This window comes from Sciurus carolinensis, chromosome 14 (assembly GCF_902686445.1).
Source record: "Sciurus carolinensis chromosome 14, mSciCar1.2, whole genome shotgun sequence".
Taxonomy (NCBI): domain Eukaryota; kingdom Metazoa; phylum Chordata; class Mammalia; order Rodentia; family Sciuridae; genus Sciurus; species Sciurus carolinensis.
In genome coordinates this window covers 34,756,482-34,972,548 of record NC_062226.1, presented here as the reverse complement: position 1 = coordinate 34,972,548, position 216,067 = coordinate 34,756,482, and the positions used below count along the sequence as shown (strand labels likewise).

Sequence of the window (216,067 nt, the reverse complement as noted above, 5' to 3'; positions counted from 1 at the left end):
CCCTACTCTCCCTGGCACTGGTGCAATGCTCAGGTGGGTCTGAGCTGCCCGAAAATGGACCTTTATCATGGAGGAGTAGCTCCCAAGCTCTGATTCTAAGATACTCTGGGGGAGCTTGTGAAAAAAAGAGGTTCCCAAGGCCCACCCAAAACCTCCGAAATCAAAATCTCCAAGCAGAAGAGCTGAGGGCTTTGTAGCTTGACAAGAACCACGTGTGAACCTTACGATGAGGCAAGCTGGGAACGACTGAACCAGACAGCCTGCGGACGTCAGAAGGCTTGCTCCAGCACCTTCGGCGATGTCACTGGAGAGGAGCCCTCCCTCTCTCAGCCTCGATACCTCTGTCTGTACAGTGAGGGTCCTTCCTGGGGTCCCCATTCTGAGACCCTGGGGGAGCCCCCCAGGATGCAGAGCCAGCATGATGAGAGCTGCTGATTTGGGTGTGGCAGGGGCAGTGGAGTTCAGGGGCTCGAATGTTCTCCTCTATTGCTCTTGGGGAAGAAGGGACCGCGTCATTCCCCATAGATCCCATTCACTTCTGGGGTGTGACCTTCTTCGGGGCTCCCACTGCTAAATCCAACCTCTGCTTTTCCTGTGTCACTTGACTGAGTCTCAGTTCTTACCGTGGCAGCAGGCCCTCATCACGGGAGACCATATGAAGCCTGCACACAGCCAGCCCGTCATTCGAGGGATGTCACTGTTACATCATCTAACAAGTATTTACCAAGTGCCTACTATGTGCTAGGAGCTCTCCTGGATCCCTGCCCATGTGGAGTTGACATTCTAGTTACATTCTAGTAGGTGGAGACAGACAATAAATAATGAATAGAAGTATGTTTAATATTTGAACAATAGAGATGTTGCAGAGATTTAGCATTTAAATAAGACAATAAATAGGTTGAATGTTGAAATAAATATCAAGTGTGGGGATTATTTAAATAATAATAAGACAGATGCTTTTTACTTAGGTCAAACAAGACAGATGCTTTTTACTTAGGTCATTGCCATAGTGTGTTAGAATTAACGTAAGTGCAAAGATGGGGTGTTAGAGAGAGAGCCAGAGCAGGGCACTTCCCTCCCTGGAGGCCCTTACTTCAGAGCATTCTTCATTTGTAAAACATGGTCCACTCTCACCTCCTACAGGAGGCCTTCGGGGCACCCAGACCTTGGCCTCTGCCATGACCCCTGGTCCCCCTGCTAGCTGATGTTATCTGAAGGGTGATGATGCTAAGGTGTGCTAAGGGCATTCATCCGAACTGCAGGCAATCTTTGCAATAACAACCCTGGGAGGTCGCTTCTGTTGGAGGAAACAGAAGCTCTCTGCAGCTATGGGCACCGCTGGAAAGGGATAGAGTTAGAACGTGAGCTTGAACCTGGGCTGCTGCAGCACCCTTCCCCCCATGAGAGCTGTTCCTCTTCCCACCTACCTCCTGCACTCCATGAGGGAGGACCAGGCTCCTTCCGAGTGTCTCTGGGTCCTCCTAGGCCCAGACTACATCCCAGCACCTCGCCTTCATGAGGCAGAGGGAGCTTCTGCTAGCGGAAGGCAAGGGGTTGTCCAGGGGCATGCTGGGAGTTGGCAGCTAAGGTGAGGTGGCCAGCCGCTGGAACCCTCCTGGTTTTAGCACTGAGATCTTGCATCCTGGAAAGCTCCTCAACTGGGTACTTTGTCACCCTACAGGCAAAGCCCAGGTCTCCTGTCCTACCCCATACCTCCCTGCCTGAACAAAAGCTCTTTGGTGAAAGGAAACTTATTATCTCTCATTTTTGGCAAAGTCCACATTGTTAAAAGTTTCTAAATGCAACTGTATGACTTTTCTTTGGGGGCACTCCTAGACACAGTCTCTGGTGGACAGAAAGATCCAAAGATATACCTAGCCTTTGACCCAGAAATGCCACTTCTATGAATGTCTCCTTGAAGGAAAAAAATCTGAAATATGGATAAAGATTTCTGAACAAAACTTTTTTACAAAAACTCAATGTAAGTTAACTAAATTAAGATACAATATCATGCACCTATGAAAAATATCTTGTGGGAGATTTTATAACATAAAGGGAAAATGAGATGACACTATGTGAAGTACAAAAAAAAAAAGGTACAAAACTACATAAGCACAGGCCCAATTTCATTTGAAATAAAATATACATGCATAGAATTAAGACTGAGGAGATACTTCAGGATGCTAACTGGTCTCTGGAGTTTAGGGTAATTATCTTCTTTATATTTTCCTAGAGTACAAATTTTCCTGAAATTAACAATTTCAGCAACTACATATTCATTTTATAATCGCAAGTTCAGTAGCTTTTTAAAAATGGCACGAAATCATTTGGCCTGACATTCCTCCTCTGCTGGCATGAATTGGGGTGGGGGGCTATGTTGTAGGACACAATGGGAAGAGCACTGGACTGGGGGTCAGAGAGCGAGCGCCTCTCAGCCATTCCCTTGGTCTAGGAGGCCCTGTAACTTGGAGGCTATTTTCCTCTCCCTGGGTCTGGCTGCAATGCCGAGGAGAGCCACACGAGGGTGCTGGAGTCATTCTAATGGGTGATGTCCGGTCGGACTGTGGCTCCTCTGGAAGTTGTCTCCCAAAGGCAGAGATTACACCAGCCACTGCACACCCACTCCGGAGGGAGCCAGCAAGAAAAACTTGGTTCATAACCTCTAAGAAGAGCCCCACCTCAGTCTTCCCAGAACTGCGCTGGCCACACTCCAGCACCCTGAAGTGTGTGGAGCTAGACTTGCTGTATGGCCTCCAGTGAGCCTCTGTCCCTCTCTGGGCCTGCTGGGTTCACCCTGCTTGCAGATTCTGTTGAAGAAGGCGTTTCCTGTGCCTGGCCTCCTGCTTCTTGCTTACCAGCCTTACAGTCTGTTTCATGCCCAGTGTTCAGACTGAACTTAAACAGATAAACTCCCCTGGATGAAGTAGTTTAGAGGTAACCTTTTCTCCAATCTTTCAGGAAATTCCTGGTGGCAGAAACTGGCATTAGCCTTGCTTTTGGGTCCTGGCTGAGCCCAGGGACATTTTCAGACACCCTGCGCGTGCGCGCCCGTGTGTGTGTGTGTGTGTGTGTGTGTGTGTGTGTGTGTGTGTACCTGAGGAACGGCGGTGTTATTTCTGTGTCACTGGGATGTGGGAAGGGAGGAGCCCAAAGCTCGAGGAGCCCAGTGGCATCACCTGGGGTCCAGCCATACTTGGGAGTCGAGCGGGGAGGAGAGGGTTGGAGGACCGCCCCAGTGCAAGCTCTCTGACCGGTGGGGTGTGTCCACCCCATGCTGATCCACGTGAGGGAGGAAGGGCCCCCCCTGCCTCAGGCAGACCAAGTCTGCATGATGATGTCATCAGGAGCTTGGTGTCAGGGCAGAGAATGGGAGACTGTGTGCCCGGAGTTGTGCCCGCACTCCTCTCCTTAAGGATTTGCCTCCTCTAGCAAAGAAGGCCAGCATCTCCCAGTCTTCAGGAGACCACGAGTGATTTCCAGGCTGGAAGAGGTGATCAGCCCTCCCCTCGCCCTGTCTTGGTCATTTGCCTCCAAAGGAAGAAGCCCTGGGGGACTCGGGAGCCCTGCCATCTCCTCTCAAGGCAGGGTGTGCCCCTTCGGGTCTTTCAACTCTCCCTGGAGGATCCCAGTGCCTGCTCCTAGGGTGGAGCACCTCCAAGGCTGAGCTGGTCCTGGTGGCTGTGGGTTCCATCTCCCCACACCTGGGCTCTCATACTGTGGGCCACCTCTACAACATGGAGAATTTCACGTTCCTTCTTCCACACCGGAAACTTCCTGAGGCCAGGGGCTGGGTCGACTCACTTCTGTATCTACCAGACCCAAGGACCTGGAGGCACTCCATGAAACGTCTGCTGAACAAATTAATTCGTTTCCATTTAACAAGCTCATTAGGGATCTGTCTCCCTATCATTAGGAAGCGGGAAGGTTCCTTCTTTCCTGGAACAATCTACCTTCAGGGGACAATGGCAGCAGCTCAGTCTTTGCACGCAGACGAGTTTCCTGGGGCACAGGGTTGTGTTTTAAAGAAATGAGGCATGCGCGCACAGGAGGTGCACTTAAACAAGACATTTGTATATTAAAAACTTCACATTAAATATACATCATTATACAGCGTATCACATGGAATTGGAACTTTACAGGACACATTTTCAGCCGTAAATGGCTAGGAGGCAGTGTTACAAATAGCCCCAAGGAGAGTGACGGAGTGGCCAAGGGCCACCTGTGCCCAGAGGGTGCCTTCAACATTTGGTCTTTGTTGGTCACCGATTTGGAAGTGTGAAGAGGCAGACAGGGTGGTTTGCTGGACAGTCATCTGATTCAGCCAGGGAAGGCCCTTTGGGAGGAGCGTCCACAGATCAACCCCAAAAGCCAGTTTGTTTTCTGCACATACTGGTCCCATGGCCTGTGAGAGCACAGTACAGGTCTGGCCACCTGTCCCTGCCAGACTTCCGAGGGTCTCTTGAGAGTCACTGGGCTTGGTGTTCACAGTCTTGGTCCTGTAACTGCAGTGGAAGCAGAGCCACCGCGGGGACTTCACCTGTTGACATGAGGATCTTAGGGGAAGGTTCACCAGGATGGCTCCTGCTACCGGCCCAGAGTCGCCTGCAGGGAGAAGCCCAGCCTGCCTGAAGACTCAGCCTTTCACACTTCCAGTGCAAGGCTGCTCCGGGAGTCTCTCCAGGGGACCCCAACTGAAGGGCTTCAGGCTGAAGGCAGGTGGGCCTCTCCCCGACAAAGCCGCCTTTCTTTCTGTGGATGCTGTGTCCTTCTGCTAGGCTGCCAAAAGGGCCCTTGACTCTTCAGTGCTCAAGGACAGAGCTGCTGAAGTGCCCAGGGCATTGTGATCAACAATGAAGTCAGCAAAGGAGGCAAAGAAAGAAAACAACAGCCCAGTGGCTCTCAGCAAGGAGGCCCGTTGGTGGCTGGAGGCCGTGTTCTGAGATAAGATGCTAAGGGGGAGATATTGTGTGGCACGGAGTTTTTCTTTTTACTCAGAGAAATCCAGTTCATTTTTTTTTCCCTCCTTTCCATTAATTGGCAGCAGATGAAAAAAAAAAAAAAAAAAAAAGCCAAAACAAAAACCAAACCAACGCCAGTAACCTGAATGTGAGTGTTTCTGAAAGGGAAAAGCTGTTTCAATTGTTAGATGTCCAAGAAAACATGAATACACGCTGACAGAGGAAATGGCCACAATTAGAGGAAGAAGAGGGAGAGGTTCATAAAATTAAGGAAAAAAATTCCTTTTAGCAGCTCCTATCCTGTGTGCTGGCTCCTCTGATGGCCCTGGTCCCTAAGGGAGCAAGAGATTGGGCCTCTGGGGAAACTTCTGGAAGATGAAGGCAGTGGGGTTGGGAGGGAGGGTCCTAGAAATTCTTTAAAGGCGCAAAGGCAAGATGAGAGGGAGAGCCCAGCTTCCCCTCGCCCACAGCCAGAGCCTTTCTGAGGAGGTCTCTGGCAGATGGGCTCCGGGAGGGCTGTGCCGCTCTCAGGAAGTGCCTGAGAGCCCAAATCTGATCTTGCCACGGAAAGCCTTCGCCTCCTGTTGGCCCAAGGGGTTGCCTCCCCACATCCTCAGCCCCTACCGGGTGTTCTGGGGAGCCAGACTCCTGTGGCACCTGTTTGGACAAGGGCCTGTTCTTGGCTCGTTTTCCTCATTCACCCCCAGCAGAGGCCCTGGTCACTCTTGCTCCCTGGGTGCCCGGAAAGACATTTTAGAAAACGCAAAACAGGCCAGGGTCAGGGTTGGCTTCACTGGAGATTAACCCAGGCTGCAGCCAACTGGACTGACACACAGGGACCTGGAGGATGACTCCAGAGGCAGGCTGGGCGTTAGGGAAGGGAGGCCAAGGAAATGGCTTTGGCCACAAACTGCTGAAATCCATGGCAGTCGCCCAAATGTGGCCTTCAGTCTTGTTCTGCCCCAGCCTGGCAAGTGGCCTTGCCCCAGCCTGGCAAGTCCTTCTCCTTTGGGCTTCTGTCTCCACATCCAAGCAGCAGCCTGAGCCATCTCTAAAGCCCTGGGCCTGAGCCATCTCTGAAGGACTAAAGTCTAGACCTGCTGGTGACATCTAAACTCAACCCCTGTGTGCTGGGGGTGACGGTCACAGTGGGCCACCACACTTCCATCCATTCAGATCTGAAGGGCTCAGAGAGCACCTGTGCTTGGAACAGGCTGAAGAACCCTGGCTGCATCTCTTATACCTTATTCAGCAGGTGACAGCCACACCTGTTCCGCTGCTGAGAGGTGGGAAAGGCAGACACGATGTGGTGTGTGCGTGTGTGTGTGTGTGTGTGTAGGTGGTTTTATTTGTGTGGATGCAGTGTGGATGACCAGCATCCATGTCCCTCCCCACGCCCAGAGCAGGGTGACAGTGAGGTCATGCAGAACCAACGATAGAGCAGTGGCCCTGGAGTCTGCTCTGCTGCTTAAAAAATGGTGTGACCTTGGATTGTCCCTGTCTAAGCTTCCCTTATCCCCACAGGATGACACTGACTAGACAATGGGCAGAGCCCTTTTAGATTGCTAGATGCAAGCCACCTAAGGGTTAAGCCAGATTTGGTTGTCACTGGCTGGAGGGGGCCTGGTTGCTGAAACCCAAACGCAGGGCCCAGCTACACCTTCCTGCAGGTGACTGACCTCTGGCCGAGTTGCCTCTCCCGTGAGCCTCTGACTGCCCAGTCAGATGCCTGCCTGCAGTCTCTGTCCTTGTCCTGCCCAGGGCCTGTCACACCAACTAGCAAGCCCAGGAGACACACCTTGCTCAGGGCATGAAACCAGCAAGCAAGCACTGCCTCTGTGGAGCCCCACTGTGGTATATAAAAAAAAGGGATAAGAATATATATTAAATGACTATTTTATTTACACACCCTATTCATAAATAATTGCATCCTCTTTGACTGCACAATGACTCCTTAGAGATCTAATGATTACACCGTGACTAAAAGTAGACGGGGCTTACTGTGTGTGTATGTGACCATGTTCTCTCATGTGTGTGCTAGGTGCACACTCAAGAGGTACACACAGCCAGAGGGAGTGGCCCCCAGGCCCCTTGGCCTCTGGAAGCCAACACTCAGCTCCCAGCACCGGTGGGAAAACTTTGCCCACACACAGGTGTGAGTTCATGACAGCTGGAGAACAAAGAGATGCAGCCCCGAGCTCCCGCCGCACGCCCCGCCCCGCCCCCAGAGCTGCTCTGCCTTTGTTCATCCTGGAAGGCATCTCTTTGGATTGCAAATATTTTAATTCACAGAACTCAAGGAGCGGGTGGGGGCGGGGACTGGGGTGGTGTGGTGGCCACCCCTCTGCCTTCATCCAGGCCTTCTCCAGCCCCTTCCCCGGCTAAGTGGCAACAACATTCTAAGACATGCAGTGGTGTGCTAGTACCATACACACGACAAAGTGGACAGGCTGGCACGTGGCCGGGCGTGCCGGGCTGGTCCCGGCAGGTGCCCTGCTGGCTCCTCCGAGTCTTGGGCTCTGTCACAGAGCAGGGAGGGGCTGGTCTGCTCACAGGGTCCTCACGGCCACCGGGTAGAGGAGGGACAAGTGCTCAGCCCCTTTGATGGGTAGCTTTCTGGTGGTGTAGTAGTGGATGACTTCTGGGACACTGTCGAATGGTGGACTGTTCTGACCCAGAATGTATTTCTCTTTGGTTTTGGCCAGTTTCATGTGCATAAAGCCCTGGTTGCTCCTGTGAACAAAACACAGAGGTTAGCAGGATCTGCTGGTTGCTGGGGCTGAGGAAGGGTGTTGTGGGCTGAGGAGAAAGGGAGCATTTGCTTATTCCCCAAGAACTATGCATCTGGGATTAAATATCTGCTAAGATACAAGGACTCCCCTGCTGCCTGGGACTGGCTGCAATGCTGCTGTACCCAAGAGCACCCCCCAGTTCCAGTGTCTCACCAGGAACCAGCAGCAACCACTGAGGTCGGAGAGTCTTTCTACTCTGAGAGCTCCTGGGGGCTTCTTGGGGGAGGGGGCCAGAAATGAGCCCCTCTGGCTATTATTGATGTAATACCTGCTTAAGCCTTGCCTGGCAGGTGCAAAGTGCTCATGTCTCAAATGTCATGACAAATAGGCAGGACAGGGGCCTATACCTGGTTGTGACATGAAGAAAAGGGATGGCAGGTAAGCGGTCTTCCCTTTTAGTAGTGAGGAACGGTCACTGGGAAAGGGCCACCCAGCCAGGGACTACATTTCCCAGCATCCCTTGGGTCTAGTTAACCATGTGACCAGCTATAGCCAATGGAATATGGGCAGAATGTGCACTCTCTCCCAGCATGCCCTGGGCAAGCACTCCCCAGTCTCCTCCAATGCCCAGCCTGCTTCTGCAGTGCTCCAGGCAGTCTTCCAGGTTCCCTAAGGCAGAACTCCTTCCTTAATGTGACTCCTACCTCCGTAAGCACTTGCCTTCCCAAACTTCCCCAATTTCCCTGAGAACATCATAGTGGAGCAGGGCTAGGTCTCTGTGCCCACCACCAGACCTTGAAGTATCTGCTGATGGAAGAGCAGTGGTGGGTTCTTCCAAGTTGAGAGCTGCGCTTGTGTGCCCCCAGGCCCATGCAGCCTGCCCCCCCTTAGCGTGCTGGGTGGATGCAGCTCACAGATGGCCAAGGTCACAGTCCCACCACTGGCACTGCCTGGCACCAGCAAACCTCTCCCATCTCACATCCTGGGCTCCAGTCACTCTGACTCACTCAGGCCTCTATCAGACTGCCTTTGCACAGGCCATCCTTTCCCTGCCCATTTGGCCAACCCTGGCCTTTTATGACAGCATGATGGCTCTGCTGTCATACTTGCAGAAGCTTGAGTTTCTGAAGCCAGGCCCGGTTTACCAAGTATTTATCCCTTAGTTGGAAAGCTGGGGCTCCCCAACTTCCTGCAACCACCTCCACTGGTTAGCTTGTGAATGGCCCAACGAGCCTGGCTTCCAGGGGCCCACAGCCATACCGGCAAGGCTGAGAGCCCCATATGGACGAAGACTTCAACACGCCTCCTCTACTCAGGACTGGGCCCCCAAGTGCCCACTCATAATACCATTTTCAAACTGGCAGAACAAATGCTTAATGAAGTGTGGGCACTGAGCAATATGTCTGCTCATAATAATGCATTTAGAGATGTCACCCTCGGCTTAAAGGAAATCGTTCGGAGAGCAATTACGTTTTCAAGAGAGAATAATTCCTGCAAAGAACTGAAATTTAAATCAAGATTTTTTTTAAAGCTGGCAATGTTCTAATTACAGAGCCTGTGGCAAGTTCTGCTTCTCCGTGAAGGGTCACTTCACCAGAGAATCGCCTTGATGTGTCTGAGGAGCAGGAGGCGCACTTGCTTAGGCCCCTAGAAAGGCAACAGCGAGCGCGTTAAATGGAAAATGCAGAGAGAGCGCCTCTACCCGGCACCCCGGAGAGACTGCAAATCCGTGCCAGCCTGGAAAGGACTGGGAGCGCTTTGATGGTGTGCTGCAACACGGAGCTAAGGACCGGAAGGCTGCGGAGCTCTCTGCCTGGAGGCGGGACTCTGGGCTGCAAGGTGGGGGTGACTTCAGCATGTCATTCTCCTAGGCAGGCTCTGAGTGGGGTCATGTTCTGGGGAGTCTAGCCACACGGCTTTGGGACCCTCCGAGATCTATGGCCAGGGAAGTAGAGCAGAGGACTTGTAAGACGGGATCACGGCAGCTGGCGGAGTCACGTCTGCACAGCTCTGCCCATGTGCTGAATTTTTAGTCCATTTCACTTCCTAAATGAGTGACCGTGACATTTTCTACTGGTTCATCTTACACTATCCAGTGGGCAGCAATGGTAGTGGCGGTTCTGACGGTGCCACAGGTGGGAGCTGATGTTCCTCGTTTCCAGGCCATCAACTTGGAATAAGCCACGGGGTAGTAGAAATTACACACTGTCATCTCTGTCTCCACTGCTGACAGGTAGCGAGCCCAGACGCCTCCCTGAGTCCTTCTCACCTAGGGACCTGCTGTTTGTTCCTCTGACATGACACATGGCTATTCCACCCACATAAGCACCCACTAGCTTGTCACCATGAGCCAGGCTGGCCATGAAGCTCAGACACCAAGGCAGACCTGGACCAGAGTTCAGGCCCTAAGAACCCCCAGTCCCTGGCCTGACCATCCCAGGCAGAATGAAAGGTCCCCATACCGACCCTCTTGGGCTCAAACACTGTACCTGTGCTCCTCTGGCCCCCAGACTGCTTTGTGCCTTGCTGGGCTCTGTCCCTGCTCCATGACTGGCTCTGAGGCCCACCTTCCAGTGCTAGTTTCCTGGATTCCTGGGTAAAGCTCATCTGGTGCCTAGCCCAGAGGCAGACGGAGAGTCTCTCTCTGTCTGCTGCTGTGGCCTCAGTCCTGCTCACTGGGACAAGGGATCACTGCCTCGGGGCCAGTGGTTCCCACATACTTCTTAACCTGGCCTTGTGCCCCTGAGTACTAAGGCACAGACAGAGAAGGTCACTGGCCCATGGTTATACAGCAATCATAGCAGATACTTTTTGTTTTTTTTGGTGGTGCTGGGGATTGAACCCAGGGCCTGTACATGTACATGCTAGGCAAGCACTCAACCAACTGAGCTATAAGCCTAGCCCAGGGGACACTCTTAACCTTAGCACCTCCAGAGCAAGAAGAATGCCCTGCCTAACCCTGATGCTCCATGCAAGGCCAGGCAGGGTATCAGGCAAGAGGCGTCAGACCCTGAGCCAGTGTCTCCCTAACACTGAACTTCAGCGTCCACAATGCCCATTCCACCAGGCTAAGGGCAGGTCAGAGGCAGTGGAGGGGCTGGGAATGAAAGAGAGGGACATGCAGCATGTACACAAGGGGATGTCTCAAGGAATGGAATTGAGTGTCCTGAATGGTGAAGACCCCAGCCATGAACTTCCCCAGGGGTTCTGGGGTTCCAGGAAGATCTGCTATGGTGACACGTAGCCCACACACACTCAAGAGTTGTGTTCCCATAATATATCCTTACTAGTCACAAGGTCTCCATGAGTGAGAGTCACCTAACAAGAGCTGAAGGTTGAAAACTGGCTGTCAATGATGGCTTATTGTTTTTTTTTGATACCGGGGATTGAACTCAGGGGCACTCAACCACTGAGCCACATCCTCAGCCCTTTTTTGTATTTTATTTAGAGACAGGGTCTCACTGAGTTACTGAGGCTGGCTTTGAACTCTCGATCCTCCTGCCTTGGCCTCCCCCAGCCTCTGAGATTACAGGCATGTGCCACTGCACCTAGCACCTCAGTGATAGTTTTAATATAACTTCCAACTCGACCAAAGAGGATGCCAACCTAAGATTAAAATTTCTGTGGAGAGAAAAGGGATGCCTCAGATATGGGGGTATGCACAGTCATGGAGGCTTTGAACAGAACATTTTTGGAGGTAGAAGTAGCCTGGGGGACATCTCTTTCACTCCCTTGGTACCTTGGAGGAAACAGGTCACAGAGGAATACCACCCTGGCCCAAAGCACACAGCAAGAGGGACAGCAGGTACAGCCAGAACCCAGGTCCTGGTCTCCAGGTCCAGAAGGGATGGGCTCTGGGATGCTTCTCTTTAAGGCAGTGGCTCCAGAGAAGCTGTGGAGGCACGGGGCACCACGGTTGTTCTGGGACGGCACTGTCCCCCGGGAGCTGACAGGCTCCTGCCTTGCTCTCGCTGCCTGCGCCAGTCCCATCTCTTTGATAGGACATCTTGCAAGAACAGTCACAATTAGGGGTGTCTCTGGTGGGTGACCTGTCTAATGAGTCTTGTAAGGTCATGGAGGAGGGGGTACTGGGGCTGGCATGTGCTCCGATGGCTCATCATCATCACAAAAAGCATCTCCTTGTCACCAGGATTAGCAGACAGGGCCTGGTGTGCGGGCTAATCACAGGCCCCGCCCTGCCTCCTAATCACGAGCTTTAGTAAAACACCACTCAGCCCACAGCTGCCGGCCTCCGAGCGGGGTGCGAGGCCTCACCTCTTGCTTTTAGACCTAATTGCTTGATGCATATTTCATGAAGAATCCTGGGTAATAGTTATGTTAAATCGCTTCTTTTCATGATGAAATGACTTAAAAACACTTGCATATAATATTTATGTGGGGGGGAAAAGGGAGGAAATTGCCCTTTGGGAGTATCATGTAGGGCCTGGTTATAGGAATCTGTACACAAGGGATTTCTCATTCACCTTGGTCTGAAAAGCAGGAAGCTGCTTTTTTGGACCCAGATACCCCATAATATTGTCCCTCAGCTCAAAACCATTCATGGCTCCCCACTGCCAATACAGACTTAAGGACACCCTATACTTCTTGAGCCCTCGCTGGGCACCAAGCACTGAGCTGCGCTGTTGTCACACATGGTTCCATTTAAGCAGCACAGCACCGCTGCTAAGTCAGTCTGACTACTACTGTTCACAGATGGGGAAACTGAGGCTCAGGAAGTTCATGTGCCTGGTTGCATGGGATAGGGTGGGGCCAGGATTTGAACCTAAGTCTGTTGGAATCTGAAGCCTGTGCCTCATCTTCCTCTGCTCCGCTACCCAACCAGGTGGACCCAGGTGGACCCAGGTGTCCTGGGTGGGCCCCTGGACTCTTTCTGCTGAGAAGTGGCTTCCCTGCAGCTCTGTGAAATCTCATGGTCAGGAACCCTGGCTTCGCACTGTGATGTTTCCCAGAAGCCTCCCGGTGGGCACAAATGCCAGGTCCATAGCCAGGGCACTCCCCTGGCCAGGCTGTGCTCTCTTCATCTGTCAGTCATCTGGTCAAGGCCTCGCAGAGCAGGGAGATGAGGCTCCAGGCGTCCTGCCCTCCCTCCTGTAAGCACTGGAGGCTGCTCCGTCCTGAACCTGTGGGGCCCACCAGGGCTGAAGCTGCCTACGCCAAGGCCAGAGACCAGACACAGTGGCTACTTTTTCTGGCCAGTAGTGGTTCCAAGATGAGCCGGCAAGGAGGACAGAATGAGCTCAGTGAGAGGCAGAGTGATGGGGAGTCAGAGGGGCAACCCTAGGAGACGGGTACAAACACATGCCTCTGAAACCATGAGCAGTTTTGTTCAAGGAGGGCCACTAGGAAGAGGAGGTCAGATCCCTCTTTTCTTGGAATTCAAAAATAAGTCACTCCTCGAGACCCTGAGCTGGCCCTCGGTGCCTAAATAAATGGAACACGAATGTAGGACCAGTTCCCTTCCTAAGCCAAGGTCCTCCTGAAGGGATGAGGGTGTGAGCCCCAGCCTGGCCCTCCACTTTGGGGCTCTGAGTAGCTGCATTTTAAACATTTGAATCTTACATGTTATAGGTTGCTGGGGCCAGATCTCAGAGGAGAGAGACAATGACCCTGAGCATTTAGAATGCACTCAACAGTTGGTTTCAAGGTGGTTCTCAGGGGAGGTGCCGCAGGTCCCTTGCCTGCCCTCCATGAGCACAGTGAGGGGGGCCCATGCACAGGGCCCTGGGAGCACAAGCTCTGGGCTCAGGATGGGGCAGAGCATGCCACTGGCCCAAAGGGCCCTCTCACCCCCCAGGCATGCACTCGCAGTCCCTGCAGAGATGGACAGGGATGTTTGTGCAGAATCAATGGGGAGTTATGGCTGCCCTAATGCTACTTGCTGTGAGCATTGGGTAAAAGAGCAGGCTGCAGGATAGCCACAGCAAGGTCCCTCCATGGTCACCTAGCAGACTGCAAAGCAGGTAGCTCCTGCCCCAACCCTGCCCCTTGGTTGGCCATGTTGCCTCTGAAAGCAGCCAGCTTCACGGCTCTGCGCCTCTCTTCTATCCTACCTCCTCTCTGATCCCCCAGGAGGTGGGACCTTGTGCTGGAAGATGTCTCTAGAGGAGCCCTCCCCACACCTGGGAGCAGCATGCTGCCACTGCAGTGGAGCAGCATTTGCTGCCAGATGAGCCCAGGACCAGTGTCCCGGTCATCTCCACTGTGTGGCTGTGGTGCTGGGGGCTTAAGTTCCTTCTCACAGCAACCCCAAGAGATGGTGTCCTTGGTGGGGAAACAGTTTGAGGCACTTGCCTGGGGCTACACAGTCAGAGGGGAGTCGTGAGACTGAAGCCCACCGACTTCCGTACAGAGCCTGTGGCCACCTGCTGTCTTCCTATACTCCATTTTCTCCTAACATACTGCAGATAAAGAGGAGTTGGTGATTTGGGCTCCTCTGAAAGACAATTAGAGGGCCTTTAGCAAAGAGGGGACCCTGAGGTCCTAGGGGAAGCACAGAATCCCAAACACATGGAAAAGCATGGACCTGGGCTACCTCTTGACCCCTCTCCAATTCCTGAGAGCCCTGACTTTGCGGCAGCATTTGAAAGCAAACATCACAACAGTTCACCTCCGTGGTCCTGGGACTCACTCAGAGCCCAGCAGATGGTATTGCCTAGAGCCTGATCTGCCTCTGGCATTGCCAAGAAGGCCCTGAATATCCCTGGGTCCACAGCTGGACCAACCTGGGGTTTCACAAAGAACCTGGGCGGGCTGGCATTTAAGAGAAGACCTCCACCGTATGGATGAGAAGACCAAGGGCCAGAGGGAGAAGCAACTGCCTCTGGACAAGGGCACAAGGGCTTCTGAGACAGGGAGCAGGACGGGAGTCCTTCTTGCTGTGTGACTGGGCTCTCCAAGTGCACAGGAGTGGGCCCCGGAGGCCACTTCCGCTTGAGATGTCCTAGGAGTCAAAGGAGGTGGTGGGGAGGAAGGGCTCATGAGACCTTGTGGCTGACACCTCCATCTCGCCACTCCCTCCAAACGGCTTCCACATGGACCAGCCTAAGACGCGGACGCCAAGTTGTTGTGAGCAATGTCTAAACGTAAACACGACTGAGCCAAACAACTTGATTTACAATCAAATAATTAGATTTTCAATAAGCACGCCAGCGGTGATTAGCCTTCCCTGGGCCGCCAGGGTGTTTCTCAAGCTCTGAGTTGGCGGTCCAGGGTGAAGGTCTTTAGTAAATCATGACAAAAGCCATCTCCAGGCAGAAGAGCAGGTGGGTACTTCTTCAGGCTAATGAGAAGAAGCACACGAAGCAGCAGGTCGGTCAAAATGAACCCATTATGGGCAATTTTCTTAGGAGAAAATTAACAGTGTCAGACAAGAGTGTTTTTTTTTAAACCAACACTAGGTATTGAACCCAGGGGTGCTGTACCACTGGGCTACAGTCCTTTTAAATTTTATTTTTGGACAGGGTTTCCCTAAGTTGCCTAGGCTGGCCATGAACTTGCAATCCTCCTGCCACAGCCTCCCAAGTAACTCAGTTAACGGGACAGGTTTGTAATGATGAGGGCTCACAGCAGAGGAAGCAACCTTCTTGTCGCCGGAGGCGAATCAGTGGGAGGGTGGCCCAGTGGGGTCAGGCTGGATGACTTCTGCCCTGCTCTGGTCGATGCCCCGACTGGCCCTCGCACTTGGTCAAATGCCCAAGGAGACTGCAGGTAGGGCTGCCAGTGGCACCTGAATGAGGTTGTTAAGCACGGAACTGCAGACAGGGCCTGGGTTCAGTCTCTGCCCCAACTTACGTCACGGGCTAGGTGAGTCCTCCCTCCCTGGGTCTCAGTGTCCCCATCTGGAAAAGTGGAGGGGTCCCTCCAGTGCTAAAGTTCTCAAGCCAGTGGAGGAAATCCAGGGTGGAAAGGGGTCAGCCCAGCACCAGACAAGAGGAAAAATCGTCATGTCCAGCACTGGTCACACAGGATCTCAGGCTTGGGGACAGCAACACAAAAGTGAGCTTCCTAAGGCCTGTGTCAATGGGATGGCCAGATTCCATTCCGGCCAAGAGTGGTCCTTGCCTACTGAGGACAGGCTCTTCCCAGCCCACACTCTTCTCAACAGAGGCCGTTATGGAGCCCGTTCCACCCCAGGGGAACTGCAACATCTGGAGATGTGGGTTCTGTTAGCATCGAGTAAGAGGTCAGGGATGCTCCTAAACACACCCCAACACACAGGAAGAACAACCAAGACCACAGTAAGAGCGCTGACGTTAAAGTCACACCACTGCTAGCGGCGGCACCTTGGCTTCCTCATCTGAGACGGGAGCGGCACCCGTCCAGCCTCAGCGGCACACCTCCCTGGGAGCGCGAGTGCTTCGCAAAGGTGAGGCCATTCCCCGCTTCATTCAAGGATTTCAGACGCAACCTGCCCAACAGCTTGTCTCCAAGGACTCCAGGCTGTTTCCAGGGGGCAAGCCCCAGTCCCACCTCCACTTACCAGGTGGGGGGGAATATGCCACATCTGAAGCTAGTCCCAGAGCAGGGACATGCAGATGTTGGGCAAAGGGGAGCTGGAGGCCTGGGATCCAGCCAGCAGGGCAAGTGAGTGAGATGGGGTGCCCCGGGCAGGGATGGTAGTGGACACAACCCAGGGCTCAGGGCCACCAGCCCTGGCCTGAGGCCTGCCCTGGCCCTTCTGACCTGCACCCTGTCTGAGCTTCTTTCTCCATCTGTGTGATGGAGCTGTTGCTCCTTCCTGTCCTGAGCTCTGAACTGGACAGTGGGTGAGCAAGTGTTGCCAGGTATGGAGGTGCTCCCAGAATACGCAGGATGTCCCAGGAGCCTGGTCGGCTGGTTAGATAGTCTCACCCTTAGGCAGCACGACAGGGAACCCGAGGCTGGGAATGCCCTCCCTAAGTTTTGAAATGAAGAGTGCAGCGCTTTCTGAAAGCACTGATACAGTGTGGGACAAGGGCCCGGGGTCTTGACGGGGGCTTGGTTTCTGCCTCCAGGGCACAAGCCATAGCATAAGCTGCTGCCCGTCTGGTTTGTCTGGCTGGTTCCAGGCTGTCCTAGCCAAGCACCAGTGTCTCCCTGGCTGTCTGTCCTGTCGATCGTGGCCATGTTGGCAGCCCAAAGCCATGGACGGCCAGGCGGCCCCTTGGCCGCAGCCACCTGGCTGGAGTGGGAGGCCCGGGGTCGGCGCTGGCTCTGTCACTGGGTAACACCAGTAGAGTGTTTCCCGCCCTGAGATCCATTTTCCCAAACATCAAGCGGGATTTCACGACACTCCCTAAAGCGCACTGTTGCACAAAAGCATCACATGAAAAGAACAGGAACAGGAGGATGCTCTGGCTTTATTAAGTGCCTACTGTGTGCACTGCTTTGTATTTAACACTGAGGGAAACAAGATACCCACCACAAGTTCTGAGACCATTTGGTTCCTGTCCTCATCTTATAATTGACAACAGGCCCCACTCTGCAGTGTGCCGGCCCCCGGGCATCGGCTGCAGGACAGCCTGTGGCCCTACCATGGATTTTCATCCCTGGTGCTCATCCCACGGGCATGTCTCTGTCAGGCATGGTGCTGGGCCTCAGTAATCTTCTCAGCCCAATCACTGCCCTGGCAGGGACTGCTAAGTAACCCAAGGATTCAATAGCACAGCAACCAAGGGCATTTATTACCCACAAAGCACCTATATAAAGTTTTACTTAAATGAGAAAGAGGAAGAGGAGGGTAAGGAGGAGGAGGAGGAGCTGGTGGCCACAGTGGTGGTGGTGGTGGGGATCATCCTGCAGCAAATGCAGGGGTCTTTTATTAAAACTGCAAATTAAGCGGGGTGCAGTGGCACACCTGTAATTCCAGTGGCTCAGGAGGCTGAGGCAGGAGGATCACAAATTCAAAGTCAGCCTCAGAAAATTAGGGAGACCCTAAGCAACTTAGTGAGAACCCATCTCAAAATAAAAATAAAAAGGGCTGGGGGATGTGGCACAGTGGTTAAGCACCCCCAAGTTGAATCCCTGGTACCAAAAACAAAAACAAACAAAATCCCTGCAAGTTAAAATAGATCTACCTGCTCAGTGACCCCTGCATCTAACCTGAGGATGGTTTTCTCCTCCCTGGAATTTCAAAGCCATCCAGACATTCTGGCCTTTTGCAAATCAGATGAATGACAATGGTTCCCACTAGAACCACTGTCCTTGGGGATTTGGGTCTCAGTTTCTTCATCTATGAAATGGGTAAGTTTGCAGTGTTCTTTAAGGCACACTGAAAATTCCCACCCTCCTGGCCAGGCGTCAATTTCCCCATCTACACAATGAGGAGACAGGACTCAAGGACCATCAAGGCCCCACCCACCTCACTCTTCAAAGCCAGACACACAAGAGATGCTCAGATGCCCAGGGCCCCAGGGCTGGAGAAGAGTGCAGGTTTCTCTCTGGCTGTGTCCCAGAAGGCCCACAGAGCCCAGAGACTCGGCAACTGCAGTTCCCCGGCTGCTCTGGAGTCAGAATCTGCTGGGCGGTTCTGAAGCACATTCGGGTTTGAGAGCCACCATTCTGGCTGCATCTGAGGAGGGAGACTCATTTCCCCAAGAGCTGGTTCCTGCAGGCCATGCTCACTCCTGTCCCGGGAAGGCCCCTCGGGGGTGAGGAGACGGGAAACACGCAGGGGCTGCTCCTCTCCAGCTGTCCTCCCTGGTCTTTTCCCGTCCTGGTCAGTCACACTACTCACTTTCTAGGTGGCCCAAGTGTCTCTGCTGGGTCTGTTCAGCATGGCCTCGCTGTCTGGACACAACTCCACCATTAATGTGGGGTGGCTGTTGACCTCCTGAGTCCACCTCTCTCTTCTCCACCTCTTAATCCCAAAGGATAGGATCCGACTAACGTCCAAGAGTCCTCAGGGGCAGACAACTCGTACCTTCTGACCAAAACCTCAAGGAGCACGGGTCCAAGATCATTAAGAAGCAAAGAGTCCACTGGTTTTGCCCACACTCAGAAGATTTAGAAACACGATTTTGAAAGGTCACTGTCACCCCTCGGTAGTCTGGGCTCAGGAGGGCAAATCCTCTCATGTTGGACATTCATTCTGGCAGCTTCCTGACAACCTCTTTCCACAGGGTGGAGAATTTTCTCAAAATTAAATCTCCAGCTCTCTGCTTCCTAATGAAATTGATTTCTGCCTTGATACACAACAAAGCTTTCATTTTATTATTTGGCTGGGGTCTGACCACATTAATTACAGGTTTTTTTCAGCATGGCTGCAAGTAATTGAGTTCCAAAGTTACTTACTATCGGAACAGATTGCTTTTTTAAAAGCACGACTCCCACAAAAGTGTAAGAGTCAACCCTCCATTCCCCCTGGACTACGGTTTTGCTTAAGACTGGGACAATTCTGGACAGAGGAAAAGGACTTTCCTAGCCTGAAAATTGAACTCGGAAGTGGTCGCGATGGTTGGTGGAGATCCAGTCAGAAGTCTCGGTGCCCAGGTCACAGGCGTCGGTGCCTTGGTGATTTTAGCCCTGCTTGTGTCAGAGCTCATCCGTTACCCTGAGTTTTTAACGCTGTCACTGTACCATTCTGCCTGCCTCAGAGGACACTCCGCACCAGCCTGTTGAGATTGGCTTCTAACACCAGGTACCAGGAACTGCAAAAAGTCTGCCGGGCATCCTGCAAATACATTTCTTCCGGCGAGGCCGTGTCCAGCACATGGCTTGCTCTTTGACAAGCCAGGAGGTTATAAGAAACTGTGGAAAGGACAGAGGGCTGGGAATGCAGGGTGCTGGTGTGGCCACAGGTGAGCCCTTCCCCTCTCTGAGTCCTTGTCCTTGAGGGTAAAGTGGGGGTGCTCTGGGGAGCTGGCGATCTCTGACCAGGACTTCGATCTCATTTATACTTCATGATCCTCCTCAGAGGCAGGGACTATTCCTACCCCCATCATACAGAGGCCAAAAAGCTAGCTTGAGGCAGAATTGAGATTTGAACCAGGGATTCAGCTCCAGATAGTCCACTCTTTTAGCCTGGCATGGTGAAGTCTCTCTCTTCTAATCACCCCTAACTTAAGTACCCCCAAAGAACAGGCACCAAGAACAGTAACAAAGAAGAGCTCAAGAGAGAGTCAAGACCATAACCGGGACTCCTGATGTCATAGCCAGTGAGTTTCCTACTCAGCCTCAATTAATCAACAAGAAAAAAAACAAAAACAAAACTATTATAAAAAAGATTCAGTATGGAAAATCTAGAAAATTCAAATAAGCAAAAAGAAGACAAACATCGGCACCCACTTCAGCACTCACAGATAGCTGTTAATCACATCTTGGCACAGCACCTTCCCGCCCGCCCCACCCCATGCATATGTATGTGAGGCACCGTCACAGGCTGGCTGGACTCTGTGACCTGACTTCATGACAATCATGGCTTACTTTGAAAACTGTGACTATTTTTCTCTGGACTATAATCTCCAAATAGTTCCTGAGTGCCTACTATGTGCCAGGCTCTCTGATGGTGGGGAGATAAAGACTACTAAAGAAACTCTCAGTCACAAGAGATTCCTAAGCAGATGTCAGATCATTTCAGACTATAACCCTGAGGGTCAAGGTCAGCAGCCTCAGCCATCAGAGGGCAGAAAGCTGAGTCCTGAGTTTATGCAGACTGGTTTTAACCTGGAAACTAAAATGGGGTGACATTTTTAAAAAGTCACCCTTACAAAGGTAGGACCATGGGAGAGGGGACACCACAGAAGTTTCTCCTCTAATCCCAAATCTAAAAGTACCCGACCCTTGCTGTTGCTTAGCCAATAAACAATTATGCTGGTTTTCTTTTCTTTCTTTTTTTTGGTTTTAGGGATTGAACCCAGGGGCACTTATCTCCACTGAGCCACATCCCCAGCCCTATTTTGTATTTTACTTAGAGACAGGGTCTGAGCTGCTTAGTGCCTCGCTGTTGCCGAGGCTGGCCTTGAACTCATGATCCTCCTGCCTCAGCCTCCTGAGCCCCTGGGATTACAGGTATGTGCCACCGTGCCCAGCTACCGGGGTCTTCTTGTTCAGTATTACTTATCTTCTGAGGTCCTATTCAAATGCCACCATCCCCAAAAAGCCCTCCAAGATGCCCCAGGTCAGACTTACTTTCTTCCTCTGTTCCTCCAGCTCTGTGCTCATCTGCCTCCTTGTCTAAGCTGGGAGCTCAGAGGCTGGTGTCTTTGTCCCCTGCCCAGCTAAAGGCCCAGTACATAGTAGGAGCTCTGCAGTGAGAGCCTGCACCAGCTCCTTTGTAAGCCCGGCTCTGCAAGTCTGCGCTAAGTGTGTTAGGCTGGTCCCCAGGCCTGAGGGCCATCAGCAGCATGTGGATATTCAAAAGCAAAATAGCAGGGGGAAAAAAAGGAAGTTCTATTTAAAGCATTTCTAATAAGCGGGCTTTGCCAAACCCAATTGTTTCTGATATTCCTCTTGGGTGAAGTAATCTTAAAAAGAAAAGAAAAGAAGAGGAAAGAAAAGAAAAGCGAAGCAAAGCAAAAGCATTATTAAAAGTGGCAAAACCCACCCTCAGCGGGGGCTGGAAGGCAGCTGGTGACCGTCACTGGGGGAGCTACCTGGAAAGGAGCAGGTTGGGGGCACCAAGAGCTGGGAGTGGAGCGGCATCCGCTCCAGCAGAGGGCCAGGCACGTGTGAGTGCCTCCCACCCCCCAGAGCAAAACACCATTTTTATAGCTTTAGCATTTGAACTATGGGAGCAAAGACAAGGGCTGTAAAATCTGACATCTGATTTTATAAATCTGCCTCAAATACCAAGAGCATTTATGGAGAAAGCGGGAGAAAGACAGTGTTTCTGCAGCTCAGCAGGACAGTAACCCTGGGGTGGGAGCTGGGGCATGTGGGTTCTGCCAAGCCACTCACCTCAGGACCTCAGGAAGGTCCCTTCCCCCTTATCAGGACTTAATTCCCCCTTTCTGAAAGCCAGGGTCTTGACACAGCTGACCCAAGCCCCTTCTGGCGCTCACTGCCAGGAGGTCTGGGGAATCATCAAACCCTGCTAGGCACTGGGATTTCACTGTAAGAAGCCGGTCACTTCAAAACCCACTAAACACCTCTAGGTGGGGGTCGACCACGTTTCTCTGGGGCTTTTGAGTTATTTACCCAGATCTAAGCAAAACAAAACCCTATGTCGCCAACACTTTCCTGGGGTCAGCACAAAGACTCTGCAACCCTCCCCACCCCCAATAGCCATGCCCAGCACAGCCTCTTGGAGTTTACAAGAGCTTTTACAAGAGCTTTCGATTCCATTGTGTCCCTGGCCCAGGGCTGAGAGGCTCAGAGATGGGAAGCCACTGGCTGACCCCCCTGCCTGGATTCAGGCTCTGATCTTCCGGCTCCCAGAAGCATCCTTATTCTCCATGCTGCCCCCCATTCACTGAGGGCAGACACGTGGTCTGTGGCTGCCCTGGCGGCCTGTCCCTGTAGCATCCTATAGACCCTCCCCCGAGCCTGCGACCAAACCATCCCCAGATGGCTCCTACAAAAATTGTGTTAAATAAGTCCTATTAACAAGATGTTAGAAATGTGATTGGAAAGAAATGTTTTTCTCATTTGGGGAGACCACCCAGTGCCTCCAAAAGGAACTGTCCTGGGGCAGGAGAGGTTTCCTGGCGACGGATGGGCAGTTGGAATGCCTCCCCTGGCGGCCTGGCCGCACAGGCAGATTGACGCGGGCTGATATGAGATAATTAAAAACTGCCTGGAAATGTAATCAGGGCGGCTCAGATGCCAGAGAGGACCGGGGAGCTCTTGGGGGAACAAAGGGCGATGCTGCCTGCCTGGCAGGGAGGGGAGCTGGAGCAGGCAGGGGAGGGCTGCTCCATCTCCCCTGGTGCTGCCAGGCTGGGCAGGTGCTCTGAGCATGGCCTGGCGGAGGGAGGCAGGTGAGGGCAGCACCTCTTGCTCTGGGACTTGGACAGTGGCGGGAAGCAGCAGCGGGGCTGGGAGAGAGTGTTTTCCCAGCTCTTTCGACCAACCATTCCTAGTCCACCAGCGGCCCAGCTGCTCAGAGTTCTGACACGGTCCTTGACTCCTCGCTCTCTGCCCTCAGCAGCCTTCTGAGCAGCCAGCCCGTGGCTCTGGATCTAGCACCATCCGTGGCCAGGAGGAGTTTCTGAAAACCTCCGTCTCGCCAACTACAGAGGCCACCACTGGCCCTTCTGAGCCTCAGCCTCTCTCTGCTACCACATGCCTTCAGGCCAGCCCCTGGGTGGAAACTGAACTTCCAAGCTCAGTTGGAACAAATGGCCCAGAGAGGCCAGAGAAGAGCAGTGGTCTAGGAGTCAGGCGCCGCTGCTTGGTCCCTCTCTGGCTCCATCGTCTTGGATATGCTCCTCGGCCTCCCTGAGCCTTGGTTTTCTTCATTGTAAAGTGGGAGCAATGAGGAGTTGTGCCTTCTCCACCAGCTGCTTGAGGAACTGACTCAGAGAAGACACCAGAATCCCCCAGCCAGGTCAAGTATCCTGACACCACTGGTTCAGAGACAGATGGAATGAGCCCTCCTGTTTTCAGATTCCCATAGGCTGGGCCAGGGGCTTTAGGTCTCTGTCATCACCTGAGAAAAGGTACCAGAAAAATGCCTGGCACCAGGTCTTGCTCAGAACACCTGGCATAGGTCCTGGGGCTATGCTGTCCACACTGCTGGCTTGGGCCCTGCTGGAGAGGAAGGGGGTTGTTTCTGATGAGATCCCATGGGGCAAAAAGAGGGCATCAGGATGCATTAGAATCCTGAGCCTTCACCACCCTCAACGTGCATGTTTCAGGATATGTGAGAGAGAAGGCAATAGTTCTCCCCTTTTCACTACAGACCAGTGTCACCAGTGACAAAGTCAGATCTCCTAAGTACTAGGCCCCTGCCAGGGCCCTGATGTGCATGGTCTCACTGACAAACTTCAGTAACCCAGGGAGGTGGCTGGCAGGGGGGCGCTTATCCCACCAGTTTGCAGGAGATTGAATCAAGAATGGGTGGAACTCAGACTGCCTAAGCCCCTCCCAGAGGAAGGTGCAATCAAAGGCCCATGAAGATCTGGACCCCAGCTAGTCAGCAGTGAGGGAAGGCCTGATCTTGGCATCCTGAGAATTGGCCTAGGCCTTTTCCCACATTGTCCACTGCATGGCTCCCAAATCGCCACAGCACTGAACTTAGGGTCCCTGAGAGGAACTGCCGGAACAGCGAGGGACCCAGCCGGAGACCTAATTTACCACTGGCAGGGCGTATTTTCTTAGTCATTCTGAATAAAGGGAACTGTCATAGGATGTGTCCTTTCATCCTGTGAGGCATCTGCACATTCCAAAGTTCACTGTTCTTGTTTAGTCCCCTGCAAAGAGTCTGAGGAGTCTATTTGGCCTAAAGCAGCAGCTCCTAATTGTGGCATTTCCTTTAAAACACGGAGAAAACACGAAGTACGCTAACTGAACAGAAAGTTCGTTTTTCCTCCATCGGCCCTGAAGGTATGGAGAGCAAACAGTCCCCCACTGGCCTGCCTCTTAGATGCTCTAGAAAATCAGGCCTGGGAGTGAGCTGGAAGGCAGCAAGCTTCTTCCTCACTCTGAGCCTTGGTTTCTCCACTTGTACCAGATCATCTAAAAGGTCTCTTTCTGTCCCCTAATTTCCAAGGTTTCTGCTAGGTACTCCGGGAACTGCGGCCATGAGTTGTTGCAAACAAGCTTCCCCATCGGGTGACCAGGAGACCATAATGAAGTAGTGAAAATGAGTATTTGATTGACAGTGTCTGCAGACTCAGTGGGAGAGCTGGAGGGGCGGCAGGGGGGAGAGACAGGGAAGAATGCCTACTGAGGTGCATCTGCAGCTGCTGCTGATCAGAGATCAGAGAGAACTTACCCAAGCCCACACAGCCAGGAAGAGGGCAGCCTGGATTTGACCCTAACTCTGCAAGATTCAAAGTCTCCATTATGGGAATGGAGGATTTTCTCTAGTTGCAGCCACATAAATGCTAAGAACCCACCACTGTAAAGAAAAATGGATGTGGGTATAGAGAGACTTCCAAATTGAACCCAAACAATCCACAAGGCTCTGAGCCAACTGTGACCTGTTGCCCCTCCAACCTGCAGCTCTCCAAAGTCTACGATGAAGACAGTGGAGTTCTACTGATTGAGCACTTGCTACTACAGTAGGGCGCATGCTAAGCACTTCACGTATATTGTCCCTTCATTGACACACCCGTGAAACTCATTTTCAGACAAGGAAACCAAGGCTCAAACACATAAGCCCTTTTACCCAAGACCACCCTGCTAGGACGTGGAAGAGCTGGGTTTCAAGAGCCCAAGTCAGATGGGTCCAGAACCAGGGTCTTCACTGCTGTGCAGAGTGGTGTCCACCCAGGGGAGGAGGAGAGGGGCTGGTGAGGGGGCGGGGGGGGGGCACAGACACTGGAAGCTGCACTGCAGAGGAGGCACCAGCTCCCCTGCTGGGCTGCTGCCTCAGCCGGGTTGGCCCCTTGCTACCCCCGACGGCCTCAGTCCTCATTCTCCAAGGACCAAGTCACAACCCTCTTCCCTGCCACAGGCAGGCCTAGCCACTCCCATGCAGAACCCTACACCATCCCTCACCTCCCTGGGATGGCACTGCTGTGGCTGTCTGCCTTCAGCCATGGCCAGCTACTGCCTCGCACAACCTGGCAGCTCCAGGATACATGGAGTCAAAGGAGCAGAGGATCATGGGCACGTGGCCAGGAACCCAGGGAGCTGAGGTCTATGGGGCAGCGTGGGAATCCAAAGGAGCAGTACCTGTGCCCCAAGCTGTGCACACCTGCCTTTCTTGAAGGCTTGTCCTTAACAGGACTCATTTGCCCTCAGGGGCCCAGCTGGGGACAAGGGCATTCTGGGACTGTGTGGGGGGGGGGGGGACTCCACAACTGCTGGAGAGGCCCTGCTGTGGCTTGGAGAGACCAAGCTTGTGGCTCACCTGGGAGCGGGCAGACCCCATGGAGTTAAGTGTTTGGAGCCTCAGATGCTGACCCGATGGAAGGATGCTCAGCTGGCAGGGGGAGGTGAAGGCTCGCTCCCTGCTGACGGGCGCCAGCCACAGGGTCTCCCCCGCCCCTCCTGCCCTGCAAACCTTTATTATTTCTTGCTCCTGGCTGTCAGCAGCAACAAACTAAGATTAATCACTCGCCTGCCTGCCTAGACCCAGACATGCCTACTGTTTGAAAACTCTCTCTTTTACGATATAAATCAATGAGGGGAGAAAAGAAAGAAAAACACCCTTAACTGAAATGCGTCCCTCAGCTCTTCCAGGCCCCATGGCACCTAAGCACGCTCCAGTGGAGCATCTGCTGGGTGGTGAATGGGCGCTCGGAAGCCAACACAGTCCTGCTGCTCAGGAAGACGCAACGGCATCAAGCAACCTGAAGGTTTGTTCTCCACCAACTGTCCTGCCCTCCTCCCCTCCTTGAGGATGGGGTGGGGCCCTACCAACACTCGGGACACAGGGGAAAACGCTCTGTGGCCCGACTGTGAAGCCCTTCCACTGGAAGCATATGCCCAAAGCCCCAGAGCCTCATTTTTTTCTTATTGTTGGTGGTACAGGGGGTCAAACCCAGGTCTCACAGTGCCTCAGGTAGGCAAGCCCTCCACCACTGCGTTAAATCCTCAACCCCCAGAACCTCATAAAGACATGCCAGCCCTAGCCATCTATCAGAGCAGAGCTGGCCTGGACTCACCCAGGGCTCTGTCCACACTGCTGCTTTCCATGGCAATTTCTGAAGGTTCTGAAAAAGCTGGGAGTCACTGAGCCTGCCATACACCAAGCACCCACTTTGTACCACACGGGGGCTTCTCTGCCCGGCCTCCTTCTCATCTGTGTGCCCCAGGTTTAGGTCAAGCCTAGCATCACATGGCTGGTGTGACCAAGGGCGCTGGGATTTGAACTTGGGTATCTCTGACTTCAGAGCCTGCGGTTTCCCTCCAGGTTTCACCCATCTGGAAAAGGGTGACCCTGGATTTCACATGCAGCTAGTCTCCTGGTCTCTTAGAACAGGCCCCATGCCAGCACTCAGGCTATGTGGGTGCAGGTGGCACATGTGTAGGCACAAGGAGGAAGAAGCTGTCCCCTCCCATAATGATCATGGTACCCATGATAGTTCTCAGAGGGCATCATGGCGCCCGGCTCAAAACCTTCAGGGGCTCCTCACTGCCCTGCAGGATAAAGTCCCTGTTCCTCTGCCACTGACGGGGCTGTGCCTCCCCTGGGCTCAGGCCCACGTGCTGCTTGTGGTTCTTATACAGCCCTGCGCTTCCTGCCTCTGCCCGTTTCCCTCAGCGCCACTCACCATTGAAAGCCTGGTCATCCTTCAAATACTGCCCTCTACCCCTCTGGGCAGGGCCCAGCGTCCTTTCCACCTGGGCATCTCTAAACGCTTTTCTACGTGAGTTACTGTGTCAGGGCCTTCCCTGCTTTTCAAACTGTGAGCCCTGTGGGGCTGGAGCTCTGGTCAGTGACTCGCTGGACAGGGCAGAGTCCAGAGGGATAGGAAAGCTCCTGAATGCTCAAGCTAGAGTGTGGGGCTCTGTGGAAACAGGCCTGGCCCAAGGCCTCTGAGGCCACATCTGCAAGAATGTGGCGAAATGCCTCTGGGGACTTGAAAGCCAAAGGACCTTTCTGTGAGGGTTCCACAGGGCTATTTCCCCCCACTGGGTGGGACTCTCCCTGTTTCAACAAACCTGCAGCTGGATCTGTGCCAAAGGAGCAGTGGCCTCCCTGGCTGCCAAGACCCCAGAAGTGCCATTCTGTGCGCCCCCACCCAGCAGGACTCACACCCTCCACCCGCTGCACTCTGCAGTCTTTGAAGTCCCCTTTCCCTCATCTTGTTCAGATTCTTTGCAAAAACTCATAAAACCAGAGCTTGTGAAGGGCCGCTCACAGTCCACAGTGCCCGAAGAACCCTTTCAATGAGATTTCTCACAACTTTTGGTCCCTTTTTCCTACTGTCTGCCTTGCTAGAAACAGGAAACTGTTAAGAGTTTGGTATTTTCTTGCCAATTTCCAAGGGCTCAGCCCTCCGCTTCCTGCGGTGGAGTGAGTGCGCCAGGGGCCGGCAGTGGGGGCGGGTCAGCTCGCTGCCCATCAAGTCAGGGTGGAGGCGGGGCAGAGGGGCGGTTCCGCAGGCTGGGTGGGATAGGGAGGTGACTGGGGCCATTCAGCAGCACCTCTGACGCCAGCTTCACAGGTGGGGGTATCTGCCACAGAGGGTCAGATAAGTGGCCAGCATGGTCTGATCCAAAGATGTAGCTGGTCCCCACAGGGCAAGAGTCACCATCTCTGCTGTCAGTGTGGGCAAGTGCCACTGGATAGCTGAGACCACTGCGAATCCCCTTCGAGTCTGTTTTCTCATCTACACAGCAAAGGGACTGAACTAGACAGGCCTCTAAGGTCACTTCTAGGTCTGACACCTGAAGACCTTCTGATAGAGTGGAAGGAGCACTAGGGACGGGGTGGAAAGTCTGGAGGCCTCAGGCTCCAGCCTCAGCCCCGTGGGAGGCCTTGGCAAGTCATCAGCCTCCTCTACCCTTAGAAGAGACATGGGGAATCGGTCGGCCACCTTGTGGGGCCAGGCTAGAGCAAATGCGCAGGCCTTCCAGCCGTGCCAACTGCTGACAGCAGGGAGGGCCGGGTGCAGGCGGGTTTGTGTGCGAGGGGGCTGGAGAGCAGGACTGAGTGGAACCTGCACGCCAGCTGAGAACGGCGACCAACTGCTCTGGGAGGCAGAGAAGTCCTGCTGAGGTTCTGCACCTCCCCAGATGCATGGCCATGCCAGGGAACACCTAGCTGCTTTTTAGGCTCAAGTGCAGCCTCCTCCCTGTGGCTTCTCCCAACCTTCTGTGGCAAGGACCACCCACCAGGGTGCCAACTCTGGGCTCCCAAGGCCCAGACTGAACTGGTCAGGCCTGACACCCTGGGGCCACCGCCTGGCTATTCTCAGCTTGGCCCTCCCTGGTGCCTGGTACAGAGGGCTCTGAAAAATATCTTCTGGGGGAAGGACAGACGGGCAGAGGGCCCTGTCCTCTGCAGCTAGACTCCCCCAAATGCTTTCTCCAACCTGGAACGTCCTCACAGTCCACCGGAGGCTCACATGAAAATGGCCAGAGGCGGAGAACCAGCATAGCTGGAATTCCGATGTCAGCGTGCACGCCCTCGCTTCTGATAGCACAGGGCAGGGGAGCCAGCCCGCGCCCCGCCCGGCAGGCTGCCAGCAAGTGAGAAATAGATAGCAGGGCCCCTCACGAGGCTGGCAAAGGGGTGCTCACCCAAGCAGCCAGGACATGGGGTACCAGGTATGCTTCCCTTGTGGTCACGGTGATTCACACAAAGGCGCTGCTCCTGGTTAGCAGTCCGACCAGTCACGGGGCACGGGGGCTGCGCCAAGGAGCAAGGCCACCTGCCCAGAGCAGGCTGTACAGCCCAGCCACAGGAGAGCCCACCTCCCCAATCTGGGCTTCTTCCAGGGAAAGTTGACCAGGTGAGACCACCTCTCTGGCCTTTGCAGGGGTGGGGGGCATCTAATGGCTCTAGACAACCCTCCTCTGGCCTCCTTGGGCAGATCCAGCCATGCAAACTCCAGTTTGAGAATTGGATCCCACAGGATGGGTGCAGCAAGACGGACCTGGGCCCTGTGGCGAGCGTTCTTGCCCAGGGTTCTGGTGGTCCCTGCACCATCTCCCTTCACCCTTCTCCCTGGCCTGGGAGGTACAGCTGATCCAGCCAGGGCACTCCAAGGACAAAGAGGGGTCTGAGTCCATGGACCGGGATGCGAGAGGAGTCAGGTAACACCTCAGTGTCAATATCTGTAGTGAGCATCAAGTCTGACTCTTCACTGGGCAAATGTGGATGCTGAGACCCAGAGCGGGGGAGGAACTTGCCCAAGGTCACACAGGGAGCAGAGAGTGGCAGGACAGGATGCCTGTCCAGAATTTTGGACAATGGGTGCCTTAAAACCGGGTTGATGGCAGGAAGTAGGGGCAGAGTGGGAACAGCGCAAGGTAACAATGATGTGGAACTGGCGGGGCCGGAAGCCGGCTGTCATTGTCCTAGTGTGTGTGTACAGAGGACGGCAGGCTCAGGGAGATGGCATGAAAGCCACAGGCTGGGGAGTGGGGAAGCCAGGCATGAGGCTGGTCCCCTGCTGCCTCCACTGCAGGACAGGCCTCCGGACTATACGCCTGCACTGTGGGGACAAGGACCCAGGTGCTGTCCCTCCCCTGAGAGGGCCCTACTATCTAAGGAATGGCATATGCCAGGGACAAAAGGAGACTATGCTCTGGGTCCTCTGAAACCTGTTTGTGAGGTGAGGTCTGGCCTGTCGGCGTGACGAGGGGACTGCACAGGGACTGAGAAACAGACTCCGCAGGCTGGACGTGGAGGTGCTGCTTCCGCCACAGTGACGTCGGCATCTACGCCAGGGCGTGCCTGGCACTCAGAGGCTCTACCTTGCAGGCAGGGCTGTGCTGCTGTCACCATCGGACATGACGCTGGAGCAGCTGCAGAGGCTCTGGTCTTTCTGGAGGAGCAGCCAGGCTTGGTGTGGGGCGCTCTCTCCCTCCTCTGCGTGTTCCACAGAGGTCCTGCTGGGCTGTCCCCGGAGAACGGGGAGAAGAGCAACAACCCAGCCTGATCAGTGCCCCAGAGAGCTGCACGTTGCCCAGGTCTGTGGGGAAGGTTGCTGCAATACAAGTAATGCCACCTGCTTCCCTTGCTGGAGAAAGAACCCAGGGGACTCAACCACCAAACTACATCCCCAGCCCTTTTAATTTTTTTATATTGACACAGGGTACATTGGGGAGGCTGGCCTCCAACTTGCGATCCTCCTGTTTCAGCCTCCCCAGTCGCTGGTATTATAGGTGTGCACCACCGTGCCCAGCTTCCCTTGCCTCTTGCAATCCAGAAGAATGTCATTCACCTGAGTTGCAAGATTATCTCCAGGCAGTGAGGGAGGGGTGGCAGGGCTGACTAGAGCAGCGGGGTGTCCCGGAGGACTGGTTCCATCAGCCTGCATGCCCAGCCGTGTGCATGCTCCCTGCCGCTGCCCTTTTCTCAATCCAATTATGGCTTCTCTGGCTTTGGCGGCCTCCAGCCCAGCCTGCCAGTCCAGCTGTGGTTTAGCACATTGAATCTTCCTCCCTCCACTGCGGTAACTGACCGGATTCTCTGGGCCCTCAGGTCTGATGGCAGGCAATGAGGCGTGCAGGTGCCAGCAGCTTGGAACACAGCAGTGCTCCTCCGTGTCTCCTGAGTCCTCCCGGCTGGCTGGAAATGGTTTCCACGCCCTCCCTGGCCAGGTGGCGGTCCAGTTTCTAGCTGTATTCCCCACTGACAAGGCTGAGGCAGCTTTGGCTAGCTCTGATTTTTGATCAGCTCTGTTAGAAAAACTGTTCTCTCCCAGGGCTGAACTGTGCCCGTAACTGCCCCATGGGGGACCCTGCAGCTGCCCCTGCTGCCCTGCTGGTCCCTGCTGGTCCCTGCCTGTCTGCACACCCTCCCTTCTCCCAGAGCCTCTGCCTGCTGCCCTCCTAATGCTCTGTAGTTTGTCACTGTCCTTCGCAGGTCAGCTGGGGGGCTGGTCTTCACAGCCAGGCCAGCCTCACCTTCCCCGGCCACACTGAGACCTCTGTCTATGCTGCTGTACTTTGCTGACAGCAGCCCCCTGGTGGGCCTGCTCTCCGCATGGCCTCTAGGAAGGATGAGTGGGGTGGAGAGGGAGCACGTGAGGGCTTCTCTACACCTGGGCGTCTGTGCTGCCCGAAGGGCCTGGGCTCAAACCCCAAGCACATAACGAACTCTCTGAGTCTTGGGCAAATCCCTCTTTTTGGAGGGGGTGGGGGGCCTTTTCCTATCTATGAAGTAGGTTTTAGAAGTTCTTTTGGGGGCTGAGGTTGTAGCTCTGTGGTTGAGTGCTCTGGCATGTATGAAGTACTGGGTTTGATCCTCAGCACCACATGAAAAAAATAAAGCTATTATGTCCATCTACAACAACAACAAGAACAAGAACAAAGAAAGAACTTTTGGGTCCTACCTAGCGATGTCATTTAACCAAAACCCTTCTTTTCACTCCTGCAGCTGTGCATCCCAACAGCCAAGAGCAATCCACACGGATTGGAAAAACCTGACAGGGTGGTGCAAGCCTATAATCCCAGGTATGCAGGGGGCTGAGGCAGGAGGATTGCAGGTTCAAGGTCAGCCTGGGTAACTTAGTAAGATCCTGTCTCAAAACAAAAAGGGTTGAGGGAGGTGGCAAAGAACAGAAGTTCACTGGATTAGACAAAGGGGACCGAAGGAAGGGAGGGGATGGGAACGGGAAAGACAGTGGAATGAATGGACATAACTTTCCTGTGCTCATCACGCCAGCGAAACTCCATATCACGTACCACCACAAGAATGGGATCCTCAGTCATACCCCAAGAATACACAATATGTCAAAAGACACTCTACTGCCATGTGTATCTAAACAGAACAAACAAAAAATAAAATTGAAAGGGCTGGGGTAGAGTGTCCCCGGGCCCACCCCAGCACCACACACCTACGCGCGTTCACTCCCAAAGACCTGACAGTTCGCAGCGGCATCAACGCCAGGATTCTCCCCGGCTCTTTCCGGTGTTCCTTCCAACCTTCATGAGACACATAAAAATCAGACCTGCCCAAATGACAACCTGAAGCCTTAAGGAAAGGGTTCTCACGGCAGCGACAAGATGCTGTGCAGAGTGAAGCATCTACTCCTGGGGTCTGGGACCGCCACTGGGGCTAAACCACATTCCCTCTGTGAGTCTCCATTTCCTCATCTGTAGAGTGGGGACAATATGTTCCTCATCAAAGGACTGAAGTGAGGGCCAAGGCAGGGGCGTGGTATGCTAAGATCTTGGTGGGGCCCTGGCTTGCAGCACAGGTGGAAGCAATTCCTTGATAGTAAAAACATAAATCCTAGGAAGACCCCTCCTCCCTGAGAAGGTGGCGATTCAACCACAGAAACTCCTCTGCGTCCCAGGAGAGCACGATCAAATTGAAGAACCAAGGCTTGAATTAATACTTGTGGGCAAAGTTCCCGGGGGGCTACGGGGTCTCCTGCAGACAGAGCGGCCACGCCGTACTCACTTCAGGGAGAGGGAGAAGTCGTGCTTGCTGGTCTGGCTGTTCCGGACAAGGTAGCTGCACTCCTTGCAGAGTCGCAGAAGGTTCTCGGCATCTCCTCTGCTGATGGCTCCGTGATACCATCTGGGGAGAGGACAGAGCATGTTCAGGACCCAGCGTGGACAGGGATCCCAGGCCCTGACCTCCCGGGGAGGCTCGGTGTCCTGGGCGGCCAGCTGTGACAAGGCAGGCATGCGTTGGCTCCCTCATTTTATAGCCATTTACTGAGGGTCTGACACATGCCAGATTCTGGGGGGAGAAAAGTGAACCAAACCCAGAATCTCCTCCCTTGCTAAGCTCAGGCTGCAGGTCAGGGAGTTGGACGGCAGACATTCCGCGGTCACACAGGATGCCCCAAGATGACAGTGCTGTGGAGATGAGGGAGGCTGGGTCACACGGCTGGGGGCCGGCGGGGGGACTGCTATTTGAGGCAAGGTGGCCAGGAAAGGCTTAAGGAGAAAACGGCATTTTAGTGCAGAGAGACCTACAGGAGACAAAGGAAGACCGGAAGGACAGAGGCTGGAGAGGAGCTTTCCTGGCAGAGGGAAAGGTGGCCAAAACAAGGGCGGGAAGCAGGAGTCTGCATGTGTGTTCTGGAAGGGTTAGGGGCAGTGTGGCTGGCAGCAGCAGGGGGTCTTGCTTGGTGGAGGGTGGACGCCTGGCTGGGCGTCCACCCTCCACCAAGTAGGGTCACGCCAGCCCCCTTTGGGTTACGAGGATGGAATGGGATGTCCCATGGGAAGGACTTGTGCACAGACTGGTGTGGGGTGAGTTCCAGCCAATGGTGACTGTGAGCACACCCCGCTCCTACCACCCACAGGTCGCATTTTCAGCCTATGTGGGGGTGCTGCCTCCTGGCAAGCGCTGCCGTCCCCGACATCTGCCTAGACAGCACCGTCCACTGCTGGCCACGGCGCACCTCCTGCCACGGACAAGGCAGCGCCACGATGTTATGACCTCAAAACATAAACACCCAGCTTTTACAAACAGGGACCGGGGAGTAGACGTCCGTCCAAGTCAGGTATGGGGGCTCACGCCTGTAATCCCAGTGCCTTGGGAGGCTGAGGCAGGAGGATCGCAAGTTCAAAGCCAGCCTCAGCAACTCAGCAAGGCCCTAAGCAACTCAGTGCGACCCTGTCTCTAAATAAAATCTTTTTTAAAAAGGGCCGGGGATGTGGCTCAGTGGTTAAGGCCCCTGGGTTCAATTCCCAGTATCAAAAAAAAAAAAATTTTTTTTTAATTAAAAAAGAATTAAAGGGCTGGGGAGATAGCTCATTTGGTAGAGTGCTTGCTTTGCAAGCATAAGGCCCTGGGTTCGATCCCCAGCACCACAAAAAAAAAAAAAAAAAAAAAAAAATTAAAATCCCTGTCCAGTGGGAGCAGGACTGAGCTCCTGCTCACCAGAGACGGCTATGGATCTGGACGTCTGCAGGGGAGACCCCACCAGGGCAGGGGTGGGGAGCACAGACTGCCATTCTCCAGGCTGCCTCTCTCCAGCTGTGCAGAGGAACCGAGGCTGGGGTCCCATGGCTGCCACCATGAGAACCCCTCCAGAGCGTAATGGCCCAATGAGGCTGGACAGGATAGTGCGCTGCAATGGGGAGCAACAGGGCTGGCCTGGGACACGGTGACGGATTTGGTGAGACGGTCCTCTGTGACTGCCTGGGCAACACACCCCCAGGGAGCGGACAAAACGTTTTATTAGGAAAACAACTTCCAGCCATTTGAAGCTGAGCCGTCCTCAGGGAAAGGTCTGGAAGTGGCCTCTGGGGAAGTGGCTGCCGGAGGCCTGTCCTCCTGGAGCTCAGGAGCAAGCCTGCTGGCTGGAAGGGAGACTGGCTGGGGTGCGGCGGCTCTGGACCATTACTGAGGGTATGCCTGGTGGTAAACAGGATAAGCTGCCAGTTCCTTCCAGGGTGGAGGATCAAAGGAGCACAGGGCAAAGGGCACTGGGTCAGGAGACAGTCGGCCACCGCCCATCAGCAGGAGGCTGTGGACCATAGACCAGTAGAAGCTGGGTTGGATGGTCCTGTGGGAGTGGCAAGCGGGGCAGGAGGCCCCTTAGGGACATGCTGGACTCTGTGGGGTAGGCCTGTCGGGTCAGGACCACAGCCTTAAGGAGGTTCCATCACTGCCAATCATCCCATCCAATACCTATCAGCTCATCCAATGTTTACTCGCCACTCACACGTCCTCAATCTCATGGGGCTGATGCAGAAGGGGTGACAACAGAGATACAGGAAACCATTCCAGATAGTACAAGTGCTACGTAGGAATACCAGGGTTCAGATACGGCAGTGTCGGGTGGGCGGGGAGGTGCCTAATTTGGAAAGAATGGTCAGGAAAGGCCCCAGAGGAGATGATATCGGCCCCAGAAGGCCGATGAACCTGTACCGCAAGGAGTCAATCTTGTGAAGAGCCAAAGAAAACACCTTCTCTGCAAAGGAAGTAGTAAGTGCAAAGGTCCTGAGGTAGGAATGTGCTTGGGGTGTCCATAGAACAGAAAGGTGGCAAGAATGTTCCAAGCACCATTGAGTGAAGGTACAGGATGAAAATAGAATGGGAAGCAGGGCCCAGTTACCTGAGAGTTTGTGGGCAGAGAGAAGAAGTGTGTTGATTTATCCTAAGCATACTGAAAAGAAGTAGGTGATATAAAGTGGTGTTACTTGCTCTGGATGATCTTAGAAAAGATCCACCAGGCTGCCATGAGGAGGGGCCAGAGGGGACGCAGGCATCATCAAGTCAGGAGGCGACTGCAGTGCTTCAGATGGGAGGTGACTACAGGGTTGGAGGAACAGATGGATTCTGGCAGTATTTCAGAGGAAGAACTTGACGAAATTGGTAATGGGACAGATGCTGTAAGGCAAGAAGAAGAATCAGGACGACTCCAGGTTTGTGGCTTGAACGGTAACTAGGCAGATGAGATGTGGAAGCAGCTTTCAGACAGGGAGCCCCTTCTGCACACATCTGAAAGGCCACGAAGGTGGCTGGAGACAGGAGCTGGGAGTTCTGGGAGAGGTGTAGGTGGGGACGGCACACCTGTGAACCATCGCCTGCATCCTGACAGCTGAGAGAGACTCCCCGGGAGGGAATGCAGCAGGAGGCAGCCCAGGAGAGTCCAGCCTTCAGCTCAAGAAAAGGTGAGGAGCCACCAAGCAGGGAGACAGGAGAAAACCCGGGAGAGGCAGGAGTCCGGGAGGAGGGAGCCGTTGGCTTGTTGACTTCCAGGAAGGGCCGGGGAGGTGGTATGGGGCCTTGGGCAGGAAAGGGGAGCTTGGTGGGCGAGACAGGAGGGGAGGCCACAGACTGGGGAGAAGTACCAACAGTTCTTTCTTTGGGGACTTTGTTCCTTCAGTCAACTGTCATTCACTGAGCACCTGTTATATGCCAGGCACTGTTCTGGGCCAGGGGGAAGCAGCAGTGACCTGAACAAATCCCTGCAAGGTCCACACAGAAATGGCTAGAGAGGAAGTGGGTCAAGGTGATTTTACTTACTTTGACCAAGTTCCGAACTAGAACATGTTTACATGCTGGTGTGGCCACGAGGCAGCGTGGGGAGGTGGCGGGCTAAGGTGCAGGAGGGGTCTGGACCTGAGGAGCCTCGTCAGCCTGCAGGACGGGTGGGGTGTGCGTGACCCTCCTCCTGCTCGTCCCTACCGAGGGGTTTATCTAAGCGCGCCTCTCGGGTGATGACCCGGGGCTTCTGGACAATCTGCGGGAGAGGGAATGACGGGGGAAGGAGGGACGGCCAGGACTCTGGGCTTATGGGGAGGCCTTGTCGGGTGGGAATGGGAAAGGAAGGAGCCTGAGCTTGGGAATGGGAAGAAGGCTGTCTGGGCGTAAAGAGGGTGGGCTGACCCTGCAGGCCTGGCTGCTGCCTGTTGGGACGCACACAGCATAGCTTCCAGGCATCTCTGGATCATACTTTGTTTGTTGATTAAGCACATGGTTTGATCAGAAATAAGCCAATCGTGGTGTGCAATTGCTGCAAGGCTTTGAGAACAGACCCACAGCTGGAGGCTGGAGCCTCCCCTGAACTGCACTAGACAGGAACGGCCACCACAAATGAGGCTGCAGCCTCCTGGGACAGCAGCACATGCTGGAAAAGGCAGCCCGTGACATCATTCGGGAAACCCTGCATCCTGCTCACCAAGCGAGAGCTTCCTGAGAGGTACGCGCCCCTGGTCGGGCAAGACCAGAATCCCCTGGGCCAAGGCTGAGAGAGCACACGGAACACACAGGAAAGTCTCAAGCTGCCGGTGTCAGCTCATCTCCTGGCCTTTGAGCCAAGCTCTGCTCTGCTCTGGGCCCCGACTCTCCCATCAATGCAGTGGATTATAACCCCTTTCATTTGCTCGTCAAGGGGATGATATACCGGAAGGTGCCAGTGCAAGGTCCCATGCCTATTTCATCAAGTTCCTGGAGGGACTTGCTGGAGTTCAGGTATGTGGCACGGTGAGAGAAACCGAAAAAGCAGTCTGGGCACATGGCAGACAGCAGGCCAGGGAGATGGGGCTTTATCCTGGAGGTAATGGGGAGCCACTGGCAGTTTCAGAGCAGCACAGGGTTCTGCACATGATGAGGGCCTGGCAGAGCAAGGTGATGATAATCATGGTCCAGAGGAGAGGCAATATATACCCAAGGGACTTTAAATGAGCATACTATAATGATGAAGTCACATCAATGTTTACAGCAGCTCAATTCACAATAGCTAAGCTATGGAACCAACCTAGGTGCCCTTCAACAGATGAAGGGATAAAGAGGGAGAATTACTCAGCCACAAAGAAGAACGAAATTATGGCATTTGCCAGTAAATGGATGGAACTGGAGAATATCATGTTAAGTGAAATAAGCCAGTCCCCAAAGAACCAAAGGCCAAATGTTCTCTCTGATACGTGGAGGCTAACACACAATGGGGGTGCGGGGGACAGCGAAGGATAGAAGTTCATTGGATTAGACAAAGGGGAATGAAGGGAAGGGAAGGGGGATGGGAATGGGGAAGACGGTAGAACGCATCAGACATAGCTTTCCTATGCTCACATATGATACACGACCAGTGTAACTCCACATCATGGGCATCCACAACAAAGGGAGGTCACACTCCATGTATGTATAACACGTCAAAATACATTCTAGGGGCTGGGGTGTGGCTCAGTGGTAGAGCGCTTGCCTAACACATGTGAGGCACTGGGTTTGATCCTCAGCATCACATAAAAATAAATAAAGGTATTGTGTTCATCTACAACTTAAAAAAATTAATGAAAAATACATTCTACTATCATGTATAAAGAAAAAGAACAAACAAAAATTTTAAAAAATTAAAAATAAAATAGGAGAGGCAGTAGACGGCCTGGGTCAGCTCAGTGCCGGGTGTGGTGAGGAGGACGAGACCCAGAGGCAGCATGGAGGAATGTGGCCATCGACTGGAGATCTCTGCAGACGAGAACCGAGAAAACCCAAGAGAGTAGAGGGCTTACCCAGTAAATATCAAGCAGATGTAGACCAAGGGCATCGCCTGGTCTCACTGACACTGAGGGGACAGGTATGGCTTACGCTCAGCTTTCCAAGCGCTCATCGGCATGGTGAAATTAGAAACTAGGCTGACGGAGACATGAGAGGCGCACCCTGCAGATGACTGCAGTGCCTCTATTAGCCACAGCAGGTGATGGTGGCAATATGGTGTGGGGTGACAGGCCTGGGGCTAGTAGTCGCTCACGTTCTAATCCCAGGGCTGCCACAGACGGGCTGCAGCCTGGACCTCCGTGAACCACAACCCGCCGCTCTGGACAGGAGCCGGGAGAAAGGGCCTGGTCTCTCGTGTGCTCTCAGGCTGTCACGAGGACACCACCCAGAGCAGCAAGGGAGGGACCAGAGAGGAGGGCACAGGGGTGAGGCCGGGCTCCGCCCTGCAGAACCTACATTTGCTTCTCCAGTGGGACGGCAGGGTCCACTCTTTCTCCCAGGATCCCGCAGAACTCGGGGCTCCCGTGCTTGATGGGCTTGAAGCCCCCTCCAGGAGCACGAAGCTGGCGCCGCCGGTCCCGCGAAGGTGACGGGGATGACTGCCGCTTCTCGTTGCCGTTGAACTGGGCTGTGAGAGGGAGAGAGAAACAGTTACCCCGGCTCGGCCCCCGGCTCTGGTTGGCACTTTGCAATCTGCAGGAGGAGGAATTTTAGACCATGAAAAACAGCCCCCCAAATTTTGGCTTCTGCTACGGTTTGAGTGTGTCCTCCCTCTCCAAATTCGTGTGTTGGAACCGTAATTCCTCAAATACAGCAGGGCTGGGAGGTGGGGCCCAGTGGGAGGGGCTTGAGTCATGGGGGTGGAGCCTCACAAGGGGAATAATGCGGCTCCCAGGAAGGGGCGCATCAATTCGAGCAGGTTGCTGTAAAGCCGGGTCCCCCCTCATGTTCCCCTCAAGTTCCCTTCTGCAGGTGCCTTCTTTTGGCCTTCTGCTTTTTGCCATCAGTTGAGGTGACTTGTGGTCCTCTCCAGCACCACACCCTAGGACGTCCTGGCCTCCAGAGCCATGAACTAAGTAACAGTTTTCCTTCATAAATGACCCAGTCCAAAGTATTTTGTTACAACAGAAAATGGGCCTCCCAAGACAGGACATGCAGGAGCTATCAAAGTTGGATTAAGAGTCTGAGGGGCTGGCTGAGTCTCCAGAGTCCACCGAGCTCAGCCTTATCCCTACAGGAATTCCCTTGGCTGCCCCCTCTCAGGGGAAAAGCTGTTTCTCATAGTATGTGAAAAATCTCCCTCCTCCCTCCCGCCTTCCCTGTTCCCAGCCCACCTAGGGCCACACTGGTCACACCTGCTCCCTTTCCTCAGGACAAACCTGCAGACCTCTTTACTTGGGGGTCAGGTTGTATCTTGAGTTTACGCCTCCTCATTCAGACTCCCCTGCATGGCCAGTGCAGAGATGCACAGGGGACAGGGGACAGACCCCAACCCCCACCAGCCCCACGTGCTTCCCTCCTGCCCTGGACCTGGGGAGTGCTGTGCACCCCCACAGGCTATTGGAGGGCAGGATTCTGCAAAGACCCCACAAAGAACAGATGAAATGAGCTGAAACGAGTTGCCAGAAGGGCTCCCAGACGCCAGCTGCTCTACCTTGCAAGTTCTCTCTCTGGGCCTCCCTTTCCTTCTCTGAAAAACAGGGCTAATGACAGCACCCACTCCATGGGTGGTAGGTCAGGTGAGGCACGGAGAGGACCCAGCAGAGCGCCTGGCAGGCAGCCTGTGCTCCATCAATGTTAAAAGAAACGCTTTTATCATTATCACATCTGCTCCCTGCAGACACGACACTGGGGGCTTCACATTCGTTACCAAACCAACCTCTCCTAAGCTGTGTGCCTGGCTAAGTTACTTACCCTCTCTGAGTGCCCATTTTGAACTTCGCTGGGCTATGGTGAAGAGAGATGAGAGAAGGCATGGAGGGCTTAGTCCAGGGTATGGAGCAGACCAGGACTGGGCCTGCAGAATAGGGCTCCTGAGGCTGGAAACTCCCCTCTAACCAGCGACGGAGGTGGCAAGCCATGTCTAACCACCCCCACACAGGGCAATCAACCCTCCTGCTCACAGGAAGCAGTGGGGCGACCCCAGCCCCAACTACCGCAGCATGTTGTCTACTGGGACCGAGGAATGTGAAAGAACTTGTTCCACATCTCAGCCACAGAGCAGTCCGGGGCCCTGCAGCATCTCTGTCCCTTTAAGACACCTCTTTCTAATTAACCAGTACAGAAAACTGGGAAGGGAGGTTCCAACCAATGGAAGGTTCCAGACACAATGGACCCAGCCATTCTTGTGACCGGGCAGGGCACGTGCCTACCTGCCCACCCAGCAGCAGGGTCGGGCAGCAATGGATCTGGGAAGTGAGTCTGAGCCCCGCACAGTGCCTCCACCCATTCAATCTGAAACACCCATTCGCAGGTGCCAGGCACAGTTCAGGGCTGGGGAAATGGCAAAGAGCAAAACGAAAACCACTGCCTGCCAGCTCAGGGTCCTGGTGAGGAAGGACAGGTAACAAATATCTATATGTCAACAGGGGGTGACAACTGTCACAGAGACAAACGCAGCATTGCAGGGAAGGCTTCTTGGAAGGGATGTCTAAGTAAATACCTGAAGAGGAGGAGGGACATTGTGGGAAAGACAATCCCAGCACAGGCAAGAGCAAGTTCCAGGGCCCGGAGGTGGCTGAGCCTCGAGAGTCTGAGCAGCAAAACAGTCCAGGGTGCCTGGTGGGCCTGGTGGTCTGGGGAGGGACTCTGGCTTTGTTCTGAGGCAGAGAGTGCCATTTTGGTGTTCTGAAGAAGGTCCTCACCTGACTCTTGTTAACAGGATTGCTGTGCCAAAAAAGAGATGAGAGGCAGGGGGTGTGGGGCGGCCTGTACTTTTTTACTCAATTTTGCTATGAACCTATAAGTACTCTAAATAAAGTTTACTGATTTTAAAAAGTTTACTAATTGAGAGAGAGAGAGAGACAGAGAGATGGGTAGAGGGGGAGCACAGGACTTTTGCTACAGGACTTTTGCTGTACTCAAAGCAAAGCATGGGGGGCTCATGCCTTGTAATCCCAGTGGCTTGGGAGGCTGAGGCAGGAGGATCAGAAGTTCGAAGCAGCCTCAGCAACTTGGCAAGGCCCTAAGCAACTCAGTAAAACCCTGTCTCTAAATAAAATATTTCTTAAAAAAGGCAGGGGATGTGGCTCAGTGGTTAAATGCCCCAGGATTTAAAAAAAGAAGTATGGAAGAGAAGAGGGCCAGGGATGGCCACAGGCTTTGAGGACTGGGAGGACCAGCCTGGTTGTGCCCAGGGTGAGGTCACTGCAGGGGCCTCTTCTACTGGTAGTGGTGGGCTAAAGTCAGGGCTGGGGCCTTGGGACTCAAGTCATGCATGCCTGTCACTCCCTGGCCTCCAAGAAGCCTGATCTCCCCTGGAATCCCAACGAACCACACCAGCCCCCACAACAAGTGGTCAGATGGGGTACATGTTCTTGGGTGGAGGGAGGAAAAGGTGAAGCAGGCTCTGACCTGAGTGCCTGCCCTGCAGAGCCCTTAGTGGGTGACTGTGAGTGGGTGGGCACTAGATCTGATGGACAGGTGAGGGCCAGGTCCAGAGAAGGTCCTTCTTTGTTGTTGTCTTTTTTTCTTTTTTGGTACCAGGGATTGAACCCAGGGGCACTTAACCACTGAGCCACAACCCCAGTCCTTTTTAATATTTTATTTGGAGACAGGATCTCATTGAGTTGCATAGGGCCTTGCTGAGTGGCTAAGGCTGGCTTTGAACTCGTGATCCTCCTGCCTTAACCTCCAGAGCCACTGGACCACCACACTGGGCTCTAAAGAGCTTGAACCTCTTCCAGGAAGTCCTCCCTGACCAAATCCTCTCCCAAGACTCATCTCGACCTCCGCCCATGGCACCCTAATCTCCAGTTTCCAGTTCCCTGTAAGTCCCTGTAGGTAGGTGCTGTACTGCCTGTGCCCCACCCTCCGCCATGCCTACTGCAGTACCTGCAAGGTAAGCAGTGAGCAGGGAAGGCTGTGTGAAGACACTTAATGAGCTGCTGTTTTGCTTTATTGAGAAAAAAATATCGGGTTTCTTACCAGATAAATTGGATAAAACCGAAGAACATCCTAGTCAACACTGTAATTCCCCATTGACTTAATTTATGCATCCGTTGGCAAGCTTAATAATATAGCCATATATTTTAGAGAGAACAGGTGGTGATGAATGACAGGCTTAATTAGGCAAATCATTTCACCTAAAATACAAATATACAAACTCCAAGTGCAGTGATTCGGCAGGCGAAGAAAAAAAAAATTAAGAACAAAAGCTCTAAACACAACTGCTTTCATCCCTTCTAATTAAGTTTCTCTTTAATCTGCAATTTAAAATGGCAATTCTTTTAATTTAGTGATTTTTCTGCAAAAGATAAAGATGCAATCCCTCAAAAGAATACCTGCATTTAGAGGGAAAAAAATACGCTACCCCTGAGTTGTTAGAATGACAGAACCTAATGAATTCTGCCTTTAGGCAATTAAAATGGAAACTAGAATCCTACAGGAGGGAGGTCAGACTCAGAGCTGGGTAGGACGAGGTGTGGGGAGAGGCCCTCTGACTTTGGTTCTCATGACGGGGACCAGATACCTGGTAGTAATGGAGAGGTGGCCTGGTTAATGTCTTCCAGGGCCCAGCCAGGCAGGTGTCTTACCCCAAATGTCTTCCAAAAGGTCCCGGCCAGGTGACAGAGCTCATCTTTTAAGACCCAGCTCAAGTGCCCCCACCTTCTGGAAGGTTTTCCTGGTCCTTCCTCTGGAGGGCTAAAAGCTGGTAGTTCCCTTTGGACATGGATTATAGATCTTGTGCCAATGAGTCCTGAAGTTTGGCCATTGCCAGTGACAGAAGACATTGTCTGAGACCCTGAGCATTAACCTTTCTATTAACCCTGCCATGGGGGTAATGGGTGAGGGACCGGCGTGCAGAGGAGGGGCGAGGAACTACTTCTACAGGATCTCAAAGCCCAGCGGCAGGGTGAGGTTGAGCCTGGGACTAGAGGTCCGCAGGGTGGACGAGCGTCTTCTTTCCCTATAATAGCACCAAGGGCTGGTACAGCATGAGCTAGGCTCCCCTCCCGGGTCTCCAGGGCTGGCACTGCCAGCCTCTTGCTCCATCTACATGATGTCTAGAGACCTCCGCGTTCAGGCGCAAGTGCCCCCCTCCATAAAGCTTCCCCTGGAACTGCTTCGGTAGCTCCAGGGGCACCCACACCACTCTTGCCAGTCTGCCTGGGCCTTGTGTGTAGTGGAGCCTGGTGCTGATTTTCTCTGTGCCCTCTCTAGTTCTTTGCCCCTAAACTGCAGGGTCCAGCATGCTGGGGGTGCCTGGGAAATGCTTGCTAAGATAGAATTAATGTGTTTCTTTAGGGTCCATCTCTTTCTCATTCACTATTCAGAGCAGACCAGAGACAGCGACTTTCTAAAAGCCAACAAATCTCTAAAGCACAGGGCTTAGAAATCTGGACTTACAAACCTTCATTGGCTTCCCAGTGTCCTGGGACAAAGGCAAAAATCCCACTATGGAGGTCAAGGTGCTCGGTGACTCAGCTTCATCCTGACCTTCCACATGCATTTTTCCCTACAAAACCCCTCTGGGTTCCATTCCGTCCTGAGGCTCTTAGTCACCAAGGATGGGTGGCCCCCAAATCCATCATCTGCCTTTTGGCCTTTCCTCTGCCTATGTCTGACCTTTGGAATTTTTCTATAGGTAGAATTCCTTTCTGCTCCTCTGAGCCCTTAAGTCCCTACACCACTGTCCTAGCCATGGCTCTTAGAACTGGATGGGACACTTGGCAGAGATGGGACTTTGTGCCTCAGTCTCTCACGGACATTCAGCTGATGGCAATAAATGGTCCTTGGCCTGAAACAAGGCCAGGTGTAGGGACCACAGCAGCATCACAGAAAGGGTGTGGCCTTAGGAATTGGGAAGTTCTGGATCTCAATCCTCCTCTGTTATTCTTTACTGCATGAGTTTGGGCACATTTCTCTCTGAGGCTTGGCTGCCTTGTCTGCAAAAAAGAGCTGACAACATCCACACCGTGAGGGACTGTGGGTGGTTAGCATCTGATGATGTCCCATGGTCCAGGCAGGTCCCTTGTAAGTGGCAGACCCTGACCCACAGTCACATGCCTGCTCACAATGGTTCTTTTCATGTACTCTTTAGGAGAAAGTGCTGTGTATCAGAAACCATCTTCCATTCCCTTGACATTGCTGGGATTCCTGACCAAGTTGGAAGCTTGTTCACTGCTGAGCCTCCAATGCCCAGAACAGTGCCTGATGGATAGCAGGTGTTTGACAGCTACTGAATAAATCTCCACCTGTCTCAGCAGGACCGTGACATCTCCATTCATCAGTCAAGAAAGGAAACTCGGGAGCTAGACACCCTCCTCAAATTATTTTAAAATCGTTTTGAAAAATGTTTGAATCCTTACTTGGTGCTTCCTGTGCATGGACAGGTACCACTGGAGGAGCCGAAGAGCACATTTTCCTCTAATCTTCCTGGTGAACCTCTGAGGTTGGTGTTATTGCTACAAGTCATGTTTTTACAACTGAGGCCTGGTGCAGTCACTAAGGAGCCCAGGCTATTGGGGCAGCCTGTCATGCAGGCAGCGGGCCCAGCCAGGAGCCCTCCCATCACCTGTGGTTGCCCCGGTGAGGCCAGCTGCTCTCCAGATTCAGACTGTCCAGCTGCTTCCTTCTGGCTGACCGGCAGCCAGTGACCCTCCAAGTTCTCCAGCGTAAGACAGAGCCTCCTTTAAGTGAGGCTTAGGAGGATTAAGAACAAGACTGGGTGCACAAAGGGAGCCCCACACTGTCAAAGAGGCGCCTCCGGCCTTTCCATGGATGAGCCCGAAGTGGGTAGGGGCCATGTTTATAAACTACGTGGGGCTGACAGGAGGGGCCTGGAGACCGTTCAGGGCCTGCTGTTTGTTCAAGGACGTCTTGTTATTCTGAACAAACACGGGTAAAGAAGCCGAGTCAAGGCGCCCGAGGCACCCCTTCCACACAGTCCCTGGAGCAGATTCCTGCACACTGCCAGCAGCCAGGGGGCACTGCAGGAGGGACATGTGGAGGGGAGACTGCACAGGCCTGGGAGGTGGGGTGGACTACTTGACCCCCGGAGTCTATGAAAATGTCACAGATGTTCGTGAGAATACGCAAACACTTGTAGATCTGAAACTGCCCGTGACGACAGTCCTCTGCTATTGCGACTTTTCAAAAACATGTGCTGCATCATCTGACCCTCGCCAGCCCACTGGGACATGGGTGAGAATTCCCTCAGGAGAAACTGAGGCCCCCGCAGATGCCTTCTCCCCTCCCGTTCAAAGTGGGCCTGGCTCACCCCTCCCCGCAGGCTGAGAGACGTCAGGTGGCTGGACGCAGGCTTGGTCTGTGCGTCTAGGGTGGCCAAGGAGAGGCTTCTGTGCTCACCCTGCAGACACGCGAGGCCCCAGGGGATGGCACTGCCACCCAAGCCAGGGCTGGGGGAGGCAGGCGAGGCAGAATGGACGTGACTTTGTCCTCCGATTTGTGACCCGTCCCCAAAGAAAAACATGGACACTGGCGGTGGGTGCCTGGCTACAGGAGACTGAAGGATAATGTTGGATGAAAATGATGAAATAACCCAAGCCCAAGGGCCTCTACAGCAGCCAGAGCCAGCCTCCTCGCCCCCATAACTCATTTCACAGATGAGAAACGGAGGGCTGGAAAAGGGACTGACAACAGCCAGACCTGAACTCGGACTTGAACTGGGTCTCCTGAATCCCGAGGTCTTAGCAAGTTCAGCACATACCTGCTTACAGAGCTGTACATTCTCAAAACCCTCAGCAGTTAAGTGACGACAGGAACACCATCAGCCAACACCTATGGAGCCCTCGCTGTGCCCCAGGTCTCAGAACACCATGCCGGCTCCACTTCACAGATGAGGAAGCAGGGCCACCTGAGGCAGGGGGCGGCAGAAAGCCTGAAATCCAGACTCCTGGCCCAGCACCTAAGCTCCTTTCCGAGTTCTGTGCTGGGCTCACCTGTCAGACACACCTGGGACCTGCTCATGTCTGAGGCAGCGTGGCTGTGACACGCTCACCCGCAGACACCCACAGAAATGTACTGAGAATTCCAGAGCCTGGGAGAGTGACTTTTTTCTCCATCCACAAGCCTGAGGAGCTACCCAGAGCAGTCTGACTGCCAGGGCACCTGGGGCCGCGTCCAGGTGTGTGCCATGGAGTGAGGGAAGGCAAAGAGGCAGGAAGGGCCACATGGCGAGGGCCACACGTGGCTCCCAGAGTTGCCTGCTACCTACTAGACACGCAGGCAGGCCGCCCATGGGCAGGGAGGTTTCAGCTTTATACTGAGAGTTCAGACGAGAAGCAGCAACTGAGGTTCAACAACCATGCAGAAGGGCCCTCCCACAGGTCTCCCAGCCACATCTGGAGAGCAAAGACAGGTACCGGGCAGGTAAGAGTGATAGGAAAAGATGGTGGGAAGTGGGGGTGTAGCTCAGTGGTACAGCACTTGCCTAGCATGCACAAGGCCTTGGGTTTGATCCTCAGCACGGGGGTGTGGGGGAGCATCTGTGGAGTCCAGCACTGGAAAAGAACTTGGGGTTGATTTTCCTGGGATCTCAATTATTCAATAATTTAGCAAATATCTCAGTGCTCATCATGTGCCAGGTTCAGAGCTGAATGGGGACCCAGGTGGGAACAGGGCAGGCAGGGCCTTTGATCTTATGGAGCTTAAGAGGCTCTATTCACAAGAAGATCTCTGGCCCACCAAAGAGAAGGGCAAAGAGAGTCGACCCAATCTTTGGAATTTTTCTGCACAGGAGGAAAAGGCACTGGAAGGAACGTTTCTATCAATATAATTAGCAGATGAACCAAAGCTGTTGAATACTTGATGTTTTCTTTTCTAAGTTACTAAATGAATTTATTCATCTGTCAAATAGAAAAGGCAACTGGAAAAACCTGTCCCTCAGTAACACATTAGCCAAAGGAAGTGAGTGATCCCAGTTCTCTCATTGAAACCCCCCTTTCTGGGCAGACCTGCTGTTCACACGTGTTAAACATTAATTATGACTGTTACTCATTACACAGCAAAAAGCTCCGGGTACAAACACAATTATTAATTTCCTCGCAGGCCCAAGGCATTCTGGGAAGTTGTGCAGAAGACAGGAAGTGTCCTGGGAACTGAGGGAGCCAGCTGTGAGGAGAAGGCATGTGGCTTGTGCGACAGGTAGCGTGGCCAGGTCTGATTCCCCATGGAACCCTCTGCAGAGGCCGGGCCTGTTTATTCTGAGCACCAGAGGATGAGTCACAGGGCTTGGTGGGAACATCAAGTCTGGAACAGTGCCCATACACAACATCGGCCTTACCACCTTCAGAGCATTCATGCTTGTGGGGTCAGGGATAAGCCAGGTGGTCAAATGTGGAGCAAGCAGGTGCTTCTGCCTCAGCAACAACCCACACTCATATCTACACAGCTGTGGAGAGGGCAGGTGCTCTGTGGTCAGACTGACCCAAGTTCACTGCTGTGTGCTGTGGGTAAGCCACTCACCCTCTCTGAGCCTCAGCATTGTCCTGTGTGTGATGACAGTGAAATAAACACCAACATGGCAAGACTTCCTAGGGTTAACCTATGTCAGGTTTGTGTTTGGTGTTCAGTAAGTGTGAGCTTCCTGTTCACCCTTCTCTTCCCCCTTACCTTAATGGGATTATTTTAAATCAGCCAACTGAGCTGGTTCAGAGATGACTCACAACCGTTTGGGCAACAGACATACCTGGGATCTTACTTTCCCCTTCTCTGCCCTTTCGGCCTCACTTGATGAGGCTGGGAGGGGTCAAACTCAAGAGGGAGGCTGGTGTGCACCAAAGCAGCAGTACCCCATACGCTCACGGTGACAGGTGTGCATCTGCAACACAGAGGAAGGGTCCCCTCCTGATCTCTGGAAGGGAGGGCAGGGAAGGCATTGGGCCTGTCAGAGGTGGTTTCCTGGAGGAGGTGACACTGATACCACCTGAGGCAAGAGGTGGCATCTCCACCCTGCCCCACGCCTAATACATACTATGTGCTCAGTGAGCTCTAGATTCTCAAAGTGGGGTCCCCCAGATCAGTGGCATGAGCATCACCTGGGAACTTGTGAGAAATGCAAATTCTTATGCCTCACCCCTGACCTACCAACGTGGGGGTTCTGGGGGTGGGACAGAGGGCAACCTGTTTAACGCTTCCTGAGGTGATTGTGATGCATGTTTGAAGACCCCTGCGCTAGGCAAACCAACCAGCCCATAAGAGTGCCACACCTGGACTGGGGTCGGAACCAAGGGGAAGAATGGCAGTAGGGACCCTGTCACACTTGGGGACCACTGGCACAATTCTTGGGAGGGACTGAACAAAGACTGGACAACCAGTGACCAATGGTTAGAGCTGATGCTGGACCGGATTCAGGATTCCCTGCAGAAGTGTTTTCATCCAGGCTGTCCCTGCTTCCCGAGGCCGAGCGTAAGTGGGAATGAGCTTCGCAGATGAGACCTCTGGGGTGCAAAGCGTCTCTTTACATGGTACTGTTTCTACATCAAGCTGAATTTTATTTGATAGAGCAAGCCTTCCCTGAACACCAGAAACAACTCTTACATGTGCCCTTCTTTAGGGATTACAATGTCTTTTCATCCAGATCTTTCCCCTGAGATCCCCAGAGAGCCAGTGTGACACAGTGATGACGACCCCTCGTCTACAGACGGGAAGGCTCAGGCGTACTGCACGGCCTGAGACCCTGAAGCTGGTGAGTGGCGGAGCTGGCGTGTGAGCTTGGGACTGCCTGCCTCCGCCCCTCTTGGCCTTGACGTGCGAGACACGCTGTCCTCAACTTTCTAGAGCAGAGAAACCTGCCAAGGAGCCCATGAGGAGGACAGATAAGCACCCATCACAACCACGCTGAGCAAAGTACTTTTGTTTGAGTCATGTGTCTGGCCTCCCATTTCTGCCGGGAGGCAGATCTGTCACTGGCTGAACCCAGCACGCTCTCTGAGAAAGTAACTTCAAGGGAGTCGAATCTTCAGATAGTGATTCACAAATGAAAATAACTTTGTTTCTCAAAAGGTCTCTGGGTGCTCTTCACATGCTCTCCTGCTGTCTAGCTCCAGGATCAAGCGCTCTGATTACTTACTTCTCAGACTCGTCTGCAAATCACAACAGATGCAGCTGTTACCTGGACTCGCTGGGTTAGCAGGAAACTGAAGGCTCCTCCGTGGATGGCCTGACTGGCACTGCCAAGCAGTCTCTGGCAGCTCCCTTCCCCTCGGCCTCCGTATCCCCAGAAGGACAAGGGGAGTGGGCCTCTGTGATGCAGATCCCTCCCTGTGCTAAGAAGGGGCAGCGGGGGGGCCAATTTGTGGGACGGATGGTCCCACCAGAGGTGTGGGAGAAGCTGGTGCAAGGGAGAGGAGAGACGGGGACACTCCCTGTGGTTGTGGGAGGGTATGGGCACCAGGTATTTTAAGCCACATCTATGATGGCTTCAGGGAGATGTCACCTGGGTGAGAGCAGGGCTCTGGATTTAGGCAGACTGAATCCCTGGCTCTGCCACTGACCAGCTGTGGGCCCCCGGGGCAAGTGCTTCTCTTTGGGCCTTAGTTTTGGATCTGAGTTCCTGTGTGTGAAAGGAGACAGGCCCCCAGAGGGTGGTCGTGAGGGCTAGATGAGATGACGCCCACAGAAGGCACTCCGCGGATCCCAGCAATTATGCCTGTAACTTTGACGCGACACCACCGTTTAAGTCACGACCCCTTTCATTGGTGACTGCCAGTTTCACTTCTCAGCAAGGGAGTGGCGGCCCCAGGACAGGTTCAATCCCTGCCTCGCACTGGCCCTTCAGAGATGTGAAGTTGCCAAATCTGTGCCGGCCCAGGTCTGCCTCTCCGTAGTCGTGGCCGTCCCAGCGTGGCCGCCTTCTGGTGGGCTCCCTTGTTCATCTCGCAAGGTGTGCCACAAAGCACAGGGCCAGTCGGACCCGCCACACCAACGTTCAAGCCCCCAAACAGGGCCACATCACCACAGGCTCCTGTCCCTTTCCCTGTGCTGGGTAAGGCGCTTCCTGTGGGCTCAGAGCTGCATCTGGGGGACAGGGGGATAGGGCAGGAGGCCATTTGTAGACCTTCCCACCAGTCTCATAATTTGTCTCTCCAAGGCTCTGGCCAGAGTTGGGGGTGTTCACAGCAGGTCAAGAGCAGAGTCCAGGTGGCTGGGGAGGGCAGGTGTCTCAGCAGGTGGGAGGGGCTGAGCCCATTCCCGGCGCCCCTCGGGGAAACTAACCATGTGTCTGACCCCGCATGACAGAGTGACCAGGGGCTGGTCAAGGCCACCATCAGCGATCTGAGGGAGAGCAGATGAGGGGTGCACAGGAGAGCTGGTGGTGCTTCTCACCTACCAACGCCCAAATCCCTTGTGAAATGGGATTCTGAGAAGGGAAGACTTTCACTCCCATGAAGACGGGACCACACACACTCTGAGAGCTGCGCTCACACACAGAGGGCAATGACCTTCCCGAGACTGCAGCCCCCAGCTGGCCTCCACACATGCTGGTCTGGAGACCCGCCAGCAGGGCTGCCTCTGTGGAGCACGTCAAGCATCCCTTCAAGAAGGGCAGCATCCCGAAAAGCAGAAAGCACCTCTGCCTCACAGAAAGGACGGAGGATTCAGATCCCCCTGCCTCACTCTCACCTAATGGACCCAGGTGCACCCATCCCTGTAGCTGCTTGCAGGCTAATGTCCCACAGTTTCTGCTGTGAGTTCCCCGGTGATGGGAGGCTCTGGGTACACATGCAGGTTACTTGCAGGGGTCCTAAATTCCTGTCTCCCCCTGGGTGGGCCCAGCTCTACCCTTCAGGGGCCTGCATGCTCTGCATCCTCAGGGAATTTGAAAAAATACCTGGTCCCTGTCCAGGTTTCCTTATTCAGGTAGACACACAGCATCGGAACGCGGGGAATGAAAAGAGAAGGCAATGACTTTGCCCAGCAATCTTCATCCGACACAGCCACTCCCTCGCAAGGGACCCTGCACCCCAGGCTACCAGGACCCATCACAGAGAGCTCCTGACAGCAGAGAAAAACTGGGATAAGGACAGGACCCAGCCAAGTGCTACCTTCCTCCCTCACCACACCAGTGGCTGAAGCATGAGTGCAGACACTTGTGTGTGCCTGCAGGGACACACCCCCCACACACACACATGCATGCGTGCTCACATGCACACACACGTCGCACTGACTCAGGTGGGAACTCTGCCCTTCATTCCTGAGCAGCTCTGCTCTGGGTGGACAGATGGGGCCATGGTGACACTTCAGCAATCCAACCACACTTTACTGCATCATCAGTACCTGGGAGGTGGCTCCTCTACCTCTCACCCCACTTTCACTTGGGGATCAGGAAACAGTGACTAAAGGCTAGTGCACATAGCATCCCCCAACCCTTGAGTGGCCAACAGCCTCCTCCTATACCCCAGGAATCAGAGCTGAGCCAATGTTGCTTGGGACAAGCACAACAGGCAACTGCTCTGGAGAGGAACACAGGGGGAAAGACTTGATGAGACAGATGGGCATGTGATTCTGCATCTGTCTTCTATTAGCAGCCTGATAATGACACCTGAAGCAGTGACTCAGTGACGTAAAACCAAGGCTGGGACGGATGCTTGATGGATTCTGAGAGAGTTCTGTCTGAAGCCTTCTGATCCTCTGTGAACAACTAAAAGTACAGAAGTTCTAACGCACCTCTGGATGTGAGCAGGCAGGTTCTGGCCCCAGAGCTGATGACCTACATGGGTGGTACCCCAGATGCCACACTTTGACTCTATCTCCAGGTGATGCCAATGTTCCTGGGATCACGTTCTTGACCAGCAATAACATGCCAGATTCGACTACAGTCTCAAAGGTAGCACTCGAGTGACCTGCAGATGGTCCATCCAGGACAGGCCCAGACCCACACCTGCCTGTGGTGCTGTCTCAGGCCAGGGGGCCACGGTGTCCAGGAGAGTTGCCACCTCAGCCCTTTCAGTCCCTTAATCAAAATGGTGTTTGCAAAGATCAAACTCATGGATGACCCGAACTCCTCCCACCCCTGAGGAGCACAGGCCCTTATCAGCCACATCAGGGGACAGTTCTTAGACTCCAATGAGTCAAGGGGAGAAGGGGCTATAAAAGGCACAGGAGAGACGTGGGGTATAAAGGCTTGTCAGCCACAGGACTACTTTTGTCTCTGGCTCTTGGCCAGGTGCTGGGGATACAGAAAGGACATGGGAGAGGCAGGCGAGACAACACCACAGAGGTAACCCTGTGATGGTGTGAGAAATGCTGCACAGTGACAGGCTCGGGAGACTCTGCAGGCCCCAGCTAGGCTGCAAGGACAACATGGGGTCTGCGGCTAGGTGCCGACAGGGCTGGCAGAGACAGTGCTATTGGAGCTCAGAGGAGGGTCTTCCAGACAGGATAAGACTAGGAGGGGCATTTCAGGCAGAAAAGTGGGATGTGCACAGGACATGCTATGTTCTGGGAACTGTGGGTAGCATGGGCTGGGACGGCTGGAACCTCCACTGAGGGGCTTGGAACAGGCCCTGGGCTCACTTCAGGGGGACAGAAAGGAAGTAGGATCTAGCTGTGTACAAAAAAGGAGATTTAAAGCAAAGTGAATTTTAAACCAAACTCTCCCTTTATGACCTTCAATGTGGTAAGAATTAAATGAGTCACTTGGTGTCTCTCTACATGCAGAACTCCTAGATGCAAACAAATGTCTTGGCATCTGGCTTTCACTTCTTAATATTAGACACAAGCATTTTCCTAGGCGGTTTACATCAGTTATTAGTGGTCACACAATATTCCATCACACAGATGCACAAAAATCCATTTAGCCAATCCCTGATGTTGGATGTGACAGTTGTTCCCAATTTTTCATGATTATAAACAATGCCTTTACTGAATTTTAGATCAACTTTGGCATAGATTCTCAGGAATCAGAATCAAAGGGTGTGAGCACTGGGTTTATGACTTGTGACCTGTGGCCAGACCACTTTCCACAAGGAGTGTGGGAGAGGAGCTCTGGACGGACACCCAGACTCTGGAAAACCAACCTTGGAGGTGGCACCTGAGTTGCTCAAGGGGCTCTTGGCCAGGGTAGAAGGGCAGGATGTGACTGCCCATGCTCTGAGCAGGCTCATGCCACAGCTGGGATGGAGATGCAACAGCCCCGTAAGCCACGTAGCCTGTGTCAGCCATGAGGGACTGAATGGGAGAACTGGGCTCCATCAGCCTTGGTGGAAGCTGTCTTGCAGATTGGGCTTCAGTGAGCTGGGTACTACCGACAGTACCAAGACGGGATCAGGCTGCGGGAGCATCGGGATTGCCTCTAAAGATGGAGAGACTGGGGGCTGGGGAGATAGCTCAGTTGGTAGAGGGCTTGCCTTGTAAGCACAAGGCCCTGGGTTCGATCCCCAGCACCAAAAAAAAAAAAAAAAAAAAAAAAAGATGGAGAGACTGGACCTAGGTCCTGGGCACCCAACCCTGAATTTCTCCATGGGACCCACATCATCTTTGAAGGACACTTGGTACTAGGAAAAAAGACAGCCCAACTGGATTGTCAAACAAAGTGCCCACATTTGTCCGTGGCAGGCTGGGACCCTGCACATCCCTTCACTTTCGGGGCTCAGCAGCTACTTCCTGAGCAGGGCCCGCTGCCTACCTGCCAGGGCTGGGATGGTGACCCGGTTCCATTCCCACGGCTGGTCGTACTCGTCGGCGGGCCTGTCGTCATCCTGGGGCAGCTTGCTCTCACGCAGTCGGGGGCTGACCGTGCTCTCTGAGTCCGAGTCCACGCTTTGGCCTTCGGGTTCATAAGGGGTGTCATATAACTGGATGCCTTTGTGCTGGGACCGGACACTTTCCTGCCTCTGGAATTCTGCAGACAGAAAGGAAGGAAGCAGAGATGTCATGGGTGGACAGCGGGGAATTTGGGATCCCTGCCAGGGAACACCCCTGGGTTCAGAGCTGCTGGCCAGGGAGGTGAAGACGGCACAGGAACAGCCCTTTGTTTCCTGTAGCCTATAAGAACGGCAGGCAGCGTCTCTGCTCTCCATGGGAGGGGCAGGGGCTCTTGGGTGGACCTTAGGATAGCCTGGACGTTGTGTTGCAGGTGTATTCTGACACTGCCCAGCCCTCTTACTCGACAGCCAAGTGGGGACCCTCCCAGCTGGAGCAGTCCACTGTCCTCATTGGACTTTCAGGTCACCTTGTCCAATGGGGAGATTGGGCTAAATGATCCTCAAGTTCCCACCTAGCTCACAGATTCAGGTAAAAGAACCCACAAGCAGATGACTTCCCTGAGATGACCAGGGTCACAGAGCTGGGATGGAGATGCAGCAGCCCTGTAACCACCATCTGCCTGTGAGACCCTTCCTTGCAGTTCTAGTCCCCTTCCACCCACCCAGCTGAACATGCCTAGGATCCAGAGATGCCTGGTTTCACTTCTGAATGAGGAAGACGACCTTGTGCTCTTCTGGAGAGGGTGTAAAGACCTGGTCCAGGGAGGGCTGAGGGCTGACTGCCTAGCTAGTTGAGAGCCCAGACAGGGGACATGCATTTCAGCTGCTATCCATCTCAGGAGAGGTAGCAGCAGCTGGAAAGATGAATGCTGGGATACTAACACCAGGTGCTTGCTGGTCAAACAGAGAAGGAGACCTGCTTCTTGATCTTGAACACCCACTACGTGCAGGGCCCGTGCTGGGGAACAGTTCAATTGCTGAGGTTGCTCCTGGAAAACCCACCATTTCCAGAGGACAACATGCACCTAAATCACTATGACACTTGGGGGCAAAGGGAGCTCAGCACAGGACCTGAGAGGGGCCAGGCAGGAGAAAGGAGAGATGGCATTTGAACCGACGGCTCTGACAGGTGGAAACAGGAGGGGGAGGGCCTTCCCCGAGGCAGGAGCAGGGCAGCCAAGGCAACGCGGTGGAGAGCATGCCCACTGCCTACTTTAGTTTCTTAACTGGTGAGATACAAGTGACAAGTGACCCTTTCAGCCATCATTAAGTATGCAGCTCAGTAGCAGTAAGGACGTCCACACTGTCCTACAGCTGTTGCCAACATCCGTCTCTAGAACTTTCTCATTTTCCCAAGCTGAAACTCTGTACCCATTAAATAAACACTAATGCCCCATCTCCGCTCTCCCCAGCCCCTGGCAACCCCCAGGTCTCCATGGCTCTGACCACTCCAGGAACAGCCCTCAAGTGAAATCTTCGGCACTTGTCCTAAGACAAGCTGACTGCTCGCACCATCTCTTTGAGGTCCCTCTGTGTTGCAGCACGTGTCTTTTTAAGGCTGAGTAATATTCCATTGCACAGATATTCACTGCCTGCTCTGCTGCAGCCCGAGGTACAAGGTGGGGAGGCAGGGTGAGGGTCTGAGAATGAGCTCTGCAAAGGACTCTGAAGCGGTCCCCAGAGCTCCAATGGCATAAAGACACAGCAGAAGCTCCCAGGGGTTATGACCTCGAAGAGAAACCGATGAAACAGGGATGATGACAGCCAGCTGCTTTCGGGTTGGGCTTTATGGTCCAAGGCTACCTCAAAGGGACAATAACGCCCTCCCCCCCAACACATATGCCCTGATGAAACAGGAGCCAGTGACGTCGTGTGGTGTTTGCGTTAATGAACTTTACCCTGGTATTTCTCAAACTTCATTTAGTCACATACCAACTGCATGACTCTTGCTGCTTTTGAGGACCATCCGGGTTAATATTTACCACTTTTATTTGTTTATGTTGTTAAGTAAATAAATTCACTTAAGAAGAAAACTTTGTATCACAGAAGCCACTATCCTTTGTTAAAAATAGCTGCTAAGCATACAAAGAATGAAAGAGAATAGAACTAGCTACCAGGTCCTGCTGCCGGCTGGCTGTGAGGGGCCTGGGGCTTGCTTTCTCTCTGCTGAAAAGGGGGATTTGCAAGAGTGTCAGAGAGCTGGAAGATGCAAGCAGTAAATACTTACTTTGGAAAATAATCATTTCCTCTCTCTAAGAAAGTAGAGAACAGGCAAAATCTATGTGGTTTTCTCTTAAAATCATGTCTCCTCTGAGAAGATGCCCCACATTTTGCAAAACATTTTTTGTGTGTGTGCTGAGAATTGAACCCAGGGGTGGTTAAACACTGAACCCACATCTTCATCGCTTTTTAGTTTTTGAAACAAGGTCTCACTAAATTATCTAGGGCCTCACTAAGTTGCTGAGGTTGGACTCAAACCTGTGATCCTCCTGCCTCAGCCTCCTGAGTTGCTGATTATAGGCATGCATCACTGTGCCTGGCTAGAATGTGGTTTTTATTGTGCCCAACAAATAAACAGGGATCATTTATTAGTTTTGGGCATGATGTCTCCCTTTTCTTTTCTTTTCTTTTCTTTTTTTTTAAGAGGGAGAAAAAGGAAAAGGGAAGAACTATAAAGGGGTAGGGTTTTGTCACTTTAAAGTGAGGACCAACTGTAAAGTACTATAGACAACTTTGTAAATCACACATCCACCAAACTACTTGACCTTCTGCTTTACTACTCTGCAGCTTTCTCCCCCTGTTCTGAGGGGTGAAGTCTAGCCTCCTGCTGGAGGATTCGAGGCTGAGGACCTATAGGCTGGGAATACTAGGGGAGTAGCTGAGAAGGGGCTGAACTTCCTCTTCACTCTCCACAAGCAGGACCGGCAAACATTGGGAACACTACCATTTACAGAGCAATTCTCATGTGCATTGCCATTTAATCCACAGGCACCATATAGCAATTCACAGGTGCACTTCTGCTAGCGCCCTTGATGGCTCTGGTTCCCTCTCAGAGCCTGGCTCTGGGTCCAGGCACCCTGTGCATGTAAACGGAAAAGAGAATGAGAACTGTCGGGCAGACACCACTCTTTACCCCCAAATTCCAGTTAATTTACAAAAGCCCCTGACGTCAGGGATAAAGTACCTGGAGGAAAATGCCAAGCGCATACAGTTCGGCATTACATAACATTCAGAAGAGGCGGATGTTCTACATAAATACCAACCTAAAAGGAAAGCAGGGCTGCGAACGGATCAGCTATTAAACCAGAGGGACTTGTGCTCCACCTCTCACGCAGGATTTATGGTTCTGGAAGCATCTGTGCCTCACCAAAGCTGGGTTTGTAATGGCATGCAGTTAAGGCAGGGGATGTTATAATGGCAATCATTAAAACAAGCCTCCTCCTGTATTACATGGTGAATTCGAATTTTCATTAAGGACCCAACAATAGGGAACAGTTAAGTAAATTATGGCACGTTAACTGGATGGAATATTAAGTAGTCATTAAATGATAAATTGGAAGATAATGTAGCTACACGGGAGGACGTGCATGAAATTATGCTAAACTAAAAAGTAAAATACAAAATTGTTTATGTGTGAGGGCAAAAGTATATAACGTGAGCTTTCTAAACAAGTCCTAGGCAATTCGAACAATGCCCCAAAGGGAATTCTGTTCCTTGCATAGGAATTGCTGAAAACCAGCATGGCACATTTTGCTCGTAACATCCAAACTCCAGTGACAGCAATGTCGTTAAGTACAGACACACACGAATAAAGAGCTGAAAACCCGATACAGGAAGGTGAACAGCTACTGCGTAGGGGGAAGGGATTCTTGCATAATTATTTTTGAAAGTTGTAAATAATGAATAAAGATGCTACAAAGGAAAAAAAAATGTAATTAAGACAGAAAGTAAATGTGATGCTAAGCACACTGAGTCTCTACCTGGGAAAAGGCTCTTATAGGGAGCAGCTTCTCTTCTGGAGAGGCTGGCCAAGAGCCCTGGGAAGCAAGAGCCCCCTCGTTATCCAGGCCAGCTCACCAGACATGGCTGTCCCCTGCCTACTGACCAGGCCTGTCTACCTTGTTAGCCAGGCCCCTCTAGGATGTCCCAAGACCGATGTAACAGAGGAGTTAGTGACCATGCATCTTAAGTCACGAGTTGTCTGGACATCGCCATCTACACATTCATGGAAAATGACCTTGACTCTTGGATGGCGGGCAGTGATTTCATGCCTCCTGGGCGGCAAGCAGAAATATTACATTGACAGAGTGGGGATTTCTGTTGACCTCTGGAGTAGAAAGGTTTTCAAGTGGAACGAAACATGGAGAAAAAATGGAAAAGAAGGCACTTTCTTTAGAATCAGAAAATGTTAGAACTGGAGGGAGCCTAAGAACTGGCCTGGGCACTGTCACCAGGTGGGCTGGTGGCTGTGGAGAAGGCAAGGGCTGGGGAAGAAAGCAGGTGGAGGGGGCACCCAGGGCCAGCTCGGTGTGGACGAGGAGCCTCCTACATGGATGGGATGGGACTGAGAGACGCCCCAGTCTACAAGCCGCAAGCTACACTTACCTGCACATACCCTCTGTTCCACACCTGCACAGCTTCTCCACAGTCAGCTCCCCCCACCAGACTGGTACGCCAGTTTGTTACAATGAACACGTCAACAGCACCCAAGTCTCTAGTTTACATCAGGATGTACTCTTGATGCTGCACATTCTATGGGCAAATATGAATGACATGCGTTGTCACATGAAGCATTTCCAAGGTGCTCTGCCCAATCGTTTCTTTCCTCCCTAACCTATGGCTACTACTGAACTCCATGGTTTAGCCCTTTCCAGAATGTCACGTTGTTGGAATCACAGTATGCAGCCTTCTCAGGCTGGTTTCTCTAAGTGATACGCCTTTTAGATTCCTCTGTGTTTTTCTCATGGTTCAATAGCTCATTTCTTTTTAACTTATTAATAATATTCCATTGTCTGGATATACCCATTCAACTAATCAAGAATATCTTGGCTGTTTCCAAGTTTTGGCAATTACAAATAAAGTTACCATTAAGATGCATGTGCGGATTTTAGTGTGGATATAAAATTTTCAACTTCTTTGATTAAGTACTGGGTAGGTCAATTACTAGATCATATCAGAATATGCTTATGTGCAAGTCTCTGGGTTCAGTGCCCAGCACAATTAAAAAAATACGTTTAATTTTGTAAAAAATTGCCAAACTGTTTTCTAAAGTACTATTCTGTACTCCTGCCTGAATGAAAGTTTCTCACTTTTTGCTTTGGCTGATAGGAAACTTAGAGTTGATTTTGATGTAGAACCTCTGTAGTTAGGTCATGGGTAGAATCACTCACCCCTTCTTTATGCAGATTTTGATTTCTATTCTCTTGGCCTTGTTATAGACATGCATTTCTCTTTTATTATGGACAGCCTCTAACCTATATTTTCAAAGTAAATGGGCACACATCTAAATAAAAAAATACCCAATGCAGTTCATGGTAAATGTCTTTTATCAGCAAGAAGACTAGAAGAACATAAATCTTTTTATTTTTAAACCTTTTTAACCAATCCTTTGGGAACAGAAAAAGGAGGCATGGCTTCACTATCCGGGAAGCCGAGGTCAGGGAAGTGCGTGCCCATCTCCCCTGCCCCTGGCCTTCTCCAGCAGCGCACCCATCCACCATGCTCACGCTCAACTACCTCTCTGCTAAATGGCCAGTATTAGGAAGGAGGGAGGCTGAGACCCTTTAGTAAGAGAGGGCAGACACACCTAGGCTCCTCGATGAGAGCAGACTGGAATCCACAAACCAAGAATGGGAGGCAGCTCACGGCTGGAGGAACCTGGGAAGGCCTTAGAGACTTTAGACATGAGGTCATGGTACTGTGGCATGGCAGAGAAAATGGGCACAGGCTGGAGGAAGGCAAGGCTGAGGCCTGGGGGACCAGAAGCACGAGGTAAACATGGGTTGATATTCAGGGGCTGGGGGCTTCTAGATGCCCAGTGGGAGACGAAGCTGTGGCAGGGAAGCAAGTTTCTGTGAGGCCTCGGATGCTGAGAGACAAGCACCCCCAGAGTACAAAGAGACCTACCTGCCCTAGGGCCCCTGGGCAGGGTGGAGCAGGTGTGGAGAGGACGGGCACAGCTGTGGAGGAGCCGCGCTGGAAATGACAGACGCTAGACTCCGGGTCCCTCACCTCTAATTTTCCCAGTCAGGCTCGTCTGGGAATCTACAGCAGCTCCAAATCATAGGGTGGCAGAGCTCAGTGGGGATGCGTGGCCCCTGGAGGCCTCTATTTTCAGGGCCTGCCGTCACTTCCAGCCCAAGAAACCTCTACTCTGCCAGGGGTGGGCATGCCCGGCCATGCCATCAGCATCCCCGCCCATCTGACTTCTACGTAGCTGCATAGCCATGGTGGACCTGTGTCCAAGAGGACGAGGTTGTGAGTGGATGAGACTCAGAGTCCTGGCCAGGGCAGGAAGGGCTGCATTACCGGGATAATGCACCCGCCATGGACCAGGGCTGCCCACACTGACCACCGAGAGGAAGGCAAAGCCCTCGTCCAGGAGCTATAGGTCAACCACACAGGGTTGGGGGCTGAAAACACTCATCCCACCACACTGCTTGGCCTGGATCTTGGCTCCAGCCCCTGCCTGTCGCAGAGCAAGTTGCCTCAGTTTCCTCATCTCTGGAGGGGGGACAAATATAACCACCTTGGAAAGACACTATGAGGATTACATACATACACACATGTCAAATGTTAGGAATGGAGCTCGGGGCAGAGAAAGCGCTCTCTGAATGCCATTATTATTTCAAATACCACTATTAGGAACTTCCTTGGAGCCTCATCTCCCAGGCCCCGCCCCCGCGACTGTTGTTTGCTCCCAGAGCTTCAGAGGCCTGTTTGTGGCCAACCCGAGTTGTCTCGACACCAATCTCTAAGCCTATTTCCATTTCTGGGTCCACAACTTCTGAATTCAGTTGCTGTGGGACAATCTGCCCCATGTGGGAGTCAAGATCTGACCAGAGCCTGTGAGTGATGTGAAACCTCCAGGGGACGTCTTGGGTGTATACAACCGCTACGTTTCTAGATGGGGAAACTGAGGCCTAGGGAAGGAAGAAGGTGGCTGGGTAGAGGCCCAAGATCCCTGACTACTGGACCAGGACTCTTTCTGCCTCCTTTGACACTTAATGACATCTCTTTCATCAGCTTGTCTTGTTTTAACCTCCAGGAGGCAGGGCGTCTATTTCAGGCAGACCTCTGAGCTGTTAAAAAGCACACCCGGCACCTCAGGCCGAGTGATGAGCTCCACAGGAGTGGCAGGCGGTTGTTCCTAATTAGACACAGGCTGAAACCCAGCCGAGTGCTGGGGTACCACATCAAAGGGGAGTCAGAGGCTTTTCCCCATCTGCACTGTTCAAACATCTGTTAGAGAAAGACCCTCCCCCTAACTGGGGCGCTTCAGCAGGCGGCTGACTTCAGGTGTCCCTTGGAGGTTGCAGGTGGGCAGCCCAGTTCAGCAGGAATCCTTTGGCGTGGACGCTGCGGGTTATCAAGGGCAGGACAGCTCAGAGGCCAGGCTTGGAGACAACCCAACCCTCACACATGCAGAAGGCCTGGCTCCTCCTCTAGCGAGTCTGTTTTCTGGTGCTGTCTAGAAGCCAGGAGACTGACTAATTGGACTTCTTTTGCCATCTCCTCTCCAGGTGTGCACACAAACACCCAAGCAGCAGAGGGAGCGCTCTGCGGAAGCTGGGGTGTGGAACAAGAACAGCGGGCCCCAGGCAGCAGCCCTGGGCCTGTCGCTACTGGCAAACTGTGCTGCTTGCTCTTATGTGCTCAGCCTGAGGGCCAGGGACAGGTCCAGGTCTGGAGTGGGAGGCTTGGTTTGCTCCCATCCCTTGGTCATCTGTACAGGGACAGTCTTCTCAGGAGCCCCTCTGGCCTCAAGTACCAGAGGGCAGACAAAGCCCTTGCACCTGATGACAAATGTGCTTTCATCACCATTTAAAAGGCCACCTGGGTCTTGGCCCTGAGCTCCCAGGCTCTCTGTGCCATTACCTCTGCTCCTTCACCCCAGCCGTCACTCTGCATCTTCCAGTGACTGCCTTTGCATGCAGAGGACTCTGGGCGGCTGCAGGTCCAGCGCTGGCGCCATCCCCCACGGAGACACACTGAGGTGGGGTCCAGGAGCCCAGGGAAGTGTGTGCACGGGTCCCCTTTAAAGGAGTCGCTTTCTTAAGAGATGGCATTTTGATTCCAGGTTGACAGCAAGACCCAACTTCACCGGCATTGGGAAGCCTGCTTGCTTTTCTTTCTTACTCAATGGCCCCAGGTCAGATGCTGAGTACCCGCACAGTGTTAGGTGAGGCTGGGGCCCTCGGGGAACTCTTGTTGTGGCAGGAGAACCAGGGCGCCACCATCCAGAGGCACAGAGTTAATAATGGTTACTAATGGTTAATAATGCTACGAGTAGCATCACTGTCCTGGGTACTAGGAGTAAAGTATCGCTCATTCTCAAGACACAGAGGGGCAGGAATAATATAGATTGAGCATCCCTGAAAAATCAAAAAGTGAAACTTTTTGAGCACCCGTAGGATGCCACAAATGGGAAATTCCACACGTGACATCATGTGACTGACCTCAGTCAAAATGCAGGCACACTAAAAACACTGTGGACGATTACCTTCAGGCTAAGGGTGTGAGGTGGGTATGAAGCACAAACGATTTTCACATTTAGACGTGGGTCCCAGCCCCAGGATAGCTCGTTATGTAAATGCAAATACCCAAGTCCAAAAAAACTCCAAATCCCAAAACACTTCCGTCCCAAGCATTTTGAATTCCCAACTGTATTGCATTTTACAATGCAGAAAGAGGCGCAGACACGTGGGGGCTCAACTGGGGATCATCCAGTTCTGACTGCTGTACCTACATTCAAAGTGGTACCCACGCGGGCACCTGTGTAGAGGCAGAAAGTAATCCAGTCCCCAGGATTTGTTAAGACTTCAGGGAGGAGGCAGCATTTCAGAGTATTAGGACCTTGTGCAAGGACAGCCCTCAAAGATCCGGGAAACAGAGGGACTGCCTAGTGTCACAGACAGAGAATGACATACTCAGGAGGACATATTCAAGAAGAGCAGCTGAAAATGAGGTCATCAGGACAAAGGGCAACTGAGGCAGGACAAGCACAAGCAAAGTTGTGGAGAGAGGAGAGTTGGGGGATTTTCAGAGAGAACTAGACAGTCTGTGCTGCCTGAGGCCTGCTACTCATGAGGCCGATGGAAAGGGGTGTGTCGACCAAAATAGCTGGGGACAGGCTAGGGAGGGTGTGGAGGCCACAACAGGGGTACTACTCTACAGGCAGGAAACTGGAAAAGGAGGGCCGGAGCCTTAATCAGGTCTTTCATGCAAATCCGTACAGTGGTGAGCAGGATACACTGGGGTGTGGTACTCAGTTGCATATAATCCCAAGGTTGGACCCTCAGAAAAATTAGGGCTCTACCTTTTCAAGGCGTGAAGAAAGGACACTCAGGTTTCCAGAGAGAAAAACATGCTCCTGGGAGCAGCCCCCAGATGTGGAGATGCAGGCCTTCCCACTGGGATAAGGGCCAGGGTCAGGCTGGCCAGGGCTGGCACCAGGATCCTCAGGCCAATCTGTTTGCACCATGAGGAGGTGCCAACAGAGGACTCCTCATGGTGCAAACAGAGGTCAGGGAGGGGCTTCCAGACTTGTGTCCAGCCTGGGTCTTCTGATGGTTGACCAACTGGACCTGTGCAGAGGGCCAGCACCCCACTGATACAATCTTCCAGTCTGCTGGGCAAAGTGAGGGCTCAGCTTCCAGAGGGGCCTGGGAGCCACTCTACTGTGATGAAGCTACAGGGGATGGGCTTTCATGCCTGACCAGGATGGCTACACCCTCACACTATGGGGGCGTCACTCCTAATGAAGCAGCTTCTCAGGGAACCTCAGAGCAAACCTTGGAGGATCCACACATGCAGGACCCTGCATCTGCCTGATAGAAGCCTGCAGCGTACACAAGGTGGCTGGGGCAGGTGGGAAGACTTGGGCCTTGATTACACAGCAATACCCACTCCAAAAAGTACTGAAAGTCAGAGTCTGTGCTAAGCAAGCGCAATCTCATTTAATTCTCCCGACAATTCTGTGAGGTACCTCATGGACCACAAAGTGAGCTGTGGACAAGGACTGCCCGGTCCCAGAGACCATGCTCTTGGCTGTGTGGCCCTCTACACCACCTTCCCTGCCCAAGTCTATGCTCCCTCCTCTCTACCAGGTACAAAAAAGACACACACTTGGTGCTCAGGTCAGCAAGGGAAGCAAGTCCTGGAGTGTCCTGGTCCACTGCGCTGAGTGACACCAGGCAAGCCATTTCCTGCTTCTGGTTGACAGTCTGCTTATCAAACAGGGTAACTGGGGCCACCTTGGGGGTCCCCCAGGCATCATTACAATCAGTCTGTAAGGAAAGCAAAGGGCAGTATCCTGAGGCAGAGAGCTGTCCATCAGGGAGGTGTTCAGCACATTCTAGATGCTGCACAGAGGTGGCCAAGACATGTTGCTGGTCCCGGTCTGGATGGCACTAAGCCAGTGATTAAACTGGTAGCAGGTGCAGGGGCCACCTCCCAGGGCAGAGCCAGGCATAATTCTTCCCCCCTCCTGTACGTGAGGCCCTGATCACCTGTACTAAAGCACCACTTGCCGCCAGGTTTCTCAGCTACACAGGTCAAGCCAGCCTGTATGCTTAGGACTGGCCATGGGGTCACTGTCTCACACTGAGGGGGGTGAGGCTGGCATCAAGCCCCATGCCCAGAGCAGCTGCCCCAGCGGAAGCGACATGCTGAGATTTGGCAAGCTCTCTGCCCCGCTTCCTCACCCTGGAACTCCTTCAAGGGAGCAACTAATCCCCCCAGGGACCCAGAGACAACTCAGCCTTCTGGACAGCAGCACTGAGGCTGCTGGCCCAGGACCAGCCTGGCTCTCCGCTCACCGGCTGTGTGACCTTGGCCAGCTGCCTGCTCCACTGGGGCTCAGATCTCAGGCAGGTGAGGCGAGAGGGGTTGAACCAGATGACCTCAGGGGCCTTTCTGACTCTGAATCCCTCAGTCTGTTTCCTTGAAGAGCAGATGTTCACAGAGGGCTTCCTGTTCTAAGTGCTGCAGCAGAATTGGAAGAAGGAAGGGGACACACTGGAGAGCACCTACCCTAGCAGCGTGGGGGTCACTGACCTCAGCATTCCAACCGCCCTCAGCAAACTGCCCCAAGATACGGACACAATATGTGATGGGAACACGGCCTAGGGAGAAGCTCCCGTTCGCTCCAAGCCGCACTCTCCCACCCGGGATAGTTAATTTGTGACAACTTGGCTGGCCTACGGCATGCCCAGATATTTGATTGAACGTTATTCTGGATGTTCTGTGAGAGCATTTTGGGGTAACATCAACACTGAAATTGGTAGAGTGAGATCGCCGTGCCCCACCGTGGGGTAGGCCTTATCTAATCTGCTGAAGGCCCTGCATAGAACAAAAAATGCCAGCCCTTCCCCGACTAAAAGAGAGAACTCTTCTGTCTGTCTGCCTTTGAACTGGGACGTTGGCCTTCTTCCTGCCTTTGGACTTGAACTATATCACTGACTCTCTTGGTTCCTTGCATCCAAATTTGGTTTTGAACTACATATACCACTGGTTTTGCAGCTTGCCAACTCACCTGCAGATCTTGGGATTTGTCAGCCTCTGTAATCATGAGAGCCAACTCCTTAAAATAAATCTGTCTGTCTGTCTGTCTGTCCCTCCCTCTCACACACACACCCGCTGGTTCTGCTTCTCTAGAGACCACCCACTAATACATACCTCCGTGAAGTCCTTCACTGCTTACCTAGCATGTGGGCCTTGGATGGGTTGCTTGTCTGTTCCCTTCTTAAGAAACCCAGTTCCTGACAAGAGCAGATCAACACAGAAAGCTGGGTCTATAAGGAGACCCTTTTATCATGATCAGGGGAGACACTCCACTTAATCCCAAAGGGCTAGGTCTGCAATCATGCAGAAGTTCCTTGAGAAGGACATGCAATTCCACCAATAAGACTTAACAGAAGCAAAACCACCATGAGCCCAAGGATCTCAGTGAGGACCCCCATCTGGTCCAGGAGGGACCACCTGCCAGGGCCCAAATCTAACAGAAAAAGACTAACGGCAGCACTCTCTCATCCCGAACAGTACTCCACAGTCCACACAACCTTTTGCATTATTTGGTCCTTATAACCACTGGCTGCAGAAGGATCCTGGTAGGTAGAGATGGCATCCTCACTTAATAAGGGAAACAAGAAAATCAGAACGAAGGGGACGTGCCAAAGTCACGGGGTGAGAACGCACCATTCCTGAGTAAGGAGTTCTACAATTCTTACTCTGCTGGCTCTGCCAACTCTGCTGTCGTCGCCTGTATCTCATGGTGTCACTGCACTGCACAAAAAACACTCTGAGTGTTTCTTTCTTTCTTGTTTTACAGAAGAGTGGGACCGGGGAAGGCGTGTGGGGTCTGCTACATGTGAGAGCCGGAACCTGAGAGCTGCCACCGTTCACAGTCCTCTTGGGGGGCTCTTTCCTGCTGACAGCTGTTACAGCCACCACCACCCACCCAGCGCACCCAAGAATGACGTGGAAGGAAGGAAGCACCTGGATGGAGTGCGAGCTTGTACCGGAGCAACGAGTAAATAAAAACAGACACACAAGGACAGTCCCTCCCTAGGGCCCTAAAAAGGTGTCCTTCAGGTATTCGATACTGTACCAAAGGTGTCATCAACTTCTACAACATGAGAATGAGCAGAGACAGCCTCTTCCAACTGGTGGCCTCCAAGAGACCCAGCCTGAAACCCTGCTGCCCCAGAGAGCCAAGTCCCATTTTTTGTTCGGTTAGGGACACAGGATACTGAGCCCCCACAGCATGCTAGAGGCAGTACAGGGACTCAAAGATGAATCCAGCACTGTCACAGGCATCTGTCTCTTCCCCACCCAGGGGGCCTTGAGACTCCTGTCACTTTCTAGCAGTGTGCACACTCAGCTCCACCCCCACCCCCACTTCTAAGGGTGGAGTTCAAGTCTAATCCATCCTGACACACCCCCTGTGATTCCTAGCGCAGAACCTGGCTCCACAGATGCTCTGCAAATACTGGCTGAAGGAACAACAAAAACAAACAGCCTCTTGCAAATTCTGAATTTAGCACAGAAAAAAATATTGTAAAAATATTTGTCTCCTTTAGGAAGGGAACCATACCCATAGACGACTGGAGGGAATATAAACTGGAAATGGCCTTTTCAGAGGTAAAATTGGTAGATCTGACAAAAATTAAATACCGTATGGCCTGGAGTTCTGCTTCTAAAAATACCCAGACCCACATGCAGAAATAAATGCTCATGGATGTTCTCTGTGAATAGGAGAAAGCCTGAGCACACCGTGCTAGTCACACGACAGGGCCACGCAAAAGAGCTAATGCTCTCAGACGAGACCTGTGAGGAGGTAGCATTTGGACAGAAGAGAATGTGTTTGTAGATATGTACAGATGTCTATTTTTATAAGCAAGTGGGAAAAGGGTTAAGAGTACACAAAATCCCTGGTCTCTGGAGGGATTTCACTTTTATTCCCTATACGTCTGTATGTTACATTTTCTTACCCAGAGCACCTTTGCTTTTTTCTTTAAATTAGCATCTATTTTTAATGTAATGATGGAACAGATTTTTTAGAGGAAGTTGCAAACGTGGCCCATGAAGACCAGCCTCTTTATGATGGTTCCTAACAGCACTTGTGAAGTGCCTCTCCTGAGGCAGCGCTGAGTTTTACATTACTGTCTATGTTGTTCCCTTAGTCAGGAGTTTTATGTTACCCCAGGAGAGATGAGAAAACTGAGGCCAAGACAGGAAGAGCAGACGACGAAGGTGGCACGCTGGTGCTAGGACGGACCAAATCCTATGTCCACTTTTGTTAGAGCCTAAGCTCACACTGTGGCCATGGAGTCACCCCTACCTACTTCATGTTCTGGCAGGACAGGCTTTGGATCGACAGCTTCTATTTCGGTGATTATTTATAAACACTTTTCATATCATGTGATGTGCATACATTCAAAGTTTAGGAAATAAAGTCTGAAGCAAATTGTGTGGTTTTTTTTGCCTTGGGTACTAGAGATTGAACTCAGGAGCACTCTACCACTGAGCCATATCCTCAGCCCTATTTTGTATTTTATTTAGAGACAGGATCTCACTGAGTTGCTTAGTGCCTCACTTTTGCTGAGATTGGCTTTGAACATGCGATCCTCCTGCCTCAGCCTCCTAAGCCCCTGGGATTACAGGTGTACCCCACAGTACCCGGCTGTGTTTTGGTTTTTAACTTCAAGGTGTACATTTTAACTATAAAATGCCCCCAGTCATCCACAGAAGCACTGGATTTTCTCCTCCTGGTACTAGGGACTGAATTCAGGGGCGCTTTACTACTGGGCTACATCCCCAGTCCCGTCCCCCTGCCTTTTTTTTTTTTAAGTTTTGGACAGGGTTGTGCCAAGGCTGGCCTCAAACTTGTGATCCTCTTCCCAAGTAGCTGGGAGTGCAGGTGTGTATCATAGGCCCTGGATGCTTAGACACACAAAGGACGGCAGTTACTTTCTTGGCACTGCAACAGGGAAAGCTCTCCCCACGCACAGCTCCCTGGACAGGTCTAATCACTTTTTGGCACCCCTGTTTTACTGCAAAGGGCTCAGCCCTCCCTGTGGTTTGAGACACTTTCTTCAAAGTCACAAATCAAGGTAACACCCATTGCTCAAGTTTGATCAGCAAGCCCTGAACCAAAAAAATATCCTAAGGTGGATGATATCAAACAGGTTGCCCCGTCGGTGGCAGGTGTGCTTGGGATGGAGGTTGGGCCTGTGATGCTGGCCAAAGGAGGCTGCCTCCTGACAGGTGGCTCCCTATCCAGGGCTCAGAGGTTTACAGCAGCGTGACACGTTCTAATCCAGACTGATCAGAGGCCAGATTCCCACCCAAGAAGTAACGCTTCAGGAGATGGACCTAGACCCCCAAACGCACGCAGCGGGGTGATGGAGGAGCAGCTCCGTACACACTGTTTTGCTGTCACTCACTTGTCCGACTGGGCACCTGTGCTGACTTCTGAGGAAGCCTTGGGTTTGTCCCCCAACTCTGCACTTGATTCCATGTTTGGGGGAGAGCATGTCACATCCCTCAGGCCTGTTTCACCAAATTTTAGGCTGGATTCTCACTGATGCCCCGACACCACACACAGGGTTAACACCAGCACGGGAGGTTCATCAGTCGGGAGTCTTACATTAAGTGTCATCTATGAGGTGCCCGTAGTCAGCATCAAATGCCACAGGCACCAGAGACAGAATAGGGTCTAGGAACAGGGCGTGTGAGCGTGCTTTTGCGCTCTCTCTTTCTCTCTCCCCCCCTCTCCCCCCAAGCCCTCTGGCAGCCAACTGCCCAAGCCCTTTGGACCCCACCTCCCATGGGTTTCCTCTGCATGTAATGTCAGAAGCATTTCTTATCAGGTGTGTACACGTGAGTGTCTCAGCCAGGCGTCGGCAGCAGAGGAGGTGAGTGACAGGTGAAGGGACTTTAATAAAATGACAAGCCTTTTACAAGGAGATCTTGGAGATTTGCTGGAGATGCTGCTTCTTCCTTTTTTTCTGGAGTGAGATGAGTCTTAGCACTTGCGTTCTGGATTAAGTCTGTGAGCCAGTGGAGGAGGACTGGGAGAGATGGGGAGACAGGGAAGGAGGCCTATGTGAGTGTGTAAGCGTGTGCATTAAATTAGAAGTAAAAGGAAGTCACAGGAAGAAAAACCAAGCCAACCTAAAAACAAGGCGGCTCTAACGTCACTGCCAGACAGAAAGTGTAAGGCCAGCTGGAGGCAGGGAGGCCAGAGTGGGAGGAAAAAGAAAACACGAAGTTCCCACCTAAAAATAACTGGGAGCATGAATGTGGACTCGCCATTGAGGGAGAAGGAATTTCTGACGCGAGCCTGAGATTGCAGTCATGCCTGCTAAGAAGGGGTTGCCCACATTCTGGAATTAAGGTTGTCTTCCAACAGGGAAGATGGTGACACAGGACTGAGATCAACCCCAAGAGCATTCCAGATACACACAGAAACTCTGGAAGACCAAGGCTTGTCTGAAGCTGAGACCCAGGGATGGCAGTGGGTGGAACACAGTCTGGGGGTCAGGAGCCTGACCCCAGTTCCTGCTGGCAGACCCTAGACAGCACCCCTCTCCCTGGCATCTGTGTGCAAAGGGACCAAACTTTAGGTGCCAACTGACCTTAGTTGCTCATTTATTTATTAAATGACCCTTTTACATACTGTTTTTCTTCATGTTTATATTTATACGCGATTGCAGCAACACTAACATGAGCAAGTGAGGGCATCCACAGGACCTGTATTGGACTTTCGGGGATCTTGGCAAGTCCTTCAACCTCTCTGGGTATCCAGCAGCAACACAGCCCGATGACGTCAGCAGCCTCCGTGAATAACAAATAGGAGCATCAGGTTCCTAGGTATTATCATCTTCTGCCCCACCTCTCACTCAACCTTGCTCATGTTAGAATAAATGCAGACACAATTCAAATTATTAATAACTCCGCCTCGGTTCCAGGTATGGAATATGCTGGCAAATCAACATGCCCATAAGCACATTTTGAAACCTGAGTGGGCACTTAGGTTTGGACCTTGGTTCTGCCATTTGCCAGTCAGTGCCTCTGGTGAAGGATCTGCTCAGAGGAGCCTCTGCAGTGGGGACAATATTAATATTGACTTCATGGGGCTGTTATAAAACAAAACCAGACAAAGGGTATAAAAAAGGCTTGTAAAGCATAAAACCCCGTGCAGATGTTACGTATTAGAGAGGAACAGACATACATGTGCGCGGATGCACAACGGTACTGCTGGCTGACATCTGGTATAAATGACGCGTGGTCAATAGTTTAAGTCCACGGGGAGAGGACATCTCATTTCGTTTTTCTTCTGTAGCACCAGTCACGTCCAGGGCCTTTCAACAGAATCAACTTCTACCTCACTTCTATTTTCGATATTTACCCCCTAAAGGAAAGACCCTGCGTTCCGTGACAAGGTTCTGAGAAGACGCGATCTGACTCTCGGGTTCAGAAGCATGACCGTCTCAAGGCACCGGCCAGAGCCGATGAAGGGAGCACCCTCTCATACCTGGAGACCCTCTACTATCTGGAGCCGAAGCTCTTCCTGCGAGTTTCATTAAGTGTCTCATCCGCTGGCGTCTGGCACGTCTCCATGAGCTGGGAACCCACAACTGATGTGGAGTGACAGCTGAGCCGGCGCTGCCAGACAGGCTTCCTCGCTCAGGACTGGGGGAGGCCAGGCCGGGAAGAGCCGGAGGGGAGGGCGGCAGCTGTCAGGTTACAGCTGCTGCGCAGACACGCACTTCAGATTTCACTCATGTCCCCTGACTAAGGAGGCACCAGCCACAGGCCACATGACCAGGAGACTCCTGCTCATCTTCCTTCTCCTGAAGAGACAAAGGAATGAGAAGCCTCACCACCTCGCCCTCCCCAGGAATCTTTAAACTCTCTCAAAGTGCAAGTCCTCCTCTGGTGCGGACCTCCATGGCCTCCAGACCTGAGATTTTGGGGATGTCCCCCAGCGCCTGATTAGAAAGAGGCTCTGCTTTTCTAAGTTTTACTACCAACTCTGGTTCATGGTTGACCAGTCTGCAAGAAGACAGTGGTCCCAGTATGCTCCCAAACTGGGGGAAGGAGAGGATTTCAGAGGGCCTGCTGAGGAGTCTCCTGTCACCCCAAAGGCCATTAAAATCCTGTTTACCTTCCACTGGGGAAAGGGGGCTCCTGCCTAATTTGCTTTGGTCACTTACAACGTCGAGTACGTGAACAGAATACTCTGGGGAGCCAGGTAGCAGAGAGAACAGGAGAGCTTCAGATGAGGTCAGAGCTCTCTGGAGGACACACAAACCATGTCCCGCGGGGATCCTCGTCACTTGCCCAAGGGAGCTGGCTAACAGCCTCCACCCCATCCACTCTATAGAGAAGGTTTACTGTCGCGCTAGGATCCTGGAGCGCACTCCCTTCCATCTTCCAAAAGGAATGGCTCCAGATCAGTCACTCTAGGAACCAAATCATCATCTCGAGCTGATGTCCTTCAGTGTCCAGTTGGCTCACTTCCAAGGTCCAACAATTCCACGAGATGGGTCAATTCACTGTTTCCCAGGGGTCTAATTTGCAACCAATTCCTCTCACAGGCTCACCAGGAAGCTCCTGCTATTTAAAATCGAATGCACAGGGGTGATTTGTGGAGATCTGTCTACCTGGTGGACAACCTGAAATGGCCATTTTGAAGTGTCCAAGCTGCAGAGACTGCTGCCATTCTGTGCCCACAGTCAGCTGTGCTCTGCAGGCTGGTGATGCAGGGGAGCTTCCTGGAGCAGCTGTGGCCACCTGTCCACAGGACTCTGAGCTGTCAACTTGCAGGAGGATCTGAACCCTACCTCTTCCCTCATACCTAAGTCGCGCTTTCTAGGTTCACTTCTGGCTTACGACTGTCAAGTTGGGGCTCAGGAGGGAAAATCAGCACTGGGGAGGGTGGCTCTGCAGAGGGTCCTCAACCCAGGTCCCAGGCCTCTGAGAACGCACAGTTCTGTACTCATGCACACCGCCCAGTGTAGATCTGGGGGCAGTAGTTAAATAGAGCAGCTGTTCTTTTAAAATAACTGGTAGGTCAGTGAACACTTGGATGAGAGTCTACAACCCTTATCTCTAGGACACTGGCTGGCTCCCCAGCCTGAGTGCTGGACAGATTCAGAATGACAAACAGGGTGTCCACTGATGTGCCTGCCCTGGGCCAAGGTCAGCACCGTTTCCTACCCACTAGCACGACTTTCCCTTCCAGCTGCTCTTTCCAACACCCAGAGGCTCAGTTCTCTCCAAATGCTGTCCCTGAACACCCTGAACAGGAATTCTGCCCCTCTGGTGTCCTGTGATGGGGCTGATTCTGTGTCCCATTCATATGTCAATCACCGGGCTTAAAGGCATCCCGGGGCTGGCTTTAAGGGTCATGCCACTCATAAGAGCTCTTATCCTGGAGTTTCCCAACTTGACCCAGGTTTTTGAGAGGACAGGCTCTCAAAAATGATGACTCTGTCATGGGGCCCAGTGCCCTCCTGGTATCAGCAGGATTCCAGTGAACTCAATAATTTGATTCAGGGAAAAGATGCTCATGGATGAGAAATGGTGGGGGGTTAAGGTTCAATAACTCGGACGATCCTCAGGATAAACCCCAAACCCCTGAGGGCATCAGAAAGTCCCTGCCCATGAACTGGCCATTGGACACCTTGTTGGCCACATGTCCCTAAAGGGCCTCTGTAAGACTGTAAAGCCATAGGCATGCTGGCCACTCTCTCCATCTCTGACCATGACATAGACGGTCCTTCCAGCTCAAAGCCCAGACATCACTTCAGCACCTATGAAGCCACTGGTAGGTCCCCAGGCCACAAGGCTGGTCCTATCCTCCTCTGTCCAGGGAGCTCCTCCCTCCTGGCCTGCTTACCTTCCAAGGGTTCAGTCAGGTTTCAACTCTTTGGAAGCCTTTCTTGGCTCCTCTTCCCTCAGAACCTCAGAGATCACCACATCACTGTAGGGGTCCCCATCCCATGAAGTGAAGCCCCCCAAGACCTTTCAGTGGCGACCTGGGTCCAGTCTGCCTCCCCCTTCAGCCTGGGTCTCTTTTTTGCCTCTCTTCTGGTTCCTGGCATGGGGGTGCAAAAGAACTGTTGAGTGGATAATACCATTCCCAACTGTTATCTGCCACCCCACCCCCAAAATATCTTTGTGGCTGCCCAGCTGAGCTGTCCAGCTCCGTTCTCTTCAGGCCCTAACTAGGTCTGCTGTTGGCCAGCCCACTACAGGCCTATGCCTCACATGGCAGGAGGGAGACGGACTCAGACAGCCTGCTCCCTCACCCAAGGCCAGGCAGCCAGCCTGTCCGACAGCCAGTGTCCAGCAGCTTCTCCCTGTGGACAAGTACAAAAAGGGGAAAAAAGACAACAGAGTTGTGGAGCCTGAGGTTCCCAGAGGAGGCCCTGCTGAGGGACAGAGGGCCAACTGAGCAAGCAGGAGGCCGTGTGACCACTTGTGGCCTTCTGCTGAGGCAGAGTCGTTTCCCTGGTACAGTGACACCCCTCACCTGCCTTCTTGTGAAGGGGGGCATTCCTGTCCCTCTGAGCTCTCTGAATCATGACTCCTAGGCACCCACGCCTGGTGGTGGGCGGCTCAAGGAGGCAGGAAGGAACATTGGGGTCCCAATAATCCTAAGTCAGTCCTAAGTATTATCCTGCTGCCCTGGGCTTCCTGACCACAAATGGCTCCATAAACTGTAAACTTCCCAGAATTGAAGATGCCCCGGAGATTCACAACACGCACCCCCCAACTCCCAAGAGCCAGACACCTGGTACCAGCATTGTCTGTCCCCACAACAGGACAGCGCATACTCGGATCGGCCCCAAGTCCTGTTTTGGAATGCTCATTTTCGAGGAATAAACAGGAGATCACAAGCCACAACTGGGCTAGCAGCTGCAGCCATTAAACTGTCTGCAAAGGTGAGGTTTGGGGGCAGAGGAAAGGCCCACCGTCACCCCGTTTCACCAAGTGCCAGGCCCGGTGCTGGGCTCTGAGGAACCTGCCTGGTCACTGAGGCCCTGCCCAGGCCCAGGAGGGACTCTGCAAGGTGAAAAGCGGGGGTAGGGAGGTGCGGCCTGAGGAAGGCCTGGAAGTCTGCAGGTGGATCCGTGGGGTGAAGGCAAGGTCTCCGAGCACAAGCAACAGGAAACTCACCAGGGGACAGTGGGAAGGAGGGATTGGGAAGGCTTGAGACCCGGGTGGTGGGGGACCCTTCTGCTCACTCGGTTCTCCAGCCCCTCCCTCTGGCTCCCTCCTCCCAGGGGCTACCAGGAGCTAGGAAGGCTGCTCCTCTTTCCTCTGGTGCTGCATCTGCAAAATGACAGCTCTTTAAGGCACGGTTAAAAGTTGATTTTAAGGCAGGTGAGGTGAAATCAGGCCTGTTTGGAGGCAGGCTTTGGTGGGAAGGCAGCCCCAAGGAGGCCAGTGGGGCTTCTGCTGCGGACAGGTTTCCACGGCGCCGAGTGGAAGCTGCTGACACCCAGTCACAGGCCCTGTGGAAGTCTGGTGTGGCTGGGGACAGATGAACAAAGGCACCCTGGAGACGGCAGTCAAACCCGCCAGCCAGCGCGGGAGGCTTTTTATGTCCTGGGAGATGGTGTCCCTGAGCCTGGCAGATCTGCGTGCGTCTGGGGCATCTTGCTGCTGCCGCTGTCGCTGGCTAGCATGAATGTCATTTCGGGGTCAGGTTGAAGCCTTGACCTGAAGCTGGGGAAACTGAGGCTAGCGGAGGGGGAACACCTTGTCCCCATGAAAACACAAGTCAGAGGAGATGGGACGAGTGCCTGAGTCTGCTTGTGACTTTTCCTCACAGCTCCCACCCACAGCCCTGCTCTGTTCCGACCTTCGCCAGGTCATCGTCAGAACCGCGGCTGTGTGGATGTCAACGAGAAGGGCCATGTGGCTGGGCCCGCACCTGTGGGTGCTTTCCACCGCTCTTCAGCCCCAGCACCTGATCTCAGGACTGGCATGGCAATGTCAAGGGGACAACAGAACAGATGCCCACCCCCTGCAGTGGACAAAGATAGACAAAGAAGAGAGGGAGGGACGAAGCCAGGGAGAACAAAGCTGCTGGCAGACCGGGGCAGAGCTGCAGGGGTGTCAGGAGGTCCTGCTTTGGGGTCTGGCCACAGCAGGGCCTCTCTGACCACAGGACTCTGTCCCAGAACCACGGACCCAAGTATGACAACACAGATCCTGGCTTTGACCAGGGCCTCCACAGGACGGGCCCAGGAATCTGCATTCGACACTCCCCACCCCGCCTGGCTCCCCCACGTGACTAGTACGAGCCAACACCGGAGGGGCCTGCACTCGTGGGGCTTCAAGGCAGCTGGTCCTGCCCTCTGACTCAGGCTGTGGGTAGAGAATCTGGGTGGCCCTCCAGGGAGCCTGCACAGCCCTGTACCACCTGCAGACTCCCCCACTGGGCCGTTCCCAGGCCAGCCAGACTGCTTCTGTCTGCTAACCTTTATGGATCACCTGGAGACCCTGGTGAGGCTTGGCCTCCAGAATCTTGTGGGGATGCCCCTCATCATAGTCCTATAAAGTGTGTGGCACCTGATGCCCTGAAGTTTGGGGCTAGAGGCTTTACTTGCCGCATGGAGTCCCAGTGAGTGAGAGGTTGAACAAATTCACAAAATAAACCAGTAAAATCACTCTTGAGTGCAGAAGCCCTGCAGTCAGAGGGGCTAGTTTCCTGTGTGACGTCAGGAAAGTGCCCTAACCTCTCTGAACCTTCCTCTCCCCACCTATGTAGTGGGGCTGGCGTCACATGCGTTGTCGGCCTCCCTGGAGACGGGTGAAAATCAAAGGAGAATGGATGTGCTCAGCATGGAAACACGAGAGTGGTTGTTATGTGGCTTTTTGCTCTTTTTTGTCTCAGCATAAGGAAAAAGTCCTGTTCTTTTCTTCCGGTTTCTTAGATCAAGTCAGCTCCCAGAGGTAAATGGGTTCTTCCTCAGGAGCAGGCAAGAAAGCCCGGCAGGGTTCCTGCAGGTCTTGCCTCTCCCCTAGAAAAGAAGGCAGGGGTCCTTGGTAGGAAACTCTGAATGGCCCTTTCATGACTTTGAAACCTTGAGTGCGTGTGTGTTTATGTCAGGGTCATCAGAGAGCCAGGGCCACCTCGTCGGGAGAGGAGGATCGCTCGCCCGTCAGGTAATTAAAGACGCTAATTGCAGCTCCGCATCTGGCGTCAGAGCCAGGGCTCTCTTCAGACCCGACTGCCTCTCCTCGCCCCGTGCAAGACGGTGCCCTGTAGGCAGGGGAGGGTCCGCAGTCTTCAAGCCCCCTAGACTCTCTGCCCTGGCTGCCTCATCCAGGTGGGCTGGGTCCTCTGCAGTCCTGCCTGGCTACAGGGGGAGCCCAGGTGCCCGGAGTCCAGGGCCATGGGCAGCCGGAGCGTGGGGAGCAGGCGGCTGGCTCCACAGAGCTCGGGGGGGCTGCCTGGCCCGGCATGCGACTCGGCACGCACTGCGGCACTTAGGTGGCGCACACTGGCAGAGGACTCACAGGTAGGAGGTGGGAGCCGGGAAGAGGGAAGAGGGAGAGACCATCCCTGTTCCCCTGCTTCCCCTCCCCACCTGTGGGCGCTGGGGCACAGCATGGTGACTGCCCCACCGAGGAACGGCCCCAGAGCTCGGGCTCTTCTCAGTGGAAGAAAGGGCAGGGGGACATGGACTGACATGGACAGCACAGAGACCCCAGTCCAAGGCCCTGCTCAGGGACCCTGGCGGGTCGCCTAGATCCTCTGGTTCAGTTTCTCTCTGAGAAATGAAAACAGCAAGGGCTGCCTCCAGGGTTGTTCCCAGGACGAAATGAGATAATGTCTAAGAAAGAGCTTTGTAGTCAGTAAACGGGGAAATAATACACTCGCGACGGCAAGGCACCCGCCCCCCAACACACACACAACTGGAGGCCAAGGTCCTGGAAGAAATTAGAGGAATCCAGCTAATCGGATGACATTAACGAGGAGTTTCCACAAACCCACAGATTTCCTGCATTAAGGAAGTTTTCCTCATAGACCCTTAAACCCGAGAGAGGCAAAGCCATCACTCGCTGCTGCCTGGGAGACCTGGGTGGGGGGCTCCTGCAGGGGGACAGAGGGGGGGGCCTGCTCCATCCCCCAACAATGCCCAGGCGGGGGTACAAGGCTAAGGCTGCCAGCCCAACAGGGAGGCATGCACTGTGGAGAGAAGTCACCTGGCCATGTAAGAAATGAACTCCCAGAAGCAGGAGGCTGAGCTGAGCAACTGTGTCATCAAACAAGCAGAGGATGGCGGAACCCCTGGCGAGGAAAGCACTTCAGGCCCCACGCAGCACCGCTGTGACGCCCCTGTAAGGCCCAGCGCTGTCCTGTTTCTTCTTAGAGGCGAGTCCACCCCAGTCTCACCCCAGGAGATCACAAGCTTCTGTGAATGTCCAGAGCACGGGGCCAGGGCCCGGGTCCACAGGCCGCTCCCCATCAGCACTGGGGGGCTCAGGACACAACGCATCTCGATCCAGATGAAATCAGTTTCATATTTAGCGGATAAACGGGTTAAGTATATTAACAACAAGCGGATCTCTCCTAAGTTCTGTGTGCAAATTATGAAAACAATGAAAGATCCCCTACTTTCCCTGAGACTGATCTTAAGGACAAGGCTCATTCTGTGCGGCAGGGTGACTGGGCTGGGTTGGGGGTAAGGCCTGAACAGCGGCCACATGGGTGCTCTGCCCAGAACACACGGGTCTCCTCAGGCTGGATCCTGGGCCACAGCCTCCAGGAATCCTTCACACTCTGCTCTCAGAGCCCAGGGCTGTGCCAGCCCCTCTGTCCCCAGCATCCTTCCCACCTCAGTCACCAGGGGAGAAGTCTGTTCCAGGGGACCAGCACCCACCCAACCAAGTAGAACAGATCACACCTTCCTCGCAGGCCCCATCCAAACGAGGGCAGAGGTCCAGGCCCACCCCTGACACACCTCCAGGGCGTGGAGTCACCCCTCGGGCCAGCCCTCCTGTGGGCAGGGCCAGGTGCAGTACCTCCAACAGCAGGGGCTCCACGGGTGTCCCACAAGGTCCCCGCCGCAGCTTCCCTGTGAGGGGGGCGCAGGAGCCTGGGCAGAGTTGCTTCTCTTCCACCTTTGGGGAAGGGCTACTAGGGACTGAACGCAGGGGTTTTCCACCACCATCCTTTTAATTTTTAATTTTGGAACAGGGTGTGGCTGAGTTGCCCAGGCTGGCCTAGAACTTGAGAGCCTCCTGCCTCGGCTGGGATGACAGGCCTGTGCCTCTGCGCCCCACTCCCTCCTCTACCTCACCTGGCTCTGCCGTGGGCCCACCTGACCGCCTCGTTCTGCAGACTCCCTGGAGGGCCCACGGGTGTCTCAGTACGCAGTCTTCCCTTAGCAAAGACCCTCGTAGCAGAAGAACAGGAAACAGCACAGAAACAACGAGGAAACCCCAGGAGAGGCGGGGTGGGTGCTGTCACTCACAGGCCGCTTTTCAGTTCTGCTGGGCAGTGAGCTGTGGCTGCCTGGCCCCCTGGCTGCTGGTCCCCTCGGGCTCCACCACCCTCAGGCTCATATGCTTTCCTCAGCCTGGGGTCCAGTGCAGTCCCACTGACCTGCTTCTGCTCAGCCTTTGAACTATACCTCCCCAAGTCCTCCCTGGGGGCGCCAAGCAGTCTCTCCAGCCCCTGCTCCTGATTTTTTCCTGCTCCTGGTCTAAGGAGGCCAAGAAGGGAGGCCATGGAGGCTGGAGGCCGTGAGAGCCTAGGTGGACCGGCCACCTGAGCAGAACACCCTGTGCCAGTGAGCCCATCCGCCTTGAAGAAATGTGGAGCCTGGGGAAAGCTGCAGGTCAGGGCTCTGCAAAAGTAAAGTGAGTACAGTGAAAGAAACAAGTGGAGGTGGCAAACTGCTCCTGACCCCCACTGGCCAGGGCTCAAATGGACCAGGCTTGGAGAGGTCAGGCCAGAGATTGTCCTGGATTTGGTAGGAGACACTAAGGCTGAAGAGAGACATGATGAAAGTTTTCTTGTGAGGAAGACGAGGCTACGGCACTGGCCAGGGGACAGGGGTAGGACGGACCTGAGGAAAGTTTGTATAGGGTGGCTTCATGGGGGGCCCCACAGCTGGAGGCACAGGAACATGTGTCTCCACAGAGACTAGAGACCTAGCAGGCGTGAGACCAGCATCAGGGACAGGGACACGTGTGGAGGCGTAAGCTGGCAGGGAGACCGTGAGATCCATTTCCAGAACCTGGGAGAGAGCCTTTCACCTTTGGGCAGGATCTACTGGTCCCTTGAATGATGTGCCATCAAAACCAGCAGGTTCTGACCTGGAGGCATTCACCACCCGGACGTTTCCACCCGTAACTCAAACCCGGGAGCCAACAGTCTAAGGACGAGGGTTTGGAGTCTGCCTGCCCTGTGACCTGCCTGCCAGGGGCTGCCCGTCCAGCAGGTGAGACACAAGGTAGTGGTCACCGTGTGCTTTATCAGCATGAACGGAATGAAGAGGAACCGGCAGCGAGAGCAGAGAGGACCCACGGCGAAGCCTGGGCCCTGGGGAGGACCCCCTCCCCAGGTGTATCGCTTGCTAGGTGGCGGGTCTGGCTGTAAGCTGCGCGTGGGAGGCAGAGGACGGGGAGCGGCTTGTGCATTTCTGCTCACCCTGCCTGGCTCAGAAAAGGACCCGAGGCAGAGCGCCACAGCGGAACACCGGCCGGCCAGAGCTGGACCGCAGGCCTCGGGGGGAGGAGGGCAAGCCCCAGCTCTGCCTACGAGCAAAGACCTGCCACCCCAAAAGCCAACTGTTACTCGGCATCCCTCCCTGGCACCGGCAGGCAGAGACCCCTCCGGGAGAACGGGGCACAGAAACGGGCAGAGCTCCTATGCGCCACCATGACTCCACTTTTACATCTGCAAAACGGAAATCATCGCAGTCGCTTCCTTCCAGAGCCTTAGGGAGGAGACTCCTGGCATAACCTGTAAAAGGCACCTCTGTCAACTCGACAGGCTTCCAGAAAGCCAACCTGAGCCCTATTTAGAGGAGGGCACTCGTTAATTATTCAAATAACGGGGTGTGGAGCAGTCTCTGAGCCTCCTTTGCCAGGCTTCGGCAGAGCGGGTGCTATGGCTGGGCTGGCGGCCTCCTTGGTCACCCTGTCACCGGCTCCTCTCCTCAATCCAAGAGTGCAATCCCCTCAGGTGACCCCAGGTCCCTGGGGCACGTTGGGATGGCCCTAACTGGACTCCAACACCTTCTCCAACGCATTCCAATCTCTCCAGCCCCAAAGGTGTCAGTGTGAACTCACTGGCCCCCCCAAGGCCCCCCTCCCCTCTCAGGGACAGTTTCCAACAGAGAGCTGCCATTCCCACCTCCCACTCACTTGCTGAGTGCAGCCCCAGCTCCTCCCTCCCCCTATGCCCTGCACTCTGATGGCTGGGGAGCTCTCCCCATCCCACCCACCCCGACTGGACCTCGGCACCCCCAAAGCCCTGCCCCCCTTAACCCTCTGGCCCAGATGACCGGCACAGCCACAGAACCAAGGAACCAGTGCCCCTGCCTCTCCCTGCTCCGATCCATCCTACACACCCAGGCTCCTAAACAACTTCCGATCTGTCACACCCTGCGGGCTCCTCCCCACTGCCTCCCGCCCTTCCCGATAGCTGGGAGCTGCCCGGTGGGTGTGGGATGGCAGGAGCTTTGCTGCAGTCCTGAGGCCCTGAGGCATGTGCTGCTGCTCCTGCAGCTTCAGAGTCTTCACTGTCTTTGGGCTTCTGAGCTGCAGCACGGGCTGGGGCAGGGAGCGAGCCCCTCTGTCCCGCGTTACTGTCCCTCTACCTTGGGCACAACGCCCATTTCTCTCACAGCTGCCAGAAAGAGGGGCCAAGGGCTGCATTCCTGAGGGCCTGGGCCCTATACTGCCTGCCCAGTGCGCAGCAGGGTTCCAATCTGCACCGTGAGCCCTCACACCTATGAGGCAGGGTGCCAGCAGCTCAGGGGACAATTCGTGACAAGACTTGGGGTCTGTGTTCCTCCACTGAAGCTGAGAACAGAGAGGAACACAGCTGCCCATCACTGGGCCAAAGCCAGCCCCCCGTCCCCAGAAGATGGCTCTGAGGTCAGTCTAACTGTGAAGGTGGCCATGCCCTGGGACAAGTGTCACTCTGCTGTCAGAAAACCTGACTTCCAGGCCTCCGGAAGCCATAGGGTCTGAGAAATGAATTAGTGGGGATCACGACCGGGTGACACTGGCCCTGCTTGCTTGGTCCTGCACCAACCGTGAGCTCCATGAGAACAGGACTCTGTTCACTGAGAAACTGAGAAGCACAAATCAGTGCCAGCACACGGCAGGCAGCAGGTGAGCACCCCTGGGCTGGGCGAGGGAGCCCCACTGTTCCTCAACAGCAGGTGCGTCATCGGTGACAAACACGAAATCTATTTACACTTGATTATCTCCTTCCTGTTCAGTAGGTAGGTCATTCTGGTAAATCACAGATCAGCCAGGAATTGCTGCACTGTCCTCGGCCAAGCCTTCTGCCTGGCAGGCTAGAGAACGTGAGGACAGGTTTCAAAACATTCCAAAGCCAAGCCCAGGAGTCCCAGGTTAGAAGTCGGGAGACTTGCTCTGTAGCTTGCTGCTGTGTGGCCTTGGCTAGCACATGCCCCTCTCTGGGCCTCAAGCAGAGAGAGGACACTGGACTACTCCTCAAGGACAGCTCCATCCTGTCATCCTCAGTCAGAGGAGAGCTGTGACCACCAGGACAGGCTGAAGCCTGAGGCGATGTGGGGGTGGGCAGGCCAGGGAGGAACGTGGAGCAGGTGGAGGGTGAGAGGCGGCAGGGACAGAGGACACGAAAGGGCTGCGCCATGAGGATACCTTGGGCGCCAAGCTGTGTGGGGCAGGCCAGGTGAGGAGAGGGGAGCAGAGGTGCAGAGTCCAGCACTGCAGGCCCGGCCTGGGGGCCCTGACCTTCCAGCCACCAGGAGACCTGGCCTGGAATAGGGCAGAGATGAAGTGAACACAGGAAATGGACAACTCGGCCTCAATCCATGGACCCCCTTCTCCGAGAAGCACTTGCAGGTCTTCAGAGGACCCCAGCCCAGAATTAGAGAACAGGAGTGGTAGGCAGGGCCTGCAGAGCTGGCTGTCAAAAAGGAGGGTGCCTGTCAGCATGCAGGCTCCTGGGAGGGCCCAGGGCCAGCTCTTCCTCACCACCCGCCATCAGGAGCGGGTGGGGTGGGGCCAGAGTCACAGGACTGATGGGAGCAAATTGTCAGAAGCCGTCGCCGAACTGTTAGAAGTCCTGTGTGATTACAGAAGCAGGTAACCTAAGGGTTTATAGAGTCATCTCAGATCCATTACCTCTTTGGTTCCTCACCACACCCAGCGTGAAAGTCAGAATATGATTTTACAGATGAAGGAATTGATGCCCAGAGAGGGACAGTCGGCTGCCTAGGCTCACACAGCAGGCCAGGGGCAGAGCCAAGGCTAGAATCCACGTTTCCTCCTTCCTTTCTCCTAAAAGAGAGGCCATCATCAGAGCACCCATGATTCTCTTAAAAAGAGCACTGCCCTAGAAGGTGTCACATCAGAGGACAAGAAGACACAAAAGGGTTTCTGGTCCTCAGAGTTGGGAGCCAGCTTCACCAGAGAGTGCCTACCAGCATGCCGAGTTCAAATGGGCAGAAAGAAGGCAGGTCGTAAGTAAAAATGATGGCCAGGTCAGGGCAGCAGGTCTCTGTGCAGATGACTTTCTTTTAATTTCCTCTCATTATGCTATAAAGTTGGTTTAATAATGAAAACATGCTAAGGACTTTTCAACGTGTAATTGCTTACATATTAAAAATTATGTGAAAATGCTTTCAATTAATGCTGAAGTGATTCATCTTGTGAGATGACACTTTGAACAATTTTATAAAGGATGCCGAGGGAAAGATTAGTCACACCTACACCTAAGAAGGGGCCTCTGCAACTGTGGACTGCCCCGCGACTTCCTCAGACCCTGGGGGATGGAAGTCCACGCGCCGCGGCTGGGAGTGAGGTCTGGAGGGTGCTGTGCGCTTCCCCTCCCGCGAGACCCGGCCTTCCGCTCTGTCAAGGGGACACCAGTGCTGCACAGGCTGCTGTGAGCATGAAGTGAGCTAATCCTCGCAGAAGCGCCCGGCACACAGGGAAGCGTGAGAGAGACGTGGTGGAAGGTGAGGCCCAGGCGCCCATGGCATCTCGGCTCTGGGGCTGAGCACCCTGCTTGGAGCAAGACATAGTTCCTGCAGGTGACACAAAGTGGAGTCTGTGGAGAGGGTAAGTGGAGGAGACACGGGGTCAAAGGAGCCCCTGGGAAACAGGCACACCTTCCCATGCCCTGCATCTCAGCCACAGCCCCCGGGTGGGCCCAGTTCTCTGTTCACAAAAGCTCCCCGCTACCTGCTGCACACAGCCGAGGCACACAGGGGACAGAACCTTATCAGTTAATTAGAGCCCCAGTTGGCAGTGGTGGGCAGGCCTGGAGAGAAGATGCTGCCTGGTGGTTAAAACAGGAAGTCAGCCCACAGCTAACTAGCTGGGTTGTCTTGGCCTCCTTGCTATAAACAAGTACCAGAGAACTTGGCAGCTGCCTCCATTGTGTTTGGTATTGTCACCAACCCATCATGCAGATTTGGGGAAAAGCAGAGGCACCCAACGCACCCAACCTAAAATCACACAACCATTAGTGGCCCAAGGTGGCCAGATGTCCTACTGACTGCACAATGTAAGGCTACTGCTAGGTAGGGAAACTGAGTCCGGTGGGTCATCTGAGTGGCAAATGGCCATCCCACATCTGCTTGATTCCAGGCTGGCTTCCTTCCTGGGCTTGCCATCCAGGCAGAGAGAAGGAAAGGAGACGCTGCTCTGTCACTAGGAGCCACACGCATACATACACATGAAACTACCCGCCCCCGGGCCACCCCACTCCACTGCCAACCCCAGCACCAACCTCTCCTCCACCTTCTCCCCTGAACCAACTGTGGGTCCACTCAGCAGGCCGCTCCCCTTCTAGAAGGGGCATTCACAGGCTGAGGCTCGGCCTGCCCCCCCTCACCACAGTGACGATACACACCAAGGGCTCTGGATCACAGGGAGCTGCGACAAGATCATCACGGCCAGAAAACATTCCTTCCAGTCACTGATATTCTTTAAAGTAAAAGAAATGCTGGTAAACTGGGACCCAGCCTCCAAGCCAACAGAGAGCAGTGTCCTGGGGCACATCTGGGACAGGAGGGCCGACAGGCAGCGAGGCCAACCAACTGCCCTGCCTCCGACCTGTCCAGGATGTACCCCCTGAAGAACACCCGAATCCCTCGGGACTCTAGTACCGAGCTGTGCAGAGACCCCACCTGGGGATCCACTGCTGGCAGGAACCTGGCTCCACTGCAGCACCACCTGGTCTCCATCTACCCTCTTCTCCTAAGGTACTCAGCCCTCTATCTACCTGGGGGACCTAGGGAAGGGTTTAACCCCGGTTCCCCTCACCTATAAACCTGGACATGGCCTCTAAAGGGACACTGTGAGATTCAGTGAGCATGTACACCCAAGTGCCCAGAATGAAGCCTGGTACCTGGCAGGGGCCCCAGCCTGGCTCCCTCCTGCCATTTCTGTGTACCTGAGATACCCCAGTATCCAAAACAAATGCCACCTTCCTTCAGGACCCCACCCCAATCTTCCCTGCAAAGCTTGGGCTGCAGCTGACATTCTGCCACCAACTTGCTGTGCGTCCTTGGACAAGTCTCTCCCTGTCTGATCTCAGTTTCCTCATCTGTAAAGTGAGGCTGTTGGATGATTGGATGACACTGTGCATGGGCCACAGGGTCCCCGTTGCTCTTGTCACCACACTCCTTTAAACAGGTCTGACAGAGCCGCAGGGCCAGGAAGCGGCCTTGGGCTCGCTGCAGGGCCTGGGCTTGCATCTGTGGTGGGGCCTCCACCAGCTGACCCGTTTCTCTGAAGCCTGGGCCTTTGGTGGAACCTTGGCCCCACACATTCAGCTCTCTGCCCCTGCTGCCTGCAGGGCTGCTCTGCTGGGGGACAGGAAGATGGCAGTGAGCCCCAGAGCCTGGCCTAAGTCCAGCTGGACAACCCCTCTCTGCCTTGCCCTTCCAGAAGTGGCTAAGCAGTCTGGAGCCACACAATGGCCTTCTGTGAATGAGAACACGAAGCAGAGTCCTGGAGGCAGAGGCTGGACTCACACCCGGATCCTCCCACCATCATGTGCTCTGCAGCCCTAGGAGCGAATGTCCAGCATGAGCCCGGCACACGCTAAGTGCTCACTAAATGTCACTTCCTTCCCTTTCTTCTCCAAATTCAAGTGGAATCAGGTGGCAGTGCTCACGGACATGAGCCTCAAAGACACAAATAATAAGGCATTCACATCTGAATCCCCAGGCATCCAGGGCACCAATTCAACAGGCCCCCAAATCCCAGGGAGCTCCAAACCTGCTCCCAGCCGCTGTCCTGCTCTTGTTTCTGCCACGTGTAGGACCTGGGGGCTCCAACACAGCTGCTTTTCTGGATGGTCCTCCTGAGCCAGGAGGAACCATGTGGGGGCTTCTCCTCTTCTCAGCGTGCACCTTCCGTCCACGCTTCCCACCACCCCAAGAGGGCGGATAGCTGTTCGCTCCTTATAGACACTCCAAGCATCCTGGTGAAGCGGCCTGGAGGATGCTGTCCTCCTAGACACATCTTCTGGGTCCCACACAATTTTTTGGCAAGGTTTTGTCATCAAGGCCCCATAGGCAAAAGCCACAAAGGGGAAAGTCTCCATGGTTCCTATAAAGGTGGCACGAAGACTAGGAGCATTGTGCGGCTGCCAGCCCCAGGACGAAGATATCTCGGTACATGGCCAAAGAGAATTCTGTCCCTGCAAATGATTGGGTCTGGCCCCTTCCAGGCAATGAAAACAAGGTGACTCATCCTGCTTCCCCTTTTGGCCCTGGCTGCTGGGAAGCTCCAAGAAAAGTCTTATGTCTCTAAGAATCTTTCCTCAGTCATAAATTTCGGATACATTTTCCCCACTTACTTCTCAGTCCCTACCTTTCTTTAACTGCACATGATACATTTCTATCTGTGCCCCATCAGTTTTTCCTGGTGAAACATAAGCCAGTACCTTGAAGGCACAAGCCGACCCCTGAGCCTTCCCCACCTCCCTGACAAGTCCCTGTGTCCCAGGGCTTAAATGTAGTTTGTCCCCACTAAAACACACGTTAAGTTCATTAACTGCTCAAGGGGTCGGTGCTGGGAGGCGGGCCTTGGTAGAAGGGACCACAGTTGGGAGGCGGGGCTTAGCAGGAGGTGCTAGGGTCAAGGGGGTGGAGGCCTTCTGAATAAACCAAAGCCTTTTCTTAGGTATAAGTTCTTGCTCCATGGGACTGGATTAGCTACCAGGAGAGCAAGCTGTTATAAAGCAAGGTCGCCCATTGTGTTTTGTCTCTTTCTCACATGCCTGTTTGTCCTTTTGCTTTTTTCTGTCATGTTTTGATATAGCACGAGGTTTTGGCCAGATATGGCCAACGAATTTTTAATATCCCTGCTTCTGGAATCCAGACGATAATAAATCTCTTTTCTTCATAAATTTCCCAGCCTCATGTATTCTCTTATAGTCACAGAAAAAGACACTGTGCCAGTCACTCTGCTTACCTGTCATGATCCTCTGGGCCTCATAGGGCTCCATGTAGCCAGCGCTCTCCCCCTTTCCTGCTTTGCTCTTGAGATCATTCTTGGCATCAAAGGGATCAGAGTAGTCATCAGCTATGGTCACCTGCAGAGAAGAGGGAAGGGTGTGAGGTCACTGTTGACTTTTTTGTTTCACTTCTGTTACGACCAGGCTTTGCTTCAACAGATAAGCAAGGAGGGGAAGGGGAGGTGGGAGCCAGCATCAACGCCCAGCCTCGTGAGCTCCAAGTCCTTCGGAGAACAAGTGGGACCCACACTGGCAGTGCTCGGGCACAGGGAAAGCCCCAGGGGCCTGTCCACAGCCTGGTCAGTTCCAGGCACAGTGATGTGAGACCAGAAGAGCACTTGGCAGAGGTGTCAACAGGCGTCAAGTGCCTGGGGAACATGAGTTACTCAGTTTAATGAAATGGAAATGATGGTAAAGATGGAAACAGAATCACAGAAGGCCTAGAAACACTGACATGCCCCTGGTGCTGGGGGAGGCACAGACGAGCTGGTCTAGAGATAATTGCATTCAGAGCTCCGTTTTTCCCAGGTCTGGAACACACCACGCCTTGGGTCATCAGACAACAATTTGGTGAGATCAACCCACTATAAAGATGACCGTGGCCCCAAAGAGGGCATATGAAAACAGAAGCAACTTCTGGCAGGGGGGAGAGGCAGGTGCTGGCCCCTGGAGGTTACAGACATAAAGACCCTTCTCCAACACCTGGAGCGCTGGAGATCCTGGACTCCACCGGATCCCCACTCCTGGCTCCTGGATTCTCACTCCTCAGCTCTGGCCCAGCCCCGCCTCTCCCCAGAGAAAAGTTTCACTGCTGACAGAGGAAGAATGAATCACCTGGGCAGGTCTGAGGGGGGGGCGGAGACTCCCAGGAGAATGTGCATACCTGGATTCTAACACTTCAGAGATCAAGTTCCACAACCCCCCACGCCCCAGAAGGGTGGTAATTCTAGGGTGGAAGCACCAGGGCTGCTCCCCTCCCACTTTTGACTTTCTAACCCTGATGAGGGGTAAGAACCAGAACCCCCTACCACACACCCTAGCTTCACCAGCTCTCACAGGGATTTCCTCCAGGCTGTACATGGGCAAGGCCTCAGTTTCCCAGCAGGGCCACCTGGCTGCCTGTCTTAGGAGGGGGTAGGTTAGCATTTCCCACCCCCCTTGGGGTTACATGATTTGTTATTTAAATTGTGAGCTTAATTAGAAACCACAGGAGCCACCGTCTTTCCAAGCTCCTGGAATGTAAGGCATTTGAGGGGCCTGTAAACTCAAGGGGAAGGAAAATCCCCCATTGTCTGCCTGGTGAATGGCAGCTTGTGCCAGCAGCCCTGGCAGGGGGCACGAGTGACCGCCAGCTGCCCTGAGTGTGATGGGTGGGGTGGGGGAAGATGGCAGGCTGCAGCTTCTGTTCCCAGCATGTGGCGGTGGTCTCTGCTCCCCAAACAGGAACAAGCCTCACCAGCGAGGCTTGGGGCGCCCAGCACTGGAGCATCGATGGAAATGGGCGGGGCAGAGGGCTAGGCCCTGGGTCCCAGCAGGCGCTTCCAGATGCTGACGTCGTAATAGCAGCCTTTCTGGAGCCTCAATGAGCTCAAGTGACACCAGGCCAGGGAAAGAGGGGGGTTGGGAAGAGCTCGGCCTTGCGGATGTCTTTCATTTGATATTTCTACTCTACCATTTGCAGAACACATTAGGGAGAAAATTATACACGTGAAGCACAGTCAAACAGGACAGTTCAGATGCCCATCAGGGGCAGGGTTTTAAGTTCAAGGGACCAGATGTCCAAATGGAGAAAATAATGTCGCTGCCGTGGATGACATCTAATCTCATTTCTCTCACCCCAGACGTCCTCACTGTCTCTTTTCAACGTGACTATCCTCCGTCTAGTCTGCAATGGGGAAGGGAAGATGTATTTCCCCCAAACAAAATCATGTGGGGGGATTCACTGGGGAACATGGGGGGAGGAGTTGCGGTCTCCATAGTAATGTGGAAATCAGTAGGCAGCCCCTTCTCGGAAGTGCTGGAAATGCTCTGTGATTTGCAAACAGGAGGCTTGTAGGATGTAAACCAAACCTTTGTTCACCCTGGGATGGGAACTCTGGGGGGGGCCGTGAGTCAGCAGCCGCTATCTATATTTTCTAATTAAAATGAGATCTGAGCTCAGGCTGTCACCCGGCCCCTAGCTGCCTGCCCTGCTTACTTCCGTTTCAGTAAGAATTTACAAATCCTAAACCCAGGAAAAGCCCCTGGTCTCTGCTGACATATGGATCCAGTTATACCTGCTGACAGTTGAAAATCCCCCGTTTAAAAAAAAAAAAAAAAAGTTTAGAATTCTGTTAGTTTAAGAAGCAAATCGGAAGGTTCCTAAAATGTATATTTAATCAATCTGCTTTTCAACTTCAAAGTGAGGCTGGCAGAGGGAGGGGAATCAAGGTTTGAGCAACCTGAAACTTGGCAAACACTACACTGAACTGTCCAACCTTAAGCAAAATCATGTCCTAGTTGGGAGTAAAAATTTAACCAGATGCTGGGAGAGCTGAGCAGGCAGTCAGCTAGAGCAACACATGCAGGGCCATGGACCACAGGACCAAGTGGTGTGACCACTGTCCAGGAAGCTTGGATTCACTGTAAGTCAGAGAGCCAGGCAGGAGTTTCCCCAAAGGCTACTGCTCTTCTGTGTGTAGGAATGGGAATGAATTAATTTCCCCAGATGTGGGCCTGGATTCCTGCTGGGGTTGCTTTTACTTTGCTTTAAAATGCCTCAGTTAGCGGACAAGTCCCATAAATCTTGGTTGAACAATTTCAACCAAAGAGAGCCAGCCGGGACTTCTCTGCACAGAAACTTGTCTTGGATTTTGGTCTCTGTTCCCTTCTGTGGCTGCATGCAGTTACATGGGACAGGAGCAGACCTGAAGTGGTAACCCAGGCCACCCTCCCGCCTGCAATTGAGGAGCTGAGCAGCAGCAGCAGCAGCAGCAGAACAGGGACCAGGGACATACCTCTTCCTGGGCTCTCTCAGCCTCCCAGGATGGGTGCTAAACCTCAGGCAAGCACCTTAGCCTGCTTTCAAAGAAAACTGCAGAGCCCAGGTCAGCCCAGAGCCCCTAAAAGGACTCTGCAGACTCATAAGCAGTAAAGTTTTGTGTTTGCAGTCTCCCAGAAGCCTGCTCCAGCCTTCCCTTGTTTTACAAAAGGCCTCTGCAGTCCAGGGGCTCAGGGCACTGCCACGGCCACCCAGCAAGCCAGCAGCAGGGCCTCAGGGCTAGCTCACACACCTCCTCACTCCCACTGGGGGAGCAGAGTCCACCACACCCATCACCTCTCAGAAAGGCTCTCTGGGCTCCTTGCAGGCTGGGAGTTGGCTCTGTGTGCCTCCTGTCTGTTCTGCACATGCTGCTGGGTGAAACGCCGTCCCTTCCAGCAGTCTGAACCCTGGTGTTTTTATCTTAGGGATTAGGATTAGCTCTGTGATAGGAAATGTGTCTTCCTGTTCACCCCCAAAGGGAAGTGCTAGAGGAAGGTGGGTGTGGCCACTTGGCAACACTTCCACAGAGGAGTTCAAGTTGCTTTATGAGAGAGTCGCCACCTGTATGGAGAACTGGGGCCTCTCCACATGCTCCACCGACATGTACGTGGGTAGAGTCCCTCTAGGATGATTTTTAGCAGAACCCACTGAAATCCCAAATGCACGCAGTTTGACCTAGTGCTTTCACTTCTCAATTTGTAGTCCCAAATGTACACAAGGGGATATGGACAAAGATGCTCACTGAAGCAAGTGAAAATGAGAAACTAGCAATCGCTACACCCATCGCCATACCCATCAGTGGGGGAACTGCTAAAGCAACTGTGCTAGTTCCATACTATGGAATATTATGTAGCAAATTTTAAAAAGGCATTTGCTCAAAATGAGCCAACATAGTTCTTCATGATGTTGCTTTGAATGGAAAGGCAGCAACTGTGGGATGATAAATACATGATACCTGTTTATGAAAAGAGAAACAGAAACTTCTACTACTAATTTGAAAGAAAGATCTGGAGAGAGGCATGCCCCAAACAACCCCTTCCTTTAGTAGGAAGAGGGACTGGGATGGGGGTCAAAGACTTGTCTGTACTCTACTGCCAAGACAATGGCGAACAAGAGCCCATTCACTTGTTAGATGCAAAACTAAACTTGTTGTAAAGCACTCCTCTTCCACAAGCTATTTTTGGTACAGCAGACAGACTGTTTCCCAAACCTGTCTGAAGACAGGAATGGTCTGGAATGCTTGTTAAGAAAACAGACTCCTTGCCCCCATAATCTGTGTATTTAACAAGCAACCCAGGTGATTCTTATCAGGAAAGTTTGGGAACAATAAGCCAGTGCCAGCCACTGCCGCCCCACCCCCCAGCCTGAAGGCAGGTCTCCAGACATTATTCGGGAATTTCACTTTTCCCAACTATTTCTCAGCCCTGTTCATTAAAGTCAAGCAAGAAGTTCACGTTAACTGCGGCTCCCAGCTTTCTTCCCTGGGGGTCAGCCAGAGTGAGAGCTGACCCAGCATGCCTTCGTCCTTCTCCAAAATCTACCTGACGGCCGACGGAAGGGCGTCTCTGTGCAATCAGGAGGGCTGGCTCCAGAATGAGAGACACACCTGCACAGGGGGAGAGGGCTCTGCAGGTGAGGCCCTGGCCTGGCTTCCTGGGTCCCAGTCCTGAGGACCTGGAGGCTTGCTGTTCAAAAGCACAAATGTATTCAGGTACGTCCACCTGGCTCTCAGCAAACCCTTCCAGGAAGACCACCCAGCTCCCAGAGGTCTGTGGCATTGTCAAGGGGACTCACTACAAAAATGCACAGGGGGGTCCCTGCTGAAACAGCTCGAACCTACTAATAAGGAGGGGCCGGTGAGAGCATCTGCCACCTTCCAGGAGTGAACCCCACAGTCCTCACCACCCCTAGGCATCTCCCATGAACCACCCAGTCACCTTGTGATGTCCTGCAGTTTGAAGAAATCGGCAGCTTTGCTGTCCCAGCTCAGTTCCTGGCTTGTGTGTGTGTGTGTGTGTGTGTGTGTGTGTGTGTGTTGGGGGGGTGGGTTGTCTCTGCTCTGCTCTCTACTCCCTAGGAAGTAGAGGGGTGACACCCTATGAGGCCCCAGATTCTTGACAGGCCCATGACTTCTTTCTGCTCTACTCTTAAGCAAATTGCATGAGACACACGGAGGGCATCTTCAGTGATCTCAGTCAGACCATTTTCTCACTGATTCACCACGAAGTCTGTGCATTACTTTCCTTAACAGTTTTGAGGTCATGGGTCTCTTCGGGAATCTGACAACTGATGGAACTGTGGTTCCTCCACCACATTTATACACACCCAGGATGCACTAGGCTCATTATAGGCAGGTCATAAACTCAGGTTAATTTAAAACCAAGCCCCCTTGCATTACAGACACTTTTACTAAGTGAAGACAAGACACACCCTTTGCCTTAGTGTGGCAGCAGGTGCTGACTCCATTGTCATTCAACATACTCTATTCACCTGGCCAAGAAAATGGAGTGGTGTGATACAGGCCTGCCATTCAGCTGTGAGGTGCAGGACACAGGGAGGGGTGGGCCCCAGGCTCTTTGTCTTGAGAGGCCCATAAGCCTCTCACTCACTCTAAGGGTCCTTGAAGGTGAGTGAGTAACATGTGAGGCATAACGTGACAGCTGCAGCCAGACAGCTCTATGCTCTGTCCCTACTGGAGGGCTGTACAGGCCCTGAGTCCTTCCTGGTCTTCCTTTGGGACCTGCTGTGACACAGGACCCAGCAGGCCTGATGTCCACAGGATGGAGGCTCCGTTGCCATGCCAACAAAAAGATGGCATTAAAGGAACAGGGATCCGGAGGTTGGAGAGGACTTCCAATAGCCAGGAGGCTGCTCAGGGAAGAGGCAGTGGACAGATGTTCTGTGCAGACCCAGAAGCGAAACAGAGGCAAGCTTGGTGACTCAGGAAGGACATATGACAGCCAATAAAGGGACATGCTGCCTGGGAAAGGGAGCTCCCGTCACTCCAGACGTCTGAGCAGAGGCTCTGGTGCTTCCGCATGGGTGGAAGGTCAGCTAATGGGATGCCACTTGACGATGCTCCCAATGCCACTCTGTGGAACTGACTGGACTTGGACACGCAGGTCTGAGCTGCCGGAGGCTCTGAGTTGTCCAGCTTCGAGGACTGACTAGTAGACGGCTATCTGCAGAAACTCCCACCGTGGCTGAGAAGGGCAGGGCTGGGGAGAGGAAAGGGTGACTCGGCACATAGGACATGGCCGAGCAGGGACAGTCTAGACAAGCAGCTCTGGAACCAGCTCTGCTATACCTGCTCTGGGCTACTGCTTTCTCTCTCTGGGTTGAGGAGGAATGGTTTGCCTCTTAGTTTCATGTGAATGTTGTAAGTACCAAATAAAATGATGGGGGGGGGGGGGTGTCTGCAGCTTATGAAAGGCTGTGTGCTTATTATAGGGCACATGCTGTCTCCTGGGCATTCAGAAGACAACTAGGACCCACCCAGTGCTGTGAGGTATACCAGCACCTTAAGAACCATAAGAAGCTGGAAGGCTACTGGGAAAGATGAGACAAAGATATGAGGAAAAGCCTCACCAAGGCCCAGTGACTCCACAGAGGAAATGGCTGCAATTAAGCATGACATCAGCTGTCACAGTCCTCAGCTTCCTAAAAAGCATGTTTGTGAACCATCTTCTCTCTCCATTTTTATGCTTTGAGAAGGATGCACCTCCTAGTTGGGGCACCTGGCCCACTGGCAATGAACCTCCTGGGACCCTCGAGGCCAACTCTGTGCACTGGGAGACAGCACTGCACTCCCCACCTGTGCCCAGTACCTGAGGCTTGGAGGGGCCCACAGAACCCGGCCAGGACACACCACACGGACACGCAAGCAAATACCCCTGCTCCTTCTCCCTGTGTTATGGGCTTTGACCAGCACAGATCAACTCCCTTTATGGGCGCGCCAATAAATCATTTCTGACATGGTAAGGAAATTAATTTGGGGAAGATTAATTAGCTACGTTCACACACTCGGCTGCACCTCCTGGAAATCAGAGGCAGGAGGGCACTCTTCCACCCTGACTTAGGATGGGCTCCCTGCCCCCTCCTAGCCTGACTGGCCCTGCTGTCACTCCAAGTCCTAAGCTCCCCTTTCCCTGCAGGAGGATCTCCTCCAATTCCTCTGCCACATGCCCCCAAGGCGGGGAGCTGCCACTCTCCACTACTACAGTGGTCTTCCTTACGCTGAGCTCCGCCTCCAGCCTCCACCACCCATTTCTTTGCCCTTCCTTCAGCGTTCATTGTAAATGGTCCTTTAAAGACCTGCCACGTACCTGCTCCACCTCAAGAGGCCACAAGGGGAGCTTCCAGTGGTCACCAATGCTCTTTTCAGTCTTGCCCCTCCCACGGCTACAGCCGCCTGCCTAGACACCTGCAGGCTCCAGCTTGTCAGGAAAAATACCTTCCAAATCACAGCCTCTGCCAGTTCCTCTCAGGGGCCCAACTTGCCTGGTCCTTCTCTCAAACACACGGTCACACCCACCCACTCTCTTTCTGTTTAGGTCCCTAGAGCAGAGCCAGGCCCTCCCTATTTACCCCAGAAGGTCACTGTCAAGTGGTAGGGACAGGCTTGTTGGCATCTCTCCACCAGTGGGTGGTTCTATTTTGAACTTAGAAAGAGCTCAATCCTAGAATTTCTTAACTGCTTTCAGCCTGGGCCTATGAACAGAGAATTCACCGCATCTGTCCCGAGTCTGAATTCACCCAGCTCTTCACCGTCACTACTGAGAGGACCCCTGAAAGTGGTCTAGATCTCTTATGTCTCAAACTCTCGTGCATATAATTTGTTCAAAGTAAACCTTTCATGGAACCCCAACATGTGCCACTGAAGACATCCACACTCTGGAAATCATGAATTCACTGGGGATAGGAGACCCCAAGGACGGATGAAACTTACCAAGACCAATGCCAGAAACAGGTAATCAAATCCACATTTCTTTACCCCCAGGTCCATACTGCTTCTTCAGTATCTGGATAGCTTTCTGATTTTCCCCTTAAAGTCATCCCTAAAAATTTCTGGGCATATCCACCCCAACTGCCCCACCAGGAGACTCCCCCAACCCCTCTTGCAAAGACCACCACCCAATGCTACAGATAGGCTGTGGCTGCCAGACAGACTGGGTACACCAGCTGTGCCTCCCTTGTTCTCCTTTGCACCCCATCATCTTATACCCACTCTCCTTCTCTCCAACTTCCTGCTCAAGGGGCACAAGTGCACCTCCAGGGGTGTGGGGCTACTGCCTTGAAAACACTCGGTCCAGCTCTGGTGGAGAAGAGCAAGAACAAGTCTCCCTTCTCCTGAGAGCAAGGCTGCGAGGGCAGGGGACACAGCAGTCAGGAGCAGGGATGTGGGTGCCCCGTGGTTTGCCCTCTCTGTGCCTTGGCCTCCTCAACCATAAAATGGCAATGGGTTGAGGACTAATGTATCTTGCCAAGGTCATCCAGACACCAGTAACAGGGCCCCCACCTGGACAATGAGAGCTACCAGAGGCTTCCTAGTAGATGAGGGAGGGACATAAGCAGAACCCCCATCAGCAGAATGACAAAACTGACTCCCACCAAAAACCAGAGCACCAGAGACCCTAAGTCATTTGTTGATCTATGTATTTATAGCCTGCCTGCTTCCAAAATGGTTTGGACAACCTAATTTGAGGCATTTTTCCATTCCTGATAGGCAGGGCTAGACTGTTCCCTTCCCAAGAAAAGAGGAGGAATGCCCGTGAGGCTTTCTCACGGTAAGAGAAGGCCCGCACGGTAAGAATAACTCCCAGTGTGCTCACCAGAAAGGTATGCACAGCGCAACGGCAGAACAGCAGCGCCCAGGAGCCAAGGCCCTTCCCGTGTGGGGGACCTCAGACACCAGGCATCTGGGCCCCGTCCAGGACCCAGGAGTAAGTGGACTCATTGTGGAGCCTGGTCCTCCCACCAGGGCTTTCTGGGCTGGAGCTGCGATGGAAGGGAAGGCTGTGGGGCCTGGTGCAGCCCACAGGCAGTAAGCAGAACAGTGCTAAGTGAAGGGTCATTTCTCTCCGAATGGGGCCCATTAGGATGATTCATGCACATCTTCCACTCGGAGCCGCCAGGCGGGCCAGGGCATCGTTAGGCACAGGCAGCTCCAAACAGCTGCCCTCCCCAACAGTCACTTTCTTTTTATTGAGGACATTGCAGCATCAGCCACAACTACCACCACCATATTTGATGGTTCCCAATTACACTCAGCTTAATGTGAATGCTCAATAAATGTTGATTTACGTTTTAAAGAAATGCTGTCTTCTCATATTCTCTAGAAGCCAGGGCTGGAAGAGTTTTATTTTGTTTGTTTTGTTTTTAATTCTGAGACAGGGTCTCCCTAAATTGCCCAGACTGGCCTCGAACTTGCAATCCTCCTGCCTCGGCTCCTGGAGTCGCTGGGATTATGGGTGTGCACCACCACATCAGGCTTGATGAACCTTCTCATGCGCAGTCATAGGCTAAGAAACTGACCCTGCGCCCCAGACACTGTTTCTCATATAACCTGGCACTTTCTACAGAAAGTTACCATAGATAGAGCTCTGTAATGTCCCCTCCATCTGCGATGGTGCCCCTCACCGGTCAGTCCTACTCACTGTGTGCCTGCTTATGCCAAGCTCTGGGCTGGGGATACCAAGGAGAGTCTGCAGTGGGGGACTGGAAGAGGGCATTGGTCAGGTCACCTCCCCAGGGAGAACTGGCATGGTTAAGGGCAGGAGTCATTCAGTCGCACGTGCCAGGCAGAGGGAGTAAGTGCACTGGGAAGGCCCCTCCACCTTGCCCTGGCTCACAGCTGTGTGAAAGCCTGCTGCTCTCAGTCCAACCCTGGAGGGCAGGTTCCGGACATGCTCCCCTTTTACCGCTGCACAGCACATTGTGAGCAGCAGGGTCAGCAAGGTGTGCTGAGCAGAAGCCAAAGGCAGGGTGGGGGACTCCAGGCTGGTACTGGATTCTGGGCCCTGAGCGTCAGTGCTTCCCCAGCTGTGGGGCTCTGGACATGGCTCCCACTCCTCTCAGCCTGAGTGCCCCACCTGCACGGGAAAGCATCCTCCTCCTGGCACGCTCCACAGGCACACGCACCAGGGCGCTGGGGAGCACATGAAGGATGCCGTTCTCATGCCCTACAGGCTGCCGTAGTCTTAATTCCCCAGACGCAGACCCTAAAGTGGGGACTCTAGTGCAAGTGGTTTATCTGAGAGGAGACACTTAGGAGAAGATGGACATGGGCCTAGGGAAGGAAGACAGGAAAGCTGGGCTGCTAAGCCACCAACCAAGGTGGGTGCCTGGAGCTTTATTTCATGGGAAATCATGCCCAGGCCACTCCTCAGAATTACCTTCCTGAGGTCAAGGGAGCTGGAGGCCAGATACCCATGCCTGGGAGTCACTGATGGAGGCCAGTCATTTGTGTGTAGGCACAGTGGCCAGCAGGCCCCATTCCCAGGCCCTGGAAAAAGTCCTCAGGCACAGAGGTGCAGATGCCAGCCAGCTGGAAAACGCCAGACTGGTGAGGCAGGAGGCACGCAGTGAGGCCTGACAGCATCTGCTGCCCGGACCGGGAAGAGCTCCTGGAGACAGAATGAGGGGAGTAAGAGGGCCCTTCTGGCAGGTTCACCCCAGCGGAAGCAGCCAAGGACAGGCAGAGAGCCCCAGGCCGCCACTCGCTCAGCCCCTGCCCCAGTTATATCCCAATGCTCCTGGATTTGTTTCCTCATTGTCAGATGGGCAAAAAACCCTCCATTCCTCATCTGTCTCTGGGATTTTGAGCAGATCGTGGCTTCGCAAATGTGATGGAGTCTGCACAGAATCAGGCGTCAGGTGTCCGTAGAAGTCACCCTCCCAAGTGAAGGTAGCCTTCCCCCAAAAGCCCATGAGTCATTTTCTCCTGGGCCAAGGTCACAGGGATCGAGCAGGCATGTGCTGGAAAGAGCACCTGGTTGAGGAAAAACTGGGACCCTAATGGGCCTCTCAGTCCCTGCTGAGGCCTACACAGTCTGCCCTGCAGCTCAGGGCAGGCCCAGAGCTGCTGCACCAAAGGGTGGGCATGTGTGTCCACCCGAGTACCTGCAAAAGCCTCAGTGGCACAGGTCCTGTCAGGGTGAGCCCATGGGTGGACCCATCAAAGTCCCTCAGGGCTGGCTAGTGGTATATCCAAAGACCTGCCTCCCATTTGGCCACGCCACAGCCAGAGATGCTGGAGACCCGAGCTTGCTCTCAACCCCACATACGGAGGCAAGCTGCCTTCAGTGATACCTTTCCTGGTGTCACCTAAAAATGAATCCCTTCCTTTGTGCAAACAAATGCAGCTCCGGCTACAACCAGACGTACAGAAGGAGGAAAACTGACCAAGGCCTGTGGTGCCTCGGACCAGTTAACACCAGTTCCGATGGGTGAGTTCCTGGGGATATACACTACGCAGCCCACAACAGGCAAGGGGTCTGTGTATCGATTACAACGAAATCCTTGGCATTTCAGCAACTGACAAAATCAGGATTCAAAACAGTACTTACGAAAGGAGTCCTGTCTTCTAAAATACACCACCACAGGAAAAAAGGTCTGTATATGTACACAGATAAAAGACTGGAAGAAAATGCAGTAAAATACAGCACTTGCTCTTCCCTTTGGTCTCCTGTTTCTCCACAAGGCATCCCCCCCGCCCGACACCCGCCTTGCTGCTCCCCTGGGGTCAGAACCTCCAGGTCTGCGGGGTGGACTGGTGGACACAGATCCTGAGCTTTCCAGGTCCCGGAACCTCCTCGACTCCAGCAGCCTCCCTCCAAGGCCCTGCACCTCTTGCTGCATTTGACCAGATATCCATTTTGTAAACATGTGAGTGATTCTAGATTGTGGCAGCCTTTGCCTTGAAAAGCCATGGGCCCAAAGCTTCTAGCGCTTAGGTGCGTTTAGGACAGCTGGCGCTGTCCATTCCCACCACCCTGGTCTAGCATAAAGGGGCACGTGCAAAATGCTGGATGCGACGATGAGCAACGCAGTCAATGGAGGGCCTACAGAGTCATTTCTCTCCGGGGGGAGAGCCAGACATCTATGCCCAAAAGGGGCATCAGGTGCATTTTCATGATTTCCTGCCCACCTCCTGGCTCAACTTGACCTCTCTAGGCCCCAGTCTTCTCATAATAATACTAAAGCCAACCTCGTGAGTTGATGGGAAAATTAAATGATGTAATATTTGTCAAAAGCTTAGCATGTGCCAGGCATGGTGGCACACATCTGTAATCTCAGTCGCTCAGGAGGCTGAGGCAGGAGTTCAAAGCCAGCCTCAGTAAAAGCGAGGTGCTAAGCTACTCAGTGAGACCCTGTCTCTAAATAAAATACAAGATAGGGCTGGGGGTGTGGCTCAGTGGTCAAGTATCCCTGAGTTCAAACCCTGGTAACAACAACAACAACAAAAAGCTTAGCACAAAATTAGTGAAGATGTGCGCACCTGCATAGCATGCGTGTGCACGTCCGTGAGGCAGGCACCTGCATCCTCCGGGGCTTCTGCACATCACGCACAGAGATTTGTTTTCTCTGCATGTGCTGTGAGGTCAGATGCATGAGTCCCACTACAGCTCTGGGCGAAAGGAAAAGGGCTGCAGGACACAAAACTCCCACAAGGCCCTGCAGCAAGGGCACAGGCCACTGCTATGCCCAAGGGGCCCTGTCATCGGCCTGGGTCAGCTTCTTTCACACCAACTGCTGCTCCTGGTTGCAGGCATCTGCTGGTCAACCCCACCACACAGGCCTGACCTAGGACAGGAGACCCCAGACCCACTGGTCTTGGAGAATGTGTGGGACTTCTCCCCAGAGACACAGAGCCACTCACCATAGCAGACAAGACAGCAAAACAAGGCCAGATGAACACCACCTGCACCGCACCCCCCACCTTCCTCCAGGGCTGTGAGAGGCCTCAGCTCTATAGTTCCCTCACTGGCTTCTCTCTCTACCCCGCGAGGGCTGTGGAGAGCAGAGGAGATGCTCTAAGCCAGGGATCTAAGTCTCAAAGGCTTGGCCAGGGCACTTCATTTCTCGGGTTAAGTAATAAAGACTATTTATTTATTTATGCACACACGCAAGCCTGGGTTGCTGGCCTGTATGCGAGGCAGGCACTCTAGCACTGAGCCACATCCCCCACCCTAGGCTCTTCCTTTAAATGCCAGTACATCAGGAACTTTGACATTTATGGTCCCCAGGGTCAGCTTCATGATCATGTGGCCTGTGCAGTTGCAAAGGGCCCTGTACTTTGTTTAATACCCTTATGTCACCATATAGATAGATAGATAGAGATATATAAATTTTTTTTTGTAGTACTGAAAATCAAACCCAAAGACCTGAGAACACTGAGCACATATTCTACTACTGAACTACAATCCCAGTTCTTGGTGATTTTTGAATAAGGGACCCCGCATTATTGTTTTGCAGGAGGTGGGTACCACAAATGATGTCACTGAGCCTTTCTGCCACCCTGCCCCCACATACAGTAGCTTCCAGGGGAGCTTGAGGCCCAAACTTCATAAACTTCTCCTCTCTCCAGCTGGGCCCCATTAGCTGAGTCACATGATGTCAGTGCCTCAGCTTCCCCAACTGTGCGGTGGATTCCATGGACCACTATAATCACAAAAAAGTAAGGAGAATGAGACTGACACTAAAAAACCCCAACTACCACCTGTCCTTGTTCCCCTAGGACAAAGAAAAGAGCAATAACAATCAACGGTAAAAGGCAATTGAGAGGACAGGACAGTCCTTCAGAATGAATAAATTTAGCACATTAAAAAACTCACCAACTTTTCATTTTCTAATTTCACTGGAGAGCACTCTGCTTTGGGGGGAACCAAATGGGCCTTTCGGTCTTTTCAACATTATTTATAAAATCCAGTCCTCACATGTCAGTAGGCTGGTGAACACCCACGTTACTGCCTCAGGGCACTGGCTTGTCCTGCCCCTCCCCCTCCGGTGGCACTTTCTAAAGCACCACTGGGGCTGTCTTGAGGAAAGAGTGCTTGACAGGAGCTTCATGAATCAGGCTCAGAATGGCCCCTATTTGTTAATGCACACCGTAAAATCCCCTTCCAAATGGAAGGTCATAAATCACCAGCCACCGGAAGCATTCCATCCTAAAAGGGAGGCAAAGGTATCTTGAACTGAATCCCAGACTTATCAATTTCAAAAGAGCAAACTTTGATCCACGGCTGCTGAGTAAATCGAGTGCTGCTGAGTAAATCGAGTGCCGGGGGAGGGTTGGCCCCTTGCTGATAAGGCAGCTGTCACAGACGTCCCTAGCCTACCACCCATTCCCCTCTGCACACAACTCTGCTGACCTGGAGGCCAGGCGTGACTCAGCGTGGTTGAGCCCCGGGACGAGGAGCCTCTAGTCCAGGACCTGAGAACCTCAGATGGCAGCCCTCCCCTGGTGTACGTGTTCTGAAGGGTTAGAACAGGTGAGAGGCGTGAGCACGAGCCCACAGGAGAGGCAGGGCCGAGGGAGAGCCTGCCTGGGGGTCTCAGCGGTGTGCTTTGACACACGTCACCTTCTGTGGCCTTCCTAACCACCTTGTTTTCAGATGAGAGAGTCAAAGCCCAGAGACACCAGGTAACCTCCCCAAGGCTCCAAAGCACGAGGCAGTGCAGGTTCCAACCCAAGGTGCGTCCCTTGGCCCTTCCATGCCACCCACGGTCTTTGCGCAGGCTAAAACCCAGCTCCTTCCCAGCAGCAGGAAGAAATCTCCGAAAGGAGGTCTGACAGGAAGAAGAGGAAGCTCTGCCAGTTTGGCTGAGATGTGCCAACCCTGGGCCAGGGCCTCCCTGACACTCCTTCAGTCAGCAGGCGCAGGAAGTCGCTCTTCCTCTTCCTCAGCCGCCCTGTGACTCCACACACCTGCAACCTGCCCGGTCACACCCAGGAAGCAGGGCTTCTGCCTGCCACAGGCGCTCCCTGGCTGCTGCTCCCAGCTCTCGCCTCCCTCTCCCCACCACAACCTGCAAGGGGGCATAGTCCTTGTCCTTAAATGAGAAGGAATGAACCCGTATTGTTTCGAAGTGCTTCACAGCACTCCACAAATGGGCCCTGGGACACACTCGCCTTCTTCCCAAACCTTTGCTGGACACAGGAGGGAGGCAGAGCCAGAAAATAACCGTGGCCCCACACGAGCCCCTGCCTCCTTGAAGAGTGGGGATCCTTACACAGCACCCAGGGAACACTCTAGCTCTTGTTGTTTTCAAAGACAACCATGAAGATCCAATTTTTGTGGCAAGAAAAGGGAATATAAGTTGGTTCATTTTTCATCTGGTTAGGTTAAACCCAGCTGGCTTCAGAAAACTAAGGCCACACCTATAGTGAGGACTGAGGAGGGGGCGAGGTGGCAGCCCAGGGTCCAGTGGCCAGCCTGAAATCCCTACTGGCCTCCAGGCTCCGTGTGGTGATGACCAAAAAGGGACTAATGATTGGCAGCAGAGCTCTCCTAAGGGAAGAGTGAGTCCCCACCTCCTACAGGTACCCCGCCATGCCCATTTATTTTGTCGGGATGACACAGGTGACTTGGGCCACTGCATATCTCAGAAGAATGTGCTCAACCAACACCCCAGTTGACCAGCCCTTTCAGAAGGGTTCAGAGAGGGTCCACTTGAGTCCTCTGAGGACAAGCGCCTTCTCCCCACATCGTTGTCATGTCGTCCTATCGGAGGGCAACAACCGGAGCTGCAGTGGCCCTAATCTCCCACCTCATGGACTGGCTCAGGCGGGTCTGCTTATTGAGTAAGGCAGGAAGGGCCCTTGAAGCCGGCCACAGCCTCTTCCACCCAGGAAGAACCTGCTGTGAAACCCTGACACCCTCCCCAGCCCCGCCTCCCGGATTTAAGATGGGGAGAGGTGGCTTGGGTTTTAAAGAGAAAATTGGATTCCCATTCATGAACAACCCACACGGAGGACACTTAACAGGTAAAGCAGGTTCTGCCATTGATGAATGAGTTTGGGTAATAATGGGGCTCACCCTTCACTATTAAAATATTAACCTCGTTCCTGGCCCAGAGATGTCATAAACCCAGGGCCCAGGAAGCTCTTTCCCGACCACATTTCCCGTCTGCCAGGGGAGGGGAGCTGAGCCTGCACCTTCCCACTGGGGAGCAAGCCAGGAAGGCCCAGGTTCTTCTGGAGAGTCCTCTGATGCCCCATAAGGTGTTGAGCAGTGGCCAGAAGGTCACACGTGTGCAAGAGCCAGGGCCTTGGCTGCCCGGGCCTTTCTAAAGCCATACTAATCTCATGTGGTCTACACAGTTTCTCCAAAGCCAGCCTGACCACAGGCTGTGCTCGTGCCTCGAAGACTTCCACCACCCAGGAGGTGCCCATCTCCCTCGACTGCACAACCTGGAGGACACTGGAGAACCACATTCAGCTCTGGCCCTGGTCCATAATTAAGAGCTGTCACCAAGACAATAAAGAGCTAGGACTCCATGTCTTATGGGCATCACCAAAGGGACCAAGGAGTATGTTCCGGAGACGACTCAGGTGTGTGTGGGGAGACTAGGGTTACAGAATGGGTGGTTAATCCCTACAACAGGACGCAGACATATTCTGCAGGGTCAGAGAGGCCAGAATGAGCACCAGCCAGCAGAGGTTATAGAAAAATTTCAACGAAATTTCAGGAAGAATGCTTGACCTGACCGTGATGTTCAACACAGAACAGGGTATTTGGGGAGAGAGGGAGCTCCCTATCCCAGGGAACCTCCAAGAAGAAACTAGTTGAGCACTTGGCACAGAGCAGAACCTAGACTGAGATCTCTCAGCATTGGAAACACCATTTTCTTCCTGAGCTCTATATGGTACCCCAAAGCATGGGACGTGGGCAGGGAGCCAGTGTTGAAGGTGTTCTTTCACTTTCTCAAGAAGACTCCAGGCCTTCCCACAAGGCCCTTCCCACCAGAAGGAGGGGAGATGAAGTAGGTGGGCAAGAGCTCAGTTTCCTAAGGGTGCCATGGGGAGGGTCCCAGCCCAGGCCAAGATAGGGCCTCTTCCCCAACAGCACTAGAAAGGCTGGGTGCTGCGGGAGAGGCATAAGATACTCCAACCTTCTCTGGCCTAGAATTCAGTGATGCCCCTGGTGGACCTGTCCTGAGGACAGAAGGACAAACAGGTCAGTGTCTGCCCTCAAGGAAAGGACAGTCTAGGGAGAGGTCGGCCAAACTCTCTATGTAGATAAAGTTTTCTAGGTGTCATTCAGTCTCCCTACAGCTACTCAACTGCCAATCTAAAGTGAAAGCAAACCATACACAAGCCATTATTTACAAAATCAGCAGCTAGATTCGGCCCGAGGAATGGCAGTTTATACCTGATCTAATCCCATGGCACATCGGAGTTATCCCGGAGCTTCTACAATACACCGATGTCTGGGTTCCACTCACAGAAGTTCTGATTTTAAGTGCTCCAGGGTAAGGTCTGGGATCAGTATACTCTAAAATCTCCTCAGAAGTTTGGGTGCAATGTGTCCAAGATGAAGAATTACGGGTCTCTAACAGAAACTGGCACGTGTAAACACCTCACCATAATCCATGATTTCACAAACCAAGGGGAAGTGACTCGCTCAAGGTCATACAGTGAGTCAAGAGGCAAAGAATCTGGAACTGCAGAATCACAGCCCAGGATCTCTTCCCTGCATATGGCAGACACAGATGGGCAGATCTATCACAGGGTTGAGGATGCAAGGGCCTTTTTGCTCATGTCTCTACCCAGGAAGGTGAAGACCCCAGAGAAACACCAGTCACATTTGTCCCAACCCCTCTAATGCAGGAAACACCTCCCTCTCCCAGACCAAACCTCAGTGACCTAGAACTAACACAGGAACAAAAGCCCCAAACATCCCTCTTTCCTTAGAGAAGCAGCATTTAACCAAAGTTTTAAACAGTTTATTAGCATCTGGGAGGAACAAAAGAAGGCCATAAAAACTCCATTTCTTCAACCCTAACAAGCATAGCCACAGGAAACTCTTCACCAATGACACCATTAGAGACCTGCCAAAACGTGCCGCCTGCCCGGAGCTCTGCCCACACAGAACTTGGGCACAAGGAACCCCCAGAGCCCGCGGGAATGTCGCAAGAGCTTGGCCAAGGCTGAGCAGCTGCTGCAGGTGATGATCTCAACGTCTGCAGAGCAAGGAGCTTCAGCAGACAGCACAAACCCTGGCATCTCCAGCCCGGTGGGAGCTCTGCGGGGGTCAGAGGAACTCAGAGCCCCAGATCTCCCTTCCTTCCCCTGAGCTCCTGGGACAGCCAGGAGCTTCAGAGAGCTATGACGGGGCCAGCACAATCCTATAAATCTGAGGGCAGCTGCCAGGGACCGTGATCTGTCCTTTCAATACTTACAACCCCATGGATTAGATTCTAACACTATCCCCACAGTACAGATGAAACATCTGAGGCACGGGGCTGTTGGATAACTTGCTCAAGGCAGGAAGTTGCAGAGCCAGAATTCAAACTCAGGGGCTCTGTCCCAGTCCTGACTCTTCACATTATGCTTAACAGACTTCAAACCTGACTATATGGCAAAACTCTTCCCTACACGGATAGCAGATCAGACCCAGAAAAGTAAGGGGCTGGTGTGGGCCACATACGAGGGCTGGAGGAAAACCTGCTGTATACCATCCCTGCTAGGCCTTCCTGGAGCAAGATCCTGCCGTCTCCTCATGGCACCTAATGATAGGCTCAGACAAGATGCTGAGGGCCAGCTGAACCAGAGGCAGCCGGCTCGGAGGGCTGTCTGCCAGTCTGTATGACATGCCAATTGCTGGGGGACCCATGTCACTTAGAAACATTCTGTCCCACCTCCATCTGGATCCCTGTATGCCTATTTCCAAAGTCATCTCCCCACCTCAGCCACTCATACCCCTTGGGATGCTCCCTTTTCTAATCCCCGCATGCTCAAATTCTACCTTGTCTCTGCAGCAGATACTGAAGAACAAGAGCTCTGGAGTTATGACTGAGTTCAAATCCGGGCTGAGTTCAAACCTTCACCTCGAGAAGCCTGCTCAATCTCTCTGGGTCCGTTTCTTTCCCTATAAAGTGGGCCTAGGAATAGCATTCACGTTCAGTGCTGGACAACAGCAGGGCTTGATGGAAGGTCATCATCCTCACAGACTGAGTCCCCTTGGACTGTCCTGAGACAGCCCCAGCTAGATGTGAGCTCCTCAGTTCTGTCTGTACCTCCACCCTGCCACCCACCCTAGGGCAGTTCCCATGCTGGGCTCCAGGACACAGAGCAGAATGAGATGTGACTGTGGGCTAGTCAAGGGGACAAACCAGGATCACAGATAGCTGGGATATGAGGTGTGCTAGAAGGGGTAAGGGATGACATTTCACATTCTGTCACTTTAACAAGGTACTTTTTCACTCTGGTTCTTTTCCCACTTACAAGTGGCTTCACCAACTTCCAGGTTGTGTAAAAGTCAAGTCACGTGTGACGGCACACACCTGAAATCCCAGCTCCTCTGAGACTGAGGCAGGAGGGTCGCAAGTTCAAGGTCAGCCTGGACAACACAGCAAGAGCCTATCTCAAAATAAAAAATAAAAAGGGCTGGGGATAGAGCTCAGAAGTAGAGCACTTGCCTAGATTGCATGAGGCCCTGGATTCAATCCCAGGCTCTCAAAAAACCAACACAATAAAAAAATAGAATCAAACTGTATTCAGAGAACTCCAAACAGCTCCCAGAATCTTTTCCTGCCCCTCCTTTACAGCTGGGGTCCAGCTGTCCGGCTCTATGTATGAGTGCTCCAACCCCAGAGCGGGCACACAGGCACCAGGCCTGAAGAGTACCACAAGACAGGCCTTGTTCTACTACAAAAACAATAGACCTGGGAGCTGCAAGGAGCAGCCCTCTTTCTATGTGCACTGTACTCCACAGTTTATAAGACATTTCCATACCTGAGCATCACTGCTCGTCCTAAACACCCATCAAGTCATCTTACCATGTTTATTAAGACCCCCTAATGCAGGCACTCCAGGGCAGGTCTCCTCATCTTTCTGGTCCCTGCATCTAAGACAGAACCTGGTACATAATAAATGAAAACCTGAATCTTGTGTGGAAATGGGCTGAGAGAGGTTGAGAAATGTGCCCAAGGTCACACAGTGAAGGAAAGCAGCAGGTGTGCCTGACTTCCATCCTCTTGCCCCAGCCTAGTGCCCCTCCCCTCAGACACAGGGATGCTGCCCACTCTGCTCCCCACCAGTCGCTAGCCAGCTCGGTTGCCCAAGTCCCTGTGAGCTGCTGAAGCATCTAGGAGGCCAGAGAGGAGAGAAAGCTGTGCAAGAGTCATAGTGGGCACCAGCACCCACCAGGAAGGTGGCGACTAGGAGGTTACAAGGAAGAGCGGAAAAGGGCAGCTGAAACCTGGGGAGGATGTATCTGCTAAACACAGAACAAAGGCAGGCACAGGATGGGCTGGATCGGAGGCCGGGGATGTGTGGAGATGGACGTTTTCTGAGACAGACTGCCAGCCGTGAAGAAGAGCATGCTCCTGGACCCCAGAGCTTATCAGGCCGGGCTGGCAGGAGGGCAGAGCGGCCCAGGACGACAGTGCAGGAAAGGGCTTGCCCCAGGCGTCTTCTTCCCTGGAAAACTGTGGTGAGGATGTTGTTAAAATGATGAAAAGCATTCTTGAGATAAGGTCCTCTGTCAAATGCTGCCTTCGAGCTTTCGATATCATCCCCACACCAGCCTGGAATCTTAAAAAAAAAAAAAAAAAAGGAAGGAAACTGACACAAAATGAGCTCTTTTACAAAACAGCGCCTTCTGAACTCTAAAGCCCAAGAGAAAGCTGACTGGAAGGCTCCACTCCACTATGGGAATTACTCCGTCATTAGCCTATTCATGCTAGGGCAGATTTCAAGGTTGCAAGATGGAAAGAAAGAGGGCTGTGGTCCCGGGGTCAAAAACCAGCATCCTATATGGGAATGAATGGATTCCATGATTCCTGGATTTTACTACCCTCCGCCCCTCCCTACCAGCCCATTCCCCACTGTCTACTGAGCAGAGGTCACCAAGCAGCCACAAAGTCCTGCTGTAATCCTGCTTCCTGTTGATGCCAGTCCAGCTTTCAAACAACCTCTCACTTGACCACACAGCTTGCGCTTTAGAATGTAACAAACGTACTACCTGGTAGCAGCTCAGATTTAAGAAATACCTTTTCCAAGAGGCTCAGCCCCAACCCAAGTCCTAGTCACCCCTGGCCTGAGCCTGCCATCCACCTCCCAGGACAGGGGTGAAATATAGCACACAATTCAGCAGAGAGGTCCCTCCAAGGTAATGCAGAGCTGAAGGGTGTGGGAGAGAAGGAAGAATTCCAGTGAGCGGCCTCTGGACAGATCACTCAGCCACAGGTTTTAGACAGGATCAATGACTGGGGCTCTGAGGTCATGTTCTTCAGCTGCACCCAACAGGAGTGCCTGATTTTCTCAGTGTGCAGGAGATAAACCCTGTTTCCTGCCTCAGAAACTCACACAGCTCCCCAGATACCCTGGCTGCGGCACGCGTGGTCTGTAGGAAGCTCACCATCTGCAGGACGACTCCTTCAGGACGTCCAGGTTGAGAGAAGCAGGGAGGTGCGAGACTAGATAGGGCAAGGTCAGCTGTGGGCCCAAAGGCGCTGCCAGCTGGACCGTGACTAAACTGGGCAAGTCTCAGCTGGGTAGAGAAGCATCAGTGGCCCACTGAGGGCGAGCACGTATGCGAAGCCACCCCACAAAGGTTGGCCATTATCACTAAAGTCAGGTGCCTCGGCTAAGGGGTGAAGTGCAAGAGATGCAGAGGGGGTGCAGACCACGGGTTCCCCCATGCCACTGATGGAGGTGAAGGGTCACCCCATCCAGGCCACTGTGCTGCACAGCAGTGAAAGCAGGTGGGCAGAGCGTGAGTGTGGTCCAAAGTGCTTCCCAGAGGAGGTAGTTCAGTAGCAGGGATGAAAACACTAAGGTAAATGGGGGTGGGGGCCTGGAGGTGAGCGAGGGAGCAGAAAGAGAAGAGTCCATGACGTCAGAGAGCTTGTGGGAGGGTGCAGAAATGGAGCTGGGGTGGCCCCTGCATGCCAGGCTCTGGGGCTTTATAGGGAAAGTGTCAAAGTGCTGGAGCAGAAGCCCAGCGTATGTCAGGAAGAAGACAGAGGTGACAGGGTGGGTAGGGGACACTGCCTCAGAGGTGCAAAGTACAAAGCTCACTGCAGACGACCTGGCCCCTGGGGGCACTGAAACAGAGGTCTCTGGGTGTCTTGTCCTCATCTGAGTCTACATTTCAAGATTAAAAAGGCCGCAGCTTCATTTCTTCCAGGCAGGGAAAAAGGGTCTAAAAGGATATGTGTGTGTGTGATATATATATATATATATATATATATATATATATATTTTTTTTTTTTTTTTTTTTTTTTTTTTTTTTTTTTTCCTTTCTCTTTCTGCGATGCTGGGGATGAAACCCAAGGCTAGCTGAGTGCTCTACCACAGAGCTATATCCCCAACTCTTTTTCTTTTTCTACACAAACTGAAATGAGCTCTCCTGCCTAATACAAAGTCTTTTTTCCCAATGGATAACTTTGTTTTACCTCTGCCCCGTAAGGGTCTGCTCCAGTTACTTTACCCAGAACCAGGAGCATGCACTGCTGAGAACCAGTCAGGAAGAGTATGGCAGGGAGGGGCCCGGGCATCAGAAACCCTGTGACTACCACCTCACCTCCAACGTAACATGGGTCAGGTGGTCAGACGCGAGGCCCAGAGCCAAGACCCACAGTCAGGGTAGAAGAGAAAGCTTGGGTCAGAGAATTACTGAGGGCAGGACTCAGATGAAGGTGCCTCCCCTGGGCAGGAGGAAGAGGGGCAGGTGAAGGCGCAGAGGTGTCACGAGTCAGTGAATTCAAGGAAGGATGGTCGTGGTGGAGCAGGAAAGGGAGACGAAGGCCACCTTGTTGGGAAGGACAGGGTTTGAATGCCAAGTTAGAGCAACTCAATGTTATTCTGAAAGTCATGGGGAAGGCATTGGAACCTCTGAGAAGTCAGCTGACTGGTGCAGAGATGTGTGTCTATGGGAGGGATGTGGTGGCCAGGGCTGGAGGTGGCTCAGAGGTAGAGTGCTTGCCTAGTGTGCACAAGGCCTTGGGGTCCAACCCCTGCACTGCAAAGAAAGAGGGGGTGGGGAGGGAGGAAAGGAGGGAGGGATCATGGCTGGGGTGGAGCAGGTATCAAACAACAAAGCACAAGCAGAGGAGGAATTCCTTGGAGTGAGAGTTTTCAAATGCCAAAATACAGTGGGTCAGTGTCGACTTTCAAACCCTTGTTTTAAATAGTGGAAACAACCTCATTCTTTACCTATTTCCTTTCCTGTTCTTCAATTTTCTCCTGAGTTTCTGACTATTAATCTCACTGGCTGGAGCTGCAGTCTGTTCTAATTATAAAGCAGCTTGAAGCACTGGGGCAGACGGGGGGACGTGCTGACTCCACAGAGGCACCAGGCAGACCTCAGCACAGGCTCGGGACTGGGCTGTCTGGGATCAGATCCCACGTCTGGACTGAGCTGGGTCACCAAGCAAGTTATTTAAATTCTGTGTGCCTCAGTCTCCTCATTAGGGATAACAAAAGTACACACCCACAGGGTTGTCACAAGAGTGAAGAAGAGCTTAGCATGGTGCCCAGCACACAGTAGGAGCCTAATATGTACTAAGGCACTGGTGTTGAAATGGAGCTTGGGGGTGTCATTTCAGCTGTCATTTAATTACAAACCTCACCTCCAAACTGTATACATGCCCTCTAATTACTGGGGGGCAGCATGTGTTTAACACATTAGGCCAGGAGTGGGGAGGCTCCAACCTCGCTTGGGGGTTTCCCTGACTTTGGGGTGTCTGCAATCAATTCACTTCTCCATTCCTAAAATGGGAAAAGACATCCCCACTCTCTGAGCAGCTAAGACAATAGCGAGGTAAGGGCCCGGGACCAACTGTAAAGTGCCCATGAGGACCAGATTCAACTAAGACTATAAGAAGGGATCTGCCTCCCCGGGAAGGGCATTTCCATCCTGCCCATCTGCTGGCTTTCCTCGGAAATCACTTGTGACAGGCTCTTGGAAGGCCAGGTTCAGAAACCATCAGTGGCAGCCAGAACAGCAGGGGCCCAATTCCAATCTAGCCAAGCACAGGCCTTCCTGGGGCAACCTGACCCAGGCTAGAAACCAAAGTTCTGTTAACTCCTGCCATACTGGCCAAATGCCCACCCCTGGGTTTTCCCAGAGTCCCTGTGGTGACAAAGGCCCAAGAAAGGTCCACTCAGGCTCATTACCACATGGCTAAGTCTGTGGCCAGCATCTGGGAGCCTCTCAAGGGCCACCCTCTGCCAGACTGTCCACAGCCCCACCTGTTCCCACACCTTCCTCACCAGACCCAATCTGTCCTTGCCAACTTCCACAATGTTGGTCAAGCTGTGTCCTCTATCTGGAATGCCTTTTATTCTTCCCTGAGTTACCTTCTCCAGTCAATCTCATCTCCTCCAAGAAGCCTGTTCAGAATTCCTCCCAGAATCAATCCATCTGATGTTCCTCAAACGCTCCATGCTACCAGTATCCACTACTGCCCCCAGCTTCCTCTGCCCGCTCCCTGGTCCCCCAGGGCACACATTCCACTATGGCCAGAACACAGGGATCACCCAGTAAACACAAAAGGTACTGAACTGCTAACTCCCTTGGTCAAGGCAGCTGCTCTGCACGCTCAGATCCTGGGGACTAACATCTTCCCAATCTGGAAACAGTAATATGTGTCCTCCCAGAAGAGCAATCTCTGGGGGCCAGCTGTCTTCAGCCAGAAGCCCAAGGTTACCGAGCCTAGCACTGGAGTAGGGGCAATGGGGAGGGGGTAAGAAATCCAAGGTCAGTGGCACCACCTCCCCCTGCCTCCCAGGAACACAGCAACTGTGTCAGCAAGTCCTGGGAAAAGCCAGCAGGCCACCTTTAATTCTCCCAGAACGCACTGGCAGCAGGGCAAGCCCAGAAGGGCAGGCCTCACGTCAGGGCCACGGCCCTTGCACTGCAGCCAGCAAGCTGAGGCGGTGACCTAGAGAGGCAGGCAAGCCCTGGCTCTGCCTGGCAGCCCACTCCAACCTGCCACTGCACATAAATTACAGGGAGGAGGCTGGTGGCCAACTGGCTTCAAGGCTGGCCCTGCCTCTCTCCTGCACAAGGAAGCGCTTTATGCAGCCCAACACCTCATTATCTGGCATCTCGGTCACACCGGAAAGAGCAAATAATGGGGTAAGCGTGACACATGTTGCGCAGACGTCCCTCCCTGCTCAAACCTGTCTTCGAGTCCCCAGCTGCCGATGGGGTGAAGGCTCAATTAACTCCTTAGTGTGGTATTTGCAGTCCTTCAATTTGGCTACAATGAGTCTTTCCAGAAAAATCTCCTCCTGGTCTCACTATTTAACTCATTCATAAAATATTTATTAAGCACCTACTATGTGGTGGGCATGATGCGAAGGAGCTGGAGGGTCCATAAGCCCTGCCCACCCTGACTCTGTGCAAATCACACCCAAGTTCCCTATATGCAAACCTCTGCATACAGGAAGTGCTCAATACTTGGGAGCTGTTACCCTCACTCCCACCTTCCCCTGAGGAGGGAAAAAGCTGCCCTTCTGGACACCCACCTGACATGCTCACCCAGAAGTCTCCCGACCACACTGGAAAGACAGGTGGCCCAAGCCACTCAGCCTGTCGAGCCACACATGCCTACTGTGGGGCGTGTCTTGTCTGCTCCAGAAGGCACTGGGGTTTTGGGTGTTTTCCCCTGCTGGAGTTACTGGAAGTTTGGGGACTCTCAGGGTTTCAGAGCATGATGGGCCGGCCCTCAACCACCTCTCTGAGGTCAATCACTGACAAGCAATCCTAGCTGCACTCTGGGGACAACTTGTGTGAGATGTGGGACTGCAGCTCTCCAGAAGCCCAGCAGGAACAACAGACATGGGAGCCACACATAATGTGACTGATCCTACCACAGAAGCATGGACCTGTCCCTGCATATGAAGGAGGGAAGGCAGGGATCCAGAAGGGAATGACAGCTGAGCTGGACTTGGCAGGGCAAGGGGGATAATGGTATGCCACAGGGGCATATAGGTAAGACTTGCAGCCTACTGGAAGGCAGACGTTTCTAGCTGGCTGGCCCAGAAGCAATGGAGCAACAACAGGAAGCCTTTCCAGAAGGCAAGGGTCAGCTGGAATGTCAAGCGATGAGCCTGGGCATGATAGAAACCACGGGGAGTATGAAGTACCGACACTTCCTGAGCCACTTTTGGAGGACTGAGGATGAAGGACAGACCAAAGAATCAAGGCTCAAGTGGATATCAGACATGGGGCTTTTCTTCTGGAAGCATTTTAAAAAGCCTAACAATGAGCTATCTGACAATATGTCAATTTCTTACTTCTTTATAATGAACCAGACTGTACAATAAGAGATGCTTCACAGGACCGTACAGTCACTAGGAAAAAATGGTGCGTTTTAAGACATACATCATTTGACAGGAGAATGTGGGCGACTTCAGTAGAACGAAGATGCGATCAAAGATCTGCGTGTCAGGCCAGAGGAGCTTGAGAGAAACTAAGGGGGTGGGAGGTGCGGTTCTCGCCGTGATCTGGAGATCGGAACGGGTCTCGATAAAACCCAGAGAGAACAAGTCACGATGGGCTGTGATTAGGAAGAACAGTGCCCTATGTTTTCAACCAGTGGTGGGCCAAGTTTTATTTTTATAAACGAAGTGTTACTGGAACTGACCACACCCATTCACTTACAGATGGTCAGTGGCCCTTCTGCACTAGAAGAGCAATGAATTATTGTAACAGAAAGCACGTTACCATAAGGCCTGGCATCGGGTATGATTCTGTACAAAAACGCCTGCTGACCCCTGTGTTAGATAAGCAAGATATCAACACATGCAGATAAGAACATGGGGCCCTCCTCAGGATAACACACTCATGTCCAAGACCCTGCTGGGCCCCTGAGCAGGGTCCCCCAAGAAGATCCCACCCTTTCTCCAAACAGCTCGGGTGGGGTAAATCTTGTATCCTTTGCAGTTGCACAGGGCAACTGCCCAAGGCTTTCTCCAGACCATTTCAGGTGAAAAACCCGGTGTGAGCCCACCAGGGGCAGAACACGTGCCTTCTACACTGAAGGAAATGAAATCTCAGTGAGAAATGTGGTTTCATTATAAAGTTGCACAACTTTATTTCTTGTGTCTCATTAATTGGGGACAACAGTCATCTGATGTTTGGACCTCGTCCTGATAGTTAAAAACCCACAGTCGCTTGTGGCTTGCGACTGCCTCCTACGAGACCAACCGCATTCCACAGGAACCCGAGTCCAGGGAGGTCCAAAGTCTTTGGAAAAGACAGGGCTGCAAGCAAGAAGAACACTTGGCCAGTTTACAAACGCAGACACTGCAGCCCAGAGGGGGTGGGACTCAATGAAGTCCCCTGGTCCACCTGCTGTGGAAACCAGAGTCAACGCACCCAGAGCTCCATTGTCATAGGCTCTGTGCCAGCTGTGAGGGCAAATCAAAAGCAAGGAGCCCAGTCCCTGGGATCCAGATAACACAGAATAAAAATAGGGAAAGTTGGTACAGCCTCAGCCTCGGAGTCTGCTTCCTGGTAAGGCTGCCTCCCTCACAGAGTTCCCGTGAGGACCACAGTGAGTGATGCATCAAAGGCACCCAGCACATGGTGGATGCTCCATAGACAGCAGCTAAACATCTCAGGCTTGAGGCTGAGATATTTTCTGGTTGCAAGAGCCTGACCTCCTTGCCCACAAGTCCACACACCCCACATGGTATAGGAAACTTGGGGAGGCTGTGCAGCTTCACTGGGCACCTGTCCAGTGCAAGGTCAGTTCTGCCTGCCTCCTACTAGAAGTTCAGAGGGGAAAACTGTGATCTGCCTCTGGAGCAGCGACATCCCCTAAAGACTTCAGCAGGACCACCATGGCCCACGAAAGGCAGACAGGAACTGAGGGACACAAGCCAATCAAAGAGCAGGTTGCCCTTGTTTTTATAGCAGGCGAGAGAGATTTCCTCCACGGGGGCCAGGGAAAACCCCCGCAGCTTCCCGGGTCAGGAATGCTCTGGACACTCCCTCTGCTGTGGCCTCTCTTCTTTCATGGAACAGGCCAGTGCGCCACAGGGAGTTAAGCAAGAGAGGCAGGAGCTGCAGCTTCCTGAGCCTGACTGTGCAGTTCCCACACAGGTCCCTGTCCCAGCTAAGGCTGTGGCCCCGGACACAGACAGATAATGTCCCGATCAAGCACCAAGGGTCAGTGCTGGCACCGACCAGCAAGCCTGGTGAGCTTATATAACAAAGGGCTTGTCACCACTTCCTGTGATCCTCATCACCAGCATTCCAACACAATGAGACTCTCTCAGCCCTGGCTTTGAAGTTCAACGACTCATTCAGATGGCCCAGCAAAAACTTCAGCTGGGAGACAGTGAGCTTGCCCTTCCTGCCCTTCTACAGTGAGTTTGAGATATCGCCACTTTAAAAAATTTCTCGTTTATGATTAAATCAATAACCTGTGTTTGTTTTTGACAACTGCAAAACGGGCTAACCTTCTAGTAATAGCCACTTGTGCACACATGCAGGTAGGAATGGGCAGGAGGGAACGAACGTTCATTGTTTTTGACATTCTGTTCTTGAGAAGTATCACTTTGTGGCCTTCTCCCTCTTGACGCCATGCAGTGGGCAGCGGCTCTGCTCCTGCTGGCTGCGTTTCTGCTTACTACAGGCATGTGCCACACATCAGGCATTTCTTGTGGTGGGATGTTTAGGTAATTTCCAGTGTTATTATTATGATGATTATTTTCCCAAATGCTATAGGTGACTTGTAACTAAATCACTGTGGCTCTCCTCACTCTATCTTTAAAATAAATTCCTAGGAGGGAACTGTTGAACTCTGGAGCAGCAACTTAACTGCAGCTTCTTGTCTTTCTGTTCACAGTGTCCCCTCATGGTTTTGGGTCACTCCTTCTGACTTGAAGTCAAGTTGATAACATTTTTAAGGTAACTTTGACTGATGAGGTCTTTTTGCAGCTGCCTTCGTAGCCGACTTCAGGACAGGGATAAAATGTCCTCATTTTAAAGATGGGAAACAGGTTCAGAGAGGTCAAGGGACTTGCCCAAGGTCACAGACCCTCACCTTGAGCCCAGACTAACCCAGAGCAGAGTTCCTTCACTGCCATGCAGCTTCCACACAGGCCACTAGGTCAGCAGCTAAGCAGGTACTGAGGGGGCATTTTAAAATCAAGTCCATGACAATCTGTGACACTCACAGCATGCTGCAATCCTCAAGTCCCATCCTGGGATTCTGGGTCCACCTGTCAATGCCAATCAATGTTTTGAAGGTCCAACCCCAGAGCAATGCTGGGGAAAAAATGTCAGAAGTCCTTCAACAAAAGGGCTTAAGTGGTCTTTCGATGAGGAGTAGGAAACATTCTGCTCCAATGGCTACAGGAATAGACTTAATAACAACCTCACTTGTTTCTGATTTTTAGACTGTGAATACAAGGTTACCTTCAATTTCATATTCAAACAAGCCTTTGAAATTCAAATGCACAGATCTTCTAAGGAAGCCAGGCCTCTTGCTACCAGAAGAACCCTGATTCCTTGTTGAATTTTTTAAAGAAAAGTCTGGGGAGACTCAAGAATGTACAAACTCCTGGCTTTGTTTTAGTCCCCTTACACATCTCAAGTCCCTTCCCATTACTATTAAGGTGGCCATCAAAAATATCCAAGTATAAGGTAACTTTCTTTCTTTCTTTTTTTGATACTGGGGATTGAACCCAGGGCTGCTTTACCATTGAGCTATATATAGCTCCAGTCATTTTTATTTTTTTAATTTTAAGACAGGGTCTTGCAAAGTTGCTAAAGCTGGCTTCAAACTTGTGATCCTTCTCCCATCTCAGCCTCCTGGGCTGCTGGAGTTACAGGCCTGCGCCACTGCACCTGGCTTTAAAGTAACTTTCTAAATGACAAAGTACACAACTGAAATTTATTTTCAAAGTATAAATGTCTGAGTACAAATGAACTATAAGCCACTGAGCTTTAAGGAATGGAATACTCTGAAGTGTTCACTAGTTTGTAGAGAAATAGAAAAAACTGTAAGAAACCATCAAAGCAGAGACAGCATCGAAAGCAAAGGGTTACAATATTTTCTGGAATAACCATTCCCTAAAGGGTCAGGAGGTATCTTTAAAAAAAAAAAAAAAAAAAGGCATTTCTAATTGAGATAGAAAGAAAACTGGACAGTATCAAAAGAGGAGGAGGAGGAAGAGAAGGGGGAAAGAAGGGGAGCCCTCCCCGAACCCACTGCTGAACTCTGACCTCTATACGGCCTCATCCGCAGCCCTCCATGAGCTATCGTATCAGCAATTTCTGCCTCCATAGAGGCTTCATGTCTGATGAGCTCTAAGGACTCCAAACAAAGGGCTTGGCTGGTGAAGGTGTCCCTGCTTTCCCACCGCCAGGCTGCCCCCACCTTGGTCTGCAGAGATGCCGACTCAGCCTTGGTGGGTGAGGGCAAGGTAGGCAAGACCCCAGGGGCACGCCAGGGACTTGGTGTCGCTCTGGGACAACCCTCAGGCCTGAGTTCTGGCAGGATAATCCAGGCTGTCACAATGTTCTCAGCTGTCCTGTGGGTGACTAGGAAGTGATGACACCAACTCCTACCATCCTGTCACTTCACAGTCACACCACAGATGGCTTTCACACAGATCCAGGGCCCCACGGAAGCCCAGCGAGGAGGAGCCGACTGACAGCCCTGTTATTCCTAGATCCTTACGACGCCTTCCTTCTGGTCTCGTACAGCAAGCTCTGCTTGCCCAGTGGCCCTGGGGACAGAGCAGTGAGGGTGGAAGGAACTGGTCAGGGGGCCGTTTCGGGAGCTCAGCAAACATCTTCATGGAGGCTAAGGTTTCTTTCCCTCTGGGGACCTGAAGGACCCTGAGCACTTACTGTTTCTCAAAGAGCTTGTCCTTCAGAAGGACAGCTTCCAAAGGTCACATGCCGGTGGGCTCCGGGGCCCGGTGTTCCCTGTTCCTCCTGCATTTCTTTCTTTGGAAGACGGCACTGCCACCAGCAGTGTCTCTGCCATTGCTTCCTTCGAGTGGCGCTGGCACCTCAGAACACCTCTAGCTTTGTGGTGCGGCCATTGGACCGGGGGGCATGGCCTCCCATCCAAGTTCGCTTCACCTTCAGAGCACACACAGCTGCTCCCTGAGTCCCACACGACAGGTTGCCCTGTCCTGTTCCACACGTCCATGTCTTTAGAGACGAGCAGTCAGATTCCCACAGGGTCGCTTCCATCCCGCTCCCCACCAGTGGGACCTGGAAGAGCTGATTTGTCACCACCCTGACCCAGACTCTGGGAACCCAGAGCATGCTCCCTTAGGTTCTGATAGAATGGGGACAAATGCTCTGGGGGACAGAGTAACTCACCAACTCCCACAGAGGGCAAGTTGGCTATTGACAACAGCAGTTCAGAAAAACCCTCTCTTAACAAGTGCTCAGTTAATTTCCTGAACTAACCAGAGGTGTCCGAGAGCTGCCTGAGATGCCGGGTGCATTATTTCATGGCTTAAGGATGCCAACTGGGGTCAAGACCCTTGCTGCCCATGCCTACAGTATCTGATGTCCTCCTAACAGGTCACCACCCCTACCGCCCGCCCTCTTAAGCTACAGAAACATAAGTTTTCCTAAAGCACAGATTTGACCCGGTCACATCTCGTTCTACCACCTTTCATCATCCATAGAGGAAAGACCAAACTTTGTGGCCTGACCCCAGAAGCCTCATCTCCCATTCCAACATCTCCCTCAGTCACTAGAGATCACTCCTGGTCCCTCCCAGACTGTTCTCCTGATATTCACCAACATTTAAATATGCAAACCCTCCCTCCCTATCCATGAAGGTCCAGGTCCTCGGCCACTGCCTCCATGAAGTCCTCCCCCAAGTTTCTCTGACAGCACGTGGAGAGTGCTGGGTCCAAACCAGACACTTCGGCGGGGTTAGAGAGGTATGGCTTCCAAATGGCTCTGGCCTCATGATTCTGGACCACCACGTGACACACAGCTGTCCTCTGTTACTGTCCTCTACATCTGTATAGCACAGAGGTCAAGGGCAGACACAGGAGCCAGGCTGAAGGCAAGGGGTTGACCCCCAGCACCAGCTCTTTCTGTTACCATCTGTGTCGCCTGCTTGGCTCAACCTCCTCATCTGTAAAATAGGACTCTTAACAGAACCTGTTTCCTCGGGAGTGTTGTGGGGATGTGAGAGTTAACATGCGAAGCTCTTAGAAGCGGTGGTGATTCCAGGGAGAGCTTTTCCTGCTACTCTCTGGCTGTGGGGAACCATGTGTCAACTGACCCATCAGATAAGGACAGGGTCATTTTTGAGGACCACAGGCTTGAAAGGGCAGCCCCATTGGCTTTACTTGTGGTTATAGGCCCACAGTTGGAAACTGGACTGAGGCCCAGGACAAATGTGGATAAAATAATATTAAAACATTCATAAAGCTCTTTCCACATGCCAGGCACTGTGCTCCACCACTTAAACCTATGATTTTATTTACTTTTCCCAGTGACCAGTGTACTTCCCCCCAAACCTCATCTCCCAAATACTTTGCCTTCTATAAAGTGGGCACCCGCCTAGAAGACCCACCATGAGGATCAAACACAGCAAGTGAAACATGGCCCAAGGCAGAGCGAGTGGTCAGGAAACACTGTCCATCGTCATCCCCACTTGGCAAATGGAGAACTCAGTCAGTTGTCCCAAGTTACGAGGCTTCCAAGCAGCAGGGCCAGCAGTGTGAGCTCGGGACTTTGGACCCTAGAGGCAGTGCTCATGTCATGCCACAGCAAGCACCATTATGGTCCTATGGCCCATGGACCAACAGCTCTGGGCACCTGGCGAGACCCGGCAAAGACAGAGAATGCCCAGGCCCTGCCACCATGCCACTCTCAGCCAGGCGACCTCTGTCCCACTTGCTGCCTATGGAGGGCTGAAGTCCAAGATGGTGGGTCCCACCTGCTCCCCTGGAATCTAGGCCTGCCTGCGCCCCTTTTCTCTCTGCTGAGATTCCCCCAATCCTCCTGTGAACGTGGCTCTGCTCCTGACCCAATCACCAGTCTCACCGTTAACCTCAGTGCATCCCCTGGGAACATGCTGTTGGTGGAGCCTTCAGGCCACAGGAGGCTCCTGAACAGGTGCTCCATCAGGGGTCTCTACTGAGATTCTGAGGAGTCACTGCCCAAGGCAGTTGGTGCCCTGGCTGGGAACTTGGCCCAGTGGGGCAGTGTTACAGCCTGTAGCTTCCTCTGCTGTGGAAGACACCAAACATGCCTGAGGTGGGAGAAGCAAGGCCAACTTGTTCTACTGGGCCTCAAAGATTCAAACCAAAACAGTAGGAGACTCTCCAGAGACAAGGGGGGCAGCCAACAGAACTCCCATAAACATGGGGCACTCTGTTGAGTGTGCTAAACTGGAGTGGCACCAGAAGAAGCTTTCAACTCCAGCTGAGCAAAAGGGGCTGGCCTGGGAGGTGAGTGACAAATGCCCTCCTCAAGCAAGGATGGAAAAGCGTCAGACTGGGAGATTCCCCGGGCTCTCCTGGGGCCCCACAGGCCTAGGACAGCAGATTTCATTCAGCCTTGGTGGCAGGTTTCCATCATTTGGGGAGCTTCCAAAAATACCGGCATCCAGCCTCCACCCTCAGAAATCATACTTCAATTAGCCTGGGGTGGGAGCCTAGCAAACTGATATTTTTGAAAATTACTCTCCAGGTGCTGCGAGGGCTGGCCCAGGGTTCAATGACACGGTGTGACTCCTAGTGTACTGAACTGGGTAAACACCCCCAGCCTCTCAGAACTGCAGAAAGGTTCATCAGTGTTCAAAACTCTGCACTTTCTCTCGATTTATTCCCCACCAACACTCTTTGATTTAATCTGTTCCTCCAGTCTGAACTTGTTAATACCCCACAGCAGACCCTACAGGAAGCATTGAAAAGCGAACAGGCCCAGTGGTTGGGGAGGTGTCTCTCGGTGAAAGAAGACGCAGGACACCTGGGGTGAGTGGGGACAGCAAAGGTTGGTGGGGGCGGGGAGGAAGAACTTTTAATTAGTACCTCTCGAATTGGACTTTGGTAGGTGTTAAAAAATAAACTGACTAACACCAAGTGTGACGGTGCACACCTGTAATCCCAGTGGCTTGGGAGGCTGAGGCAGGAGGATCTCAAGTTCAAAGCCAGCCCCAGCAATTTAGCGAGGCCTGAAGCAACTCAGTGAAATCCTGTCACATAATAAAATATAAAAAGAGTGCCCCTGGGTTCAATTCCCACTACCAAAAAAATTAAATGACCAAATTCAGGGAGTTCCCACAGGCGGCACCTACAAGTTCAAATACATCCCTTCTCTACTCTGAAAGTCATTTACTTGCCTCTCCACGCTGGCATCGACCTCTTCCCATCTTGCCTTAGAGATGCACATGGGCCTTTCCAACACTCTTGAGTTCGACCACTGGGCGTCATTGTGGCTGATTATTCCTCAGGACTCAGCCCACTGCTGGAGCCTGGTTGGCATCTAAAAAATGTGTTATGTGGACAACTGAATGCTACACCTCTTCCTCCACAAAGCCACTGTGCAAACGCTGAAACGGATGGTCTCAGTTAAAGCCAAGTGAGTGACCACCCCAAATACACCAAGGCAGCCTGGCCCCACGGCCCTAGAGGGGAAGCCAACTCTGCCAGAGGGAGGTGAGGCTTTTTCTGGACACACCCACCCACTGCATCAGGTTTTGGCATCCAAAGATGAAGTGCTAATACCTGGTTATTTCCCTCAGGTGTCAGGAGCCATGTAATAAAGTGCATGAGTATCTGCGGAGGAAAGCTATCATTTTATAAAGACAAGGCTTCGTCATCATTATCATAATCACCAATGAGACCTAAACACAGTCAGGGCGAGACAGAGTCAAAATATTTAAGTCTAAAGAGGCACTTAAAGAAATACAGGCAGATCTAGAGTAAGCAAAGAGAAGCCGTCCAGAAAAATACACTATGCCCTACCTCATACCCGGAGATCTGACTACCAACAGTTTAAAACTTCAGTGTAGCCAGGTGTGGTGAGGCATGCCTGTAATCCCAGAGACTCAGGAGGTTAAGGCAGAAGGATCACAAATTCGAGGCCAGCCTCAACAACTTAGTGAGACTCTCAGCAGTTGAGCAAGACTCTGTTGCCTCAAAATAAAACAGGATGGGGGATATAGCTCAGTGGAAGACAACCTGGGTTCAAATCCCAGTACCAAGATAAATAAGTAAATAAAACTAACTAAAAAACAACAACAACAACCAAACCAAACAAAAAACCTCTTCAATGCAAAAGGAAAGAAACCATCAAAGTATTAAAAGAATATGCTGGAATAAATATTGGGGAGTGAAGAATTTTCTAAGCAGCACCTGCAAGAAATCATGAAGAACACTAAGATTGATTTAACAATAGAAAATCATGCACTGCAAGCATCAGCTACCACCAGACACAGAACCAAAAGGCAAATTGCAAACTTTAAAAAACATTCTGCAACCCAAAGGGCAGGCAAGGGGCTGCCGTCTTTAATCCACGAAGAGGTGTTCGACCCAATATAAAAAACAAACAAATAAACAAAAAACTGCCGTACAAAGTGTAGAAGATACAAGCAAACAATTTTACTAAAGTAACACAAATGGTCAATGCGCATATGCACTGTAATCCAAGAAATTGCAAATTAAACCAAATTGCATTAGAATCCCCAGTGTTGTGAGAGAAGAGTGGAATAGGCATCAATTTGTAAAGCCTTTCCAGAACACATATCTGAAAACACATATCAAAATCTTTAACATCTTACCCAACAATTCTCCTCCTCAGGTTCAATCCCAGGGAAATAATCCCAGACCCGTGTAAAGAATTAGGTTACAAAGATGTTCATTACAGTGCCACTCAATTAGCGAATATGAGGGAGAGCCAAAATATTCAGCCATTAAATTGCTGCTGTTAGATGTTTATAAGATAACGTAGACTTCATTCCATGGCTTCGAGAAAAATACACCGTATTACTTAATTTTTGTCAAGGGAAAGATGGATACATACTCAGGGGGAAAAAAGCAAGCTGGAAAAACACTTAGAGATGCTACCAGTGATGTCTTTGAATTACGCAATTAGGGTTGGTTTCTATTTTAGTTTTGCTCATCTGTATTTTCTGCAGCAGATTCAGCTTACTCTTGTTGTAAAGGAGGGGAGGAGGTCACCCTTGAGACTGCAATTCACCTCAGTACCTGAGCCTGTCCCTTCCTGAGAAGGGCTGAGCGCAGCCAAGGCAGCCCACACGGAAGGGGCAGGTAGGGGCTGCACCATTCCCACAACGCCACGTGGTCCCAAGATCACATGCTGCAGCTTTGGAATGCACCAGAGGGATCACAGGGCCGTCTGGCTTTCTGGGAGTGCAAGACCAACAAGTCCAACAAAAACGGTGACGTTTCGCTGTCAACGTTCTGGTCATTTTCATTTTTAGAATTCCACCTGGCTGGGGAAACCCGGAGAGGCCCATTCCCCCCGGCTGTTTGTCTCCTCCCTGTAGCTGGTGTCCCATGAACCCCAGATAAGGGAGAACTTTCCCAGCAATCTGAAGGGGTTGCCCTGAGATGCTCTGCATGGTGTAACTGGCAGCTCCCGACCTGTCCCTGAGATGTAACCCCGGCACTCACCCTTAACCTGGGAGTGTCCAGCTCAGCCACAAAACAGAGCGTGCGGCCTCCTGAATTTGGAATATTGGAGTAACCTCAGAGAGGTGGCGCCCAGCCTCTTGTCACCTTCCTCTGCCCCTGCAGTTACACCCCAGCACGCACCAGGGCCTGGCAACACCTGAGTGCACACAGTGGCACCCCCTTCCAATCTCGGTCGCTATGGATGGGATCCCTCCTGTCCAGGTTCTGCCCCTCCCCTCCTCATGTGGCCTCCTCTTCCTGGTGGTTTCCTGTTTCTTCATGTATTTGCTGGGTCCTCAGGGACCTCACAGCCCTGGAGGGCAGAGAGCATCCCTCTCTGCCAACTCCTTCAGCTGAGTTGTGACTTCTGCTCTTGAGCCCTCCCCATCCCAACCAAAGTCACTCATCTTCCTGGCTGTTCATCTCCCTCCCACTCTCTCACAGCTCATCTGTCAGGAGACCCTATGGCCCCACCTTTAGGACAGCCCAAATCTGGCCTCTCATCCCCAACTGAGAGTCCCCAGTTCCAGAGGTCTCCCTGCTTGTCCCCTCCACTGTTCCTCACTAGACAGCCAGAGCGAGCTTTCTAAAACCTGAGTCAGGTCATGTGGCTCTGCTTGGAACCTTCCAGCTCCAACACACAGTTCAGGTGAAAGACCTCTTTCTTGCCTATAGGGCCCCACTTCTCACCCTCACCTGCCCTGCTCAGGCTCAGGGACACGATGCTCCTGGGACAACCCCTCCATGCTCTCACCTCTGCCACCTTGGGCTTCTGCCTGGCTCTTCCCTCTATCTTGGAGAGCCATGGGGCTCACGCCAGCCCAGGCTCAGCAAAGCCCTCTCTGAGCACCATAAGAAACAGCTGGTCACCCACACTTGGGCCATTTAACCTCTATCCTGTCTCCAGAGTCACAGTCCCTGATAAGCTGAGCCTGCAAACTAAGGGGAGCCGGACTTCTCATGGGTTTGTTCACTGTTGTGGCCCCAGCACCTTGAAAGAACACCCAGCACACAGCAGGCTCTCAGCAACACCTACCGGAGGAATAAATCAATCAGTGAGAGTGGACTTGGCACAGGCTCTGGTGGCTCAGTTGAAGACTCTGTGTCCAGCCTAAAAGATACGACCCAGAGGGCCCACCTCCCTGACCTGTCAAGCCATGTCTCCCCCACTTTAGTCTTGGGAAGCCCCTTTCTGGCCACTGCTATTAAGTGCTGCTTGGAAAACACTGGGCTGAGTCATTCCCCAGGGCCCTGACTAATTCTCTCTCCATCCCTAGACCCACCTCCAGGATCCTTCCTTTATGGCATAATGGGAAACCCAGAGAACTCCCCTTGGAGAAAATGGAAAGGAACTGAATGATTGGAAGGAAAATTTAGTCCTTCCTGGCTCAGCAGTTGAGAAAGCTCAAACTCTCAGGAAGTTAGTGCCTCTGAAAGTGAAACATTAATAGAAATATTACTGGAAAATACCAAACAGGAAGAGAAGGAAAATTCCATTGTGGAAGCAAGGGTCTCTGTCATTGCACCTTAATAGTCTGAGCAAAGCATTTCAGGATCAAAACAGAAAGAAACGGAACTCAATCAGGCTGTCACCCTTCCTGTGGACTGGAGCTCTAGATGAACCACCTACCCAACACCCAGCACAAGGGGCACTGGACTCAACACCACATTGACAGCCTGGCTGCTGGCTCTGCCAGAACCTGCCCCTTCACGAAGACTCCATCTGTACAGGAGGATTCCAGTACCTGGAAGTAGTTCTGAGAAGCAAATGAATTACAGCTGCAAAAGCACCCTTTGTGGAATACTTACGTAAACGTAGGAATCAGTCACTCTTACAATGCCAACAGAGGGGATGTTTACAAAGATTAAGTCAAGTCACAAATAATGGAGAGAAAATTCTGGCAGAAGATTGTGTAGTTTGAGGTGATGTGGCACAGTGGTTAAAAACGGACTCCAGACCCAGTTTCTAATCTCATCTCTACCACTTATTGGCTGGATAACGTCAGACCAATTACTAAACCTCTCTGTGCCTCAGTTTTCTCTTATGTAAAAGTGAGAATAATAGTAGCACCTACCTCAAAGGAGTGTGGCGAGGAGTAAGAGTTACATATAAAGCACACAGAACATCAGCTGGCTCAAAAAACGTGCAATGGAAATATATAACCAATATTATTGTGGAAAGTTCCCTTAATTCAAGTGACAATTCTTTCTTTACATGAATGCCTCCTCCTCAGAGAAGTCTTTCCAGATTTCCTCAGTTTTGAAACAAACTTCATCCTCACCCTTCTTCTTCTCTGACTTCACGGAATCAAGTCCCTGCCCAGAACGGCATCTGGGCCAGAATGGCTCTCAGTTCACCCAAGTGACTTTGCCTATACATAAATTCTGCCACATAGATCTGTGTTCCAATCCTGGCTCCTGAGTCCCCAACCAGAGGATAAGCTCCTTGTGGGATGCCCAGTTCCTCTGTGTACCTGCCCAGCTCCTAACAGTGGCCTGAGATAGCAATTCCTCAGTCAGCACAGGCCAAACAGAAGTCACCAGGTCAGAGGGCACTGCAGCCTCCTGGAGTCAAATTTCAATCTCTGCCCTGCAGGAAACACAACCCCAACACTTTCCCCAGGCCCAGAAGGCCAGTGGGGTGTGCCACCATCAGTCAGCTAGTCAGCAGCCCAGCTCTTGGCTGCAAAGTCGCAAGCCCTAGTTTATTTTATAGGTCCAAACATGACCTACCCCTTTCCCCACAGGCCACCACCCCTCCTTGGCTCTCCCAGCACATGCTAAACTCAGGAGGGGAGGGCTCTGCTGAATGACTCGAGGAAAACACACCTGTTTCAGATTTGCCTTTTAAAGCCAATTTAATGGTTCAGAAAAGCTTTGGGGGCAGGGAGAGGATGGGGTCAAGTCTTGGGGGTTATATCCCAGGGTAATCAGTCATGTTCTGTGATTGTCAGATTAGAGAGGATGGTCACCTGATCTCCTTCAAGGAAACTGAAGTTCCTTGTGGATAAGAGCCAAGGTACCACCAGTTCTTTTCTTAAAACAGAGCTCATGCAGCCTGGCCAATCCTTGGAGGGAGGGAACACTCGGTGTTAGAATGAGAAGACATGACAGTTACAAGACACATGTTTTGTGCAGCTGTCCTTTGGGATGTGCCAACTCTGTGTGCAGAATTTTGCTATAAAATAATTCCAGTGCTGCATTAACATCTCCTTTATAGAACTCCAAGGCAGATGGGGAGAGAGAGAAGCCAGTGCTGGGGCTCTCCTAGGGGTGCTGAAGCAGGCAATCAGGCTGAGGGATGCAGAGAAGGAAAGGTAAGTAGAGGAGAAGGGGACACACAACACACCTTAGTAAACAGCACAGCCTCTACTACCATCACCACCATGGAAAGCAGTGGAACTAATCAGTGAGAAGCATACAGGTGTACCACGGACTGCACAGACGAGAGTCTGTTCTGTCACTTGGAGCTGCGTGACATTAGGTATGTCATTAACTTCTCTAAACCTTGGTTTCTTTATCCATAAGAAGGGATATTACCTGCAGTAGATGAATACCACCATTAATGACTTGCATGTATCCCTGCCCTTTGCCCTGGGACTCTTCAGTTCCTCTCTCCTGGAATCCTGCACTTGAACGGTGATTTGCTTCGGTCAATAGCACACAATAGAAAGAACAGTACGCCAGTCTGGAACCTCAAGAAACCTGAAGGGTGCAGTGGCGCATGCCTGTAATCCTAGTACTTAGAAGGCTGAGGCAGGAGCTCAAGGCCAGCCTGGGCAACTAAGCAAGATGCTGTCTCAAAAAAATAAAATAAAAAGGGCCAGGAATGTAGTCAGTGGCAAAGCGCCCCTGGCTTCAATTCCCAGTACCAGAAAAAGAAAGGATAAAGGAAGGAAGGAAGGAAAGAAAAGAAAAAGAAAAAGAAATAACTCCAATGAAAGAAAGAACAAAATATCCATATGGGCTTCTGCCCTTTCCTGGAACTCTGCCACCACATGAACACTTGCTGAAGGATGAGGGACCACATGGAACAGAGCTGAATTGCCGCAGCCCAAGGCCATCCTAATCAGCCCGCCAAACGTGTAAGAAAGCCAAGCCAGGACCCCCTGGCCTGAGCAAGCCCAGCTGAGCCCAGGAAAGCTACTCAGATGTGCAGTTCGTGGACCACAAATATAAACTTATTGTTTAAAGGTTGGGTTGAAAACTGCAGCCCTTGGGCCAGCTGCCTGTTTTTGTAAATAAAGTTTTACTGGAACACAGCTTCCCACTAGTTAATGTATTGTCTGTGACTGCTTCCAAATTACAAAGGTAGAGCTGACCAGTAGTTATGGAGTCAGAGACCTGAAAACATTTACTATCGACCCTGGCCCTTTAAGAGGTCTGGTGCCCTCTGGTTTAAAACCTGAGTTTGGGGTGACCTGTCATGCAGCAACAGCTGGCACAGTACTGAGACCCACTACCTAGCCTGACTGTGAGGACTGAAATGATCAACTAAGTGGTTAGAATGTCTGGAGAATATATTTCCCTTTTGGAGAAATCAATCAATCAATGGATTTGATATGCCCCACTTCTCTCACACTACTCTCAAGGGTGAGGACATCAAAGGGGAAAGTATCCCCAAGCCAAACCACAGCTATCAAGTTTGGTCCTAACTCTTCCTTTATCCAGTATGGGGGATTGAAACCAGGGTGCTTAACCAGTGAACCATGTTCCCAGACCTATTTATTTTGACACAGGGTCTCTAAGTTGCTGAGACTGGCCTTCACCTTGTGATCCTCCTGCCTCAGCCTCCTGAGTCACTGCAAGTACAGGCAGGCACCACCACTGCCCACCACTGCCAGCTCTCTTAACTTTCTCCAATAGAGACTTTTTCTTTCTTTCTTAATTGTTGATGCTGCAGTGCTGGAGAGCAAACCCAGGACCTTGCGTGTGAGGCAAGAGTTCTACCACTGGGCTAGATCCCCAGCCTGCCAACAAGGACATTTAAAACACTGGAGAATATGAGCATGTGGCTGTTTAGCAAATGAGAACGACTGACAACTGATATTGGACCCTGGCTTCCATCAAACTTGACATCAACGATTTTATGTGAAAAAAACCAAATGGTCACAACTCCCCAACAAGGTGCAAGGGACATGTTCTTCCCTGTGGGCTCCAAATTCCTCTGCACCTTCCTTATTGCCACCACTGTCTCCCAAGCCTTCAGCCCTCTTTCACACTTCCCTGCCTGGGGATCCCCATGCCTGAGACAGTTCAGATGTCCCCTTCTCCTGACAGTCTCCTTCACTGAATAGCATTCAGGTCCTCCGAGCCCTTGAACACCATTCTCTCCTGATTCTTCCTGGGTTGTGACAGAATCTCACTGAATAGACAAGCTTATAGGCTGTTTCTTGATATCTATGGGGTACAGGTTCCCAGGTCCTCTTCAGACATCAAAAACCAAGAATGCTCAAGTGCCCTATATGACACAGCATAGGATTTGTATATAACATATGTACATCCTCTGGTATATTTTAAGTTGTTTCTGCATTACTTATAATACCTGATACAATGTAAATGCTATGAATATAGTAGTTATACTATATTGTTTTGTGAATGACAAAGAAAAAAATTCTATATTTTTTTTTCAAATAATTTTGGTCTGCAGTTGGTTTCATCTGTAGAGGCAGAACCTCGGGATGCAGAGCTGACTATATTCAACTACAAACTGCGAAGCTCCAGCCTTTGGAAAGTTGGCTACCACATATTTCCCTCTGAGTTCCCCTTGTCTAGCAGGCAGCTCAGGAACTTCACTAGATGTTTAAAAAAAAAAAAAAAAACAGTTAGACATGATACTATTTACTCCGTAACTATGGAAAACGTGTTATTTAACTCAACTTTGTGGATGCTGACAAAATCTCAAGCGTTGGTACACATTAGCATGTATTTAAAACCCAGGAAAAGTGATATCATGATGCATCTTGACTTTCTCAGTTGTGGTGGAAACATTTATTTAATTATAATAAAAGAAACAAGACTTCGGCAGAAAACGTAACTGGATGAGCCCTGTTTGGCTGCACCAAAGGAGTCCCATCAAGTAAGTGGTATTTTTTGTCATCTTTTTTTTTTTCCTTCAATAAAGCACAACTTGAAGGAATGCTATTTCTATTGCAGTTCTGTATTCTTTTCCCAGGAGCTAAGGCCCTCGGCATCTCTCATCTGAACGACAGCACAATTGCACCAATTCTGGCTCCATTTCCTCCAGATTTTGGCAACTGTTTAGAGGCTGGGATGTTCCTCAGTCATGGCTCTGAGCACATCCCTTCTCTGGCTCACCAGTCTGCAGGGACTACCCTGTGGGGTCCAAGCTTCAGACCTCACCTCTCTCACATTGTCATCCCAAGCAAGGCCCACAACATGAAAGCTCTGGTTTCCAAGAATATATCATATTTTAGGGTTTGATATATGTCCATGCACATGTATGTACCCCCCATGTGCAAACACCTACATGCACACAGGTACACACTTAGCCTGATATGGGTACTCTGCAGCCTGTCACCCCTTCCCCTGCAGTGCAATACCACTTGTCTCTGAATTCAGTTTAAAGTTACCTCTGAAATGAAGACCCCTCAAAATACTCAAAGACAAAAACACAGGGAAATGAGTGCTGGAAAGACACCTCGACTTCCTCCAGAGGCTCAGGCCAGAGATTTCTGTCGTGTATTCTGCATTGCTCATGCTCTCTTTTCTTGGCTTACACTTGTACCAAGATTATCTCTGAGCACAAAGCAAGTGCTGGCTAAAACCTGGGTTACTTATATGAGGAGGAACTAGCACAGTAAACAGTCTCTCTTCCAAGTGACTCTAAAGGGAAAGGCCCCAGACTGAATGCTGGTGGAGATGTGACAAGGTGGATGTGCCCCAGGACTCACCTGGGAGAGCAGGTGGATGCTTAAGATGGTGGCACAGGAACTGAAGGAAGCAGGAATGGGGGCCCCAAAAGGTAAACTGTAGTGGGGTGCAGCACTAGAAGAATCTGCAAATCAACAGGGTCACTCCACACCTTAGTAACTCTTAACTCAGGCCTGATGCTAAAACCAATAAATCCTGGCACACAGGGGGCACTCACCAGGCCTGATGGGCTCATCCAATACTCTAAGAACTCATCAAAGAAAGCTGGGCTGACAGGAGGTTAAGTGGGTTTTCCTGGATCCATGGGTAGGGGGGCAGAAGGAAGGCTCTGGGGTATTCAGGACAGTGTGCCTGACCTTCCAAAGCTGTCTGGCTGGAAGTAATGTGAAAAACAGACTGTCTCCTGACTGTCTAATGTGGTGGGGGTGGTGGCCACACACAGAGACAGGGCATCTGGACGCTCTGCATCTCAAAGTGGCCGAGGTCAGAAGACCCAGACAGAGAGGTAAGGAGAGAAGCCATGGCTGCATCAGTGCTTCTCAAAGTGTGGTCCCAGGATCGGCAGCCAAAGATCAGTAGGGAACTTGTCAGAATGCAAATTCTAAAGTAAGAGAGCAAGCCTTGCCCTAGCCTTGCAGACCCTCCCTTGTAGCCTCCTCCCTACCCAGCTGCCTCCTTTCCTCCTCAGTAGAAAAACACCTGGTAACTGCAATCCCCATCTCCTGAGAGGGCCAACTTCTTAAAAGATCAAAGAATTCCAAGTCACAATCCAGTAAATGAAAAGGAGCCCAGAAAATTGGTTTCAAAAAGTCATATCTGAGCTGATCATGTCACCCCAGTAGCCAAATCCATCCACTGGCTCTCACTGACCTTGATTTACAAGGACCCCCACCCCTGGCACTGCCCTTGGCCCCTGCTGCCTCTCTAGCGTCTTGCCCAATCACAAGGGACTTTATGTGCAGGTCTCTAAAAGTACCAACTCATCCATGATCCCTATTCCTCTTACTCACTGAAGGTCCTACCTCTGAAGTGCCCTTGCTGACCCCTGTAACACTAGGTCTCATCACAGCATTCAGCCTGGCATGACAGCCCCCGTCACAGCATTCGTTGTGGACATCAGCTCTACAAGGGACCCCACTCCAGCACCTGGCAGGGAGGACACAGAGAAGACTCACAAGAAATATCTGGTGATAGAATGAGGTCAGGTCTCAAACACACTTGACATTCTAGCTACAAAACACATTATTCCTAAGTATTTGAAACAGTCTTAAATGTAATTGGGAAAGAATGTTTACTTAAGTTTTAAAAGCCACAAAAGAAGGACTTTAGTGAGAGGCAGAGCCACTAGCAGAGGGAAAGGAAGGAGATCTGCTCTGCTGGCTGGTGACTGTGGGTAAGAAGGGGATGGAAGGAGTCCAGCAGTCAGCTGCAAGCTCTGGAAGTGCTTTCTCATGCCTTCTGTACCCCGAAACTCCAGGGTCTTTCAGTCTGTGTATCAAGGCAAGTTTGGGCCATACATAAGACTGCAAGGAACCTCTTCAGTGTTTTCCTGTTAGATCAACCAGTGGCTCCCAGAGACATCTCCCTCCTCACCAAGGCAGTGCCCGGGTGGCCACCTGGCTCCCAGCTCATTGTCTTTTAGATGTGGTATCCTGGGTGCTTGAGAAGCCCAGAGTTTAAGCTTCTGAGGTGTATTCCCAAACTGCTCCAGGGAAAGGTGGGGTACTCTGATTGCCCATGCCACCAGCCCTGGGCAGAACAAGCAGGGGAGAGAATATTCCAGGACACTGCAGAAAGGAGAGCAGGCAGAAAAATTAAGAGGGCATCCCCTTACTCCTCCCTCAGAGAAAACAAAAAGATCTCTTTCTAAGCACCAGCTGGCAGGTAGCAGCCTGTCTCCCTCCTGTCCAGACATCCAGTCTAAGAGGAACTCAGACTTTTTATCAACCCAAACTGAGCAAAAGTTTACCTTTGGGAGAAGAATGGTGGGGGGAGAACAAGAGAGCAGGGGCCTGACAGTCAAGCAACCCTGCCCGAAGGAGTGGACTCTGCCACTGGGCCTCAGATTCCATCGAAACACTGCCTTCCACCAGAAGTAGACAGAACAAGTACTATTTTAGGGGGAAGGAGGCCTCAGGAGTGTGAAGGGGAAGGAGGGGGCTGAGTCTGAATGTAATTAACTCGCCTCCTTCAAGGGGGGCGTGGATTAAGATGGCCTGATGTATTAGGAATGGGGTTACCACAAAGACCCCCTCCTCCCTGGGATCTAACTGTGGGGATGGGGTCAGGAAGGAAGGTGAGGTAGGAGGGGTGGGTCTCCTTTCAGGCGGCCTGACAGGCGGATCCCCTCGAATCCGCTGGGAGAGGAATTGAGATTGTGGAGCACTCTTGGAGGCAGCGCACATTTCGAGCGGAAAGGCACGCCTGGGGGGTTCCCAGTGTGGCTCCAATACAAAAGGACGCCCTGCTTTGGAAACAAGGCATGGAGGGTGGGGCGCTTAGAAGAATTTACATATACATGTTCAGGTCCGGATCTGCCCCTAAGAATACTGCCTACTATAGAGCGAATCCCGTTTCTGGACTTGTTTCCATCCACAAATCGTGAGTGTGTTGGAGGAGGAAGCCTGGGGGAGAGAAGCGTAACTGAGGATCCGTGATAGCCCTGGCTCTCGGACTTTTCCTCGGGAGCCGGAAGGGCTGGCTGGGTGTCTCTTCCTTGGCCAAGGCTGGGCGGGGCTCCCTCGCTAGAGCTGTGGGAGACACGGTGTCAGACAAACCACCTGGGAGAATGCGGGAGGGAGTGGGCAGAATCTAGTGGCAGCGCCGGAGATCTAGGCCGAAGTTTATGTAGGGTCTAGGTACCGGCGCCGTGCCTCGGTTTCCCCGTGCGCACAGCGTCTCCGAGAACCTCGGGAGAGGCCGAGGAGCACCTTACCTTGTCCTTCTTGCCGGCCCCACTCTCTTCTGCAGCCGAGGCAGCGCACTTGTTGAGCAGCTTCTTGCCTCCGCAAGCCGTCGGGCTCCAGGTGCGGCCGCCGGAGCAGGCGCCCCCCGGGGAATCCACTGCACCACCCGCGGCGGCGCTCTCTACTTTGATGAGGCGGTGCTTAGGAGAGATGTAGCGCACCTCGGCCGGTGTGGCCGGCCGCCGCTCGCTGCTGCTGCGGTAGAGGTGTGGGGAGCCAGAGGACGAAGACGAGGACGCGGCGGCGCCCGCGCCGGAGGACGCACAGCAGCAACCCGCGGCTCCTGACGCCGACGAGGCGGAGAAGGCGCGCTGACTCCCGCCGGGCTCCCCGCCGCCGCCGCCGCAGTAGTCCAGACGGCACATGGCGCGCAGTTTGCGGAGCGACGAGCCAGGCCCGTTGTAGGGGTCCTCGAAGTCGCGCTCCTTCTGCGCGCGATAGGCGCGGATGAGGTCACTCGTACTGCCGCTGTCGTCGGGCAATGAGCCCGACGAGGCCGAGAAGCAGGACGCGGTGGCCGGACCGCAGGACGCCGAAGTGGCTGAGGCTGCCTGCGGCACGGTCTGGGGGGGCTGAGAGGGCCGCTCGCCCCGGCGCCGCTGCTCGCGGTAATCGGGTCTCGGTGGCTGCGGGGGGCTCTTGGTCTTGCTGTTCCCCAAGCTGAAGTACTTGTTTAGCCACTTGGCCATGGCGAGAGGCCACCTAGGGCCGCGGCGCGGGAGCCCGGTCCGCCGCCGCGGCCATTCGGGGGACAACGCTGCCGCCCAGGTCCCTCGGCGCCCCGGCCCCGGCGGGGGGCGTCCGGGGCGCCCACTCCAGACGCCAAGTTCAAGTTCTCGCCGCCGCCGCCTCCTGCAGGCTGCTCTCGGACTTCAGCAGCTGCAGCACCGCCCTCCGCCTCCGCCGCTCGTCTCCCGGGCTTCGGATCTCGCGCCTCTCGCAGGCGCTTCTCATAAGGTCCCAGCCCGCGACCGCGGCGAGCAGAGGCCCGGGCGACCCGCAACGCAGACGCTTTGACTGTGCGCACCGCCGCGGAGCTCGCTCCTGCCCCGTCGGAGCCACAAGCCTCCGCCTCGGCAGGGATCTGTAGCTGCTGCGAGAACTTGGCGTCCTCCGCCCCCGCTTCTGCCTTCCGGAGACCGCTGCGGCGACTCGGGCCCTGCCACCAGCGAGAGAGCGGGCGGGGAGCGAGCGAGCGAAGGAGGGAGGCAGCCGGCGCCCGCCCGAGCCCGCGCGCCCGTGCCCGTCCCAGCGGCGCCTGCCGCTGCCGCTGCCGCTGCCGCCGCCTCCCGAGCCGCCGCGTGTGTGACACTCGGCAGCCAGAGCCCGCCCCGCGCCTCGGCCCCGCCCCCGACCCGCTCGCCCCGCCCCCCGCCCCCGCAGACCCAGCCCCGCCCAGTCCCGCGAGCAGGGCCGCCAGACCGCTGCCCAAGCCCCGCCTTCCCTGCGCCGGGTCCTCAGCGGGTGCACGTCTCCCCTTCAACACGCGCCACCTCCTGCGGCCGCCTCGGCGCCAACCCCCGGGTCGCGCCCTGGGGCGCCCAGGTCCTGCTCTGCGGCGGGCTCTGCCTGGTTAGCAGCCCGCTGCCGCCTCGGGCGAGAGGTTGCCAGACTGACCCTGCAGCGCGCAGAGACCAAACCCATCTGCAGTCCCTGGGGACCAGGGCTGTGCACTCCAAGGATGCCCACTGTCGGAGTGGGAGGCGGTAGTGGAGATTAACACTAGACCTTTCTAGTTTATAGCGTGGCCTGTACAGAGGAAATGCGGTGCCGAATACCCTTAGGGACAGAGTGCCTGTCCTCCTCCTTAAAGGGACAGAGACTCCGGTTCAGTCACCGTGCGCCGGGTCTTTGGAGGAATCTTTATGCTAATGAGAGTGTTACCAATCCAGATGACGGATGCGGACGGGATAGGCGGCGGGGACCCGACCGGGCACCAATCGGAGAGCAAGGCTAAGGGAGGGTGGGAATATTTGCTTACCTTTTCACCTCTGAGGAAGTTGGGGCTTTAACCCTGTTCACTGCCAACCGGGTGGAATGAGTTGCAGGAGCTGCAGGGACTTTATTTTATAGATGGAGAAACTGAGGCGCCATGAAAAGGCACACAGATGAGGGGCTCGGATGCCAGTTCTCCAAGCCGATGACACCATAATGGTGCAACTTCAGACCATTCTTTGGTTATAAACTAAAAGTGAGGGGAAACCGAGGCTGAAAGGTGCACAGCTTGTTCAGGGAAACTTTTCCTGTGGAAAACTGGAGATGGATTTTGGTCCCTGTTGAGACCAAAATCTTGCCTGAAATCAAGGTAGCTGCCTCTAGGGCTTGGTGCTACTTGGTATGTGGCTCTTCAAGCCCCAGAATATAGTTTGATCTTAAGACGTGGGTACCTGAGAATGAAAATTCGCTAAGCAAGTTGATTTACTAAAACAATGCCCCAAATCCATACTCTCCATCTGCTCTCTGTACATCATAGATGGACCTTGGGGCAATATGTTTTTCCTGTAACCTGTTGTAGGAACAGTGGGACCTGTCATGACAGGCAGCAAGACCAGTGGCTTCATAGAGCTGAAGCCGGACTCTCAGTCTGAGACTTCTTGGATCTGGAAGGCCAGAGTGGTTACCTCTGCTTCTCTCTGTAACCTATTCAGACTGTGGCCTGAGACCACAGGGGTGAGGCAGAACTCCCACTTGGGTCTCACTCTGAAGATTGTACTCTGTGTACTCAGCCCTACGGAGTCATACCATGAGACTGATTGCAAATGTTCCTTCAGTGTACAAGCTACTTACTTCTCTCTCTCTCATCCTCTGTGGCCAGTAGAATTTTCCAAATCCACTATGTGACCCCTGCACAGTCACAGAAAGCATCATAAACTTCTTACCCGAAATCTATTTACTTAGCATTTCGAGAAAAAAATCTCAAAAACTGTTGTGAGTGTTGGGGAGGCATTCTGGGGGAGATAGGGAGAGGACCCAAAAGTTGCAGGATAAGATGCTTATTTGGGGTATCCCTAAATATCTCAAATTACCCTTTAAATCACTGCTCTGCCACATAAGCACTTAATTATCCTGCATAGATAATTCTATCCCCTATAGAAAACCTGAAAAGCAAGGACATCCTCATCTTAAGCCCCACCTGTCATCCAGCCTGAATACTCTCCAGTTCCCTCCCTTCCCCTGTCCGCTTCCAGGCTCTGGAAGGAGGAGCATCTAGCAGCTAGATCCTGGCAGTGGGCCAGGGTTCCTGGGACAAGAAGATCCTCTCCAGGAACTGGAAGCTTGTTCCGTGCATGTGGGCTGCACATGGAAGGGTTATCTCTGCCTTTTCCAGAAATTTAGGAAGAGAAGATACATTTCGCAGCTTATTTTTTTCCATTTCACTTTCAGCAGGCCATAGGGTCAGACCCACTTTCTCATGTGATGCCTCAGCTGGGCTATAATTTGTAAGCCAGAATTATTGTAATGCTATGGTTTTATGCCAACAACTTCCAGAGTACTTGTGTATCTGCTCACCCCCTTAACACTCTGTATATAATTAACCCCCCTCAATATCCCTGCAATCTGGTGTTGTTCCCAGGTTACATATGGGGTGACTGGCCTAAGGTGGTATTTACTTCAAGCAGGCAAGAACCCTATGGGTGTTTTCCTTTGGGAACTTGTAGAGACACACCTTCCAAGACTGAGTCAGAAATAATCATCCTGAAAGGAAACAGAAACGATTCCTAAAGAAGATGTTGAAGAGGCAATGTGTTCAATGGCTTAGAGAACCAGAGACTTGCCAGAGAAGGATCAGAAAAGTAGAGGGTTAGAACCAGAGACAGTCCTTTCAGAGATCCAGCTGCCCCATTTTTTAGAAGAAAAAGTGGGAGCAGTGAAGGAGAGCGATCGAGTCAGAAGCGCAGTTGGGACTGGTACCTCATTTTTTTAAAAAAAAAATTTGTAGTTGTAGATGGATAGAATACTTTTATTGTATTTGTTTATTTTTATGTGGTGCTGAGGATCAAACCCAGTGTCTCACACATGCTAGGCATAGGTTAAAGAGTGATTACTGGTGAGAGACAGAGCTACTGTCTGCTCTCTGTCTCCTGGGTCCTGGCACACAGACAGGGGACTGATGTTAACATTCAACAGACTTAACTGAATGGTGTTTTCTAAAAGAGGTAGATGAGTCTGTTAAGTTGGTAGCACCATTTTGGGGGCCTCTATAAATGACATTGTCTTTCCTCCAGGTACTGGAAGAGGTTCAGAAAAAGCAGCTGCCATGTCATTGCCTTTGGGGAGTTCTTGGTCTAAAGTGAGAAGTTGAGATAGCAATGATGCAGGCAAGGCAAGAGAAGCACAAGGCAGAACAAGGGACAAAGAGCTATAAAACATGGGAAAGGAACTTGCAGTCCCTAGCCAAGGCCTGTTCCCCCTCTTCTTTGTCTTATTTGTCTGAGTGTAGCACACCCCATTTTGCCAACTGCATACTTATTTTTCTTGTTTACTTTTTGGTCTCATCCTATAATGGGAGAGGGATCTTGGCTCTTTTGTTTACTGCCTATGTCTAGTGCCCAGAACGGTGCCTGACACGTGGTAGGTAGGCAGGCAGGCATGTGAAAACTGTTGAATGGAACAAATGAATGTGAGTGGTTGAGATCATTCATGGGGGGCTACAGCTTGCCAATTCTGGCCACTTCAGCCAGGTGCTCCTGCTTATTACCGTCAGCCTGGAGTTGGGACCATGTCAGAGGAGCTGCATTTCGCCAGGAAAGAGGTAGATACTTAAGGCGTATGATATGATTTGTTGTTGTTGTTGTTGTTGTTGTTTGCGGTGCTGGGGAATTGAACCCAGGGCCTTGTGCGTGCAAGGCAGGCACTCTACTGACTGAGTTAGATCCCCAACCCCAGGATATGATGTTTTGATCTACATATACATAGTGAAATGATTACTATAGACAAGTCAAGCAAACTAACACATCCACTTTTTAGAGCAATTTTCTAGTCTTCAATGTTATTTATTATAGTCCTCATACTGCACATTGGATCTCTTAGACTTATTCATCCTTGGCAGCTGCACTCTTTAACTGTCTCCTCATTCCAACCCCTCACTGCCTTTCTGCTTTGTTTCTATGTATTTGACTTTTTAAAAAGATTCCACATATAAGGGAGATCATGCAGTGTGGATCCTTTCTATGTCTATTGTATTTCGCTTAGCATAATGTTCTCTGGTTCCTCTCCGTTGTGGCAAATGGCAGGATCTCCTTTTTTGAGACTGAATAATATCTCATTGTGTGTGTATCACAGTTTATTATCTATCAACAAACTTGGGTTGTCTCCATATCTTGGCTATTGTGAAAAATGCTGCAGAGAACACAGGAGTGCAGATGTCTTTACAAAGTGGTGATTTTATTTCCTTTGTGTATATTCCAGCAGAGGGATGGCTGGGTCATATGGTAGTTCTATTTTTAATTTTTTTGAGGAATCTCCATATTGTTTTCCATAATGGTTATACTGATTTACATTCCCATCAGCAATGTACAAAGGTTTCCTTTTCTTCATGCTCTCCTAACACTTATCTCTTATCATTTAAAAAATATTTTTAGTTGTAGATGGACAACTTAGATGGACCTTAATTTTACTTATTTATTTTTATGTGGTGCTGAGGATCGAACCCAGTGCCTCACATGTGCCAGGCAAGCACTCTACCACTGAGCCACAACCCCAGCCCTCTTATCATATTTTAATAGCTACCCTAACAAAAATGAGGTAATATCTCATTGTGATGTTATTTTGCATTTCCTTGCTGATTAGTGATTTGAAACACCTTTTCCTATATATGTTGGTTCTTTTTCTGTCTTCTTTAGTGAATAATCTATTTAGGTCCTCTGTCTCCTTTCTAACTTAGGTTAGTTTTTTTTGTTGTAACTGAGTTGTGTTAGTTTTCTTAATAGTTTGAATATTAACCCTTTATCAGCTATATGGTTTGAAAATATTTTCTCCTAGTCTCTAGCATGCCTTTTCGTTTTGCTGTTTGTTTCCTTCACTGTGCAGAAGCTTTTTAGTTTGATATAGTCCCACTTGTTTATTTTTGCTTTTATGGTCTGAGCTTTAGGTATGATATAAAAAAAAAAATCATCACCAAGTCCAATAGCAAAGAGGTTTTCTTCTAAGAACTTTATAGTTTCAGGCCTTAGGGTGAGGTCTTTAATCCATTCTTAGAGCCTCAGTACTTTTTATTTTTTATTTTGAGGCAGGGTCTCACTGAGTTACTTAGGGCCTCACTAAGTTGCTGAAGCTGGCTTTGAACTCACAATCCTCCTGTCTCAGCCTCCCTAGCTGCTGGCATTACAGGTGTGTGCCACCACGCTCTGTTCCTTTCCTTCTTTGAAATGGATATCCTGTTTTCCCAGCATCATTTATCCAAGAAACTATCCTCTCCCCATTGTGTGTTCTTGTTGCAAATTTCTTGACCATGGTTGCTTGAGTTTATTCCTGGGCTCTCCATTCTGTTCTATGTATCTGTTTTTCTGCCAGTACCATACTGTTTTGACTTGCTGTATTTTTAAAGCAGATGTGTTCTTTAGTTCTGTTCCCAGACCTTGTCTCTCAAATTGAGAAAGCAGATTGTGATTCATTCCTGTTTCCCCAGCACCCGGAGAGGGCTCCATGGAGATTGTGGCTTCCAGGTAGTCCCTTCCACATAAGCCTCAATCCTGCCAACATGCAAGCTTGTCCCCCACAATGGTGTCGCTGACCCCGCCACTATTCTCTCCACATCAGGTACAACTAATCTTAGGAATCTCATTAGGGTCCGGAGATAATCTTCTATATCTAGATTAAAGGCTGTGTTTTGACCATTACAGCACATTGAGCATTGAGCCGACAGTTTAATTGAGCTGTTTATGCCGCTGCCTTGATCTCTTCCCAGAGAATTTACAACTAATTCCAAGTGTCTCTGTGCATTAAGTGGGCCTCTCCCAACATGCTCTGCCTGTTGTTTGCCTGTGCCAAATCTCACTTGTCCTCCTGTTACCCAATTATGGGCTCTCACTCACAGCTGTCTCTGCCCAATACTGCTTCCAGTCCACTCCTCCCTGAGGTGGCCATTAACGATATGGCCCCGAGATGGCCATATCCCAGGACAGCAATAGAAAAGGGGTGGAGGTGAGGACTGGGATGGAGCAGAGAGGACCTAAATCATACTGACTCCTTTGAAGTCACCTCCAGGCAACTGACAGTAACTCTTAGCAAGAGGAGGGTAGCTGCCAAGAGCGCAGTTAAGTGTAATGCAAGAATAGAGTTCCGACTGGGGTCACAACTCCTGAGTCCTTATCCTGATTCTCATTCTGACTTCCTAGGTGATCTCTGGGCCTCTCTTTCCCTGTCTATAAAACTAGAGCTCACAGATCTTTATTTTCCATTCAGTGTTCTGCAAGTGTCTCAGGAAAGGGTCACTAGATTTAGAAGATAAAACAAAAACTAAAATCCCCGTGTAATAATTGGGACAGACTTATAGTTAACTATTATTTGATGTTTATCTGATATTCAAATTTAACTGGGTGTTCTTTAGCTTATCTGGTGACCCTACTCGAGGGCGGTGGAGATATACCTCACCCTTAGTCCAGACTAGGATGATAAAATGGAGGGTAGAGGTCTGCAGTCCTGGCCAAGTGTGGTGATCACTTACAGAGCTTATAAAACACCCAGTAACAGTCTATATCCCAGACCATTGGATCAGAATTTCTACCATTTAATTCAGGTGTTTTTATTTATTTATTTTTTTCTTCTCTGTTTTAAACTCCCTGAGTAAGTCCAATGTGCAGCCAAATTTGAAAAATGGTGGGTTAAAACTGTGATTCTCAAAGTGAGCTAGATCAGAGTATCACCTTTCCTGGGAACCAGTTAGAAATGCAAATTCCCCCTCGGACTCTCAGACCCTCACAATCAGACCTGGGAGGTTGTGGGCCTCCAGGTGATTCTCAAGTGTGCTAAAGTCCGAGAGCCAGTGGCCCAAATATCTTGAAGGTTCCTTATATGACAATGGGGCTCTTACTTAGGGGCCTGATCCACAGGTTGGTGCTGAGAAAGCAAATTTGTTGGTTTGCTTTGCAGTGAGGCATCTTAATGGTCAAACTGCCTGCCATCTGGCAATTGCAGCATAAATTATGAAGTTGCAAATTCAGAGTGCAAGTGGCTTTTTCATTCCCACACAGAGCAGCCTTAAAGGTCCCCATTGGCACCCCAGACTTATTGGCAATAGGTCAAATCAGACCAGGAAGGGTCAGAAGTAGGCCAGATGGGTCTGGGGGCCAGGCAACCTGAAGATCCAGCAGAAGTAGCTGTGGAGCCGATGGGCCGGGGGACGTGAATGTGTTGGGGAAAGGAACCAGGTAGGCCAGAGGGCATAGTAGGTCAGCCAAGAGGGCCAGCAGCAGAGTGCCTGGGCCCCTGGGATGTCTCCAGGCTGGCAGGGCAGGGACGGGCATTGCTTCTGTTCTGCTTGAGAGCAGGTCAACGCTGAGGCAGACAGGAGGCAGGGGCAGCGCAGGGGAGAGAAAGGCTATGCTTGTCCAGTTTTGCCTTCAGAAGCAAGTGGAGATCAAGAACACAGCAGCTTTTTTTCTGCAGCTGAGGAGGACATGACTATACTGACTCCACCAGCACCATCAGGTTTTTTTCTATGGGGTCTAACGGACTTGGCTTGATTAGTTTGGGACACCAGGCGCCCAGGATGTGTGAGCCTGCTGCCCTTGAGAGCTGTCTAGAGGGCAGGCATGCAGGGACTGTGCATTATTCATTTCTGTCCACCCCTGGGATTCAGTCAGTACCGGCCGCATGCTAGGCCCTGAGTGACGGTGTGTGGAATTGAATCCAATACAGAGCCACCAAATCACAGCTCCTCAATATAAGCTCTCACCTCAGGCCTTAATAAACCACACCACTGAGACGTCGCAGCCGTTCCACATGCAGAAGGGCACTTTCATCTTTGTGGATCACTCACAGCCTCTGTCCTTGCTGCTTCCCCCTCTCTTCCTCCCACATCCTCCTGCTGAGCATCCTTTCTGAGCAGAGTGATCCAGATGTTAGACTCGCCCAGGGTTCAGGCTTCACATACTGTCTTCTGTCAGGAACAAGAGAAAAAGAAGAGAAAGGCATCAGACATTGAAACCATCAAGATTAAACTCACCCAGGTTTACTTGTGAGTGACTTCAGTGCTAGGGTATCAGGAAAGCACCCTAAATCGAAAGAATTGAGTCTGATTCTCCTCATTTCCAAACTTAACTCAAGAGTTTTTGTAAAGGTGAAATATTAAGTCCTGCCACTGGGAAAGTGATCTGTTTCTTCAATGTTAAACCACACACACACACACACACACACACACACACATACACACACAAAGGTTTTTCTGATGCAATTGCTATGGCTACATAATACTTAAAGACCATTTATTTTATTTTTAAAAATTTGTTCTATTTAGTAATACATGACAGCAGAATGCATTTTGATTCATTGTACACAAATGGAAAACAACTTTGCATTTCTCTGGTTGTACACAATGTAGAGTTAAAGACAGTTTTTAAAAGTCACTTTCCATGCAGAATCTGCATAACATGCACTACCATCTTTTTCTTGAATTAAAATCATTATCATTATATCATTTGAGGCATTGCTAACTGGATGCAAAAGAGAGTTAAAGAGTTAAAGTCGCAAATGGATGGCTGTTGTCCTCAGTGTACTGGTGAAGGCCTTGTCTTCACTTCCCTAGGTCTAAGTGCTAGATATGGAACCTCCAAAAATAACTCAGCCCCTCGGGGTAGATGCTGACATGAACAGGGGCTGATTTGAAGTAGAGACTTCTCAAGATTAGAAGAGATTTTTCTGGGCCCTGAAGAAAAAGGAATCTAGGCACCTTGAACCTCCTAAACCAAATATCCACTAAGGAGTTCTTGGTAGACCCACAGGAAAACCATGTGATCTCTGTCAGCTTCCTTCACCCAGGTGGTATCTGATGGTGTCTATCCCCACAGAGCCCTGTGGTTCTGGGGAGCCCAGCTAGAGAGGCAGAGGCAGATCCCCACCAGAACCTAAGTGATCATTAGAATTTATGGTGCTCTGGGAGTTTACAAGATGCTAGAACCATTGTGTATTGCACGTGTGGAGAAGAGAACTGTTAGTTTTTGTAACTTTCCAGCACTGCAGGTGGAAAGGTTCCTTCTGCCCAGACCTCAGAGCCCACTCTGATCACTGTAGTCCTAAGGCACAGACAGCGGTGGATCTGGGGACTCTGGACTCTGGGGCCTACTCACTCCTGAGATGGAGGCAGAGTTTCACTCACACGCTTTAAGACTGGAGCTAGCAAAGGCCAGAGAGAAGCACCGCTTGCTTCCTAAGTCTCCGGCTTTCATCTTTATGTACAGCTTCATTGCTATTTCCATTTGCTCTGATCTGTGGACATTTTTGTCCATAGCCTTCTTTATGTTATTATCAGGCACTAACCACAGAAATTTGCTTCTCTAATGGGCCAGTTTCACTAAAAAGCGGCACATGTACCTCAGCCACAGTGTTAGATCAGAGGTAAACTTGAGTATGCCTCAGAATTACCTAGAATGTGCACTCCCAAGACCACCCTGGGGAAACTCACTCGGTAGAACTGAGTTGGGTTCAGGAATCTATATTTACACATGAACCATAGCCAATTTCACTGCAGAAAGGCCTAGGACCCAATTTGAGAAATTGGGTGGCATGAGCCAGCAAGGTCATGGGTGACATTATCTGGGCTAGAGGATTTTTGAATTTTGACTGCTTGATGTCCTTGGGGTCTGGTGTTCAGAGGGTCAGCCAGCCCGCACCACAGGTAGGGAGTCAGGCTACAGTAAGTATCTCCACAGGGGTGCCCTGTCACCTAGATTTATAGCCCCAGGGTCTGTGGCTGTTCCCATTTATCCTGGGCTAATCTTCCTCAGCACCCAGTTTAATGGATTCTACAGATGAAATGAGGATTAGCTAGGAGGAAGGGAGGAGAGCAGGTGTGTACACTAAGAACCCTGTGCTGGGCTTCACACAGGTAGCTCTGAGCTCAGCCCCACAGAAACACTGTGGCAGCCATTTTCCACTGAGGAAATGAGGTTCAGGGACCACACAGCTGGAAGTGGTAGATCCTTTTTTGTAAACTCAGGTATGTCAACTTAAAGGTCTTCTTCTTTTCTTCTCTTTTATATTTTTGGGGGTGGGGGAAGATAGGTGCATTGAAAATGTTTTCTTTCAACTTTATTTTGAAAAACTACAGAAAAATTGTAGAACAGTACAATGAACCCCACTGACCCTTTGTTATCATTTTGCTATATCCGCCCTCTTTCTCTCTCCCTTTCTTGTATCCCACTTACCTTATCTTGTCTACCTATCTAATTTTGCAAACCCATTTGAGAATTATTTGGAAATATTATATTGATTTACTTCTAAAAAGAGCCATGACATTCTTCCACAAAAACCACAATAAAAAGATCACACTTGGGAGACTTAACATTAATGCATTGCTATTTAACTAACATCTGATTTATTTTTCCAATCTTTTATAAAATTTATATACATTAGATACAATTTTTTTTACAAAATGTATACTGTGTGTGTATATATATAATTTTTTAAAAATTCAGGAGCCAACTCAGAATCACTTACTACATTTACCTGTCTTGTTTCTCTCTTTTATTTATCTATTTTTGAGGTGAGCTCTCACTATGTTGCCCACCTGGGCTCAAATGATCCTCTTGCCTCAACCACCAAAGTAGCTGGGACTACAGGCCAGCGCCATGATGCCCAGCTCAACACTGACCAATTTTAAGAGACCAGGCTGCTTGTTCTACAGAATACCCTTCAATTTGGATTCGTCTGATAGTTTCTTCATGAATGTGTTCTTTGGACCTCGTAGGAGAGGGGCCAAGTCTTTGCTGTTCTGATTATCTGCCACTGTCTCTCACCAGCTTAGGATCAAGTGTGGCCCTTTATATTGTTCAGAGAACCAATGATTGAAAGAAAAGGAACAAAGGTCAGTGGGATGGATATAAACTGTGAAAAAACAAACAGAAGCAAGTTGGAGTCTGGCTCTGGTCTCTGACTGATTGCCCTTGAGCATTTCAATTAAGGCTGCTAAACTCTGTTTTTCTCCTTTGTAAATGTAGATGATGTTGGTCTTGCAGGATTATAGCTAATGTAGAGAACGTAGCAGACTGGTTGATGTGTAATTAATTGTAGCTTTGTAAGTCATGCTATTGTTGAGTCACATAACAATACACAAAAATGACCTATTCTTCTAACAGCTCTCAGGTGCATCTTTTCTGTGCTTCATGTTCCTCCCATTCTAGGGCAGGTCTCTTGCCGCCAATCCCTTTCCATTGCCCACATCCATATCTGTACCATACATACATACAACCCATTGCTCCAGAGTGTGGCCCTTGTCACCATATTCTCCTGGCTTCCTTTCCCCCCCACCTGCACCCCACGTCTGACAGCCCTGGCATTCCAGGTCTCCCACCTCCCTTCCCATGGGAAGCATGGTTGTTCTTGATTTGACCACTGGAGCTTTCTTCCCTCCTGCTCCCCTTAGAGTGACAGACCCCTCCCTTTTGTCCACTACAGGAAGTGTCTGCATAAATCAGTTAGTGTGTGGTCACAGTCGCAAACAGAAGCTATTCAGGTATTTCAAATGGAAAAGAATTTAATGAAGGCAAGGAAGTGCTTGCGAAGTCTGGACAAAGGTCAAAGGAAAGTCTAGGCATGAAAAGGTCAAGGAAGGCCACCAACTTTGTCAGTAGCTTTCATGGATAGGAATTTGAAGGAACTCAGGAAACCACTAGGTATGACCCTCAGTTGCCCCCAGTCCTGAGGCCTGAAGTTTTCAAGAAAGCCCCTAAAGGCCATTGCAAAATGTCCTATCTCCCTAGGCCCACAGGTTGCCTCTGCCAGCGGAGCAAAAATCTGGCTTCTGCCTTCTAGATCTTGCCAAGTGCTTTGCATTAATGTTTTTTTAATCCAGAACTTCGTAGACAGGGATTCTGGGATAGGTACTTCCCAGGTTTCTGGTGCCTAAAATCCAGGGGAGAGCATAGGTGGGGTGCTGGGCCAGTGAAAGCTTCCCTTGGGGCCCTTCTGATGGAACTAGTGGGGAAGACTTGCTCTTAGAGTCACAACTGGAAGGACATGAAACTGGTCTCGTTTTATCTTCTGATACTTAGAGCTATAATGGAAGAAAATGAGACCTCAAAGGTGTTAAAAAAAAAAAAAAAAGAGGGAAAAGCAGAGTTGGAGATAGAGCAGAGAGAGAGAGAGGGAGGACGGGGGAGAGAAAACATGAGCACTGATATGTACCAGCTCTGGACTTTGTCGTAACTTTTGCTAGTGTTATTCATTCCTTCGCGGTTATTTCAATCCATAAATTTCTTTCTCCCCTAAGCTAATTTAAGTTGGATTTCTGTCACTTGCAACCAAAATGGTACTAATGAATAGCAAAAGGAAAGCTGTATAAACATTAGAGTCAAAGTGTGGTACATACTATTGCAAAGAGGACTGACAAAGTGATTTGACACCTGGAGGAGAAGATAATCAGAAAGGCATTCAGCTCCATTTTTCCTTCAATCTTAGAAATGTTACTTAGGCAATAATTTTTATCTTAGTTATTTCTTCTCAGGGCCTGTGTTTCCTTCTATGGTGCTATTCTTCCTTTCCTTCCACTTTCAAAATACTTCCTGTCTTCCAAAGACCGGTTCAAATCTGCTCCCTTTGGGGGCCTCACCAACTACCTCACTCCATTTCTGAATTCTTAAAGTTCTTGGCACAGAATGTGGAACCTCAATTTATTTTTAAATTTTTTGGCGGGGTGTTTTGACTTTCTCTACTGGTTGTGAGCTCCTCATCATGGATGACATCTTACATCTGCTCTGCATCTCCATCTCCTAGTTTATCACCCTTGACTGCTGCTCAATTAACACTTGGGAGTTGATGGATCAATTTCTAAATGGGGAGGCTGACATTACCATGGGCAATTAATTGGAGGAGTAGGAGAGGGATGATGTCCAGTGCCACCATCCAGGAATAAGGAAACCTTTCCAGAAAGAACAATTAAACTGGCTCTCAATGCACTTGGCACACACGGATGGACCCTGTCCCAGTCAGTGCACCTCTCTTATGGCCACAAGGGGGCGGCAGAGAGCATGGTCCTCGTGCCAAACTGTTGCTCTGGTGGCAGCAGGATCAGCTAGCCAGATCCTGGCTGGAAAGGAGATCTTGATCTAGGTGGTTTGTGCAGGGTAAGGTAGGTCTCCAGTTAGGAGGCTTGGGAACAGGGTTTCTGGACCAAGGATGGGAAAGCCAAAGCATGGACAGGTGGATGGTGAAGGTCAACAGGAATCTAAGAATCTGAGCTGGACCTCTAAAATCAAAGCAGTGAGTGAACTTCAAGAGATTCAGATGGTCTGCTAAGGACAAGGGGATGCCTCAGTGCATTGGCAAAGGAAGCAGGAAGTCCAGGCATGTATAATGACTAGGGTAAAGTCCGGGGGACAGAGGTTTTGGAATCCCATCCCTAAACTTATCTGCCCTGTCATGGCCCCTGAGGAGTACTTGTGCTGTAACCTAGGCAATGATCGTTCTCTCTGAGACTCAGGTGTCTCAACTTAGCAAAGAGGATTGATGTCTGGAGACTCAGAGACCAGCCCACTTTTGCATTGCCTCCATGATCATCAGGGAAACTTCTAGCTTAAATGGTCTCTGGGGTGATGTGAATAAATCATTTCAGTTGGCTGCAAAGACATTTCTTCATTACCCCTGTCTCTGTACACCTGCTCTCTTTAAAACTTTTGATAGAACTGGGCTCATGGGATCAGGATCATTCAAAGACAAGCAGACTTGTATTTTTATTTATTTCAGCACCAGGTATGAATCCATGGGTGCTTGACCACTGAGCCACATCCCCAGTCCTTTTTAATTTATTTTATTTTTTAAATTTTTTTGCAGTGCTGGGGATCGAACCCAGGGCCTTGTGCTTGCAAGGCAAGCACTCTACCAACTGAGCTATCTCCCCAGCCCCTAATTTTAATTTTTTTTTTTTTTTTTTTGAGACAGGGTCTTGCTAAGTTGCTGAGGTTGGCTTTGAACTTATGATCCTCCTGCTTCCACCTCCTGAGCCACTGGGATTACAGGTGTATGCCACCACATCCAGGTGTTTTTATTTTTTATTTTGAGACAGGGCCTTACCAAGTTGCTGAGGCTATCCTTGAGCTTGTGAACCTCCTACATCAGCCTCCCTCCTGAATAACTGGGATTGCAAGCGTACACCACTGCACCCAGCCTAACTTTTAGATATACCCTGATATGTAGCACATGTCAAAATGTCTCACATCCCACTGTAAATATAATTAATTTTGCTTTAACCCAGGTTTGAGAGCATTTTTATAATTTTGCTTTCAAGATTTTTGCCGATTTAATTTCCGGTGGCTATGTTTTCTTATCTTGTGCTGGTTAGGAAGTGCTTGACATGGAAGAAGTCACTAATTGCTTATGGCTACTAAATTTCACAATTTATAGAGTTGACACAATGCTGGATTTTATGGACATCTAGTGACACTGGATTTTGGAATTGCCAATTTGTGTCATGGAGTTGACAAGAATGATTTTGGTGTATACAGTGTTTTTGAGGCTCTTGGTGTCAGTGGCACCCAATAAATGAAGTCCTGCTGGAGGCAACTAGGTGGGGGGGTCACTTCTTCCAGTTATTATATTTGTCCTGTGTTTTCTGGCCTGAGAGCCTGAGCCAGCTAGGAATGTATCAGCAAGAAAAGGATCTCCCCTCCCCCACCCCTTAAATCTCTGAAACTTCATTTTAACACCTGTCTGTCAGCTGGGCCCTCATGCAAGCAACCATCAAGGCAGCAGAATCTCCTTGCTCTGGGATTTTCCCCAAGACTCTCTCTCCCCAGCAATCGCGGGCATTCCACGTTCAAGCCAGACACCAGCACCATTGTCAGGATTTCCACAGAATTAGAGATCCCACAAAGGGCAGCTCCTCACCCGGGAATTTGTTTTCTCTTGCTGATAATTCCTTTCCATAAACATTTTTGAGAGAGATGAATAGGTGTACCTTTCTGGAACAGTGGGCAGATGCTGGGGCGTGAAATGACTTCACACGGCATGTTTTATGGATGAGAGGAGGACCCGGGGGCCCACCTTTTATTTCCTCAGCCACTGACTTGGTTGCAGATTGCCAGGTTCCTCTGCTGTAGGTGAAGCTTTGCTCACTATGGCTCCTCTGAAGCTTTGAAGGCTCAGGCTGGGTGGAAGCCAGAGACGCCTGAAGAGTGGGCACAGGGCCTGGGGGTGTAGCTTAATGGTGGAGCGTTTGCCTAGCAAGTGTGAGGCCCTGGGCTCCATCCTCAGCAACACACACACACACACACACACACACACACACACACACAGAGTCAATACAAAACGCCTCCAGCCTGTGACAAGCTCTGGGTCCACCCTGAAGTCCTGGGTCCCCCTCACAGCCAGCTCTCCAGTCTTCAGATTCTTCACTATGCTGGTGTTTCCCCACCCATCTGTTATAGCTATGAAGGGAACACATTCCTTCCCATCATGATGCAACTTCAAAAAAAAAAAAGAAACGAAAACAAAGAAACCAATATAAAAGTGGAAGACATGGTAACCTTCAACAACATGACCAAATGTGGGGTTTTTCCATTTATCTCTGTCTGGGGAGGGTGATTGTTAATAGTGGAACCAAATGATCTGCTGACAGTTTACAGGGCCCTGACGAAGCCTGGAGTCCAGAATGTTGAATGATATGTGAAGGTGGCAAACCAGAATTGGTGGTGGAGGGAGGGACCCAGAACTCAGACCCCCTCAGCAGCAGGAAAGGGCTACTCTCTTCTTGTGTCTGCTTTGGAAATCTGTCCTTAGGTCTCTGTCCATCTATACTTCTGCCTACTGACTAGAACCCTCTTCCTCATCTCCTGACCCCTCAGCCTCTCTTTCCCGAGCAGACCCCATTCCTCCTTTGTGAGGGGCACAGCCTGCAGGGCTCTACTCTGCCTTTACCAGAGGGCTTTCAGCCAGGAGTCAGAGTCTCCTAACTCCTTCCTTCAGGAAGTCCCCTGGGCTCTTGTCTCTAGGGCCTTCTCTGTTCTTGGACTCTGTTCCTCCACATCTGGAGGACCTCTGCCTGGTATACACACTATGGTGTATCATGGTGTGATCCATAGAGGGCAACCATGGGCTGCCTGTCAATCAGAGCCCTCCCAAAGTTGTAGAGAAGTAACGACCCCTTACTCTTCAAGTCTGTAGAAACAGTAGACAACAGTGGCTCACCCCTTCAATGTTTTTATTTATTTGTTCACTTTCTGCAATGCTGAAGGTTAAATACAGGGCCTCACAAGCCCTAAGCAATCTGTCTACCAATGAGCAACACCCACAGCCTTTCCTTTTTTAAAACTTGTGGCAAAAACCACATAACACAAATGGATAGTTTTAACCATCCTTAAGTGTTCAGTTCAGGAGTATGAAGTATATTCACATTGTTGCAAAAATAGAGCTCCAGAAGTGTTTCCCCTCTCTAAACAGAAATCCTATACCCATTAAATGGTGACTCTCCCTTTCCTCCTCTCTCCAGTCCCTGGTGATCACCACCCTACTTTCTGTTTCTATGACTTCGACTACTTAGGAAATCTCATACGAGTGGAGTCATGCTGTATTCCCCCTTTTGTGACAGCCTCATTTCTCTTAGCATAATGTCCTCCAGGTTCATTCATGTTATAGCAGGTATCAGAATTTCATTCCTTCTTAAGGCTGAATGACAGACCCTCCATTGTATGTCTATACCACGTTGTATTTTCTGTTAAGGGACATTTGTGTTTCCATCTCTTGGCTATTGTGAATAATGCTGCCATGACCATGGGTGTGCAAATATTTCTTGAGACCCTGCCTTCAATTCTCTGGGAAATCTATCCAGTAGAGAGATTGCTGGATCATGTGGCAACTTTCATTAATTTTCTGAGGACTCATCATACTGTTCCCCACAGTGGCTCTCCCATTTTGTATCCTCTCCAACATGACACCAAGGCCTAAATTTCTCCATATCTTCACCAACACTTATTACTTTCTGTGTTTTGTTTGCTTTGTTTTTGAGGTTGCCTGGAGCCTGTCTTTCATCAGGTGACTGGGTTCTAGAATGGCTTAGAGCAATCTCTTTTTATTAGAATTGAGCAATGGAAGCAGAGCATCATTCTATGGACCCAGATCCTGATACCCTAGAGTCACATAGTGCAACCCTAATTTTGCCAATGACTTTGTGACTGGGGGCAGGTTGTGCAACTTCTGAGTTCCCATCAGTACACTGGGGCAAGCCCTTGGTGACATAGCCTCCTCCCTTCTCAGCTCTGATGTTTCTGCCAGGAAAAGATGGGGAGTAGGAGATGGGAAATAACTTGTTAGATATGGGTCTTGATCTTAACAGCCATCACCCTGCGTACATTTCCCCCTTTTTCATTATGAAAATAACTCGTGCTTACTTATTTTTTTTTAAATAAAAAACTTAGCAAAGCATTAGAAACAAGGAAATATTTATCCATCATTCCATTACCTGGAGACAATAGCTGGTAACATTGTGGTCTGTTTCTTGTAGTCTTTCTTTGCTACTGAGGCAAACTTCTTTCACATTTGCCAGCCCTCTTTCTCTAAGTAAGAGCTACTTATTTTCACGGCAATCAGTTGTAAAGTTAACTGAGTTCTCAATTTCTTAAATATATCTTTCTTTGTGCTAGTTCACATCTTCGAAATGTCACTTTGAGTGAAAAGCAATTAATTACAATGGAAACGCTGCTTGGGGACTTCTTATGAAATTATGTTAATATGCAGAGACAGAGAGAGGGGAGAAAGGAAGGAAGGGGAAAGTGTGCTGATGGGCAAAACAACTGAAGCCCATTGAAATGGATAATTTCCTTTCAGTTTCAGAGTTGCAGGTCTATATATTTATGAAAAGACTAAAAAGCTATTTTTGTGGTTCCAATTTGTCAAAATCAGTAAAACCCAACCAGAAAGCAAAGTAGATAGACCAGAACAAAGGAAAATAAAAAAAGGCTCTGGTAAATGTCCTCCCCCAACACACCTTTAAAAGATCATTGCTCTCTCAGTTCCGGGGGAAAAAATTAAAATGATAATCTGAAGATTTAAAAAGGCATCGTGTGGAAGAACATCAAATGTAAAAGCAGCTCTTGGGAATGTCCAGCCTTGAGAAAAGATGCTTGGGGACCTTTGGAGCTCGTTCCTAAAAGGGTTGGATTTTGGGACTACAGGAGTCCTAGAAGTTCTCATCTTTAAGGCCTGGCCAGGACCCTGAGGTTGGCCTGCCCTGGTTCCTGAGCCGGGGATAAAGCATGAAAGGTGTTTGGTACGGCGCACGCCACAGAAGAAGTGCTCAATGATCCTTTGATGAGTGGCTATTATCTGGGATGAGGGAGGGAGTGGGCTTCAGGTCTTCTCTGGCAGGGTAGTAGGGAGTGGGGGAAGAGTCACATTTGGAAAGGGGTGAATGGGCTGGCAGTGGAATCTATTTTCTAATTCCTCTTTGATCTGGACTTCCAGGTCCAGTTGGAAAAAGGGTGTATCTGTGTGTTGGGTATACAAGATGGGGAAGGTTCAGGGAGGAAGAAGCATTAAACAGATATTTATTAATTAAGCACCTACTGTATGCCAGACACCATGCTAAGCATTTAAGAACAATAAGTCTTGTCAGAGGTGAGAAACTTGGCTAAGCATTAGAACCGAGCTTGTCTGTCAGGCCCTAAAGGCTTTTCAGGGGCACCCCCTCTGTTTTCTGTGAACCCATAGAAAGATGTCTATCACCTTCCTTCAGAGTTTAAGTCTAACTTTGCCTCAGGGAAGGTTTCAAGAGCAGTATTTTCCCAATCCCTGAAAACTCAGAATATGCCCTTTTGGAGTGTTTAGGGGCTTCCTGCCAGTGAGAAGCCAGACCATTACTGACTTCTATTCAGCAGTGAGAGTCTGAGAAGGATGTCCTGAAGGTGCTGGTGTGGGCTTGGCAGAAGTTTTGCCAGGTCACCTGGAAATTCAGGAGGACCCATGGTCCTTGCCTGGTCTGACTCAAGCCCCAAGTAGAAGGGAAGCAAGCTCCAACCTGCAGGCCAAACTGGTGCACATGGGGCAATGGGCAGTCTGCCATCTTTGGCACCAACAGGACCAAATTTCCTGCCAAATGGGCTTGAGTTTCAACACGTTGGGAGAGCACAGGAGCCTGTGAGCTTGACTTTGCTGTCAACCCTGAACCTGGGCCAAAGAAGATCCTAGAGAGTCCAGTAGCAGAGCAGATGGGGAGACAGACATGGAGGCTGGGCCTGGGGAAGGTGACAGGCCATCTAACACCAGAGGCCTGCCCTGCAGCAGGAGGATTGCATAAACCTCGCTGGGTGTGGAGGTGCGTTTTTGTCTGTTGTTTTCACCTTTGAGATCTCAGGAATTCGTCTAAATGGTTTTAGAAATGATCTAGTCCACAGTAACCTCCGCCATCATACAGATGGGGAAATGGAGACCCACAAGGAAAAGGGGACTTTCCTGAGACCACATGTTAGAGCTGGTGGTGGAACCAGACCAGAACCTAATGCAGTGCTTCCAACCCCCCACCATTACCCATATTACTTGGTCCTGCTGAACGACTATGAAATTATAAAGGACTTATAATGGTAAGGCCTGGTCTCCTTAAGGGAACTCTTTTGCTGTCAATCAACTCTGTGAAGTCTTGAGGGCTTCCCACTATAGCATCCTTTTGATCCTCAGAGTAGGAATTAGGTCAGATCTTTTTCTCTTCCTGGCCAAACCCTTTTCTACTTATTTTGAAATCCTTTGAAACCCCAATAAACAGAGGATGAGAAAACAACTTAACAGGTCAATCCCTTGTCCCCAATGGAAATTTTGGTGTATATGTACCAGTACCTTGTCCATGTTGTCTGCAATCTACTTCATCTATCTCTTATGTAGACTCTATTTTTCCTCTTCTCTGATGTGTGCTACAGAGTTTTTTTATTGGATGAAGTGTACCAAATTTTGTTTAATTTGTAATCTAGAGTTACATTCTGAGGCTTTCTTTTTTGTTGGTCTAATTAGCTAGGCACTTCAAAACAATATTAAGCAATGAAGTGATAAGCATTATTCTCTTCTTATTTTCAAAGATCTGTGCCTGAAGTTTAATGCCTAAGTGGGTGTGGCTGAGATTACACATCTTTTATTCTGTTAGCTGCCAAAATAATGTCCCCAGCGACTACCCTCAGTGGGGGCAGAATTGTTACCTGGTGACTGCTCTGCAGTCATAGGGGACATCTGGATTCTCCACATTGCCCAGTGTCATCCTGGGTGTTACTGGCTCAGCTCTTAGGGCATAGTCAGAGGATTCAAAAGAGAGCTCCTTTTCTCTCAGCTGGACCCTGTCCTAATAGGCTGTGATGGAGTTAGTGACTCTTCAGGGTCTCTGGATGACAATCTCCCAAATGACAAAGCCCGGCCTCCAAAAATTGTTCCAAGGAAGCATGAGAAATAAACATGACCTTCAAAAAGAAAAAAACAAATTATTTAAACTTGTAACTTTTTTTCAGAGAGCAGCTTTAAGCTTTACTCCAAAAGTTATTTGAGAATTGTGTTTGTACATGAGTAACAGCGTGGTTGGATATAGATTTTTGGTTCATAATCTTTTCCCTTCAAATCCATTGAATTCATATTATTTTCTTCTTGACTTTACTATTTCAGAGAATGATGCAAATTGATTTTTTTTTATTTGAACATAACATTTTTCTCCTGTTCTGATTAGCTTATAGGTTTCCTTTTATTCATTTGTAGCCTGTACCTGGAGCTTAGTAAATCTATGTTGACTGACTAGTTGAAAAATGTCACCAGGTTATATCAAAGAGTGCATCTTACTTATTTAATTTTATGGTATTCTATAAGCCCTTTTGATCTGAGAACTACAGTGTTCGTTCAGGCCAGGGATATTTTATCCTACCTTTTCTTTGACTATCTTTTTCCATCTTCTCTGTTATTTGTTTTTGGTAATAATCTCTGGATTCATTGTACAAGTCATTTTACTTTCTCTGTTCTCTTGAGATTTTCGAGAGGAGAAAGTCTTGTATTTGTCTTCCAATTCAGAGAGACACAGACTCTATGGAGTTTTAAAATTCCACAATTGTTTTTTACATTTCAAAGCAGTCTTTCCTATTCTAGTGGCTTTTCCTTTTCATAGATACAACCAATATATCTCTGTTCTCAAATCCCTAGTCTTTCTGCAGAATATGACATGGATGACCACACTCTGTCTTACTGGGATTCTTTTTGCTCCTGGATACTCTGACAGCACACCCTCCTGGGCCTCCTTCTCCTTGATGGCCAGTCCATGCCAGCCTCTTTCCCAACTCCTCTTCTGCTTAACTTTAAAGTATTAGAGTACTTTAGTACTTGGGCCTGGGCCTCTCCCCTTTCTCTGTCTGCACAGTCTCTCCTGGTGATCTTATCCAGAGCCATAGCTTTAAATACCGTCTCTCTGCTGAATACTCCCAAATTTATATCTCTGACCCATATTTTCTCCTGAACCAGACTTGTATATATGTCTCTGCTTTGACAGTTTCACTTTGAAATCTAATAAGCCTCTCAAATACAGCATGGAAAAAGACAACTCTTGATTCTCTCTGCCAAACCAATTTCTCCCCATATCCTTCCCATTCTTACTAAGCGTGCAAAATTAGCAGTTCAAGACAAAAATAAAGGCATTTTTCCTATTTCCTGCTTTTCTCCATCATCACAACTAATCCATCCTAAAGACCTGTTGAGTCTACATCCAAAGTGTGTTCTGAATTTGTCTACTTCTTTATCTCTGTATTTCTTTTTTTCTTTCTTTTATTTTGGCAGGGGGCACCAGGGATTGGACTCAGAGGCACTGGACCACTGAGCCACATCCCCAGCAATATTTTGTATTTTATTTAGAGATGGGGTCTCACTGAGTTGCTTACTGCCTCACTTTTGCTGAGGCTGACTTTGAACTCATGATCTTCCTGCCTCAGCCTCCTGGAGCTGCTGGGATTACAGGCATGTGCCACTGTGCCTGGCTCTCTCTGTATTTCTATAGACCTTGTTCAATCATCAAGGACCATTGGTTGAAGAAGGGTCATTTCAGTAAGACACAGTATGGTGTTCCATGTCATATTCTGTAGAAAGACTAGTGATTTGAGAACAGAGATATATTGGTTGTATCTATGAAAAGGGGAAGACACTGGATTAGGAAAGATTGCTTTAAATGTAAAACAAAATTGTGGAATTTTAAAACTCCATAGAATCTATGTCTCTATGAGTTGGGAGACAAATACAAGACTTTCTTGGAGAACTCAAGCAGCAGTCATAGCTGTTTGATCGTTCTCTCCATGACTACTTTGCCCTGCTATAACCTGTTCTTTATATGATAGCCAGAGTGAACTTTTGAAAACATAATTCAATGTCAAAAAATTAGATAACCTAGTCAGGTGGTGCAAAGTTGTAAACCCAGCCACTTGGGAGGATGAGTATCAGGAGAATTCCAAGTGTGAGGCTAGTCTAGGCAGTTTAGCAAGACCCTATCTCAAAGGGCTGGGAATGTAAATTAGTGGCAAAGCAACCCTTCAACCTCTAGTGCTGAAGAAAAAGCAAAAACAAAAACAAAAACAAAGAAAAGATAACCTAAAATGGAAAAATTCCCAGAAAGTAAAAAACTACTGAAACTGACTCAGAAAGAAATGGAGAATCTGAACAGACTATAAGGAGAAAAAATTGGATTTTTAAAACTTCCCATTAAAAACAACAAACAAAAAGCCACCCAGATGGCTTCATGAGTGAATTCTTCCAGATGTTTAAAATAATTCTTCCAGATGTTTAAAATAATTCTTCCAGATGCTCTAACATCAATTTTTCACAAACTCTTGGATACTTCCCAATTCTTTCTATATGGCCAGTATTATCATGATCCCCAAATCAGACAAATATCACAAGAAAATAGCTGACCAATATCTTTTATAAATATAGATGCAAAAATCCTCAACCAAATGCTAGAAAAATTAGTCCAGCAACATATAAAAAGGTTTAGACACCATGACCAAGTGAGTTTTTTCCAGGAATGCAGGATTTGTTCAACATAGAAAACTCAATTAATTTAACACAACATATTAATAGAATAAAGTATAAAAGCAACATGATCACCTTAATAGACATAGAAAGTATTTGACAAAATCAACACCCCTTCGTGGAAACAAAGGGAACTTCTTTGACCTGATGAGGGGTATTTATGAAATGGGTGAACAACTGAGAACTTTTCTTTTGGTATCAGGAACAAGACAGGCATGCATGCTCTTGCCACTTCTATTCAACATAATATTGGAGGTTCTAGGCAGGTGATTAGGCAAGAAAAAGAAAAACAACAACAACAACAACAGGACAGTCAAATTAGAAAAAGAAAAAACAAAACTGGTTCTACTTGCATGCAAATAGACATGAACCAATATATGGGAAATCTAAAGGAATTCATAAAAATCTATTAGAGATAATAAGTGAGTTCAGCAAGATTGTAGAATATAAGATCAATATACAAAGTTTAGTTGTATTTTCATACATTTGCCAGGAAGAATCCAAAACTGAAATTTAAAAAAAATCTTTTACAACAGCATTAAAAAGAATAAAATAAATAATTTAGAAATAAATTTAACAAAAGAAGTGCAAGATTAGCACAGTGAAAAACTACAAAATATCATTGAAAGAAATCAAAGAAGACTTAACTAAATGAAAAGACATCCTATGTTCATGGATTGGAAGACTTAATAATGTTAAGATAGTAATACTCCCTAAAGTGATCTATATTCAGTGAAGTCTATCTCAAAATTTCAGCTGAATTTTGTCTAGAAATTGACAAGCCAGTCCTAAAATTCATGTGGAAATGCAAGGAGTTCAAAATAGCAAGAACAATCTGAAAAAGAAGAAAAAAGTTGGAGAAATCACATTTTCTAATTTCAGAACTTACTACAAAACTACAGTAATCAAGATTATTTGGTACTAGCATAAGGATAGATATATAAATCAAGGGAAAAGAATTGAGGGTCCAGAAATAGACGTTTATGGTCAACCACTTTTAAATTTATTTGCAGTAGAAAAATAAAAATTATATATATATGTTATATATATATAATTATATATATATATATATATGTTGTACCACATGCTTTGATAGATGTATACATTGTGCAATGTCTAACTGTGATAATTAATACATTATCAAATACCATTTTGTGGTGGGACATTTTAAAATCTACTCTCTCAGCAATTTTTAAGAATAAGATACATTGTTATTAACAATAGTCACTATGTAGAAAATGCATCTTCTGAACCTCTTCCTAATTGAAATTTTGTATCCTTTGACTTGGACCAACATCTCCTAACCTCCCCCTACCCTAACCCTGGCCCTGCTGATCACCATCCTGCTCTCTGCTTCTAGGAGTTCAACTTCTTTCAGATTCCACATGCAGAGGGCATCACATGGTATTTGTCTTTCCGTGTCTGGCTCATTTCACTTTGCATAATGTCCTCCGGATTCATCTATGTTGTCACAAATGACAGGATTCCTTTCTTTTGAAAGGCCTAATGGGATTGCATCATGTATATAAACCACATTTTCTTGATCCATTTTTTTGTTGATGGACATTTAGGTTGATTCCATATCTTGGCTACTGTGAATAATGTTGCAATGAACAGGGGAGCCTAAATGTCTCTTTGACAAACTGATTTCATTTCCTTTGGTATATACTCAGCAAAGAGACACTGCATCATACAGTAGTTCTTTTTTTTGGGGGGGGGTGGGGGAGGGTGGGGAGCTTCCATACTGTCTTTCATAATGGCTGTACTAATTTACATTCTTTATTTGGTCAATTGATTTTAGATAAGGGTGCTAATAAATTCAATTTAATAGGGAAAAGATAAGGTTTTCAATTAATGTTGGTGGGACAACTGGGTAGTCACAATAAGTAGAGAATTAAATTGGAACCCAAGACATACCATAATACTAAAATTATAAGTTTCTTAAAAGAAAACATAGGTGGAAATCTGTGGCCTGGGACTAATCAATAGTTCCTTAGTTATGGCACCAAAAGCAAGGCAACTGAAGGGTGGGGACAGATAAAACCAACTCCCTCAAAATTAAAAACCTTTTGCTTCAAAGGACACTATCAAGGAAGTGAAGAGATAACTCAGAGAATGGGAGAAAACAATTGCAAATCACATGTTAGGTAAGGATCTAGGATCCAGATACACAAAGAATTATTGCAACTTAATGATAAAAAGCAAATATCTCAATTTAAGAATGGATAAAGGATTTAAAGAGATATTTCTCCAAAGAAGATATACAAATGGCCAATAAGCACAGGACAAGATGTTCAATATTATTAATCATCAGGGAAATGCAAATCAAAATCACAAGGACACCATCTCACACCCACTAGGATGGTTATAGCAAGAAATATAGACAATAAGTGTTGACAAGGATGTGGACCAGTTGGAACCCTCACTCATTGCTGGTGGGAATGTAAAATGGTACAACCACTTTGGAAAACAGTTTGGCAGTTCCTCAAAAAGTCGAACGTAGAGTTCCCATGTAACTCAGCAATTCCACTCCTCGGCATATACCCTAGAGGTTGGAAAGAGTATGTTCAGACGAAAACATGCACATGAATCTTCAAAGAAGCATCATTCCTAATAGGCAAGAAGTGAAAACAAAATGTCCACTGACTGATAAGTGGATAGCTGAAATGTGGTACGCTCATACACTGGAACATGATTCAGCCATAAAAAGGAATGAAGTCCTGATACACTCAACAATATGGATAAACCTTGAAAACATTTTGTTTGGTAAAAGAAGTCAGACACAAAAAGGCACGAATCATATGATCTCACTTTAATGAAATGTTCACAGTATGCACATTCACAGAGATTTTTAAAAAAGTTTAGTGGTGACCAGATACTGGAAGAAGAGAAAAAATGGCAAGTTAGAGCTATGGGAAAATGGCCTTTTTTTTTTGGCAGGAGGTGAGGGGTGGTGATGAAAATGTTCTGGAATTAGGTAGTGGTTGGTGATGTTTGCACAATCTTATGAATATACTAAAATGCACAGAATCAGATACTTGAAAAGGTGAATTTTTGATGTATGAATTATACCTTTTATTTTTAAAAGCGATCAGGCCTGGCATATAGCTTACATTTGCTGTCGTGTGTGAGGTCCTGAGGTCCATCCAGCACTGAGAAAAATAAAGGATCCCCCAAAGCAAGAGACTTGATGGAGGAAGTCCTCAAGGACTGGAATCAGCTGGGCAAATCCATCAGACATGAATTTTTACAGTAAGGAGGGACCTTCATTTGCAGGCAAACAAATCCCCTTTAGGACAGATGAGGACTCAGAGCAGAGATCACTGAGTCCCACTCTGACACTAGCCCCTCTGCTAGTGCCTCCTGCTAAGGGCTCACTGGAGTGCCACTTTTAACTCATACTGTTGGTTCACTAGATCTGGTAGATTTGAAATGAGATAGAATCTTCCAGAGGCAGGACCATCCTTTAGGCCCCTTTAAAAAGACCCCACTCACCCACCCATTGGGTATCATATTCAAAGCTGCCACAGGTGCTCAGATCCTGTCTCTGAAATTGCCTTTAGCTACATGTGCACTGCCTGCCCTGGTACACTGTGGCCCTCTTGTCCCCCATTTTCTTGATTTCCATTCATCCCATCACTGCCCAGCATTTTGTCCCCATACCTGGCCATTTCAGTTGGTGACCAGGGTTTGAACATGTTTTTCCAGCCCTGATCTTAGTCTTCAGGCTTTTTGACTTACTAGTGTCATCAAGTCACTTAACCACATGAAACTTTGTTTTTGTTTTGTTTTACAATGGGGACACAATTATTCCAACCTCACAGGCAGGTGTGTGAGCATGGGTGAAATAATAAGCAGCCAACATGACAGTGCGTATGATTATCTAGCTTCTGTTTACAAGCAACACAGAAGCCCAGTCTTTGAGGTCCCCAGGGGCCTTGCCCTTGTCAGGCCCAGGGTTTCAAAGCCAAGCCTGGGGTGGAGGGGTCTGCTGCAATGGGGATGGAGGTAGGGAAACTTTAAATCTCAGGCACTGAGGTCTGGGTCCTTTAGTGCAGGGCCAAAGGCTCCAGATCCCTAGTCAACCTCCAAGAGCATCATCCTTGTAAAGCATCACAGAGCTCAGTGCCTACAATGGCCCCTTCCCAGCTGAGCAAACAAGCTAGGAACTCTTATGGCTGGAGAAGCATCAGCACATCAGAGACAGAGGCCCCTGCCCTCATGGGCTCCCATTCTTACTGAGCCTGGGAAGAGGCACATTATAATTAAAGATTCTGTTTAAAGAAGCAAGAAATTTTATAATAGTTTAGATTTATATTCAAAATGATTAGAGTTCTTAATTTATATCCAAAATGATTATAGTTTTAAAGGTTCTGGCCAAGGGAAAGCTTCAGTTGTCATTCAGTTTCATTGAAGTGGAATGGAGAATATCAGCTTCAGCTAGGTAATCATGAGTCACATTTAATGAGTGTTTACCCTATGCCAGGCCCTAGTCTAAGCACTTTACTCGTGTTAATTCTTTTGATCCTCATAACAACTCTAGGCAATGGTACAAATTATTGTTCTTGTTTTAAATATGAGGAAACTGAAATGCAGAGGGGTTTAGTATCTTGCCTGAGGTCACACAGCTTAAGTGGCAGACTTGGATTTGAAGCCAGAGAAGCTGGCTCCTGAGCCTGTGCTCCAAAGCGCTGATCTAGCCTGTCCCAGATAGTATTTGCTTTCTTTGGATTTTTATCTTTTTTGTTAACTAAGTGATCACCATGTGAGATATGCATGGGAAATGTCACAATGAAAGTTTGGGAGTCGATCAGAATGAATCGGGAAGACTAGATGCTGGACATCTCCTTCCCTCCCTGCTGCGGCTTTACAAGCGAGGTGATTAAAGCCTCCAGGGCAAAGTGCCTCCCAGGGTTGCAGCATGAGAACTGAACTGGAAGTTAGCTCAGCACTCCAGCTGGGCGCTTCCTGGTATCGTTCTTTGTTCTCAGTGAACTCTACACATAGCAGACTGTATAGTCCAGATCCCTGATCCCTTGCTTCCCAGCCCAAACTTCTCCAGCAGAGCATCCTTGAACTTTCCTCTCCAGTACAAATAATCCCTGCTCCTAATTCCATCCCCTCACCTCCCAGCCTCCCACCCCATCTTGCCTGCTTTGCTGGGGCTGTTTTTGGAGGGAAGTGAAGAAGCAAGCCGGTGCAAGGTGTGGTGAGCAGGGGCTGAACACAAGATCTGTTTGCTCTAACCAGAGTCAGGACCAGAGAAGAGAGACTAGGAAAAGCCCATTATGCCATGAGATCCAGACCATGTGATTGGCATGACGGAAACCACGGCCCGGCCACAACCAGAGTCACGCAGAGGCTATCTCAATGGTCATCTCCTCATCAGCCCTTCCCCTGCCATCAACAAATCCCTAACAATGCTGAGATGCCATGGACTAAACATCTAGGAGAAACAAAGATTTGAGTGTCCTGGTTGTGTGTTAGAAACACTGAGAGGATCCTGGATTAGGAGACAGGAGGCCCACTGCCAGCTGTGGCCTTCCACTGACCAGATGTGAAGGACTGGGCAAGGTGGCACACATGTTTTCTCAAGTGTGATATGGAACTAATCAGCTGCCTTCCTACCCTCACAAGGTTTCTGTGAGGTTAAAAAATAGAACAAAAGTAAAAGTGCTTTGGAGATGGTCATACAGGGTAAAGATGCAAGGAGCTACTGCCCTTGCTCTGAGCCAGATCCAAGCCAGCAGCAGCTCTGGATCCTCTGCTCTTGTGATAAGGGGTGGCATGTAAGACTATCTGCTCCCTTCACAACACTGGTTCTCTAGAAGGGCCTTGGGCAGAAGAGAAATGGAGCCTAACCTGCCCTTGCTTCTGTCCCCACGTGTGGGCTCCTTGGAGCACTGTGGCAGGAGTCAGGAGCTGGGTGCTGGGCCCCACTCTACCAGAGATAAGCTGGGTGCCCCCTACAACTCAGTCTCTCTGGACCTTGAGTGGCTCTGAAATTCTGGTGCCACGTCATCAGTTTGAATGCAGGGAGTTGGCTCAGGTCTGGGATCTGGGGAAGGACAGAAATGGGGGGAAATGCCCACTGAGTATCAGATCCTTTCCATGTGATCAATTGCTTGGGTTCATCAGCCCATGATGGTGCCAAGCTCTGTGCCAGGCACAGGGGGCCATTTGTAAACAGGACACACCTGACTTTCTGGAGGTCACAGTGAAGTAGAAGAGTCAGGCAGGAAATAAATGTGCACAAAAACGCAGAATGAAACCTGTGGCAAAGGGCTGGAAGGAAAAGAGTGAGGAGCTATTGGGAGGGTTCTGATCAGGCCGTTATGGAGGTTTTGTGGTGTTTGGTTTCTTGTGGTGCTGATGGTGGAAGCCAGGGTCTTGTGCATGCTAGGCAAGTGCTCTACCACTGAGCTACCCCCCAGCCCCTGTACAGAGTTGACACTTGACAGATAATGAAAATACGGGCATCTGGAAGGGGAAAAAGCTTCCACGCAAAAGGACCAGGTGTGAAGATCGAGAGGTTAAGGAGATTGGTGTGACTCAGAGACCACGTGAAGAAGCAAGCCAGTGCAAGGTGTGGTGAGCAGGGGCTGGGCTGTTGGTACCAATGCCAGGGGCAGCCGCCCTTTCTCCTAGGCTGTGGTCAGAAGCAAAGGGCTTGATCCTAATCTTGGCATCCTTTTATCTTTATCTTAGAATATGAGCTCCAAAGACCTAGATCTTTTGCCCATGATGAGGGTTTCTTATTTCCTCAACAAATTCAATAAGAATTCACTGCACTCAGCCCTGGAAAAACAGGAGGGGAAGGAAAAAAAAAAAAAAGACTGTATCCCTCTGGACCCTGTCTGGGAAAGAGCAGCACTTTATTTACTTATATTTATTTTGCAGTTCTGGGGTTTGAACCTAGGGTCTTGCACAAACAAGGCAAGCACCCTACCACTGAGTATATCCCTACTTCTTATTTATTTATTTATTTTGCAGTCCTGGGGATTGAAACCAGGGAAGCTCTACCACTGAGCAACATCCCCAGCCCTTTTGGTTTATTTTGAGACAGGGTCTTGCAAAGTTGCCCAGGCTGGCCTCAAACTTGCTATCCTCCTACCTCAACCTTCTGAGTAGCTGGGATCATAGACATGCACCGCTGCTCCTGGCTTCACAGACACTTATTAAAGTAACACTAAAGTATAACAGGCTGAGATGAGAGTTGCCAAAGGAGTTCAGTGTTCAAGTTCAGGGGCTAATATTCAACAACCAGACCTGACAGTTATAGGAACTTGTCATGTTAATGGCCATGTCTTTGTTAACACTTTTCATATCTATGTTGGAGGGTTTCCAGGGAAAAGGATGATTTAAACTGAGCTTTGAAAAATGATAGGACTTTTAACTTTTAATATTTTAACCTAAAAATAAAATATGTCTCTAACAGAAACATTGAGAAATACATAAAAGAATAAAGAAGATAATTATGCATAGTCAGAGTAACCATTGTAAAAATTTTAGCAAGTATCTCTTCCAACTTCTTACCAGGTTTAATGATATTAAAATCACTGGACATTGCTATAGTTTGGATCTGGAACATCCCCAAAGGCCCATGTGGTAGAGGCTTGGTGCTGTTGAGAGGTGGTGGAAACCAAGAGGTGGGACCTGGGGGGAGGAAGTTAGGTGATTGGGGGTGTGTCCTTGAAGGGGTGGTGGAGTACTGATCTCTTTCTCTTTCACTTCCCTCCTGGCAGGTGAACAATTTTGCTGGTCATGTGCTCCTGCCATGACATGCTGTCCCTCCACCAGGGGTCTAAAAGCAATGGGTTCTCCTGATCACAGACTGAAACCTCCAGAACCGAGAAGCAGAGTTAATCTTTTCTCAGTTGATTTATCTCGGGTATTTATAACTGATGCATACATATGCAATTTGCAGCGCTCTCTTCTTTCATTTCACATATCAAAAGTCTTTCCCCTTGTCATGAAATACTTTTAAAAAATATGACATTTAATGGTTCTTCAGTATTCTGTATTCTAAATTTGTGTAAGCACTCCACAATCACAGGGTGGAGTCTCTGAATGTGTTGCTCCTATGAATAATGGGAGAAGGAGCATCTTGGTACATAAAACCTATGAGGGCATCTGGCTATTCCTTAAGGCAGATCCTGAGGGGTGACATGGCTTGGTCAATGGGTGTGAACATTTCTTTGACTTTGGGTATCTCATTCCAGCCAGGAATATGGAGGTGCTCTCCCTCCCTCTCTCTCCCTCCCTCTCTGTTTCCCACCCCCCTCTCTTTTTTAATATGGTGTTGGAGATTGAGCCCAGGTCCTCACCAGTGCTAGGCAACCATTCTACCACCCAGCTGCCCCAACCTGGCAGGGGAGCTCTTTCATCTGGCTGCGCCCCCACCAATGCTCTTTTCTTTTCTTTTTTTTTTTTTTTTTTTTGTCAACTCTTCACCATTTTGATGGAGAACAGTTGCTCTCTTGGTGCCTTTTTTATTTTAAGAATGAATCTGACTTTACTCGGCAGGAGCGGGTGCAGGGTGAGAAGAAGTACAGAAAGGACCGAGGGAATGCCCCTCCTGCAACTGGCATGGCTCCTTCTGAGGCCAGAGAAGGGTCTAGAGCGCTAATGGGAATCCCCCAAAGGCGGCCTCAGGTCACTGGAGGCTTTTCTGCAGTCTTGGGCACTGAGAGCAGCCTCAGCTTAGAGGCAAGAGAGGGTGCTGAGACACACTTCTGTTTGCCCCAGGATGAGCTTGAAACTCGAGGACTCTCTCACCGGCCACACGCTGACCTCCTAGAGAAGGAATCTTCACTCCACCAAAGTTCCCCAGTGAGAAAGAGTCCACTTTCATCTCTGTGAAAAGTGGAAATTGGCAAGGTGAGATTTGGGAATAACAAATTCTTGGGAGATACCTACAAAGGCAGGACTCCTTGATATACTACTGGAAAGGGCGTACATCAGTTCAACCTTTATTTATTTATTTATTTTTGGTACCAGGGGAGCTTAACTACTGAGCCACATCCCCAGCCCATTTTATTTATTTATTTATTTATTTATTTATTTATTTATTTATTTAAGACAGGGTCTTGCAAAGTTTCTTAAGGTCTCCCTAAATTGCTGAGTCTGGCTTTGAACTTGTGATCTTCCAGCCTCAGCCTCCTGAGTCACAGTTCAGTCTTTTTGGAAGGCAATTTGGATCTATGTCTCAAGTTGTAAAGTATGACTACCATTTTAACCAACAATTTTACTTTTAAGTAAAGCCAGGCATGGTGACATGCACCTATAATCCCAATGACTCGGGAGGCTGAGGTAGGAAGATCACAAGTTCCAGGCCAGCCTCAGCAACTTAGCCAGACCCTGTCTCAAAGTAAAAATCAAAGAGGCTGGGGAAATAGCTCAATGGTAGAGTGACCTTGTTCAATCCCTAGTATGACAGGGTGGCGGGTAGGCGAATCTATCTGAACAAACAAACAGACAAGAATGCAAAAACGTGTGCACAGGGATGTGTTATAGAAGGAAGTATCTTTGGTATTTGTGAAAAAAAAAATGAAAATAATCTTAGTGGATATCATCTACATTCCTGAGAAAAGGGCAGGCAAAGGGGGTGAGGATGCATATTGGCTAGGGTGGTTGGGGAAGGTCCCTTGGAGTTGGGGAGGGCTGTGAGCAGAGACCTGATGTTTGAGAATGAGCCAGCTATGGAGGGCAGGGCTTCGTAGGAAGAGGGAGCAAATGCCAGGACAGAACAGGGACCAGTTGGCTTCAGTGCAAAACATGGAGACAGACATGGGTGGAGGGGGAAGAGCTGCACAGGAACCAGGTCATGAGGGGTCTTACTTGTTCTGTGAGCAAGTGGAGATTATTAAAGGGTTTCAAACAGGAAGGAGCACACGTGATTTATGATTTTGTTTGTTTGTCTGCTATTGCTGCTTTTTTGTTTTTGTTTTGCTTGTTTGTATTTTTAGTTTATTGGGTGTTATTAAATATTGAGGACTGGGAATGTAACTCCATGGTCGAGTACCTTGCCCGGCATGCGTGAGGCTTGGGTTTCAATTCCACATGCTAAAAAAAAAAAAAAAATTGAGATATAAATGATAAGCCATAAAAATTCACCCTTTAGGGTTGGGGACCTAGCTCAGTGGTACAGGGTTTGCCTAGGATGCACAAGGTCCTGGGTTCAGTTCCTAGGACTGAAAAAAAAAAAAAAATGTCACCCATTTGGGTTGGAGGTGTGGCTCAGTGGTATAGCACTTGCCTAGCACATGTGAGGCCCTGAGCTTGATTCCAAGTACTGCAAAAAAACCAACCAAAAAACATCTTTCAGTGTAGAATTCATTTAAATTAGATTCACCAAGTATAGCCGTCACCATTATATATGTCCAGAACATTTCAGCACCCCAAAATAAACTGCAAACACATTTTCCTTACTCTCCATTACTGTTCCTCTGTCTCCCCCCACCCCCACCAGTCCTGGGCGACCAGCAGTTCATTTTTGTCCCTACAGATGTGCTTATTTTGGACATTTCATATAAATCAAGTCTACACAACATGTGGTTGTTTGTGTCTGGCTTCTTCTACCTAGCAAGATGTTTGTAAGGTTCATCTATGTTGTGGCATGTATCAGTACTCCATTCCTTCTTATGGCTCAGGAATATTCCTGGGTATGGATTTACCACATTTTATTAATCCTCTCATCAGGATTAATACCCACTTTGGGGCTATTATGAATATTATTGCTATGAACTTTCATGGTCATGCCTTTGGGTGGACATTTTATTTTTCTTGAATACATGCTCCCCAGATGATGGAAAGTCTTTGGTTAATTTCCAGGCTCTGAAAAAGCTGATTCTGATTTGGGGAGGCATTTTCATTGCTTGCATGGAGCAGGTATTTTCAGAGGTCCTCCCTCTGCCATTTTCCTGGGGTCACTTTATATCACTTCATTTCAAACCCTATGTCTAGCATTTGATGGATCAAAATGCATTGACGGTTCAGGGGGGGTAACCCTAATTTTTTTCTTCTAGATTATTTCTATGGTCAGTGATACCACCCTCCTCTTTATATATATATATATATATATATATATATATATATATATATATATATATATATATTTTTTTTTTTTTTTTACTTTATCATTTCTAAAAGTCCAAGTGCTGATTAAAATAAGGGGCCAGTCAAGCAAAGCAGACCCTTCGTGTGCCTCTGGGTTATGGGCCCAGCATGCTTCTGCTGTGCAACTCTGCTGCTCCTTAATTAGCCTCTGGATAGGGCTTCAGGGTTGGGAGCAGAGATCTGTGTTTCTTGGAGAGATACAGGGTCCCCGTGGAGCAAGATGCTGGAATGAGGGAAGACAGTGAGTTATCAAGCGCTCTCAGCTGGTGGAAGGAGCCTGGCTGGCATTGGTAAGTTTTTCCAGGCTTGACCCATGCCGTGTGCGCCCACAGTCACAAAATTGCCCCTGATCCTGTGGGAGAAATTAAGGGGAGGTAGCCCTCAACTCAACTTTGGAAAAACCTCCTAACAGGCTGAGCATCCAAGCTTGCAAGCTTGGGCCGTCCTCTATAGGTAGCAATCCCCTCAGTCCTAAAGGGCCAGGTGAAGAGAATTCCAGAAGTGTTTTGCAAAACATCCGCAATGTTGTTCTCTCAGAAACGTGTTGCAGCTGGCCAGGTCATCACGTCTTCAGGCCTGCCCCTCCTTCATTCCAGATCTCTGAAAGAATGGAGCTGCCACCCACCTTGCTGGGAAGCCAGAAGCCTCAGTGTTCTCCTAGATGCCTCGCCTCTCCTCCCACCCACAGCAATCAATCAATCAATCAATCAGTCACTCGCTCACTCACCAGGTCCTGTCCAAGGCAACATCGGGATCTTTCTGGCATCCAGCCCTGGTTCTCTAGCCCTTTCCTGCTGCACTAACTCAGATCTTTGTTTCTTGTCCTGGTTCCTGTTATATCTTAAGTTCTGCCTAGTGGCACTCTAACTGCAGACTGACAGATCATGTTAGCAATTTGTTGAAATATTTGTCATTTCCCCATAGTTTCAGAATAGAGAATAGACACCCCTCTGGGGTCACCATTGTCCCAGGTTCTTGAGGCACCAGTCCTTTGTCACTACTGCTCTGCCTTTCTTCACACTCGTCTCTGACTAATGTTCTTTCCTGACTGAGGTTTCTTTTTTCTTTCTTTTTTTTTTTTGAGGAGTTTTAGTTTTATAGAAAATCTGATTGGAGCTGTTGTGATGGTGCATACCTGTAATTCCAGTAACGCAGGAGGCTGAGGCAGGAGGATTGTAGATTTGAGGCCAGCCTCAGCAACTTAGTGAGAAATGAAATAAAAATGGTTGGGGATGTAACTCAGAGGTAGAGTGCTCCTGGGTTCAATCCCTAGTACTACAAGAAAAAAAGACAAAAAGAAAGAACACTTGATTGTAAAGAGAGAGTTGTCATACATACCCCCATACTGTTTCCCCTATGACTTTCATCTTGTGTGTTATATTTGTTATAATTGATGAACCAATATTGGCACATTGTTATTACGTCCATAGTTTACATTAGGGTTCACTCTTGGTGTTGTACATTCTATGGGTTTTGACAAATGTATAGTGGCAAGTATCTGTTATTACTGTATCAGACAGATATTTTCTTTGCCTTAAAATTACCCTGTGCTCTACCTATTTATCCCACCAACAACCCCTCCTGAAGTCTGTAGCAATGACTTTTCCTGCCTTTCTTATGTTAAAATCTATCCTTTTGGGAAAGATTTATATCTATCATTTACTCTGTTTTCTGGAAGCCCTCACTTCTTCTTTATGCTGGGTTCTTTCTCTCTTTTTTTTTTTTCTCTTTCTCCTTCTATACATCAACCTACTGGATAGAAGAAACAGAGACTCATTTATTCAAATAAGTTGCCCAAGGTCACATAGTTAGAAGTGTGGGGACAAAGATCAGAACACAGGTCTGTCTGCCCAAAACCCTTCACTCCTTGACCTTGCTCATGGTCTGCTTTCCCCTCTAGACTGAGGCCTTGGGATCAGAAGCTATTTCCAATTCATGTCTGGGTTTTCAGAATCTAACCAGGACCAGAAGAGCAGGGGCTCAAAATAAATATGGGTGCACTGAAAATTATTTTATTTGTTGGAATACTAATAAACTACTATCTGGAAGCACCAAAGGGAAGGGAATACAGTCGGGAATCTCTGGGCTGTCTGCAGGACTCCACATACTCTGGCAAACTTTCTGGGTCCAGCCTCTTGAGTGAACTCGTTACTTCCATCAATGATGTGAGCGCGCATGCGTGCACCTGCTAGTGTAGGAGATCCATCTCCCCCACACCCAGGACTCCCTTAGGAGGGAGATGGGCTCCTTTCATCCCAGCCTGAAGAGGACTGAAGAGGCCCATCCTTGCTGCTGGGGCTGCCCTGGAGAGGGGCCAGGTCCCAAGTGTGCTCACGTGTGTGCACTTGACTCAGTGTCTTCACAGAGATCACACTACCAAATGCATAGTTCTCCTCTCTGCTAATGCAATTTATATGTCTGAGCATGAACAGAGGATTTGGAAGCCTTCGAGGCAGTGGCTTTGGAAATTACAGTGGCAGGCTAGGGCTGCTCCAGAGAGACCTGGGGTTACAGGAAACTTCAGAAGAATTAGGTTTAAAGGTGCTAAGGCTCCTCCTGTGTGAGAGGAAGAGTCTTCTCTGGGCTCCAAGAAGCCCATGACCACATCCCAGCCTCCCCCAGGCTTTTCCTAGGGGTCCTTTTAAAGCACACCCCACAAGACTTTCTGGTCCAACAGTGACTATCGGAGTAGCAATGCAATCTGTGGAAGGAAGGCTCCTTTACCAGAACCCTCTGGCTAGGGAGGCAAGGTGGAAGGAGAGTCATTTCTGTCCCTGGGCACATCTAGACTGGGGTCCTCACCAGCTGGGTTGGTGACTTTTAAAATCTCTGAGCCTCAGCACCTATCAGATGAAGCTGGAAGGGGGAAAATAAATGTAGGCCAGTAGGTGGTGTCTCACATTGAAAAGGACACCCACTGGCTTCTGTATTCAGAAAGACCTGGGTGGCCTCAGGCAAGCAATTTAACCTTTCTGAGCCTGCTTGTGTCATTTGCAAATTTGGGACAACTCATAGCTACTCTGCAGGGCTGTTTTGAGGGGCAAAATGAGACGGACTATAGAACATGTGAAGATAGTACGCGGCCTCCACTAAGGACTCAGGACTCTCCAGTTTCTTGTCTCCCTGTCTTGCTTCACTGCAGCTCCTCAGCCCCTACTTCTGCTAAGTTTCACATCCTGGGACTATACCGCCTTCTCTGCCATTCTTCCCATGTCATTTCCTGCTTACAAAACCTCCTTTGCCTAAAAGAGAAAACCTAAATCCTTGAGCGCCTTCCGCCTCCCCAGCCTCACTTTCTCTCCATGACCATCCGCAGCTCCTGCTCGTAAGCATTCTTGTCTGCGTTTCCTGTTTGTCATTATTGACCCTCTCCCTCCCAAGGTGAGGATGGCTTTCATAGTGAATCTTGAAAAGGATGGTTTCTTGATCTTGTTTGAGAAACAATTCTAGGGAAAAACAATAACAATTTTTTTTCTTCGCACCTTGAAATCTACCATGGATTTATTCACTGTTTTCCTATGAGCCATGGACATAGAATGATCCAAACATTCTATTTTTTTGTAATTTCCCTATATTGGATTGCAGGCCTGGAAAATGATAGATGCCTAAAATTGATCAGGGTAATCGATGCTATGCGAAGTATTTACACATGATGGATGCGTCATCTGCCAGATGTGAGTGCTGGCAACGGCTTGCTTGTTTATAAAACCCCTGAGATCCCATTTGTATCAGTGACTAATGTTTGCACACAGAGCTGTTTGTGGCGTTTCAGAAATGCCTATTTATTCGACATGACCACCTTTCTCCTTTACTTCTTCATTCATCACAAGTCTTGCTGCTTTTTCCTACATAACGAAATCAGGGTTTTATTCAATCTTCTTTCTCCTTGACCTCTGTGATAGATGGGGCGGTTTTATTTTGCATTCCTGACTGTCCTCTATCCTCACCTCTAATTCAGAACTTCCCGGATGCCGTTGTTCACTCCCAAGCCTCTGACTACTCATTCCTGCATCTACCTTATAAATCTAAGCCCCTAGTATCATGGCATTTAGAATCGTCCCTAATCTGGCCTCAGCTGATCTTTTCAGCCCTATATCTTACTGAAGACCCCAACCCTGGACAGGGATATTCTTGTTATCAATAACAGAACCCCAAGCTTCTATTAGCTTATGCACAAAGGTTTGTACTGAAATGTCCCTGCAAAGGATGCAAGATCAAAGCAGCCAGCTCGGGGGATCTCAGAGACAGGAAGGAAGGTCTCCAAACCCATCAGCCTCTGTCATCACCCCGTTTCTGCCTATCTTCCCGAGGGTTCCCTTCTCTCCTGCAGACAGGTTTCTTTCTCACAGACACTGTTGGCTTTGCTTCTCAGGGAGGAAGAGTGTGCTTCCCCATGGCTGCTCGGGGTGTCATGTTCATTGGTCTTATGTGTCTGGCGGGGGAATAAGCAACTGGCCCAAGTCTGAGGTCAGGAGCGTAGGGAGGGGAGCGCGCTGGACCGAAAAGTCTCCCATCCCTATTCAGGGCATCCTCGCCCTGTGGCTGTTCCATTCTGTTCAGCACTTCCTGAGCACCGCGCTCTGTGCCCGGCTCCCAGTCTTTCTTCAACTGAGCTCACCATCTGTTGGAGGAAACAAGTCTTCAGACAAGAGTGTTACAGTTCTAGGGTTTGCATGTGACAATAGGGTAGGCTCAGCATGCTGTCAGAATGCAGGCAGAGGCCTTCGAGTCAACCTGTTCAGTCAGAGAAGCCTCCTGGAGGAGTGAACACCTGAGTTTTGGGGTGGGGGGGCGGGTGTGAGGGTGACAAGACGGAGGGGCCAAGCAGGTGAGCTGCAGCCGCACACCCTGCCGGCCTGCTCCAGAGTCCAGCAGCTCAGGGAGGCCCAACTTAGAAGTGCCTCACCCCTCGCCTTGGCTGGCGTCCTTCCCTCCTGTTCTCCACAGAACAAAATCTGCAATAGGATTCGCTCTCAAGGCCAAGCTCTAAAGTGCTGCTGTTTGTGTGAATCCCTCTGTGGGAGTCACAGCTTCCTCAGGGACTCACAGGTGCCTCTACACTAGACTTTCATGTCCTGCCTTGCTTTCAGTTATTTATTTACACATCTGGGATCCTTCACCACATCAAAAGACCCGGAACGCAGGAAAGGCGGCTTCGATGTCCTTCTCCCTCACGCAGCCTGGCTCATCCGGGGCCTCGTGCAGTGCTGGGAGAGTAATTGGATTGTGATCACTTGGCTAATTGTACCGTTTTTTCTCCCCTGGGAGCAACTCGAGCAATAACATTGGTTTCATGTAAGTAGAAAGAATTTTAAAAATCATCTAGCAACATATCCAATTATTATTTTTTTTGCCAAAACAAAAAGAGCTTTATAGATTTTGCTGATTATAAGGTTGATAAATATGCATATGGAAAATGTGATACATAAAAGCATATAGAATAAATTTAAAATCACACTAGATACGATCTCCCAGAGGCAGCCACTGTTAACATTTCAGATAACAACCTTCCAGACATTTCTCTATAAATCTAGCTATTATTAATATATAACTTTACAAGAAGGTAGTGAAAAATGCAACATAAACCCGCAGAGAAATAAGTTGAAAAGAATGTAACAGTTGAATAAAACTCTGTTTTTTTCTTTTTAGGTAATCTAAAGGTGTCCTCTGATGTTCTCTGAAGAATTCAACTACCACTGAATATTTGCTTCGGAACGTTCTACCTGATTTTATTGAGATATAATTGGCATGCCATAAAATTCAATTTTAAAGTGTACAGTGTGATGGGCTGACAGATCTGGCTCCATGGGAATGTTATAGGCTAGACTATGGGGGAAATGACTGGACAGACTCCATTTTGCTCTGAGACTCCATGTTACATAGGGAACAAGCTTCTCCCATGGGAACACCCTGCCTCTGTGCCCATCAACAATTGCTTAGCTTCTCCCATGGGAATGCCCCACCTCTGTGTCCATCATCAATTGCTTAGCATGACATGGTTAGCAGTACAAAATGACAATTCTTATGTAATGTAAAATTGCTCTTTTGATTCCTATTGCTCCTAAACAATGTACCATGTGAACAGTGATTGTGTGGATGTTAGTAACCATTCTTTAGTTTGTCCCTAGGTAAGGGTCATTTTGACCCACTTCCCCCTCTGTTGATGATCTCATGACGTTAGTTTGTAATTTTGAATCATAGCAACAGACACTTATGATTGATGTGATTTTTGGTATAAGAATCCCCACAACCCTATTGTCAGGGCTGTTCTCCCAATAGCCATTTTTGGGGGCATTGTGTGAGATAATCAGCCTGCTGGTTTAATAAAGACTCTCAAATTTGGACTTCTCAGTGGTGATCAGTCTGTTCTTAAGTCACGCCCCATAACATACAGTTCGGTGGTTTTTAGTATACTCACAAAGCTGTGTGACTCTCACCACAGTCTAATTCCAGAACATTTCTGTCACTCCAAAGGGAAACCCCATAACCTTCAAGCAATCAGTCATTTATGATTCCCTCCTTCCTGGCCCTTGACAACCACTAATCACTTTTTGTCTCTGTTGATTTGCTTATTTGGGGGTATATCATGTAGATGGAATTGTATAATATAGCATCTTTCGTGATTGGCATCTGTCATTTAGTATAACGTTTTCAAGATCCATCCACACTGTAACCTATGTCAGTACTTTATTCCTTTTTATGAATGAATGGAATTGCATTGTATGGACATACCATATTTTCTTTATTCATTAGTCAGTTGATGGACATTTGGATTTTTTTCTTTTTCCTTCTCTTTTCTTCTCTTCCCCTCTCCTTTCTTCCTTCTTTCCTTTCTTTTTTCAGTACTGAGGTTTGAAACCCAGAGGTGCTTTACCACTGAGTCACATCCCCAGTCCTTTTTATTTATTTATTTTTATTTGAGACAGGATCTCACTAAGTTACTGAGGCTGGCCTCAAACTTGTGATCCTCTTGCCCTCAGCCTCCTGAGTCCATGGGTCACAGGCTGACATTTTGGACTGTTTCTGTTGGTTGACTGTCATGAATAATGCTGCTATGACATTAGTATGAAGGTTTTATTGGAGTATGTTTTCACTTTTCTTGGGTATATACCTATTAGTGAAATATCTGGATTATCTGGTGACTATATTTAACTTTTTGGGAAACTGCCAAATTGTTTCTCCAAGTGGCTGCACCATTTTATATTCCCATCAGTAATGTCTAAGAGTTCTGCCTTCTCCAAACCCTCAACTACACTCACCATTGTCTTTCTTTTTTATTATAGTCATCTAGTGGGTATGAGGTAATATCTTATTGTGGTTTTGATTTGCATTTTCCTAATGACTAATAACATTGGGTAACTTTTCATGGGCTTATTGGCAGTTTACATGTTTACATATCTTCTTTGAAAGAATGTCTTCTTTTTTTTTTTCAAATCCTTTGCCCACTTTTTTTTTTTTTTTTTTTTTTTTTTGCAGTACTGGGGATCGAACTCAGGGCCTTATGATTGTGAGGCAAGCACCCTACCAGCTGAGCTATCTCCCCAGCCCCTTTGCTCACTTTTTAATTGGGATTTTTTTTTTAATTGTTGAGTTTCAAAATTTCCTTAAATATTCTGAACACTAGACTCTTAAAAGATTTGCAAAAAGTTTTCCCTGTTCCCTGGCTTGCCTTACTTTCTTGTTAGTGTTTTTTGAAGCACAGACACTTTAAATGTTGATGAAGTTCGATTTACCTGTTTTTATTTTGTGTCAGGGCATGTTTCCTGGTGTGGCCTCATAGATCTGACAGTCCCAGCTCTGCCACCACCAGAGGTGACCCTGTTCTCTAGGCTTCCCAGGTTCCTGCCAATGCGGGGATTTCTTGTTCTTCTGTGTTTACTGTGGTTGGTGTATCTTCACCGCACAAGGCATTAGACTTACTTCAAGACTCACCTTGACCTTGACCTTGACTTGAAACTTTCTCCGACTCTGGCTTCTGGGATAAAGATTCTATGTGTTCTTCTGCCTCTCTCTGCTCCTCTCTGACTCCCTCCTGGAGTGGTCTTACTGAGTTTACCATACTCTCACTTTTCTCTCTCTTCTCTCTACTTGCAAGTGTTAACTTGCTATTCCTCTGATCCTCTCCTCTCTTTTGTGATGGAGCATAGTAATAACAAGAATAGGCTTTGGAGTTAGGTCGTCCTGGGTTGACGTCTGGCTTGGACATTTGCAAACTGGGGAAATTTGGGAACTTTTATTTAGAGCTCTGATCCTCAGGTCACTCATCTATCCAATAAGGACAATGATAGGTGACTTCTCAAGGAGTATTTGTGAAACTTCAATGAGACGCTGTGTGCCTGTGATCAAGTGAGTACTCAAAAGCACCAGCCATCAGGGGCCCAGCCTGGTTTCAAACCCAACCTTTCCAAACCAAGCTCATGATTTCATTGCAGACCAGATCTTTCACTCTGCACTTCGAGCCCTCCAATGTCCTCACTCTGGTGCCACCTCCCACCGGGCCTTGCTCATGATGATGGCAACAGCCCATGTGGGCCCAACATGGCCAGAGCTTTTCATGCCTGGTTCTTGCTTTCTTTCCCGGTGGAGGATCATTCACCTGGTCCTACAACCTTTTCCTTCAAAATATCCCTTTTCCTTCCACCCTCCTGGCCCCCGTCCTAGCTCTGCCTTTGTAGGATTCTGTGCTAAGGGACAGCCCCGGCACCACAGGTCTGTGCCCTTGTGCTCCCTGGCCTCTGGATTGGCCTTAGAGAAGCTAGGATTCCAGGCACCTTCCTGTGGTTCCTGTGACTCTGTTCTTTTTCCTGGCAAGGCAGAGCCACATGCTAGCCTGGCAAGACGTGGAGGAGGGGATGCACTGCAGGGAGCTCTTGGCAAAGGGGACCCAGGCAAACCCTTCGTGTTCTTTGGACCTTGATTTCCCCATCCATGCATCGGGGATGAAGAGCTGAACGGTCCTGAAGGCCCCAGGCAGCCCTGGTGCAGGGTGACCCGTCACTCATGCGCTTTTCCTGATACAAGGCTCGCTCATGGGACTTTTGAGATGGTGTTCCTTCTTTTCTCTCTCCCTATCTCGACAGACTTGTCTTCCGAGGCAGTTTCTCCTCTGCCAAGTCCTACTCAGACCTCATTTCCTGTCTCTGACTCACTCTGCTGTGCTCTTTCCCTTATCTTATAGCCTTGGGTGTGCGCGCTGATGTGCAAGTTCATTCCCATATGGGCATGGCTCCTCCCTGTGTGTGCTCTTGGTCTCAGCAGAGTCTTTGCCCATTCCAGCCTCTACATTATCAATTAGCAGAATCCTTCTAAAGTTCAGCTCCAAGCCTGCCTCTCCACAGCTGAAAAAAAACCTCAGTGACTCTCCAGAGCCCTGGGAAAATGTGATCTCTGCAGCCTCCTTTTCAAGACTCACACCCGTCTACAGTCTGGTCTGACCACACTGCTCCACTCAGAGACTCCTGAAGGCGTGGTCCCTCTAGTCCTGTGCTTATTCTCTCCCCTCTGTTTCTCCTTCACTTCTGTCCAGTGAGATTCTACCCACCTGCAAACATGTTGACTAAGGGAATGGTTTTTCTCTGGGTTATGGCTTTTGTCTCCCTCTCCAACTGGGCGACTTGATCCCTTCCAACTTAACCCACCATGGATAGATCTTGCTGAAGGGCAACTGGGTTCATCTGCTGCCAAACCCAATGCATGTTCATCCGCATTTTAACAAAGGAGCAGGAAGAAGCGAGGATTAGTGCAAGATCCTAATCACCCAGCAGAAACACCTGTTGGCACAGTGTGCTTGGGTGAAATCCCCAGAATGCCCACAAAAGCAGGTGGCAGATGATGGGTTCCCACTGATAGGGTTCCCAGGGTTGGGTTGGGGAATCTGAGCATCTGGATCCTTCCTGTCCTAGAGAGCTGGAGCTGATGTGCAAGATCGATGTGTCCTGATGTCCTCATTCTATAGGTGCAGAAGCCGAAGTCCAAAGAGGCTGCCAAGATCAGCAGGCAAGTCAGGGCAGGGCTAAGAAGCTGGGGACTCTCCCTCCCAGGCTGATCCTCCCATCTCCGCCAGGCTGCGGGGTTTCCTGAGTGTTGATGTGATTTCTAGATGTTTTGTTTCAACAACAGGGATTTTCCTAGAGCTGGATCAATAAGACCTTGAAACTGACACCTAACTTTGAAATTCCAAGAGCAAAGTCACTGATGAGAGAGAGAGAGAGAGAGAGAGAGAGAGAGAGAGAGAGAGAGTAGTGGGTGGGGGGTGGGGAGAGATGTGAAAGAAGGTGGAGACAAACAGAGAGGATGAAATAGAGACAAAGAAAGAGCAGAGGGATGACAAGAAAAATAAAAATAATCAAAGACCGACAGAGACCAAAAAAAAAAAAAAAAAAAAAAAAAGAAGAAGAAGAAAGTAAGAGGAGGACAGAGGACAGAGACAGTGTGAGAGGGAAAACCATAGATGAAATAAGCTACAATAACAGAAACTTCTCTTGCTTCCTGCCTCCTGCCTTTGAAGACTCCTGGGAAATGCTTCAAAGGTGAGTCAGCTGTTGCCCCCATGGGGTCTCTGAGGCCCATAGAATGGCGTGGCCTCAGGGCCTTGGTTCTAAAAACTTTTTATTGGGGATTGGGGCTTCAGTTTTCCAGGTTATGCATGGACTGCAGTCGCTATCTGAGGATGGTGCGACTTTGAGAAAAGTGTTGGGGTTGATCAGGTTTGCTGGGGCCGCAAAAAGAGCTCAGAAGTACAGGGACCTCAGGAGCCCTGGCCCTGGCCTGGGGTCTGGCACTATTGGAATGGCAGTCTTGGGACGGTTTCACTCCAGAACTTGGATCAGGTGACTCTTAAGATCCTCTAGCTTTAAATTTATGACTGCCTGAGTCTGTTGGGCCTAAAGAAAGAGAGTTCCATTCCTTCTTGGGATCATATCTGCCATCAAGGTGTAAACAGAGAGGGGTTATCCATCTGAGGAGACTAACTCCACCCATGAATTTCTCCAGGAAAGATATGTCCTGAGGGTTATGCTAAGGCATGGACATCAGAGCTGAAGCTGGTACGAGACCATCTTGCCTCCCATCAGATGTGGAGATAGAAACACAGAAAGTCGCTACCAGGGCAGGAGCTAGGAAGTGGAATTTGGATCTGCTGGCCCCCAGTGTGATAGGCACATACTAAGGGCCAGGGAGGGACACTGAGAGGACAAGACAGAGGTTACTTAGGCAGTGGGGATAGCCAAGGCCCCAGAAGCATCCCCAGAATATGAATTGGGTTAGCCCTTTCCTAACCTTCTCCTCTCCTGCTTTAAATGAGGTGCCCACTGAGAGCTGCCTGGACAGCCCCACCCAGCAGCCCCGAGCTGACCCAGGGGTGGCTGGGTGCTCACTTCCCCTTCATTTTCTAGCTCCTCTGTCTCAAAGTCTTGCCAGCTATCTGGGTGCTATGTTCCAGGAAGCTGCTTCATGGTTGGGCTTTGTGGGGTACTGGACAGTGGCTGAGAAAGGCAACAGATGGGGTTGGTTGGGAAGAAGGAAGGGATATTAAGGAGGAGAAGTTCAGACATACCAATTGATCGGAAACACACATGAATTCCAAGCAGTGGAGCTGACTTTCATGAATATTCTGAGGTTATAGTTTTCATCATTCTTTTACTTGATCATTCATATACTTATTCACTTACTTTTATAACCAACCAACCAATCAAGCAACCATTCACAGTGCCATGTTTAATAGTGGCAATGGTGGTGGAAAAGGGGAGTGGTACTGGTGGTGGAGGTGGTACTGGTAGGTAGGCAGGTGTTGGTGTTAGGGAACACTGTTCTTGTGGGGTTATGGTGCTGATGTGTGAGGTGGTGACAGTGGGTTGTGGTCTTGGGTTCAGTTACTTATGACCAGCCACGACCTGGGCAAATCACGAGCACTCTCTGTGCTATAGTTTCCTCATGTGTAAATTGGATAGAATGATAGTACTTGCTTGGAAGGGGTGTTGGGAGCATCAGAAGACATAACACTCATGGGGATCTCAGAACAGCACCTGGGGCCTGGGGTTGTGGCTCAGTGGTAGAGCGCTTGCCCAACACATGTGAGGCACTGGGTTTGACCCTCAGCACCACATAAAAATCAAAATAAAATAAAATAAAGATATTTAAAATGATATTTAAAAAAAAGAACAGCACCTGGCAGGAGACAAGTATGCCATAAATACTCACTCTCCCGTCCCTGGAAACTAGCCATCACAGCTCACTGAGCCCTTGTTTAGAGCAGCTCCTTTGAGAACCTTGAAGTGAGGCAGGGGTTGAGGGGCAGGATAGGATAGGACAGTGGGAGAGCAGACAGCAGGAAGGGCAGATCACTTCCATGTCTGAGGACCTCACACATGTCCCCATAGAATGCAGCCCTGGGCTTAGCATGTTGTGAAGAGTACCTCCCACTACCAGTGAGACCCTCAGCAGGGCTGATTACTAAGGGTGCATTTCAACTTTCCACCTGGGGAAGGAGTAGTTACAGCCCCACCTTAGCATCTTCATGCACCTGCAAAATGCGATGCAGTCTACTTACTTTGGACTCTGAGGCCCTTCGCAATCTGTCTCCTGCTTCTTCCATTCATCACCCACCAGGGTCACAGTGCTCCATTCACACAGGCTCCTGGCTCTTCTGACACCAAGCACAATGAGCCACCACACCTGGCTTTGCACCTGCCTTGTTCGCTACTGGAAGATGAGTACTACAGATCTCCAAACCACCAGCTCCTTCACATCCTGCCATCTTTGCTCACAGGTCACCTCTGCAGAAAGGCCTTCCCAGACTGCTAGCTCTGTCTCCTCACTCTGCTTGAATTTTCTTCGTAGCACTGATCATTACCTGATGTCAAAGTATAATTTCCAGAGAGTCAGAAACATGACTCTCATACAAGATCTGGTGGGATGGATCGGTGATTTATCCAACTCATTAGAGAGAGGGTCAACGAGATGACAGAGCCAGCTCAAAGCTGGTGAGAGAAGCAGAGGTGCGTAATCAATGGGGAAAGAGGGCTGGATGAGATTGCCAAGTTGCGCACTAAATTGGTTAATGTCCTACAGGACAATAAAAATGCAACCTTTGGGGTTATCTTTTCTCCCAGACAGAAATCGTTGGCATCTCTGCAGGACAAAAATCACTTGCAGCTTATCAATCTTCTTTAAGTTAACAGTTCACTTCTTAGAGTCTGAGCCCTAATCAATACTAAATAGTAAGTCAACAAAGTTCCTCTCCTGGAAAAGCACAGACCAGAGGGCTTCCCTACTGCAGAAAGTACCTGTGTCTTCAATTTCTAGTGTGACAGCCTCTACTCTGAGTGGCAGTTCAGCCACACATGTAAGTTAACGTATTAAATTATTTACATATTGATAAAATATGCAATAGAAATAATTTAATATTATATGCACACCAATCATGGCATATGTAAATAGATACTTTATTATACTAGATATTTTAATTCATTTAATTACTAAGTTAATAAATTAAACTTAGAAGGCCAATTGTGGTTAGCGGCTACCATATTTGACAGCTCAGCCCTAGGTCAGATGACAGGTAGGCACCTTGTTAGACCATGCTGTAGCTGAAAAGGCCTTATTTTTCACATTTCAAATAATTTTTCTTAATTTGGACTTCACATTATGTGTTTGTTTATTGTCTTTTGTCCCTAGTAGAAAGCACGCTTTGTGACGGTAGGGACTTGGCTTTGTGTTCAGCAGTCTCTCGGGCACTTAGAAGGGGCCCACAGCAGGGGCACGATCAATAATTGTTGAATGAATAAATAAACAAACGGGCTGGAGTCTTATCAGAGACCAAGGCAGTCGGAGACTCCCCATGGTAACTCTGGCTGATGAGCTTCAGCACAGTGACCTTCTTTAGTTTCAAGTGGTTTTCTTACTCTGCAAAGTACTTCCTGCTGTTAGCCTCAGCCCTTCTCTGTGGTTAATGGTCCTTTGGGAAGTGAGGTTCCTTGGGGCGGGGGAGGGTGGGGAGGCTTGCAGGTGGTGATAAAGAGCTGGGGGTGAGGGGGACTGAAGTGGGTGCAGACAGGGCAGACAGAAGGGGCTCCCAGAGGAAGGGACACTGAGGGTCTCCCTCAAACTGCCTGGGGTGAAGGACAAAGAGACTACAGTCATCTACTTTGATAGTGGATATCCAGGTTGGGCTAACTGCAATAGCCTGCACTCCTATGATCTCATGGTTTGACACGGCAAGTCCCCAGGACAGGGCCTGGCCTTAGGAAGCCTAGTCTAGGGGGTGGGGCCCACTCCTCATGTATCATGCCGAAAGAAGGTGTACCCACCAACCATGTCTCTCTGCCCTTTGAGCATGGGGCTCATGTTCAACATCTGCTTAGGGAATTTACCAGCATCCACCAGGAGGCCCAGATGTGCCGAGTGCTGAGGAGCCAGGAGGCCAGAGGTTGACTCCCCTTTCCATGCCCCTGTTCCTCTTTCCTTGGCCTGTTCCTAGATAGCAAGCTGACTCTCACATCCATAGCACGGTGCCTGCTCTGCTGGGCGGGTCAGGCTGGGCAGGGACACAAACTCCTTTCACTCTGCATTTCTGGGCCATGTAAAGTGTAGCCTGTCCCCTGAAGGTAGGCATTGGGAAGTCTGGGTATGGTTATTGCCTGTAAGGTTCCTTGGTGGCCATGGATGGTTGGGGTTTGTCATTTGAATGTTTTTCTCCTTCTCAAACTGGCCACAAAGTGCCCCAGGCATGGGAGATTATACAACTGCACCACCCCTAGGGTGGTGGCTCCCTGAAGGCAGGATGTCAGAGATGAAGGGTCTCCAGTGCCTTGTACAGAGGGAGCCCTGGGCCCGGAGAGGGGAGGGGGTTGTCCAGGGCAGAGTGGACAATGGCAGGGCTAGACCCTGAACCAAGGTCTCCTGACTGCCACCAATGCCCTGGCCTCCCATGGCCCCCACAGGACCCCACTGTCTGGAGTGAGGGACTCAGGCAGGTGTCCAGCATTGGTTTCACTGTACCTGGGCTGGAGGGGGACCCCACTGCCATTTGCCTGTACTTCTCTGAGGCACATACTACACTCTCCCCTCCCACCCCTGTGAGTTCCCTGTTCCTCTCCCTTTCCATCTAACGGGGGTTGGAAGGGCCTGAGAAACGGTGCAACTCCTTATTGAACAGCTGGACAAGGAGCAGCCCAGAGAGGGGAAAGTGCTGCACTTGACCAGCAGGCCCATCAGGGCAGAGCTGGACTGGACCCTCAAGGCTCCTGGCCAGCCAGAGGGTTTCCAGGGCTTGGGTTGTTATCTCATCCATTTCACCTCGTCTCAGCTCATTAGGGATGAGGCTCTGGAGAATCAGAACCCCGATGGGATCTACTGATCGACTCTGAGGCGACTCTTGGTTTGGACTGTGTGTCACATGAAAGAAACACTTTCCTGATCCACCCATCACCCAAACCCAGAGCAGAATCCATGCCCCCACTTCAGGTCAGCCACCCCTCTTTGATGGCCAGGCTGTCCAGTGGGGTCCCAGCAGTGGGGAAGCAGGTAGTATAAAGCATGACTCTTCTCTGGGGAGGAAACTCCACTGGGCTTATGCTCCTAGAACTAGAAAGAATGATCAGGATAGGTCCTTTGGAATTTTAGGGAATTCTCTAGAACGGGGAGAAAGAACCTGAGATTGGAGCCAGGGAAGAAGACTCAGAGGCAATGGGTGGGACCTCGTGTTGCTCCAGTAAAGGGGAAGGTTTATTTGGGGCCTCTTTCTACAGGGAGTCTTCCAGGCTTGGCTTTGGGATTCCCATAGCAAAGATGAAACTCAGAATGCACGGGTTCCCTCAAGACATGCCTGGTCAGGAGGTTTTCAGTTTTTACAGAAACCTGGGTTAAAGAAGGCCAGCCTAAGGGATAGGGGAGACCCCAGGAAGGCAACGGGCTTCCCGTGTCCCTAAATCAAGGGAAGACCTTTCTCACGTCCAGGAATCATGTTCCTGTTGAGGAAAGCAGCCAAGAATGTCCTCCCTCTACCTTTGTAGCCGTGGTGTCTGCCTCATTCTCTCATCTTCTTCCACCTTAAGGACATAGGGGTGACCACTCTCCAGTGTCCCACAGCTCTGAGCTTCACCCCAAGAGACAGATGGCTCCACTTTCTCTGGGTCAAACTGGGAAAAAGGACTCAAACTGACCTGGGTTCATGGCCTGAGCCATGGGCTGTTGGGCACCTCCTTCCAGGGGCCTGCTCTACCGATGGATGAGATGCTTGCTGGTGTCTCCTCCACACCACACTGTTGGGGCTGAGCTGTGAGCAGCCTGGGCCTGAAGGGGACCACAGTTTAACTGAGTAGCAGAGCAGAAGGCAGGAAGCTCTTCAGTCCTAGAAGGGAGACAGGTGCTCTGGGGAGACAGAGCAAATGTACAAATGCTGGGAGGGCCGTGAGCCTACAGTGCAGGGGCAGTAGTGGGTGATGGGGCTCTTGAACGAGGCTCTGGAGCTTCTGATGGGATCTGGAAGCCACAGAAGACAGGGATGTGACATTTCAGACTTGTCCAATTCTGTCCTACACAGCTTAGTGCCATGTCTGACATAGAACTCTGTTCCCATTAAATGCTAACTCCCCTCCCAGCCCTGGAGAGTCATTCTGTCTCTATGAATTTGACTACTGTATATACTTATGTAAGTAGAATCACATAGTACTTTTTTTTTTTTTTTTTTTTGGTACTGAGGATTGAACCTGGGGGTGGATGCTCTACTACTGAGCTACATACCCACCCCTTTTTATTTTATTTGGAGACAGGGTCTTGCTAAGTCACTGAGGCAGACCTTGAACTTGCAATCTCCTGCCTCAGCCTCCCAAGTCGCCAGGATCGCAGGCATGTGTCTCCATGCCCAGCTTAGTACTTACCATTTTGTGATTGGCTTATTTCATTTAGCCGAACATCCCCAAGATATGCCCATGTTGTAGCATGAGACATGGTATGTGTATCCCACATTTTGCACATCTGTTCATCTCTCAGTGGGCATGTGTGTCGTTTCTACGTTTAAGCTATTGTGAATAGTGCTATGATCATGGGTGTAAGAGTGTGTCTCTGAGACCCTGGCTTCGTTTCTTTGTGGGGTATCCAGAAGTAGAATTGCTGCTATGTTTGATTTTTGGAGGAACCACTCTACTGTTTCCTGTGGTAGTTGTATCATGTTTGGGTCTCGCCAATAGTGTGCCCAGGTTCCAATTTCCCCAGATGCTCCAGATCACTATCTGTTTAACAGTAGGCATCCTACGGGTGAGAGTGCTCTGCACACATTTTTCAAAGGAAAAGCATCACCTCTGAAGGCGGCTTCGACCTCGTCCTTGGAGCCTCAGGGTTTCCACAGCAGAAGTGGTAGAAGACCTGCAACTGGACGCAGCACACTGGAGGTCTGCAGGCCTCGCCTCTCCCTGTCTCCCCTTCTTTCATCTTGCTCTCACAGCCTCCAGAGCTGATGGGGGCACACATGCCATTCAGGCCTGCTGTGACGTTCGGCCAAATGAAAGCCCTCTCATCAGAGCATGGGACAGTTCTCCCACCTGGGCACATCCAGAAGGCAGCTCTGTGAGGTAGGGGTCGGGGGTGTCACAAACTGGGTGGAGAGGACTTTGCAGGTGGAAGGAAATGGCCATAGAGGAGCAGAAGGCCACACCTGGTGCCTGGGATGATCAACGGAGAAAGAGAAAAGCGTTCTTTTGGCTCATAGTTTTGGAGCATTTGGTCCATGGTAGGTTGTCCCCATTGCTTTGGGCCAGTGGTGAGGTAGGGACCTCATGGAGGTGGGAAGCACGAGGCAGAACACAAAGCTGCTTATCTCAAGGCCAGGACATGAAAGAGAGGTAGGAAGGGGCTGGGGTCCTACTGTCCTGTCCTTCTAGGGCGTGCCCCCCAATGACTTCAGACCTCTCACTCGGCCCGCTTCTTAAAGGTTCTACCACTTCTCACTGGCATCAAGCTGGGGACACTGGGCTTTGGGGACATTCCAGATCCAAACTAAAGCAAGAGAAAAAAGCTTTCCTCCTGCTAATTCCATAAGCAGGGCTGAGGGACTGCAGTGGGCCCAGGACTTAACCAGGCCCTGCCCATCCCACAGCCAAGCTGCACCTTCTTCTAGGCTGATGAGCTGGTACCTTCTGGCTCCACCTCCAGTCCTATGGACCGCCCCTGCTTTCTTGAAATACTGTCCTTGGCTCCTTGTCACCTGGCTCTCTCAACTTTTCTCCTCTTTGCAGGCTGTTTCTCTGTATCTTCTCTGATTCTTCTTCCAGCTCTGAAGTGTTTCTGAGGAGGTGGCCTTGGAAGCCTTCTGTGTTGATGTCCTTGTGCAAATCTGCCATCAAGATCCCAGGGAAGGGCCCTCAACTCAGTGGCTGAAGGGGACACCAGCCCGGTGATATGGCCACGGTTGCCTGTACCCCTAGAGGAGGACCACTGTGCCTTCTTGCCTTGCTTGCTTGTCCTGGTGAAGCAACACCTGCTCCTTTCTGGCTGAGCTGGATTGGTTCAAGCTCTCAAAGGCACCTGGGTATTAAAGGGACAGTATCCATTGGCACCAGGAAGAAGTCTGTGGTCCTTCCTACATCTGGTCTTGGGATGAAGACAGAGCAGAGTCTGCCTGATCCCTGCACAGAAAGAGGAGGGCAGAAGTAGAAAGAGGTGGCACGGTTACTGTGACAGGCGGTGGGTGAGAAGGGCCCTTGGAGGAGAGCCTTTGGTAGACTTGATGGCCTCACTGGGGAGAGGAACTGTGTGATCTGCACATGGAGCAAACCAAAGGCAATGTGTTCTTGGAGGGCAGCAGAGATGCGGACAAGGGCCTTGGGTGTCAGAGGAAGGTATTTTTTCCTACTTGGGAATGAAGTTGTCTCAAGACTGCCTGGCTAGAGCGGAGTTTGATATACACCTTGGAGGGTGGGAGCAGATATGAGGAGGAAATAGGACTAGGGAAGAGAGTGAATGAAGTCCTGTGGGTTGGAGCGTTCATGGTCTGTCCAGGAAATGGCAGATAATCCAGGGCGGCTGAAGGCTCTTGGTGATAGGGAGCCAGAGAAATTTCTTCAGGAGTGGAGTAAGAGGATTGACAGTGTGCAGTGATTGACAGTTGCTTCTTATGGCTGTATGGGGACTGCCATTAGCTACACATGTTCTGTTCAGGAAAAGCGAATCGAGTCTGTGTGAACTCATGAGCAATGAATTCTGGGCTGAGGAGGCAGGAAGAAGTCTAAGCTTTTGGAAAGTAGTCGCTTGAGGCATTGACGCAGTCCCGGTTAGCTGATCTTCAATCTTTCCGGAGATGCCATTTTAGCCTAGTTTCCTGGGGCCTGTACAACTAAATATTTGATGTTTTAAAAAAATTGAATTGGGAAATCTCAAACAAGGTAGAAAAAGGTATTATTTCAAGCTTCTTGTTGGCTCCGTGTCAGCTTGTGTGTCTCACCCCTGGTAATGCTCAGAAAAGACCCATATGGAAGAGCAGGTCAGCTGGAGGTAGGGAAGAGACAGGGTTTGGTCCTGGACAGGTGGAGATTGAGGCTCATGGTGGCTTGCAAGTGACGATACCTGGCAGACTGTTGTGTTTATGAACTTGAAGCTTCAGATACAGGTTTGGGAGTGTATTAGACAGTGCTCCGTGGTAAGAGACATAATCCCAGCAAGAAGGCAATCTATGGACTTGTAAGTGAAAAGCCCAGGGGCTGGTGGGTCCAGACTTCACCCTGGTTGAAGAGGTTCAGTGACATCAGATGGTCTGTCGGTCCACATCTCAGGTCTGTTGTTCTCTGACTTCATTCTGCATGTAGGCTCTCTCCACCAGACAGGCATAGTGTCTCCAGTGGAAAGAGGCTCATTCTCCCAGCAGAAAGGTCCTGGGACAATTCTGATTGATCTAGATTGGGTATGGATAGAAGTAGTCCAGCCCCGAGGTCAGGGAAGGGTGACCATTATGGCTGGTAGTTCCACTGTGGCCATGGGGAGTGGGACAAGAGCAATTGCCCAGAGTAGAAGTGGAGGCGTCATTCCTGGGAATTCAGGCTGGGTCAGGAGACAGTCCGGTATCCCTGCTCTGGGTCAAGGGGTCTCCACTGCACAAGTGTGATTCTGCAGCTAGAGAAGTGGATGGGATGGATCATCTGGGGAGAGTGCGTAGAGAGTTGAGGGGAGAGGCCTGAGGCTCATCCTGCCTAAGTTCAGGGCCAGGGCACAGTCCTACAGGAACTAAGAGAGTCAGGGAGGGTCCAGGGCACCCAAGCTCTGGGAGGAAATGTTTCAAGGAGGAAATAAAGAGGAAAGATGATGTGGTCATGGGAAAGTGTCTGTGGCTTAGCTTAGCAATTAAGCCAGGGCGGAGTAGAAGCAGCTCCGAGGGGCTATGAAAGGAACAGAGCATGCTGGGGCTGGACATGCTGTTGAATTTCTGCTTTTGTCTTAGTGGGGAGATGTCTGTGTCAATGTTTGTTAACACTGGAGGAAAAGATTCAAGTTTGGGGAGGTGGGGGTCTGGAAGAGATGGGCAGGGCTATACTCAAGGACCACAGTGGCAGAATTACCTTTAGCTTCAAAAGATCCCGCCACACTCAACGACACAACACACAGAGCACAGGGCCCATCTCCTGCAATTATTTCCGGTCACTTTTTGTCATATGCTTTTCCCATTGGTAATGTGGCATTCATACTTATCTTTTAAAATAAGTTCGTAAGTCACACAAGTGGCACGTGTATATGATAAAACAGAGTGCAAACAATTCTGAAAGGAATTAAAAATGAAAACTCAAAGTCTTCTCCATCTTCTCCTAGCCTGTCTTCCTAGAGGTAACTGCTTTTGATCGTTTTCTTGGGAATTCTTCCAAAAATTTTTAATGCATAGACAAGTGTGTATGTGCATGTATTTTAAAATAGACAAGTGGGATTCTGCTGTGCATACCACGCGGCACCTTTCTTCTTCCACTCGGTGCCGTATCTTGGAGCTACTTCCTCATTAGCATATATAGAGAGAGCTCATTTCCTTTCCAGAGCAGGGTAGTGCGCTCTTGTGGGGACAGAGCAGGGCTTTGTTCAGCCAATTCTCTACCCGTGGACTTTGTGCTGCTTTCAATTTAATGCCATTAAAAATAATATTTAGGGCAGGGGATGTAGCTCAATGACAGAGGGCTTGCCTCACATGCACAAGGACCTGGGTTTGATCCCCAGCATGGAGGAAAAAAAAAAAACCCTCACTGTATCTTTTAATACATTCATTTTTGTGCACAGATGGAATTATTTTTGTACATTAAATTCTTAGGATTGGAATTATTGGAGTTAAAGAGTATATATAGATGGTCCCCCAGCGACGATGGTTTCACTTAATGATTTTTCCACATTACCGAGGTATGAAAGTGATACCCACTCAGTGGAAACCGTACTCTGGATTTTGAATTTTGATCTTTCCTAGGTTAGTGACTATGGTACAATATTTGAGATGCCAGGCAACGGTATGGAGCTGCGGGTCCTGGTCAGTCACAGATCAGGAAGCAAAATGACTGAGACACTCTGTGTACCGTGTTTCTCTTCTATGATGTCTGGAAGGTAAAGAGTATTAGATGTGTTTTTGATTTTTTAATATTTCCTATTTATGATGAGACATAACTTTCATTGTAAGTCATGGAGCATCTCTGTATTTAACAGTTTGATGGATAACACTAAATTATTCCTCAAAGAAGTCACATAAATGATAACTATTGTAGAACTTGGGTGGCTAGTGCACAGTCGTTCGTCACATTACTGGCTGTTTTTTATTCATGCTTGGATAGTTTACATACCTGCTCAACAAGTCACAATATTTACAATTCCACGAGTAGTAAATAGGTATGCCCCCATTTTGCCAATAGGACATGTATGAAAGTTTAAATCTTAGTCCGTACAAAGGTTGGAAAATGGTACACCCTACTAGTTTGTGTTTATTTAATTGTGAGAGAAGCTGCTCATTTTTTTTTCAATGAACCCTTTTCCTACTTCTATTGACTTCTTCTTATTCTCTTCCTCCTCTTCCTTCTTCTTTTCCTTTTGTGGTATTGGGGATTGAACCCAGCCATACTCTACCATTGAGCTACATCCCCAGTTCTCTTTATTTCTTATTTTGAGACAGGGTCTTGCTAAGTTTCCAAAGTTGGCCTCAAACTTGCAATCCCCCTGCCTTGGCCTCCTGAGTTGCTGGGATTGCCAGTGTGTGCCACCAGGACTGGCAAGGCATACTTAATGCCTACAGAATATTTCATTTTAAGCTTGTGCCTTCATTTACTTGTTATTTATATGACTTCTGAGCAACTGTGAATATCTTTGTAGATGAAGTTTTCTTTCTCTTTTCCTTTCAGACTTTCTTCTTTAATGTACCATTCCAGAAGAAGAATACCCAGGTCAACGGCATGAGCATGTTTATGACCTCCATACATATTGTCAAATTGCTCTCTCAAGGGACAGTAAACTATATGGTGTTTCCGATTTTACTATATTCTTATCAGCATTAGTAATAAAAATTGCTTTTTGCTAATTATATAGGTAAAAAAATAAAGTCTTTTGTTTCCTTTGTATTTCTTTTCTTACCAACAAGGTGAAATGTTCCAGTATATATTTGCTTACTAACTTTTTTTTCACCTCTCAGATCTGTCTGTTCCTCTTCTCGGCTCATTTGATTGATATCACATCCTTATACAAAGGAAATAAGATATTGTCTTATCTGGGAAGCTTCTATCTCTTCAGGCCCTGTGACTTTCTGGGAGATTATCGACCGATACCAGATTATCAAAGTTAACCACTTACACGAGAACATGAGGGAGGGTGTAATTAGACTTGGGTAACAGGGAGTGAAAAGATGGGAGAACCGAATGAAGAGGACCCCTCTCCACAGAGTGGCAGGAAGGAGAGGGAAAAGTTGTGCGTCAGGGTGAAAATTCCTGGCAGTGTGGGAAACGTGTTCTCCATCTCTGAGCTTCCGCGCGAAACCCTGGCCCCCAGCACAGGGTTCCCACTAGGGGAGGTCTTCTCCTGAGGTCAGTGCTGCAGGACAGAAAAAAGGCTAGGAAGAGGGAGGGCTTTGTCTAGCAATTATTGAGCACCATCCTCTTCTTTATCCCGACAGCCATTTAGTTTCATTATGGTTAACTGATCTCTGCTGATTAATTTGACATCTAGATTTATTTAATTTCTACTAACTAATTTGACATCTAGATATATTGCTGTTTTGATTTGTATTTCTTTTGTTACTAATTTTCATCTGTGGAGAGATGTCTCTTGTGACTTCATACATCTACACTCACCTGTGAATATAATTGCATGGTACATATCCAGATCATTTTACCTTTGCTTTCTAGACCTGTGGAATGTGTGGATGTGTGGATGTATTCAATTCTTTTCTGGGGAATTGATTGTTCATATACACATTGTTTTTCTTTTGGATGTAAATTTTTTTTATTGATTTTCAAATAATCTTCACATATTACAGTTATCAGTCTGTCACTTTTTTTTCACAAATGATTTATAACTTGCCATTTACCTTTAATTTTGTTGATATTTTTCACTTTATAATTGAAATGCATAGAGGATGAGTTTTGACAAACACATGTATGTACTCATGTAACCATGTTTCTATCCAAATGTATATAATATTTCTATTACCCTAGAAAGTTCCCTGCCTGCCACCAAGTCAATCCTCATCCTTACCTGCTCTGCCAGAAGCAACCACTCTCCTGATTCCTATCCCTGTTAGATCAATCTTGCCTGCTTTAGTATTTCATGTGAATCGTAAAGCTTGGGCTTTTCTCTGTGTGGCTTCTTTCACTTAACAAATGTATCTGGGATTCACCTTTGACCTTACTGCTGACACACTGTTCCTTGCTTAGTAATATTTTGTCGTATGAAACTAGCACTGCTTATTCATCCTTTTGTTCATTGACATTTGGGATGTCTCTAGGATTTAGTTGTTATGATTGGTGCTCTTGTACAAAACTTTTTGTGGACATATGTCTTAATTTTTCTTGGATAAATGCCTAAGAATGGAATGGCTGGATTAGATGGCAAATGTATGTTTAACAATTTTAGAAACTGCCGTACCGTTTTCCAAAAAGATTGTGTCATTTTACAAAACTCCCACCAGCAGCGTGTGAGGGCCCAGTTTCTCCATAGCTTGCCAACATATGGTGCTGTATGTTTTTAAATTTTAGTCACTCTCGTGGGCTGTCGTGGCAAGCCATTGCAATAATAATTCTCATTTTTCTGAAGACTTAGGACATGGAGCCCTGTTTTCTTGTGCTTATGGTTTGTTCATATTATGGTGTGCTTAATATTAAGACATCAGTTTTACATAGTCAAACTTCTTAATCTTTTATTATAATTTTTTCACTTTTATGCTAAGAAATACTTCTTAATACCAAAATTGGTATTATTTTTACCAAATTTTATTCTGGTAAGTATTTTTACATACGTTTCTTTCTAGCATTCTGTTGGTTAAACTCTTAAATACACACTCTTTAACTATATATTTTTTGTTTTGTTTCGTTTTGGTACCAGGGATTGGGCCCAGGAGTGCTTAACCACTGAGCCACACCCCCAGTCCTTTTTATTTTTTGAGACATGGTCTTGCTAAGTTGTTTAGGGCATTACTAAGTTGTTGAGGTTGACCTTAAACTTGCAATCCTCCTGCCTCAGTCTCCTGAGTTGCTGGAATTACAGGTGTGTGCCACTGAGCCTGGTCTATATTTTGTTTTAAATTGTAATAAAACTATCTGTCCTCATGTCATTAACCAACTGAACTGTATATTGAATAGCCACTTCCTCCTTTCCCTCCTTATTTGATCTACTACACTTATCTTAAACCAACTTTTCCATATAATTGGATGTATTTCTATGCCATTGTTATGGTTGTTTAGAGTTTATCAAGTAAGCAAGTCTACCTTTATAACTCTCGACTTCTTCAAAACATTCTTAGCTATCCCAGTCCATTTATTTGTCTAATCTACCCCTGGTAGACTGAATAATGACCCTTCAAAGATGTCCACATCCTAATCCCTGGAACCTATGGATAAAGGGCTTTGCAGGTATGACTGATTTATGGATGGTGAGTTGGGAAGATTAACCTGGGTTATCAGTGTGGGCCTTAGAAAATCATAAAATCCTTAATGAGAGAGAGACAGGAGGCCAGGAGTAGCAGAGGGAGGTGCTGGAAGCCGAGGTTGGGGTCAGGTGGCTATAAGCCAAGGAACATAGGCAACCTCTAGAAACCCCGAAGAGGCAGGGACAGATCCTCCCTGGAGCCCCAGAAGGAACCAGCTCTGCCAACACTGGATCTTAGCTCCTTAAGACTCATCTCACATTTCTGATCCTCCAGATCTGCAGGAGAGCAAACCTATGCTGTTTGAAGTCCCTGGGTGTGTTGTCATGTTAGAATAGCAATAGGAAATGAATATACTAACTTAAAATTTCTTTTGAAAAATGAAGTTCTTGATGTTGTGCTACGTGATTTTGATTGGAATCAAAAGAGGATTTAATTTGGGAAGAACTGACATTTTTACACTGTTCAATCTTACTATCTAGACTTCTCCAGAACGTGTCCCCACATTACCTCCCTATTTCTGCTCCTTGCCTACCATTGCAGATGGGCTCCTCAGAGGAAACCAAGGCCAAGGTTTCAGGGCAAGAAGCTTAGTTGGAAGGTGATGTCGGAAAACAGGAAGGAGAGTGAGCAACTGAGACAGGAAGGGAAGGCAGTTAAGAAAGCAGGGTGATCAAGCAAGTGACCATTGTGGGTGACTGGCATTTATTTCTTCTCTCTGGGGAATTCTGGGAACTTGCATAGAGCATGTACCTGAGTCTTTCTGAGGGAACAAATGTATCACTTGAGCATTGGGAGTGGAGGGACATGGGGTACAGAACCATCAGAACTAGTGACATCTTTAGGGGAGCCTTATCAGCAACCACTGGGTGCATGGGCAACTCACATCTCTGTGCAGGGTCCCAGTGCCCCCAAATTTCCTGCCTGCTTGCAAGAAGGTGATGTCACCAAAGAAGATAAAGCTAGTCTAACTCTGCACAGGATGCGGCAGCCAGAACAGCTTCCCGGAGGAGGAGGGCTGCTTGCCAGGCATCCACGTGGCGATCCTTTACCCTGACCACTGTGGTGGACCCCTGATCTCCAGGCAGCTCCTGCCTGCCCGGACATATGGCAGGCTATAAGTGCCAGGCAATTTAAAGTATCATCCCAGCAGTTCTGAACGATGACTGACTGAGGTTGGTGTGCAGGTACCCTGAGTCTTGCTCCCCAGAGGTCGGGGATGGAGGACTTGGAGACACCAGCTCCTTGCGTTCCGGGGAGCAGAAGCTTGCTATCACACCCTTCGTTGGCTGCCTTCCTGTGCTAGTCAGCTGATTCTGTCACTACCACAGATACCTGAGAAAATCTATGTAAAAAGAGAAAATGTTTGTTTTGGCTCACAGTTTTGGAGGTTCCCACCTGTGACTGGTTGACTGGGCTGCTTTGGGGCTTAGGGTGAGGCAGTGCATCATGTCAGGAGCACGTGGTGCCCCTCAGCCCATGGCCAGGAAGCAAAGGAGAAGAAGAGGGTGGGCCTGGGTCTCACTGGGTCTCACGGTCCCCTTCTAGGGCATGTCCCCTTGCCCTACGACCTCCCACCAGGCCCCACCTCTGTAGTTTCCACCATTCCCAACAGTGTCTCACTGGGGACCAAGACTTTAACACATGGACCTTTGGGCGACATTTAAGATCCAAATGATAGCACTTCCCTTCCCTCCTTCACACCCCCCTCCCCAGGAGACGTTTCCTGGACTCGGCTCCTGAGTAAATACTTACACCCAAATTCTTGTCTTATGGTCAACTTCTAGGGGACCCCAAACCAAGATAGCAGGCAGTGGCCCGAGATGGCCAGAGAGTTAAGAAGGAGGTATTTCAGGCGCAGAGTTGAAGGTGGGCACCACGGAGCTGGGAGACAGCTTTTGAGGCAGGGGTGTGAACTGAGGGTCTTGGCCTTTGTTCACACCTCTGGTTTCTTGTGGTTCCCTGGCGGTTTCTTCTGCCTGTCTGACTGGTCACCACGGCTACTGCTCCGGGTCTGACCCTGAGACTGGGGTCTTAATAGTGGCTCTGGCTCCTGACCAAAGCCCTCTGAGCTCCTGAGGGGAGGGAGAGCGTCTGGAAGGTGGTTTCACAGCGGTAGCAGGATCCAAGGCCGCCTGGACTTCATTTTTGTGGGAGAACTAAGAAGTAAGGCTTCTCCATTCGGGGGAATTTAATGCATTCCCCAGTGGGAGGAACTTCGGTGCAGACTGAGCTGAGGCTTCCAGGAGGACATTCTGCTGGGCCCTCCCTGGTAACCATGGGGATGGAGGGGAGTGGGATCCACATCCCATAAAAACGTGGGCGGCTGGATTGCAAGATGAAGGGCCTGCAGATACCCTCCGACACCTCGTAATTTATGGTGTAATCAGAACTCGTCCTGAAGGGCTGCGAGGGGAGAGGAACTGTGATTCAGAGCCTCCGGGGCTTGGACATTTAATGAGGCACTGGGAGCCCATAAAGATTTAGATCAGAATGATTTGCCCGTTTAGGATGCCGAATCTATCTCAGCACCGTCCCTGAAGAATTCCCCTGCTTCGCTAAAACACTCTGAAGTCTGGATGCGGAAATCAACTGGCCCAGTCTTTGAGGGGTACCACGTAAGGGCCCAGCCTAGGGATCCAGAGGCCAAAGACTATCCATCTTGAAACTGTTGCCTCGTGCCGTGGTTGGAATATGGTTTGTACCCTCTGAAACTCGTGTTGAAATTTCATCCCCATTATGAGATATTAAGAGGTGGCACCTTTAAGAGGTGATTAGGGCTCTGCCCTCATGCATGGATTCTTCCATTCCAGTGATTAGTGGATTAATGGATTAATGGGGTAGTGGGTTATCTCGAGAGTAGGTCTGCTATAAAAATCCTTTTGGCTAGGTCTCTTGGGTGCTCCCTGTCTCTTGCCACGTGCCACGCTGAGCCACCTGGGGACTCTGCCAGTAAAAAGTCCATCCTCAGATGTGTTTTCTCAATCTTAGAGCAGGCCAGAATAAACCTCTTTTCTTTATAACTTAACCAGTCAGTACTGTTGTTTTATTAGTAACAGAAAACAAACTAAGAAACTGATTACCATGAAGGAACTGAGAGATGCTAAGAATCACAACCTGTAAGGGACCTTGCAGAAGGGGCAAGTTGAAGCTCAGAGAGGGCAATTGGCACGCAGTGTACCAGGGACCATCAGCACTGTATTGATACGGTTGGAAGAAAAAAGGGATCTTTAAAGTCTCTGCAGGAAGAAAAGTCGGCACCTGTCCTTCCTAGAATGTAAAGGGTGATCCATAGGGCATGAAAGATGCAAATAATGTCTTTTGGGACTTTAAAGCTTGAACATTTAAATTGCTTTCCTAGATGCAAAATATGTATTATGACACTTTCAGAATATTTAATAGTTGGTACAGCAATTAAGAGGGAACCTATTAATATGTGTCAACTGACTTGTGAAATAGATTAAAAGTGGCATCTGTGTGTCTTTAAGCTGAGAGGCAAGGCCCTTGTTGAACCAAGGGATGGGTGAGGCTGACCCTCTCAGAGGGACCTACCTACCCTGGTCAGTGAATCTCAAATTTTGTTTCCCTGTTTGATTCTAAAGCTAACATATGTATATTATAAAAAGCCAGAAGAAACAAATATTTAGAACAACAAAAACCCCACCCCTTAATCACTCCTTCAACTTCTCCTGAAATAAATATTCACATTTTTTTTTACTATATTTACTATATTTTTTAAAGTTCATGCCAACCTTATTTAGAGATTTGTATTTTCCCTTGATTCTTCCTTTGCATTTAACAGTCTCCAAAGAGACGAATTTACGTAGCTACTTTATATTTCACAGAAAGGTTGTTGGCATAATTTATTAACCTGTTTCTAGGTCATTTCCAATTTTTCAATATTATAAATAACATGACAGTAAACATTCTGGTGCATAAATCTTGGCTCCCACCTCTGACTGCACTGGTGCTCCATTCCCAGCACTGGGAGGGGGCAGAGACCTGTACCCTCCCTGCCACCTGGTACCAGGTACCCAGGCCAGCCTCACCCTGCTCTCAGTCCCAAAGCCTCAGCTCCTGGAGGCTGAGCTAAGAGGGCAGAGGAGAAAGCCTGGATTTGTGCCTTGGTCAAATCCCTCTACCTTTCTGTGCCTCAGTTTCCCCTTCTGTAAAAGAAGGTGTATGAACTAGGTCATAGGATTTCAATGTCACTTTTTGAAAGCCTTCTTTATGAAAGGGAAAATTTACGTAGAAATTTATTAGTGAGAGGATCTCCTTTGACTGGGGTCAGAGCCCTGCCTATCATCCTTTGATCCAGTAAACATGAGTGAAGTTCTCCAACGTGGCTGGTTCTATGCTAGATGCTAGGGACAGAGTATGAGCCAAAATATTCAGCACTTTCTTAAGCCCAGGCCCCTCAGGCCCTTGGCTTGGGGCTGGTGGGGGTGTATGGAGTGCTGGGGGCATTGCTGACTTAGCACACTAAGATTGACACCATCGCATCTCTTTTGTTTTTGTTTCTATGACATTCATTTTGTATGAATTTATGCATGTCATAAATTTTTTTTTTTTTTTTTTTAAGACAGGATCTCACTGTGCTGCCCAGGCTGGTCTTGAACTCAGGGTCCTCCTGCCTCGGCCTCCTGAGTAGCTTGGATCACAGTGTGCACCGTGCCCCGTCTTCACACGTGCTTTTGGCAGGCTGATCCCTGCCTTTGTTGAATTAACCAAGGCTCTCGTGCTTCTACAGGTAGCCCTGCCTGAGTCCACTCTGTCTAGAGGTTCCTGAGCCTTGACGAACTCCTCGGGACCCAAGGCCCTGAAGGCCTCCCCTGAGACCTGTGGCCTCTGTCCACTCCAGTGTTGCTGAGATTGGCACCACTGTTCATCCTACGACCAGGAGCTGTGACCACCGAACTTTTGCTGTATGTTGGCCGCTGTGCTCAGAGCTGATCCTGTGTTATCTCACTCAGCTTCTGCAAAACAGCCCCGTTTGGCAGAGGAGGAGGTGACTGGAGCTCAGGGGTGCTAAGCACACTCACCCAAAGTGACAGACTTTGTCTGAGGTTATAGTCCTCTGGAGCTGGTCAGCTCCCTGCATCTGGGCACCCTACCTCAAGCCTCCGCGTGCTGGCAAGACTTGAGATTCCCACCAGGCATGGGACACAGAGACTCTTCTGTCATTGGTGTGTACCCTTCCATGTGTCCAGCCCTCTGGTGACCCAGTGCAGCAACCATCTGCACTACAACGGGGGCTGTGCGCGTGGCTTGGTTTAGGGCAAGGCTGGCTCCATGCAGGAGGTGGAAGGCCATGAGTCTAACCAGCTGGAAGTGTGGCTGGGAGGGACCCAGGCCACATGTCTCTGTCTCACACTGGCAGGTGTGAAAGCCCTGGCTAATACCAGGACTGTGACTGCTGTCCCTAGGGAGTGGGAGCATCCAACTCTTTTGTCGATCATCATCCAAAGCTCAGCAACTTCTAGGGAAAGCAGGTGCATATGAAGTCTCCAGGATTTCTACCTTCCAAACCAGTGGCAGGAGGGTGTAAAGAGGGAGGGAGGACTATACACTATCCTGGTTCTGCCACAAACTACTGGTGTCTGTCCCAAACCCCTCTCCACCTCGGCCATCAGTTTCCACACCTCTGAGTTTGGAAGCTGTAATCTGTGAATCCGTCTCCCTTCACCTGGCACAGGGAGGGGTTTTGCCTGTGGCTCAAAGTCCTGTGTGCTCAAAGGGGCAGTTGCTATGTCTGGGGCTCGCGCTGCCCACTAGCCTGTGAAATCCCAAGGGCAGGACCCGGTCTGCTTCATCTCATCTGTGCCCTCCAGGGCCCGCCATCATGCTCAGTCTGTGTCTGACTAAGGGAATGAAGAGCCCTTTGGGTGGGGGCTGGCTGGCCCATGTGGCCATCTGCCTGTCCTCCCCTGGGACAGTGGGCTGCAATTCCTGGAGGCGGAAGGCTGACTGTCAGGGATGCAGGCAGTTTGCGTGTGATCTCACGGATATTCCCCAGAGTAAAGCCCTGTTTGTCTGGGTGATGCTGGGCATTTGCAGACAGAGCTTCTGTTATCAGCTTTGGATCTGTCTGCTCGGCAGGCTGGCCTTCTGGTCTCAGGGGCCCAGATTCCTCTCTGTGCCCACAGTGCCCAGCGCAGGGTCTGGCACACAGTTAGTGCTCATTGAGTGGTAGAGGAAGCTCTTCCCTCCACCCTCCATCTAAGGCTGTGTCAGACAACCCCTTAGTAATGGTTACCAAGAGCCAGGCGGACCAGGGCCAGGCTTGCTATGGGGGACAGAGATAAAACAGGCTCAGTCCTCATCCTCAAAGCACTCCTGGGTGGCCTAGGAGAGTCTGACAGGTCCACCAGGACTTGTAGTGGACGGTGTATGTCACAATCTGGGCTACTATAATAAAAATGGATGGCTCATAAACAACAGACATTTATTGCTCACAGTTCTAGGGCTAGGAAGTCTAAGATCAAGGGATATCGTGTCTGAGACCACGCAGCTGGGGACAAGGCCAGGACTGAGCTCAGGAGCACCTCTCTTCCAGCCTAACACACCTTTCTCTTTACCAGGCCACCTCCTTGGGAAAGTGTCACATCTGTGTGCCGCTTGCACTGATCACACAAAGTCCCTCGTGAAAGGTAGCCAGATGCTTTGCAAAATATGACCCCAAGCAAGCGTGCAAGCTGGCTTACGTCCACCACTGTACTAGCCAGAGTTGTGCTGATTCTAGAATTCAAAAGATTTTTTTTTTTTTTTTTAGTGAATGATTCAGTTGATGTTTGCCATTTAAAAATATATCCAGCTGGGAGTGGTGGTACTTGCCTATAATCCCAGTAAATTTGGAGACTGAGGCAGGAGGATGCCAAGTTTGAGATCAGACTGCGCAATTTAATGAGACCCTGACTCAAAAATAAATGATAATTAAAAAAAAAAGAAAAAAGACTGAGGATGTAGCTCAGTGGTAGAGTGGCCCTGCCTTCAATCCCTGTACCAAATACACCCTCCAACTCTCTACTCTCCAGGGGAGGGTGGTCAGTGCCTTCCTTCTCTTTCTTCTTCTTCTTTTTTTTGGTACTGGGGATTGAAAGCAGGGGCACCGGACCACTGAGCCACATCCCCAGCCCTATTTTGTATTTTATTTAGAGACAGGGTCTCACTGAGTTGCTTAGTGCCTCGCTTTTACTGAGACTGGCTTTGAACTCACGATCCTCCTGCCTCAGCCTCCCGAGCTGCTGGGATCACAGGCATGTGCCACTGTGCCCGGCTCTTTCTTCCTTCCTTTTCTTCTGGTAGCTATCATCCAAACAAGAAGGAACTGGGATTGTCTTTGTGAAAACCATCTGCCCTCCTCTCCATTCTTCTTACAGATGCCCCTCTCCTGCCACGACTTAATGGTCTGTGTGCTGTCCCCGTCTGACTTGTCAGACTCCACTCTGTCCTCATCTCTTTCCTGGATTATCTCTGCGGCTTCCTCCCTGTGTCCTGGCAGACAGTTTTTTTGTCTTCCATTCTTCCTCTACAGAGCTGATTTTATATATATCAGTCTCTTCCAGCCATTTCCCTACTCCAAAACTTCTCCGGCTTTCCAGAATCCTCAGGGTAAGGGTCAAAGTCTTCATTTTGTCATTTAAGGCCTTTCATAATCTGGCCTCAGTTTACCTATTTATTTATTTCCTCTTTCTTCTTAGACACAAACTATTGTGCCCTGCAGACCAGGCGGGAGGCCTGATAATTCAGAATGCCTAGCTTCCCAGCATGGGCCTGGCCCCTCCTGCAGCTTGGTCTTCCTCATGATGGTGGCTGTCTAGCGGGGGCCTCTTTATTCCCGATTCTATTCTGCCCACTTCACACATGTTATTTAATTTGATCCACACAATAACCTGTGAGGTAGGTACTAGTTCTAGTCACGTTTAACAGATGAGGAAACTGAGCAGAGAGAAGTTAAGTCCCTTGTCCCAAGTCTCCAACAGGTTATGGCAGGACTGCCAAGCTTCCGAGCTGTCCATCAGATGCCCAGGCCACTCAACGACACTGAGGAGGCTCTTAGTGATCCACTTCCCTGACCTCTTGTCCCCTGGCTCTTCCATTGTACAAATAGGGAAATGGAGGCTGGGGTCTTCACCAAAGTCACTCAGTAAATTAAAAGCAAGACTGGAAAGTGGTCCAGACTTGCAAGACAAGGTTCTCCCCAGCCCCTCTCAGGAGCAGCATGCCTGGGGATCAGCACACAGGAGGGATGCCTGGTGTGCGAGTTTGTGTTTTATTGTCAGGAATTCGACACCACAGGCTGGATGAGTTATAAAGAAAAGAGGCTTATTCTGGTTCGTTGTTCTGGAGGTCCCCGGTCCAGGGCCTGAATCGGGTGGTGCTCTTCTTGTTGGCAGAGTCCCAGGGTGGTGCTGGGGACTGCATGGCAAGACAGGGCACGTGCCGTGTACCCCTTCTGGTCTCTCTCCCTCTTCTTATAAAGCCATCAGGATTCCATCACTGGGGGGCTCCCTCTCAATGACCTTATCTGATCCTAATCACTTTCCACCTCTCATCACTATAGTTGGATTAAATTTCCACCCTCTTCATATCTCACAAAGGGGATTAAATTTCAACATGAGGTCTTGGGGGGACACGCTTACACCAGATCCAAACCATAGCACCTGGGCCTGGCATAGTCCACAGCCCAGCCAAATATTCCATCTTCTCCCAATTCTCAGCCGCTGACGTGTTTGGGGGAAGAACCCACGGGGACCTTCTGAGAATGCCATTTCTTAATCATAAGCTATTTCGTGACTAAGCATTTTGAAAGAAGTTTATTACACAATACGTGCAGAATGATAATTTTAATATATATTCATTGTAAAGTATGATGGTAAAATTGGCACCTATGAGACCACCACCCGCCTTGGAACTAGACCTGACTGGTACTCTTGTGTGTACCTGGGCCCTCTTCCCTATTCTATCCCTTGCTCCCCTCCCAGGTCAGCACAACCCAGATTTTGGTGTTCATCATTTCCTTCCTATTTTGTAATAGTCTAAGGACATCTATACATACTCCAAAGCCATTTATTTTTATAATTGCATTTGAACTTCATGAAAGTAGTATCATACAATAAATTATCTTCTGTGACTTGCTTTCTACTCTCAATGTTATCTCCCAAATTCATGCATGTTGATGCCTGTAGCTCAGTTAATTCTCTTCCCTGCTACATAATGTTTACTTGTGAGAAACACCACATATTACATATTATCTTGTTCTTGGGCATTTTGTTTGCTTCCAGTATTTTGCTATCATGAATAATACTGTTATGAACACTCATCGTGATGTCTCCCAGTGCACAGAGAGGAATTTCTCAAAGACATAGCTAGGAGTGGAATTGTTGGATCACATGGTGCGTGATTATGGAAAAAGCCAAATCAGTAAAAGCTCCCCCTTGATGTGAAGGCTCTTACCCACCCAAGGGCACCTCTATTGCCCCCTATTGGCAGAGCCTAAGGGAGTCCACCTACTAAGCAGATTGTAGCAGAGTCCCACCCTGCTACAGACATACAGGGGAGCCAGACATACAGGGGAGAGGGTCGCAGATGAGAGGACTTGCAACTAGTTTGGAAATACATGATCACGAGCGACTGGATGGAAAACCACTGGGCTGATGTGGACTGAAGGTCACCCATTTAACACCTCTGCAACGAAGCCTGATTGCCTGCTGATTTCCATTTGTACTTTCTGCTCTTGCCACAGGGAACATCTCTTCCTTCCACAAAAGCAATGTCCTTCCATGTCCATTAATCCTTTCCCCTCCCTCCCAATCCCCCCACCCGACCCGTCACTGCCACACTTTGCTCCCTGTTCAAGTCCTTCCTGTTGCCGAAAGCCCCATTCAAATGCTGCTTCCTTGGTAAAGGCTTCTCTGATCTCTCTAACTGGAGGAAATAAAAATATCCTTCTCTTGGGTCCCTGGCGGCCTGTCTGCCCTCTCTCTGGGTAGAAAGTACTTCCACTTCGTTGCACAGTTCTTTTGGTCTATGACTCATCTCCTCACTCAGAATTTTTTTTTTTTTAAGTATAAGAAAAGCAACACCACAGTATGGGATGAGAGAAAATAATCACACCCACAGCTGGTACAACTTTTCATCATTTTAATGCATTCTTTTCTAATTTTTCTATGTACATATTTTGATCTATGTAGCACAAAAGTAATGTTGTATTTGAATTTTTGACCCTTATTAGACTTTCTCCCCTTATTGCTTAAGAGCATTGTCATTTTCTTTCTCTCTCTTTTTTTTTGGCAGTGGTGGGGGGCGGTGGTACTGGGGATTGAACTCAGGGGCACTGGACCACTGAGCCACACCCCCAGCCCTGTTTTGTATCTTATTTAGAGACAGGGTCTCACTGAGTTGCTTAGCGCCTCGCTTTTGCTGAGGTTGGCTTTGAACTCACCACCCTCCTGCCTCAGCCTCCCAAGCTGGTGGGACTACAGGTGTGTGCCAACACGCCCAACTAAGCCTTGTCATTTTCAGTGGTCATTCCTACCCATTTCCATGAGAAGTTCTTGGTAGTGGTTGTGCGGAGATGCTCCTTGGCTTACAGTGGGGTTATGTTTGGATAAACTTATGCATTGAATTCACCTAACCTTCTGGATATCCTAGCTCAGCAGCACAGGGCACTGTAGCGTGTTGGTTGCTTCCGCTCGTGATCACGTGACTGAGTGAGCTCTATGACCGACTTTCACAGCTCAGCATCCTGAGACAGTATCATACTGAGTGTTGTTAGCCCAAGGAAAAGACCAATATTGGAAATTTGAAGTCTGATCTCTACTGAATGTCTGTTACATTTGCACCATTGTAAAATCAAGGACTGTCTGAATTTGTAATGTTTTCTTAAAAAATATTTTTAATTGTAAATGGACACTATTCCTTTATTTTATTTATTTTTATTTGGTGCTGAGGATAGAGCCCAATGCCTCACATGTGCTAAGTAAGCGCTCTACCACTGAGCGAGAGCCCCAGCCCAGTAATGGTTTAAGTGACAGAAACTCAGCCTATATGAGGACGGAAAAAAGGCGATTTTGTGCAGAGAGCATGGATTGCAGGTGATTGGGTCGTGGGGACCCTGGAATAAGGCCAGAGATGCCATGACATATCTCTTGGGTTTTGTGTCGGCTTCATTCTTTCCTCTCTCCACCAGCTGACTATCCTCTGCTCTCACTGTTCACGGGGCAGAACACACCCAATGGCCAGGCCCAAGCTTTACATGTGGCAATATGACTACACAGACGGACTGGTCCCTCTTTCTCAGGAGCAGACTCTTCTTGTAGAGCAAAGGGGCAGAGTTGGATTTTACTCATTTGGGTGACCTTTAAACAACCAAGTAGCTCAGGCAGAAAGGGATCCATGCAAAGAGTTTATATTGCTTCCAAATAACTGCTGCTGGAAACATCCTGCGGGTTAACAAATCAGCCTTTTTCCTTATTCTAAATTGTTTTCCTTGGACCCATTCTTAGAGGTGGTTTGACTGGGTTGTGACCTTTGTATATTTTTATGATGTTTGATACTATTGCCAAACTGATTTCCAAGAGTTATTCAACTTCCTCCCATCAACATCCATGAAACAGAGAGCCATTTCATGGCACCAAGGAGACTGCTGGGCTTTATGACTTGAAATAGATTTTTTACTATTTTAATAATCATAAAAAGATATCCCATAATTTTTATTAGCATTTTCCTGGCTACTGGTAAGGCTGAAGACATTCCCATATATTTAGTTTATTAGAGTATATTCCCTTCTGTGAATTGTCTTTTCCTGGCTTTGCCCATTTATCTGGTGCAGCGCTCAACCCATTCAGGTTTCATCGCCCCTTCCTTTGTGTGTGCCTCGTAATTCCTGTATCTTCTTTTTGGGGCATGAATCATGGCCTGTCTTGTATTACAATTATTTGTGTCTCTGTCTGATGTTTTTTATTGGACAGAGTGCTCCTGGTGGGCACAGCTGGGCCCGGGTACCTGCCTAGCATGGAGCCTCGTAGCGTAGGGTACTCAGTGATGGTTCATTAGGTAAACTTGACATGAGTTACAGTCTCCGCCATGCAGAAGTGACTGTTCTGTACAGGCTGCAAGGGTGCAGGGAGCATAGACACTCATTCAGTCATTCAGCACCCAAATTCTGAAGGTCTGTTAGGTGCCAGGGTGAAGGAAGGTGCTGGGAACCCATCTTCCTGGAGCTCACAGGGCAATGGAGGAGCCACAGCTACCAATAAATCCGCTTGTCCCGAATAGTTCCAGAGAGTTCTATGAACTCTAATGGGGCAGAGGCATAAACCAATGTTACCTGGAGTAGGGATTGGCAAACCTTTTCTGTAAAACGCCAAATAGTAAGCTTCTGAGGTCCTGCAGGCCACAGACAGTCTCTGTCACATAGCTTTCCTTGAGATTTTCTTTTACTTCCTTTTTAAAGTTTTAAAATCAACCCTTTAAAAATGTAAAAATAATTCTTAGCTAGTGGGCCCCTTGAAAAATAGCTGAGGGTCTCATTTAGTTTGGGGGCTGTGATTTGCCAATCCTGTACTAGACTCTGGAGTCACAGAACATTCATCCCAACCAGAAGGGGAAACTGAATCTCAGAGGGCTGAAGCTCCTGGCTGATACCTGTGCTAAACTAGGTGGTTAGGCTTGGCCCTTGGCACAGTCCCCTGGGTCAGTCTTCTGCTCTTAGCAAGGTTGGACCTAGGCCGGTGTGATCCTAGGAGTTTAGAGATGGTCTATTCCAAGAGAAAAGGGCCCCTCCCCACAGGCTAGTTCCTGTCCCTTACAGAACATGACTTCTTGGCCCCTCCCTTCCAGTTGAATCAGGGTTGGGTGTTGGAGAAGGTGGAGCAGCAGCATTATTATTTGAGGCTTGTGAAGGCTGAGTCTGAAAATTTTGTTGCCTGTAGAAGCATTTCCCTTGTTATAATTGATTTTTACAGCTAAGGTGACATTCTTTTTCAACCCAATCATGTGGGGCACAGTAAATACTAAATATAATTGCTTCCTCTCTTCCAAGATAATTCTCCTGACCAAACACACACTTGGCAACAGATAGGACCCTGAAGCTGCTTCCTCTCTCTATAGAGGCTTCTGTGGGCTCAGGGGCTAGAGAGCAAGTGTCATCTCCCTGTCCTTCTGCTTGCTGTGCAAAGGGAGGCAGGCCAGAGAACTGCCTCTGTTCTCCTCAGCAGGCAGAGAATGCTGCTCTGAGCACCATTTCTCACAGGGCAATGTTCTGAGTCTGCGCTGAGATGGCCTCACCATTAGTCATGATTTGAGCCCATCTTTAGTGAGGGGGTCTGAGGTTCTGGTGTCTCTATCACTTCCAGCGATGTGGCTTTGGCCTGTCTCTGCCGCCCTCTGGGTCTCATTTTCCCCTTTGGTACAAAGAAAGGACAGGGCCTCCAGATCTGTAGCTGTTTGCTTTTGGCATCCTGTGATGGGGCCGACGTGGGGCCAAGTTTATCCCTGAGGATGACCCAATGGCGTGCTCCTGGGGTCCCCGCTGCCCTCATTGGGTTCTGCCCTCCTCCTGCCTTGATGGTCCCTTCATCTTTTCTGCTGAGTGCCCCTTACATTTTGGCCCCACTCATGCCACATCTGATCAGAGTGCTCTCCCTCCCAGGTCTGGGCCCCTGCTGAGTGCTCTCCTGGACGGCCTTTTCCTGACCAGCCTTTCTGGCTTGATGTGAGCGTCTCTCTCCAGAAAGTCCTGCTGGCCAGGGCAAGTCCCCCTCACCCGTTCCCTCCGCCTTCCTCACACTGGGTAGCCATGGTGGGTTCTGGGGGATTGGGTGGCAGCCCCAGCTGATTCTGCTTGGTACCTTTGTGCCTGTCATGAATCTGGAAGGTGAGAAAAATGGGCAGAGCTGGCAGGGGGCAGAGCAGGGATGGGGAGAGAAGATAGGTTGCAGAATAACGAAGCATATTTTGTTTTTAGAAAAGGAGGGTGAGGGTGCTCTGCCTGCCTCCCGCCTGCTTCTCTGCCCAACCCCCTCTCCTGACTCAGTTTGCCTGAAGCTCCAGGCATCCAGGACTGTTAGCTCATTTGAGGGACTTCCATGAGCAGAGCTCTGGGAAACAGGGGAGGGGGAAGTGAGGTGATGGCCTGGACGTGGGGGCATCTCCCAGGCTGGCCAGTTGCAGCTCTGGACCCCATGGATTGTGCCGGTATGTCACTGCATTACTCGTGGCCTCTCGAAGCCATTGCCATATGTGGTCCTTCCTCTCCCTAGATTTGCCAGGAAGGCCCAGAGGTAGGACCAGGACTCCAGTGGGAAACAGGGACACAAGGAATCCTGGCCCCAGAGTTTGGGTTCAAGTTCAGCTCTGTCTCTGACTTGCTGGGTGATATTAAAAAAATCCCTATTCTTCTCCAGGCCTCAGTTTCCCATTCTGTACACTGAGGAGGTTGAAAGGGATGATCTTGAAGACTCTTTCCAACTAAAAGCAAATGTCCTGTGGCACATCTGGGGAAGAGGGGCGGGACAAGAACCACTGTGCTAGGGTGACAGAGGCTGCAGTGACTCATTCAGGTGGAGTTGCCCCAGGTGGGGGCACAGGCTCAGCACAATCCCAGCAAGGATCCAGAGACTGCCATCCCCGGGCCAAAGTAACAACACGTGGAACACTGCCATGCCCTTGAAGTGGGCCTCCGCGTGCTACGCAGGACACTGTCACCGTCACAGTCCCTCAGGGGAGGGAGAGCTCACATATGGGATCCCAGAGGTGGTTGCCCTCAGGGCTGGTTATAGGAGTGTGTGTGTGAGCAGGTGTGCATCTACTTGTGAGAGTGTGCCAATGTGCATGTGTAACTGAGTGAGAGGGTTCACCTTGCGGGTGTGCCTGTGTGTGAACAGATGCCTCTATGTGCGTGAGGATGCGTGTGTTGTGCAAGTGAATTGATGAGAGAAAGTGAAAGTGAGTGTGCATGTGTAGCCCCGGGACTCAGCCTTCTGTCGAACTTGGCTTTGTTTCAAGTTGCTTATTCCCACATATCTGCACGTGCGCTTGTAAGCACACATGCACACACATGGCTTCGAGGAGCCAGCTTCAAGACACGTGCCTGCCTAACACATCCCCACCCCACAGGTGACCCCAACCCCATTCTTGGACCCCTCTCCTAGGGCGGTGCTTCTCAAGAATTCATGTGCAAGGGAATTGCCTGGGCGTTTTGCTCTAGAGCAGACTTGGCAGGTCACAGGAGACGCAGGATTCTGCATTTCTAAGAAGCCACCAGGCAAGGCTGTTGCTGCTGGTTTTCAAACCAACTTCAATCAGACTGCATTTCTGGAGCAAGGCTGCAGATCACTGGGCGGTCAGTGAACTATGGTCCATGGTGCAGATCTGACTTACCACCTATTTTTGCAAATAGAGTTTTATGGAATAAACACTGAATACAGAATAAACACTAAATACAGAAATTGTGGAGCCCCAGTGCAGTAGAGATATGTGGGACCGTTTTTGAAAAAAAGAAAATCTAAGTCATGGTCCACATAATGATGTCTCAGTCAACTACAGACTACATATATGATGCTGATCCCATAAGATGATATTGTCTAGGGATATTGTAGCCATCTTAGTTTATGTAAGTACCCTCTGATGTTTGCACAAGAGCAAAGTCACCTAACAATGCATTTCTCAGAATATCCCCCCTTTGTTAAGTGACATGAGTGTAAGAATTGTAAAATGGCGACAGTAGAGCACTGAAGCTAAGCACAGGGGCTGGTTGCAGTGTGCACGGGTTGAACACCAGGAAGCTGGCCCCATTAAACACAGCCATACCTGTTGGCTTATGTATTGTCTGTGGCTGCCTTTGCCATCCAACGGCAGAGTTGAGTGGTTCAGAGACCACATGCACAGGTGCACTGGCCCTTGACAGGAAAAGTTTGCCAACCCCTGGGCCAGATCATTGGCTCTCAAACTGGGCTGTCATGGGAATCACTGGGGGAGATTTTAACACACTCTTGCCTGGGTCTCTCCTCCAGAGATTCCAAGAGACTCTAACTCCATTTAGGGCCCAAGTGTTCACACATCACTGGACCCTTTGTCACTTACCAAGAAATCTCAATGCATTAAGTCCATTGTGCAAACAAGAGGTAGAATGGTTTTACCCGTAGGAAATGTGGCTCTCTTCTGTGTATGTAAAATATAAGAACCACCAAGTTGCTCCTGAGAAAGTGGTTGAACTTGCAATTTTATTGTTTCCCATTAATATTCATTTAGCCATTTGTCACTTGTTCACTTATTTTGAAAATGTTTTTGCTCTTAAGTAGACAACTAGTTGTAAGCACTGAAATGTTAAGGAAAAAGTATAAATTACAACTTTAAATTCAGAAAATTCTCTCCATGAATTTAAAGTTATCATTATTTGGAAACTCAGGAATGTCTAGAACCATTGAGTGGGAAGATGCATGGTCATCCCAATTCCCAAAAGAACTGGAGGGGGAGAGCCAGGTCCAACCATCTCACTCTGTTTTGGGCTAGAAACAGTGTAGCCTGGATTCCCAGGTCCCCACTCATTGTGGGGGCAAAGGAGGTTGGCTTAACGATAATGACTTAAACTCTGCCAGGTTGTCAGTCACTTCTGAACATCTCTCCGGGTTGTTCCCTGAGAGTGCCCCACGTGTGCTCAGTCTTCTTGTACCTGTCTGCTCTGGCCTCTCTGCTGCTGTCTGCACCTATGCAACCCTTGAAAGAAGTGCTTCACCTCTGGGTCTCTTGTTAAAGCATCTGTGGCAAAACTGGATTCCGTGTCCAACGTCATACATCACAGTGCACACTCCCGAGAGGAGCGATGGCTTAGAGGAGCAGACCCCTGACTTTTAACTGGGCATGTGACCACCTGCAATAAAGAGGACATTTCCTAGTCTCCCTTGCAGCTAAGTGTGGTCATCTGGTTAAATCCAGCAAAGTGGGACATCAAAAGAGTGTATAATCCTTGGAGAAGGGAGTAAATTTAAAAGCAGGAAGAGATGCCTTTCCTTCTCTTCTCCTGCTTGCTGGAATGCAGCTGTTTTGGCTGGAAGTCCAGCAGTCATTTGGACCATGAGTTGACCTTGGGAATAAAAGCCATGCATAGTAGAGTAAGAAGGTGGAAAGAATATGGATCCTTGAATCTGTGGTGGGCCATATCAGCCCAGTACTTTCTACTCTGGGCTTCTTGAAAGTAAGAGAAGGATAAAATTTTATCTTCTCTAAGACACTATTATTTGGGAGTTTTCTTTTCCTCAGAGTTGAACGGTGCCTCAACAAACATTGACACATTCTCTTTAGCCCTCATGGTCAGAGTTTCCTTATGCCCACACTGACCACGTGCCTCTCCCAGCTCTGCTGCCCAGGGTTTTATTTGGGCCCCAGAGCAAAAGGTCCTGGCTTCCCAGGCAGCCAATCTTCTCTCCTAGAAATGCCATATTGCAGAACTTCTGTTATTTGAATGCAGATGCAAAAACCAGGGGAATGTTTAAATGCAGATTCTGAGTTCATAGGCCCGGAGGTAGGCTGGAGAGTCTGTGTGTCTAACTAGCTTCCAGAGACATTGCAGCTGCAGAGTACTAAGGTATGCCTGGCCATGGGATTCTTGCAGATGTGAACCCTGTGGAAATCTCTCCTATTTTCACCACGCTTGGCACAGAGTAGATACTGAGTGTATGCAGAATGATTGGCTGAATAATAGGCAATTAGTATGCAAGATGCCAAAAAGTCCTGAAGGAAAGAAACCTGCCACACTGTTTACTATGCCTATAGCAAATTTATTTTAACTGGAACCCAATTTTCAGAAATACCTATTAACATTTTATGCAAACAGTGCTTAGAGAAAGCCAGTTTGGGAGACCCAGGTATAGCGTGGGGTCTCAAGATGACCTCATCACCAGGATGAGTCAATCTCCATATGGGAATCTCAAACCTTAGGTTCTATTTGGGTGTCTGGTTCAGCAATTAGGAGAAGTTGTTTCAATGCAGACCTTCCTGTACCCCCGAGGGCCTGCAAACTCCTTCAGGGGACATATTTGAATATATTAAAATATATAGTGGGTGCTGTGACTAAGGTGTTCATTTTTCCTCTTCTCCTGTCAGCGCCCAATAGGCCTGTGACCCCCTCCGGGCATCGGAGCCTGAGCAGTCTGCCAATTAGCATGATGTTATGGATTTGCTCAGATGTCTTTGTTCCCAGGCTGAGGCGAGCAGTGAGTCTGGGGAGGGAACCCAAGGAGGACTTGGCTGTAGTCTGAAGCTGGTGAGAAGGCTGAGTGAGTTCCCCTGAGGGGCCCATGTTGACTGGGTTAACCCCTAGGCCTTATTCACTAAAAGAAGCCTCCTGGGCTCCGGAAGATCTGCCTTTGCCAGTTTCAAGGGAAGGGAGAGAGCACGGGATTTGGTGCTTTGGCAGTCTCTCTGGGGTCATCCTCAGAATTGCAGACCCAGCTATATGCCCAGGTCCCTCAAGGGTGGCCTCAAGCCCCCAAGGAGCCGGCGTCTCAGGATCAAGTCATGGGATCTTCCTGGGTGCATCCCTTGAACTAGAACATGGGTACCAAACTCTCCTCTTCACCTTGGGTCTCCACATCCACACGGGGTCACTTCCTGTTCCCTCGGTCAGAAGACATGGTAGAATAAAGGCAAAAACCCATACAGAGAACAGGACAGGTGTTCTCTAAAAAGCCACAGAATGAGATTAAAAAAAAAAAAAGGTGAAATGAAAAGGCAATTGATGAGAAAAGGAAACAGTGTAAGAGAAACTAAAAATGTAATCACAGAATTAAAACCCACCATTAATCCGTTGGTAAGATTAAAGGACAGAATTGGTGCTGAAAAATATTAAACCAGTGCTGTAGAGGTCAAGGTTGAGAAATCTCATCAAAAAATGCAGAGCAAAAGATAAAGAAATTAAAAAGGCAGGAGGAAGGTTTATAGATACGGAGACCAGAGAACAAAGAAGCACCCAGCAGATGCTCAGTGTTCCAGGGGAAGCAATCATCCAATAGATAAGAGAAGATCACAACAATCCTGTGTGGGCAGCTAGAAGGATCCATAGGTGCTGGGCAAAAATCTCTGGGAAAGGATCCAGACCTAGACTCCTGACAAAAACGTTTGAAGAACTGGAAATTTTAAAAATCCCACAAGTACATATGCAGAATAAAAAAAAAAATCTACTGCAGGGCTGGGTTGTGGCTCAGTGGTAGAGCACTTGCCTAGCATGTGAGAGGCACTAGGCTCGATCCTCAGCACCACATATAGATAAATAAGTAAATACATAAATAAATAAAATATTAAAACAAAAAGAAAAGAAAATCTACTGCTATTGTTTGAAAGTGTCCCCCCAAAAGCATGTGTTGGAAACTTGATCCTTAGTGTAGTAATGGGGGGAGGGGGGCCTTTGGGAGGTGGTAAGGCCTTGAGCACTCTGATGAATGTCAGTTTAAGGAAGGCTGGAGGCAGCGAGTTCTCTCTCTCTCTCCTGCAAAATTGTGTATTTCTTGTCCTTCCACTTCCCACCATGGGATGACAGTAAAAAGGCCCTTGGTCAATGTGTGTCCCTTGACCTTGGGCTTCCCAGCCTCTAGACTGTAAGAATGAAATTCCTGTTCTTTATAAATGACCTGGTCTCAGGTAGGTATACTGTTACAGCAGCTGAAATGGGCTAAGACACTAACTAAGGAAGAGAAGCCAGATTGGCTTCCAACTCCTATCATACTCATTTCTAATAAAAAGTGTCCTTTGTTTTTAGAAGAATGTAAAAAAAAAAAAAAAAATGATGGTAACCTAATAATACGATGTCTAACCAGGGTATGTATAGGGTTTGAAGACTCAAGAAATAGACCCTCAAATACGCAAAGGTAGAAAACCTGCTATGCTGCAGCCTTTTAAAATAAACTCACAGAAGTATTCAAAACTGTGAAGAAATGAAGAGAAGGATTTAAGAACTGAGAATGGGGAAGGTATGGTACCAGAGGACCAGGTATGAATGCCTGTTACACAGAGAATATTCTAAGGAATTGTGAATGTGGTATGAAGTTTGAAAAGCTAAAAATATTCCCAGGAAGAGGGAAAGAGGACTCAGGAAATGCCGAATTGCTTTTGACTGATATTAAGAGAAAAAAATGTGAGAGTGTGAGAACACTCTTGTCAGGCATGGGGATACACACCTGGAATCCCAGTGACTCAGGAGGCTGAGGCAGGAGAATCGCAAGTTCAAAGCCAGCCTCAGCAACTTAGCGAGGCCCTAAACAACTTAGTGAGACCCTGTTTCATAGTAAGAAATAAAAAGGCTGGGGATGTGGCTCAGTAGTTAAGCATCCCTGGGTTCAATCTCTGGTACAAAAAAGGAAAAGAAATAAATTTTTATCAAACCATTATTAGTATCTAGTTCTCAGATCCTATTCACATTTCACCAAATGTCCCAATAATGTCCTTTATAACAAAAGGAATCAGTTCCAAGTCCCACTTTGCCTTCAGTGAGAAGTTTCCTGACTCCTCCGTCTCCCTCATTTCAGAGTACTTCCTTAGTCTTTGATTGACTTTCATGACCTTGACATTTTGAAAATTCCTGGCCATTTGGTTGAGACTGACTTATGCTTCCTCACATCAGATTCAGGGGAGGACTTGTCATTTGGATCTTAGGCCCAGGTGGCTCGTTTGCCCCATTATTTGTGAAGCTCATGTTGATCTCTCAATGCCGGGAGGGGGTGCTTGCCAAGCTTTTCCATTATAGCTTTATTCTTTTCCTTTTTGTTTTGTGGAGAGACACTGAATGTGTGACTACCGCACACCTCAGTCACTGTTCATTTTATTCTTTTATTGATATATGTCAAATAGACTCCTGATTTCCTCTCTTATTCAGTAAGTAATGGTCTGTTACTATCACTACTCATTTGGTGTCTGGTAGCCCCGTTGGACTGATTCCTTTTAGCACATACCCATCATTCCTTGAGCGCTTCCTTGTTTTCTAGTATGACAATGTATTCAGGGTTTATTTTGTAGTTTCCCTTTCTGACCTCTGGAGTCAACAAGTCTTCAGGGACCTCTTGTTCCTTTCAGGGGAGGATGGAATTTAGAAGCCAAGATCTGGCATGGTGTGGTAGCATAAACCTGTGATCTTAGTACTCGGGAGGCTGAGGCAACAGGATCAAGTCCAAACTGGATGGCTTAGTGAGACCCTGTTTCAAAGTAAAAAGTGAGAGGTCCAGGATGTGGCTCAGTTGTAGAGTGCCTCTGGATTCAATCCCCAGTCCTCCGCCCCCTCAAAACCAAGGTCTGAACTCTAGGTGTGCTCATCGCTATGGGGGTATCCCTTTCGGT

General features: G+C 50.0%; 1 protein-coding gene across 1 annotated transcript; it reads right to left on the bottom strand.

Annotated features, from left to right (window-relative positions):
• Nucleotides 1-4,050: 4,050 nt before the first annotated feature.
• On the bottom strand, nucleotides 4,051-135,103 carry Shb (SH2 domain containing adaptor protein B). Its single transcript, XM_047525403.1, has 6 exons — nucleotides 134,343-135,103; nucleotides 87,629-87,749; nucleotides 54,136-54,351; nucleotides 38,781-38,952; nucleotides 32,826-32,945; nucleotides 4,051-7,691 (listed from the first exon to the last, which is right to left on the bottom strand). Exons 1-6 carry the CDS (start codon nucleotides 135,060-135,062, stop codon nucleotides 7,508-7,510), a joined length of 1,533 nt encoding a protein of 510 aa, XP_047381359.1. The 5' UTR covers nucleotides 135,063-135,103; the 3' UTR covers nucleotides 4,051-7,507.
• Between the last annotated feature and the right edge of the window lie 80,964 nt (nucleotides 135,104-216,067).

Bases quoted from the DNA above. Each gene is read 5' to 3' on its own strand.
- Shb (XM_047525403.1), bottom strand. From the start codon at position 135,062: ATGGCCAAGTGGCTAAACAAGTACTTCAGCTTGGGGAACAGCAAGACC. The intron at 87,750-134,342 runs GTAAGGTGCTCC...TCTTCTCTGCAG, and splicing joins GGGCCGGCAAGAAGGACAAG to GTGACCATAGCTGATGACTA. The intron at 38,953-54,135 runs GTAGGCAGCGGG...TCCCTCTCACAG, and splicing joins CACCATCCCAGCCCTGGCAG to CCCAGTTCAACGGCAACGAG.